Raw genomic sequence first — 217,690 nt, 5'->3', positions numbered from 1 at the left:
ATTTATCAAGCCAAGCTGGACGAGAACATGGTGGCTTAAACTCAACAGGTGTTCATGAAGACTGACACTTGTTTTATCCAGCTGTATTTACTCAGTGCAACGTATAACATCTAAGTGAAAGATATAACACCAACATGTCAAAAATGAAAAGAAAAAAGAAACGGAATCACAGAGTTAGAAACAGGATCACCTCCTTTTGTATGCCCTCTGTATTCTCTTGATTACAAAAATGTCCTGTGAAAGAAAACATAGAATTAAATATTGCTGCAAAAAATGCCTGTTGATGCTAAGGGAATGTGGAAGTCAGGAACTTTGAATATTTGTTTTTTTTTTCTCATCTTTCTTACCCATCAAATTTTATAATAATGATAATGTTAATAATCATAATTGTTATTATGATTAATGTTGATATATAATATTATTATTATTATTATTATTATTATTATATAATAGAGTTAATAATATTAAATATTGGCCAATGCAACTGATTTCCTAGCCTTTTAGTGCCTTTTCATGCCCATTTAAATTTATTTAAATAATGCTATCAGCTATCATCAGGCTAAAAAAAAAATCTGAATGTGTACAAGTTGTTTCTGAATTACGTACTCAGTGTGTGTATATGTAGTGCTCAAATCAATGATCAGGAGTTGGACTTGCAACTTAAACAATCGAAAGGACTGTTTAGCATGCACGAGTTACTTTATTTTTAACTCAAAACCAGACACCTCCAATGACCCACTGGTATCATCAATCAATCCTCATAGTTAAATGCATACTGAGAAAATGAGAGGGCTAATAACTGAACCTGAGCTAATAAACTGAAGCATCTCCAAAATAAAGAGAGTTTTGCATTAAGTCTTCAATTATTTTATTTTATATATATATATATATATATATATATATATATATATATATATATATATATATATATATATATATATATATATATATATATATATATGTACATTTACACTTAAACATTTTCTGACACATTTCATTATATTTTTTGCTTTTTTAAATGTGCTGTGTGAAGAAACTGAAAGGCTTTTTCTAAAATGAAAATATTAATAAATTAACTTGCAAAAGCAGAGATCCTTCTCTCTAATGTTCAGCAGCTGAGAAGGACGTAGTCAGTGAAACTGGGACATACCTCTATTTTTTGTTAAATGTTAGTGATACAGTTGATACAGCCCACACATGCATGGCTGACAATCATTATCCCTGAACCTTCACCTTTGACATAACATCAGTCACTTCTCTGGACAGACCTATGAGGGTCATCTCATCTCTGTGACCTCTGACCTCTACACACATATCAATGAACCCAGTATGTGCCCAACTCAAGCCCTCGACCCTGACCTTATGTCCCTGTTGCAGCTAAAGGACAGGTACGATACTGAAGAACTTTCACACTGGAAGAGGAACACACACAGACTCAGGACAGACAGAAATATACTGTACATAAACTAAGAAACATCCCAAACATCATCCAACCACAACCAGCCAAAAGTTCTAATCCATATTTAACTTCGGTTACTTCACTCAGTGAACATCATCTAAACACTCTCGCTGGGAAAACACACAACTCAACAGGATGAAAACGTGGAAGTGTAGAAGAATGGTTAGCTTACACATTTGAACACACACACAGGAATCCATGCATTCACAACCAAAATACAGCACAGGCCCTGTCCCGCTGCCCCCGGATACAGTCTGTGACCCACACCTGCATGAATGTCAGGAAGCACGCACACACACTTACACTCCAGGCAATTTATCAAACTCTAGCACTCGAGCTAAGATCCTTTTTAAAGGCATCACCTGACATGAAGTTTGTTCCAGGCATAAAAATATATTTTCAAATGTTCATGCAGTATGATACAATATGTATCCTTCAACAAGAAGGCAATCCCAGAAGTGCATTCACTTGTAAAATACTAGTAGTGTACTTCAAATCTTGAACTTAACACAGCTAAAGGTATAGTTCACCCAAATATGAAAATAATCAATCACTCTCCCTGTTCCTATATGAGCAATGACAGTATAGTAATAGCAATTATTTAGCATTCAATTTTTGTAACCATTTTAAACTAAGCAGACTGGACACTTCTCAGTTCTCATGAAGACAGAAGTTGTTGGGACTGAAGTGAGTCTGAGGCTGCCAGCACAGCTGACACTTCCTCTGAGCTTCCTGTACGTGAACAAGGAAGAGTCACTCAGCTGGACAGGATGTGCATCTTCCTCTGCCTCACTGTACGGGACAAACTCAGCCGCAGTATCTGATTGCAGAAACTGTGCCTCATACCCTTATTCACAGATGATTATTGTGATAATGTATCTGTGGCAGTAATTGGAAAAAAACTGAGAGAGAAAGGAAAAAGGAAAAGAGAGAGGAAGCAAGAAAGAAAGATCATTTTCCTTGTAATTGTACTTTTTTAGCAGGCATCACTATTAGACAAGTATAGCAAAAAGTTGTTTTTATTTTATTTTTATTTTGCAAACATCAGCATTACATTTTCATGTTATAATTATGAGTAGTAAGTTATTTTGAATTGTTTAGATATGTGTGTAAATGATTGTGTATACAGGCTAAGGTTACTAATGCTTTGGCAGTGTTAAGCTTTTCTAGCATGTTAATGCAACCACTTGAATCTGAATCTGAGAAGGAGAGATAGACCGACAGATAGAGAGAGAGAGAGAGAAAGAGAGAGAGAGGAAGTAGGCTTGTGTTGCTGAGAAGAAAACAACAGATGAAGGCTCATTCCTCTTTCTCTGTGTCTCTTTCTCTCTGAAGCGTGACCTCTCTGTGGGTAGCTTGAGAGGGACAGGTGAAAGGTCGTGACCTTAACGTAAAGCTCTGCTGGGTGTGGAAGAGGGTCACAGGTGAACCCCGCAGGGCGAAACACAATGCACTTCTGACATGCACCGCTCAGGAACATGTGAAGCCAATCATCAGAGCCCAATGCTCAAATGACAACCAATCACAAATCACAGCCCGCATCCTCATTAGAGCATGAGGAGCACTTCAGAAAAGACTTTTTTCTGTCGGTTCTTCAGATTCCAATAGTACAATACCGGATTCATAATAGGAATTGGATGTGATGAACCAAGCAGCCTAATTACTGTCGCTCTGCAAACATCATATTATAGAATTTAAAGTACTTTCCCAGTTTAATGTGCAGAGTAGACATTTGCAGGGTGATGTTGAAGTATAAACACTGCTGCTCTGTGGGCTTTTCAAAACACTGCTCTGTTTGTCCTGAGCAGCTCTATGTGTTGACATGAAGCCCATTCAGTGGTGTGAGTTTGGGGTGGAACGACCTGTCAGCTCTGTCACAGAGGGGGTGCGAGACCCCATGTGGATTACAGTCATGAGGCCGTATAAAAAAGACCACTACGACTGGCACATGGTAATCATCAGATAACACCTCTCATTGTAGCTTTACCGTTAGAATGGTGCTCGTGTTATGATGTCAGGGATGAAAATTGCAACGAACAAGGAATAAAATACCGGTATACAGTGTTTTTGAAAGAACATGATCTTTCAGAAATTAATATGCCTTATTTAAAAAAATATTTTTTTTTAATCTTTTTGACCTCAAAGTGTATTTACAAAAATTATTCACCATTATTAACCATTCATCATTTACCATTTATTAGGATTATTAACCATTTATTGCTAGCAACAAAAATAATATTAGGTAACTCTAATAAAGATAGCTGAATGACTACAGAATACAGAATATGTTGCTAACATTTCAGGAAAATGTTGGTTATGATTTAAGAGCTTAAAATGAATGGAATGATACTGTACGTGGGTATAGGATGTTTTCTGGTTCATTTTCTTTTACCAGTCAGTCAACTATAGCCTTTTATTCATTTCTTTGTTGAACAACATTTTAATATTTGTTTATTTATGAAATTCTCTTTGATGTCCCAATGAAACACTTTAAAACACCATTTTATTTTTGCAATAAATAAATAAATAAAACTGTAACTAGAGTTCTTATTGAGTTTGCTGTAAAATCTGTAAAAGTCAAATTTATTAAATTAAGTAAGTTCATTTTACTCAAAGTTGACTGAAATTCATTGCACTTAATACAAAAAGTTATGTGAACTGTTAGTTAAGCTGTTAACATGTAATTTAAGAAAGCAGTCAATGTTATTAAATAAAATGGTTTTCATCAATACAGTTTAAATGTTTTTTTTTTAATTTTTGTTTTTTAACTGAACTCAAATGAAATGCATTTACAATACTCACAACTATTGGTTTGTAATCTTAAAGGGAGGGGGGGGATGAAATGCTCGTTTTCACTCAATATCCTGTTAATCTTGAGTACCTATAGAGTAGAACTGCAGTCTTTAGTTTTATTATATTCATAAGAGAAAGATAGTATGTACCGATTTTTCCCGGAAAAACACGACCGACTGGAGGCGTGACGTGTGGGCGGAGCTAAAGAATCACGAGCGCAAGTAGGCTTTTGTGTTGAGAGCGTGTGGAAGCTGTGACATTACCGTGAGGGAAAAAACATCATCCAAAACAAACCATGGCTTACAGTCAGATTCAGCCGTTTATTTATGATCCAGAATCAGATCCAGAGGCTGAAACTGAACGAGAGCAGCAGCAGCAAGGACTCGCTCCGAGCGGGGCTCGAACCCGGGCCTCGGCATGGGAGGCGGACGCACTAACAAGGAGGCAGAGATATTTAAAGCAGTTTTACTCACCGCCTGCGGTTCCAACACACGATCGTGACCCTTTTTCGTTGGGATTGCATCATCCTTAAGAAATAAACGATGTGCAAATCCGGCGTCAAACTGGGCCTTGTTTGTAAAACAAGCATCTTCGAAATGCAGGGAACAAACACAAACACTTGCACAACTCCGTTGATGCTCTGTAAAAATAAACTCCATCCAATGGTCCCTTAATGCTGTTTTTTTTTTTTGTCTTACCCTCGCAACCAAAAACACACTTCTTTTGTGACTTTTCGCGACGCTCTCGCTCTGATCAGTGAAATGTCTGTGCTGCTCAGCCTCGCTATACGGGAGCGCGCGCTCTTCCGGCAGAAGTGCGTCAGGACCCATATAAGGAAATTCCGCTCCATCTAACGTCACACAGAGCCATACTCGAAAAAAACTTTCCGAAACTTGTGACAAACCGGAAGGAACTAAATAATTGTCCATGTTTAGCATGGGAATCCAACTCTTTAACAGTGTAAAAAACTCAGTATGCATGAAATAGCATTTCACCCCCCTTTAAAGGAATTGAGGTAATCGGGTTTCTTCAACTGAGAGAAGTTTTCACCATTCTACAAAGATCTTTGTACAAATGACAGGGAAATTGTTGTAATAATAGTATTTATTGGCTAACACATACTGCCTTTAAGCAGTTCTTTAATTTTCTCTGATGTGTGGTGGTTTGGAGTATTTAGAGCTACACTGCAGGGATTCATCAGTCTATGAGCTTCTCAGTTCAATCGCACAGTCTGGTTCTGCTGTAAGTCACAGGTAAGTGTTTTTATGGAGTTTTTGAAAAGTAGCTGCACACATTGTGTATGCTGCATATGTTTCGTAAGCACAGTAGCTACAGTATGTGAGAGGTGTCTAGACAAGACCTTTTGATTACAGGCCATCCCACAACATCTGCCATCCTGCAGAGCTTTCCCTGGGACATAATAATACACTCAGCATGTTGTTTCTTTGTAACTTATAATAGAGCTTATGTAATACACATATGCACCCACACACAGAGAGAAAAGTATTTCTACATAGAGTGTACTCACACTGAGAAATAGAAAGCTATGTCCACCTCCTCTCTGAAGTTCTGATGCCAGTGCAAATGCTAAAGAAAGCATGAGCACCCTCAGTTGAAACAGTATCATGTGCATATTTGTGTTTGCACTCCGGCGTGCATATAAAACTTCTATTAAAACTCTTTTTTTTGTGTGTTTTTACGGTGTTGAACAATGTAGCCAATCTGTTGATTACTTTATTGCCTGGAAGTCATGCAGTAGACTACTTGAACAATTAATCTGTTAACCAGTTATACAGTGCACTGTATGAATATTATTAAATTACTATATAAAGTACTTATAAACCAACAACAATAACAATTTTTTTTTGGTGGTGGGGTGGGGGCGACTGGGTAACAGTAAACCACTTTTTTCTTTAGGACTACACTACTGGGAAGGAAGTCCCAGTGACATACTCTGAGGAAGACTGAAGGCCCAAATGCATCAGTGTGCAGGGTTTTAGGTATTTTAATGCATATATTCAAATGGCCAGAATGTGAATAAATGCTTTTTTTGACCAGAAGAAGTGCCTTGGTTTCCCTTTTATCAAACGTTGTTTCAAATCCAACCAAAAAGCACCTTCTGGGATTACTTCACAAGGTCCTTTCAGCAAGTAGTGCTTCAAGATGTCTCCTACAAAAAGACAGGAAGCATTGTAGAGAAGAGCTTTTGCTATAGACGTTCCCTATAAAGTTTTGACTTCACCTTTGGAGCTTACAGAAATAACACTGCATGCCGTGACAGTGCATTAGGCTATTAGGTATCGATGTGCAAAACCTACAATATAAAATAATGCTAATGGATTGCTAATGAGGTTTCATAATTCATTATTTGGCATCAGTCCTGAAAGAATCAATTAGCAATTCTACAAGAATTCCAACCCAGGCTTACTGGAAAAACATGTCTCCATCTACACTTTTGTATAGCTCTAAAAGCTTGCCTGTATACAATCCACTGCAGTGTCCAACTGAAATGACACTTTTGGCAGTGAAACACCAACCACTTTTCCTTTTCACACGAATTATGATAGGGACATATTATTGATAAACACTTATTAATAAAGACTTATTTTTGCGTTGCTAATTGCACAACACAATATTATAACCTGGCGGCCGCGTGCCAGTGGAACAAGGCGGCGCAGTGGGATCGATTCCTGCATGGGCTGGCCGACCGTCTTCAGAAGGAGATCTACCTCCTCGAGCTGCCCCCAACGCTCAGTGGTCTCATCGACCTGGCACTCCGGGTGGATGCTCGGATTAATCGCCTGGGTAAACAAGCCAGTCCATCACGCCATTACATCTCTCCGGAACGGGCCGCACGAGTCGAGAGAACATGGTCGGTCCCGTCTACGATCACGAACCCATGCAGGTGGGTAGAGCTCGGCTTTCCCGGAAGGAGAGAGAGAGGCAGAGGTCCCAGGGACTGTGTTTGTATTGTGGTGGCTTGGGTCATTCCCTCCAGTCATGCCCGGTAAAGGAGCCAGCCCCGGTAGTAAGTTTGAGGCTACGGGTGGGATCTCTGCCGGGAAGTCCTCAACTACATCTTCGACTCTCCTTCCGGTGAAACTGCGGTGGGAGAATCATACTCACGACTGTCACGCCCTTCTGGACTCTGGAGCCGAAGGTAATTTCATTGACACTGTCCTTGCATGACAACTGAACCTTCCTGTCCTTCCCGTGTCTCGTCCTATCCATGTCACCGCACTCAGTGTCCAGGAACTGCCCCACGTCACACACAACACGGAACCTATAATGCTGCTCACCTCTGGAACCCACACCGAAACCATATCCTTTTTCCTCATAGACTCCCCTGTCGCTCCCATTGTTTTAGGTCAACCCTGGTTGATCAAACATAATCCACGAGTGGATTGGGGTTCCAACACAGTAACTTTGTGGAGTGAAAGTTGTCATGCGTCTTGTCTGGTTTATGCTTGTCCTGTTGTGCCTGTTTCTGTCTTTCAGAAGGAGACCATGGTGTTATCAAACGTGCCCGCAGAGTACTTGGACCTGAAGGAGGTATTCAGTAAGTCCCATGCTGCTTCTCTTCCTCCGCATCATCTCTATGACTGTGCTATAGACTTAGTTCCATGTAAGTCTCCGCCTAAGGGCAAGCTTTACTCTCTTTCTATTCCAGAGAGGGAGGCCATGGAGACATACATTTCTGATTCCTTGGCATCGAGGTTCATCCGCCCTTCCTCTTCTCCAGCGGGGCGGGATTCTTTTTTGTGGGTAAGAAGGATGGTTCTCTGCGACCTTGCATTGACTACCGAGAGCCTATCCTTTGCCGTTGATGTCTTCAGCTTTCGAGAGGTTACAAGGAGCATCTGTATTCACAAAATTGGATTTACGTAATGCTTATCATTTGGTCCGCATCAGGAAAGGGGATGAACCACCTTTAACACCTCTAGAGGGCACTTTGAATATTTGGTGATGCCGTTTGGGCTCTCCAACTCGCCAGGGGTTTCCCAAGCACTCGTTAATGACATGTTGAGAGACATGGTAGATCAGTTTATCTATGTTTACCTGGATGACATACTGATTTTTTCTTCATCTCTCCAGGAACAAGGACAAGGATTCCAGTATCTGGTGGACTGGGAAGGTTACGGTCCGGAGGAGAGGAGTTGGATACCTGCTAGGGACATTGGATCACTCCCTTATTGATGATTACAATCAGCAGGTAGGCCCTTCTGGGAACTCCAGGAGGTGTTCTTGGGGGGGGGGGGGGCGGGGATGGGGGGGGGGGTTATACTGGTAAACCGTGATCTCAGGGTTTTGCACTTTGTGGGTGAAGTCTGTATGTTTCGCATCAGCACTGATTAGTTTGTGGGCGTCTCCGCTAATGTTTTCAGCAACAGCTGTCACTCATTACTCATCCCTATATATTGGCTTGTCTAGCGTCTTGTGTTCGTAAGAACGTTGTTTCATGTTTGTGACTTATGCTTTGCTTTTTTGTGTCTCTGCGTTGGATGTCCATGTCTCCCCGGAACCCCGTCGACCCTACGCAAACCACCACCAATCAACATCTCTTACCTTCGGCTCGCTTCGCGGCAGTTCCTGTGTCACCCTCTCCTGCTGCCAACTCACCTCCGCCTTCCGGATACTTCACCCATCGGCACCATCCTGGACTGTGTATTCCTCTCAGCTTCATCTTTGTGTCTCAGTATTGTCTTGTATCATTGTCTCCATTAAACTGTGTTGAATCTCGCACTTGCTTCCTGCCACTCCTTCACCCAGTCGTTACAATACCTCATATTTTTTAATTCATTTATTTGAACTATTTTGCTACTTTAATTCTATTCTAATTAAATTGTTTATATTTTGTTACTTATCAAAGAGATTTAAACTTTCAGAAGAGTTTGGTCTTGACAATTTAATCTTGTGTGAATATAGATTTTAATACTTAATAGCTTTCTAAGGGATAATTATTTCATTTAGTGACATTAGAGGGGCATAACTCAACATTTCCGTAGGTATATGTATTGAACCTGGTGTGCTGACCTCCATATGACTGACTATGATAATGAATAAAAAATATGTGCATCCTACTAAGGGTCTTTAGAGGTGTCATTTCTGCATATTAAACTAAGCTGAAAACATCCAAACAGTCAAAACATTACAGCTGTTTCATGCTGTTTGAGCTATGGTAACTTGCAGTAGCTGATGTGAGCTCTTCGGTCATGTTCTCATGTTGAACTGTGTCAATATCTCATCAGCCGCAGTGGTGTGGGGTTTGTCCTCATCTGCGCTCCAGTCTTTACTGGTCCCGCTGATGAACAAGCCGTCTTTAAAAGCCCTTGAAAAGCTGCTATTGAACAGCGCTGGGCAGCTGCCAAGCTCTGTGGGCAGACTGCAGGACTACAGACTAATAGACGAGGAGGGAATTCCATGGAGATCTGAGAGCTTTCACTGGAAAGAGAGCTTGGTTTCAAAATAACTCACAGAAAAACAGTATTTTTATTTATTATTTTTGTGGAAACTCTGGGAAGTTTCAATGTTTTCAGGGTTACTACCATATTTTTTACAGTGAAGTTCTGGCAACCACAGCTGCCGGTATTTTACTGTATATGTCACAGATTATTATTATTATTTTTATTTTTTTACAGTGTAGCATGCTGGCTGTTGTGGGTGGTTGACAGGGAATTACTTAACAGTTGCTAAGTTGTTCAGTTTTTTAGGTGAGTGCTAACTTAACAGGACAAATGGGCAGACAGACAAACTGATGAACAGTGGTAAGGTTGTAGAGTCACACTAGTGTTGTCGTGGTCTTAACTGTGTGCTGTGCTGATCTAACCCGCATTCTCATCACCATGTCTGTATGTAGGTAACAGCAAGCCAAGCAAATGTCATAATGTGGGTTCAGATCTGATTATGTCTCTTCAGGACACAAAGCCGATACTGAGATGCTGAGAGGGTGAGAAATGAAAGAGTCTGAGGCGGAGAGAGAGAAATGAAGAGAGTGGGAGACTGAGTGAGAGTTTGAAATGTGAAATATCAGAGACACATCTATGTTTGTGCTACTGAATACAGTTTCTACTATATTTATTTTTATTTATTCTTTTTTTTTTACATTTCACCTATTAATAGCATTTATTTTATTTCTATTCTATCATTTTTTTTATTTTTATCATACAAAAACTTGCTACATGTTTTGTTTTAGACTAACCGGAATATCGAACACCACTTACATATTGTTGGTCTTTTGTTGGTTTAATTGCTTCTATTGTCATCATTTATAAGACACTTTGGATAAAAGTATCTGCTAAATTATTAAATGTAAATGAATTATTACAATTGAAACACATTTTATAACTCAGGCAGGTTTATTTATTTATTTATTTATTTATTTATTTATTTATTTTTAATAATGATTCAATAAAATGGTTCACCTAAAATATTAATTTCAGTCCATTTATTCTTTATCAAGTTGTTCCAAAACTGTATGTTTTTATGTTCTTATTGGAGGCAAAAGGGACTTTTTAAGAATATCCTGGCCACTCTTTATATACAGCAGTGAAATTAAATGAAAACTAGAGTTGTCAAATTAAAAAAAATATATATAAAAAGTATTCTAGTCACTATGACTCATGCACTTTATTCTGTCTTCTAAAGTCATGTGAGAGCTTTGTGTTAGAAACAGGGAAGAATCATTCACTGAGTTGAAGTTGAATCAGTCCGACTCATGAATTAATTATTCAGACTGGTTTTGTGAACTAGATGAACTGATTCACTGGAAATAGTTAATTCACAAATCAGACGTTGGTACTTCCCTCTTTGAAGTATAGTGCACAAGGACTACTTTTGTGACAGTTATGGTATTTTTTTATGAAGTCTTCCTTGACTTTAATTTTATTGAAAAGGTCTGCCAATATATTCTCAGTAAAAATCTAATTATCTGTAGCCACTGAACAATCTGTAAAACTCAATACAAAGTGATCCATTGTTGTAATTACATAATTACGATTAATGTTCATTCTATATACAACATAAATGTCACTGGTACATAAAAACAACGTAGCAGTGTCCAGAGCTACTGGCAGTGGCCCTAAACTATTACTTGATCTTAAACAACAACCAACAAACCCAAGTGTCAAACCTGGAGCCTTCCTCTGGAGTGCTGTTGATTCTGATCTCCCACCCACTGAATAATACTGAAGATTATTATGACAGAACACACATGTGGATAATGAATGATCAATGGGCCGAGGGACTGCTCTTTATTCCCAGATTTTCCCCGTAAACTCCACTTACCAGCATTAAGACTGATGTCATCCGCAGCAGTAGGGTGTGTCTGTTAGCAACACAAAAAAACTAAAGAGAAAAGAGAAAGCAGCACACTTTCATTATCAGTCTTGTTTAAGTATCATATTCGTCAGTTGTTTCTCCTAAATTTCCTTATGCAAAATAAAAAGTCAAATGTTGACAAGTAAAAGTACAATTGTAAACGTATAGTGCTATAAAATTTATGTGAATATGTGAGATAATTTGGTATTGAAAGAATTTGCTTGGTTAAAAAAGTGAAAAAAGTGACGTGACATTCAGCCAAGTATGGTGACCCATACTCAGAATTCATGCTCTGCATTTAACCACCCAAAGTGCACACACACACTGTGAACACACACACACTGTGAACACACACACACTGTGAACACACACCCGGAGCAGTGGGCAGTCATTTATGCTGTGGCGCCCGGGGAGCAGTCGGGGGTTTGATGCCTTGCTCAAGGGCACCTCAGTCGTGGTATTGCCAGCCTGAGATTCGAACCCACAACCCTAGGGTTAGGAGTCAAACTCTCTGAACACTATGCCACAACTTCCCCAACTATTAAGCAACTATTGGTGCTTGTGCACTGCATGGTAAGGCACGGTACGGTTAAGTATGGTTCGCTTTTGGGGGGCTTTCCACTGGGTACAGTACCTGGTCCCTGGTACTTTTTTAGTACCACTTCGGTTGAGGTTCCAAGTGAACCATACCGTTACCAAAACATGACGTGTAAACCCTGCTGATCCCTGATTGGCCGGAGAGTATCGTCACTACCTGTGTCATTGAACTTGCGACACAAACAAAACAGAACCATTAGATTTACAAGTGCACCTTTTTTAAAGGGTCATGAAACCCCCAGACTACTTATTCTAAGATTATAGTAGAGGTGTTTGTGTTGTACATCATAGAAGACAATGTTAGCATCTGCTAATTTTAACTGTTGGAGAAAATTGGTTAATTTTAAGTTTTTTTGCTCTATTTTCATCTTCCGGATTTAAAATCTACATTGTGTTGACGTCACGATATGTGACGTTGCAATGGACTATAGTACATTGATGAGCGTCGGTATTCAATTATTCATGAGATTGCATGTTCTTATCCTATGAGAAGACACTTCGCTTAATTATTCACAACAACATGTGTTGATTTGCTATGAAAGACGCATCAGACTGTGAAATGACATCGCACACATTAACAGAGAAACATTCATGGATCGCAGAAGAGTGTTTTTTCTTTGTAATAAGAGTTCGGCACAAACGCGATTCATTCAGTGTACAGTGTAACCGTTTTTATAGCTCTGTGACACAACCTGTCAAAAGGCTTATATATATGCCACAGAATAATATATATGTCTCATTTGTGAGTCGCTTTGAATAAAAGCATCTGCTAAATGGCTGAATGTAAATGTAATATGTTTTCGATGCAGGGTGCATCAAATGGCTGTGCATTTATTTGTGTTTCTAACTCGATGGTAGCGAAATGAAACTGTCTGAACGCAAAGCTGTGTGTGCCGTCTGTCTTCCCTCTTCCCCCTCCCCCGGTCCACTGCACACCACGTCCACCTTTTTAGCATTTTTTAAAACTGCGGTGAGAACTAACCAGTGCAGAAATGGGGGGTTTCATGACCCTTTAATAACCAAAAATTTCTTGTTTCGTTGTCCGTTGAGGAAGTACAGATGTTCCTCTCGTTGATAGCAGAGGAGCCGATCCAGGCTGAGCTTGATGGGACAACACTGAATGAAAAAGTCACGGCAGTAGAGACGGCGCAAAAATAATGACATGTGAATAATCCTGGCCACTCTAAAGAGGCACTAAACTGCAGTGAAAATGCAGTCGTACCAGTGGAAAAGTGCCATAAAAGAAACTTTTGAATTGCATGTCAGCTAACTCTCATTAGAGTATTAGTAGTTTCAGTGAATAGAATAGTTTAATTGTTATTTTATAGTTACTTATAGTTAGCAGTATAGTCAGGTCCATATATTTTCTGCTACTGCTAAGCATGCTAAGTCAGTACTACTTGTGGACATACTAACCCATGGTGCAAATCCTACACAGGTAGAATGAGTGAATGATACCCATCAAGGTTCAGCGGTCAGGAAGGCGGTGCAGCAATGCATTGTGTAGTGCGTAGGGCAGCCTGGAGTGAGGAAAGCCTTGTTTATCCACTGCAACCACAGAAATTACCAATTGTGATGCTTGTCATACCATTGGACTCTAGCAGCCAAGGGGGTGGGGTTACCCTACCACAACAGCTTTCCCACCAAAATCTCTTTGCTGGACAGGTCTTGTGCATATCTCACTCACAATCCTGCTTGTTTATCTTTCTTCAAGTCCTGCAGTGACTGGGGACTGGCAAAGCGGCAGGTGGCACCATGGAAGCTCAGCAGCATTCCAGGCACTACATGCCTGGATCAGGAGGAGACTATAAAGGATGTCCAAATATTGCCTGGGGGGTGGGGGATTGGGAGGGGGATGTGGTGGACTGAGCCCCCTCTAACTGAGGGTTGTCCCCCATAAAAATATGATTAAAAACCACATTGTGTATTGTAAATAACAATGCTTTATATATAAGTAGTAAAATAAAAGCAAACAGGGAAAAATGCATTTTAAAAGGATTAGTTCACCCAAAAACCTAGACTGTTTTAGTCACCCTTGAAGCATCCTAGGAGCATCCTTTTCCCTGCTGAACTAGTAAAGCTTTCCTTTGTGTATACATATCCTTACAAGTACAAATTTAGATGCATTATTTGTGTCCCCTTCCAAAATTGCTCTTGAGATATTTTATATTTAGATAAAATGTACGCCCCTGGCCCTACCTGAAAACTGAACAGCTGGCAGTAAATTACGGTCAAATGAACAAATATATAGTCAGCAGAATGAATGTTGATGAACCATCAAAATAAAGTGTTAGCAGATATTAAGCTGACAGTCTACTAATACTCTTATGACTGCTAGTTGCCATGAGCGGCAAAGTCACTTATATAATCAGCAGAATGTCCAATGTCGACTATCAAAATAAAGTGTTACAATTTGCTTAAATGTTCATATTGAGATCTCTGACTTCCTGTTGAGGACTTTGGGTGGAAAACATCTGAGAAACAAGACTTCTTTAAAACAAAATTCATCAGAATGCAGTGATAATTTTAAATAGCTGTTAATGAAAAAGATGTTCTTTGCAGCGGGTTGTAAGGAAACCAATGTATGGCCATTTGAGGAGATGAACTCCCTCCAGCTAGAAAGATTGCTATCACACTTCTATTTATTGCTTAAGTGTTTTTGTGGCTCACTGATGATGACTTCCTGTTGGTGGGATAAAAACTTCCTGATTGGGAATGCTTGTTTATGTATGTAGGAATTTGTTAATGGCTCTGTTTCAAAACCTAAGGTGGATTCCATCTGATGGTAAGTGGCTTGTGAAGTGGACTTCACTGGCTATTCCCCCTTCTTCAGTAAGATTACAGTCTGTCTATGTTCAGGTTAGAGAGCACTGCAAAACAGCATAGTGAATACAATTAAGCACACTTTTTTCTTTCTTCCTTTTTGGGGGGGGGGGGGCTTATCCGTCTCTAAGAATGCAGTATAATGTAGTGCATGTAGGCAGCACTGGTTTTGTAAGATATTCAGTGTGTGTGTGTGTAAAGAAGCGAGAGAGAGTTGGGATGAGTGTTTATATTAGTCTTCTAATATGGTGTCTCAGTTTTATCTTTGGTTACAGTAATATTTTGAGCCAGTGGCTGTAATTGTGGCATGCAATCATTACTGTATGTCATCAGGGGAACATTTAATGATGTGAAAATCCTTTTCTAAATATTTATAGAAGTAATGATATTTTAACTAAGACCAGATGTGTCGCAGATGGCTGCATTCAAATTAAGAATATTGTTTATTTATTTATTATAAATCAAAGATTTGAGTGTAATAAGGTCTTGCTCTCACAGAGCAGCCGTAAAATCCTGCAAATGAAGCCTCAAATGAAGCCCATTTTAAGCCATGACATACTGAAATACTTCAGTTTACATTTACCATACACACAATTATGAGAGACAGAGACAGCTGTAGTTAATGACATCATCTAGACGTTAAGCTTTGTCTACCACTGCGTCTCAGAAAGACATCGTCTACCAGCTGATACATACAACTACATAAACTTTTTTCCAGACTTGTGTCTACATAGTGTTGTCTGAACTAAAAATGACCACTTATGGATATTTTTACTGACCACAATTTGCATTATTTCCAAATGATGATTCATCCGATCTATATTACAAATACTTCATCTTATACCCAAGCTTAAAGTTGCACTCAGTATTATTTTGATATGTTTTAGTCCTAATTAAATGAACCACACTTACTATGTAAATCTTTTGGCCTTTAAATTACTATACGTTTGTGAAATGATTATGAAAAGTATGTTTATTGATAAGGGTGGGTGTGGAGGGGGTCTATAAATTTAAAATGGAAAAAACACAAAACATTTCACTATGAGATTCACGTCAGTGAGTGTGTCAGCATCATGGACTGTCTGTGTCATGTTTTGCCCCTGTTTCTGTTCCCTTGTTTGTTCATGTTCATGTTCCTGTCCTTGTTTTGTGAATTCTTTTGTTTATGTGTCATTGATGTCACCTGTGCTCACCTGTGTTTAAGAGTCTTACTCTGTGCAGTCTGTCTCTGTCAGGTCTACCAGTGATGTGCATGTGTCTACTTCCTGTCCCCTGTGTTGGATTTATCCTCTGTGTTGGAACCTATTATGTCTCTTTCGATTATCCATGGCTCCATGTTCCTTCTGGCAGTGTAGACCCACCTGAATACAGTTATCTCTGTGTTTTCCCCTCTGTTTGTTTTCTCGTTTTTCTCTCAGTCTTTTTGTTTCCATAGTGTTTCCCATTGTGTCTATGCATTCCTTCCTTTGTCCCAAATTTCTCCTCCTCCTGCTGGAGCAGGGGGAGTGCTCTCTTGAGGACCATACAAGACTGATCCAGCTGTTAGTTAACACCAACAGCTACCTGGATGACGGGCTCTGCTCATTCTATGATGAGAGCACAGTGGACTCTGGTGAGAAACGGATCGCCATCCTGCTCCGTGGATAGTCTCGTCAGATCCACTCCAGACCCATTGGCTCCAACTCGGCTCCTAGCTCCCTCGCCTCCACCATCACCTGTCGACCCACCAGCTCCACCAGGCTCCTTCATTCCTCCTTGGTCTGTTATCGACCATTCTGCACTTGGGACAGCACTCCTCCAGCTGCACCTCATCCTTTAGTCCCTTAGGCTCCGTCAGGCTCCTTCATCCCTTCAGCTCTTCCTCAGTCCTCAGTCACTCCGGCCTCACGGCGGATCTCCAGATTTCCGCCTCCACCATGTTCACTGAAGCACTCAGCTCAACCCTGGCCCCCGAAACCTCAGCAGGGTCAACAGAATTGGTGTGTCCTGGGTCCAGCTGGGCTCCTCCAGCTCCAAGCCCTTCCTGCCTCCTCCATGGCTCCACCCTCCATCGTCTCCTTTCTGGACTTTGTCTAAAATGTAATCACAAAATTTTGGAAACATTTGGGCTGGGGTGGGGGGTCATGTTTTTACAGTGTACATTTTGTAGTACACTTTAAGTATTACAATGACAATAGAAGTACTTATGAAGTTCCATAAATATGTACTTACTTGTTTTAATTGAGTGGGTAAAAAAATAAAAATAAAAACTCTAAAGTTTGTGTAAGTATATAATTGGGAATAATTTTCATTTAATTGTAAAAAAAAATAAATTAAATATTTTAAAGTATTTCATTTACACAATCTTTACTCTTTTTAAAAGTATTTGAAAGTACACATTTTAGATCAATATATTTCATGAAATAAGACCTCAAAAGGGTTTTGTTATGTTGAAGAACTGGTAAATCAAGTTCTAAGATCTAATAATATTTTTAGTGCATACATTTTAAGCTAGTTTCAAGAACTGTTCAAGTTATCTTCGCTGGCAACATAAACTTCAATTCTAAGTACATTGCTGTAAAGTTGATTTTAGTTTTTTCCCAGACAGCAAGCAATTTCGGCCCAGATCTGGCCCACATTTGGCCCGCATGGATTTCACGCGGGCCAGATGTGGGCCAGTTCTGGGCCGAAATTGCTTGCTGTCTGGGTTTGTACAATCTAGGGTACAAATGTAATTATTTTTGAGGTAATCAACAGGATGTCATATATTTCACAGAACACGGATTCTGAGTTAAGCAGGCTTGGATGGTTTTGGAAGCAGTGAACTATAATTTCAGCCTTATTTCATACACCTGTTAGAAAAGCTTTTTTCGGCAAGCAATTAGTTGCATAACTCCTCACTATCATAATGCCCAATCCACACATAAACACTCATTCACTGGCCTCTAATGCCAGTTTAACATCTGTGCTCCTCACGTCACAGTTCAGTGCATCACGCTAGTTATCGCCTGTTGTTGGAGGGTGTGAAGAGTTTCTCCACGCACAAGCTCTGTTTGATCACACAGGTGCTTGTATGAGCCTCTATGAAGACTAAAGAGGGTCTCATCTGAACCTTCACATTGAGTTAATCCCAGATTTGGGTCTGTTTGAGTGAATGTGTAATTACTGTTATTATCTCGTCAAGTTTTTAATGGAGCGTAAAGCCAGATGAAGGGTTTTGAGACCCTTCAGAATGTGCATTATGAAACAGATGATGACCATTGTGGATTTATGAGGATACGTTTGAGTTAAACAATAGGTATTTGGTGTTACGTAAAAGTCTTTTTGAAGTTTACGGATGGAGGGAAGCACACCTGAGGACACAACTTATGTGTGTAGTCACAAAATGTGCGCAGCCATTAAAATAAGGTGGCTTGACATCTGTTTGTGCTTAAGGCTATAAACTGTCACTAACACATAGAAAAGTAACACCTGGAACTGTCTACTGCAATCCAACCCAGTCTCATAGGGAGCGTATGGCCAAAAATGAAACGATTCTGTCACCATTTACTCACCAGTTCCAAACCTGTATGACTTTCTTTCATCTGTGGAGCACAAAATAAACTATTTTGAAGTTTTTGTCTATGCAATGAAAGTCAATAATTTAAATCATTTATTGTATGTGAAAAAAAATCTAAATATATTTTATTTATTTATTTATTTTATTATTTTTTATTTATTTATCTATCTATTTATTTTTTTTATTTTTATTTTTTCAAGGGGTAGGTTTTCTTCCAAATGTCTGTGCTATTAAACTTTATTATTATTATTATTATTATTATAAGCTAGTTATGAATAGTTTAATCTATTTTTCAGTGCACCACACATGTCGTGGAGGAAAAAAGAAGATATTGTTGGAATTATCCTGAATCAAATTTGTTAAACAACACAAATTAATCATTTGTTTTCACAACTTATTTATTCATTACCTCGTTTTAGGAAAACCGTGATGGGTAAATCAGTACCATGTTGTAGCTACTAATTTGTCAATGAACATGATTTAACTAAATTAAAACATACTGTTGTACTACAATTGAAACTAGGGATCAAAGGAACAAATCAATCAAACATTGCCACGGTTTAATTAATAAAACATGGCCACAGATAAGTTGCTGGAACAAATTCGTAGTGTACGTTTACACGCCAACAATGAAACTGAAAAGTTTGCTCTGCGTTTTCAAGAGTTTTACATACAGACAACAATGTTGTCAAAACAATCCTGATTCACACAGACGTGTGAAAACGACTAAAAACGCTGTATTATTCATGCCAGGCCAGTAGCTGGCGATGTCTCTTAGTAAAGAAATAATATCTCCCTGCACACACAGAGTCCTATAGACTGAACACATAATATGCTTGCGAATGGGGCCACTGTTTTCACAAATATTTGTTTTTAATATTTGTACACAAAAACAATAACGGTATAATACTTTTTAAACCAGTTCTCAAATGTTTGCGTTTTCAGGCCCCACCTGAAAGAGGAAACTGACAGTACACATATTATTGTAGTATGTTTTACAAGAAATACTACTTCAGTAAATTTTTACTTAAAATTTGCACTTATCATTTTGTAATTATTTCAGAAATCTACTAGTAAAAGTGAAAATTGTTTCAATGTAAATCACTGATATAGTTTTTTCCAGTGAATAAGAGAATGTTTTACACTAATGCCTGCTATGCCCTGGTGCCAACACTGAGTTTGCAACATATTTGTATTGTGTTATGAATTGCTTTGACACATTTCATAACACAATAAAACTGACCTTGCATTACATGATACATTTGTGCATAGAGTATACTGTATGTTGACCTTCTGACTTCTAGCACTAACAACAGTAAGTGTTAAAAGTAATAAATAATTGGTTTTGCATTCACAAGAAAATAACAAACAGATATTTTATTTCATATTTAGGATTGTTCTCCGGCTTTGCTTTTTCCTCAAATCAGAGGAAAAGACAGGCTTGACCCTGAATGATGACATCACCCCATTCAACAGTGGAGAGGAATGAAACCTTCCTCAGCTAATTTTATCTCTCTATTCCTTCATATATTAATGTTTCTTCATCATTTCTTTATCCCCTCCTGCCCTCACTCACTTACTCAGTCATTTTCTCTCATCTGTTTTCCCCATCAGCTGAAGGGGGTTTCTCCTGTTCTCTTCTTCCGTCTGGTGTCTGTTATTCCCATCAGCACGACTTCTGTCTGGCACAAAACATTTAGCTTTAGCTTTCAACACTTACACGTTTCCACAACACATTCTGTCAGCAAGCACTACACAAATAGGCCATATTTCAAACACCTTCACTCTCCCTTGTTCATAGCAGATAAATATAACCAGTTTTGGGGAAAGTTACTTTTAAGAGTAATGCATTACAGTACTGCATTACTCCCAAATAAAAATAACTAATTGCATTACTTAATTACTTGTAAGAAAGTAATGCATTACGTTTTGGGTCTGGGCTTGCTTGTTTGTTTTTAATAATAATTGGTAATACATTTGTGCATTGATCTACAATATCTCAGGAAAGACAGTTGAAGTTGGTAAATTAAAATAGGTCCCAAGTTCATCTGAGCACTGAAAAGAATAACTGTTCCCTCAAATCACTGGAATGAGAACCTACTTTTACATCAAAGATCATGTCAAATAATTAGTGCATAACCTAATTAATATCCACAACCCACCAATCCACGTTTTTGACATCACATCCAGGGGTTTCTCAAAAGCATCTCTAACCGTCTACGTCTCACATGTTCTGTTGTTACCAATGCAGTGCAAAGTGTCCTGAAAGTATCATTTCAATGAACATTCGCAAACAGCATCACATATATTAGTGGGAAGTTGTGGCCTGTCACAACACCTATTTAAAACAAATGATCACCCATTGGTTTATAATAATAAAATGTCCAAAAACACCATGGTTAATGTCCAAAAAAAAAAAAAAAAAAAAGAGCAGAGAAATACATTAGTACTTACGCCAAACAACCACAGTAATGTAATGCAAATTCTCTGCATGTAATATCATGGTATATATTCAAACAGCTATGAAAATACTATAATACACAGACCCAAAAGTACTTGTTACTTTTCTTAGTACTCAGAGAAGTGATCTTAATATTTTGCAGTTTGCTCTCATAACAGACCCTTTACACACTTTCCGTGTCTTCTTCCGACTGGTAAAAGTGTGCTGAGCGACTGAGTTTCAAATATCTTTCCCTCCCTCCGTGCTTCTCTCTCTCTTTCACTGATCTGTGCATCCTCACCAGGTTTTGTGCTGGTAATCTCTTAACAGGTCTGGTATCAGTTACTTGTGACCTCGGGCAAGCAGTGAGGAATGTGATCACCTTCAACTTTCGTTTGTGAAATGCCACTCACTCTTCAGTTAATGCTGGCTCAGTGTGAACCTGTGAAATGATATTTTATTAGGTTTGACTTACCTGAAAACCGAAAAACAAATAATAAAACAAAACTTTAAAAGGTATATTTCCACTTTAATTATGAACTGCAATTACCTTTAAAGATGTCCACAGATTTAACTTCTAAGTACAGAATAAATGTATATTCCTCCTTACACACACATCTCCACAAACTTCCATCATTTATCATCTTTCTCCTCTCCATATCATCCTGCAGCAGTGTGTGTGTGTGTGTGTGTGTGTGTCAGCATCCTCTTGATGATAGAACTAGATCTTTTTAAACTAGGTGAGTGCGTCACACACACTCAGGGACATGTTGTCCCACGGCCTGCCCCAGATTAGATCTGCTCGTAGCGCTAAAGTTAGCGATGTAATTAGCACATAGGCTAATTAGCCCAGAGACATGCAGAGCACACACATTCCAAATATCAGTGCACACACACTTGATGATGGGGACAGAAGGAGTCAGTGATTCACCCACCTCCTTGTGTTCTTGACAGCAAAGCTAATATTTAAGCTAATACTCTAATACAAGCACAAATGAACAACTGTCCCAATACCATAAATAAAAAAAAAAATATTGTAATATAATAATAATTATGTAAATATAAAACTTACATTTAAAATATCCTTTTAAAATATCAGATCATTTTTCCCACTCATCAAATGTCACGTGGAGCAACTCCCAAAAAGCCTTTATGAATATTATATGATATTAAATATGTATTATATTTCAATAAATAAATAAATAATTAAAATTCAGAATGTAGGAATAAATATTGCATTATTTATTTATTTACTTAATGGTTATACCACATGAAAAGTCAAGTCAAGTAATCTATATTGTATGTTATACAATGCAGATTGTGTTACAGGATTAAACAGAAAAAAAACAATGTCAATGATGTGTCAGGGCAGTTCATCACTGAATTCAGTGATGTCATCATCCAGCTCAGTTCAGTGTCCAATCAAGTCGACAACATTTCCAGAAATTGAGTGTCCTCGACTAAACAAGCCAGAGGTGACAGCACAAAGAACCAAAACTTCATTGGTGATGGAAATGGAGAAAGAAACCAGGTCCAGTCGGGGGCCAGTTCTCCTCTGACCAGACGAAACCAGCATGGTGTGGTTTAATTCCAGACTGCAACTCAAGTCAGAGTGAACAGAGGACTTGTCTGGTTCTCATTATGATCACACGTGTAACAATCGCTTTGAGATTCTGCCAAACATTAATTAATGTTAGCTTACTGTAGATGATGATTCTGTATGATTCTGTTATCTTGAACTTTTCATTTGTGAAATGAAAATTCTTTGGACACGTTCACTTCTGCTTTGTAATGTAGACATATGCATATTATGTTAAGCTGCTTTGAAAGCATGTGGTTTGCGAATAGTGCTGTGCAAATAAATTTGAGTTGAACTGAATTGGTTCTCGTGTTCTTGTGCCAATGGCAGTCGAGGGGATGAGGTTTTTGGAGGGGGTCTGTCTTTAGGGCTCATCTAGTTGACATGGTCTCCGCTGACATTCAGAGCTGTAGAGGTCATCTCTAGGTGCTGATCTGATCTGGATACAAACATCCAGTCTGGTGGCGATGGTGACCTCAAAGTAAGAATGAAACAGACTAATAGATGCCATTCTTCTTACGATGTAGCGAGTACATCTGGTGGTATGGGAAGTGTTCCAGGTTCCGGTTGACCAAATTAATGCAGCCTGAAAATCCAAAACGGGTTTGAATGATAGAAATGTGATGGTATATTATCTGTATGACAGGTTAAAGAGAGGTCTTTAATCTAGATTTAATCTGACAGAGTGTGTCTGCCTCCTGTTACAGAGGCTGTGCGCTGAACAGAAAAAGGATCTGCAGCCCGCACTTTGTGATTTTGATATTCTAGTTATTATCATAGGGCTAGAGTTGACTCTCTCATGTAGCTAAACCATTCATAAACTAAACCATTTAAAAGTAATTAATAAGATTTTAAAATGTTTACAGTGTTAACACAGAACCAGTGCAGTGTGGACAGGACCGGGCTAATATGGTCATACTTCCTGGTTCTAGTAAGAACTCTTGCTGCTGCATTTTGGACTAACTGTAGTTTGTTTACTAAGCGTGCAGAACAACCACCCAATAAAGCATTACAATAATTTTATTGGTCAGTATTATTAGTATCATTGTTTCTTTCTCTCTCTCTGTCTACTAATTAGATTACATGGTTGGACCTAATTTTTGTATAAAAATGTATCAACAGAACTCAGTACTCATGGAGAAAGATCCAGTACCACATATATGGGAAATCTGCAGTCCTGTAGATATTGAAAACCAGTATCAGTTCAGCACCTTGTCCTCTACTGACCTCTCCATCTTCCTGTCTCTCATATTTGATATACTCTCATTTTCAAACATTCTGCATATTTGACACTTGAGTTCAAGTATCTCTCTCCATCTCTCTCTCTCTCTCTCTCTCTCTCTCTCTCTCTCTCTCTTTACAGTAATTAAAATGTCTGTTCCCACATTAATGGTGTCACTCAGCCGAAACATTTCCAACAGATGAAGGGAAGAGGAGAACGAATTAATCTCAAAACACTAGCCCCAGGAAATGTGTGCGAAGGTAATCAAGACCACAGTCAAAGAATGCAAAGTGAAAAAAAATCAAACAATTACGACTCTGTTGGTCAGTAGGAAACTGACTCAGGTGCAATCAGCCCTCATTCACACATTAAAGAGAGCTCTTTGTGGGTTCACACACAGAGTATCATGCAGTATCTCTAAGCATCTGAGTATCAAGTGAATGAATGCACCTCACAAATTCTCTCTGAACACTGTAAGTTACAAATAAAAGAACACAATGGGAACACATTGAGGCATAGGGTAACACAGTGCTTGCTAATATGGAAAAACACACTCGACTGATCCACCACAAACATGCACACTTGTTTTAAAACTCTGACCAAGCACCTTAATCCCCACGGGACATGGTGGATGCTCTTCTCATTCTCCTATTTCATTTCATTGTGACCTGGTTCCAAGAGCACTTAAGCCCAGAATACACTACACGAATTTTGCCATGATTTTTTATATATTATTTGGTTTTATATAGTGATAACCGGAGAAGTTATCACTAGTTGCCGAAAGTCAGAGTCAGTCTGCAGATTTGAATTGACAGATTCCATAAATATCACATAGTTTATGATGAAATCTGTGCAGATTTTATAAGATGTGTAGTTTATTCCAGCCTTTCCCCAAGCTGATGCCATTCCCCAAGTCCATACTCGTCATCCTCTCACGGATGACTCCATACCAATTCTCCCATTCTCCATTAATATCAACCCCATCCAGTGGGTCACTGACGGGAGGATAGTGTGACTGCTTCTTGTTCTGCTTCTCCTGGATCTGGTGACAAGAATGACCTTCTCCTGGAGGATGGTTCAGTATACACTGTTCAGGGCACCTCCAGTGTCTCATGGACTGGGAGTGTAATGGTCTTTATTGGATGATATTCTGGATCCGGCCCTCCTCATAGAGTTCCACCAATCACATCCAGACAGTCCTGCACCTTGGCCATGTGGTTGTCCATGATGAAAATAAGGTCTCTGGAGCTGCCCATGTCAGGCCCTCTCCTTTGCTCACAGACCATTCCCTGGAATGATGCATTTTATGTGTATAAAAGACCTTCAGTTTGTTTAGTCAGTGTAAATTTGTGATTGTGTGTACACCCTTCTGTCTGTTTATGTGATCTGTTGACTCCCCACCTTATCTTCTCTGTGATTTTACCAAAGTTAAGTAACACTTATGCTATGAGTTTTTAGTTTTCGTTAATTATCTAATTGATCCTACAGGAACAGATGGAGCTCCATAAATCACAGGAACAAAGATGAGTGTGTGGCCCATAAAGAGAGCAGCAATATGGGGAGGTCCAGATAGACGAGTCCCTGGTCTGGTTTTCAGATCACCCAGGAGATGTGATGCCAGATGCTTCTAGAAGAACTGTAGATCATACACTGAACTAAATAATCAATGCAACACTTTTGTTTTTGCTCCCATTTTTCATGAGCTGAACTCAAAGATCTAAGACTTTTTCTATGAACACAAAAGGCCTATTTCTCTCAAATATTGTTCACAAATCTGTCTAAATCTGTGTTAGTGAGCACTTCTCCTCTGCCAAGATAATCCATCCACCTCACAGGTGTGACACATCAAGATGCTGATTAGACAGCAGGATTATTACACAGGTGTGTCTTAGACTGGCCACAATAAAAGACCACTCTAAAATGCACAGTTTTACTGAATTGGGGTGTATCTGGTGTGACCACCATTTGCCTCATGCAGTGCAACACATCTCCTTCACATAGAGTTGATCAGGTCGTTGATTATGGCCTGTGGATTGTTTGCCCACTTCTCTTCAATGGCTGTGTGAAGTTGCTGGATATTATTAGGAAATGGAACACACTGTCATATACACTGATCCAGAGCATCCCAAACATGCTCAAGGGGTGACATGTCCAGTGAATATGCTGGCCTTGCACGAACTGGGATGTTTTCAGCTTCAGGGCTGTGCATTATCATGCTGCAACATGAGGTGATGGTCGTGGATGAATGGCACAACAATGGGCCTCAGGACCTCGCTACGGTGTCTCTGTGCATTTCAAAATGCCATCAAGTAAATGCACCTGTGTTCGTTGTCCATAACATTCGCCTGCCTATACCATAACCCCACCGCAACCACGGGCCACTCGATCCACAACGAAGACATCTCTCAGTGATAATGACTGCTTCAGACATCATTTGCATGTATGGTACAGTGTATATTAAGAGTATTTTATAAATAAAAATACTTTAATTACTATGGTGTAAAAAAAAAAACATACAAATACAAAATAAACAATATTGGCAAATGTGTGATGAAATTCTGAGACACAAAGCTCTATTTTCAACAGCCGTTACTCACAGTTTTCATAAATCTTGGATGAACAAAAGGTTCAAACAAACATCACGTCATCATTTGTTTGAAATAGATATGTTTTGTAATAATATAAACATATTTACTGTTACTTTTATTCTATAAATAAAAAAAAAATGCACTTAATTGATCTATATAATTAGTTTACTAAAAATAAAATAAAAATGATAAATACCAATTTTAGTTATTTTTTCTCATTATTTCCAAAAGGGAATTTGTAATGGACTATGTTGCGGTCAGTGTGTTGTTCAGCTATCACTGCTGGATTTAATGCTACTCTCCATTAGACTGGGGGACTTTCCAACCTCAGCACAGCCAAACCACTATTCTGTTCCCTTTATCTCTCTCCTCACGGTTTGCTGTGGTGTAGAGTCCGGTCATCTCCAGCGTGACCCGACCAGAGCATTCAGCAGAGAAGCATGCTCTCTTCAGGGTGAGTTTGTTCCTCCTTGAGCCCAGATTTAGAGTCAAAGTTTCAGGCTGGACTCACACAATGCTGGCTTTCACCATCTGACTTCACGCATGACCGCAACATCTCAATGACGCCTTCGGCAGGATAATCTACAACCTCGCACACACACACAGCCGTCTGATGGAATGACATTCACACATTCATGCAAACACAGCAGCGCATTCAAATGAATTAATATGAAGAACTGCAGTGGGTATGGTGTCTGTAACTGTAGCTCACTGCTGCCCCCAGCCGGCTCTCAATGGAACTGTTAATCAAACAATGATATAAAGTTGCCTGTTTTGTGCTCTAAGCTGAACCTAGATTTGCAGAACTTCACATTAACCAAGTTCACACCCATTCTGCACAATTTCACCAATTTTTCTGCAAAATCAGTGTGGAAAAAACGAAATATTCTGCAGGTTCTTTGTGTATGGCTACAGTATGGCCGATATGTACAGTATGTGGTATATCCATGCCATGACAACAATACTTCATCCAGGGGCTGTATCGACCGTGGTTTCATACTCATCTCGCTCATATAAATGTCTAGACACTGTTTATACCTTATTTGTACATTCCCGAGGGAAATAGCATGCAGTTACCATCAACAATACACTTATTTGTGTCCAAACAGACATGAAAGAGAGCAGGGCTGCTGTTCCTATATCAGAATAATGACAGCAACAGAGTTATTTCATTTCCCTGAAGCTATGTTTGATCAGATGCCAGGGAACAATGTGTCTGAGGATCAACGGAAATGTCATGCAATGCCTTATGGTTTAAAACTTTGAGCTGTTATATTGTTGTTTTTGGAGATTTGAAGCAACATGACTGACAGATATATTGACAAGGTTGAGATGCTCAAATGAACAGAGCAAACATTTAGAGAAAGTACACAACCGGTCAAAAGTTAGTAATCATTTTTATTTTATGTTTCGGAAAGTCTTTTATGCTCATCAAGGCTGCATTTATTGGAGCAAAAATGTAGTAATAAGAGTAAATGTAATAAAATATAGTAAAAAGTGTACACAGAAGAAGTGTAATTTATGTGATATATGTATTGTGTCATGTACTATGAAATGTTTGTAATGTCATTAATTGGCAGATGTAAGTGTGTTTGATAGTGTGATCTGAGTTCATGGCCTTGTGAAACAGTGCTGAACTGATAAATTAAACGCATATATGATAAAGAGAAGCCATCTAGTGGTAACCTAATAATAACGCCAGTTTGTTTCTTGAAGTTTGTTCATTTATTTGTTGATCTTTACATGCTGTTGTGCTTCCACTTTCTCCAAATTTTCGCCTCAGGGAATTTTCAAAACTTCTGACTTTAGACATACATTTATAAACGAGACCTATTACTCCCCGAGATAATAAAGATGAAGCAGGACAGACAAAGTCAAGAAAAGGTCAAATGTGGTCAAAGCCTGTGCTGTTTCTGATTGTGTGTAGCACCTAAGCTCTACAGATCCTTAAAAAAAAAGTCAATTTTGTCTGATTACAGTAATTTGAGAGTCTTATTACAGCAATAATGGTTTTATGAATCCATCAGAGTATTTTGCAGAAGAAAATGTCAAATGAACCCCTAAAGAACTTCTACAAGGCAAAAGAAGTGGCTAACACCCAGTATATCTAGAAGTGCTCATGTGAAGAGTGAAGCCTCTCTGTTTAACTGTGCTCAGGAAGTTCACACAGTTTGATGACCCTACAGGAGCAGAGTGAGGGGACAGCTGTCTGAAACCAACACCTGCAAGACCACACAAGTCCGAAACAAGACTCCGACCAAACACAGGTCCTAACTGCTGACAGATCTGATAGATCCGCTTCAGTCTGTCTGAGCCAGACAAATCCATCAGTCACACGGAGCGATAACATCTCCACAGAATTACTATTTCACATGCAAGGCGGAGAATAGAAGCATCCATGCTGGTTTATTCTACAGCATTAATATCACGTAAGGAATGATTTCAGCATTTAAATGTGCTTCAATTATCTCCTTCAATTTAGCAGTGTGCTTGAAAGAGAGAGAACATATAAAAACATCTACAAAGGAATAAAGTAGTAAGTAAACAGTCAAGCAAATACGGAGTTGAAATTTTACCTCAGTCAAAAGAAAACAAAACATTGCTTTTTCAAAAAAAAAAAAAAAAAAAAATTATAATTCAATCAATAAATAAAAATATAAGCACATTGCACTCAATCTCTCTCTACAATACAACTGGATATTATATTTTTGAGAATTTGCAACAATAATGCTCCTGAACGTAAGTTTTATTCAGCAAAGATGCAGTGAATTGATCAGGAGTGTCAGAAAATACATCAATAATATCACAGATATTTAAAATCAATGCTGTTGTTTTGAATTCTCTATTTATCAAAGGATCCCGAGAAAATATATCAGTTTCCACAAAAATATGAAGCAAATGTTTTCAACATCGATAAAAATCAGAAAATAATCAGAAATTCTTGAGCAGCAAATCAGCATATAAGAATGATTTCTGAAGGATTATGTGACACTGTGTGTGTGTATGTGTATGTGTGTGTGTGTGAGTGTGTGTGCGTGTGTTTGTGTGTGTGTATGTATACACACTGCATATAATTTTGCTAATGAAAATTATACTTTTTCATATTATAAAATAATCGAATAATTGGTGCATTTTTTGAGATTAAACATTAAAGATTGGTAAGAAAAAATAAAATAAAAGTTAGCAGTCTTATGAAATCAAGATATTTCAAAAATATTTCAAACATCTCGATTCGGTACAACTATGAAAAATATACAGAATAAAATGTATAATACCTTTAAATGCGCACATTTATAAACAATATTATAGACGAAGTTTCCTTAAAAAATAAAATAAATGAGAGAACTACTAGTAGAAGTAGTGTTTAAAACACACTTACAGGCATTACAATAAAATAACATAAAATATGATATTTTCATTTCATATGAAGTATATCACAAAGTCTTTTGATTATTGCGGATGCTGTTGTGCTGAGATCTAGCGTGCACTGTCCAGGGAGGCGATGTAGACCCAAACAGATCAGCACCTTACAGGAATCATCAAATAAAGATGAATTTATACTGATTTAAGATTAGATAAAACCTCTCTTTCCCTGCAGTCTGTGCTCAAACTAGTAATTAAACAAAATATATAGCATAAACTGCCATAGAACATGCTAATCTTTCATAAAATCATATATATATATATATATATATATATATATATATATATATATATATATATATATATATACTGTAACTCATATAATTAAAATGTAAAGAAGACAAAACAGAGAAAGATATCTGGGGTAAGATTTAGTTTTTTTTATATTTTTGTTCAGCAATGATGAATTAAATTGACCAAAAATGACAGAAAACATAATCAGTTCTCATAATCCTGAAACAAGATTATGACACATATTTAATTAACTCATGAACTAATTCAAGGTACATACTTCCTAAAAAGATCCATGTCAAAATATTTCAAATAAATGTCCTTTTTTAAATCCTGAAATGGTTTATTCAAAAATATTAGACAACACAATTGTTTCCAACACTGATAATAATCAGAAATGTTTCTTGAACAGTAAATTACTAAAGACTGGAGTAATGATGCTGAAAATTCACCTTTACAGCACAGAAATCAATTACAGTTCAATATATATTCACATAGAAAACAGTTATTTTAAATTGTCACAATAAAATTATTTTTATTGTATTTTTGATCAAATAAATTGAATCCTTGGTGAGCAGAAAAGACTTCTTTTAAAAACATGTAAAAATCGAACAGACTCCAAACTTTTGAAGTATATTTTTTGAAGTAAATCCATTCCTTTTATCACTCACTCCTTGCAGATATTTGGCCACAATGGCTCGGGGTGCATCAACATGTTCTTTGGTGTCAATGATCTCACCCTCCTTTAGTTTATTCTCATAATCCTGAAACAAGATTATGACACAAAGACATAATTAATAAACTCATGAACTAATTACAAGTACATATTTCCTTAAAAGATCCACTGCACTGGAGCTGCTGGAAAACTGACTTTGTGCTAAGAAAATGTCTTTCACAGATGTCTGCCTGACACTAGATGGTGTTACAGGAAATTATCAAAATGTACTTTTTTTCCCCCTCAGTCATTCAGTGCAATTTTGGACTCCAGCCTGGACAGTCTTTTTTGTTTTTCTATTTTGAAGTCGTTGGCGATTCATCCAGTCTAAACAATCTAAGGACACCCACCACTTGCTCTGATCATTGTTTGCCAGAAGTTCAGTAAGTCTGTTATAACACTGATGGAAACAGGAAGTTTCTCACAGAGGTAAAGTGATCTCACCTGGAACACATTTTTCAGAAATCTCGCCCTCCATGGACAGGACACATTTAAAGTGATGGAACTTTGGCACCTCCTGACTCTGCAAACTCAGGAGAAAAAAGCGATGGGAACACAGACACAAAGAGAGAGACACCAAAACAAAAGACAGCGCTCTTGAATACTCTTATTGGTGTTGAAGTCAGTTTTTTAACTATACATTGGATAGAATCCTCAAACCCATTGGCAGATGGCCTGCGCTGCTTTATTTAACTTTATTTTTTTTTTATCATATGCCTTTTTTTACATTCCTTTATTGCATAGTTGTATCTACATTTTATATTTGATCTAGATTTTTTTAGGCTTTAATGTTAATGTTATCTGTATGCACCGGGGGTCTGAGAGTATCGCAATTTCGATTCTCTGTATGTATGTACTGTACATATGGAAATTGACAATAAAGCAGACTTGACCTTGAACTTGAACTTTCTAGATATGCTAGAGATTTAAGTTAAACAATGGAAAACAATTATGGAGGTACATTATCCCTTAATGTAATTTGTCTGTTGAAGAACTATATAGAGAATTCTGGGAAAAGTCCCGAGAGTAGCTGCATTATGAAAGAATTGTTGGGGTCGAGGCTAGACTACGCCCACTTCCCCAATTTCTTCATGTCGTTAAGCCCAGGTGCTCCAATACATGCTATAGCATCCATCTGCCTGAGACCACTGAAGAGAGAGAAAACAGTGAATCCCAATTTGGCTCTCTGACCTTTAAAGGTGCCATCTGTAATGTTTGGCAAAAAAAAATCAAGTCATACTCCACATTCCATACCAGATGGGGGCAGTATGGCTCAATAAAGTGAATTGGTCTACTCCAGAGTAACAAACGAGAAACGGCATAGTCTCTATGCTCCGCCCCTACCTTCACAACAACTCTACAGCCATAGCTGAAGCCTAAGAGGACGTTTTGCCTCCAGAGGAACATTGGGTGATGTCAAGTGATATTGAAACATGACATCTTCAAGCTACTCCCCTTCACCTTTACCAGTCAATAGGTTCCTATTTGTTTTGTTCATATTACATTTTGAGTTGTATATACACATTATTTGAATTAAATTAATTTGACAGACAGCATTCTGTCAACATCATTGGTAAACATCAGACAGCTGATCAAAGCTACCGCCAACCAACGTAACCAGAGCTGCCAACTCTCAAGCATTCACCGTGAGACACACGCAATTGACTCTTTTCACACGCACGCCACACATCAATTTTCTCACGCACAGAAAAACCACGAAGCAAAGAGGACACGGAGACCAACAGACTAAACAGAGCAGGTTAGTTATGAAATAAAACAGCGGGTAAGTTATAGATAGCTAATTATCAAACACAGCTACGATTAGCCATCGCTAACATTAGCATGTTTATCGAACATCCTTCGAAACATTTCTATGTTATAACTTCCCGAAAACAAATACACAAACATATAAAACAAACTTCTAGCGAAATACTAACAGCATCTAACTTACCAATCCAAAAGAAATGTTGCAGGTTCGGAGTGGAACCTCATTTCTTTCAGGTCCATCAGTTTTCTCCAGCGATTGAAAGCAGTGCTGATGTTTACTCTGGTTCGGCTCCTTTTCTTATCGGATTTGATTTGTGTTTCCGAGCGCGGTTGTTTCCCTGTAGCGGGTGACGCTCTCTTCCCTGAACTGAAATGAAGTAGTGTGCTGTACTTTCCAAATGATTGACATCAGGTTCAAGTACACGCCCACAAGCCGTGCGAGTTATTCATGTATTGCAGGTTGGCTGGTGGTTATGTTGCCCGCATACCGCCTCCCATGGCCGAAACTGGTATAACGACACCTGTCGGGCCGGGGCTAATAATGCTAATGCTAATTAAGGTTAATATCTCTGCAGCACTATAACTTGCCATTTTTTTATGACATCATCACCCTTATTTCTTCTCATTCTTTTGATGCGTGTAGGTCATGTTATGGATATTTTTACCTCAATTTTTGCATATGGCACCTTTAAATAACCCCCCCAGTCTGACTGGATGGAGGACCAAGTGGGGCGTCATCCTCCCCTACAGCCCATGACACGCAGCAGTAGAGCTTCTCTGACATCAACAGGGTCTACGTATTAGTGTCGTCAGCCTTGAAAGAGAATGGAACACCTACCACAAACAAGATATGAAACAAACCGAAGGCTGCATCATTTCTCTTCATGACTGTGACACCAACAAAAAAAAAAAAAGCTATTTAGGAAGGTTTATAGAGGAGTTTACCACTGCCGACCCCCTCATGTTTGAAGGTGACTCTCTGGTTGCTGCTAAACTCCATCTCCTCAAAGATGGAGTTTAGCAGTTACCCGGCTCTGCCGGTCAGGATAGAAGAATCTGGAACCGGCACACGCACCTCAGTCAGCTGGGAGGAGGAGGAGTCGACATTCTCAAACACCTGTGAGATAACAACCAGAAGCTCAAAGACACATACAGACAAACAGCTATGCAACTGTGCATAAGCACACACAACCCAACCGTACCTAAAGTTTGATGCTTTCTGGCCAGTTCACTATCTTGAGGTTGAAAATCTGACCAACGTGAACTCTGAAATCCATGTTGAGGGTTTGACTGTCTGTTCTGGAAACGTTTCTATCATTTACAGGACCTTGATGACGAGGGCATGTTTGGCCACATCCTCTTTAGACACTAGAAAAGACAAACAAAAACCACCATTTCTACATTTTCTGGAGAAAATTTGAGTGTTTATCCGGGCAAAAGTCAGGGTGTTTCCAGAGAGTTGTTATGTGGTTTCCAGAGCCCAAGCTTCTAAAGGGCCACCAAACCTACATCAAAAAACTAGCAGCAATCCAAAAAGCTGCACTTGAACACAGCGCAAAGACTACAGCCAATAGTCAACCAGCGTAAGAGGAAATAGCTCTCCATACCAGCAGGAGGCAGTAGTCTATATTCATCATTCAAAAAGTCAAACCAGAACTAGGAGCTGTGATTATACAAACCTTAAACCAATGGATCCATAATGCAACTTCTCAATATGTCTTGTTGTGTGCACTATTGACTTTGCCACTTGTTTACTTTTTTCTTCTCGAACACTGATTCACTAGACCGAACAGCAAATCAGAGCGATCTCTCTCATTGATGGCTCAAAAGCAATTCAATATGCTCAATCAGACTGGTATCAATACACATTGGACATTGGATGACAGCTGACCCTCGGCTTGGTCTGTCATGGTCATAAGGTCTTCTGCATGTACAGCTATACTGTTGCTATACTGTTGAAGGGGTTTTCTGGGTGATGGCTTGGTCATTCAGGAAAGTGTGTGTTTGTGTGTGTGTGTGTGTGCGTGTGTGTGTGTGTGTGTGTGTGTGTGTGTGTGTATGTGATTCAGAACAAAACAATAATTAAAAATATATAATTCTAATGGATAAATATAATGGCATTATATAATAATATAGGCTTAGCTATAAACAAACAAACATAATAATAATAATTTAAAGCTAAGCATAAGGTGAGGTTGGGTTCTCTCATTTTCTCATGCGGGAGAAAACCAAACATTTCCATATTCGTGATGTTGCCCATTTGAAGCTTAACTATTATTCATGAGGTAAAATAGGTTTTGTAATTCACTCGTGCTTTAGTATAAATGGAAATAAATCATAACTGGCAATATGCCAAAGTGAACGGCTGCTGTTTCCAGTTAATATGTGCGAAGGCACCAGCGCAATCCAACAGCTGAAACAGAAAATACTCAATTTTTGGTCACACAGTAAAGGCATGATTAAAAAATGCAAAGTGTTAGCAGTTTGAAAAATCAAGAATAATAACGGAGTAATAATTATTGCTAAATGCTGGACCGTTCTCTTTTCGCTCTGCATATGGAACCTGAATACTTTTTTTAAACCAAGAATGAACCGAAATGAAAACATTTTATCCGTGTGTGTATATCAATATATATATATCAACGTGGGGCATGGGGTAACAGTCGAACTCTGAGACCTCGTTCAGGTGGCAGAAGTCGTTACAGAAGCGGAGGGTGTCGTCGGGCTTTGGAACCATGACGATGGGGCTGGACCATGGGCTGCATGATGGTTCAATTACCCCTAACCCTAACCGATGGCGTACTTCCTCCTTGATCCCAAGCCTCCGGGACACGGTAGGGCCGCTGCCGGACGATGGTCCCCAGTGGTGTGCGGACGTTGTGTTCTAAGATGTGGGTCCACCCAGGCTGTGGAAACTGACTGCCCAGGTGCTGCAGCTCCGACTTTTGGGGCGGCGGAGAGTTGGGGGTCCATATCCACAACCACGGGAGTCGAGCTGGCGTAGGCCCGGTCCCGACTCAGCGCTTCAGAAAATTAATGTGGTAGAGTTGATGCTCCCTCCTTCTAACGGGCTGCCGTACACGGTACGTAATGGGGCCGACCTTTTCTGTGACTGTATAGGGACCCTGCCAGGTAGCCAATAACTTGCAGGTGGCTGTGGGCACCAGCACCAGGACATGGTCTCCTCGCTGGAACTCCCGTTGTCGGGTGGCCCTGTTGTAATGCCATTGCTGCGCCTGCTGAGCCTTGACGAGGTGTTCCCGGACAATGGGCATCACTCGGTCAATCTGTTCCCTCATCTCACACACGTGTTCAACGGTGGTTCGGTGTGCCGCTGGCTGTTGCTCCCAGGCCTCTTGGGCAACATCGAGCAGACCGCGGGGCTGTCGGCCAAAGAGCAGTTCAAACGGGGTGAAGCCAGTTGAGGCCTGAGGGATTTCTCGAATGAGATTTCTCTAGGCCTGACCAGTGGAATCGGTCACGGAGGTGCTGGATCGTATTTTGGGCTCCCAGGTGGCTAATATTTTTCATTATATTTTATTATATGATATTGGTTTGAGACTGAAAGTATTTTATTTAGTGGGAGAACTTTGCAGCAGTATTTTATTTTTATTTTATTTTATATATATTTTATTAAAAAGTATTTTTTAAGAAGTGTAAACAAATTGTTAAAAAAGTTTATAGGAATAAACAACCTGCAGTTTAATATTTGCATTTCTTTCCCTTACTGTACCTAAAATGAACCGAACCGTGACTTTAAAACCGAAGTACGTACCAAACCGTAATTTTTGTGTACCAGTACACCCCAAATATATATATATATATATATATGTAAGGCGTTGATTACTCGCCAGTTGCACAAGCATCAGTTGCATAAGCACCAGTTACACAAGCATATTATGCCTAATATTATAATAAACAGCATTAATGAAGAGTGGAGCTCGCGCAGTCGGCTCTCGGGGGGCTGATTGTGCTTTTCTAGGGGCAGTTTTGAAAGGCTGATTCCCTTAGTAGACTATTTGGCAGCATTGAAAACTACTGTCAATTGTGTCTTAGTGGGTCCTGAACACTGTAGTGAGAGGCCACAGAATCCAGTTCTGGTGGGCCCCAAGCAGGCTCTGGTAATGGAACAGAAGTAGACTCTCTCTGAGGATGGAGGCCATCGAGGTGGTCCCTCCTTGGGTTGCAGAGTCCGGGTCCTACAGCCGCTACTTCACTGTTCCAAAGAAGGATGAGGTGTTGTGTCCTTTTTTTAAATATGTGCTTTTTGAAATGCTCATTCAGGGGACTGAAGTTCAGGATGCTTGAACAGGCCAAGTATGAGGACTGGTCAAAAAGATGCACAATCTATCAAAAAGATGCACTTATCTTCTTCTTCAGAAGTTCCCGAGGTTTGCTTTTGGGGTCAAATGCTTACCAATACGGATCTTCCACTGGCCTGGCACTCTCACCCAACACTTTCTTGGCTCAACCACATTGACAAATGGTTGATATCAGCTCAATCGGAGCAGATGACATTTCGGCACCGAGGTGTCATTCTCGCTCACATGAAAGAGGTGGGGTTAAGACTTAACGCCAAGAAAAGTGTGCTTTCTCCAGTACAGAGAACCACTTATCTTGGCATGGTGTGGGATTCGACCTAGGATTGAGTCGATCCTTACTGCAGTCGCGAGAGTGAGAAAAGGCCGGTCACTCATTGTCAAGCAGTCACAGAGATTGCTGGGTTGGATATGTGGAGGAAGCCTTGGTTCTTGTCTCAGGGCCCGGTGCTGGGAGCTCCTTGTCGCCATGTGATGCTAGCGACAGACGCGTCCCTCACCGGCTGGGGTGTTGTCATGAGTGGCCACCCTGCCCGCGGTCTGTGGAGTGGTCGCCATCTGACATGGCACATCAACTGCCTGGAGATGCTGGCCGTGCTTCGTGCACTTCTTTATTTCTCCCAGTCCTATGAGGTCACCATGTGTTGGTGCGCACCAACAACACAGCGGTGGTCTCTTACATCAACCACCAAGGAGGTCTGCACTCACGCCATTTATACAACTAGCATACCAGATCCTTGTGTGGGCCCAGGACGAATTCCTCTCGCTCAGAGCAGTTCACATTCCTGGGCATCTTAATATGGGAGCAGACATCCTGTTGAGGCAGGGGCCGAGGCCAGGAGAATGGCGGCTTCACACCGGGGTGATGAAGCAGAGTTGGAGAGGTTGGCCAGACTCAGGTGGATCTGTCTGCGACTCAAGAGACATTGCACTGTCCCCTCTGGCTTCCTTTGACTGGTACAGACTGTACATTTTTCCCCTGATTGCTCTGCTCCCGGGAATTCAGGAGAGAGTGCGCCGGTATGGAGTCCGGCTGCTGTTAGTAGCCCCGTTCTGGCCGGGCCGGGTATGGTTTATGGGCCTGATTTCTCTTTTTGATGGCACTCCATGGGAGGTTCCAATCAGGAGAAATCTCCACTCGCAGGCGAAGGGTGCACCCCCACGTGGAGCTTAGAGGCTGTAGATGTGGTCTCTGAGGAGGCACAACTTTTAGCTTCCGGTCTCTCAACTGAGGTTGTTAAAACCGTTCTCCAATCCAGAGCTCCCTCAATGAGAAAACTGTATGCCTTGAAGTGGAAGCTTTTCACTTTTCACTTGGCGCAGAGACCGCCAGCTTGACCCAGTTAACTGCCCGGTTGGTACAGTGCTGGAGTTCCTGCAGGCTCTCCGCAGGGTTGACCCACTCCACCCTGAAGGTCTACGTGGCGGCCATGGTGGCTTACCACACCCCTCTCAGTGGCCAGACAGTGGGCAGAAATCCTCTGGTTACATGTTTCCTCCATGGTGCGCTGAGGCCTCCAGCCAGAAGCCTATGCTAAGCGGTGATCAGGATACTATCCTAAGCCTCGAGTCCTCTGATCTCCCCTCTCCAGGTCGTCAAGACTCACTCCTTCTGAAGTTTGGCCATTGGACGGGTTGTCCCCGATTTCTGTCAGGCTCTTATGCTTTTATGCTTCCTGGTCTCTGATGTCACCCGCCTATGACGTCTCGCCCTTTCATTGGACTGATTATACACATTATTCAGAGACATCACGCTGGACGCATTCCCCATTCGTTCTCGATGCAGCATCTCGTTGCTTTGAGGAACCAGGGTTACATACGTAACCTTAGACGTTTTCTTTATCTCACTATTTTTCTTTAGGTAACAGGGCTGAATGATTAAGCTTGGCGTGTACATTCAACACTTCTCCTTTTTTGCCTGTATTGTGCAGTGTACTGTGCATGGGGATTCAGTATACTTCAGTTTTCTCATTGTTCATCAGCCATTTGGTCCTAGTGTCTGCTTGATGTTTCTCATTTTCACTCTATCATGTTCTAATGGGTTGCATTACCAAAACACTTCATGTCACTTTGCTCCACATGTCTGTGAGCACTTAACAGTGCGCTCTTCTTCTGGCTCACTTTTATTTGCATGTAGGATTCAGAACACACAAGCATCACTAAGATTTACAAAACACACATGGCTGAATGGGTGTTTTATCATTCTCTTCTGTGTGTTCGTGCACATAAGGACGTCTGTTACATATCTCCTGTTCTGAGATGTGCAATATGAATTCGCTGCCTCGTCTCACAGCAGAACCCATGACATCATCACACATCTGGATCCCATCTCCCTTCTCACACCTCTCATCTCCTCAAATATTATTTGCAGTACATATTGTCTGGAAACAGGCTGCATGGAGCATATTGCACCAAAAAAGCGCTAATAAACATTACAGGATTGCATTTCAGCATTCAACAGCTTAAAGATCCAAGAGTGGATGGCCCTGATGTATCTTAGACAATCACAAAGATTTAAAATAAATATAATCAATGGGAAAGAGCCATTTCTAACACATGGAATGTTTTAGAGCTGAGCAGAATTAGAAAAAAATATTATTTGCTACGAGACGTTATGGTGTTGTATTTACAGGTTTTCCATGACTCTGGTTCCCTGGAATTTAAGTCAACAAATGAAAATGGGTTTTGAACAGGGTTGTTGACTTTTAATCATTTTTATGTGGGTATGAAAACACAACTGATTCTTCATCTCCAGCCTAGTGTTATAGATCCAGTGCCTTGGGATCATAGAAAACTATCTTCCAAAACCAGTGCCTTTAATATGAGTCAAGTTTCATTTGAATTACACAAATCTTAAAAACTTAATCTGGCAAAAACTATTTCATTTTCTTTGAAAAGCAGTCATTGTAGCAGCCTGGAAACAGTAATAATGGCCACATTTCAGCTAGGGGTGTGAGATATGTAGGGTTTATGATACTATCATAAATATTATTTGAATGATATTGGAGGCAGAAAAAGCCCTGTATGTGTTTTGTTTTATATAAATATCATATTATATAGTTGAGGGCTTTTCCCCGATATCAGTACAACTGCAAATGTGATACTGATTTAATACAACAGTTCAATAAACAAGTTAATATTGTGAGTCACTGTGTATTAATATTGTCTGTTCATAGAAAATTCTAAACATAGCTAAAGCAGAACCGTTGTACATCTCAGTGTAGCGCAGCAGTGTTGTGTTACTGAATTAATCCACTTTTTTAGCTAATCGGTTGAGCAGATGATTCAATGATGCTTTCATGAAGAAGAATGACTTTATGATTTACTGATTAGGAGTTAGTTTCATATTTTAAGTAGCATTTAACTTTTTTATCTTTTCATATTTGAAAACTGACCATTTTGCTGGTGTGTGGTGGGAGTGGATGCTGCACACTGGTGGTGGATGAGGAGATACCCCCTGACTATGTAAAGTGCTTTGAGTGCATAGAAAAGTGCTATATAAATGTAATGAATTATCATTATTATTAATTATTGTTTTTTTTTTTTTGTGGAAAACATCAATTTCATAGCATTATTAATGCAACAGTCATTGCATTCATGCCACCTCTGAGCTGCATTAAACAGTATGTTTAATTATTCTGAACAGTATGTGTTGTATTATTCAAAATGGATTTGTTGCTTAAATGTAGCAATTCGACAGAAAATTATGATGCATACATTTAATAAGGTTAGAAAAAAAAAACAGCACAAAAACACACAACATATTGTCTAATTATCATTATGGATAATTAGATTTCTTAAATGCAAATAATATTGTGAAATATTATTACTATTTAAAATACCTATTATTCCAGTGATCAAAGCAGAATTTTTGAAATGTGTAACATTATAAATGTCTTTACAGCTGTAATTTTGATCAATTTAATGTGTCCTTGCTGAATAAAATACAAATTTTCTTTAAAAACCCCAAACCTTTGAATTTAGGTTAATATGTGCTGCCTCATGGTGGTCTCTGATTGGCTGGACCCTGGCCTTAGCAGAGGACGAGGAGGAAGATCTAGAGATGTGAGGATGAGTATGTTGTACTCCATTTCAGTCACACAGTATGTACAGTAGTCATGGCAGCCCACCCGAGTGAAACCAAGGTTTGACATGAAGTCTTTAAACTGCTCTCGGTGAGCACGCTGGTGGGCTTCCTAAATCATCTTCTCTGTCCCGCTCCTCTCTTATCTCCTGCACTGCTGTCACCTCCTCCTCATCTGGAAGAGACTCTACTGCCATCTCCTCAAGCAGCTGGAACACGGAAACCATGTAGAAATCACAGACAAGCAAATCCAAGTGCAACAGATGTCTGAAGTGATTCATTAACATCCTCTAAGTAGATATGTTGTTGCAATATTCACACTTTTGTACTTATCTGCTTAGTGGTTGTCAACAATCACATGTAACGTGTTCATTCCCGAAACAGTAAAAACAGTTAGATTAACATTACCTGGGAGATTAGATTTTGGTGGCCATGTTTACAATTATTTATATGAGATATCTTCCTAAATTCATATCAGATTAGAAGTCAGGACTTCACAGGAACATCTTGATGAAACTGTTAAAAACGAGTTGGAGAGGTTCTTGTTTAGCCTGTATATGCTCCCACTAAGTCAAATAATGAGAAAGAACCAAATTGCCTAAAATTTGGTGTGATTCTGGAGACGGACCTTAGTTTCAGTAGTCATGTCAAAGCAGTAACTAAATCAGCATACTATCATTTAAAAAACATTGCAAGAGTTAGATGTTTTGTTTCCAGCCAAGACTTGGAGAAACTAGTTCATGCCTTCATCACCAGCAGGGTGGACTATTGTAATGGGCTCCTCACTGGCCTTCCCAAAAAGACCATTAGACAGCTGCAGCTCATCCAGAACACTGCTGCCAGGATTCTGACTAGAACCAGAAAATCTGAGCACATCACACCAGTCCTCAGATCCTTACACTGGCTTCCAGTTACATTTAGGATTGATTTAAAAGTACTTTTACTCTTATCTAGTTCACTAAATGACCTTCAGTAGGACCGAAATATATTGCAGATATGCTCACTGAATATAAACCTAACAGAGCACTCAGATCACTAGGATCAAGTTAGTTAGAAATACTAAGGGTTCACACAAAACAAGGGGAGTCTGCCTTCAGTTACTATACCGCACACAGTTGGGATCAGCTTCCAGAAGAGATCAGATGTGCTAAAACACTAGCCACATTTAAATCTAGACTTAAAACTCATCTGTTTAGCTGTGCATTTACTGAATGAACACTGTGCAATGTCCGAACTGATTGCACTTTATTTTCACTGTTTTTTATTTTATTTTATGTAAAATCATTTTCTAAGTGTTTTAAATTCATTTTAAATAAGTACATTTTTAAATAATTTTAAGTTTTAAATTTGCTTGTTTTATTCTTGTTATTATTTTTCTTCATTATTATTTTACTTTATTTTATGTAAAGCACTTTGAATTACCATTGTGTATGAAATGTGCTATATACATAAACTTGCCTTGCCTTGCCTTGCCTTGAATGTTTTATAAACAAGGCCCAAGTCGACGCTGGATTTGCATATCGTTTGCTATTAAAACATGGAGCCGTCCCTGTGATAAAAGACCCCATTCATGTAAGTACAATTACATCAGATTTCTGTCTTCTGTTAAAAATCAGCACATAAGTGAATATATATTAATGGAAATAACACGTAACATCAGTATTATAGCTCCGCCCATGCCACACCTCCAGGAGCTCGGCTTTTTCCGGAGAGAATCGTAAGCTGTAATTTTTTTTTGGAAACATATTTTCCAGTTTGCTACATAAAACATAAGCCTATGTGTTCTGGAGTAAAGCTGTTGAGTTGTTATTTGTTTTTTATCATTTTATAAAGAATGCAAAAGCACCCAAAGCGTTGAATATATTTCCACATTCTGCACTGTACGTTACTTGATCTTGTTCAGAAGGCTGTACTCAGAATTCAAAGAGGGTGTTTTCTGAGCTTTGGCTTCCATATATATTTTTCCCAAATGCAAAACACTGTACTGTTGTTGGATTACTCATGCGAAAGCACTGATCTTTAGTGTAAATTTTTTTTTACTTTTCCATCCTATGATAGAATCATCTGTCTGGCAATAACAAATTTTCCCACTATTTCTAACCCCTTTGGTTACATGGAGTGGATTTATGCTCTAACATTCACTTATGAATGCACATTGCAGAATTACAAGGACATATTGGTCATAAATACAACATTCTTATAAAAAGATTAAAAAAAGAATATATATATATATATATTAATGTCCAGAATATTTACATAGTTACGTACTAATATGATTAGTTAATTTACCTTGTTTGTAAGCATACTTAAGTTCTTCTTTGACCAGTCGACTTCAATGCTCTGCCATGACGCTTTAAGCTTGACGTCGACTAGTCGCTGGACCTATAGAGGGCACAACAGGATAAGAAATCTTTGAAGGACTTTTCTCCGTTTCCAAACAGTTAAAATGACAAATAAATGTATACTCTGCGAGCTCCACAAGACATGTGTGATTATATTACTGGATGCTCGAAATTGAACAGGAGAATCCACGTTTTAAACAGCTTACTGTACAGGTAAATTAATCGCTGTTCTAATGCAATGCGCTGCTGCACTGTAACGCACACGCATAGGCTACAGACAGTAGCTCATACGTCACGCGCAGATCGCGCACACACAGAATCATTCAGTGCGTAAATATATTGTCAACACTGTTCTGTGATTTCGCAATAATATAGCTTAGAAACTGAAAAGTTCAACATATATTTCTTAAAAAGTAAATACCACTGAGAGATGATGCCATGTAGAATTAATTCACACAAACAATCGCTCTCACTAATGCATTCATATAAATGTAATCTTTACTGTGCTACTTTATCTATATCTGATTTAGAACGAGCAGAAATCTTTTAGAAATAAAACAACGCAAAATAACTGGTAAAAATGACCTGTTATAGGAGCAATAGCCATGCACGCAGCACTGTGTCATATGCCATAGCTGTATACAATGGGTTTGTCACAGCTCCAGGCTTATTTGTTTGTTAACGATGTCATCAGCGACTAGTCAACTTCAACTCAACTTTCATCACATAAAAGTCGACTTTAAACAATCAGAAATAGTTCAACCCCTAATAGGTAACAACATTTTCATTTTCACTATTCTGCATCAACAATATACAGTGATTTTTAACAAGTTACAGGCCATTCACACTGGACACGTTCTTCTGTTCAAGCTGCTGGTTGTAGTCTTCCGCTAATGTATCCATATAGTTTGTATCTGCATAAAGTAAAAAAACAGAGAACAGACTGTCAGCCCAGCCTGAGTCGGCAAACAGGCCATTCTGGTCCTTGTAGAATATCTCCAGCTCCATCAAGCTCAAAAACACCTGCCTGGGTTTCTAATAACCCTGAAAACCTTGATTAGCTGGTTCAGGTGTGTTTAATTGGGGTTGGAGATGAACTCTACTACAGGACAGTTGCCCTCCAGGAACTGAATTTGACACCCCTGTTCTACTGCAAGGGTTCTCAACTCTGACCCCTCTTTCACACCGCAAGCATGAGCGGCGCGAGAGCATGAGTATTCACACAGGCAGTGTGTAAGTACAGCATCACAGCATCGGCTGCAAAGCGTGTTCGGCAGACAATATATCCATTTCAAACAATGGGTATAATTCTTTCAACATTTGTATTTATAATAATAAACAATACTTTCACCCAAACCGATTAATTAAAACATTTAAATGGGTAAATACATATTTATTATACTTAATTTTCTTCTCTGGCATAATTGTTAAAACACTAGACATTGGCATTGTTGTTAAAACTCTGGACATGCTTATTCTGTGAATTTTAAAGACGTTTTATGTTAAATCATATTTATTTTGTCCATCAAAAGTGTGCTTTCACTTTAATTGAGCGTGAGCAGCACAGCAAAAACCGCAAAAGACCGGACGCAAAAACCCCCGCTGCACTGCTGTTCACGTGACGCTCCTGCTTGACGCTCACACGCGGCTCCTGCTCCTGGTGTGAATGCACTCACTGATTAACATGGACGCCGAAAAAAAATACGCGCTGCTTGCGGTATGAAAGAGGGGTGGCTCTCATGGTCCACTTTCTTGTAGAGTTTACTTCTGATCCTAATCAAACACACCTTAACCAGCCAATCATGATCAAGCTATAGTTGGATCAAGGCTAAAACTAAAGACTAAAATTTTACCAAAAAGCAGAATGAGGAGAAAACCCTAGACAAGGGTTCCTGTAGAGCCACTGTCCTGTAAAGTCTAACTCCAACCGTTAAACTAAGAATACTCCAGGTCTTCAGAAGCTGTGTCTTATTTCAAAAGGTTGTGCCTTCTGGATGTCTCATTTGTCAGCTGCAGAGTAATGGGTAGGTGAGTTTGTTCAGGGTTTAAGCTAACACACCATCCTAGACCAGCTTTGCCTGAGAAACCATTCAGTCGGTTAGGTAATTAATCTACCTGGTTCTCCTTTTTCTCCCTTTTCGCCATTCCACCCATCCCTCCCATCTCTTCCTGGGATTCCGACATGGCCATCCTCCCCACGAGGCCCAGGGGTCCAGTCTTTCCCGGTGCTCCTGGCAAACCTGGAATGCTGCAAATAAACTGAGGAGGGGCTCCTTTGGATCTGGCCTCCAGCATCTGACCCATAATGCACTGAGAAAGACAGACCACACCCACAATCATCCACATCCTCAGACCTAAACACAAAAATAGAAGAGCAAGAATTAAAAAGAAACCAAATTCCTGACTCAAAATGAAAATTGCCTGTTCACTGACCCTGTTGAAAAAAAAAAAAAAACAGAGTATGCTGGTTATGTATGTTATCAAGCATGGCTGCTAGTTTGAGCTGGTTTAAGCTGGAGAAGAAAAATCAAAAAGCTCCTTTCACACTGCGATTCTGGCAAATACACGGGTAAAGTGTTGCGGCAATTGTTCCCAGGTCGCTAGATTTTGCACTTTCACACTGCCAGTGATGACCCGGTATACGTGCGTGCATTCACACACAACCCGGAAAGGTCCAGTAACAACACGTGACATCAGGGCTTGACGTGTAATGTATGAGTCGAAAAACGTAAGGCACGTTATACTTTCACTGAAGCTGGCGAACGATCTCGGCATCAGCATGGAAAGTGAGGAACTAACGGATCTCTGCTTCCACTTACAGTTTGCACATATTTTTTTTGTGAACGTTGATCTTCCTTCAAAACTGCTGGTAAAAGAGTCGTGTGATAACGTGCGCCATCACTTCCTACACGCCATGAGATCTGGCTTTTGTTTACACAGCGCTCGTCCTGGGATTGAACCAGTCAATGTTACTAGGTCCCCGACCCGGGTTCAATGCTGGAATCAATCGCGGGACATGTTTGCTTTCACACAGAAGGCGACCCGGCAATGTTCTGGCAATTTGCCAGGTCTGACGTGCAGTGTGGAAGGGGCTAAAGTGACAAAAGCATGAAAGCAAAAGCACACATAGAAGGCACTTGTCATTTTACATCTTCATCATATCTGAGCATTCCACTCTGTGAACATTTCCATAATGTTATGGCCACCTGCAATTGAAGACCAGCTGATCAATATTACTCATATTCAAAATGGTAAGTACAGATGACGGCCACCTGCTAGTATGGAGAACTGTTTTCTCATATGAAGACATTGAACACGTTTTTAGGCACAACTTTTTCACCTAGCCACAGGCGATGCAAGAAACCAATGCCATCAGCTTTCATCACTGCTCGGTCTATATAAAGTCAGTTTGCTGTGTCACTGGCTTTAAACATGGCTACTGACAGTCTGGCACTCATAACAGTATATAAGGAATAGGAAGTGTCTCTATTCCGGAACATCAAACTGTTTCACATTAAGAGGAAGATGATGATTCTCTCTTTGAACTTCATAACAGATCGTTTTATTGTTTTGACTGTTTGCTGACCACACATACACACTGATATTATTTGTAATTTGTAAAAAAAAAAAAAAAAAAAGGCAAATCTTATATAAATCTTAAAAATGTATATACGCTAACTGCATGTGTTTATTTTTTTATTTTTATTTTATCATATCAGGCAAAAAGATGAATTTATAAAATAGAAACATCTGATAAAAAAGATTTCAGATCAACAGGGGAAGTTCGGCAGAGCCAAGTTTACATGCTACATAAATGAAGCACAATACCAAGACTCCTATAAATGAAGAACTTGTCTTGAAAGAGATGAAAACAGTGACAGAATAACATTCTCGGCACGTTTCCATTAGGACAGTAACTACAGGAAAAGTTTATGATTATGACAATAAGATCCCATATTCTGTCTTAAACTAATTCAGATTTGCACAACATGCAATTACCTATACGTTCACAAATATGCTGAACTGTTTATGTTAATATGGCCAAAATAAATTCTTGTTTTTCAATAAAAATAAGCATCCTTAAAATAACATAAATTTATTTATTGCATTAAATTAAATTGCTTTTAACAAAAAACTATAAAGACATTTTCAAAGAATATATCATGAAGGTTGTTTTTCATAACCCACTGGCATACAGTATATTATGCATAATTTCAAATAACAGGTATCTGCAATATATAATACAGATTTTGAATCATGAAATTGACTTTAAGTTTGTACAAAATTAACCAAAATCTGGTTATGCACAGAAGAGCAGACAAGCATGTTTTGCAACTCAAATAATGAGACCACCTGATTTTTAGCACCCAAATAAACCATTCTGAAATCATACAAGTGATATAGGTTGTAGTTGGGACTGTAGTGGTTTCTTCAGTCTTGCTAAGCTGTGGTACTTATGTGAAAGATACAGAGATCAGGTTTAAAGGGATACTCCACTAAAATTAAATTTTTTCATTTATCACTTAGCTCCATGTCGTCCCAAAGCCATGAAAGCTCAGTTCATCTTCGGAACACAATTTAAGATATTTGGATGAAAACATGGAAGCTTCAGAATGTCCCATAAACTGCCAAGTAAACAACAGTGTCAAGGTCCATAAAAGGTATGAAAAGTCGTCGTCAGAATACTCCATCTGCCATCAGACGTGCAATCTGGGTTATATGAAGCGACAGGAACATTTTTTGTAAGCGAAGAAAACAAAAATAATGGCTTTATTCAATAATTCCTTTGTCAATGGTCTCCTCCATGTCACTCCATCATGGTGCTGCATATTTTCTTCTGTGTCCTGTTTCTATGTGTATTTAGCTTTGATTTGGAATAAAACAGTGCATCCTTGTGGCACGGAGGACCATTTTTATTTTGGGGTGGAGTAACCCTTTAAGTGAATTACTACAAACAAAAAGTGTCAAAAGTCATATCACATTCCCAAAATAATTGATCTTTTTAGATATCTGTCCTTCATAGCTGTACTGTCTGATGTGCCAAGCACAGCTGTGACAGCAGATTGGGCTGTAACACTCATGTTTCTTTCCAAACCCATATGTCTTCCATTTGTGGAACAAAAAATGAGTTTTTTTTTACAATAAATAATAAATGTCAAGTGAGGCTATAAAACTCCAGAAATGACAGAAAAGCACTTTTAAAGTATCATAAGAGTGATCCATATGACTTTTGCACTATTAAAAGTGTTGCAAAAGATTTGTGTGAGAAACAGAAACAAATCTTGAGTTGTTACTTATGCGTTTCTTTTATTGTGGGTTTTAAACAACAAGAGGGTAAATAAATGAAAGATTTTTTTCCCCCCGAACTATTTGTTTGCATTTTCAACACATGAAAAACACAAGACCTGATCTTAGTAAAATAAATAAATACATTCATATAATCTCTGATATCTTAAAAAAAGTTACATCTCATAATCAAAATCTCACAACTGATGACGCAGCATCTTTGAACCCGTTTAATAAATGCTCGAAACAACAAAAACAGTGACTTGCCAGTTTCTGTTGCAGGACTGTTTTCGTTGTCCTGATTTATTTTTCCAGTGATGCCCTTTGCCTGTTTGAATTCCTCAGTTTGAGCTGTATCCTAGGATTTTTGTGTTTTACTTCTTTTCTTTCTTCCTTTCTGTACATCCATGAATAAGACCAAAGTTTGCAGAAGATACATATAAGGCATAATCATCTCTCCTTCTACACTGCTGTCACTCTCTATGACTTCTCTTTATCTATCCTCAAGCTTCTGTCTGTCTCCATCCCTCTCCGTTCATCAGTCTCTCTGAATGAGTTCATTTCTCCAAGATGTGTGCTGTGATCTTTCAGCATTCCATATTTACTAGTGGAGAGAGTTTTTAACCACCCACTTGAAAGACACACCTCCTCAGTGAGCTCACACATTTCCCAAAGCAATTGCACACTACAAAATCAACAATGAAGACATGATACAATGAAATTGCAGCACAAACTGCAGCATATGCCATTTTTAGACTCATTCCATTCTTTTTACATTCTAATCTATTTCATTAACACATTTTCCACCAGCAACCATACATTAACATCTACAGTCTCCACGGCTCGCTGAAGATCCTTAACCTTCCTATTCACCTGTAAAATGAAAAACAACACCCGCGCGTAAACTAGAATAAAAGGTTGATGTTTGATATAGAACTCAGAAACTGCTCCGTCTGCTGGCTGATGGCATTTCTGCTCAGGTCCAGCTCAACAGATATGGACTGACAACTAAGAACGGAAGCCAAGTATTGACAGCTGCTGTCAGTGAGGCCACAGTTGGATAATCTGAAATGAAAACAGATGAAAAAAGTTATTTTCTTAAAGATTTTATCATTCCTAAATATGCATTCTTGGTTTGTTTACATAGATAAGATGTAAAATACATTTTGTAAATGATTATTTAATCTTACTTCAAAGAGTTTATTGCACAACTGCCTTCCTGTAGTCCAAGACAGAGCAGCCGAACACCTTGATCTTTAAGGTTGTTGTTGCTTAGGTTCAACTCTTTTAGGTTTAAGCTTTGGCTCAGACCTGTAGCTGCTAGACCGCACATATCTGCAGTGAGTTCACATGAGTCCAGACTGCAGAGATATAGAATTTAAAACAATTATAATCTTTAAAAGTCCAAGAATTGCATTTTATATACTTGATGCAAACATCCAGTCTTAAGGCAAATACTGACCAGAGCTTTTCAAGAGCAGAGTTTTGTCTAAGGACTGTAAAAAGCTGCATTATTCCAATGCATCCTGGGAAATTTTTGCTCAAATCGAGCTCTTTTAGGCTGGAGGGGTTTGAACTCAGAGCTGAAGCCAGAGATGAGAAACCTTTATCTGTCAGTCTGCAAGACGACAGCCTGGAGAATATGGCAAAAAAGGGTATTTAGAATTCCATGATAATGAATGAACATCATATTTCAAACCTATTATTTAGGAGTTGATAAATCAATCATTATGTGTACATATGACAAGATATTTTATCTTAAAAAGACAAATTATTTTATCTTAACAAGTAGTTTAAATTATATTTATTAACCTCAGGAGGTCAAACTAAAAATTAACAGGGCTACACACAAAATGTTTTTTTTTTTTTTTTTTATTACATTAGTTAATTACATTTATTTCTGCTACTTCTCATGTTAGGTTAATTTCATATTGGAAAAAAAATGTAATTATCATAACGAAATATATTATTAGTTTTACACAAAAGACAGCTCTCAAACACTCCATTTGAATGCTGTGAGAATGTAAAAAATAAAAAATAAAATAAATTTGAGGCATAACCTTAATTTCTCAAGTTTGCAGGATGGATCCTTCAGTGAGTTCATGAGCTGCTTCATCCCAGAATCCTGCACATCATTGTCAGAAAGATCTAGAGCTCTGAGACGAGAGTTCTCCAGACCCAGACCACAACTTTTAGATGTAAAATTACATCTCTCTAATCTAAAAAATTAAAATTCTTGATAATTATTTTCAATACACCAAAGTGATTAAAAGATACAGCCTCACTTCCTATTCACTTTCGAATTTGTCAATATGGTTTGACACATCAAAAACTTTTGACAACTGCCTTAGTGGCCATGTGATACAATTTTGGCATTCTAAGATGAATTTAAATATGTACAAAAAAATGAGAGAGACATCCAAAGAGTGTACTGTTGGGGGCTCTTCAGGACCAGGGTTAGAAACTCTCTCTACCCTATGAATGTAAGACATTTTAATGGACTCCTAGGCACAACATATAAAATAAAATAAATAATACCTTAAATTAGCAAATACAATAGTTGCCTACACACAGGGCTGGACTGGAACAACAACAACAAAATTCAGGCAAGGAATTTTTAGTCCAAGTGGCCCACTGGAATTGGTTCAGTCAGACACCACCCACATTCAAATATACACCCGTGCTAAACTGTTTGTTTGCAGTATGTGTGTATACCTACAGTGTTTACAAGTCTGACTCCTGATTTTTCCAAGCAAATGGGCCAATTCTAGTAAATAATGCCATTTTTTTTTTAAACAAAGGACAAGAAACAATAAGAGTACATAAATTTGAAATGCATGAGCAGTTATTTTTTACATTTAAATTAGATTGTATCATTTCAAGATTTAAAGCAAACAGAATGTTCGTTAGCTTTGTGAAAGTATGCTAAAAATGCAAATTCACCCTCTGTCAGCAGGTGGCATTTTTGAAACAGCCGCATTAGAGCATTTCCTCGGTTACTGCTGTAAATAAAGCAGAGGTATGCTTATTAAGACTACATTAATTAGCATTATAAGAAAGAATAATGAAAAGAAAATGCAATCAAAACTTTTTTGAAGACAGTCAGTTCCCCTCTTGAGATAAATTCATATTAGTCTCAGCCTCAGACGTTACGCCAATGGACCATTGGCTGAACCTCTGATGCAAATGGGAAACAAAAGTGGAAACACTTCAGGATTGTTGAAGTCGTCATCAGATTGGTTGAATTTTACAGGATTTCCACAAGACGTGCGTGTTGCATTCTTTATTATGCATGGAAACAAAGTTACTGTGGCACAAACTCCTCATGAAAGAAGATAGTCCCTGTGTTAACAACTGTGACAACGAGCGCATATCAGGATCAGGTAAATGCTGCAATTTCACAAGTATGTGAAATATTTAATGTTTGCGGCATAGAAACTTTATAATACGTCCGAGAGTTTTACACACTGGTCTGTTATTGTGGCGACATTTCCAAGCCTCGAAACATGACGATGAATGAAATGAACTGTGATTGGTTATTTGACATGTCAATCAAATGGTCTCATAGGTGGGCCTCGGACAATGAAAGCTACCATGAATTCCAGACCTTCAGTCTAAGACTGAAGTAAGACTACATTTATATAAACCTCCACCCCAATTCAATATTTTGAGCATCACAAACAGTGAGCTTGCTGTTCCTGTACAGTATTTTCTTTGCTAGCATGTCTATTCTCATGTCTCATCTCTGCTCTCTTTTAAGGTCCTGTTTATAGACTTTGTAATATTTCCAAGCAATACAATACAAACCAATGGGCCACAGTCCCTGCATGATGGGCCCAGTCCTTGGCAAAAATTAAAAAAATAAAACTTGTATCGGCCTGCCGGGAAAATGCCTGGTACGCCATTATTACCAATCCAGCCCTTCCTATACATATTGGCCCCTAAACAGTACAAGAAGGCAAATAAAAGAGATATTTTTTGCCCATAAGATCATTGCACACCTACCTCAACTCTTCGAGATTACAGTTTGGGTCTGCAAGTAAACCAGAAAACATCCCAACCCCTAAGTCCCAAAGTCTATTATCACTTAGGTCCAGTTTCTTAAGTTGGCAGGGTTTTGAACTCAGAGCAGATGTGAGGAAAGCACAGGCCTCCTTTGTGATCCCACAGCTTGAAAGCCTGCAAGAGAAAATTAATATCTGTTGAATGATTGAATGTCAGCTATATAGTCAACTGTTTCTACTAGTTCTGTTTTAGCAATTTCACAAAGTTCTGTGCTGCGGTGTGCCATGTTACTTCAGGGTTCAGCAAATTAATATATCTTCTTCACTATCTAAGGCACAACCATTTGGTCAGTGGGGTGCGGTTTGGTTGGAAAGATAAATTTTGCCCATTGTACAACCCATCCAAAGATGAGTTGTGTGACTCCAAGGAAGGATTACTAAAAAAGGGAATTTGGCTGAAGGACATTGAGTCCTGAACTAAATTGATACCTACCATAGCAATATTCACCAAGTCACTGAAAAAAAAAAAAAATAAATAACCTTAGAGTCTCCAGTTCACAGTCTGGCACTAAACCCAAAAGCCAGGTTGCTGCTTCATTTCCAATGTTATTGTAGCTCAGGTCCAGCTCCTTGAGATGTGATGGGTTTGATGTAAGAGCAGCAACAAGGGCTGAACAGCTGTCTCTTCTGAGTCCACAAAACTCAAGTCTAGATGGAAACAAATGGAGAAGGATGGACATTTACCCACTCTTTTATGACATCTGTGAAATGTGTTGGATTTTAATACCATAGGTAAGCTAGAAGCAGAAATGTACTTTAGTGTCTGTAGTTTGCAATGTGGGCTCCTTAGTCCAGAGCAGAGACTTTTCACCCCATTGTCTCCAAGGTCATTGAAACTCAGGTCCAGTTCTCTCAGGACATTGGGATTGGCCTCAAGAACAGAAGCCAAAGCTGGACAGCTTTTCTTTGTCAGTTTACATGTCGACAATCTAAGAATTAGAAAACAAATCTCTAAGAAATATCTTCAAAACTGTCCCTGTTCTTTAAAAATGTAGAAGTTTTATGACACTTACATGGCAATCCGACTGGCTTTGATAACAGGATGAAGCTTGAAAAGACACTCATCTGATTTGAAGAATTTTCTCAAGTCAAAAACCTCCAGTCCTTCATCACTGGTGAGCAGCACAAAGACCAGAGCCGACCACTGCGCATTTGAAAGTACCTCCTCTGAAAGTTGTCCAGAGTTAAGGTATGTTTGGATTTCCTTGATAAGAGAGTGGTCGTTCATTTCATTGAGGCAGTGGAAAAGATTGATGGACCTCTCGGGGCTAAGACCTGTCCCAAGCTTTTCTTTTAGGTACATGACTGTGTTCTCATTGCTGTGTGTGATGTGTCCTATTTGTATTGAAAGGTGGCGAAACAAGCTCTCACTGCGCTCTTGTGAAAGGCCAAGGAGGAAGCGGAGGAAAAGGTCAAAGTGCCCATTCCTTGACTTTAAAGCCTGATTTACAGCACTTATGTGTAGATCAAACAGAGATGAATCCATGCAGAGCTCCCCAAATTCTGTGTCTTGGAATGGTATCTTGAATTTATCACTACTAGGCTTTTGAGTTGTAAACCAGTGAAGGTGAACAAACAAAGCAGCAAGATACTCTTGGAAACTCAGATGCACAAAACAAAAGACCTTCCTTTGGTATAGCCCAAACTCCTCTCTGAAGATCTGGGTGCAAAGTCCTGAATATAGTGATGCATCCTTGACATCAATGCCACACTCTATCAGGTCTTCTTCGTAGAAGATCACAAAACCTTTCCTCAGTTGTTGAAAGGCCAGTTTTCCAAGTGACAGGATATTGTTTCTACTCAAGTGTGGATCCAACTGATGTAGTTCCTTGTACTTGTCTATCATCTGCAATGTCTGGAAAATCAGGAAATGTGTGTACATTTCAGTTAGAGATTTGGGGATCTGACAACTCTCTCCATCACTCAACATCCTCTCTAGAACAGTGGCAGAAATCCAGCAGAAAACTGGGATGTGACACATGATGTAGAGGCTCCTTGATGATTTCACGTGTGAGATGATTCTATTGGCCAGACTCTGATCACTGATTCTCTTCCTGAAATACTCATCCTTCTGAGGGTCATTGAACCCTCGTACCTCTGTGACCTGGTCGACAGACTCAGGAGGGATCTGACTAGCTGCTGCTGGTCGAGAGGTGATCCAGAGGAGAGCAGATGGAAGCAGATTCCCCTTGATAAGATTGGTCAGCAGCACATCCACAGAGGCCAGTTCTGTTACATCAGAGCACATTCTGTTGTTCCTAAAATCAAGAGGCAGTCGGCACTCATCCAAACCATCAAAGATAAATATGACTTTGAACTTCTCTAAGTTTGAAAGTTTGAATCCCTTAATTTCTCTAAAGAACAAATAAACAAGTTGCTCCAATGTGTACTGCTCTTTGCCAATCAAATTTAGCTCCCGGAAAAGCAATGGAAACACAAAATGAACATCTTGGTTGGCTTTTCCTTCAGTCCAGTCCAGAACAAACTTCTGCACAGAGACTGTTTTTCCAATGCCAGCAACTCCTTTAGTCATTACGGTTCTGATGGGCTTGTTTTGTCCAGGTAAAGCTTTAAAGATGTCATTGCATTTGATTGGAGTTTCCTGTGTCTTTGGTGTCCAAGATGCTGTCTCAATCTGTCTCACCTCATGCTCGTTATTGACTTCTCCAATCCCTCCTTCTGTGATGTAGAGCTCTGTGTAGATTTTGTTGAGTAGGGCTGGATTTGCCTGCTTAGCAATACCTTCAAATATACATTGGCTCCTGTTCTTCAAACTGGATTTAAGCTTTTGCTGACAAGCATCAATTTGATGAACTACATAAAATAAGAAACAAGTTGTTACTCCTCTTTGTCTGCACTTAAAGTAAAGTAGGTTCTAACCACATACATATATACTAACATTGAAGAAGTTTGTCAAAGAGGCTTTGCTCCTTCATACACTTCAAAATATGTAATGTGATTTTGACTGTTGCTTCTTTGGCTTCAAGAGCAAACTCGTCGATTTCATCTGGTGGACTCTTTGTACACTCTGTGAGATCAGGGTTCAAAACGCTGTCGATTTTTCTGAGTTCCTTCTTTACAAAAGTGATCACATTGCGTTGAAGTTGCTAAAATGAGAAACAGAAATTGTATTGAATATTTTACATTTCTTTTTTAACATAAATTATGTAAAAAGTAAATAAATAAATTGGCTAACCCGCAAAATAGCAGCAAGGGCGATTTGTGTCTTTGGGGTTGATTGGTGTTGCATTTCTGTTGGCTGCTCTCTGCATTTAAAACAAAGTATAACATTTGAAAAATGTGACTGAATATTTATGAGTGTTTTTAAGAGTCAATCAAAATGAATACAAACAAGTCCTGACATACCGTTGGATGAGAGAATCAGTCATACGGAGATTAGTTGGTGGCTCCATTGACCAATTACTCTGAACAGATACATGGGTGTGTGACAAAGAGCTGAGCCAACTTTGACGGAACAGAACATAGTGATTTAATACAGTGAATTCATTAACAAAGAGAAGAATGTCATCTTTCTGCGTAAGCAGTGTAAAGGACATTAAATATATGTGCAACTCAACTGGTAGAGCATGTCACAAATAACACAAATTCATGGGTTTAATGAATTTAAAGTCCAGACATTTACCAAACTAAACTTGAAAATAATCTTATGATGAGAAAGATGTCAGTCAAATCAGCCTCACTAAATAAATGTGCATTACCTCTGATCTTCCTCCTGGAATTTAACTGGAGGATCCATTGATGCATCACTCTTCACAGAAACATGGCTAAGCACTGGAGAGGAAGCTCTCTTCTGCTGATGAAACCCAACACTACAGGGAATCAAGTATCAGGAAGTAAACAAAGAAACTTTTTATAATCGTTGTTATGGTCAAAGCCATCAAATTAACAAATTGGATTGCATGCAGAGATTTTTGAATAATTAATATATAATATATAAATAAACAAACATACCATTCAGAATGATTGGATGTGTGGGGTTCAGTAGAGGTGCAACTGCTGCTGTTTTTGTCCTCATGGCTGGATGCGACACTATATTTGGTTTCACTTGATTCACTCATGGCAGCGTTTTTCCAGACACCTTAAATGATCCTAAAGTCTACAGTTAAACAACACACCCAAAGTGCTTTCTGTCAGTTTGCCACTGTATGCAGCTGCGTTTAACAATGCAGCTTTGAAGAAGGAAATAGAGCTGAATTGAACATGCTTCAGATCAGCTGGTCATGTTGTCCTCTCTGAGGTCTTGGTCCTTCCTTATTGACCTCAGCAGGCCATTCAGCAAAGTTCTGAAACACCAAGTGTTACATTTTTACAGAGCATGACCCATCTGAATGACTTTTACACGATCTTAAACCCAAACATACTCACAGTTCTCACAACTTTCTTATTCATGAATTTCCAAAGCTTAAATAAATCCAGTCATTCTTACTGTTTTTTTTTAGGCGGAAAAAACGCTGAACATTGAAGAAACAAACTACGTGCAGAAGTGTATTTACCTTGTCTGAGTCTGTGCGTCGTCGAAGCCGCAGTTTCGGTTTCCGTTCTCCCTCAGGTTGAGCAACCTGGTTTATAGGCGGGGCCAGGTTAAGTAGGCTATTTATTATTCACAATTGCAATAAAACATGTTGAGTTTCCTTTTAGAAAATCGACAACAGAAGCTTTGAAAACATATTATTTATTATTTAATTTGTTTTGGGTAATTACTTTCCCCCCCCCCTTATTCTCTAAATTGAAATAATTACAATAATAGCAATACATGAAAATTATAACAAAACCCCTCCTTGTATGACACTAAAGTGCTTCTACCTCCAGGGGGCGACTGAAGGCTCATTGATTCGAATCCTCAATTGAACTTCGAATGAAAATCTTTCTAAAACGACTTCGAACGTGTTCCAAAAGAATACAGATGAGACGCGGCTTGTGTCTGAACAGAATGGGTCTTTATTCAGGAAATGAAAGAAAAAGATTGTAATCAACACCCCATTTAAATACAAAACAAATCAAAATAAGGAACAACATGATATTCAGTTTGCATATCAAAGAGCCATTCGGTAATAATTACAGTCTGAACACTTCATAAACCACTTGTGTGAATCTATACACAAACTTGATTTAGAAACCAGAACATAAACAATATCACAAAGATTTTAGCTTTAAAAATAATTCAAATTGAAATAATATTTTAGCAGTTAGCATCATAAAATTATATCTTTATATCTTTCCACATAAAAATACAAAATAATATTAATGACATATAATATGAAAAATTATCCCAAATATTTTGCTACTATTAGAGTTAAATAAAAAACAAGACACAAAAAAACCTAAAAAAAAGGAAATAGAAATATGCATGAAAAAGTTTTTTCTTTTGTTAGCAAAACACTATCCAAAATAACTACAATCATTTACATCAGTACAAAGATATCTGGATTTAAAAATAGTTGCAATGAAAAAAAGGGGGTTCATCTTTTCTGACAGTAAAAAATGACACTGTGGATCAGAAATTTGCAAAATATGCAATGAAAAAAATAAATCTGCATTAAAAAGGTATACACTGCAATTCTCACTTTTTTTATACAAACATTAGAAACAGTATTGCACGTCACAACACAGATTCGAGGTTAGTAAGCCTTTCAAAATGTGTTATATTCAAGTTTCTGAGTATCAGTGAGGGGAGGGCTGATACCCCTCCATCTAACCAGGGAGAGTCTCAAGTGTTTTCCATGAACATAGTAGAACCCTCAATGCTTCCTTCCTTCAAATTAAATACACAACCAACTTAAATAGTAATCAAATTGATGTGTGCTTAGCAATAATACATAAATAGATTCATACACAAACACACACATAACTGCAGGGATGATAAAAAATAAAATTAAAAAACGGCCTTTTGGGTCTTCCAGTGTGTGTGAACGTAACCATAAATACGGGGGCAAGTCAAGTGAGAGTCAGAGGTCTACAGAAATAGAAAAATACAATTTAAATCAAATAGCTATCTGTCTACAAAAATAGTCAAATAAATATGATTTTTCAAAACGACGACAACGACGACAAAAACCCACACATACACATACGAAGCAACAGTGTTGAACACGAAAAATGGAGCGTACTACTCGTCACAGACAGAGAGAAAGACGACGATGACGATGAAGCGCCATCTTATTTAGCTCCCAGAAACACCGTCGCTACTTCTTACTGCGAGTACAGTACGGTAGATCTACGTAATCGCTTAAATAGAATCTGGGTCCAGCGTCTTACACAATAAATCAAATAAGTTACTATGTAAAAAATAAAGATATTTAAATTATCCAATAGACTTAAAATAGGTCACGATACTTCTACAACCAAATAGTATACAAAAAAAGGTGATGTGATACAAAATTAAAGAGACTGTTTTGCGTTCGACTCCAAACGTCAGAAAAAATAGGATTGGTTCTCAAGGAGGAAAGAGAGGAGAGAAATCAAAAAGGTAGTGCATCACGTGTCCTCAAGAGTCTGAAAACAGGTGACATGTTAAAAAATAAATAAACACATATGTAATAAATAAATACACAATCTCAGCTCACTGTTGACACTTGAAAGTTTAAATCACAGACACGAACAGTACGACAAGGGCACTGAATTCTTCACCAAACCCAAGAACACAAGGATATATAGAGTGCAAAAACAACGACAGACAGAAAAGAGCAGTACAGTACCAAATGACCTTTGCTTCTGTAGAGATTGTCCATAAGACTGATCTGATCAAAAAAGCAAACAATACAAAACATTTTGCCACAGGGTTCCTTTTGTGAAGTTTCTCTCCTCTCTTTTCTCCACCTCAGATTTTTTCCAGAGATTAAACTACGAAATGCGGTGCTAGGCTCCGCCCACCACGCACAGACAGCGACCATGGGTACGATTTCCTATGAACTACATCATATCAAAGCTACCACGGAAAACGTCCTTGTCCTGCGCTCTATCGCAGTTAGAGGGGTGGCATTTAGGGGTGTTCAGAGAGGGCAAAGGTTAAATGTCCAGGGACGATCCTCTGGATCACAGAGTTTAAATCAAACTGAAACGTCAATTCATAACTAGACTCACACGCCACGAAGACGAGACAAGAAAACCACAGGACAGCACACCGTCTCTTGACTAGTTATCGAGTTACAAAAAGGCAGAACTCACTACTCTAAAAACTAACGTCACTTCTCTCATAATAAGTTCGTAAAGGAATCATCACAACAACGCATGCAAAGGTTTTAAGAAGAATTTTACAGTTTGTTTTTTCTTTTGATATTATATTGTTATATTATCTTATATCTAAGAGTGTGACCTTTTTTCACCTCATGCTACATAAATTCCTCTGTTTGTCGTTAATATATGCATCATGTTTTGATTGTGTTTATTTTCTTTCTTATATGTGCTGGTAACCTTTACACTGCATGCAAATGATGTACAGCCACAAACATGCACATAAGTTTTCACATTCTGTGTTTCCATTGTGATGATTGGCCATGCCGTGCGAGAGGGAACGGACTGCATTTCTGTGTATGACATTGCCAGTGACGTCACAATGGCATTACATAGAACACCGACACTATCTATTCGTTATATCCTATATAGCAGCAAAGCTTCTTCTATAGCTTGTGATTAAATTGCAAGAGTAGAGCAATAACAAGCCAGATTGATATTCTGAGGTATTGTTTTCTTTTTGCCAGTGGAAAATGGAAAGTCTCAGTAATTAATTATTGAATCATTCCTATTCCTGCTAAGAGCACATTGGAGCGAAACATCAAGGGGGGAAAAAATCTTCTTTTTCCGTTCTTTTTTTTCTTTCTTTTTTGTATATTCTGCAGCAAACGTCTCATTTTCAGGCCGCATGTTTAGCTACCTTTGGTTTGAGATCCATTCCAGGCATCAGAGATTACGTCATCAAAGGTTTTCCAGAGACAATTGCGCACTTTTCCCACTAGGGGGGGATTTAGCAGCAGACGGACACACGACGGACAGAACAAATGGACAGAACGGACAGGCTGCCCACCAAGCGAAAACATTCTTGTTTCTACCTTTTTTAAATCTCACATATAAAAATAATTTGAAAAAAAAAACCTACAAAAAATCAATCTCTTTTTTTTTCTTAATCTCCTTTTTAAAAAAAACATGAACGTACCACAAAAACTCTGTTCGAGCCTGAGATGTAAAGGGAGGGAGGAGAAAGAAGTGGTTTGGTGAAATAAACTGAGGCTTGTAGTGTTTCTGGCTGCTACAAAAGATAAAGATATATATTTATATATTTATAGTCATATATATTCTCTATGTACTTTATATGGTTATGTACTCTATACTGACAGCTTGGGTTAGGGGCCAAACTAAGCATCTTTTTTTCCCACAGCAGACGTGTTGTTTCTGCATCGCCTTGCATGCTGTTGTTCCCAGCGTTCCCGGGATCCCCGTCTTCAGTTCCAGCGGAAGTGGATTTGGCGGGGACGGTCGGCTCCCTCTTTGACCAGCGGCTTGTGGAACTCGCGGCCAGCGCGGGAGTGGATGTTTGCCCAGCAGAACTCACAGTAATACTGTAGGCAAGTGACGTTAGCGCAAAAGAACGGGGCAAACTTTCCACCACAACGTGCTCCCTGGCATTCGTCGCACAGCTGGTCATCCAGCACATACGGCTTCACCTCCACCTGTGTCACATGAATAAGAGAAACATGGTTGTTTTTGGTTCATTTCTACTCTGGTAAAGTACAGCAGCTGATATAGTTAATTAAAGATTACCATGACCAGTTTTGGGTGAAATGCATTACTAAGTAATTCATTATTATTTATTTAATCCACCATTGTATTTCATTAAGAGTTGTTATATAGTTTATACAATATTTCATTGTATAGACAATAGAACAACTTTATATAAAACAATAGTGGATTTAACATTAAAATATAACATCTAATGTTAAAATGTAATTTTTTAATGTAACCTTCCCTATTTAAATAATGGTCAGTTCAAGAATAATGTATGTAATTTGATATAATTTATTTGAAAGTCAGATCAGTTCATGTTTATCCTTATGTTGTTTAACTGGTCGAGGTTGATATGGGACTTAGAACGTAGTTTGCAATAAGTTATGCAATACTTTATGGAGAAAATGATTTGTATCTAATTAGACTGTTGATTATTGTTATTTTTATTTACCCTAACTTCCCAACGCTGACAATGAAATATTTATTGGGCGTCATTCATGAAACTTGCATTAATATATGAGTAAATTCTGAGTAATCTGGGTGTAAAACAGACTTTCCCAAAAACTCTCCTCCGGATTCACAAAGTCTTAGTAAACATCTGATTTCATAGTTAAACTTGTATGTTAATGAATTCCAATAATTCGTAAATAGGCCGCTCGTCCACACTTATTCACAGTTAGGATAATCCGCGCATATGAATCACAGCTACGCAAATTGGGTGTCCAGGAATGCTGTGGAATATTCTGGTCTAATTTCTCAGGTTTGGCTCCAGTATATTGCATAAATGCAAAAAAGACTAGACCATATGACTATCAATAAATATTCAATAATGTGTGACCACAAAAGTGTTTTTAGCCAGCTGAAGTAAAAATGTCAGGCGCTCTTCTTAAAACAACCGACTGGTGGCACTTGAGAACGCTTTGGTGGCACAGCATTTTTCCAGTTGAGACGCTTTAGTTGCTATGGTATGAAATATTAAAGGCGGCAACGAAGTACTAGCCTACTAGTATCTAATTTTTTAAGAATTTTACTAAATATAATAAAGCAGTAACCAGTAATATTGACTTCTCCATCATTGTAAGCAGTCATTGTACAAGTAGGATGTTTAGGTATCTGGCCCGCCCCTCCTCTATTAATGGCGGGGTAAATAGTGTTGCTCGTCTTTCATGAATGAGGCCCATTGTGTGCAAATGACATGTACTACAAAGTGATGGGTAAACTAATGACACAATTAAAGCCATGGGTTAAGGAGATTTGGTATAATTATTACATGTAGTTAATGTCGCATAAAACGATGCAATGCAAGATTGTGCGTTTGTAGTGTTCTTCAAATAATGTATAATACTGTACTTGCAGATAATGTAATAATAAAATGTTAAGTACCCTTTCAGCACTATGTTTCTTAACACAGTGTGATGGATGAACTGAAAGAAATATCGGTTGCATTGTGGCATGTTCTTTGTCATACTGGACATTTGATTAGATCTTGCAAGTCTATGTACACAGGAAATAACAAATTAAAGTAGCATACTATGCACAGTATGCATACTACACACTACACACTACATAGTAGCATGGTAGTGTGCTATTCTGGGTGTTACTAGTCTCAAACAAACATGTACAGTAAGTGCCATCAACTTACCCGTTTGTCGATGTCGCCATGCTGCAGCTGGACGAATCGGGCGCTAATGGCAGCGATGTAGCTTTGCTGATTGGAGAAGGCCACACGCCCCGCCCCCTTTGGGTATTTCAGCTCTGGATCAGTGTCAATTCCCGCATAACACACTCCACCATACAAGCGGTCCATGATCATGGCCAGCTCCACTGCAGAGAAAGATTACATTTACATTACATTTATTCATTTAGCAGACGCTTTTATCCAAAACGACTTACAAATGAGGCCATATCTCAGTTAGCTTAACACAGTACACATAGCAAGGGCTTTTAAAGAAAGACACCATTAAAGCATTTTTAATACCAATAAAAACAACAACAACAACTTTTTAATACTTTTTGACACAGTTAAGAAAAGAACAACAGTGAAATTAATTTTAGAATCTTTGTTGAGATAACTGCCATATCTTCACATTGTGGACATCATATCCTGTAGTTTAAAACGAATACAACAACGAGCCAAGTGTTTGCCGTACCAGCTCTTAGTGGACGTGGTACTCCTCCAACAAAGATGGTCTTGCGAGGGTCTAGCGGCTGAGATCCGTCCATCACATAATCACTGTCACTTAGGTTCCATGGACGAATCTGGACCTGAAAAACCACATACAAATCCTGCATATGAAACAAAGTGTACATGAAAACAGCAAAAAAAACATACCATTGTGAAAAAGAAGTGCACTTAATTGCATGTTGAACTCTATACTGAATAAGCATTTGTAGTGCACTTCAAATATTAATAAAAGAGCTTCACGACTGTTTCTTAACTCACTTTGTAATAATGTCAAATAAGAATTGTTGCTTTTAAGTACAATTAAAGGATTATATTGTAATGATATTTTGGTGTGCTTTGAAGCACACTTCTGTCATGACAACTCTTGGAGAGTTTAGCATGATAATATGAATGGCAGTGTAATGTGTTCTTTCTAAGTAGAACTGATCTGCTACACTGCTGCTGCATATCAAGAACTGAGACTTTCTACTGCCAACACATCCACAGACATCCTGATGCGCATATAATATACATGAAATCATCCCCATATATCTCATACATGAAATAATCACGAAGCAGTTCCACACAGGTGGAGCTGAGGGAGGTGGAGGGTTTCTGAACTGCTATAGTTCCTATCAGCCTGTGCCATCAAGACTTCATGTTAGAACTTTGGATTTATTTTGAAGTAAAGGGGGCAGTTGTCGCCTAATGCTACGTTCAGACCAAACGTGAATAGAGCATCAAATTTGCGTCTAGTTTGCCGCTTGAATATTTTGAATGCATTCGCGCATCTAGAGCGAAATAGACGCGTTGTCCAAGGCTAAATCCGCTTCTTGTGGGAGGGGCAAGTGCTAGCGGTTGTCTGTTTGCAAGATGGCTGATGTTGATCGAGCACTCGGGTCTCTTCCACTTTTTCCTGCACACGTCCTCTGAATAAAAACATTATCTTGTTAACGAAAAGTAGCTGTAGGCTATATTAGGGGGAAAATAGTTGTAAAAAACGGCGGGAAGGCAGCGGGTCGATAAACTTGTACGTGACTCAAAAGTTAAATGTGTATTTACAACACACTCTTCCAAGCGAGGTCCTTTTTATTCCTGAAATATGAACTTGTGTATGATACTTGTGTCCTATAGCTCCAGTTGACTGCTCACTGACAACATCAGTCGTTCCTCCATGTTGAATGAGTGACTCCTGAGCAGGTTCCTGATGCGTTAACGTGGCGCGGATTGATGCCAAAGTTAAAATTTTTCAACTCGGGCGTCAGATGCGAATTCGCGTCAAACGGTAAAATGCACAAAAGCACCATTCACACGTAACGCGCCAGACGCTCAATTCGCGCGGCCTAGATGCGTGAATGACTTGAAATTCCGTCTACTGCACTGCGCTAAACGCCTCATCCGCACCGCAAGACCTCCAGACGCATGTAAACGCGTCTTTACATTGACTTAACATTGAAATCATTCGCGCTTGGTGTGAACGCAGCATATGGTTAGAGAGTCAGCCTTGTAAGGGTGTGGGTTTGAGTCTCAGTACCGCTAGTAAATGGATGTGGGGGAAGTGAACGAACAGCACTCTCTTCCATCCTCACCCTAAAGTGTGCTTTTTTTTTACAATTAGAAAATAATCACAATTACAGCATATTTAAAGTTAAATGCATGTATGTTTTTTCCAAAGCAACAAAACACTTATTTAAAAATAGATGGCATGTGTCAGACACTAGTTAAGAAAAGATGCAGGCAAGATTGTTTGATATTTATTCACTCATAGTGATGTTTCATTGTGCCCCTACTGATTTAAATATCTGAAGTTTTCAGATGAAAAAATGGACACACTTCCCTCTCATCACTGAGATGGTATCATGAAGTCTGGCAGTATGTGAATGTATCTGGACTCACGGGCTTGTCTTTGATGGTGGGGCTGGACACACACAGGTAGAGTTTCCCGTCCTCCTCCAGACAGGCTTCGATCAGAGCCTGAACTGAGCTCTCTTCTTGGAACAGGAGGAAGGCGTAACCTAGACAACAGCCAATCACTGTAACCATGGCAACCAGAGCTCGGTGTAACATGACTGAATAGATAACTATTAAATATTCAGAAACTAAGGATCACAGCAACCAGAGGCACTGGGTGATTCTTAGTAGTTACAGAGCACACATTATTCTAGGACTACACGATTAATCAAAATCAAATTGAAATCATGATGAGGCAAAAGCTTCTCGTGCGTAAAATCTCGTGCGTATCTTGTCAGGGAAGCACGGTTCTGTGACCAGTAGTAAATCTCCATCCGAAAGCCAGAGGGCTTTCATCGATTCAACATGACTCATTGTGAAGGGAATGTAGACAACATCCATAAAATGTGTCCAATGCACATGTGAACTATCTCAGTGCTGTTAATGTTATAATCTTTCATTCACTTGGACACAGAATGTGCAAAGCTTCCATTTAAACAAAATGATGATAAAATAAAAGAGAGCTGTGATTTGTTTCACATTTCTGGTGGCTACATTAACATGCATTTTTGTTATGAAGACTTATTATTCTACAATGTGAAAAACAGCAATAAAGAATGGGAAGGTGTGTGCAAACTTTTATTTACAGTCTATGTAGATTTCTATTGCTGTGTTTGATATGAATGTGGTGATTTGTCTAATAGTACCTTTAGGGGGAAAGTAAGACTTGCTCTCTGCTTTGTGTGGCCAATCAACAACCAGATGACCAAAGCGCCGAAAACTGCTTGTGATTTCATCTGTGGGAAAGACGAGACCGTGAGAGTCAGATAAAAGGATTAGAGAGAGAACAGCAGGAACTGATACACATGTTTTATGTATATATGTATATATATATTAATATCATTTGAATCTGCATTAGTAGAGGAAAATCAAACATCAGAGGTTAAAAGCAATCCCTATTCAATATCTGCAAGGTAAAGCTCACTGATATAAATAATTTCCCTCAAATTCTCCTCTGAATGACAGTATAAAAGCAGTTCTCATTGGCTGCAGCCATTTTGTTTGCAGATCTGCAATCTGTGGAGGTTTTATGTTTCTCAGTGCTGTTATCAGTAACCTGCCACCAGGAGATGCCAGAAACATGTCAGTGGCTTCAGGGCAAGACTGAAACAGATAAATGTGGACACTTCTTGAAAATGTTATCAAATCAAAATAATAATTGATTGGTAATAACTGTTTAAATCAATTAATAATTGATACTTCTGACTCCCTTATCTAAAACTGTTTTAAAATCTGAGATGTGTGCTGAAAACTATTTGCTTGTGTGAAATGTAATTTTATTTGTGCAGGTCTTAAAAAGGTCTTACATTTGTCTTAAATTTAAAAAAGTCTTACATTTGATTTCAAAAATCCTGCAGACACCCTGGCACAATATATATTGATATAAGAAGCCGTGAAATGGTTAATTAGGTTTATATCTGTGGTTTTTGTTTGTTTGTTTTTGGAAGTAGAAGTTATGAATGGCCGCTAACTGAAACATTTAGTAGCCAAATTGGCTGTTGAGTCAAAAAGTTGATTTCAATCCCTTAAATACGATATGGTTCAAACACTCTCTCAAACTGACCTTCATCGATGTCAGGGGGCAGACCGCCCACAAACACTTTCCGGGAGAACCTCTCGATGCGCTCCCCGTTCTGATGGGGGTAACAGTGAGAAGACCCCAGGACCCCCTGGTTTCCATGACCGTCATCTAGAAGACCGTCATCAATGGGGAAGAGTGAGGAACGTCCTATTAAAAAGTGAAAGACAGGTGAGGACACTTGTTAACACATGGTGTTTACCTCCATCTTAGGTGATCTGATCAGCCTTAGGGTGCAATAGGACATTTAACATCGCACATTTGTTTCGAAATATCTCCACAGTTGTCTTTAGCACTGTCCATTTGCGATCAGACCACCTGAGATATATAAAGCCATGTATAAATCATGGGTTCTGTCAGTGAACTGCGGCTCTCAGTCAGTATAAGCCTCAAAAACACATGATATTGATAAACTCAAATTGTTGGTAGTGGTCAGTGTCAGTTCACACATATACACTGTACACATACACAGAATACTGCCATGCCAGCACAGATAGTGTAACGAGCAGTGGATTTTACCTCGTCGTCTCCCATAGCTCCTGGCTGCATGTGAACAAAAACAATACAGAACACTATGAAACAACTGAGTGAACACTTAACTTCATGACTGTGTAAATAAAGGCAAATGTTTATGGATGAAATATTAACTACAGCTGGTCATCATGGACTGGATGCTGGTGTTCCCTAAGGCCACAAACATACTTTTGAAACTAGCATGACTAAGACTTAATCTTATTATTGAAATAAAAATGAAGCAAATTACAAACAATGGAACAAATCAGCACAAGAGAAGAAAAGTACAAATTAAATGAATGTGTTTTAGATCTATGGTCTATCTAAGAGAAGTATTCGGGAAATAAATACTACATAGACTACAAGAAGTATTTAAATGTAAAATGAAACACTGCATATCTTTCACTGTATTACACACATCAATTCTGATCAAAGCTACAAAGTTATTCAGTCAATATCAGTTTGTTTTTTGATTGGTTTGGATTAATTAATAAGGACATAAAGAGCGGCAGGTTTGGCAGGTTTATTAGGCTGCTGTCACTTTAAGACCTAATAAACACATCCAATGTACTGAGGCATATCCGATTTTCTCTCAACTGTTTACAATCAAGACACTGACTGTGTTAACCTGAATACTCACAAACACAAGCATTCTGACATATTTTCTTTGTGTATTTGACCATTTAGGTGCAACCTGATATTTCCGGTAATTTTGTTTGAAGTGTTTTGTTGGAAAATGTGCAGTTTTGATTTAAAAAAAAAAAAAAAAAAAAAAAAAAAAAAAATGAACCTACAGCCTTAAACCTAACACTCAGTGTGGTGTGGGCAGGTTGTATGACATGTACTAATAAATTAATTAATGAATAAATGAATTCTAATTAATTCATTTGAATTTTCTACCAATTTACCTGACCAATATTAATGAAAGCTCTTCGAAATCTAACTAACACATGTCCTTCTTGCCCATGTGACCCAAACATGCTCCACAATGATCAGGCCTGAGTTTCTCAAAAGCAATGTAAGCCTAAGTCGATCGTAGGACCATTATCACCACAGGTCTCTAAGATCCTCTCAGCTCACAATGCTTTTGGGAAATGTAGCCCAGGACAGGTTGGTCCCAATCTCATTACCACTCTTTTGCCCATACTTTTTTGTCTAAATGAAAAAATATATAATAAAAGTATGGCTGCACATACTGTAGACTTAGTATGCCATGGCTGTCCAGACTTGTTCCTGGTTCGTCAACGTCCTACAGAGTTTAGCTCCAGCTTGTCTCATACCTCACCTGCCTGGATGACTCTACTACTTCTGAATTCAGGAGTTGGAGCTAAACTTTGCGGGACACTGATGCTGTGTCCAAATATGCCTTATTATGCCTACTTCGATACTAAATGGTAGGTAAAAATACTATTTTTGAAAAGAGTAGCATGTTCAAATTCATAGTATTAAAAAAAAATAGTAGTCGAAAAGTACCCAGATGACCGACTGAGATCCTAAAGTGCAGTAGGACACATCACTACCCCATGAGGCCATGGCAATGATTTATGAATAGCAGTGAAATGATGCAACTGATGCTGGTAAATCACATGACAGTAACCACATGGTGGATGTAATATGTCCAAATTCATTCCTACTTCCCAAATTCATACTAGATCATACGTTTAATGGTCGCCAAGAAAGTTATAACCCAAATATACTACCTACTAGACAGTAAGTGATTTCGCAGAAGCTTGGGTCTCTAAGAGTAGAGTTAAAGACCGCTGAATTAAATAGTCAGATCACATATATCACTTTATATGGACCACTTTGCTGATACTGGTGTCAGCCATAAGAAAAAACTATACTGGTCAACCACTGGAACGATTCAAAGTCCATTCCCAAAACCGATAATCTAGTCTCTATACGTCTCTGGTCTATCCATGAATGTTCCTCTATAGAGGTCCACCAGACAAACACTGTAAGTGTAATTTTTCTGGATGGGGTTTTGTTCAGGTCACTTACCCTAAATATGAGCAATAGTAATACTGACGGCTGACTGACACCACTGATTAAAGACACAAAGCAAACAAAATGAAGGCTTTTGTCTACAACAACAGTTATTTTTAGAGTATAATCTATGATGATCCAATTACCCTAAAAAGAAGGCAACAGCTGTTACTGAAATATGTCATCCCGAGAGAGCAAAGCACAATTTTCCACAGCTTTAGAGACTGTGATACCGAATATCAGCTCAGCCAAACACAACAGAGCTGAGTTCAGTCACGCTGGTGAGAAGCGGATGGAGCCCTACTGGCAGACGCTCCGTCTGGATGCAGCGAGCGGATTGGTCAGGAAGGATTACCTCACCATGTAACAAAGTGAAATGCTAAATTGTTGAAATTCCATTACAGAGCTACTCATTTGTAACTCAGGTGCAAAACAATCTGGGGAATATGTGTGAAATAACATTAAGGAAATATTACATAAATTACTTAAGCGAGTGGCAAAGTGAGCCAAACCACAGCATAACGACCTGAACAGAGGATTTCAGAAACACAGATGAAGATATCAAGCCCCAGACTGCATTGGTACCTCCATTAAAAAACATCTCTCTAAAATTATTTATTGTGGCCCAATGGTCCAAAGGTACAGTAACCTTCAATGCTTCAAGGTGTAACTGGGCAGAACTTTACGGTTAACAAAGTTTGTCCAACAATTAAATATCAATAAAACTACTAGAATAAAAAATAAAAAAAAACATTGATGCTAGATGCTAAATGCAAACAAACATCCATTGATGCTAAAATAACCCCAATTTTAAGAGTACGTCACATCTCTGGGAATAGTAACTTCTTTCAAGCAGCCCATCTTCATCAAAAAGATCTATGTTTATACGTTTCCAGGCCTACATTGGTAAAAATGACCCCTGCTCCATATGAGTGTTTTACAGACAGCAGAAAATAAAAGAAAAACTGTAGCTCACTGTCATAATTACCATTGAGCATGAGCAGGCTGTCAGCGCCTGGGTGGGGGCATCCCACACGGCCTGAACATGAGAGAGGGAGACAGAGAGAGAGAGACAGGGCAGTATGAAACATACAGCCATATGTCAGTGTTACAAAACCTACAAAGCTGCCTATTTAGGGAGCATTTCAAGCAGTTACAACTCACTGCAACAGACCAGCTAACAACCTTTGCATTTCTGGCTGCTGTTTTTTTTAAACATCACATCATTAGCTTAGAAACATGTTAACTGAATCACTTCCAGAATGACTTTTTTCCAACTGATGATTGATAAAAACACCCATCAGAATCCCCCAGAATTAAAAGATACTGAGCATTTAAAGCTGTAAATGACCAAACTGCAGTGCGTGCTTATAATAAACCAAATGAGATGTGTGTTGATATGGATGCTAATATAGTTATTGCTAAATTTATAATTTACATCAACAGGCCTTAAGAAGTTTTATTTCCATCAAGATTCTGCCCGATAAGGCATGGGACAACAAAGCAGGAACCCATGACACTCACGAGGAATGTTTCTAGAAATGATGAACTAGCTTTGCTGTGTTACTAGGTCACACTTACCTTTGACCCCGGTCACATGACACATGCACACACAGAGTGTCAAATCTCTGAAGCTCTGTCACATGACACATCCCAGTTACACCCAGGAGCTCTTAAGACAGCAATCTTGACTCTGAATCTGTGTTTGTCAGGGGCTCAGTAACATGGGGGTGGTTAGGATGAGGGGCCATGTCAGGGCAAATAAAAATTAGATTCTGCTGATTTGTCACCCAGAGATTCGATTTTGTCGAAATTGTACGGTTTGCAGTGCTTCTTTTTGTGTTTGTGTGTGATAAATATAAATGATCTTTTTTTCTGTGTGATTTTGGGGTCAAATGTGGAAACCTGCACATGTTGTCCTGAGCTGTGTCTATAATCTAGTCTGACCGATTTTTTTGAAAACATCCAGGTACACAGAGAATCAGCTGTAATTCTTCTAAGTCCTCACACACACACACACACAAACTAACACACACACACACACTCCATCTGTTGTCCAATTATTAAACGTGGACGCTCCTAGATATTTTCATTTCAATGTTTCACAGAGCTCCTGTCGTCTATCCACAGTGAATCAAACAATTGTTTCGTTTCATCTGCTCTGATTACGCACAACAACATCACCAGACCAACCAATACTGTATCGCATCTGCCAAGTGTTTAATATTTCAACAGCATTGTGTTGTTTCGAGTGCTTTAGCTGGTGTCAGCACATTCCCCGTTCACCGAGCCGTCGTTTATTAAGCGCGTTTCTTTGGAGTGGCTCACTCAGGACATCTCCCACGATCTGTTCGATCAAGCACACGACAGTATGTTTGAAAAGCTAAAGCACAGGTAGCTTAGCTAATAAAACATTTAGATCAGAATCTGGTAGTTTTCTACTATTAACCTCCTAATTTAAACAGATTAAAGTCAACATGAAATGCCATTTGAAAGTTATACCACTTCCATACTTCCTGACTGAAACAGGACATTCCAAAGCTTCCCGGTCTTTCCTTAGTGATAAAATTTCTATTATATATTGTTGTTTGCTATTATTGCTGTAACCTTTATAAACACTGACAGTAACCAGTCTTAAATTATAGTGTTAACCGAGGCAAGAGTTTACAATGGCTGCATTATATCAATCATGCACAATCAAGTGTATTAACATAAATACTTTCATGTTGATTTTAAAGGAAGGCCTGTGTAAACCATAGAGACCTCAACTCACGCTCCTGTCCTTTATCTGTCACACACAGGGTGGCAGAGTGTGTCCTGAGCTAAATATAGGCCGTACCCACGCCCTTGCCTCTCTCTCGGTCTCTGCAGTAAGTGTCTGGTCCATCTGCTCCAGCAGGCTGAACGAGAAGCTCCAGTGAGAGGGGCAGACTGAGAGTCAGTGTAGCGCAGAGCCACACCCTGATCACAGCACCACACACCCCTCTGCCCTCCTATGACACACAAACTGCTCCGACTGAACCATACTTGGGCTTAAATCAAGCAAAAGGCCAAGACAGACAGTGCATTACAGTAATTTTACCATGGAGCATGATAGGGCTGTCGATTATTCCCTTGACATTTTAACTTCGATTATTATTTACAATTATCACAGTTTACATTGATTGATGTTTACACCATTGTTTGAAGCAACCGATGAAAATAAACTAACGCACTATAAGTCGCACTTTTTTTCATAGTTTGGCTGATCCTTCGACTTAAAGTCAGGTGCGACTTATTTATCAAAATTAATTCGACATGAACCAAGAGAAATGAACCAAGAGAAAACATTACCGTCTCCAGCCGACAGAGGGCGCTCTATGCTGCTTTGTGCTCCTGTAGTCTACACTGTAGACATAGTGCGCCCTCTCGTGGCTGGAGACGGTAATGTTTTCTCTTGGTAAATAAATAAAAAAATGTGAATTATAGTTCAATGCGACTTATATGTTTTTTTCCTCATCATGATCTATTTTTGGACTGATGCGACTTATACTCAGGTGCGACTTATAGTCCGAAAAATACGGTTTATAGTATTAAGCCTCAAATGTCAACTATAGATTGGATTGTTTTTTTCTTTAAATAAAAAAAGGTAAAAATATGCATGTTATTATAATGTTATATTAAAACTATCATTAAAACAATGGTAAAACCCTTAAGATTACATGTATAAAGAAATAAAATCACATATTAAGCACGCAGAATAACATAAGTGGACTTTGAATGATTAATTGCCGCTTTGAACGATTGTGTTATTGTGGCATCCGTAATTAAACTCGCAATTAGAAAATTTGGTTTGGCCCTAAAGCATGGAGTACTTGAAACCTTCAACATAAAATGCTAGGGGATTGATCTCATCCATTGAGAATTCACTCAATGGAGAAAAGTGGGCATACATTACCAAAACATAGGGAGGAGGTTGAAGGGAAGGGGTGAAAACTAAGAGAGATGTGTGATGTCACCCAAAAGAAAAGGTCATTTCAGAGGCCTAGCAAAGAAATGCACTTAATTGTAATGAATGTGCACGTGTAGAATATTTTCTAAAAGTGTACTCATAGATAATGTAATAAATGAAATAAAATCCCATTTAAGTGGACTTGATTTTCATGACACATTTAAGCACACTCTTAAAATGCACACTTTGTAATAATGTCAAATTTAAAGTTTTACTTTATAGTACATCTTAAATCATTATATTTTACAAATCTGTCGTTGTTCTTTAAAGTACACTTATTTGGATGTGTAGACTAACATACTAAACGTACTTCAGTCCAATCCACACTAAAGCTTATGTTGATTATAATCGAACTGCTGTGTGTTGTTTTACATACATTTAAAGTTATAAAATATATTAAATGTAGTCAGTAATTACAAATATATTTAATTATATGAAACACAAGTTTCAATTAAAATTCAATTAAAATATATTCTAGTTTTGCATAAATGCTCATCAGTACATTCAGCAGTAGACCTTAATATTTCCAAGACAATAGAAGTAATTATCAAATTACATATAAAGATTCTTTCAGCTAATTGCATTTAATATACATTTAAACTATGATACTTTTTTGTAATTTAACTACAATTAACATGCAGTTGTGTGTCTGAAAACATGACATTCAGTTTATACTTAAGTATATCCTTTTAAAGGAATAAGTACTTTTTTTGAATGTATGCTAAAGTGTACTTCTTCACAAAAGTTGAATATTGATTAAATACTTTGGAATAATAATATGTTGAATACTGAACAGTAAGTGGAGACAAAATAATCAATTGTGATTTCATACTGACATTTAACATGGCAAAATCACTATTTCACAAAGCCACAGGTAGCTTATTGCTTATGTTAGACTGATTTATGAATAAACCAGACAAAAAAAATGAAATACACAACACGTTTGTGCATTATTATGTTAACTGAACTGCTGTGTGTTTACAGGTGTGCGTATATTGGCCATATACAGTATATTTACAGCCCTGGCCCCCCAACTGAGCCTTTTGAATTACACCCCCCTTTTATTTCCATTAATCAAAAGTAAAGAAAATAAGCTAAATCAGTACAAAACACTGGACAGACCTGACATGAGCCATATATATCCATCAGACATGAATCTGTCCTCAATACACATTCTGTAATAAACATGCATTCTGTCTTAAAAGGCGACAGCACGATGAACATGAAATGCATCTTACCCTTGAGAGGGTCCTGCTCCGCCCTCATGATGTCGATCAGGGAGCTCTCCAACGAGTGCATGTTCAAGCTGTCATACATCCTGGACCGATCCTGAGGAAGAGAGAGAGTTGAGGAACATGTCAGTATGTAGTCTGTACTGGAGTTATGGGATTGCATGCAGCACACTCATGCAGTCCGGAGCACACCAGAATGCAGGGAATGGCATTTTTCCCGGCTGCCAGTTCGCAGGTCACCACTGAATCCCTGAATACTGCGGCAGACTGAATGTTGGTATGGCCACACGAATGTTGTTTGTAGAGCTGTCACCAGTGGAATTAACCAGGTGTATTTTGGACCGAAAGTTACCAAACTAGTCTCTGCGTGATGGTGTTTTTTAGGCAGAATGAAACCAGCGTCTGTGTTGCAGATTTGTTTGTGCCGCTTGGTTTTGTTTTTCAGCCGCATTACCAGAATATCCCTCTTGTATTCTGCAGACGTTTAAAGCTGCATCCCATCTCCCGGTCACAACACCTGCCTGACAACATGCCACAGATATCTGCGTCATTACCACAATGAGCCCAAGAAGGAACGTGAACATGAACACAGCCTCACAGACCTGTGTGTGTCTCCCACAGACACAGACACAGCACACACACACAAGACCAAGAACAGAAGCTCCAGCCTCAACAGAGGAGAGCCTCATTATCAACACACTTCCGAAAACATACTGAATGTGCACTCGTAGTGTACTTACCAGTGTACTTATAGATAGTATTAATAAAAGGCCGCTTGAGTGTACTTAAAGAGCACTCTTTCATGACTTACAGACACTAAAACCACTATTGCAACAACCTTAACAAATGTTAGTCAGAATGGTGTGCACTTTGCTCTTCATAACCTCTAGTTTGTGTAAATTATGCTGCGGTATGAAGTGTTTTAGTATATGGTCCAGCAAACAACAAGTCTAATATGTGCTACAGCTAGTCTTGCTGACAGATAAATAGATACCTATGATGGACGCAGTTTAGAAAGCACAAAGGGAGCAAGTGTTGACCGCATCACACACAGATGCTTCCCATCGGCCCTGTCACGGCCATCTGCCTCCCAGTTAGAGCAGCTTTTAGAGAGCAAGAGCTTATATCATTCCAGCATCCAGTCGTGTTCACAGGCCCACACAGCGCCGCTTGCAGACAAGAAGCTAAATATAGTTTCAGCAACATTGCCAGAAATAGTGTCTGAAAAGCAGCTCAGTCCTCCAGTGAAGAACACGAGGCCTGAAGACTCTTGATCCGAGGGTTTGGGGTTTATGCTTCCATTCAATACCAAATTTGAAATGTTTATTAAAAACACGTATAGGCTAGGCTCAATTTTTGTAACCTCTTTTTCCTTTTCTCTTACATCCATTTCAGAGTTTTTCATCAACCTGCCTAATAATCAAAACCAGTCTGGTTCAGGACGTGTTCCTGAGTTATTTTAGACCAACACTTGGGTCTAGGACTCAGCATTGATTTAAACACATCTCGTCTACACACCTGAATCTGAAACTGAATGAACTCTTTGTAACAACATTGCGTCTCTGTAATTTCCTCCTTCCTCCATTTCTATCTGTCTTGTTTCTCTTGTCAGAACGTGACACATTTGATCTCAGGAACGCCGAGCAAACGCAGAGAAGGAAGGAGAGGACAGGAGGAGAGAGGAGAGGCCTGGAATGTGAGGAATTCAAACGGCACCCTGTTTATGGAAACGAACAATACCGTAGATACTAGTAGAGTCGGACCTGTTTCCTTAAGAGAGGAGGAAAAAAGAAAGTGATGAAGGCCAGACCGCATGCATTGCACGTTCCTCATTTTAGTTCTGTTAAGCTTGGCATTAAAGGAATTAGCTGTGACGTGCCAAACACTGATCTGCTCTAGAATGAAGTACAAACCAACAATGAATCCAGAGTCATTTTGTTCTTGAGTCCTTAGACCATACCCATATTACAACACGTCCTCCAACCCGTACGCCCATATAGGTCACTTGTCAAAATCCCTGAAATAAGACAACGTTGGTAGAGAATTGCGTTATATGACGATATGCGATCATGTGATCATGGCATTGATCCCAGAGAACGCACATGCTTATAAAATGTACATGCACTGTAAATCACGATTTTGCATGATTCGGTTTAGGGGCGGGGTTAGGTGTGGTCATCTGTACGAATGCGTATGAATTAGCCACCTAGTAAAGTATGTACTAATTGCCGTGAGATCAGGTTGGACTATGTGAAAAGTCCACACATTGCATTTAAACAAACACACAATTTGATTGGTAACATACGTCATTTCGTTATGACAGACGCATCACGACACTGCCATTATTTTTTACAACTGCTAGAGGGCACTTCACTTTAAAACGTAAATATAGGTCGTAATAAGGTGCTTGCACAGACTACCTACAAGGTTGTTTTTTGTTGGAGGACAGACCAACCACAGCTCTTGACAAGAGAAAGACAAATGAAATATGTCAAAACAAAGCAGGTTTAATCCAAGAGTATCTATGGGGATCTATAGCCGTTAGCACATCATCCTTACCCTCTTCTGTCGCTAAAAGTACCAGTAAATGGTGCCATGTCGATACAAACATAAAAAGTAACAATAGCAGTGAAGGTTTAAAGCTGAAGCGAGAGGATGAACACCCGGCTACAGGTGCCAGAGACGGGGAGTTTCCTCGTACACTTCAGTGATTCACATGTAAATGACCTGCTGTTTCACTCCATCTACTAAACAATGACACAAATCTGTTTCTCTTGCTGCTTTCTCTGTCAGCCTCACACACCCTCACAGTTTCTCACTTTCAGCTTGGAAGTGAGACACTTTCAGACTCTCATGATCTAAAATTTAAGTAGGGTTGGGCAATATATTGAGTATTATTTACTATATGGTTGCGATCATTTTCTTTTTCTTTTCTTTTTTTGTGGATAAAACATTTTTATTTATTTTTTTCGTTTATTGGACCATCATTTTGCAACTTACGACTGTGAGTGTTAAAGTATTTTAGCATTTTGGCTATTTTAATTAACTATTTCAAATAATTTATTCATAAGAACTGTATGGTTTGTTGGCACCATCACTCAAAAATGTTCACGGAAGTGCCACAATTTACATATAAAAAACATTTTTGGATTAATTTTAACTAGAGTTTATGTATTTTGCTACTTGCATTAAACATTTTTTTTAAATGTCCTTTTTTTAATTGCTACGATGATTTGGTTGAAATGATTGTTTCCTCTTATATACTACTGTTCAAAAGTTTGCGGTTTGTAAGATTTTAATGTTTTAAAAAAAAAATCTATTATGCTCATCAAGGCTGCATTTATTTGAATAAACAATAACATTGTGAACTATTATTATTACAATTTAGCATCTTTTTTGCCTATGTGAATATATGTTAAATTGTAATTGTTCTCTGTATTTTCAGCATCATTCCTCCAGTCTTCAGTGTCAGTTGATCTTCAGAAATCAGAATATACTAATTTGCTGCTCAAGAAACATTTCTGATTATTATTATCAATGTTTACAGTTGTGCTGCTTCATATTTTTGAGAAAACTTTTTTTTTCAGCAATATTTTGTTAATAGAAATGTCAAAAGAACAGCATTTATTTCAAATATAAATCTTTTTGTACCATAAATGTGTTTACTGTCACTTTTGATCAATTTTATGCATCCTTGCTGAATAAAAGTATTACTTTCTTATTTCTTAATACTTTCCCCAAACGTTTGAATGGTAGTGCATTTTTATATTTTTAAACCGTTTCAGAGCAAATATATATATATCCCCCCCATCCCAGTGCCAGGAGATCTTAGAAAATCAATAAACACAGGTTGATGGCCATACGAGCATCTAACGGCACATCTAACAGCAAACAGGAAATGAAGATTGAATTGATTTTGCCAAAAAGCACACTGACACTAGACGGGCTAATTTCTCTTTATCGTCTGATGCATACTGACCAGAATGTAAATAATAGCATGGACCCTGCTGCATGGGCCGCTCATCCCAGCACACACGGTACATACCTGCAGCGGCAGCGGCAGCAGAGTGTTGCTGTTGTTGTCGCTACGGAACATGTTTTCTTCGATCCAGGATTTCGGTCCCAGGAAGCCGGCGGAGCGGGGAAACTTGGGCGGGGCGATGACGTTACTGGAGAAGGGTTTCTTCATGGGAGAGATGTGGTTGACCGAGCCGGGCACACCCATGCCGCCCCCGCGCCGGTGGTCTCTGCCCCAGGACACCCCTCCAGAGGTCCAGCCGCTGCCCTGATGGCTGCCCCACGGCGACTGCTTCATCATGGGCTACAGACAGACAGAAAGTACAGTCAGGTACAGTCAGCTTCACTCGTTGGGAGTGCTCTCGGCCGTCTGTTTTTAGTCATGCACAGCTCCTGTCTAACTGAATGTGGGAAATGTCACAATCTCAAATAAAATCTGACATGAATTCATGGTATTATAAAGGTTTACTTCCCTCAAATAACATTTCTTAAGCTGTGTGTTTCCGGTGGATAGAGACAGTGAGCATGTGGTGTTGGAGAAAGAGCAGTTTATTGAACAGAAATCTGCCTAGTTAAGTGTGAAGTATTGTATTGAGTGTGCACTTTATTGCATAAATGAGTTAAAAGTTAAACTATTTGGAGAACACTAGCATACCCATGACCTCAATGCTAACAGAAACTAAAAGCTAGAAATATAATATAATGTGTCTGGGAATCTGAATGAGACTGACTATGCCAGTGTGTGTGTGTGTGTGTGTGTGTTACTTTGAGCGTGGCCAGGCTTTGCCTTGCTGTACAAGTAAGAAGATTTAAAGCTTTACATCTTACACTCCACATCTCGTGAACACAGTGGCTACAACACACACTCTCTTGATCCTACAACATATGGCAAAAAAACACACACAAACGCGCTTCCTCACAAAGCGTACACACCAAACACCAGACACACATTTTCAGGATCAGCATGTGTTGTCACCGCATTCTGTGCACAACTCTCCCCAAATAAGAGTTCCCACCCATCTCCGTAATGTCTTACCAGAAAAAAAAATAAAATCATTATTTTCCTGTAACATAAAATTACTCACAGTGTGATATAAGATCATGGTCATACCTCTCACACCTACACACACACACACAAACACAAGTTTCTGGACGCCTGAATAGAGGGTGTCTTCAGCTTAGTCCTAATATCATGCTAAAAGACATTCACTCTTAACAGCTGTCACACCAGCATGACTTCACATGTAGGAATATCACTGTGACCCATAGTTGCCACTGCTAAAATCATGTGACCGTCTCCCCCACCCCCACAAGACCAGACACACACACACACACACACAGATACTGAGGCCTACCATAATTCACCACCACCAGATACCAAGATATTGCATCTGCACAATGCATATCACTCATAATGCATCTAGAACACTTCACTCTATCAGAGTTTTCTTGTAGGAAACAGACGCTAGACTGATTCAGATCAGTACCTTGTGTTTTAAGTCAATTCATTGAAAAAAAAGGCCAATAAGAGTCATTTATTTGTAAATCTGCTTATATTGTGTGTTTGCTGTTACTTTCCAGGGAAGCCAATGCAATAAAAAACATGCTTTTTTATTTTATTTTTTGCAGCACCTCATCTTATCAAGTCAAGTTAAAAGCAGTCTGCAAACGCACATCATTGATCTAATAAACTATCATTTATTTACTGCTAATGTAGATTCGTTAGCTATGCAAAGAACACTGTTATACATTTTAAAACATGCAAATATAACATCAAAGAAATGCTGAAATGCAAAGGAATACTAACATTCACCAAAATGGCCCCCATGCCATTGCAATGCCTGTGCAAACTGCAGATTACAGTAATAACAGCTTTTTCTAAAACTGCTGCAGTTTAGCAGGGTGTTGACGTCTCCGGCCTCTAAGCTCTCGGTAGGAGATTTCACTGAATGCCCTAAAGGTCAAGACATCCCCGGAATGTCACGTGAAGCCCTTGAGCCTGTGTCCGCTTTCAAAAAACAAATGTGTGGATGTGTGGAAAAAAACACACTACTATTTCCTGCACTATGCGACGTGAACACAGATAACCAGCCACATTTGTGCAAAACTGTTTCATTTAGAACAAGTGCACGCTGCTCAGAATAACGCATCCCACAATGCACTGAACTCGATCTGACCTTGCATTTCCACTGACTTCTCTTTCTTGACTCACCAATTCATTGTTCTACCACAAGTTATGACACAACACCAAATTGCATTAAAGGGCACCAAAATGATGAGATTACATATGCCATTCACAGTGTTTCATACTAGAATTTATGAGGCTACGGTTTGAAACATTTACTGTTGCATAATGCATACTGGTGTCAATATGATTTGTGACAGACTTTTCCTATGCTTACTAAAGCTGCATTTAATCAAATATACAGTGTAACTGTAAACATTATAAAAATATTATAGGAATTTAAAATATTTCAAGGCCGAGACTGCGTCACAATGACAGTCCTTCTACAAAGGCTCCGGATCTGCACCAAGTGTGTGCGTGTTTCTCAGTGAACACGTCATGCATTGTGTTCTCTCACCTGGTGGTGGTGGTTGTAGTTGTTCCTCTGCTGCAGAAAGGCGCCCTGCTGCGGGGGGATCTGCGGGCTGACCGGGGACCGGCGGCTCTGCGGTGCCTGCGGGGGGACGTTGATCTGGGGGGGAAAGGGGCTGCTGAAGCCCTGCACAGGGCATGGGTTGGGCGAGAAGCTCTGGAAAAAACTGGGGTTGATAGAGGAGGGGATGCCCGGGTAGAAGTTGTCAGGCTCGGTGGTGGGGATCGGGTTTATTGCGTTAGCGGAACTGGAGACGGGTGGAGGCGGTGAGCTCGTTTGCACGGACCACGGCGTTCCGAAGGCGGGCAGGGTGGGGGAAGTCGAGCCGCCGCCGCCGACGGTGTTCTGCATCTCCGGGAAAGCGGCAGCGAGCATGTTACTGCCGCCGGTGCCGGTGTTAATGTGGTGGGCGCTGGGAGACTCCATCTGGGTCTTCACCTTGAACGATGGCGCATCGGTGTCCAGGCCCGTGGAAGAGGAAGAGGGATACGGCTGTTGTAGCTGCTGCTGCGGGGGCTCAGTCTGCTGATGTGTGTTCCGGTCGCGCTGAAGGTCACCGGCTGTCTGTGCGTGACCTACAGTGGAGAAGCGGCTCGGGTCGCTGTCGGCGGCGGCGCTGGTCTGCTCGCTGTCGGACTGGGAAGCTGTCAGCCCCGCAGGCTCATCCTGCATGTTGCGCTGATGTGACGGGAAGAGAGGGGACACCAGGGGGGAGCTGCTGGGGCGCACCGGGGACGCGCTGGGATAGGGTGTGAATGCGCCTCCGCCGAACCGTGTGGAGCCGCTGCTGATGTTCGCTGTCTGCAACAAACCGAACCCGTAATCACCCATTTAACTGCGTCAAAACAGCGCAGCGCTCCTATTCCCAGGCCTGCTCAAGAACAATAAAAGAGGCACTCTGTGTCCTATAACTTCCTACAGCCTGTTTGGAGCGAGAGAGGAGGAGCTTTCGGTCGAGTCAGAGAGCCGCAATGTGCGCGTCACTCATTCGTTATTCAGACCAGTCCTCCCGGTCTGAATGCTGCTGAGCTTGCTCTGACACTGTCGGAAAGATGGCAGCTGCTTGCTCAACTGCTCGTTCGGGTGTCTTCCAGTCTTTTCACCTTTAGCCTTTATTATCTGCCGAGGCCATATGGTTCATGCGTGGCTGTAATACAGCAGTAATAAACTCCTTACTGTGCTTAGTAAACGGATGAAATTATGAACATATCAAATCGCCAATGTTGTTACTTTGTAAATGTAATCAGTTACAGATTACAAGTTACTATTAGTACAATAAGTAGTGTAACTATTTCAGTTACTTTATTAATACTGATTAAATTTGATAACTTTTTGATTGCTCTTCTAAATTTCTAACAGATGTTTTCAACTGTTAATCATTTTGAAACATTTAAAGCAGGCAGGCTTACAGTAGAACACTGTGTATCATACACTTAACAGTGTAGTAAATACTATAGAGTGTACTAAACAGTGTAATACTTAACAGTGTAGTATATACTATAGAGTGTACTAAACAGTGTAATACTTGACAGTGTAGTATATACTATAGAGTGTACTAAACAGTGTAATACTTGACAGTGTAGTATATACTATAGAGTGTACTAAACAGTGTAATACTTGACAGTGTAGTATCTACTATAGAGTGTACTAAACAGTGTGATACTTGACAGTGTAGTATATACTATAGAGTGTACTAAACAGTGTAATACTTGACAGTGTAGTATATACTATAGAGTGTACTAAACAGTGTGCTACTTGACAGTGTAGTATATACTATAGAGTGTACTAAACAGTGTAATACTTGACAGTGTAGTATATACTATAGAGTGTACTAAACAGTGTAATACTTGACAGTGTAGTATCTACTATAGAGTGTACTAAACAGTGTAATACTTGACAGTGTAGTATCTACTATAGAGTGTACTAAACAGTGTAATACTTGACAGTGTAGTATCTACTATAGAGTGTACTAAACAGTGTAATACTTGACAGTGTAGTATCTACTATAGAGTGTACTAAACAGTGTAATACTTGACAGTGTAGTATATACTATAGAGTGTACTAAACAGTGTAATACTTGACAGTGTAGTATCTACTATAGAGTGTACTAAACAGTGTAATACTTGACAGTGTAGTATCTACTATAGAGTGTACTAAACAGTGTAATACTTGACAGTGTAGTATAAACAGTGTAATACTTGACAGTGTAGTATATACTATAGAATGTACTAAACAGTGTAATACTTGACAGTGTAGTATATACTATAGAATGTAATAAACAGTGTAATACTTGACAGTGTAGTATATACTATACAGTGTAATAAACAGTGTAGTACTTGACAGTGTAGTATATACTATAGAGTGTAATAAACAGTGTAATACTTAACAGTGTAGTATATACTATAGAGTGTACTAAACAGTGTAATACTTGACAGTGTAGTATCTACTATAGAGTGTACTAAACAGTGTGATACTTGACAGTGTAGTATATACTATAGAGTGTACTAAACAGTGTAATACTTGACAGTGTAGTATATACTATAGAGTGTACTAAACAGTGTGCTACTTGACAGTGTAGTATATACTATAGAGTGTACTAAACAGTGTAATACTTGACAGTGTAGTATATACTATAGAGTGTACTAAACAGTGTAATACTTGACAGTGTAGTATCTACTATAGAGTGTACTAAACAGTGTAATACTTGACAGTGTAGTATCTACTATAGAGTGTACTAAACAGTGTAATACTTGACAGTGTAGTATCTACTATAGAGTGTACTAAACAGTGTAATACTTGACAGTGTAGTATCTACTATAGAGTGTACTAAACAGTGTAATACTTGACAGTGTAGTATCTACTATAGAGTGTACTAAACAGTGTAATACTTGACAGTGTAGTATCTACTATAGAGTGTACTAAACAGTGTAATACTTGACAGTGTAGTATCTACTATAGAGTGTACTAAACAGTGTAATACTTGACAGTGTAGTATATACTATAGAATGTAATAAACAGTGTAGTACTTGACAGTGTAGTATATACTATAGAATGTACTAAACAGTGTAATACTTGACAGTGTAGTATATACTATAGAATGTAATAAACAGTGTAATACTTGACAGTGTAGTATATACTATAGAATGTAATAAACAGTGTAGTACTTGACAGTGTAGTATATACTATAGAATGTACTAAACAGTGTGATACTTGACAGTGTAGTATATACTATAGAGTGTACTAAACAGTGTGATACTTGACAGTGTAGTATATACTATAGAGTGTACTAAACAGTGTAATACTTGACAGTGTAGTATATACTATAGAGTGTACTAAACAGTGTAATACTTGACAGTGTAGTATCTACTATAGAGTGTACTAAACAGTGTAATACTTGACAGTGTAGTATATACTATAGAGTGTACTAAACAGTGTAATACTTGACAGTGTAGTATATACTATAGAATGTAATAAACAGTGTAGTACTTGACAGTGTAGTATATACTATAGAATGTACTAAACAGTGTAATACTTGACAGTGTAGTATATACTATAGAATGTAATAAACAGTGTAATACTTAACAGTGTAGTATATACTATAGAATGTAATAAACAGTGTAATACTTAACAGTGTAGTATATACTATAGAATGTAATAAACAGTGTAATACTTGACAGTGTAGTATCTACTATAGAATGTAGCACACAATCTACATGAATATCTAGTAGTCAGTTCATAGAGTAGTAGGTAGTATATTCTGGGGTTGCCCTCAACTAAAGATTTTTCGGGTCGACTAGTAGTAGCTCATTTTAAGCTTTAGTCGACTATTAGTTGCACTTTTATTTATAAACCATATAAATCATAATAACGAGCTTTTAATTGCCTACATAGCAAGAACTCAAGCGCACAAAAAAAGGCTTTCCACAGCACCCCAGCAAATATAGTAATCATAAATGTGTTAGGGAAAATCAGCAAGTACACTGCATTAACGTTTTAATGATTTATTGTTACACTAGTGTTTTCTGTTTTCTGTTTAAGAGATGAAGTCGGCGACAATGGCTTATCATCTCCGCAGTATGCACCTGTATGCATGTTTCATACATAATCTGAGAATTTTCTATTGGAATTGGTTCATTTAAATGTTTACTCTCTACTCTCTACTCTTCACATAGTCGCAGAAAGTGTCGTAGAAAGCACATCCTGTTTGCTTTCATTATTTTACAAAAGCGCAACGCTTCGTTGTTATTCTAAGGGCACTCAAATAATTGTTGAGTCTTTACCAATACGAAAGATGCATTACTCTTATCTGTATGACCAAAAATTACAAAGTATATTAAAAGCAAATGATCGCACCGGCGTCCCCATCTGTCCTGCAGCTGCTCAAGTGTGCCACTGTTTAACTTCCACACTCCACACAAACACATGAACATTAGTTTGAGCTGCCATGTAAAGTTGCTACTACATACACATTTCAGATGATAAGCCATATTTGAAGTCGATGAGGGTTAGGTGAGTGTATGGATATCTTATATAACCACATAGACTATCCTTTAACGATTTGTCTGTCTCGGACTGAGTGATGTCGCCACTTCGTGTGGATTTTTTTTTTTCTGCGACTAAACGACTAATACAATTTTGGCCGACCAAGCCTCTTTTCGTTGACTAATGGTTAGTCGACTATGAGGGGGCAGACCTAGTATACTCTATGTATTACACTTTATATTAGGCAGTTGTTTATTATTATAGTGTAGTAGTGTGTACTATATTGTGTAGTATATTCTAAAGGATGTAATTTAAAATATTATATCAATATGTAGTGTACAATCTACTGTAGTACTCAGTACATAGTATGTAGTGTAGTATATCCTCTGTAGTGCACTATACAGTATGCAGTTGTTTATTATTTAATACACTGTGTAGCGTATACTTAACTGTTTAGTATATTCTATACAATGTAGTACACTGTCTAGATATCTAGTAGTCAGTTCATACAGTAGTATAGTATAATATATTCTGTGTTGTACACTTAATAGTATGCGGTTGTTTACCATTATAGTGTAGTAGTGTATAATATAGTATGTAGTATAACGTAATATTCAGTACTATATTAATATGTAGTGCAGTAGAGTTGTTCCGATTCCGATACTAGTATCGGAAATATCTCCGATACCACAACAAATTCTGGCATCGGCATCGGCGAGTACATGAACCCATATACCGATCCGATACCATTTTCTTAAAAAAGACCTAGTTATGACCGCAAGCTTTGCCTAACCGCTGCACGGTTCTTCTTCGCTGCTCAAAATGCATTGAAAACACAGGAAGTTGTGCTGTGTTGCCACAAGCAACCCCTGTTTAGAGCAGCGAAGAAGAAATGAAAACGCGTTAGCAGCCCTTATCTATATATGACTGGATCACTCATCACATTCTAAACTGCCAAAACACAGTGAAGCCGCTACTATATTATAGATCAGTGGTTAGCAGTATGTCTCTGTAGTACCGGTAGTTACAGACTCTCGAGTATATTCAGTACCGGCAGCTGCGTTCAGTCGCTTCCGTGTAAGTCAAAGCGCAGGGCTCCAGACAGTAGCCGAATATATACTAGTGTCTGTGAATATTAAACTGCAAAATACTATTTAAATATTACTCCCGCAAAATCTACATCTCTGTGGGTGACTGGCACAGATGCGCGAGAGCTCGCTGTTTTGTAGTCTCTGCTGTGTGTCATGAGGACACGAACGCATAAACCGTCACTTCATGAGAATTTACCGTTTCATTTGAGAATACTGTCATATCATAAACACAGACACTCAAAGATCTTCATGGCAGCCCATTAAAATAAATGTTTGGTTTACATGAGTAAATTGACAATATATAAAGCTACTGTTGTAGCCTACAGTAATAATAATACGTCTCTATAATAATAATAATTATGCCTAGATGGTTGCTTGTTTTTTACTTGTTTTGTTGTAAAGAGATTATCTGATTAATAGATCTTTTTTGTTGCAGTTTTTTTATACAGTTATATTGTAAAACTTAAATACCTTTTTTAGTTTGCGGTGTTAGATTTTTGGCTGCATTTGAAGTTCTTTTTTGCATAAGAAAATAAATAATACTGTCAAATTCATGTTAGATAATAAAAATTACCATGTATTTGTTCATGTTTTATTGAGGGATCTGTCTGAAGCACACCATAAAAAAATTCTAGCAATTTACACAGGGCTAGTAGTATATACAGCTGTATATACAGATATACACCCAGGTATCGGATCAGTACTCGGTATCGGCCGATACCCTGAGCCCAGGTATCGGAATCGGTATCGGGAAGAGAAAAAGGGTATCGGAACATCTCTAGTATATTCTATATAATGATTTACATAGTATACAGACATTAATTTTTATTTAGTATATTGTGTGTAGTACATAGAGTAGCATATTCTGTTTAGTCTAGATTATGTTCAGAATATTGTAGTATGATGTAGCTTTAATACATAGTGTAGTAATATTCTGTGTCGTTCATACTGTGATATTTAGTATATTAAATAAGGTAAAAAACATACATACATCTAGTACCTAGGTTGTTGTTTTGTGTGTAGTGTACTAGCATTAGTATTTGGTTTATCTTGCAATCTATATAGTGTGCTATATGGTATATAGTCTAGAATATTCAGTATACTGTGGTATAGTGTGCTATATAGTACAGTATATCAGTTTAGATTATACTGAAGTGTTCTGTTGAGTTTTCTGTAAATTATCCTGTCTAGTACACACTGAAGACTTTAGTATATTGTGTGTTCAATTGTATTTAGTGTAGTGAAGTATTCAGTGTTTCATTTAGTGTAGTACAAAGTGCGAGTAGAATATTCTACACATAGTATTACACAGAAACAAACACAGACCAAAAAGCCCTATCCTATTACCATGTTCGTGCGGGCTTTTTGGAAATACCATGGTAATGTTTTGTGCAATCACTCAGTACCATGGAATAATACCACGGTACTCCATCTAATACAACCATTATACTATGGCATCACCTAGGTACTTTTTTGTAGGAGTATTTTGTAAAGTCAGTATGTCTAGTATATTATAGAAAACAGTGTAGTACATACTCTAGTGTATACTTCAGTATGCACTGCTGTGTTTGTAATACGAGTGAACAGAGATAATGACTGTACGGTGTGCATCCTCAGTGCGCAGTGACGCTGGATTCTAAAAATATCTCATTAAAACGCACCCGGGTGTCAAGGAGATTAATTCCTTATGCATGCTTAAACAGCATCCTCATGCTTCTAACGAGAGGACATTATTCTTTCCACCTTTTAAAGCATCTGATCCCATTTGACAGCTGGTCGTGTTTGTACCTCCCACGTCAAATGTGGCATTTGTTTTAACCACTTATAGTCTTCTGCCCCTCTCTCTCTCTCTCTCTCTCATGCTGGGCTCTGATCAATAATGAACACTTTTACAGGATGTGTATGGAGGGGGCCGGTCTACCACTAAGCACAGTAATTAATTATGGTTATATTGCCATCAACAGAAGCTCAATGGGCAACCAGTTCCCTATCATAATTCCAATAAATGTCATATTCCTTCATTGATTCAATCACACCGCAGCATTACTGAGGACAGATTAATCATACAGTGATTGATCTAAGCCCATCAGAGCTTCACCTCCATGCAGCGACTATTGAGACAGTTACAAATTAACCCACACATCTCAATTGATCAAAGTCTACTCACTTTTCCCATTTGCATGCACGTTGTTGCACACATCATCATTATTCCTCAGGTTTTAAAAGACACATTCTCTAATATGTTAAGAGACTTTATGGGCTTCGATCACTGTGTGTGAGCGTGAGATGACAAATGCATGATATGAGAAGAAGATGAAGAAAAGGTTGGTCCAACAGGAGCATCAAACTTTGCATGTTGCCTTTATTATGGGTCATTACGGTTGATGAATGGTGGTTGCAGATAAATTGTGGAATAACCAGGACTAGCAGCTGACAACCTGTAATTATCCTTTTTGTAATTCACTTTCATCACACATGCACACACTGGTGTGTAGTCACAGAGATGGATGGTTGTGTTTGAATGGGGACACAGATAGATGAGATATGGGAAACAGAGCTAGTCAGGAATGGGATTGTGGGAAATGGGGGTAGAGAGTCGGCGATACATTGAACAGACATTGTATGCAATCTAATTTGCTGATTACCACCATATAGATTTCAACCTACAACTAAATACCAACTGACCTTCTGTATGTGTGTGTGTGTGTGTGTAAGAAAGAGAGAGAGAGAGAGAGAGAGAGAGAAAAATAAATCTTAAAGACATTTTCTAAAGGTCTCTTGAAGTGTTGTTTGCTGTTAAGAGTGTTGTAGCATGTAGCTATGTGTTTGCTAGCACTGGTATTCTGGTCTAGATTTGGCTCAAGGCCCTTATTATTGATTTTTTTTTTTTAAACCTGTTTTATTTTTATCAAGTTCATAACCTAATAAAGCAACAGCACACTGCTCCTATATCCACCTTATTTTTAACATCAGAGTTCCGTGGCTGTTTGTAACTTGAATGTGCAAGGCTGTACAAAACAGCTAGCTTGATACTTTATGCTGCTTCCCTGTTGAAAAAAAAAAACAAAACAAAACAGCATATGCTGGTCAGTTATGTTTCGAACGATAAATATTCTGCTTGAGCTTAATTGGGATAGACGCCATATTGAATTTAACGAGAATGAAAATGAGGATGTGAGGGACAGACTTACAGTCTTCACAGAAGTATGTACCGTATGAAGGTCCTAGATCACAAAACAACAGTACTGCTCACTAAACACACTCTACTTCTATCCTCCACATCCTCAATTTCATTCCTGTCAAAGATGAAATATCTTCCCTGGAAGAAATATTAAGATATTAAATATTGAAATACCATCCCAACTGAGGTCTATATTAGCGTTGACACCACCGGACAATTAGCACTTTGTTTATTCTAAGTTTGCGCAGGATTTTGTCTGTCGCTTTAAATGTGTCATTATCGTTACAGTTGTTGTGTGGATGTCTGCATGAAATTATAATGATTAATACAATTTTATGCATTTCATTACAGCTATCGTCATTGGTGTGAAAGGGCCTTAACACTTGCCCTAACATAAAACAGCTAAGAAATCTTCTTCGCTGAGCAATGTTTTGTTTAACAGTAAGAAAAAGGAATGGGAAATTCATACTGACTTCTAAAGGTAATAGATTAAAATAGGACATTTCAACAACTGATAACTGCAGAGATGACACAGCATATTCCCTCAAGGCCAAACACACACACACACACACACACACTCTCCGTAATCACTCACTTTTACATATCCCTTCCTCCTTCAGATGCTAGGTCCATAAACAGTCCAGATGGGGCAGTTCTCCCAGTTTAAGGGCAGGTGTGGCAGTCCTGGCCAGTGCTGAGAAATCATTGGCTGTGATTAGTGTGTGTGGTTTCTGGGTGGGGTTGAGCGTGTTTCTGCACTGGTGATGATGGGGGTTATAATAGGGCAAGCTGCCAGCTGCTGTCCCCTTCTCAATGTATAGCCCTCTTGAACAGGATGGGGGTTGTTTGTATGTATGTGTGTGTGTGAGTGTGTCTTTCGTAGTGTGTCAGCTGCTACAGAACTGAATGTGACACCTCAATCTGACGATGAGCACATACTGGGGCTGCGTTCTCAAACCTAGCGAGACGCCTCACTGTCTACACTGACTTCACAAGCACCTGCCTGCTAGTCAAGATGGACTCATTTGGAACTGTTCTACATAAAAGACTGATTTAGCATCTTGCTAACAACATATTTTTCTTAAGCTCTGGTAATGTTTACTGTTAATTTGTGAATTTTCGACGGTGAAAACATAGTCACGTCAATTCAGTAATTTCACACACACATTTCGAAACAGGTTCAATTCATTGTGTTGACCAATAGAAAGCTGATTGGTTTGAAAGTGACTTTTGTGTGAGGCGTGATTCATTCATCGCTACACGACTGGCAATAGACAATGGATTTTACTGTTTTTATCCACAACATTTTACAGAAATGTAGCTAATGTGACCACACCACACTATTATCTGTTTTTCATTTAGCTCATTTAATGACATCAATTTCACTTGACCTTTTTGCCATCTTGGATATTTTTTGTTCCACTGGGCTGCCGCAATGCATTCTGGGATTGGCTTATTCACAAAAGATGCATGTCTGACGATACAAAAGATGTATCGATGATACAAAAGATGAATTTGGTTAAAACAAGGTGTCTGATGCCACATTTGCATTGCCGGTCTTCCGATTTGTTGACTATACCTGAATTATTATTATTATTATTTTATTTTTATTTATTTTATCTCTAGCTTACATCTTTTAAAAGCAATGTACTGACCAGGAAACAAAGTTGCCAGGACTGCAACACAAGAACCAGCCCGATTGCTAATCAAAACTAGCCCTGTTAGGATTTCTTGTTTGTTTTGTTTTTCCGTAGGTTTTTTTTCCCCTCTGTTAAAATCATGGGAGTGTGTGTGTGTGTGTGGGGGGGGGGGGGGGGTGGTGTGCTTTAACCCGCGGACTAAAAAGCAGCCCATAGCAACAGTGTAAAAGTAGCCCAAATCCGTGGGAAAACCACAGACTTGGCAACATTGCCTGGAAACATTTCCATCTGAGTTGACGTCATTGGCTTTTTCAATGTCATACGACTCATCCACACATTAACAGGGGAATATCCGGTCCGATGTAAATGCATGTATCCGATTCGTATCTGATATTTCCACATATGAATGAGGCCTGAAACCAGTCGGAGAAAAATCTGAATCTTTTTTCTGCTTACATATTCATGGATCATATCCAAGCTATGCCACGTGGGAAGATGAAATCAGAATCATGCAGTGGAAATGCGGCCTAAGAAGTAAAAAAACTATGCTTATCTTTTAGAACAGTGTTTGGGACACACTTCTGATGGCTAAGTAGGCCGCTCATTCAGTTTTGGGCAGTGTTTCACATGAAGGGGGAACACTCGGTGTCAGTTGGCATAATTGTTGTGCGGTGCAAAGCTATATATAGATGGACGATGGACTTGCTTACCAGACAGGCTATTTTCAGACTTCTGAGAAGACTGCAGTCTCACTCCCTGCAGCATCTGAACATGCAATTTTGTGATTGGCAAAGAAATGAGATTGAGATATGTATCTGGGTTTATACGCATGTTGATGATAATTAACCAAATGCAGGCTGGGTAGATGGCACGTTTAATTCATGCAAATGAAAACATGGCTGAGAGGGACAGAAGTACAGCCTGTTGCGTAGCTTTACAGTCAAAGGTCACGTCTCATTGATTTTCACAGCCCATGTTTTCCAGAATCTTTTGGAAAGGCATTTTTTTTTTCAGTCAAATGATGAACACAACAGCACAACCCATTGAACAGACAGTAATTCTGGACACTCAAATCATTAGGTGGTTGTTGAGGCAAGCTTTGCTGTTACTAATCCATAAGGCCTAATATATTTAATTGGTTTAATCACCTGTATAGCCTAGTGACAGAGCATATTATACAATCGCTGACATTGATCACAAGTTAATGACGTCATACAGTACATGAGGCTCAAAGGAAGCTCAGTATAAGACATGTTTTGACTCTGTAAAACTGATATACTCAAAGCATTTCGCTTCCATTTCATTGAACTTTTCATGTATGGATTTGACTAACTGGAAACTCTTGTTAGAAAGTTGTTTTTGTTTTGATTATGTTCTTTTAAAGAAGTTTGTGTCCTTGGTTAAACAGAGCCAATGAATGAATATAGAGACAGAGACATCTGCTAAAACTCTATGGAGACTTGAACAAACAAGTCATTCTACAATTAAGGGTAGATTTCATGGGCATTGATGATAATTATTTTTCTAACAAGTTTCTTGAGTAAAATAACATTTTATCAATAAAGCATAGTATAAAAATATTGTGTGTGTCCTACGCTCCAGTTCGCTTGAAACTGAGTACTGAGCTGAATGAGATATTTACTTATAGTACATAAGAGAAAATAATAGTTGCATTTATAAGAATGGACCTGTTGAAAAGTTTACTTGAGGTTGAATCTTAATACTGTGTTGTTACCTGGATGATCCACAGCTGTGGGTCCCCTTTCCCTTCAGACAAATTCCTTTAGGACCCCTGAATATTTGGTTTTCCTGCAACTTTTGCATATGCTGAAGTCAATTTCCTTTGACAACGTTTTCATTTCAACGTCACTTCTGAAACAATGTTTATTTTCGTTTTTCTCTTCATTGTCATCATCACCATCTCATCCTTTACAATCACTTTTTATGATAAAGTCAATTCATAGTATAGATAAAACTATCCAAAGTGACTTCAATTCCCTGTGAATAGAACCCATAACCTTGGCGCTTATTTCCATTTATGCATTTGGCAGATGCTTTTATCTGAAGTGGCTTGAATTGGTTGATATATGGGTTTCTATCAGTATTTTACATTCCCTGCGAATCAAACCCATAACCTTGGCAATTATTTACATTTCAGCATTTGGCAGACACTTTTATCCAGTAACTTAAATTGTTTTTAAAGTATATATATTTCTATCAGTCTTTTACTTTCCTTGAGAATCGAACCGTTAACCGTTTCATTGCTAGAACCATGCCATACTGTTTTAGCTACATTGTATAATGACACAGGCAAACATTTCATAATTTCACAGACAGAATCTAGTAAAATAGCATAGAAATACATATTATGGATGCAAAATGGACTGCAAATGATGTCCCATTGACTTTTTTGCTTTGTTTTTAGGGTGTGTCTGTATTTGTGAGGCTGTCCTCCGAGGTGTGTCTGTATGAGTACGGGTGTGTTTGTGTGGTGTGTGTGTCGAGGTGATGAGGGGTTAGGGTTTGGTCTCGTTATCATCTTGACCTATTTTTAAATTGTCAATGAAGCAATCTGTTTGGAGGATTAAGACTAAGACACATGCATGCTTACATGCATTACATCACACTCAGAGGATGATACACGGTGTGTTTTGTTTGTATGTGACTATTAGTATTGCACATACTTAAGATTAGTGATTCGAATAAACCCATAACCCTGCGTTACATGATTATGTAACCCTCATAGTTTGTGGTAGAGGCATGAATGATCCCTCAAATAATGCAGCTTGTATGAAGCCAAAAGTATAGTGTTCATACTGTTCCTCTCCTTGTGAAAAGACAAAAAGAGATGATTAGCAGAATGTCCTGGCTGCTCTTTTAAATACAGTGAGAGTGAATGCAGACTGGGGCTGTTGAAACATCTGTGCATGTTTAAGCATGATACCATGCGCCAGGTCATAGACATTAAACACATCAGTGTTTTTTGCATGTCTCTTGTCATGACTGATTACTTCATCACACATTTAAATAGTCTTGAACGCAAGTGCAAATGATATTCATTTTGAGAACTACTGCAGAAGGTTTTACCCTCTTTATATCTGTTCTTCACTCAAACAAATCATATGGATTGGACCACTATTATGAAGGTTTATTTACACTTTCTTTGTATGGATTAAAATATACAAATACCCTAATAGTCAAATGTTGCGGGTCAGTTTCTATATATATATATATATCAGAAATGTAAAGAAATTCATATTTGTATTCGGCAAGGATGCATTAAAATGATCAAAAGTGACCGTGAAGAAATTGTAAACAGTAGTGTAATGAATACAATGTAATCATCAGTTAAGTCATTCAGGTGATTAATGATGACAGATTCGTTATTTTCAAGAGCACATCCACACTGCTATGATGCAAATGACTCCAGCTAAGATGACCGATAATTGTCTTACTCACCATCAGCATCATAACCACTGCCACCCTTACTGTTCTGGACTTATCCTGCTATGGTGCTAGTCGTCTCACATGTGTTGACTGAGTGTGATAGTGCCTTTGTTTCCAGAGCAGATCTGATAAGTGTGTTTGACACATGACATGTGCTGGGGCCACTGGACACCTGTTTATACAGCACACATACAAACCATTATCTACCTCTTACACAACAAACAACACAATCATCTACTTCAGACGGAGCATTTAAAGGGATAGCACGCCCTAAACACAATCCAGACTTTTACATCTACACACACTTCCAAACCACTTTCTTACACCAAACACTATTGGTTTTTGGAAAGATTATATAGAAATTTACTTACATTGAAATTGCACAAATTAAATTTGAGACCTACAGCCGAAGGGAACGTTTTCAGTAAATTCGTCAGACAAACCTAAGAGCAGTGTGAACATTCTTCAAAACATCTCCTATTGTGTTTTACAGAGGAGAGAATGGACATGAGAAAATGATGACATGATAACAAATACTCAAGGTTTATTAATAGTGGAAGCAGGCAAGATTTGTGAAAGACAAAGGTTACATGTCCTAAAACACCTCTCACAAATATAAACACACCCTTTTTTTACTATTTATAACCAAAACATTTTGATTCTGAATGGAAACCAGCTTTAAGTTCATTTTATCTTGTGCTAAATATTAACTATATCTTGACAATAACTGAAAAGCTAATTCAAAGCCATGTGTTTGTGACCGCAGAGCTCCAGCTGGAGGTCAGAGGTCAGTAGTGACAGGTGTCTACAGCTCTAGATGCATTCTGGGAGCTAGGCAGGTGCAGTGAGAGAGGTATTGTGGTTTTATTAAATAAAGAACAGATAATGCAGGGTAAAAAAACAAACAAAAAAACATCTCTTTGTCTCTGAGATGCTCAACAGAAGCTCGGGGAGAAGACAGCAGCGTTAGGTTTATTTTTTTCTCTTTTTCTCATAAACAGTGGATATCAGTAAGTGAAATGATCCCGATTTGGTTTTGTTTTGAAGCTCAGCTGATTTAAACTGAACACACAGATCACAAACCTGCTACTACATGATTTTCTACAGACTTTGCATATATTTGTGATAGTTGTTCATGAGTTCCTTGTTTGTTCTGAACAGTTGAACTGCCTGCTGTTCTTCTGATAAATCCCTCAGCTCCCACACATGCTTCAGTTTTCCAGCATCTTTGCATATTTGAACCCTTTCCAGCAGTGACTGTATGATTTTGAGATGCATTTTTTCACACTGAGGACATTTGAGGGACTCAAACACAACTATTTAAAAAGATTCAAACATTCACTGATGCTCCAGAAGGAAACAAGATGCATTAAGAGCTGGGGGGTGAAAACTGTTGGAATTTGAAGATCAAGGTAAATTGTACTTAATTTGTGTCCCGGGAAACATACAAGTATTTTCTGTTGCTTACGAAGGGCAGAACTAAATGGAAAAAAATATATATTTCAACAAAATAAGACAAATTTGGCCATCTTCATTGTGTTCAAAAGTTTTCACCCCCAGCTCTTAATGCATCTTGTTTCCTTCTGGAGCATCAGTGAATGTTTGAATCTTTTTAAATAGTTGTGTTTGAGTCCCTCAAATGTCCTCAGTCTGAAAAGATGCATCTCAAAATCATACAGTCACTGCTGGAAAGGGTTCAAATATGCAAAGATGCTGGAAAACTGAAGAATCTGCAGGAGCTTAAAGATTTTTTCTGAAGAACGCTGCTCAGTTTAACTGTTCAGAACAAACAAGGGACTCATGCACAACCATCACAAAACAGAAAGACAGTCGAGGATCATCAGGTGACAGAACACAGTACTAAGAACCAAGGGTTCCCAAACTTTTGAGTGGGGTTATTTTAATAATTTCAGCATTTTTTTTTGTCTTGTGGACTAAATGTTAATATCTTTTATGCACAATATCTTACTCAGGACGGTACTAAATAAAATATAACATGCATTTAGTATGATCTCTCTTATTTTTTGAAAATTACTCATATTTTCACAGATTCTGCAAGGGGTGCCCAAACTTTCGATCCCCACTGTATATTTATATATATATATATATATATATATATATATATATATATATATATATATATATATATATATATAGTTTAGTATTGCCCTTCAGAAGCTACAGAAGATACTTACATGTTTCCCAGAAGACAAAATAAGTTAAATTTACCCTCATCTTCAAATTCATAAAGTTAATAACATTATGCATTACGTATGATCCCTCTTACAATTTTGCATTACTGCAAAGTGTAAGTAAAATTTTGACCATAACTGTATACACACACACACACACACACACACACACACATATATATATATATATATATATATATATATGTATATATATATATATATATATATATATATATATATATATATATATATACATATGCAGCATTGAGTTGCAAACCTCATGAAATGAAATATAACACTTATAAATATTGGTCTGCTACTGAAACTGATTTTTGGAAATGAGAAATCTAGAAATGAGTTGATCAATGTTCTTTCAATGTCTGCCACTGTGACTGAGTTTTTACATATTTTTCTATCTGAGTAAACATGAGCAGGCTGCAGGTGGGAGGAATTTATTTATTCATTCGTTTATTTATTTATTTAGGAATGAATCTGCTTTCTTTTGGTCACTGTACAGGCAACGGAAACTGTCACCTGCCTCTCAATAATGTATCGAGTAACTCAAGCTTCAAACAGTTAATTATGCATCAACACAGACAGATATGGACACTAACACAGTTACATTAGCATTATAGAGACAATGGGAGTGTGTGTGTGTGTGTGTGTGTGTGTGTGCTGGGAAAGAGGTTCTTCCATTATTAATATGTGAAACTGTGTGGAATGAGAACAGAGCTCTTCTGAATCCAAACCTCTGCACACACACAGACACATCGCTAGGAATTGTGGGCCACTTTCCCTCATGGGGACCAAAATAAATAAAAGATGTTAACACAAGGTCAAAGTTCAAGGTCAAAATTGACCATACATGTGGAGACAATTGGCCCTTATGAACACACACACACACACACACACACACACACACACACACACACACACACACACACACACTGATATTCCTATCTCTATGTGTTTATTCTCTAGATATAATGGGTATTCTACTATACAATCTGTATTTACCCTGAACCTACCCCTCATACAAAACTACAGGAATCATATATATATTATCAGCTTCATTCTGTATGATTAATCAACTTCCTCATGCATGGGACCCAAAAATGTTCTCACAATGTAAAAATGTACGACTATTACTGTACTAGTGGGGACATTTGGTCCCAATCACGTAGGGAATACTGGACACACACACACACACACACACACACACACACACACACACACCTGCAATGTTTCTTTTACAAACACATTCCATCTGTTCATAAATTCAACTAACGTTATGTGTATTTTTTATTTTTTTTAAACACATGAAAGGTTTTTTTAAAGATCAGAATTCACAGAAATGTTTTCTCTTTGACCACATATTAAATATTATTAGTGTCCATTATGAAGCTATTTAGCTGTGCACTCCGTATAATATTATAATAATACATCTTTTATTTTTTTTTATTTTTTTACCATTTATCCAGAATCCTTTCAATGTTGTTTCAGTCACGTGCTGTTTTCCAGCCGATTGCTGGAGCTAAACAACAACAACAACAACTGTGTTTTGTCTCCCTCTATTTGTGAAAACGGATCACTGCAATATTCAAGTTACAGAAGTCCAGGGATCGGTGGGTCCTGGAGGGCAGCTGTCCTGCAGAGTTTAACTCAAACCCTGAAAAATGTCCCCTGCCTGCAGCATTATTAATCTTGAAGACACTGATGAGCTTGTTCAGGTGTGTTTGATAAGGGTCGGAGCTGAGCTCTACAGGACAGCGGCCATCCAGGACCCAGGATGTTGCCTATTCCTGCTCTAGTCTATATGCTGACATAGTCAATAATATGCTTGATTATGTCCAATTATGCTGAATATTTTTTTTTAATTAGGTAAGTTGATTACACTGTTTATGTAAATGTAGATGTTATTCTATTTAAAATGCTACTTGAAAACATGAAATGAAAATTGCTAACACAGTTTCTGAAACTATGGCTCAAACCACAAAACATGCAAATCATGAAGTATCTCTTGCAAAAGCAAATATGTCTTTTAAAACTATTTTAACTCTTATAAAATAAAACATCATAAAATGTAAATATAAACCCGGCTCTGTGCTACAGTCCACTGGAGATGTTGTCCGACGGGACTTCTGCTCTGACTCTGCTGGGGTGCAGCCGTCAGCACTAAAAAGCCTTGCTTGCTCCCAGAAAAGTTATTAACAAAGAGCAGTTTCTGTCCTTTGCACCATGACAATAACCATTCATTTAGCTTCTCCACGGCCTTGACCACAGCTTGAACGTGTCCTCATCTGCACTCAGAGGTAGACACATGTCTGCCATTAGAGCAAGCAAACAGTGAGGAAAACAATGACCAACAGTGTGAACAGAGGGTAAGCAATTAGCATCAACCACGCTGGTGATGCTAACGGGCTGCAAGCTAGTAGTGAAGTCTGGAAATCAAAATAGAAACAGAAATGATGGTGTTTAAAATGTATTTTGAGATTAAATAATATTAGATAAAGAATTACCTTGAAGGAGAACCAAACTCAACAGCAACAAACAGGAAGTGACAGTCAAAAGCCTGGACTGATGCATCTTACTCCCCTTTCCTCAACCCCACTGAGGAGTTTCTCTCAGCCTGGAGAAGGAAGGTTTTGACCATCATCCACAGGACCACATGTCCTTCCTGGAAGCAGTGGATTCTGCATGCCAAGACATCACAGCTGAACACTGCAGGGATGGATAAGGCATGCCAAAAGATTCTTCCCAAGATGCCTTGACAGAGAATTAACATGTGGCCAAAATTATGTGGATTTTTCTGTTTGTATATTTAGTACTTTTGCATAATGAATGGCAGCTAAAATTGCATTTTTGTTATCTTGCAATAATGTCCTTTTCCCAGTTCTGTCTTGTCTGTTCTTGTCTAAACCGAGCCTTCTGTAAAGATACTCTGAGACGCGTGGGTCATTCGATTTGTGTATTGAATTTCTGCTGCAAAAGAAACAAAATGCATGCATTTACTAAACCAAAGATGTAGAGAGGCTTCAAAAGAATCAGCAGTGCAAAACACAATCTATAATCAATACAATATACTGGCTATTGTATGAGGGCAGGCATATAAAATAATGCAGTTTCTGTAATTGCATCTGATGTTAGTGTTTTTATGACATTATGTTATGATGAACTAAATGTTCCTTTGGAAGAGAACATGTGTTTATTTTTTGGAATAATCATTTGATTTTGAGATGTTTGCAGTGTTATGGTACGCATAAGTGTATTGTGTTAATGCTTTATTCTATTCTATTATTCTTTCCAATTGGGTGTTGTAGGTGTGTTGGTGCGTCAAGGGTTTAGGAAAATTGTTAGAAGTATGGACAAATTTCTCACAGAGGGAGATGGAGACTGTGAGGGAGAGGGAGACTGGCACTAGAGGGCGATCCAGTCCTGCCTAACACAACATAACACCAAGCTGGTCCCAATCATGCTGCTGAGGTCCAGCTTGTTCTGATTAACAGGTAAAAGTGGCCCGTTTGTATGTGCTCTTCCTCCTGGTGTAAACATCAGGAAGAGCTTATTGTTCAAGTCTTTGTTGAAAAGATGTGTTGTCAACATTTTAGACACACACTTACATTAAAAACCTCTACAGACAGTGTCAGCAACATAGTGTTTATTTTTTTAGGAGAATCTCTGACACAAAGTCCCATAGATTTTCATTGTAAAGTCATTACTGAAAGGACAAGCCAATTTACAAAAACACAGTTTCTTTCATTTGTTTTAGCATTTTTTTTTCCTCTCTCCTACTATGCAACTTATGTGGCACGTGTATATACAATGTTGTATATAAATGTATATGGCAAGTGTTTTTTTTCTTCTGCATAATGCCCTAGTCTTTCTCAGTCTTTTCCCACAGACAGAGTTCCTGATTGTTTACCGTCTGTAAACTGTCACGTAAGAGATGTTTACTCTTTTCTGCAGATGTGCAGATGTGTGTATTTAGCAGACGTTCAGTTGATTGTAGTGTGTTACGCCCTTTCACACACACATCTGTTTTTGTGAAACACAGAGTCCTTTGAAAACAGGCAGAGAGACCACGCTCTGCTCCAAACACCAGTGAACCTCGTGAACCAGTGAGTCAGCATTCTCAAATATAATAATAACTCAATAATTCATTCAATACCGACAATCGTTCATATTCAAATGCAAAGATGAAAAATACAACTATTTTGTGTGATTCACAAAACAGTTGACAAAGAGGACATCTGAGAAAACATTCAAACTGTATTTAATCTGTTTACACGACGGGGGTTCCAGATATTTTTGATGATCAGTCGCTTATGGGAATGATGTCTAAGGCTCTAATACTAATGTTATCCGATACAGGAAAATGAATTATTGTCCGCTCTGATTGGATAATGAGATCAAACTCCGCTCTGATTGGATAATGAGATCAAACTCCGCTCTGATTGGATAATGAGATCAAACTCTGCTCTGATTGGATAATGAGATCAAACTCCGCTCTGATTGGATAATGACACAGAGTAAGCCGTCGTTGTCGCATCTGGATCCAATCGAGGCTTCTTCTTCTTCCACTTGAACTCTCCCGCTCTGCCTCTTTCCTTCTCTTTCTCTTTAGTTTGGGAGGGAGAGGCTAATTTTAGAAACAGTCCATTTCTATCAACAAAGAGGGGAATGAAGTGTTTGAGTTCATAGAGTATCATGTCCAGTGTGGGGGAAAGTTACTCTTAAAAGTAATGCATTACAATGTTGCGTTACTCTTTTATGTTACTTTTTCTGGTCTGGTCTTGTTTGTTTGTGTTTTTGCTCGGGTGTTCTGGGTGCTGGCTGAGGCATTGCTCTGCATGCGATTGCTAGCATGTTCAAGTTGAGTTCGTAGCATGTTATTATGCCATTGCTAGGATGTCGCGAGAGGCCACTAGTTTCTTACTGATCCAAGTCTCTAACATTATGTTTCCATACAACTTGTGAATTACTTTTATGTGAAAAATCTGAATATCCCCAAAACAACATGATTTGTTGTGGCAAGGTCACATGACTTTTTTCAGCTAAGAATTGATTTGGTAAATGATGTTTCCATTGTAGTTCATGCATCACACACACACTCTCCTCGAGTAATTAACCCTGTAATATCAGGACGCATTCGTGTGAGTTAAGGTAGGTAACAACCTGGTTTGCAAAGTGAGGGTGAGGTCAGAGGTCATGCATTGTGTCAGTCAGAACAGGGAAAGGAAACAGTAAACATCCTGAACTGTTTACCATAGGTTGTCATGGTGAAAGTGTATATGAGGTTAATGACTAGAATGTGTGTGTGTGTGTGTGTGTAACATCTCATTCAAGACCAGCATTCCAGAGCTAGAGAAACGCTTCGTGATTAGACTCCGTGTGTGTGTGTGTGTGTGTGTGTGTGTGCTATAACGCTCTCTTCAGCATGTCTCTGTTTTCCGTCTCCAGCATCTCTGCCTTCTAACTTTGCGTCATGAATTTTCTTCCACTTACTGTTGAGATCCAGAGTGTCTTCCTGCAATGTCCTCATATCTACAGTTGAACAGATATCAGAGCACACACAAGGACAACTGCGCAGACTGATTCGGTTTAATGGTTGTCCGTTGATATGTACAGTACAAGCCTTAACATGGAGATTAATGGGATAATGTTTATTATTCATGTTCTGTTCAGACTCTGAAAGACCTAGAGGTGATTTTAATAGCTAAAACACCTACAAGTATTTAACGCTGAACTATCATGTCAGTGCTACTTCATCATCTTTACTTTAATTACACATTGCATTGTGTTTTAGGATTAAAGGAAACATTGCCCTGCACTTAACTGCATGTTATTTGAAAGAAAATGTAAGTGTAAATGTATATTAAATGAAGTTAGTTGGTTTTAAGGGTGTTTTTTTAACCCGCTTGAGTAGGACTTACAAATCAATTTTTTATGTAATTTCATAATTATTTCTATTATCTTTGAAGTGAATTTTGTATTAGACATTGCCTTAGCTGTTGTTAAGTACATTTAAAATACTTTATTTAAATATCAAATAATTCACTAGTTAAAAATATTGAATTTACATTCGCTTTCAGCGAGTTGGACTAAACCTCAAAATAAAAGCACAAAGAAACATAATTAAAGCAATTTAAGATGTACTTTTAAAATAAATGTGTACTTAACCTCTTAAGTGTGTTAAAACATTAATTAAACAAACTCTCTTTACACTTAAGTGGGTTATATATTTAACATTACAATATTATCTGCAAGTACAGTTTTCTTTTACTTGTATATATACTTTTAACATTTGAAGCACATTACAAGTGAATGTTCATGGGCATGTTTTTGCTGGGTTCAGCTTGACCCCATATGTAAATCATTTTAATTCACCTCTCTGAACATTTGGACTTCACATATGAAGTCAAACTCGACAAAATCAAGTGTGTCTCACTAGAAAAGCTCCAAAACCACTAGATGGTGATATCGCACTGACACTCACTAACACTAGTCTGAAACAGCTCTCGAGCTAGGCCAAAGTCAAATATTATCTTCTGAAAACAACATGAACTGCTCATCTTGCCACGCTGTATGAGTTTAAAACAAGATTTAGCAAAAAATACTCTCCTGATCTAATCTGAGGGCCATGAAGAGATGAGATGCTCTCGTTCCATCTGACTGAAGCTTTCAGACACTCATTCAGTCATAAATGAGCATTCATCTCTGCTGTTATCTTTCATAAATATTGACTTCCCCTGGTGAAAGCCTCTCTTCACACCTCCAGTGGATGCGGTTCATAGAGACAGCAGCGGAGAGAATGGCCCGCTGTAAACAGCCCAACAAAAGAAACAAACCATGCCTGCGCTCTTCAAACAAACCCCACAGTTGCGTGTGTGTTGGTAATCACAGGCTATTCAAGTTTGCAAATACTGCAAGTACAAAAAGAAGGACGGGAAGCATCGTGGGACTTTTTTTCAGCGTGACACAGCTCTTTGATGAAGTCTTCAGGAGTTGCGTGACTACCTGCAGAACGAGAGACAGATGCCCTGCTGTAAACTATCCTGTGTGTGAAGAAACAAAAACACTTCAGACTTCAGCAAGCCTTGGGAGGCTTGACGGAGACGGTTAGTGAGCTACCTGGTGCTTTTCAGATGCATTAAATCATTTGGACGCAGCCAAAGGGCTTACTACACGAACTGATTTTCAGAGAAAAAAAATAATTTAAAAATAGGCATTTCAGTTTATTCAGCAGGTTATGATTTGTATTTGATATTTGATGTCATTAGGATTGGTTTCAGTTATGATCATAATTACATTCACATTCCTTTAATACTTTTGACCAGAAATATGATGCCCAGAAATGCTATCTAGGAAGGAAGATCACTAGGTTTTGATGCACAATACCTATATAGCCACAATTTTACTTTTTTTTTTTTTTTTTTTCTGCAGTCTATCGATATTTATTACCAATTATTGTCAGGAGCCAAATGCAATTTTACCAATTTGAGAGCAACCAAATTATAGTTTGCAAAGCAAAAAAAAAAAAAAAAAAGAAAAGAAAAAAAAAAAGAGAAAAAAAAGAGAAAAAAGGGGACAATCAACATTTCTAACACCATTTTACAAGTTTAAAAAATATATTTGCATTCTAAAATATATATTTAGAGTCACAATATTTATACACAATTTAACCATATACAATAGGCCATAAACTACAAATTCTACAGTTCTGCTTCAGATTTATATTTAATTTATACTGTATTTAACTGTAACTACTTTCGTGAAAAATAGATAGGTCTATTCAGTGTACCACTATAAAATATTTGGATGTATATAGGCCTGGTCAGATTTGTAAATGGATGTTTTTAAATATTTATAACTTGATACTCACAATTATATACATATCCAGTTGATTGAAAAGTTTGCTTTATTTATAACTAGGCCTATATATTTACGAAAATTAACTTTGAATTAAAATGTAGCCTATCCTTAATTATTAATAATATTATTATTATGTCTCGCGCTGCCCCTGAAGCCGGGTGACTGTAGACTCGTGTAGGAGCGTGTGCTCGTGCGCTGTGGCAGAAGAGTGGGCTGGTCTTCAGAGAGAGACACTTCACAGCAGTCTGACTCTCACTTCACTCAGTCTCTACAGACGAGAACAACTCAGGATACCCACTTAGACTAGAAGCCAGCTTTGGGACGGGAGAGACCCAGTGAGAGCCGCGAGCAGAGCCGGGTCCGACTGAAGGAATCTATCCGGAACAACTTCAGCACACTTTCTCCAACATCTTCCTTTTCCCTGCATTTCCATCTCTCACAGCCTCTGTGTTTTCTCTGCTGGAAGTCAACAAACACATCCTTTCTACCACGACACTGGAGTGATTTAACCTTAAAGAGCAAGGTAAGGAACTTAACATAAAATTGAGATGTTTTAGGTGTTTCTTGATAGGTTTTAGTTTCCCGTTCACAACAATCGCACGCAGGAGTAGATGCGTTTCAGTTCTCTCAGGATCATTTGCACTATGTTGAGACATTGCTCAGGTGTACCTGCCTTTGCATTTCCGAAATGCCTTCAAGCCTCATGAAAGAGTTGAATCACTTCTGCAGTGGCGGGGAAACGGAGCGGGACTCGGGACTCCCCGCGCTCTTTGAACCCTCTGCCAGAACAAGAGCGAGGGCTTCTGCGGTCTGCAAACTCCGGGAAGTGAAGGATTTCAAGCCCGAGCTCGCAGGCTCCTTTAGTGCTCGTCTGGATCTCAGAGGAGGTGCGATGGGAGTTTCTGGACATTGTGTTGGAGACGCGGTTCCCATGCGCTCCCATCCGCCAGACGCAATTCATCACAGCTCGTCCTCGCCCTCTCAATTGTGCGTCTGTTATTCAGTCTTTCACAGTGTTACATGTCTCTGTCTCCGCTGAGGGCAAAGGCACAGAGGGAGTTTTTCTTTAAATGTCTGTTTGCTAGGAACTTCTCCAAACAGTACTAACGCATAAAAGCACCTGCAAGAAATTAAATCGTGGCCCATGATTTACAAAATGAGATGTCCTTTTGCTGTTTAGAGAAATGAATGGTTGACAAGAACAACTTAGTCTGCGTTTTTTTTTTTTTTTTTTTTTTTACAGTTTACAGTTTATGAATGAATAATGGAAAGTGTATTTTAGATTGAAGTGCTCATTTAAGTTGTCTGATTTCTACATTTCCTTCCCCAATATCCAAACAACCATAATTCGCATTGTTTCAGGAGTCAGGCTACTGAATAAAACACAATAAGAAGTGCAGGCTACTTATGATGAATATTTAGTTGTTGGCACTGACAGCCTGAAAAGTGCAACAAATAAATCAAACACATTATATTACAAATTCTTTCTTAATCAACTTTTGCAGTTCACTTAAATGGTCCTGCAGTGTGTTTAATTTTAAAACGTACAAATATTCAGTTTGTCGTGATGTAAACCCATAAAAAACTTCAGGAATAATCATTATTTGTGATGTCATGAAATGCATGTCACTGCTTGACATTTCACATCAGCTTCCCATCCGCAGCATGCAGTGAGATCTCGGTCCCATTTGCATCCTTTCCTTTTTGAATTTGAATAGTAAATTGTGTGGATTTTTTAATCTCTCCGATGAGATTGCGAGGATTAGTCTCCTATCAGACACAAACAACTAGGAAGTGGATTGCTGGCTACCTGATGTGGTTCCTGGTGAGAGTGATACTTTCCTCTGGGCTGGGAGACGTAATGAAAGGCAGACTCAGAATGAGGGAATTTGAATAACTGTATTTAGCGGCAAGGCCAAGCTGCACTGCCTCCCGTCCTCTCTCGGAAAGAATGAAACAGGAACAAAAGTCTAAGAACGGGAAGGTCTCTGGTGCATAGCGTATCTAAACCCGTATTAGCATATGAAAACTCTGGCAGCGAAAGAATTCCTCCACTGTTGCAATAGCTATTTGTGTGTCCGATGGAGTGACAGTCCAATGCGGAGATACAGTCGTCCTCACCCTGCTCTTTGGGGGTCTGACGTGACTGTGTGTCATGTCCTGTTAAGGAGAACCAGGGATTTAATCGCAGCTTTTCGAACTTTTTGTGACCCCCTGCTCTTTCATTTCCATATCTGCTTGTCCACATAATTTCAAAGCTTGAATTCAGTTTGAGACGGTTCATTCTGTGTGTCCTGTCAGCGAAACATGCGAACGACGCCATTCACATAAGATCATTTTCATTCTCGGTAGGTAGATGATAAATAAATGCCAGTGACCTCTTTATTTCCCAGCATGCCCATTTGTGCACTTCCTTAGATATGCTCATATGGGTGGGGTGGGGAGGGGAGGACAAATTGTCCCTCGAGTCTGAGAATATTTGTGAGATGTCAAATTCTTCTGACAAACACAGAAATGAAGTGAACATCAGTCAGAGGCCTTCCCATTCAATGGTCTGTTTTTGTGTGGCACTTGGAGAAAGTGGCCCTTATACTCTAAGCACAGCTGCTGAAGAGCATTCCCTGATGTGGTACTAATTGGGAGTCCTGAGATAAAGACCTGTGTGAGGATAGCTAGAGGCTCAAATGGGACATCCCAGTCTGGACATTCTAGAGTGAGCATATGGGGTGTGTAAAAATAATCTTAAAATCGCTTGGAGACGTTACACTTCACAGCTACTCCGTGTGCAGCTACGTGAGCAAATGTGTCTCAAATGCACACATTTCTTCAAAGATTTTATTCAACAAATGCTGTTCTGGGTCCTTGCCAAAGTAAACAAAGAGCGGACAGCCAAATGTCCACAGTGGAGTGCTGGACCTCAGCTCTCAAAACTGGCTTTTAACAATTAGTTATTGTGCCATTTGGCTGCACCAGTGCAGCTCAGGATCGGCAAAAAGACACAGCCAAAGTCAATGTCAAGCACCTCAGCTTTAAAGTGCTGATCTCATTTCTAAGAAATCAAAACATTTGAGATGAGAAGGATGCACAGTGGCTGTTCGCTTGCACACTCATGCACTATTCAATACCAGATAGCACATCATGAGGTACAGATGAGACACAGCTGATACTGCCATGCATGCCCAGTGCTGCTCCTGGAGGGCCAGTGTCCTAAAGGGTTTAGCTCTAAGCTAACCCAACACACTTGCCTGTGGCTGTACCTGAAATTGCCCCCTATACCAGGTCTCTTCAACTCCATTCCTGGAGGACCAGTGCCCTGCAGACTTTGGTTTTAACCCTTATTTAACACACCTGTCTTTAATTTGTAAGTAATTTGTGATTAGCTTCTTTTTTGGGGTGTTTGATTAGGGTTAGAGCTAAACTCAGCAAGACACTGGCCCTAGAGTTGAAGAGCCCTGTGATGTACTTTCATTCACTCTTCCCTACAGTACTCTTCTAATACAGTGGTTCCCAACCATGGTCCTGGAGGCCCCCCAACTCTGCAAATTTAGCATGTCTTCATGATCAAAAACACCTGATTCTACTCATCAGCTCATTAGTACAGAGTGCCAGACACGAATGTGCAGTTTTGGCGGGGGGCTCCAGGAACATGGTTGGGAACCACTTTTCTTATATTGTCCATTGAATGAGCGAATGAAAACAAACGAGTGAATTTAGACACTGAGTGCTCTGGTAATGCTGCAGACAGCATCTTCTGGCAAGATGAGGTAATTCATTCGTGTGATGCTCTCAGTGCATGGTTTTTCTCTAGCTACTCGTCAAAGTGTACATTGGTTTTACATTCATTATTTAGGTCCATAATGGAATCGAATGACTGCAGCCAATAATGTCCACTGTGTTTGCAGACACCACTACCAGTGGCGGTCGCGTGATTTTGCCAAGTAAGACATGTTCCTAGATCAACATCTTCTGATGATCTTAGATCAACATTATTGTCCAAAAATATAGACTTAACCCAATCCCTGCCCCTAAACCTCACCCTACCCATAATTTATTGCTAAAATCAGTGGGAAATAACAGCAGATTAACAAGGGTGTAGAACCACCTAACTCTGATTGTAAGCCTAAAACAGATCTTTTCTGAAAAGTTATATCTCAATTCTGATTGGTTGATTGGAATTTTGTTCCAGGATCAACAAGGATGTTGAGGGTATAACGGGTGCTTTTTGATACAACCTGGGAGTTTCTAGGAATCCTAAAGACCTTGATTTACTGGTTAAGATGTCTTTTATTAGAACAGGAGCCAAACTCTGTGGGATAGTGGCCCTCCTGGAACAGGATTGGACATGTCGCAAATGATGAAAAACTGGAGATTTCAATTGTATGTGGTTTTAAATTTGATTTATGAATATCATATTTAAGTGGTTATACCAAAGAAATAATATTGCGTGGCTTGGCTTATTAGTGCAGCAAGACACAGATTGTCAGAATAGATGGACTAACCACAGACTTGTCAAAGTTGCACAGAATAAAACTGCTCTACAAAATCCAACATTGTCCCCATTGTGTTGGGTGTTGGTTTCTTTTCCCGCTTCTTTCCAGCTCTGGCTCTGTATGCATGCAAGGCAAAGCCGTGAGGAGCCCAGGGGACGAAGCCCACAGTAAATGTCTGCTCAGAGGTTTCTGGAAGCGCTGACAGAAGCTGAGGGAAACTCACCCATTCTCCAGTTTCAGGGCGTCGTGCCTCTGTTGAAACAGAATCTGAAATGTTTCCCTTATCTCTGTGGAAGTGAAGGCTTTTGTCCCTCTGGAGTGATATAGGAGAGTTCACATATGTGACACTGAGCTCCACAGAGAGGAGAGTCAGTATGGAAGCTGTGTGTGTGTGTGTGTGAATATGCAGTCATATATGTTTAAATCGCGAGTGAGACAGAAGTGACACCTCCACACAGGTTAGTGCGGTAATGATGGCTCTCTGCTGTTTGTGGCCCGGGCAGCTGCAGTTTGATTGACAGGTGGTAGCTGCTCTGGTGCGATGTGTGTTTTCACCCTGTCAGTAGTGCTGCTTTTCATGCACCATACATGTGCTACTCATCTGTCTGTGTGTGTGTGTGTGTGTTTCCCTTGCTGAGCCTGTCAGTCCCCGTCTCACCTTGGTGAACTGAACGTGAACACTTCTTGTGGCAATTAATCAGTCTATTATTTGACTGACTGAATCATAGCATTATCTGCTCCTCATTGCTGATTCATCAGTCAGACCTAAAGCCTCTAGACTCTCGGTGGAGATGAATGGCTATTTTATCTGATTAGGATGAACATCTAACATCTCTCAGATAATTAGACGAATTGTTATCCAGAGTGGAATGCAGCCAGATGTTTCTGAAACACCTGACACAAGATCCCCGTAGGCCTATTGCATTTGTTTTTGCAGAATTATCTCGAACTGCTTTTTTTTAGATAGAACGATAATCAAGGAAGTTAAAACAAGGTGAATTACTTAAAGAGTAAACTGTTTAAATAGCACCAAAGCATTGTCGTTTTACTTGCACGTGAAGTGATTTGGAGGATTTTGAGGATGATAATTATAACATTACGGCATGTTTCGTTCAAAGAGTTTAAGCTGTTTAACATTATGAACTTGACTCTACGACCTCCCCGCAACACACTCTCTCCCGAAACCACTTCAAGTGTTCAGTTCATCACACATCTCAGATTTGTACATGGTCCATAAGTGATCCAGGACCCGAATGAACCCGTTTCCGTCACAGAAAAAATAATTGGTAAAAACAAATGAATAGAGGAAAAAAAAAAAAAAATGAATAGGAGCAAAACAAAGTTGACACGATTGCGGCTGACTCTGCCTTCAAATTATCCTTCCCCAAATTGCGATCAGACATTCTCCCAGCTCTAATTAAACATTAGCTTTTATTTGTTCCAGATGGGGCTTTGTTTTGAAGTTTTATTTTAGGACGAGAACCCTTTCTGTTATGGGAAACACAACGGCATCCAAACCTGACTGAGTTGGAGAGGAAATCCATGTTCCTGTGTTTCTTTGCTTTCTCTCCTCGTTTAAAAAATTGGAATTTGAGGCAAATGTTCTCTACAGCCACATCCAAAGACATACAGTGTTATAATTCATACCCAAATATAATCTGTTGATGATGTCTGCCCGGACACATACAAGCTCTTTCAATTCCCACACAGTGACAATCACCTTCAATGCATTCATTTTCCCTATTCAGTTCAAAGATCTCCCATGGACACAAACGTATCATCTGGATTTCTACAAGAAGATCTTATGTTAAATCACTGACCTGGACTAGAAGATATCCTTGTATATCATTTATAAAAGTTCATGACTGTGAATTAAGATGGATTGCTTTCCTGCAAACCATTCAGAATTTCACATACTCCTAAGAGCCTCAGACCACATTTTCAAGCAAACTGTTGTTGTCCACCCGATTATGTGCAACATTTAAAAGGCAAGAGGAAAGCATGTAAAAGAACAAGAAACAATAGTTGAAAGCGGAAGAGGAAAAAGAGAGAGCACTATCTGAGTGAAAGAGGTCAAGAAAAGTGGGAATAAAGGCAGAAGGAGGGAAGGGATTTCTGAAGAGGTCATAAAGAGGACAAGCACTCACTTGCTGTTAATGACAGTGGAGCAGCGCTCTAATTTGCCATCATTAGCCTGATTATATCAGGGAGTTTGGGCTTTGCCTTCAGCTCCAATCAATGGCACCAAATCAATAGAAAGAGGATATCCCTGCAACGCCGAATCCAGCCTAGAGTGTGGCCCAACACAGCCAGACTCATCCCAGTTCAGCTCTTCCTAAACCGCCCCATCGAAGTCTAATACAGCACAGGATAGAGTTAGACTTCGCTCATTCTAACACATTTGTGCAGTTTCCAATGGAAAAAAAAGTCTAGTTAGGCACTAAATTTGACCAGATTCTTTTACCTGAAGTACATTCCACATCAAGGCTTTTTAAATTTTTTTAAATGAATACTTTTATTCAGCGAGAATGCATTAATTTGAAAAATCAAAAATTCCAGTTAAGATATGTGTAATGTTAAAAAAAATATGAAGCAGCACAACTGTTTTCAACATTGATAATAATAATAATGTTTCTTGAGCACCAAATCAGCAAATTGGGATGATTGCTGAAGACTGCAGGAATGATGCCGAAATTTGAACAGATATTCACATTGAAAACATCTATTTTAAATTGTAATAATATTTTCCAAAACTACTGTTTCTAGTGTGTTTTTTTATTATTAAAGTAAGTGAGCAAATAATAAACCTCTTTCAAAAAAAAACTAAAAAAATCTTATTGACTTCAGACCTTTGAATGGTATTTTATGTCTACAGTTTTATATCTGTGCTAAAGACTTGTTTACAACATTTTAACAAAGTGTAAATAATAATAAATAAAAAAAAAAAAAAAAAAACATTCAGTTTGTCATTTACGTGAAATTGTTATGAAAAGTGCCCCGGACAGATGCAGAAGATTGGTGAGAAAGAAAATCTGTGAATAGTTATAAGCAGGTGTTTAACACCAGCCAGACATGGATATTTTTGTACTGTGAGCTCAGACACTCTTCACAGTGATTAGTGAGCGGACGCGTTTGTGTGTGTGTGTGAGTCTTCAGTGAGCAGATGTGTGCATCTGTGAGTGTCTGAGTGCCTGGATGTTCTCATGAGTCCTTTGAATGTTTGCGTGCAGGATGGACCGCCACATCCCCGTCTTTCCCCCAGCTGGGCCGCTTCTTGAGTTAAAAAAGCAGCAGAACTTCAAAGGTGGTCAGTGAGGACATTCAGTTGAATTCATCGTCCCAGATCTGCTGTAGTTTGGTTTGTTTGTTGTAGTGTGATGGTGCAGTTCAGACATTTAGCTAAATGTTAAGAACAATTTGTTTTTCTTTTAGAATAAGGACATCACGTAATGATTTAACTTCCATTAGAGTTTTCAAACAGTCGTTGGTAGCTATTGATAGTTTAACTGTCCTCAATTTGCTCTTAAATTAATTTGGTAATGCGTGTTAGCTTTGAAGTCTTCTATATAAAAAATTCACATCGATGACTCATCCTACACTAAACAGATTTTCGTCCAATCAAATGCTCTCCTCTATGCCCCTCCCCCAACATGTTTAGTGAGTAGCTTTTGATGTTGTGTGCTAATATAGTTTTAATGCATGGTTTTTAAGAATGGCATTTCATTCTCCTGTTCAATCACTGTCAATCTCTCTCTCTCTCTCTCTCTCTCTCTCTCTCTCTCACTCTTTAGGATGAGGTGGATGTGTGGATCTTGTGGTTTGGTGATGCTGGTCTTGGGGGTGATGGGACAGAAACTGCCCACACGTGATGAAGGCCTCTTTCAGATGCAGATCAGGGATAAAGCTCAGTTTCAGGACTCTTCTGTCTTGCCAGATGGAGCCGAGATCAGCGGATACCTGTTCAGAGATACACCAAAAAGGTGAATTCATACACCACAGAAATATTTTTTTTACCAGATACAGTATATATATATATATATATATATATATATATATATATATATATATATATATATATATATATAAATATACAAACTATTATAAATGTATTTATTTATATTTGTGATGTCCCCATATCTCCTCAAATTGAGTTTAGATTTAGAAATATAGATGATAGACATATGTTTAAAAATATTTCCTTCATATAAACCAATTTGGATGGAAGGGTTATAATCATGTGCATTTGGATGTGTCTTTGTGTGTTGGAAGAAGAAATATGGCATCTATCATAGCCATAATGCATCAGATGCGGATGAGACATGCATTATGAATGAGATGCAAGCAACTGCATGCTAGTGTGTGTTTGATGAAGCATTGTTTTGAGTAGCAGTTGCACTCCAATGGACGTTCAGCACGTCCGTCAAACTGAACCACATGCCAGGTCTTAGCAAAGGCTGCAGGGTTATTTTAGCAGAGAATCCTGGATGAATTAATCAGAACTTACGTACCGCAGATGACCCAATGCTGAGGTATTCGCAATTTTATTTTATAGTAACAACAAATCTCCCTGTTTCTCGTTTGATGTCCATGCCAGTGATCCTGTAAATGTCGTGTCCTGCTAATGAACTGCAGTACTCTCAAATATAGCTGATTACACTGAAGTCTTTGTAATTATTTTACAGACTGTGGAGTTGGAAGGCGTTTCTGCTCACAGAAGCTCACACTATGTTTGGAATGAAACACTATCATGCTACTTATATTAATGTTGCACTATTCAGTCATTTTAATAAAATGAAGTAAAATAAGTATAAGTTTTGTGCAATATCTAAACACATTTAACTGTACAACAGACCACATTGTGCTGTAACCCATAATGCAATGTGCTCAACTTGACCTTCAATTTCTAGTCGATAAATGATCTTTAACATCATGATTTTTCTTTTTTTTTTGGATTATTGTCATTATTATTTTTATTATTTAATTGTATTTATTTATTTTACATCAAAAGATCATTTATTATTTATTTTATCAAAATTTTTGATTTATTTTAATCGTATTACAGTTTTAGATTTTTTTTTTATTTTGATTACAGTTTTAGATTTTTTTTAATTACATTTTTAGATTAGTTTTTATTTTCCTATAAATGTACTGACCCAATCTCATTGACAAAAATAAATAATAATAAAAAGTAAAAATAAATAATAATTATGAGATGATGATTTTGCATAAATTAGTATGATGTGGTTTTGTGGGGGGAAATATTGTTCTGTATAAAATAATATCATAATATGAACTGGCCAAAATGGAAAATAGTTACAAACTGCCATAAGAGTGTGTCAAATTTCAAAAGCCAAAAAAAACCTAAATTATTGTAGTATATATAAAATAAAATACAATTTCAGTTTTTACAAATTTAATATTGCATTTATTGTGTTACCTGCCAATTCTTTGTAATAAGTTGTGAAATTTACTAGCAATTTTTAACTGAAGATTGTTTACAAATATTCTCTTTTTTTTCAGTGTGGATATCATTCATACGTAATGTGTTAATGTAGCCAATGTTAATTGAATTGTAAATAATCCCATAATGCTTTCTGTTTCACACACTATTTTTAAAAGAAATAGTAGGCAGTATTCAGTCTATTCTTGCACTTAGCAGGCTAATATTTCAGTTCGCAGATAGCATTAGAAATAATAAGCAGCTGAAATACACTAGCTGTGTTTGGTGGGGCTTTTATAAGACATCTCCCATGTGCAATGCATTGTCAAAAGTATGCTAACTCAGTGGCAACACAGAGCTAAAAACGCAAACAAAGCTAGCGGAAATGTGTCGAGACAGCAAGGCTAACGTAGCAGCACTGTGTTTGGGGAATATGGTCCTAATTCTGTAGCGGTCTCTGAAAGGCCAACTAGTTCTAATTTCAGTATATTGTGTCTTGGGACAGGTTTTAATATATCTCAAGTACTTTTAAAGGCGAAATATGACTGCAGTCAGGCGGACTAAATTAGCAACACCATTATGCATAACCTTGCTAAAATTGTCTTATACTTAGGGACAAATGTGGAAAAAGTATTGTTATACACCTTGTTATGTAACTATTGTATGCTAAAAGAGTGCATCTGAGTGCGACAAAGAGCACATCTGCTATACAACATACAATGAGTCAGGTTTAATTTCCCGTATGATTTCAGTGCATGCTAACTTTCCTCACTCTTGCAGGTACTATTTTGTGGTGGAGGAAGACAACACTCCTCTGTTGGTGATGCTGACGCCTTGCGATGCTCCTCTCGAGTGGAGATTGACGTTGCAGGAGCTCCCGGAGGACCGCAGCGGAGAAGGATCAGGTATCCGAATTAAATCTCCCGATCGATGTTGCAACTCTGCAGTAATTTAAAACTTGTTTCCCATGTAAACGTTCTAAACTATTATTAGAAAAACTGATCTTAGATCCGAGGAACAAGATAACATCTTCCATAGCTATTCAGGACTGCTTAATGATTAAAGAAGACATTGGTATCTCCTTCCGTGTATCTCCAAAGGATTAAACTTGATTAGGAAGTCATTCCTAAATTAGGAATAATTTCAAACATAGATGAACACATGTAAAATAAACTGAAAGGATTAAAGATGATAGCTTAAGGGGTGAGATAATTATATATTACACTAGGCCTAAATAAAACTTAGAACTGAATCTATAAAATTGTCTGAGGATCACTGTTTGCATTATGAGGTTGCATTTCAGTTAGGATGCTGCCTATGTAGGGAACAGACAACTACGTTTTAAAAACAGTATTAGTAGGGCCTTTTGCACTGCTTTAGTTCCAGATCTAAACGTACAGTACTAAAGTACTGGGAAGATTTTGCGCAAACTATTTCCCAGTACCATTTAAAGGTTTGCATTCACACCGATAGCTGTGTACTAGGACGTGACGTAAGCCAGTCGACAGCGATGTTATTTGTGCACAGCGTTCAACAACAACGTTAACAAAGAAGAACAACATTAGGTGCGTTTACATGGACCCTTTTTGCTTCCATCGGAATGAATTCATTCTGATTGACGAATCCCAACTTAGTGTTTACATGAATGCTAAATAAAGGGATCGGGTTGATGTGCGCATTTACATGTCACAAGCTTCTGATCAGATTTACTCTTTTGACATGCGCACATTGCCTGAATATACAGAGTTTCCGCTGCAGTTTTACAAAGCACACGTTATATTTATCTACTTCAGGTCCTAATTAGGTGACGACCAGCACATGAACTGTTATGCTGCTTAACTTTACTTTAGCAAAAAAAAAAAAAGGAGTAAAAGTGCCTCTTCCCGCACCCCAAACTAGACGTCTGTTGATGAGAGTCTTAAACGAGGTCTGGTGGGACGTGGTCCTGTTCCACTTCACATACGCTGAGTGAAAGGGGAGATTTATAATGACAGGACACTTATTTCTGACACTTTATTCACTAGGAAGAACACCTCGTTCCGCGCGTCATACGTCATTACGCTATTTCTACATCACTGCGCATGCGCAGTACTTTCCAGTTTTGGTTTTCAATCCGATCAAGTGTTTACATGTCCTCTTGCTCAGATTACAAAAGGGATAAACCACCTCTTACAGTCCAATTGAAATTTTAGTCGGATCAAGCCAATTCAATTGTTAACATGTGACATTTTTATTCTGGCTGTGCTTCTAGTCCTATTATGATCGGATTAGAAGGGTCCATGTAAACGCAGCTTTTAACAACATGAGGATGAGTTTTTTTTTTTTGTGTTCTCGTGGGTTTCACAATAATGGAGATGTAATGTTGACGTTTACGTAAAGCGATTGAAAGAACAGAAAGGACTATGAATCTCTAAGGACAACTGGCAGTGCTACCCTGCACTTCAGCGCCTGTCAATCTAGCACTGTTCATCATGCTTGCGAAATAAGTTGACACAATGTTTACAGTATGTTACTTGGTGTTTTAAATCATGCCGGGTGAGGGCGTTTTCGAATGCGTCTGGCCAATCAGTCTCTACTTAGGTCACGGTTAGTACCAGTTGTGCTGGTTAGACCCTGCTCCAGAGTAGGAGCTAATTTGTTTCTCGAAAAAGGCAGTACTAATATCAAACCCAGTTCCTCCGGTTCAAAAACGCCCCAAAGTGGGTAGTTACACAATTACTTCTGGTACTATAAAAAAGGTTCCTGGGGTGTGATAGGCCCTAGTGTTTGCAAGCTCTTAAACTGATTAAAAAAAAAAGTCAAAATGAATGTCCTACAGATGCCTCTTTGGGAAAAAATAATAACTATATTCATTTGAAAAGCAGCAGGGCTGCAGGTAAACATGTGTTTCTGTGAAGTACTGTGGAGCATGTCCAGTGTGGGTCAGTGTTTTCCACTGTGGTCAATCATTAGCCCTGTTAGTGCGTCAGTGTGTGTTTGTGATGTGTGAATTTGGGCCCAGTGTTACCACGCTTGGTGTGCTGATGGACTACATCTGAATGTCTACAGACGTAAAAGCCTGAAAGTAAGAATGAAAAAAGTCAAATGGAGTGAATCTTGTATAAGGATACATAGGGGTGAATCTCATAAACCCTGTCAAGGACATGTACAGGTGAACCCAAAATAGAAAACTTTATAGTGAAATTTGACCTAGACATGCTTTCAATCACACATCTGTAGGATTCCTCCCACTGTTCCCATCAACTCTGTGCATGTGTGTAAAGATAAAGGTTGTGACCAGCTTTCGTCTTCAAAGCTAAATTCTTGCTTTTACTCTTCTTCTCCCTTTTAGCTGTACTCTCTCCTCTTTTTGCCCTCCCTCCTTGTACTTTTCTCATTTCTTCTCCTTTTCCAATTACCCTCTCTCAACATCACTCTTTTTCCATCTGGACAGTTTCCTAAAAGAGAAATCAATAAAATTCTACAAAACACCCTTGTATTTCACTCCACACACATGCAGCGGTTTCAGTTAAAGTGCATCTAGACGTGTCTTTGAAGCCTAATGTATAGGACTTAAATCGAGCAGAAGCTGCTTTCTCGAAGTGTGTGCAGAACATGTCCATGTGAGAGCTTACATGAAGACACCATTGTCTCCCTGTGAGACGACACGCTTCTCTGATCATCTCTGTCTTCTTGTGCTGTAATGACTCCCAGGCCCTGGGTTACCTCCGTCTTCTCAGTCTGTGGCCCAATACGGTTGTCATGGCTGATGAAAAGCAGACTCCCATCATTCACTGCTGTGCAGTTGCTTTTTATGCAAAGGATGTAGATTTTTTATTTTTTACAAAACACACTGTGTAATGATCATCCAGCTACGGCTTGACTTGGCAGTGATTGGAAGATCCTGAAAGACAAATCAGTCACAGTTGATGATATCCGCCTTCAGACTCATTTCCTTGCTCATACACATTCAGTCAATCGCAGCTGCAATAACTTAAACACACATACACACACACACATTCTAGTGGGACCGGACCATAGGAAAGAACATTTTCAATCTCTTCAATATTTCACTAGTTAAAATTTAGCTTGACTCCCTTATTTAAGACACTTAATCATCAGCTCCATGGTCCGAACAGAGTGTGTTAGATAAGTGAGACATAAGAAATGTGCAGAGTGGGGGGTCCAAAGGACCAGGATTAAGAACCACTGCTCTAGAGATTCAGAAAAGTGCTAAACAATGCCTCAAATTTTGCTACAGTATTCACCTGTTTTAGGGATCTATGCATTTATATTTATGCAAACCTTTCATTCAGTTGGAATAAAACCCATGACCTTGGTGTTGCCAGTGTTTAAGCTACATAAATACTTAGACCCAAGTGAGACAATAGTTGACACACAATAAATTATTTCTCTTAAAAAATGGAGATACATCTGAGTCAAAGTGGACATTGCAAACGTACTGTGAGTCAGAACTCCATTTAATCTCTTGAGCTACTTCTGTGCAATACACTTTTTATCTGGTTAATTGCAGTAGTACATTATAAATGAAATGCAAACAAGAATCTTTAATTTGTACTTTTTTGTATTGTGATACAGCAGTCACAGTAAATAAATACTCACACACAAATCTTTTCCCATTATTTTGTGGAATATATCCACTGGGAGACGGTCTGTGAGTGCAACGCGTGTTCATTTAGTTCTCTAGTTGTCAAACACAATATTATGTTTTCTTGCCCAGCTGAACGGAGAGGGCTTGGAAAAAAACTCAAGGAACAGGGAAGCCACAAGGCGTCTCTGTGTAGCTTGGTGTTCCCTTGGAAGGCATAGTGAAAGTCACCCTCTGATGAGCAGGGTTGTTTGGATACTGTACAAAACAGAGTCGCCAGCAGACGAGTGGCTAATGTCCACCGGAGCAGGTAGCACCCAGTGACCTCACAAGGATTAACACATTAAACGATGCTCTTTCCGTTAAGATGGAAATTGCTACTTCTTTTTTCCAGTGGTGTAAATTGGGGTATGGGGAGGAAGCGGAAAGTAAACAACTAGATTCGTTTTTTGTAGTGGTGAGGGAAATGCGTCATTATGTGGCAGTTAATGTTAAATGTCTCAGTCATTGATGTTCAGAGAGAGCTTAAGTGTCCACATCCATTTGTTCACCAATTTATGTGGCTTGTGTTTGTGTGCGGTTTAAACAAGTCATCATTCAAAATGTGCATCTCCAAACAGCACCAAACAGTTTTCCCACACAGTATGGGCCTTGTTTTTGATGTTTGTGGTTTGTTCTGTGGAGACCCTTATTTCCCCATCATCTTTTTTTTGTGCTTGTTTCCCAAGGTCTAATTTTGTGAATTTCTCTGTGTCTTTTGTGTCCCAGGTGAGCCAGAACCTCTAGAGCAGCAGAAACAGCAGGCCACGGCCAATGAGGGGACCGAACTCTTTACTTACAAGGGAAATGACGTTGAGTCGTTCATCTCCACTAGCTCCCCTTCGGGCTTGTACCAGCTGGAAATCATCTCCACTGAAAAGGACAGCAACTTCAAGATTTACTCTACCACAACTCCCGAGTCCGACCAGCCATACCCGGAACTGCCTTACGACCCCAGGGTTGATGTTACCGCATTGGGTCGTACTACTGTCACGCTGGCCTGGAAGCCCAGTCCTACTGGCTCCACCATGGGCCAGCCGATCCATTACTGTGTGGTTATTAACAAGGAGCACAATTTCAAGAGTTTATGTGCAGCTGAGGCCAAGATGAGCTTAGATGATGCCTTCATGATTGCTCCAAAACCTGGTCGGGATTTCAGCCTCTTTGACTTTGCTCATTTTGGTTTTGTCCCATCTGAGAATGTTTTCAAGGATCGTTCCCTCACCACCAACAGAGCTCTGAGCAACAAGATGAGTCGCACATATATCCCCAAGCCCAAAGTGGCAGACATACAGAAGATCTGCATTGGCAACAAGAATATTTTTACCGTGACGGACCTAAAGCCAGACACACAATATTACTTTGATGTGTTCGCCGTCAACACAGGCACCAACATGAGTACTGCATACGTGGGCACTTTCGCCCGCACCAAGGAAGAAGCCAAGCAGAAGACAGTGGAGCTCAAGGATGGGAAAGTAACCGATGTCTTCATTAAGAGGAAAGGCAGCAAATTCCTTCGCTTTGCCCCGGTCTCCTCTCACCAGCGCGTCACGCTGTTTGTCCATGCCTGTCTGGACGCGGTGCAAGTTCAGGTGCGGCGTGATGGGAAGCTTGTTCTCTCTCAGAATGTGGAGGGTGTCCGTCAGTTCCAGCTCAGAGGAAAGCCCAAAGCCAAGTACCTGTTTCGTCTGAGAGGGTCCCGCAAGGGTGCCTCCACTTTGAAAGTACTGGCCAGCACACATGCCGGAGGCAAGCAACCTTTCCCTGCCCTACCTGAAGATACCCGCATCAAGGCTTTCGATAAGTTGCGTACCTGTTCCTCTGTTACCGTGGCTTGGCTTGGCACACAGGAGCGCAATAAATACTGTGTTTACAAACGTGAAGTTTCCGAAAGCTACAGTGAAGAGCATCGGCGCCGAGAGCAGAACCAGTGCGCTGGACCAGAGAGCCGTCGCAAGTCTGAGAAAGTGCTTTGCAAGTACTTTAACAGCGCCAACCTGCAGAAGGCAGTCACTACAGAGACCATAACAGGCCTCGAGGCGGGAAAGACCTACCTCCTGGATGTTTATGTGGTGGGACACAGCGGCCACTCAGTCAAGTACCAGAGCAAACTGGTCAAAACAAGAAAGTACTGTTAAAAAACAAAGACTCCGAAGCACAGACTCTGCACAGAAGTAAATATATTATATATATAATGAGAAAAAAAGAAGTTTATTTAACTCTGAGTGATATTCTACTAAGGAGAGTTTTGCAGACTGACTACTTGCGCACATTGCTAATGCTAACGCTGCATGTGTTGCGGTTACTGAACTGCCTGTAGAGTGAGATATCAACCTTTTTATTTATGTTTACATTACCGAGTCGAGTCGAGTCTGGCGCTCTCAGGCGACCTAAGGCACCTGAAGGTTTGTTCTCAGGGGGTGCCATCGCTGTTGCTACGCAAAGAGTCCCTGTACTGCATCCTCAATGCCATGGAAATTGGAGTTTGGAGGAGTTGCAGTTCTCTTTTAGCCCCTACATGCACCATTTGTCTGCCTTATTGTCTACGTTCAGTTTGTGCATTCGTTTTGGTTTAACGCCAGTCATCGTAGAGGTAACTCCAGGACTCCTTCTCTCCGCTCTCCTGCCCTGTATTAAAAACATGGTTTAGAAGACTTTTTTAAATTATTTCATACTTTCTTAATGTTTTATTTTTTTAACTGCTATTATTTTTTTTGTTATGACAACAGTTATTAGTGATAAAATGTGTTTTAAATCTGTATGAAAGTAAACGTTGCTGAAGCGTTTCCCCACTGTCAGGTTTGTGTGTGTATAATCTCAGTTTGTGAATCTGGTGTGTGTAAATGTGTCTCATCTCTGTGTCACATGTACAGATTTTTTCTGCCAATATTCATGTACATAAAACACTAAATATAGACATCTGTAATCTCAGCGGTTCTGTGTTTCTCTGCCAGGATGATATATAGTAATATATAGATATGAAGTAAGTTATCTTTCACATGAATCATAGTAATGCATGTCAAGAATACTCAAATGATTTATTACATTTGCCAAAAATTGCAGTTTACAACAGAGGCATGGAATATCCCACAATGCAATGCACAATGTCTTTCTTGTTTATTTGATAAGACTGCTTAGATTTAAAGGTCCCGTTTTACGTGCTTTTTTGAAGCTTTGATTGTGTTTACAATGTGCAATATAATGTGTTCATGTTTCGCGTGTAAAAAAACACAGTATTTTTCACACAATTCACCTATCTGTATACTGCTGTTTTCACTGTCACAAAAACGGGCTGATGACTTCCTTGTTCTATGAAGTCCCTCCTTCAGAAATACGTAACGAATTCTGATTGGGCCAGCGGTTCCTGTGTTGTGATTCGACAGCAGCTTAGAGCAGGCTGACCTCCTGGTAACGTGATTGGGCTAGAACGCACGTGCTGGAGATGTATTTATAGTCACAGGAGCGTTTTTACTGACAAGATGCGCATGAAAACCACATTTGTTTTTTTTGCACAGCCCTAACATCAATTTAACAAAGCTAAACAGCGTTGCCCTTTGTGTAATAAGTTACAGAAACTGTTAAACGCACCAACTTAAATAATAAAATACACTTACCGGTTGTGGTCCATAAACAACGCCTTCTCCAGACAAAGAGGGAACTGCTCCATCTTTCAGGAATAATCTTTGTGCAAATCCAGCATTAAACTGATTGAGATTGAGAAAGTTGTCCTCAGCAAAATTAACTGCATATAGTTTTACATGTGGATTATAATTTTCGGGAACTGAGTTAAACATAAATTGTAACCATTAATCTCAAAGTACAGCGTTCCTGGGAAGCCCAAACAAAGATGATTGGACTCCGAGATGAAAAAAACAGCGTTTCAACGACATGGTGACAAAAACAAACAGCTCTTCCTTCTTCTCCGTCGGAGCGCAACAGGGCCACGCCCGTTTGTGAATTCATGTGGGCGGTGGTTAGTCAAAAAAACTGTTTTAGTGACGTCATTCCTGCAGGAACTAGAGGGATGTAGTCCAAACTGGTCGTTTTTTGTAGGCGAATTCTGTTAAATTAAATATCTCGCTTGGCATTGAACTTTGAGCTTTTTACAGATATTATTTATACTCTAACAACAACATTACACACTAACTAACATGGAATCACGAAGAAGGGGACCTTTAAGAAATTTTCATGTGATAAACAAAAAATGCAAAATAAGTTTATATTTCTAAGATGCTAAATCAGTGTCACTTACTTTATAAAAAATGCACAAAGTTTTGTGACAACAGTGTAGCATACAACTGCTATTTCTTATTCCTGCATGACACATTCTGTTTCACACTAGTAAGTAATTGCTATGTGCACACAGCCATAATTTATAAGTTGTTATACTGAGTAAAATAATCATTTAATTAAAAACCTGTTTTAAAAGGACACAACTGTGTCAAATTATGTGTGGGTAACACTTTATTTTACAGTACATGTACTTAAAGTGTATTATACGAGGAAAGTACTTTGTATTAAATGGTAACTACATGTGTTACAGTTAGGTTTAGGGGTAGGTTCAGGTTTAGTATCTAGTTATTACCCATGCAATTATTCTAACTCCTATAATAACTACATAGTTTGCACACACGGAACAGGACTGTAAAATAAAGTGTTACCTGCATGTGTATATAATGTATTCACACAGAAAAGTATATTCCCATTCTCTTTCTCACTGTTAATCTCTATCTTTCACAATCACTTGTACACACAAATATAGGGTTGATTCTTTTGCACAATGCTCAAACCAAACTTTATTTCACACTGACAGTCTAGCGTCTTTCCTGAGGAGTTGGGTTTGAGTCCCCTTCACACCCTGTCAATCACTGCAGACATGGCAGAACCTCATCTGTTTTAAATTAGCCTCATTGTCGGCCTTCTATAATGAGGAAGTGTAATCGGAATGGTGCAGGAATGGATTGGGAATTCTTGAGGCAATGGTTTGGGAATGGCATGGATGGCCATGGCTAATGAGAACAGTCAGCAGGGACTGTGTGTGCAAACTCACAGAAAGATGGTCATTTGGAGAGTGAATGTGTTTTTAATAAAACCAAAATTCCCTGGATCCCAAGACAATCAAAAGAAGAGGTGGCCAAAGCATTCACATGTTCTTTTCATGTTTCTTTTCTCTTTTCTTTTCTTTTCTTTTCTTTTCTTTTCTTTTCTTTTCTTTTCTTTTCTTTTCCAAACCAAACCAAACCAAACCAACCTCAACTGAGTGGTCTTGTTCACTCCTGTCTGTATAGCCATTTGCCTTCTAAAGATAGAGTCCATACTGAAATAACCCCTTATAATTGACTGATTTAGTACACTAGATTGGTAGCTACCCTGCATCACCAAAAAAGTGATGCACATGGGAGACGTCCTCACATAAACCACACCAGAGACGTTAAAAGAGTTTGACATTAGGATGTTGCTAAACATCCCAGAAACACAGAAACATATAGCATACTATTCAATCTCGGCCACAATGTGAACATACACATGTATATAAAGACAGATGTTAATGCTTGGTCAGTTCAGCAATATCTACCCTGTACTTGCGTTATGATCTGTTTGGTAGCTATCTGTGTTTACTGCCTTGATAAGCATATTATTAGTCTGATACTATGTGCATTTGCATTCATCTGTTCACAACCATCATTATTTATTCAAGTTTATGAAGTGAAAGAAATTATATTTTGTCCAATTTGTTTTATGCACTATAGAGTAAGACATTTTTTATAAATTAATTTTGTAATTAACTATTAATGATAGTTGAAGACTGGGGGATGACAATATTTTTCCACAGCACCAGCATTTCTCTCAGCTTAGTTTAATATATGGTTTTACTGAGCTCGTCACAGTGCCTTCTGGAATAGCTTTGTTTCATAAAGAATACCTAGCTAACAAGGAACGTTCTCACAGCTTCACTCATGTTTCTTAAAAGTTGCACAAACATGGAACATTAATATTTGATATACATTCTCATAACGTTGCAGAAACGTTCTTTGAACAACATTCCTGGAACCTTCTTATGATGTTGGTGAATACTCTGATAATGTTGAAAGAAAATCTTTTTAGAATGTCATATTTTGGGTAAAAAATTTAATTAGTAGAAATTGTTAGAAATATTTTAGGAACAAGAAAACTGGATATTTTAATGTACAATTAGAACAATAGAAGAAAAAAAAACTTTTAAATGTTATATTATGGGTGAAAACAAAGACATTTGAAACAATGTTCCCACAATGTGTTTATGACCTAAATTTGTTATGTCTTATGCTGCTTTAGTATTTCTCCAAAGAAGGGGTCTTAACAGGCAGTTAAACATACTGCATATTGAACAGTCTTGGCATTGGTTGCACATCCATGATACTTTAGAATGCTATCAAATTGGACAGCTTATTAGACTTCACAACAGAGCTTATGTTTTTTATTCAAACATGTATCTTTTCCTCCATCGCGCAGCCCCCCCCCCCCTCACACACACACACACAATTAATTTACCTTGTTATATCCTCTATTCTGGAATTCTTATAAGCCACGGTTGCTGTATTTTGCTGCCAACACTCACTCGGAGTAAGTCAGATGATAACAGCACAATCAAAACAGGTCCTCTCTCTGTAAAATCAGTTCACACTGGTGTCGTAAAAGAGGAAAATACTCAAATATACAGAGTAAATGGTTTCATGCTGGCCGACGACTCTCCATGAACTATAAAAGGAGAGGGGGGAGAGTGAGAGATATACAGCCAGTGAAAACAGGGAATGAAATAAATATAGAGCGATGGAAGCCACATCTCAGAGTGATGGGTTTCAGCTTTTAGCTCTGCTCTTATCTGATTTTCAGCGTGTGTGTGTGTGTGTCTGTATGAATGAATGCATATATACGCATGACTTGTGTCCCAGTTCCTTAGAACTCTGTGACACTTCTGAAGATAGTTTGTGAAGAAGGTTTCAGATGTAACTCTTTCACACACACACATATTCACTCCACATCCACATGCAAACTCTGTTTATGACACTTGTGTGTGATAGTGCTCATAAGACAGAAATACTGATAGCAAGGTCTCACCAACGGCAGTCCTGGCAGCTCCTCTGAGGTCAGACCATCTGTCCCCAAAGACCTCCTCACAAGGATCAAAAACCTCCCTCTAAAGTGCTTCATCATCATGACAGCACAATAAATACTGCTAGTTTGGTGGTTACTTCACAAAACGCTTCCCAGGGTCTCTTTTTGGAGGTAGGGTGGTTCCTAATGGCTTTAAGCTGACTTGATTTCTGGGTATCATAAATAATATTTCAAGGTAAGTCAATGTACGTAGCTATAACTCTTAAAAATCGAGTTTCCAATTAGATCCAGATCCAGAAAGTCTGCTGCCACAGGAGTTTATTGATGTACTGCCACATTATGTGTCAGATCTGTAGTCAGTGATCTCAAACACCATTGATTTCCATGTGTCATGTGACTAGATGTGACATGGCAAGGGACATTAACTTCTAGACAAGTCACAATAATTGTTTTTTTATTTACATTAGTGGTTCTTGAGATTATTATAATGTTCTTTAATCTAAGAAAAAAAAGAGGTTATTTTAAGAGCTGTTCACTGAAAGGTTCTTTGGGAAACCAAAAATGGTTCTTCTACGGAAACACTGGAAAAACCAACTTTTGGAAACACAGTGTATATGCTACCTTAAAATAAAGGGTTTTGCACTTTACTTTACACAGTTTATACTTGCTATTACTGTCTCTGTCTGAATAAATGGAGACAGGGTTTTGTTACGCCCTCATAAAGGGTGGTCTGGTGTCTGTGTTGTCCTTCATCAGATGTCTGTTGTTAGTGGCAGTGGTTTTCTCACGCTCTATCTTCACTGTGATCTCTCTCACTCTCTATCAACGCTTCCCATCCTGATGGCCCTCAAGAAGCAGCGGGGGCTTGACAAAGTCAAACACAGTAACGTCAGCAGTGCAGGACAGGCCAGAAACAGCATTCATTACGATGTTGGTTTGGATGATGGAGACACCTCAAGTTTGAAAAGATGGATCAGTATCAAGTTTTCAGAAGTGTTTCTGAACTATGGTAAAACGCTGGGGAAAATCCTCCATGAATGCGGTTGTGTGAACTGCCAAAATGAGGTTTGTCTGCAGAGAAAATATTTGCACAAAGAAATAGAGACCCTGAGGAATGTTTTTTGGAGGAACTCGGTGGTCTGTACTTCTGTTAGGATCTGGTAGCATCCTCAGTCTGACTGGTTGTGGAGTCAGAAAGAGATGCAGAATTACTTCATTTTGGACAACATTATCATCTAGCTAAAGTTAGGATGAACTGTGGATCCATGGCAATGACTAAAGTACTTGAAGCAACACACTACATGCTTGTGGTGACATTTCTGCAATATATGATGGTGCTACTTGCATTTTTGCAACACACTGAAATTTAAACCATGTTTAGTTATATCCAAAACAGATCAATATGAATCTGGCAATATTGTTGTACCTATCATGCCATTCATGTTTGAAAATGATGTCGCTCCTACTCTTCACCTTATGCTAAACCTAACTGACAATCGACCCTTTCGAGTCGATTAACGCATATATGCGTTTTGAGTCATTTTCACCTGATAACCCTGAAAAGAACTTAAATTACACTCTCAGTTTTAATCGTACAGATAAGAGCAATACATCAATCGAATCTGTAAAGGGTCTAGTTTTTTTTTGGATACAGACATAATAACAAAAAACCTTTGTGCACTCATAAAATAAATATAACAAACAAGGTGCGCTGTCTACAGTCTTTGTCTCCGCTGATCGTCATGTACAAACATTTCATTAAAATGAACTGTAACTCCGTGAATACTCAACGAAGAGACATGAGAGAGATATCTATAGAAAGCCTGGAATGTCTACTTTTAAACTAAACAAGTGCTGCCGAAAACAAATATTCTGAGATAAAGTAATCCATATGAAAACAACGCAATGTCTGTTTTTCATATCTCAGCTCATTATATCTAATGTGACCACGCCCCCGCGCTTAACGCGCTATTCAGATTCAAACTGAAGCGCGCGGCTTGAATACGCCTACACAGAAGAAAAAGCAGCCAGACTATTCTTCAAGTTTTTATTTTATTTTACTGTTTGCTTCGCGATGAGAGGACTAAGACATAATTCACCCCAAAAAGATGTGATGTGGTTGAGGATTTGAGAAATGGATTTCCTCAGAAAAAAGAATGAAGCACTTTATTCAGCAGAGATCATAAACATGAGTAAGTCTCTTTTTATTTATTTGTACTAGTTTTCACATAACGTGTAAACATTTTACTAGTTAGACTTTTTCCAAATACTTTTTCCAAACTATAATTCCTGACTAAATGTATAATCAAGTGAAACATTATGAAGTTTCAATAACAATATACAATACTATACCATTCAAAAGCTTGATGTAAATAATATAAATGTGACAAATAGAGATAACTCTAGCAAATGTAAAAACAATGCAGTTCTTTCGATTTATTCCCCCTAAAAAAAACTGAAAAATATTATCAGCTCTTTTCAACATTAATAATAATAATAATAATAATAATAATAATAATGATGATAATAAATGGGGTTTATTTGGTAGAAAATAAGATTGTTAAAAGGATTTCTGAAGGATTGTGTGACTAGAGAAAGGATGCCAAAAAATTTGAAAGTCAGCTTTGATTGTTCCTAATAAACTGTTTAACTGCTCCCCCAAGTGGATATTAAATTATGTTGTGGGATAATTAAATATATTCTTAATAAACTACAAACATAAAATTATATACTTTTATTTTGTTCTCACATTCTTTCTTGTAAGTCCTCCCTCACAGTGGCACAGTTGAATGAGAGGCTCATTATGCAGCTCATTATGCAGCTCATTATGCAGGCCTTTGTCTTCTCAGGTGTAAATCACAATGATATTCATGATAGTTGACGCCTACTCGCATATGACTTTTACCAACAAAAAGTGTTTTAGAAAATTTAAATCAATATATTGTTTTCTGTGAGTGAGTGAACAAGATGATTTTCACATCATTCAGAAAGAAAAATTCTAGGCTACAAGCTCCAGTTCTCAACTTTTCCGGCAACCAATTTTATGTATGTGTTTTATTGCCTTATTCAAGTGATTTAACATTTTTAGTTTTTCACTAACCATGCATAATATTTTTTTTCTCAAAAATACAATCATGTACATGCATGCATTTCACATATTATTATAGCCCAGTTTGTGCTGATTACAGTGATATTAGACTTTACCCATTTAGATATTTATAAGAAACTGAAAAAAGCACAAATGTCAGGGCATGACAAAACTTCTCAAGGCCCCAAAAATACCCTTATACTCCAGAGGGTTAAACAAAAGCAAACAAGATACGAATGTATTTGCTGAAGAAACTGTGCCATTTAAGACTTTTTTCTTTGTGCTTTCTTATCCCGATTTGCATTGAATGTAATGCTGCTACCAAATATACTGGCCGTATAAAATGTAATAGTTTTTCCAGTTCGATTTTAAAGAAATAGTTCACCCAAAATAAAATTGTGTAACCCTTTTATCATTCCAAACCCATATTACTTGTTTTTAAGAATGTCAAGGCTACTATTTTTCATACAATAGCAATTGACCAGAATCTGCAAAACTCCAAAAGGCAGATATAAAAGCAAAAGCTTGTGATTTAAACCCATAAACTTTCCTTATTGTGGGAAAACAGACAACATATGAATCACTTTGTTAATCAATATTTATTTTGGTGCAATCAGTACTCTTTAGGAAGAGCATGTCCTTCCCACGATGCCACCTGCCGCTGCCTAACAATAGCTAGTAGCAAATCATGGCTTTGCTGATCTGGGATTTAAACTGATGTCATGTGGCTATTACACACACTGTTGAGCTGTTTAGTTCAAATGTGTGTGTGTTTGGGTGTGTTTTGTGTGTGTGTGGTCAACATGTGATCAGTGACTCTAGCTGAGAGAGTAAAAGTTGATGCTCAAGTGTGTGTGTGTGGAGGTGTGTGTAGGGTCAGGTCAAGGGTCACTCAGTCCTAATCGATGCAACTCTCCATCCATTCCGTCTGGGGACGGAAGAAGATGGGCCACACAGAGATCACTCTCACAACTTCTGTTACCCCAAATACTCTTCATCTCTTCAATGCGTTCAGTAACCTCTCAAAGACCCCATGAAAAAGACTGTTTCTAATTTCTATTTGTTGATGTATTTCCTATTGAAATAGGAAGTTGGGGAAGGATGTATTGATGAGTTTGAAGGCCCTTCATATTAGACTTTCCATTCAGCTTCGTTCAAAAACATCCAAATGTGGAAGAAATGTTTATTTATTTATTTATTGACCTTGCAGGTTTCTTTAACCATTTCTTTCACATTATTTTTGTTCTGTTTCCTCAAAAGAGAATAATATAAATATGCATATTTATTACAAGTTAATTTATCATACTGGTGGCTTCAAACTTAACATGAATTAGAAGCCACTAAAATTATTTTTTGGGATGCAGTAGCTATACAAAAAGCATGTTTCCCTACTGATGGTTCCCATTTAAAAGTAGCAATAGTCTAACCATATTCTACACAATATATAAACCACGTGTTTACCAAGTATTACTACAGATTAGCTGTCATAAATGCTAACGAATAGCTTTTCTGCTGGAAATTATGGATCTATACGCTCTCAGAAAAAAAAAAAAAAAAGGTACAACAGCTGTCACTGGGGTGCTACCTTTTCAAAAGGTAAATATTTGTACCTATTTGGTTCTAATATGTACATTTTAAAAACTAATATGTAGGCATTTTCCTCAGATGTTCTCAGCATAAATCTTAATACAGGGTCACAAACACTGAGCTGGGATTGTTAAAGTCCATGTGAACCAGATGTTGCTGCCGACTTTATTTCAGTGTAGTGACATATTTCCATCTGAAACGGAATATTGAATAGAGGGCATGGTTTTATATCTGCGCTCCTCGTCTCTCTCTCTCTCTCTCTCTCTCTCTCATATCAGTCTAATGGTTAGAGGGATGTGTTTAAGGATATTCTGCCCAAGCCGTCAAACTGACGTCATCAGAAATGGAATGCCATTCCAGAGCGGAAGTAAAAGTTAAAGATTCCGATTAAAGATTACAAAGACAAACAAATTTCAAAACAATTTTCAGCTGATTAACTTGCACTGAATTATTGTTTGCATCAAGACTAGCAATGTGCTCTAGTAAAGTAAATAAAGTCCATTTTGATTTCATGCTGACTTTAACGGCAACTTATATTCACATGCATCCTTTATTTGATGTGTCTGGTTGTACAACCAGATTGTTTATAAAGCATTAAATAAAATAGTTTATTAAAAACACAACGTGTACGATACATAAAACAGGGACCACACAGACAGACTAGAGGCTAATGTTGATGCTGAGGTGCATTAGCTGTGTTTGTCAGATGTAAATTGTTGTTGAATTAATGCTGTTATATGTTTATCTCTGGACCATCACTTACATTAATAGGGTCTGAGGCGATTTTGTTATGGGATGTCCCCCCAATGCATATAACAATATAACAGAGGCCCTTAGTGCTCCCCCTTTGTCACAAAAACTGTTTTTCCCCCACAAATCTTAATATATATATAAAAAATAAAAAAAATAAATCATAATAATGTAATGTACTGTATTATTATTAGTTACACGATTATTATTTTTGTCGATATTATTCGTAGTATGCGTAATTTTTGTTCAATTTCGTTTTTCTAGAATAATATAATGTAATTTGCCCAATAATCCCGGCAAAGTAAAATATGTAGCTCACGGCAACAAACTTTCCACCAATCAGATTGCAGAAAGCAAATCCGTTACTGCCACTAACGTGGAGTTTCAGAAACTTTCAACCAATCAGAGCGCAGAAACGCGTTCCCTGTACGGCCAACAGCCAATCGGAACGCAGAGCCAGTCTCCTGTACAGACAGAAAATAACATGGAAGACCAGACTGGACTGAGATTTCTAAACACAGCGAGCAGAGAATATTAAAGCAGCTCGTAACCTGTGTTTCCGAGCGCGTTTCGTCTGTTTTGTTGTGAAGAAAGGCGTTTTTCTGAAGTAATGAGAATGTTGGGCATGTATGTCCCGGACAGATTCGTGCTGAAGTCCTCCAAAGTTCAGGACGGGATGGGGCTGTACACTGCCAGAACAGTCAAAAAGGTTCGTGCATAGAAAACAAACTCTCGGCTTGAAAGCTAAAGCATGTGAAGTGCAGTAATAAAACGCTTCTTTTTTTCAGCCTACTGTTTTTACTCTGCACATAGTAAATTAAGTTTAGGCGCCTGTTTGTAGTTGCATTCCTCTGTGTATGTGCTTACGTGTGCTGCCTGCCACGTCCCTTACAAACAATCACCATGGTAACCATCGTTTCCGCCAAAAATCCATCATGCCAAATACCATTTCCGAGTAAAAAAAAAGAAAGAAAAAAAAAAACCTTTCCGTCATAATATGCAGCTACTGGAAATATATTGACATTACACTGCATCTATCTATCTATCTATCTATCTATCTATCTATCTATCTATCTATCTATCTATCTATCTATCTATCTATCTATCTATCTAGTTGGTTCTTATATATTGTATAGTATTTCCATAATAAGTACATTTTTTATATGTGTAATTATATATAATTATGGAAATACTGTACTTTACAATAATTTACTTAAGGACAAACTAAATGTAATGATTTCAGACACTTCAATGCATGTTATTTACAATTAAATGAAAACGTGTTAAAGTTTACATTTATATTAAATGCAACTAGTTTAACTCAATAATGTTTTTTGACCCAATTAATTGGAATTAACCTTCATTAAAGCATGACAAAATATTAATAAACCATAATGATTTAAAGTTTACTTTAATGTAAAACCTTTTAAAAGTGAACTTAAATGTAAGAGATGTAGTCATGAATGTACTTCAATACACTTAAGTGGTATTTAATTTAATCAATATTATCAGTATACTTTAAGACTACAATTACTAAGATTTGAAATACACTACAATTGTAGGAAATATAAAATATATTGAACAAAAAAAAAATCATTAAGAAGTCTTTAGCAAATTTTACAATTATTTACAAAGAAACATTAAATTATAAACACATTAAATGCCTGAAAAAGCATTTTCTTGTGAAACATACTCCAAAAATAATATTCTAATTAAAATATTTATTATTAATATTATTATTTGCAGTGTATATAATTAGTTTTTTTTTTTTTCATGATAGGATTCAACCTAGTTCCTCCTTTTTCACTCTCTATGCTTGTCTTGGTTTTTCTGTTCATCGGATCTTAATTGGCTCAAATCGCCGAAAGCATTCACAACATCTGCACAAGCCTTAGGAAATGTCATCTGGAGAGTTCAGACCATTTTATACATTGCATGGTTTGAAACTGTATCTTAACATGTCTGAGACTTGACATTATTGCTGGGCTAAATACTGGTTCATACGGTAAACCGGTTTGAATTACGCAACCGGTATGATTGTGAATTGCTGCCGGTATGATTGTGAATTGCTGCCGGTATGATTGTGAATTGCGGTATGAGTATTGTGAATTGAGAGTTAACTGTTGAAGGTTCTGTCTGTAGGATTGACAAATTCAAAACATTGGAGAGGGCTTTTTTCACCCGGCCCCTCCTCTTCAGACTTGACGCACACGCAGGTTGCCAGATTGACAACACCAACAGGAACAAGTGCGCTTGACAATGAATTCAATGAAATATGCTGTTTTCCGCCAACTTGGCAAACCGGGGTGCTGAAATACAGTTGCTTCACTGAACAGCGTCCATTAGAGCTTAGAGTCCAAAAGTGTGCATACTTGTACTAATATTGAAATATTTACACGTTAATATTTCTTAAAACAGAATCACAATTTATAATAATTTTGTCACCATGAGGTGTCTTACTCTAGCAGAACACAGGCTTCAGGATGGCACATAAGTCTGAACTAGTAAGTTTAGGTATATTGGTGCAGCACCCATGGTTTTCTTGTAAGCAAACATCAATTTTATGCAAGCCGCTATTGACAGTCTGTGCAAACTGATCAAGAAAGGTGTGACGTGGACTTTCTTTGGGTTGTTGAAGTCTATTCTCGCGGCTGTATTCTGGATCAGTTGCAGATGCTTGATATTACATTACATTACATTATATTACATTACATTAAATTACATTTAATAATTTAGCAGACACTTTTATCCAAAGCGACTTACAAATGAGGACAGTGGAAGCAATCAAAATCAACTAAAGAGCAATGATATACAAGTGCTATAACAAGTCTCAGTTAGCTTAACGCAGTACACATAGCAAGGGCTTTTAAATTAGGGCTGTACGATGTGACGTTTAAGCATCGATATCGCGATGTACGAATCCATGATAGTCACATCGCAGAAAGTGCGATGTAGGCTGTCGTAGTTGATCGTTATTCATTATGTGTATGGGCCAGAGAGAGCGCGAGAGAGAGAGAGAGGGAGAGAGAGAGCGTGCGAGAGAGAGAAAGAGAGAGAGAGAGAGAGAGAGAGAGAGAGAGAGCGTGAGAGAGAGAGAGCGTGAGAGAGAGAGAGAGCGTGAGAGAGAGAGAGACAGAGAGAGAGAGAGCGTGAGAGAGATAGCGAGCGAGCCCCAGCCGCACGCTCACCGTCTTCAAACAACACGAGCGTTGTCTTGCGGAAAAATAAAATATTGCAATGTAATTTTTTCTCAATATTGTGCAACCCTATTTTAAATAATATAATAAATAAAAAGAAAACAGATAGAATAGAAAATCCATGTTTCTGACTGACAGAACCTAATGATTTGCAGCCATGCAGATTTAGTAGAGAAGTGGTCCAAGCACTGAGCCCTGAGGAACCCCAGTAGCAAGAAGTTGTTATTTGGAAACCTTAAACCTCAAAAACACCCTGAAAGACCTACCTGTGAGGTAAGACTTGAACTGCCTTGAACTAGTGCAGTTTCTGAGATGCCCATCTTCATGAGGGTGGACAGGAGGATCTCATTATGTGAAAATGGTTCTCACAATGCGAAAAAGTGGATGACAATCCTAAACACTGATTTGGGATTGGGGCTTTATATGAATGTACCTCTGAGGCGAACTGACTGTATTCAGAAAATTTTAGATGGTATTTTCTTTTCATCTTAATATCATATAATAGATATTAAAGTAGTGCTTATAAGTGCATCACTGCTTTATTTACAACATTAACCAAGGAAACACTGCTGTTCCATAAGTGCCAGCTACTGTTAGAGAGTGAATCTGCGTCTCATTCAGTCCGTCTGCTGTTTTTGTTTCATTCAGATGTGTTTTATATAGTATAGTTTCACAAAGCTTAATTCAGACAGTTCTGTTTGCTTCAAAATGTGAAATTATACAGTCTAATTTAAATGAAAAACTGCTCATGCTAGCATATTTCTTTGGAACGTGATTAAAGTGCAACGTGTTTCATGCATTCCATTTCATATGAAGGCCCAGTCAAGGAAAAATTGTGATAAACTGAAACTGCCACAATCCTAAACAAAATAAAAATTATGATACAGATTTTTTTTTCAAACCGCCCACAGCACTACTTGACATCTCTCTAAATGTGTGGGAATGGAGAATCTACCCATAGACTCTTAAAGATCTGACAGAGCCTTTCCTTGATCATGTTCAGATAGCACACAGAAACTGCTGAATATGACATCAAAGCCGAATCACACACAAATAAACTCACTCTTTCTTCACAGGGTGAGAAGTTTGGTCCATTTGCAGGTGAAAAGCGGATGCTGAGTGACTTGGATGAAAGCATGGATCCACGACTGATGTGGGAGGTGGGTGACTAGACTCAACAATCATTCCATTGCTTTACCCTTTAATGTTTGTGATACGTTTTTTGAGTTTGTATCACTTTGGAGCACTTCAGAGGCAACTCATATCTTATCAAGCATTTATAAAATGCCAGTTTATATCTTGACTATTTTATGACTTTACAACATTAATGTTTTTAAGAAGAGAAAATCATAAAGGGTTAACCACTGTGCCAACACACCCACCCACCCTTTTTGTAAATGCATGCTGTATACAGTACACATTTTTTTAATAAATGTGATAAAAACAATGGGCCTTTTTCACAAGATGACGTGTTTAGCATTTATCAGCATCGGAAATCCTCAAAAGTTTTTAATTTTTTTTTTTTTTTTAATTATTATTATTTTTTAAATGTGTGCCTATTTATAACATTATTCTTTGTTTTATATCAACTTTGCATCCAAACAAAAAAAACAGTTAATACTAATTCGAGGGTGTTTCTAATGCAGCGTCTATGGGAGGGACAATAAATTTGACATCATTCTCTCTTCTGACTGCTGTTATCAGTCTCTCATAATTGTTTTCCTTTTATTGAAAGTCATGAAAACACTATCGCGGAGTTTTTCTTTTGCTATTTGAATAAATGGGAATACAAAAAAATATATTTGTGGTAATCTCCCATTCGATGCTCTTTAATTCGACTTCCACTGCTGAGAAACCAGAAAACATGTGAAAAAGGTACATAGGCCTATTTGATTTCCATGAAAATAGTTTCTGAAGATTTTTTCCATAAATAGTTTTTTAAACTTTTCAAGTTTCTTGAATAACAGATATACAGTGTGAGTAGTACTTGACACCACTGTATGTGTGTGTGTGACAAGGCCAAGGCCAATGCTCAGTTTTAATCACTGTTATTAATGCGCTGCTGTAATTGATGCGCGTGCACACACACACACCACTCGAACACAGAGATCTGAGATCATGAGCTGCCACGCGACTTTCATTAATCTATACTGAATCGCTACATTATATTGCTCTGCAACGAAGGGGGTAAAATCGTGTGGTTTTTTTAAGTAACTAAACTTAGCTTCATTGTTTGTAGAGAGAGACAGAAGCAGACAATTTACACACCCCTCTCTCTATCTCACTCTCTCTAAATAGCCATATTTGAGATTTTTTGTTGAGTAGTTTTCATCACTGGATATAGCTGTTGTTCAGACAGACGCATCACTGCTCATCTCCAGGCAACCATTAATTGGACGAGACGTGCAAGCATGAACTACACTCACGCTGACTCTCTCATGCCAGACACGTCTCCCAGTGCATGCCGTATCTAATATCCCATCAAATATCTGCTATTTAAAGATTTGGGTATATTTTCGGTGGCATAAAAAGTTATAATTATAACGCAGAAAGGTCGGATTCAGCCAAATTAGACTTGTGATTTATTGATCTGCCTGCCCTGATGACACTATTCTGCCTAAAGTATAGTGAGCTTAAATCTTAAATTACACACTTTTGCATATAATTAGTGTGATAAATCATCCATCTTTCATCCTGCGTGTGTGTTGTGATGCAGGCAATTGCAGGGAATTTACCTTTCAAGATTAGTCAGAATAAGTCTCTAATAGTCTGCATTTCAGTAAGTTAAGAATGAGCAGTAATAATTTGTATTCAGAAACAGTGGGACAAAGGTACTCGTCAGATTTAAGAAAAGAGCATTCCTGTGGGACGTAAAAGTGTTCCTGATTTAAGGCTGAAATTGTGTACACCGCATAAACTGTTACTCTCTGGTGTAATATTGTTGTGAAAGTTAATTTGTTAGTAAAAAGTGCTTGAAAACTGCTGTGTAAGTACATTGAAATACATTGTCACTGGATAGTCTTGCCAACCTGTTTGTATCAACAAAGTATGTAATTATACTTGCATAATACTGTAAGTAGGGATCCATCATTAAAATTCTGATTGTGTTATGGCTGATAAATGGGAGATTAAAATGTATTAATCTACAAACCCGATTCCAAAAAAGTTGGGACACTGCACAAATTGAGAGTAAAAAAAGAAGGATAACAAATCAAATGTTGAAAGTGAGACATTTTGAAATGTCATGACAAATATTGGCTCATTTTGGATTTCATGAGAGCTACACTTTCCAAAAAAGTTGGGAGAGGTAGCAGAAAGAGGCCGGAAAAGTTAAATGTACATATAAGGAACCGATGGAGGACCAATTTGCAACTTATTAGGTCAGTTGGCAACATGATTTGGTATAAAAAGAGCCTCTCAGAGTGACACTGTCTCTCAGAAGTCAAGATGGGCAGAGGATCACCAATTCCACCAATGCTGCGGTGCATAATCATCTCTGTGCGTAAGGGTCCAGGCCGGAAAACCATACTGGATGCCCATGATCTTCTTGTCCTTAGACGGCACTGCATCACATACAGGAATGCTACTGTAATGGAAATCACAACATGGGCTCAGGAATACTTCCAGAAAATATTGTCTTGAACACAATCCACCGTGCCATTTGCTGTTGCCGGCTAAAACTCTATAGGTCAAAAAAGAAGTCATATCTAAACATGATCCAGAAGCACAGGTGTTTTTCAGGGCCAAGGCTCATTTAAAATGGACTGTGGCAAAGTTGAAAACTGTTCTGTGGTCAGACTTATCAAAATTTGAAGTTCTTTTTGGAAAACTGGGATGCCATGTCATCCAAACTGAAGAGGACAAGGACAACCCAAGTTGTTATCAGCATCAGTACAGAAGCCTGCATCTCTGATGGTGCGGGGTTGCATGAGTGTGTGTGGCATGGGCAGCTTACACATCTGGAAATGCACCATCAATGCTGAAAGGTATATCCAAGTTCTAGAACAACATATGCTCCCATCCAGACGTCGTTTCTTTCAGGGAAGACCTTGCATTTTCCAACATGACAATGCCAGACCACATACTGCATCAATTACAACATCATGGCTGCATAGAAGAAGGATCCGGATACTGAAATGACCAGTCTGCAGTCCAGATCTTTCAACCATAGAAAACATTTGGAGCATCTTAAAGAGGAAAATGCAACAAAGACCTAAGACATTTGAGCAACTAGAAGCCTGTATTAGACAAGAATGGGACAACATTCCTATTCCTAAACTTGAGCGACTTGTCTCCTCAGTCCCCGGACGTTTGCAGACTGTTATAAAAAGAAGAGGGGATGCCACACAGTGCTAAACATGGCCTTGTCCCAACTTTTTTGAGATGTGTTGATGCCATGAAATTTAAAATCAACTTATTTTCCCCTTAAAATTATAAATTTTCTCGGTTTAAACATATGATATGTTATCTATGTCGTATTCTGAATAAAATATTGAAATTTGAAACTTCCACATCATTGCATTCTGTTTTTACAATTTATACAGTGTCCCAACTTTTTTGGAATCGGGTTTGTATTATACTTGACTTTACTTGAATAAAATGATATAAAAAAATATGCCAACACTATTATGCTTTAATTTATTATGCTTTTTAATCTGCTTTAATGTACATGGATCTGTGGGTTGCATTCAGTGGATACACAGCCCATAGAGTCTCATTGAAATCATGTTCCACTGCAAGCTTATGACAGTTATTGTTACCATTGAACTTCATCTATGTGTAACGGAGAAGAGGTTATAAATGTGTAATTTTGGGTTCCCACCTGTAAGCTATGCAATTCATGAAAGCATCTTGCATGATATTTGGATGAAGCTCTAGACTGTTCATTGGACACTCTTTCAATGACTGTTTAGTGGTTGTTGAGAAGCAGCTTAAAGTGCAACATTGTCGCATGGATTCTGATTGAATGGCTTGTAACCTTTGGATATGTGCACTTCTGCAGGTTCGAGGGAATAAAGGTGACGTGCTCTATATCCTAGACGCTAGTAATCCTCGCCATGCTAACTGGCTTCGCTTCGTTCATCAGGCCCCTTCACAGGAGCAGAAGAACCTGGCCGCCATTCAGGTATGACACGATGCCACAGCCTGATAACCACAGAGATCTCTTTACATTCTCTCAGATACACATCGTTGCTAGGTCCTGAATACATTGGCAGCTGCCTTCTTAACAGCTTAATTTGAGGGACTGATTTGGAACACTGTATAGACAAGAAGTCTGCATCAACCTACAATAAGTGTAAGTAAGGTTTGACTCTAATGGTGTGTTCACATATGCGCACCGCGTCACGCACTCTAGATTACTCTTGGGATGTTTTTTGTGTCACTTCCTTGAATAAAAACAGCGTGATCAACCATGGTGGAGATAACCACAATCACTGTTTTGTACCTTAATTTAATTCTAAACTCAAAACCTACCCATTTAACCAATACTACCTGTAACAATATGTCTTTTCTTAAACTGTTCTGGTTCTCTGCTTGTATTTGGCTGTTTGTACTACTACTGTGATCTGCATCTGCAATCGCACATGTCTTTGACTTGGCAAATGTCCCTTGTCCATTTAATTGATTATAAACAGTATGCAATTATTGTTTTTCTGCTACTCTTATTGTGAAGCGTCCTTGAGCTTGGGAAAGGCTCTGTATATATATATTAAACATACTAATACAAATTGAACATTTTACGTAGGCAACTCATTAGGTTTTGGTTCAGAGCCACGGAGTATAAGAGCAGCTTTGAAACGGAGGCAGAAAGCAGAGGGAATGAGATGGAGTGAGTAGTTTGTTATGTCTGGCGGTGTTGATGTGCTTTTGCAGAGCCAGAGATCTGAAAACACCAAAGAGTGTGGAGATAAGAGAAGTGTAATGAGCCTTAGACGAATGACACACACACACAGGGACATGTGGGCGTACACATTGAGGTCACATGAGCTGGATATGGCAGCTGAGTAGTGACCAATAATGCAGTGAGCTGGCAACCTCCAGTGCCCTTCTCACAGTCAGTATTAATGCACCTGTAGCACCTTGAGATTCAGATAAAATAATGTGAATAATACTGTGATTGCAGAATGATTTCACAGCTCATCTCAACACCTAAAAACATATCTTTGTGCTTACCATAGCTGGCTGGAGGGTTCACTATAGAGTCAGTCACAACAAAGACCGAATGTAAATGTGCAGTGTGCTTCTGCATGCTAGATGTGTTCCTAGGGTTGCTTATGGTAATGGTTAAATGAATAAATATTAAAACTGATCATTATTTTAATGATTACTTTATAAACGTGAATATTAATCAAAGTTGTTGTCTTAAGAAATGTCTTCATAATTTCATGTAAGCGCCAGTTAAGGAAATATTAACTTGATGTCTTGTTTATTTGATCTCATCTAGTTTACTGGTTTATTTATCATTTACAGTAGCACGCTCTCTACCTTATTAAAACTGGTATAAAGAATCTTCCATTCAAAGCTGAAATAAGTGAAAAAAAGTGAAATAACAAATTTTATTTAAGATAATTGCAATTCATATTTAATATTTCCAATTAATCCCAGGAATTAAAAAAAAGAGTACAATTTCAACAGCAGCAGTCTTTTTCTGCTGAAATTGCTGTAATTTTTACAGTCACTTTCATTATCTCAGAAGATATGGCTAAACTCCAGCATACTGTTTGATTAAACTTAATTTATCTAGAGAAGCAGAAATTGTGATTTTGTGGTTAAAATATGATTAAGAGAAGTCCAGTGTGTTCCCAAAATATCAAGATTTGTATCTGCAACATGTTGTCTTATGTTTTTCTCAATAAACTAAATTGACAACGTACTACTATAATACTTTACCAACTTAGTAAATTGAATTATTTTTCTTTGTTCTCTGTCTCTCATGGACGGATGCAGACTTTGCACTGCAGTGTGTCTGTGAACTGGTCTCAGTTTGAGATGTTGAAGGTCTGATGGCCATCAAGAGAACCGAGTCTGTGTTTCGTCACACATGACATCTCTCTCACCATCTCCCTGTGTTTTTAACATAATGTACAGCAACGGTGCTTATTTCCACATGACCTTTAGGCAATGAAGGTCCGATAAAGTCATTAAACAGGGGTTCAAGTGTTTGGCCTTTGACCTTAATCAGGAAGCGCTGCTATCTTACGCTTCCCCTCGTGTGGATGTTTGATCACTGTTGTGTTGTCTGTTCAGTGTCCGACGACACCTGCTTGCTTTTCAACGTCTAATTCAGTTATAACACACACACACACACACACACACACACACACACACACACAAATGGAAGATCATTCTTTCTATATGCAGTAATCATCAATTTAGTGTGATATAGAAATCTGACTGATACCAAGAGCTTATATTTCTGTTTATTATGGCTCACACCTTATATACACTATCATTGAAAAGTTTCTGGTCTGTAAGTTTTGTAAAGGTTTTTGAAAGCAGCCTCTTCTGTTCAACAGGACTGCATTTATTTGATCAAAAAAATATTTTCAGCATCTTTACTCCAGTCTTCAGTGTCTAATATACTGATTCACTGCTCAAGAAACATTTCTGATTATTATCAATGATGAAAACAGTTCCTTCATATTTTTGTCGAAACGGTGATATTCCTTTTTGCAGGATTCTTTGAGGAAAAGAAAGCATAAACAGAAATCTCTTCTAGCAATGCAAAAACTTTCCTGACACTTTTGATCAATTTAATGTGCATTATGTTGCTGACACTGTTTCTGTGAACAGGACGGGGAGAATATTTTCTATCTGGCTGTTGATGACATCGAGACGGATACAGAGCTTCTGATTGGCTACCTGGACAGTGATATGGAGGAGGAAGAGGAGGACCTGGAGGAAGACCAGGACATCAAAGATGAAGATGGGAGCAGTAAAGAGAGCAAACACCTCGGTGCAGAAACAGGTATGCATGTTAAGGGTCTTTCTATGAATCATTTACACAGAAATGAGTGAATGGGTCTACAGATAACCATCTAGATCACTATAATTAAGAATAAATACAGTGGGCATAAATAATTACAATAGTAGTAGTGATCATTTGTTATGAATAAATGCACAGTTTATGTTTTTTGTTGTAGTCTAATGGCCATGTAGTCATAATTGTGTCAAAAAGCAGCAGTGAAACGTGATTCTTCATTTCCATTATCACGCACTTAAAGGGATAGTTCACCCAGAAATGACAATTTGATGAAAATATACTCATTCTCAGGCCATTCAAGATGTAGATGAGTTTGTTTCTTCATCAGATTTGGAGAATTATAGCATTGCATCACTTGCTCATCAATGGATGCTCTGCAGTGTATGGGTGCCGTCAGAATGAGAGTCAAACAGCTGATAAAAACATCACAATAATCCACACCACTCCAGTCCATCAGTTAATGTCTTGTAAAGTGAAAAGCTGTGTGTTTGTAAGAAACAAATCAATCAAGGCATCCATAATCCATAATCACACTTCCTCCGATTCACACAACATACTGTGTTGTTGTATTATGTTGTATGATAAATATGGCAGCATTACATAAGCCAGTGCAAAACTAACATCTCTGGTTTATAATGTGTGCTTGTGTGTGTGTGTGTGTGTGTGTAGAGCTGGTGATTAAGAAGGAAGATTACCCGTGTCTGCTGTGTGAGAGCAGCTTCCCCAGTGAAGAAGTGTTAGCTGAACATCTTCAGAGCCTTCATCAGAGAGGAAGTACAGAGGACAAAGAGTTCAAATGTCACTCCTGCGGAAAAGAGTTTCCTGTCAAACAGGCCCTGCAGCGCCAGTCAGTAACACACACACACACACACACACACAGTACACAGCTCATCAGTGTCTCACGTATTAATGCTGATGTTGTCCTGTTGATTTGCAGTGTTCTTCACTGTACAGAGAGCTCCGCTTCATCAGGAGACCCTTCAAAAGCTCATCAGTGTGTCCTGTGTCACAGCACCTTCTGTTCAGAGTCCAGGTACATCAGTCTCGAGCCGTTTCCATTCTCATGTGCAGTGCCCACTACTCCTGTTTCCCTTCGAAACGTGCCACATTACAGAAGCATTTTCTGGTGATTTTAGGTTAAAATTGAGTGTTTGTGTGTGCAGTTTTGAGCAGCATAAAGAGGTGTGTAAAGGAGACGGTCGGTTCATCTGTAAGGTTGAGAGCTGTGGGAAAAGATTCAGGAGTAAAGACGCCTTGAAGAAACACAAAGGCAACGTCCACACAGGTTGGTGGTGTCACACACACACACACACACAAACACGTGAGAGAGATATCACCCGTCTGTAATGAGAGTCTAATCAGCGGCTGTTTAACATCTTCATTAATCTCTTCATTTCTGAGCCGCTCTTCATCCTCTCGGTCTGTCAGATAAACGCTAAGCGCTCCCTCCCTCTCTACACTCATCTTTTCACCAGACCCTCAACACGTCTGTCTCTCTGCCAGAAGCGCACACATCTGAGAAAACGAGTCAAAGACCCCTAATCAGCTGATGAAAGCATGTATCAGAATGTTATTGTCAGTAATTATAATTGGACCGTTTAGCCACATGTAAGTAAATAAGTCATTTGCAAATTAATCCAAACAGTAAGCTAAACGATTAACTGAGCGCTTGTGGAAGTGCTTACAGCTATATAAATAAATAATGTGTGTTTTGCTATGGTAAGGTCTTTAAAGTGGACATGGAGAAGAGGATAAAGCTTTGACATACTATTTAGATGTAAACATTACAACGTGCAATCTCTCTGCCTAGTCCAACCAAACCTCTTTTTCATGGTTCTGTTCTGTGCTTTTCTGGGCTGTGAATATCAGCTCTGGATCACGACAAGTTTTCATAACTTGAAAAAACGGAAAAATTAAGATAAATGGTACAAAACAAGATATCTCGGATTATAATTAACAAATCTTTCTACACTTTTCATGCCAACAACTTGTTTGTTTGCAGTAAAGTTATTTTATTTACAATTATAGTTTGCTATGCATTTTATCTTATTTATCTAAAAGATTTCTAACTGTTAAGTTATTTAGATAAATAATTACGTATCTAATTATTTAGAATTAAAGACAATCCAAGAAGATTTTAAGCACTCTGGATGTTACAATATTCTCAAAACCCATGCAGACTTTAAACTGGTTTTATGTTTTTAAACTTTGAACATGTACATTTGCTGTGTTGACTGTTGTATACCTGTTAAAGAGAAAATAATAAAATGAAAATCTGTCATCATTTAATCACACTCAAGTTGCTCCAAACCTTAATGAGTTTCTTCTGTTGAACACACACACACACACACACACACACACACACAAGGGGCCCTATTTTAACGATATAAACGCAAAGTGTAAAGCGCACGGCGCAGGTGCACTCAGGGCGTGTCCAAATCCACTTTTGCTATTTTAAAGACGGAAAAACGGTCCTTGCATTGGGGTGCATTTTTGGAATGGGTTGTCCCTATTCTCTTTATAAGTAATTTGTCATAATGTTCTCAGTGTCATCTCCCTTTAAGAGCGAGATGCGCTCGCCCTATGGCGGATCACTATTTACATGGTGGAATTTGTTGGCGGAAAAGCAGAATGCTTCTCAGGCGAAGAAACCGATCTGTTCATGCACGAAGTTAAAGCGTGCAAACAGATCATCTACGGGACAAACAGGCATCCACCAAAGCTCCACGCGATGGGACAGTTAAAGGTACAGGTTTTAGGACCTTCCACGAGAGGGCACACTACCAAAACAAAAACAATCACATGGATTGATGACGCTAAGGAGCGTGGAATGATGGTATTTGTTGTCTTCTACCCAACAACTGACTGTCATTCAATCAGACGGAAAGATAAATCATGGATTTAACGGATGCAAAGACGTGATAAGACTATCGATCAGACACGCCCTCGCACGGGTCAAGAGACGCGATGCCCCGCGTTTGGCGTGTATTCCCCATAATACTAATCTTGTTGTTTGTTATAATAGCATAAGTTTTCTGTAAAGATACGAATAAAACCAACTCACCCGTCAAGTAAAACACAAGCAAGATCGGCATCTCTTTCTAGTTGAAGTTTGTCGCAAAGCTCTCTCCATCTAGAAAATGCTTTCTCTCCTCTTGTCCTAAACTCTTCTTGGTTTGTTTGGTTGGCCCGTGCGCTTACGTTTACGTGAGCTGTCCTTGTAGACAGAACCAGGGGCAGACGGTAAACAGTATTTGTCCATGACACTGTTGTCATGTGGTTTCTACGTCAGTAAAGGCGGTAATAAAGGGGAACTAACGTCACTGTTTAGAATGGGAATTTTCTCTTAATTTACAAGTACCGTATTTTTTGGACTATACGTAGCAACTGAGTATAAGTCTCATCAGTCCAAAAATACGTCATGATTAGGAAAAAAACAGAGAACCAAGAACCAAGAGAAAACATTACCGTCTCCAGCCGTGAGAGGGCGCTCTATGTCTACAGTGTAGAGTACAAGAGCACTGAGCTGCATAGAGCGCCCTCTCACGGCTGGAGACGGTAATGTTTTCTCCTGGTTCATTTCTCTCGGTTCATGTCAAATTAATTTTGATAAGTCGCACCTGACTATAAGTTGCAGGACCAGCCAAATTATTAGAAAACATTAGATATATTGTTAGTAAACAGCTGGACAAAATGTATAAAACTAACCTACTTTGTACTGCAAATATCTTACAAATTGTGTCTTTAATATATATATGTGTGTGTATTGGCACGATTGTTCAATTAATTAGCCAATTAGCAGTCTATTTTCAGCTCCTTAAAATAGCAATGCGCCTGAACACACCTCTTTTTTAGACCTGCATGCCCATGGGCGTACAAATTGGCACAAATACATTTGCTAATTAAACGACGTGGCGTTGGACAGGAAAACGGCACCGGACTGAAACTAGTAAACACATTTGCGCTGTGCCTTGCGTCGCATTGTGCCGGGTGTATGATAGGGCCCAAGGTATTTTGAAGAATTTTGGTAAACAAGTAGTTGCTGGAAGCCATAGAAGGACATGGCTAGCAGCAAATTTTTGGTTACCAGTATCTTCTCTCTTCAACATGCTCTAAGATAGAAAATTATGCAGGTTTGGAACGACTTGAGTGTGAATTTTCTTTTCATACTTTTTATTTTTGGGTGAACTATGCCTTTAAGTTTCAACAATATGCTGAAATTAACCAATCACCAGAGAGTTAATTTACACATTGAAATTTTAAGGACACACTACCAAAAACAAACAAATGAACAAAACTAAATTCTGACAGTTTGTTCTGCAAGAAACCTAGACTAAGATTAACGTGTATTACCAAATAAAGTGTAGAATAAAAAAGTGTTGAAATTTTTTTCAATAAGCCAGTGCTTTAAGGGATTGTTATTGAGTTATTGAGGGATATTGTATCTTCCTCTTATACGGGAAATACGTCTTAGCTGACCTTTCACCCCTTTTAAATATAGATGTTTTCGTCTTGGTGTTGTACTTCATGCTAAACCAGGAACTGCTTCATGTAAGGACTTCCTGATGTTTACTTGGAACTGATGCAGTGTCTCCATTAGCAGCTCCTCATGCCATCAGGATGTGTCCTGCTGCTCATGTGATGTATGACCTGTGTGTGTGTGTGTGTGTGTGTGTAGGGAGTGCTCGCAGGAAGTTGGTATGCACCATCTGTAATAAGAAGTGCTCATCCTCACTCAACCTGCAGGAACACCGCAAGGTCAGATCATCTCTCCATAAATCTCCTCTTATCGTTCATCCAGTTCATCTCTTCATATTTCTTACCTTTCACTTCATCTATTTTGGCTTTAATCTGTCTCCTCTGTCATGCCATCTATTCCTCTGTCCTTTTTCTGGCCCTGTCTCAAATGACACACTCAGCGCTTGCAGTGCTCCATACTTTTAGTCCGCACTTTTAGCACTAAAGGAATTACGCAAATCAGGTAATGGAATAAACATTTGGAAAAATCTAGCACTCAACACAATTTGCACCATGCAGTTCTCCATCTTGCAGGCTGGTTATGATTTGACATCCTGTCCACCAGTCCACCAGACTTGACTTGGTTCTTGAAAATATAAAAAGGGTTTACAGCCTGCTAATTGTGACGGGATAATACTGCTGCTGACATTAGCGAACAAAACACATTTATAAATCTGTTTCTGTATACATTTATTTACATTAAACAGAACTATATTTTCAAGTAAAAGTATGAAAATGCCAGTTCTGTCAAAACTGACAGTTCTGACTTTTTCCCCTCACAATTGAGTTTATATCTCACAATTCTTCTTTTCTCAAAATGTAGATATATACTGTATAAGTCTAATTCTGAGGAGAAAAAAAAGACCTATGAATTGCGAGTTCATATTTCTCAATTCTGACTTTATAATGGACATATTTCTTGTTATAAAGTCAGAATGTAAGTGTCTCAGATGAAGATCACAAGAGCAAAAATCCACATCAAGTTCACCATTTAGGACCTCATCTTTCGTATCTCGCTTAAGTTCTCAACTTCGTCTTTTCCTCTCTTTGGCTGCTGTCTGATCCATATATGTAATTCTGCCCTAGTCTGTTTCATTGTTTTTGAAAAGCTGGACAAAAATAAGAAACGTAGCCATCTTAGACTCTGCTTGGCTCTTGTATGCCGTCCATCTCTCTCTGTCTCTTAGCTGGAGATGGGCTTCATGTTGATGTTGTAAGGTTTTCCACTGGTGTGAGTGTGTACAGAAAAGTGGTCTTTTGTTTCACAACTCATCCCCGTGGCCCTTGTGAAATTTAAGAGTTGGGGAGTCCAGACGGCCCGACCTTCCTGCTGGCGTCAGGGTTCCTCTACAAAAAAACCAGAGGAATATCAAACAAATAGCTTCATCATCATCTCCAAATCACCACAAAAGTCTGTTAATGGTCCATTTATTCCTGGGAAGATTCATGGTTAGAGTGTGTGGGCGTCCTTTTCAATATATATCCCACGTTTTAGATTCTTTTCAGTGAAACCGCAATGCTAAACCTTGGCCGAACGAGTTGAAAGTGACAAATGAAGGTCATATGATTTTCTGACTGAAGGAGGTAGGTGAAGAACCACAATGCAGGTTTAATGTTCTCATGATTGGGATGTTCCCATTGCTCCACCAAACCAACATCTCTGTTTTGGCCTGAAGAATGCTATCATCACCCTCTTTGCCTAAACTTGACGTAAAACAGGCACTTCCTCCTGTCAGTGTTCACTCCTCCAGCGGTTATCAGCGCAGCTGTTCTGAGAGCGAGTCTTTCCAGTCACAGCTGTCCAGATTAGGCTTCACCTGGAAGAGAATCATCTGCGTTTGCTGCTGTGGTGGACATTTCTGATTGTTCGGAAATGCTATACAAAAAAAACTTTTGCAATACAAAGAAAGGATTTTTAGAAATGTTGGCCTACTGAAAAGTATGAACATGAAAAGTATGAGCATGTACAGCACTCAATACTCAGTTGGGGCTCCTTTTGCCTGAATGATTGCAGCAATGCGGCGTGGCATGGAGTCGATCAGTCTGTGGCACTGCTCAGGTGTTTTGAGAGCCCAGGTTGCACTGATAGTGGCCTTCAGCTCTTCTGCATATTGCATCTTCCTCTTCACAATACCACATAGATTTTCTATGGGTTAAGGTCATGCGAGTTTGCTGGCTAATTAAGAACAGGGATACCATGGTCCTTAAACCAGGTACTGGTAGCTTTGGCACTGTGTGCAGGTGCCAAGTCCTGTTCGAAAATTAAATCTGCGTCTCCATAAAGTTGGTCAGCAGCAGGAAGAATGAAGTGTTTTAAAACTTCCTGGTATATTGCTGCGTTGACCTTGGACCTCAGAAAACAGAGTCGACCAACACCAGCAGATAACATGGCACCACAAACCATCACTGACTGTGGAAACTTTACACTGGACCTCAAGCAACGTGGATTGTGCCTCTCCTCTCTTCCTCCAGACTCTGGGACCCTGATTTCCAAAGGAAATGCAAAATTTACTTTCATCAGAGAACATAACTGTGGACCACTCAGCAGCAGTCCAGTCCTTTTTGTCTTTAGCCGAGGCAAGATGCTTCTGATGCTGTCTGTTATTCAAAGAGTGGCTTGACACAAGGAATGTGACAGCTGAAACCCATGTTTTGCATACAACAAAACTGTGGACCACTCAGCAGCAGTCCAGTCCTTTTTGAAGCGAGACGCTACTGACTCTGTCTGTTGTTCAAGAGTGGCTTGACACAAGAATGCGAAGCTCAAACCCATGTCTTGCATACGTCTGTGTGTAGTGGTTCTTGAAGCACTGACTCCAGCTGCAGTCCACTCTTTGTGAATCTCCCACACATTTTTGAATGGGTTTTGTTTCACAATCCTCTACGGGGTGCAGTTATCCCTATTGCTTGTACACTTGTTTCTACCACATCTTTTCCTTCCCTTCCCTTCGCCTCTCTATTAATGTGCTTGGACACAGAGCTCTGTGAACACCCAGCCTCTTTTGCAATGACCTTTTGTGTCTTGCCCTCCTTGTGCAAGGTGTCAATGGTTGTCTTTTGACCACTTGACAACTGTCAAGTCTCCCCCATGATCGTGTAGCCTACAGAACTAGACTGAGAGACCATTTAAAGGCTTTGCAGGTGTTTTGAGTTAATCAGCTGATTAGAGTGTGGCACCAGGTGTCCTCAATATTGAACCTTTTCACAATATTCTAATTTTCTGAGATACTGAATTTAGGATTTTCCATAGTTGTCAGTTATAATCATCAAAATTAAAAGAAATAAAGATTTGAAAGATATCAGTCTGTGTGTAATGAATGAATATAATATATACGTTTCACTTTTTGAATGGAATTAGTGAAAGAAATCAACTTTTTGATGATATTCTAATTATATGATCAGCACCTGTAGTTATAGTTGGTTGAATATTATCTATCCATTTAGTATGACCCATAGCACGTGTACTTTCTGAACTCATCGATGAAAGAGTTTTAGCATCAGGTCTAACAAAAACTCCCCCACATCATGATGAATTTAAGTTTCGTTTCGGCAGAATTAAGTTTCAATCTCTGTGGCCTTACTTCATTTCCTGGGCTGCTCGTTATGCAAACACACAGTTTGGTCATGGGGCTTTTTCCTGATTTTCCATCCCTCTCCATCTTTGTCTTTGTAATAGATGTCCAGCCTTCCTTTTTTGCACTAGACCGTGTCCATCTGACTGCAGACCATCATACCAGCCGTGTCGTTTGGAAAGCCTGCTAATATAATTTGCTTTGTGAAAGTGGGGACTTGAAAGCTTCTCTTCCACATGCAGAAAGTTTCTCTATACGTTTATAAACTGGCATGATAATATTACAAGTGCCAAGCATTTCCCAGAAAACTAAGTCATTAGAGCTGTGAATGGAGCTTGTGGCTTTGTTCTCAGTACTTCAAGACATTTAGAGAAGATCTTAGAAATGACTTTCAGAGCATTGATAGAGCGGCATTTTTTTTTTATTAAATGACTTTACAAATTCAGATATATTCACAGTAGAGAAGAGTGGGGTAAGATGTGCCAGTTTTTATGTAAAAGAACAGTTCACCCAAAAATGAAACTTCTGTTATTTATTCACCCTCATGTTGTCCCAAACCCATAAGACATATGTTCATATTTGAAAAAATGAACAAATATTTTTCAAGATATTTTTAACGAAAACTTAGCGATATCTGCAGCTCCACTGAAAGTCCATTAAACCACAACTTTGATGCTTCAAAAAGTTCATTAAAAACACACAAGTACAGTTGAGCTTGTGTTTATCGTATTTGATGTGCTCTATTCATTTGTGTTGATTAATGTTTACGTGTGAGTAATAGCATACATTCAATTTGTTCATCATATAAAGTGATCATGTATCTTAAGAAGACTTTTTACAATGTCTTCATTAACTTCTTAAAGCATTCAAGTTTTGGTGTAGAGGACTTTCAATGGAGGCACAGAAATCTCAGGTTTGATTAAAATAAAATACAAATATTATGAAGAGTCCAGGTGCATCTTGATACCACTTTACCCACTGACACATCTTACCCCTCCCTGCCCTGTGTACGTTTTTTTAGACGCTCTCACAGATGATGTTTAAACATAATATTTACTTGACATCTTAACATTTTAACGAAACCGAATTAGAAGGAACCATCGCTGCAAAGAGGGCACTGGAAAAATCCATCAGATTTATAGTTAGGGCACAGTTTTGTCATATAAAACTTCAGTTAGTGTTTAATTGGAGGATTACTTTGTGTAAAACCACACTTTTTTATACAGTGCTACTAATTGCACTAGAATTACAGTAACTCTCAGAAAGCAATTTCAAGTATCACAGCTTTTCCAGAAACAACCTGTTCGATATTAGTAGAAGTAGTTAGTATGAAACAAGAAAATAATAGCACACACTCCTAGAATGCTGTAACACTACTGAATCAGCTCATTCTTAGAGTTTCATTCTAAAACGATTTAGTTAAATTGAGCTATAACTCAGTAGTGTTCATGCCTCTTTAAATGGCTTCAGTATAGGTGGCAACTCTATGTTTGTAGTTCGTAGTGTAGCCAACTATGTTTCAAAAGAGTTAGAAGCTTCAAACTTCTAAGAATTTAAAGTAGTTAAACTAAATTATTAGAAGCGTGTAGCTCAGGAATATAGTGTTTCAAAGTACTTCAACATTGGTTTTACATCAAGCACTGTGACACATGTGGCGTGTTGTTTTCATCATACTGGATGAAGTAGCAGAGAATATATGACAGTTTTATTATGGCACGTTTGCAGTTTTCAACAGAAACTGACTGGAGAGAGTTCACAGTAATTTGTACGTCCTGATTCCCTGTGAGAAGTCGGACTGAAATGAACAGATGAACTGAAATGTGAACATTTATTAGCTGACTTGTGTTACTCAAAACCGATCAGACGTTTAATTACATTTCCATCTGTCTGTGTGTGTTGTCCTTTGTGAATTGGGTTAAGGATTATTTTCAAGGTCACACACCAAGAACAGGCAACTAAATCCCACCCAAGAGTTCAACAATCACCCTCAACGGTCCAATAAAAGACCTCAGATGTGTTCTGGTCATTACGTTCATATACTGAGCATTCGATTCTGGTCTGGGTTGTCCGTTTGTTGTACTTTGTGGTTACTAAACACAATTGGTGACACTGAAAGTTCGCCGTTTGAAAAAGTTGTTTTTCTTAAAGGATCCTCATGTTATTTCAAATTCGTTTTTTTTTTTGTCTTTTTTTTTTTTTTTTGAGAAATGCCTCAATGTTTTAATTTCTCCATACAATGGACTTTAATGGTAACCAAAATTGGTGGGTTACTAGCTTTCTTTGAAATACCTTCCTCTGTGTTTCGCAAAAGAAAGAAAGTAATACATGTTTGAAGCGACATTAGCGTGATTCAACAATACCAGAAAATTCCTTTTTCAGCTTTACAGTATTTTGTCATTTTTGTATTTTCAGGTTCATGAGATATTTGACTGTACTGACTGCGATAAAAAGTTCATCTCCACGAATCAGTTGAAGCGACACATGATCACACACTCTGGTAAAGAACATGCACTCACATACAAATAATTCCAACCGTAAAAACGAGTATTCTGAGATGGTGTTGGTTCGTTATTTGTGACGTGTGTGTAGAAAAGCGTCCGTACACCTGTGACATCTGCAGCCGGAGCTTCAAGCGTCTGGATCAGGCCACGGCTCACAAGATCATCCACAGTGAGGATAAACCGTACAAGTGTAAGCTGTGCTGGAAGGAGTTCGCCCACCGCAATGTCTACAAGAACCACAAAAAGGTACTGATCAGTGTGTGTGTGTGTGTTCTTGATGTCTTGAGAGGCCTTCGTTTGTTCCAGTTTCAAAGGAAAGACAGATGGTTGGATGGACAGAGAGACTGACAGATTTTTGACCAAATAAACTGCTGTCATCTTATCTTAACGGCGATCTGGAGCCCAATCAGCCACTGTGGAGCCTAATCAAAACCTTCAGCCTAACCATGACCTGGAATGACACCGTGCGACCCCTGACCTTTACACCCTGCAGATGGCATTAACCCCAAAACCCCACACAGCTCTGAACAGAGAGTGTGTGAAATAAAGAAAAGAGCACAGAAATCAACGTTCAGATCTAGAAGGATAATATTTGCTTGCTTAACAAATGACTTCAGTCTTTCGTTTAGAAAGTAAATATGAAAACTCTTTTGCTTTCTGCTGATTTGACCAAGGAAACTTAACATTCACTACATTTTTTGGTTTTGAACTAAATACGAATGCCACTTTGCTTGTACAACTACAATGGAGGGGCCAAAATCTGCCAGTTTCTGATCTTACAAATCATAATTTGTGCTTTGAAGATGAATGAAAGTCTTATAGGTTTGGAGCAATGCGAGGGTGAGTGAATGAAGACAGAAAAAAAACCTATTTTCATTCTAAGATTTCAGCGTTCCCCTATAGCCACATTTAATGGCCACTGGTTTGAGAACCGCTGTTCTAGGTCTTTGCCCGGTGGTTTCTCGGGGGTTCTGCGTGGTTCATTTGTGGTTAATACAACCCGAGTCAATATCGTCCACCAAAGAAAACCTGAAGTCTGAAGTAAAACCAACCTCAACAAGCCTCTGATATATGTCACATTACAGAAGTTTATTCATCTTATAAGAAAACACTTCTCTGAGCTGTTTTTCTGTCTGCAGACTCATTCGGAGGAGAGGCCCTTCCAGTGTGAGGAGTGTAAGGCCCTGTTCCGCACCCCGTTCTCCTTACAGCGCCACCTCCTCATTCATACCAGTAAGTGTGTGTGTGTGTATCAGACACAACGCTCCAAACACACATGCTGCACGAGTGCACTGTGTTTGTGCCGTTACTCGTGAGTAAATGTGAGCAGCTCAGAGTATCCTGACACTCAAATCAGACCGGGTCCAGACAGACACGCGCCTCTCCATCGGCCCCCAGCGCCCCCTGAACCCTGGGCTCTGTGTCTGCGGGTGCAGGGGCTCACGGAGCCGACTGGTCCGGGCCGGAGGGACCTCAGCGCTGCTTTGCCCAGTCTAGACTGATCACACGGAGATTATTGAGCTAGAGGAATTTCCTGCTGTCCTCCCCAGAGACTCTCTCTCTCTCTCTCTCTCTCTCTCTCACACACACACACACACACACACACACACACACACACACACACTCTTTCATGTATCTGTAGGCCGGGGTTAGGCAGAAAGAAACAAAGTGTTGTGTGGGTTTAGATTTGTGTGTGGTAACTCTGATCTGTGCTGTTTTTACAGTGTGTGTGTGTGTGTGTGTGTGTGTGTGTGTGTGTGTGTGTGTGATCACTTACAGCCCACTGTGACATAATCTGATCCATCTGTGTCAATATTTGGTTATGAAATAAAGCTGTTTTTGTGACTTATCTACTAAACACACATTATCGTTTTTAAAAGGCCCGAGTGGCTCAGTAGGGTGAGTCTTCTACAAACATTTCACAAACACCCATTGTGTGTGTGTGTGTGTGTGTGGGCGTGTTTTTGTGACAGGACAACTCTGTATAATGGAATGGGTATGACACAGGTATTACAAGGAAAGGGTGACTTATGAGGACATAACCCATGTCCCCATTTTTCAAAACACTTATAAATCATACAGAATGAGTTTTTTTGAGAAAGTAAAAATGCACAAAGTTTCCTGTGAGGGTTAGGGTTAGGTGTAGGGTTGGTGTAGGGCCATAGAATATACAGTTTGTACAGTATAAAAACCATTACACCTATGGGATGAACACACTTTTCACAAAAACAAACGTGTGTGTGTTTATAGTTTAGGTCTTCATGAGGGCCTTTTTGCGTAGCATCTTATAGACTTTTAGCTAAGCTGTACAGATCAACTAATCGAATCTAATGAATGCAATGCACGCATACGGCCAGATGCACAAATCAGACCCTCCCACCTCTGTAATAAGCACAGAGATGTTAGTCCCTTCCGAATTGGTACATGAAAATCACAGATGTCAGGTGGTAAGAATCACTACTCAAACGTTCTTTAGAAAACTAGTCCCATCCGAATAGTGCTTATGATATATTCATCTGTTTCAGTCGGTTCCATCAGCAGGGCAGAGTAATGATGGTGAATACAAACCACAACGGACTGCAAACTCACATTTAGATCTGACTCAACTCTACCCATGTTACATACAGCAGTCCAGTTAATGAAGTGATGTGGAGAGAAATGCTGCTCAGAGAGACATGGGGACATATCTGATGTGGAGTGAGATCTTGGACCAGCTGCCAGAAATGTCTTGATGCAGAATGCTGTTGGTGGCCGTAGCTGCTCTGTACCAGGAGCTATCCATCTATACAGAACGGCATACCCAGTTCCTTACAAGAAGACAGCACACCACCTAATGGGCTCTGAAATGTGTCCAAATACCAGCAAAACCACCTCAAGAATAAAGAGATTCACTGGTATGGAAAAGAAGGAAGATTAAGATCTCATGTGATGACAAGGCTGGTATAGCCTCCTGCGTGCTCATTCATTTACAGACTCTGTTCTTAGTCCAGGTTTTTATAACCCTGCGTTCAGTCTGTTCTGCTGGTGATTAGATGCGGTGACGTGTTGGACTCGATTCAGCCATTTATAGAGCAGAACTAGAGTTTTGGCACAGCCTCTGCGTGTTTGTTACAGAAGCCATTGTTTGAGCAGCCATAGAGGTTTTCACAGCACATATTTACGTTTTTTGGTGTACGATTTTGTGGGATTTGAAGAAGATCAACAGACTCCCATCTTCTGAAAAGAATAGTGACCTCTTCTGAGAGACAAACATTTAACCTGATCTTTTATCACTGCTCTTTAAACTCTCCATCTTCCAAAACAACAGGAAAAAGAGGGCTGACACCCCTTTCTTCTGAAGATAATTAAAGATAATGGGACCATTTTTTTGACTCTCAGGGCAGCAAAGAGGGTTTGGACATAAAGCGAGTCCCTGTTAAGCTGCGCTCTTAAATGTGGGACAATGTCTGTGACCGTTCTTCTAAAGTTCGGCGTCTCACAGGGAGTCCAGGTGTGATGCTTGAATCACCGTTGGTGCTGTGCCTGCAATCATGTGCCTCTTCTGCTCTTCTCCATCCAGGTGAGAGAACGTTTAAGTGCGACCAGTGTGACGCCACCTTCAAGCGCAAGGACACACTCAACGTGCACATTCAGGTCGTACACGATGGCCACAAGAAGTACAAGTGTGACCTGTGTGAGAAGGCTTTCGTCACGCCATCTGTGCTCAAGAGCCACAAGAAGGTGAGTTCAGAACCAGAGACGTTTGGTACGGAGTAAAATCCAATATCTCGTGTGTGTCAAAACACTTTTCATATTTGTATCATAAGCTGACTCTCTGCAGAAGGCTTTGACATTTTGAAACTCTAGTCAAAAAGCTGCTTGGTTTGAGAGTGACTTGTGTTTGAGTTGTGCTTCATATATCATTACATTATTGACAATAGACAATTATACTATTTTGACTGAGAATTTAAACCAAACTGCACCTGAATACTGTCAGCTCTGTGCAGCATTTTAAAACATTTACATCATTTCCAGATATTCCCCTCAAATCAGATTTCATTTTGATCTGGGCATGAGTTTGCGTGCTCATACTTTTGTATAGTTGGTCCAGAAATTAAATGTAAAAAAATAAATAATAATAATCTGTTATTTAATTTAATTTAATTTAATTTTACAATCCTGATTGGTTAATCGTGACATCCTGTCTTTAAAGACCACCTGTTTATAACATAGCTGAGCTAGTTTAACATATCTTTTTAATTACTCTGCGCTGATTTTTCACATAATATAATAACTCATTTATTTTCCAAGCAGCTATGAAATAAGCATAATGTACAATCTGAGCAGAGCAATCAAGATGCCTCCACTTACATATTGGGGTGAAAAATTACAGTTTGTGAAATTCGCTTAATGTTTATGCTTTATGGAACAATTTCAATATAAAAAACAGTTTTGCTCTTTTCTAATATAAGTTGTAAAACCTATATTTATTTTTTCAGCCGAAGTTAGCTCACATATAATCCAGCCCAGTAATGTTTCCAGTATGTGTTTTCTCACGCACGGTGAAACTGAATTCCACAATCATCTTATATCTTGAATATTCTGCACATTGTATAACTCTCCAATCATAACGGAGCACAGCTCGATTATGATTTATTGCCCCATCCACACAGAGGATGATTGTATTCACATGTCATCAACTTCATATTCAATTTCATCTCCGATTCATACTTCAGTTAAAGCACTTAATGTGAACAGCGCACAGTGACACCAAACTCCTATACAAGTTTAACGCCGCGTATGTGATTACAGTTGAGATAGCATGGGCTGAATTTGACATTGTGTTATCTAATTTCAGACAGGACTGAAATGTGACCTGCTGCTGGCACAAGAGTAAAGAAAATGTATCATATTCAATTACTTTTTGACAGAGTGACGAGAATAGAGGCCCAGCCGTATTTCAGAGACCCCATCACTGATATGATACTCTTAAACAGTAGCTATTGTGATCATGAAATCAAAATCGAGTCCTCTATCCAGAATAATGCTTTCTCCAGTCAACCAAGGCTGTAAAGGTGTGATCACATCTACCATTGTTTGGGGAGTCTAGCCATTTTAATAGGAATCCACACAATACAGATGTTGTGTGAGGGCAAAAGATTTCCAGATGCAGATTTTGCTGCTTTATTTGAATGTGATCTCTGTGTGTACGATTCATCAGTGCATATTATTCAAATGATCAGTTTTCATAATCTTTTAAACAATCGTAACAACAGCCTTGCCATTGGGAAGGACTTTCATTCGAGCATGACCAAGAACACACGGGTGGGGAACATGTTTAAACACAAAAAGCATAGCTAAACATATTTCACTTATTTTACAGTGCAATATAAAAGAATAGAGAACCAAAAATTAAATTGCAATCATTTATTGATTCTCGTGTTATTTCAGGACCCCTATGAAAGACCTCGCTACAGAATATCTGCTTCTCCTCACAGAGAATGAATGGGAGTGAAGCTTTGGGTGAACTATTCCTCAGTTTGACACACACAGAGTCATGATAGAGGGATTCTGGGCTTTTACTGGGCTTTACTTGACATTTTAAGCCAAAAGCTCTTTTATATACGCTCATGTGTGTGACTGTTCTCACCACCTAAGAGGTTTACGCAAAGTATAATATACACAAGTCAGCTGGCCTGATTATCACATAATAATATATAATATATAATATATGTGTGTGTGTGTGTGTGTGTATGCATATATATGTCTCTTATTCACACTGCATTTATTTGATAAAATACTGTAATTTAAAAAAAAAATACATTTAAAATAACAATTTAAAATAACTTTTCTATTTGAATAAATTGTAAAATTTAAATGTATTTATTAAATGTAAAGCTGTATTTTCAGCATTCAGTGATTACAATTTTTAATCAAATTAATTACATGATGTGATGAATAATTAATCTAATTAATCGCACATCAAATTTGGAGAAATTACTCTGAAAAGATGATTTAAAGTCATTGTTGTGCAAAGCATCCAACAGAGATTACAAAAAGTAAGTTCAGCAAGAAATAATTTGTTTGGTAAAATGTATTATACTCTTTTGGACCATGTGAGTAAATGATGACAGAATTAGCATTTTTGGTTGGGTGAACTATAACTCTAATCATTCAGCCTAAAGCTGGTGTGATGTTTCTTAACTATGTGATGTAAATATTAGACATGATCTCAAACGGGCGTTTTGCCCCATATCTTGAATTTTAGAGATATTCTTTAATGCTCTGCCTCATATTAGTCCTTATTTTTCTTTTTTTTCAGGATTTATGATGAATAGAACAGCATTAGTTTGAAACAGGAATCTTTATTGCAATGACTTGTCACTTTTGAACAATTTAATCTGATCAATATCCATGATAAATACAAATATTTATTTAATTTGCTTTTAATTAATTATTAAATGATTTAAAAGCAAGATACGAAAAAGATATGAAAGCTATGAAACTAGTACGGTATATTACAATTATTTTACTGCAAAATGCTACGATTGGCCAATCAGAATGAAGCATTGCAGGAAGCTGTGTAATAATCAAAGACATTTCAGTCATACTACAGTCAAAAATAGGACTGTTGAAGTGTTTTCCGTAATGTTAAGTGCCGTGTCCAGCTCTGTGACACAAACACATCCCAATCTAATGCTACACAGACTCATCTGGTGGACATATGTGAGCGTATGTGTGTGTGTGTGTGTGTGTGTGTGTGTGTGTGTACAGGTTTTTATACAACATCACACGAGCATTTTAAAGGATTTGACAGAAAGAGTAATGTTGTTTTAAACTGTCTCTCTGCACTTTATGAGTGAGTGATGTGGGACTGAAAAGAGGAAGAGATGGAGGAAGGGGAGTTGAGATGGGAGGGGAGAGATAAGAGGCGGGAAAGGAAGTGAGACGGAGAAGGGAGGAAAAGAGGAAAAAGATAAAGAGATGGAGAAAATAGCAGGAGGTGGAGGAGCTGGTGCAGCTATTCTCTCCAGCGCTCAAAGATAAGACCTGTTTACAGCAGCTCTATGGGAATACGGCCCAAAAATGATATGATTCATACCTTTTCTATAAACTTTAAAAATAGTGCTCATGTCAACGCTATGAATAAAGGTCGGCATGAGAATTTACATGAATAAATATGAAAATAATCTCATTTTTTTTACACGGGTTGTACCAGTTTAAAATATATTAATTGTCTTTTTAAACTACTTTGACTTCATTAAAAATAATAATTATAATAATGATAAATCACATGCTCACAGGTCTTCACATGGTCTACATATAACACTTATAGTGGCCATGGCTGTTAAATTAAATGGGGAAAAAAAGAGGAAAACACCAAAAAAGTGACCCATGTACTCACTTTATTTCTGTCTTTTAAAGTCATAAGGCATCTTTGCATGAGAAAAACAAAATGTGAGTAAGAGTAATGACCCCCCCCACCCCAACAAGGGAGCTGTTGAAGTGCCCCAGTCTAATATCGTTCTCAGATGTTAACACTCTGTTGTACTGTGTTTCTCTCTCTTAGACCCATACAGGAGAGAAGGAGAAGATCTGTCCGTACTGCGGTCAGAAGTTTGCCAGTAACGGCACACTGAGAGTGCACATCCGCAGCCACACAGGTCAGGACCTCCTCATCCACACGAACACTGTATTCTGTCCTCTCATCATCTGTCCTGAACTTATCGATCCCCAGAGGCTGGATACAACTCACAGAGATACTTTAGCAATACTTTAGATGCTTACTTCATGGCATGAATACAGACAATGCATTCAAGAAAAAAAACCCATTTGGCATGTTTCTCTGTCTCCATCTTTCTCTTTTTGAACATCTCTGCATGGACATGGTGACAGAGAGCATGATCATTAAAGAGCCTTTATAGTGGAGAGCTTAACATTCCAGTGTGCTGCCATAACAGCACACACACACACACACACACACACACACACACACACACATATATAAGGACTTGTTTTCTAACCCCTAGCCCACACATGCATACACATAGTTCATCAAGGCCAACACATGCCCAGTGGAGTAAAAACACTATGTGTGTGCTGGAATGCAGTAGACACGACGAGAGTGAGAGTTGCGCCTGAAAGAAAGAAAGAAACACTCTTTGTAGGCATCCTGCATTGTGACCCCTGACCTCTGCTGCCTGTAAATATGACTTTCAGTTTTTCAACTGCACTATTATTATTTGCTCTTCTTTTTGTAAAGCGATGCATGCTGAGAAACTTCAGTGTTGTGGGGTATCTTTGTCTACCTGGTCTTGACCAGAAGTAAGAATAATAATAATAATAATAATAATAATAATAATAATAATAATAATAATGATAATAATAATAATAATAATAATAATAATAATAATAATAATAATAATGATAATAATAATAATAATAATAATAATTCAGTATACAGCTATAGACCAGTGTATTGAGTCACCCCCCCCCCCCCAAAAAAAAAAAAAAACTGGATAATTTGGATAAAATAATAATAATAAAATAAATCTTGATTCATCCATTCAACAAGTGATGGATAGAATCGAGTCCCCAGCCCATTTTTTTTTTTATTTAGTTTTTTGATATATTTAGTTTGTGTAGTTTAAAAGACGTAATTCCATTATATGTGTTGAATGATCAAGCTATAGATCTAGCAGGAAACCCCGCTGACCTTTCCCCAGCTCACCTCTCCTCGATGGGGTTAAACCCACACTGACAGCCTCTCCTCTGGTTCAAAGGGTTAATCTCAAGATGGTTTGTTTGGTTTACCTGCTTGATTAGAAGCTTGATTCACAGTTTTTTTTTTGCCAAAGTTAAACTCAACCCAGTACTTCCTATAAATGAAATCATACCTAATTAAAACATCTAAACCTGATCATAAACCCAACCATCTGTTTCTCAGATCCGCACTTAAGCTCAACTAAACACAAAATGTTCATTGCACCCGCCCATTAACTTCCAAAAAGCTGTGTTTTAAGCTCTTTTTAATTTCTGTGGTGAAAGCGCCTCCTTTTCAGACAGCGCTGAATGTGCTATACGTGTGATCAAGGCTGTTTATTTGGTAATGCCGGGTTTGGACTGACAGGGCACAGAACAGCTCACGCCATGTCTGACTTTTGGAGAATAATGCAAATTCACCTTCGCTGAACTCAACGTGCTGATGATGTCATCCTCTGGCGCCACATGGCATTTCGCTCTTTAGCCAGCGCGGCATACAAAAGCCACCTTTAAAAACATACACCCTCACCTCATTTCCATTTAATAACACCAAAACTGTACCACTGAACAGCACTATGAATAATTGTATTCTCTTTAGCTTATGTATAAGCCCCATAAAAAATATCCATATGACTCGTTTCTTATATTTAAAGTCTTCTGAGGACTTCTGAGGAGCCATTTTTACCTGATTTAACCCCCACCAAAAGAGTTTTGTTGATATAACTCAATATATTTAAGTTGATTCAGTAATACTAAATCATTTTATATATATATATATATATATATATATATATATATATATATATATATATATATATATTGGAATCTAAAACTAAGTTAATTTCCACAAATCGAGGTTAAGGTGAAATTGTTTTGGTGCTATACCACAAATAACCACTGGGTGACAACCAAACAATTTCTACATTTCTGTCACAATATTGCTTAATCACAAAATTGTCATCAAATATGAAACCTTGAGACATAGCCCTATCAAACTATATGGTTTGTCAAGATAATAATATTATTTTTTTATTATAAAATATTGTAGTAAATTTTGTAATGACACTTGACACTGTGCACTAGGCAGATGACCCCCTAAAATGATTTAAAGTATTATTTCCATTATCAAAACACAATGTCTGATTTTAAAACAGTTTTCACATGATGAATTCTGAGTGTTTTAAGATGATTACTAAATAATGCGTCTTTTGCGTTAGGGTCAAAAACTTGCTTGAAAACTCCGACCTTCGGCATGGTGTGTCACGGCCTTAAGATGCAGTACGGAACGTCAAAGTGCATAGAGACAGGGCTGTTTTAAGACGGAATGGGTGTTTCTCTTTAAAGGTCGAACTAAAAAACACTGTCCAAACAGATCACAGGACTCCGGCGTGAATGGATGTTCTGTTTACATGTATTCATTAGTCTTGGTTTGCACACTCTGCTGGGTTAGTGTGGTGCCATTGGTCGGAGCAATGCAGGAGGACCTGAAGGAAACACTTACGGAATGTGAAGGGCTGAATGACATCATGTGAGGTGTCAAGGTCTGGAAGAGGCTAAAGTTCCCTTGGTTTACATCTCATTTACACGAAACTGAAAAGAGCCATTGTACCGCCACAATGCATAAGGTGTGTGAGTGTGTGTGTGTGTGTGTGTGTGTGTGTGTGTGTGGAAAAGCCTATGTGTTTGCCTCCAGGACAGATCAAGCCACATTAGTCTAGTGCCCTCATCAGTGAAAGTAGTTCAGCCATGAAGTCAGTGCACATACTATTGAGGGACGTAGGTGAAAGTGACACCAAACATTAGCCATGATCTGAACACCCTCTCTAAGATTAACTAGAAACGTTTCCACAGAACTACGTCCTGTTTGGTCTGAATGTAGCCCTGAATGTAGCGTGCCATTTAAGGATGGATTTGGATGTAGATTTCCTAAAACTCTCTTTGGAAAGAGTTGTTTAATTCAGATTCACTACTGTAGTAATATTCAAATCTGGCAGATGTTAAGTTATTAAACCAATTGAAAGCTGCAGTACAGAAAATGCAATACAGAACAGTGTTATTTTAGTATTATTATAAACTATTAGAATTTTTTAAATATTTTGAATTAGCATTTTATTTTTTATTTTAGCTTAATTGTTATTAATAATGAAGTAATTTTTGCTGTGTGTATTTACTATTTAAATTTAAGATTTTCATTTCAGTTTCCAATTGTAATTTTGAGTGACTTTAGCGTTTCAGCATATTTCAGTTTTTAGCCAAAGCAAAATTTCTCATCTAATAATTATACTTTATTGCAGTTTTATTTCAATTAACAATTATTATTATTATTATTATTATTATTATTGATTTATTTTATCAATCATAACCCCAACAGAGAATGGATTATTGAGCAAGTACATAAATAATTAGTGTAAACCAATGAGAAACATCACTGATGCAGTAGATCATTAAAAAAGGTAACCATCTAAGGAATCATTGTTAAACCAAAGTTTCAACATCAGACTGGACTTTCAGGGATAAAGAATCTCTGAGCCTTATATTTAAATCAAGGGATGGTCTTTTTCTTGTGGGTTGTGCATCGGCCCGGCTCTATTGAATCTATTGTTTTGAGATGTATGTGTGGCTGTCAGTCAACACACTGGTGTGGATACTCACTGTACTTTAGAGTTGTGACGTTCGCGAACGAACCGATTCTTTTGAACGGCTTATAAACATGAACAATGGGAGCCGAGTCGCGGCTGGAGGGTAGTCCTTCTTTCTGTCGTTCTTTTCTCCTATGCGTGTTTCCCACAGATGCACACAAATGAGCTCCTCCGCGAGACAGAACAGTTATGGGGGAGGGGCGCACCCAGCGCAGGCCAACCCTTTATAACGTGATGATATTAGTTATTAGTTGTGCACGCATCCTTCAAAGTAGTAATAGTATGTGGACATTTCCATTTTATTTATTCTAATTTTATCTACTTTAAATATTTTTCAATATTTAAAAATGTTAATCAAAATGTTCTTGTGCGATAGCAATGTTCTTGTGTGGAATTGTCCGTAGTAAAAGCTGTTTTTCAAAGAAATTTATTGCAGCCGACTTTGTTTTTGATGTTTATTTGTGAGTAGGTATTGTATGAATAACATAAGTCAACATAGCTTTACACCCACACACACACACACACGCACACACACACACACACACACACACACACACACACACACACACACACACACACACACACACACACACTTTGTACTAAAGGTAAACCCAAAATAGTGATGTAACTGTCTAAACATGGTCACTGTCACCTCATCATTCCTCCCTGTGATTATTTCCAGGATAAACTGAGATGCCCCCAAGCTGGCTTCTTAAAACTGATTCTTTTGAAAGGCTCTTTGAAAGGAACGGATCGCGAAGATCCGGATCCCCTCAAAGAGCCATAAATCCCATCACTACTGTATTTCAGAATTATGCACAAAATAAGGAGTTTCCCATAAATGCCAGATTTGTTCTTACCAACTGAGAAAAAAAAAAGTTATTTTATTAAAGTGCGCTGATTATATCTAACGATTGCAAAGTTAGTTCAGATCATGTCAAACCTTGCAAATTATAATTGTTGTTATACTTTGTTCTCAAACTTTTAATGCTAACAACATCAACATATGTGTAGTAGTGTGTATCAGCGTTATCTGTAGATTTCATTTGAATCTTTAATTGTCATCGAAATTTTTTTTTTATTTTAACCACAAAAACTATTTAATATGTTTATGTTAATCTAGAATGACAATTTTAATTATTCCAGCTGCTGTAAGAAATAAATAACAACAAAACTATACAATATCAATATTTACCATTGCATTGCTTATAATTCCGATTTCACTCCTCATTGTATCTGTCCTCGCTCTGGTCACAAGACCAATGTTGTGGGATGCAGGTCCAATATGTCTCCGAAAGGCCATTGGTTGTACATCACAAATCTAGACTGGATGTGATATTTTTTTTTTTTTTTTTTTTTTTATAAATACACACCACAGAATCTATTAACAATGCAACTTAGCTTGGCTACACTGAACCTGAAGGTTATTTAAAAAATGCATGGTTGAAATGCAAGTACTTATTTATTTCTTTATTTATTTTATTAGTTGAATCATTTATTAACTCATTAACCCATATTGCCCAGACCCACAGAGGAGGTTTTTAAATGAACGGGCAACCACAGTGACCCTGTTCACAATAGTCATACAGTGTGCATGGGATCATAAGGGTTAGATCTTACTTCATGTAGAACCAATTACTGCGAGTTTCTTCATCCAGAGGAGAAGTGTGAAAAACCTTTGGGAAGCCTCACAAAACGGGAAAAACCTCCCTCATAGATGTTTAAACTTTATTGAACTGTTCATTAAAAAAGTTTTTTATTAAATTACTGTGGTATACTTAAGGTTATATTCTAACAATAAAATGTATAAATATTAGTTTATACCACTGATCTATACATGACTGGATCACTCATCGCTTTCTAAACTGACAACAAGCAGTGAAGCCACCAGAAGTGTTCGATCCGCCATCTTACTAATCGTTGCTGGTAGAGCGCACCATTGAGTCACAGCTAAAACACTGACCTAAAATCACCCGATCTGAAGCAAATCAGTCAGACGGGGTTAGTTTTTATGTTTGTTCCAAGATTGTGCAAATACCATTTCCATGTAAAACGTTGTATGCTAAATGAATAATTAATTAAACCACCATTTAAATCAAAACCTGCTTCAAAATGAATGCTGTTAACAAAATCATTTTTGAATCATTTTCATTTAGCACCTACTGTACTGTACGGATAAAAACACTATAACAAAATTATATAAACAATGAATAACTGTACAAGGCAAATAAAGGTGTATGTGTATACAAAGCATTAATCTTTCTTCAGATTTCAGAATGAGCACTTTGTCATTTGTTATATGTATGTCGAGGCCGTGTCCGTCGGATGTTTATCATGGTCAGGATGTTGCTTCTGTAATGAATGTAACTTTTTAGTAAGTAGGGAAAATTAAAAAATAACAATTTACATGCCTAGGGTGTTTGCATTGTACTAATGTACACAGCTACTTCATATTTAAAAATCTCTGACTTGTTAGGTGATGTTTACTCATTAAATTCGTATGATTTCCTATTAATTCAATGTAATGTATGGTGATACTAGGGATTACCAATATGGAGGCGCGGCGGCTTCACTTTCATGAAGTCATGAGCAATCCAGTTCTCTATTGAAGATCAGTGGTTTATTCTCAGCATTCACTGACAAAAGATTGCAGCTGGTAATGCACTCCCGCTGTGGTTAAATATAGACCAGAAGCTTTTAAGCAGCCTGAGATTTCACTGGATGTACATAGGCTATACATCCCATGCATAGAACCCATCTAACCTGCTTCAGCACACCTGAACTGTAATCTTGAAGACCTTGATTAACTGCTTCAGGTGTGTTTGATTAGGGTTGTAGCTAAACTCTTCAGGCCAGTGGGTCCCCAAGAGCAGGATTGAAGACCTATGCCGTAACTTGATGAAAGGCATCATGTTTTCCTTATCCACATTTCTTTTCTACCAGAAGTCTGTTTCATTCACTTTTGTTTCATAGACCAGAGTCAGGGAGGTACTACACCAGTATAGTTGGATTACAGTCTATTTAAAAAAGCAGGAGTTTGGGGATCCATGCTCCACTCAGCGCTGCTCAAAGACCAACTGATGGATTTTGCACACAATAATGACAATAGATTGCTTTAAATCCAGTCTGATTCCAGTTTAATGGCCTGGCTTTACATAGTTCCCGTTGGTCATGATGCACCGTGCACAGGTTCGAATCATTCCACTGGAAAACAAAGTCGTGTTTACAGGATACTGGTCTTAGAATGTGTGTTTCTCAGGAAAAACTGATCCCTGGATTTGTCAGAGATTGCAAGGTTCATGGCGTGAAATGAAAGGTATTTCTTAGTTACTGTTGCTTTAGTCACACAACATATTCCACATTGTAAGACAGATGTCCATAAAGTAGTCAGTGCTTACTACTTCTAGACAGATGGAAATTCTGACCACAAAGTTTAAACACAATTTCCGATCATTTTGTCAATGTTGTGTGGAAAGTCGTATGCAGAAATGGCTATAAGTGACTGATTTGTAAATAAGCTAAGCTCTAAATCTCACTTAAAACTAACGGTGAAGTGTTGCTTAACTACAATAGGATCCATTGTTGAAAACTGGCTAGTCATGACTGTTGTCATAAGTGGTGAAATGAAATGTTATGGCCAGTTAATTGATTGATAAATGGTTTAATAACCATAGTCATGAAGCTATGAAGTGATTCATTTAGTGATGCAACTTCTTTGAAAGAGTTTCAATGTCTAAGGTCATACTTTAGTTTGGGAACCAATTCTCACTATTAACTAACTAATAACTATTTGCCTATGACTTTTGCCTCAATAAACGCCTAATTTGCTGCTTATTAATAGTAAGGCAGTTGTTATGTTTAGTTATGTGTAGGATTAAGGGATCTTTAATATGGTCATTTAGAATAAGACACTAATATGAGCTTTGTAAGTACTACTAAACCCACGTTTCCACTGAAATTACCCAGAACATTTAATCCACTTGAAATTATAAGGTTCTATCTGTATTCCGAGTAGTTTTGAGTTATTGAGCTTCAAAGTTATTGTGTTCCATTCAACTGTGTAGATAGAACCTTATTGTTTGTTTTAGGTAAAAGTCAGATAATGTACACAGCATTAAAAAAATATATCACATAATGTAAATACGTTGACATAGAATAAGAATATGTGAATAACTCAGTTTTGACAAAAATGTCAGATAGAACCTTATAATTCCAAGGGGACGATTTGTACCAGGAACTTTTTTTTCACAAGAACTTTTCCGCTCAGACCTGTAGCTTTCCACCGCGGTCTAAAGTACTGTGAAGATTAGGCAAATAGTATGGGGACATAGGTCTGCGCACGTTTCTCTATACAAAGTACGCACATTTCAGACTTGCATCCTCTGTAGTTCAGACTTTGCAAGTTCGACTCACGTGGACAGGATGCCACAAGTCCGTTAAGTCTGCAAACAGCAGAATTATATTACAAATTATATTTTATGTTTTACAACTAAAAAGGCATCGAAGCCAGCAGCAAAGGTCAGAAGGACTAGCCGAGTCAAGTCGAGACTGCTCTCGTCGTTAAACATGAGCACTGAGCTCCCGCTGATCGCGTGGAGCTGGTCGTTTCCGAAATCGGTGTAACAACATTTTTAAACAGGCGCTGTCTTTATAAATAAACCACAGATTTGAGTTTTAAACAACTACATCCTGAAATACTTTTAAAACTACATTTCATGACACAAAAACAGTAATATTTTGAAAATTATCAGAATAAATGGTGGTTGAAATCACAACGCGGTGTGTACTCAAATAATCAGCCTCCTCAGCACCCAAGTCCTGTCCACGAAAGTTCGGGACTATTGAAAAAGTACTATCTTGACTTTCTGAGGGGCAAGTTTTTACCCAGAACTTTTTTTAGATCCTGGTTCCTGCTGTGGAAACACATGGGTTACCAGTCCAAAGTCCCTAGTTCCTGGGTAATGGTCCGGTGGTGGAAACAAAACTTAATAAAATAAAATATGCATGCTACTAAGCAGCTAGTTAATAGTGAGAGTTGGTCCCTAGACTAAAGTGTTACCAAACAAGTATTTGCTGCAAAAATGTGGTGCAATAAACCGCTATTAAACCTTGAGGATGCAAAGTGGTAATATCTCAGGGCTGGAGTGACATGTTTATGGTGCTCAGATGTGGAAGGATAGCATGAAATGTAACAGCACAGCTGTAGGAAGTCCTGCACATATATCTTGTAATGCTAAAGGAAGCTGAGGCACGCGCGTATGTGTGTGTAGTGATGGGTAATTCTTTGGGATGTTCTCGCTGCAGGAGCTTGTGTTCTCACAGTAGTCTAACAGTGCACGCTTACACACACACACACACACACACACAAACTGTCCGTCCACATCTGGAAAGTGAAACCCATCCAGTCCAGTAAAATTATGTATGTGTGTGATATAAACATCTCTACTGAACGGCCTGCGGCTGGATCCAAACAACAGAAGAAGAGCAGCTTTTTCCACTTGAATGAATTCAGATTCAAGATGTGTTTGGGGAAAAAAAATAAAATCACAGTTACTGTATCTGCCACTGTTGACTGATTTGATGACAGCAGTGAGATTAGGACTATGCAAAACAATGCTTTTTCAAGGCTGATTAGTTGGAGGGTTGTTTGAATTAGGGGCGGCCAGTGTTTTTCATGCTAGAACAAAATGATGGTCAATCCCAACCCATGCATTTGTTCTCTTTCACATTTTCCTTTAATTTAATTATATATATATATATATACAATTATACTTGCTGAGTGAGCGAACAGTTCATGCACGGTACGCGGTGGCCAATGCGTTTAACAGACCAGAAATAGAAACAGACCCTAAAAACGCGTGGAAACCGCTAGGCGCGTCTTTCTCCTCCCTTCCAAAGCGCTCGGGCAGAAGCGCTCCTGAGGCGTCTGTCTTTGCTAAGCAACAATGACGTGCTCTCTCCATGAGACGCGGAAATTTCAGCAAAGGATAAATGGATTTGCAGCACTAAAATTCGCTTGCGATTCGCTTACGGGAAAGGATGAAGCTGATTGGTTAGTTCTTGTCACATGACCCGCGGTGCGCTTGCGGCATTCTGAAAAGTTGAGATGTTTTTACATTTTGCGGTATCTAAAACGTACCAAACCGTACCGAACCGAACCGAACCGTGACATCAGTGTATCGTATCGAACCAAACCGTGACTTTTGTGAACCGTTACACCCCTAATATATATATATATATATATATAGTTCATAGATAGTTCACCTTCAGTTGCTGTTCCCCGTTGACTTGCATAGTGCTTTTTCTTTTTGTTCACAAAATGACAGTTTGTTGCAATAAACTTTTCCTTTTGAATGAAAACTTTTGAATGAGCTGTCAACACATCTGTTCAGATGGGCACAGATATTCGATTCCCATGAGTGCGACAGATTCTTTTTGTGTGTGTTTTTCTGATCTTTTTTTCTTGTCACTGCAGAAAAAGCTGGCCAACCAATAAGATTTACGCTTCTGGTCACATGCTCAAAGCCACTGCTATAGCAACTTGGAGATGCTCACAAACACTGTCAGACTATTTTGCATTGACAGTGAATAGCGTAAGAATCCAGAACAGTTTCTGTTGTTACTATACATTTTGTTGCTTCGTGTTGTTTTATCTAGTCCTTATTATTATAATTTTTTTTTTATAAGTGCCACCCGCTTTCAGAGAGTAAATTAGAATTTGAATTTAGCCTGCCTGCATGCTATTTATTTTTATTTTAAAAAAAATCACATTGGTCTGAACAGACAAATCGCATATGAAACTGAATGTTTTTGATAAATGAACAGCCTTCATACTGTTATCATGTGAAAACTTTCGCTAATTAAGCAAAATCACCTTCAGCCAAAAATGACCCCACTAGTCGACTGTCCTTACACATCTCTGCGTGTGTGTACATGTACTGAACACAGCACATACATGGTAACGTTTAAGCCTGTGTGGCAGCCACAAAATTAGTTGTGGAGGTCGGTCAGTAATCACTAGGTCAAGAGTGAAATGATTGAGTGTGTCTGTGACTGATCAGAGTTAATCAGTTATTGCTCAAAATCGATCAGTATTGTATTACTGCACTATTCCAGTCAGCTGCATTCGGGCCTACATTTACTGTCTGTGTGTGTATGAATGTGTTAAGCTGCTTTGAATGTTGGAATTAGAAAGAGGAAGCCAGGATGGAGTGTGTAATGGACTGGACTAATGGCTTTCATACTGAAGGCCCTGAGCTACAGGTACAAAGATCTCCCTGTAACAGCAGCACAATGCTCAGCATGTGACAGGGACAACCATCTGTTCACCAGACACACTCACTCTCATACGAGGGGGTGCCAAACGGATCGATTAGCAGACAGGGGTGTCTGGGGCCACAGGGGACTGACGGGAATCCGGAGAGAGAGCAGAGACACTCGGGTCACACAAAGTCGGTGTCGCATTACAACACATGCTAAATCAGTTAGCATCTGAAATAAAATAAAAAAAATGCATCAGTTCACAGCCACAACAAGGTATTCCTTTTGTGTGTCATCTGGCAGTCAGGTCACTTTTAATAGTGGCAGTACACACCTTTGGAGCACTTACAGGAATATATATATATATATATATATATATACATACACACACACACACACACAGTTTATTTATTTATGTATATGGAAAGTACAAAAAACATAATTCCAGCCAAAAATTTAAAATAAAGAAATACTAATAAAATAAATAAATAAACAGAAACAAAACAAAAAAAAAGTATGGTACATAGAGTATAAAAGAAATGGGAGCAAAACCATTCATATTAGTGACATTTCAAAAAAGACCTGTTGTATGTTGTGAATAGCATATAGAGAATAAAAAAGTCACTTTCAAACCTAGCATGCTATTCTGTTGGTCAGTGCAGATCTGCATGACCAACTTGAACATGAGTGAAGTGGGGAACTTTCCCGATCTTTTATGATCGACAGAATTAAAAAAACAACTAGACCGCAAATTAAACAGAATGAAAGTTATTAAAAACCTGAGCTGCAAGAACCTGTACTGTATGGACACCCCCTGTGCACTATTTAGTGGAGCTATACGCTGCTCTTACATCAGTGTAATCCAACATCCTAAGGGAAGGATTTGCCCCATATCGGAGACTCCTATTATAACATTATATTGCATAATGGCGCAGTCACACTGCACTTTTCGTTCCATTGACTTCCATTTATATGCATGCAAATGCGTCAGACCGGAAACGCAAGCTCATGAGAAAAATTGCGCATTTCGCTGCGTTCCAAAGTTCAAGTTTGGTGAACTCTGACCTGCGAATTCACATAACGTGAAGATGTGGAACCAGTAGAAGATCGATACGTCACTGTGTGACCTCTCTGTACAGAAATTCAAACATGAAGGAAGCGCTATATAACTTTAGCTTTAGCACAGCGTCCTATTTTATATAATAGATATTTAAAAGATTATAAAAATAAAATAAAAAAAGAAGCTGCATGGTTCGCAGTGTCAGTGGAAACAGGAACAGATGATACATTTGAATGAGGACGTTTTATATTTTTTTATTGCTTGGGGTGTATATATTTATATATAGAGAGATACAGAGAGTACAAATAAGACACTTTCAACGCCGTTGCAAAAACACAGTACAAGCACACATTAATCCATGTTGTGATAATTGAGGAGAGACCATTTTATCTTGCTCCCGCCCTTATTCGCAGCGGCGTCCGAAATAATTTCGCACGTTTAAAGTCTAGTGTGACCAGCCCTTAAGACTGTGGAAGAAGTGGCATCATTTCAGTCAGGAATGGTCCTCCTCAATTCCATCTGCTCATGAGAGCACAGGCTCTTTTTGTCCTGAGCTAATCCCTGTTTTACAGACTTGACAGATGCTCAAATCCCTCGACCCAGGGCCCAGACTGAACACTATCTCACTGGATCCCTCTTCTAATGTTCTAAGACAGGCTCTAACCCAGTACCCTACTTATTATGATGGATCTCCTTCTGATGTAACCAAGAACATCTGTGAAGTACATTGACTTGTTTGTCAATAAGCTGACCTTTAAACCGATACTGCTTCATGAAAGTTCATCAAGCCATGCAAGACACATCAACTTTACTTCAATGGATGCAGTGGTGATAAATAGCTTTACAGGGTGAGGATGTTTCTTAAAGGCATAAATACACACCCGAATGCAGACCAAAACCAAAAAAAAAAAGAGTAAACCACTTCATCTTAAGAGATAGATGGGGATGTGAGATGTGGTATTAACATGCAGCTGGTGAAGACCAGTTTCAAGATTTTCTTGTATGTGCGTGTTGTCCTAAAACCATTTATAGAAATGCTTTGAAGGATGTGGAATGCATCATTTTTCCATTACGAAGAACTGTGCTTGGTGGACTATGCGGAGTGCTGCATTGCATCCAGATTTTGAAAGTATGAGGGAAACCTGTCACCATCAAATCAGCACCATAACAGATCATTAGTAACATCTCGGCAGATTCATTTGGAGAGCTGTCTCATGTTTAATGAACATCTTACATGTGCATTCTCCTTGAAGCTGAGCTAATTAACCTTATTATTCAAAGGGCAGCAAATATGTTTTCCTCGCCAACCTCTTTGTTTATCTAATTAATCTACTGTACATACGTCTTTTTGAATCCAACAGTTATTCCCTCGAGAGACAGCATTAAAAAGAAGGCGAAGGCAAATTAGAAAGGGATTGTTGCACAATCACGACACACACGGGAACACAGCAGTTGGCATCTCTCTGAAGGCAGTGTTTTATTAAGTTATGTTTTGCCATTTCACGTTTCTCTGTGGGGCTGCCCCAATTGCCAGGCTCATTACTTATTCCGAAGGGAGCCATTCTCTATCCAGAAAACCCTTATTTCATTAGCCCATAAAGGCCCATAATGAGAAAAGAGCTTTGTTTCACGTGCCTGGATTTCTCTGCACTTCCTGCTGGTGATGGCTGGATCTCAGGTTTTTTTGTGCCTGATATTTTACATATTTTCCGAAACTATCTTAATAATTCCTACGCAACATGCCAGAGCATCAGAAGCTGTGCCAGTTACAATTATACAGAGCTTTGTTTCTTATGCAGGGAAATTATTTTGCTGAAATCATGCAAAACTTGATTTGTAGACTGCGTAGTCTTGATTTTAGAATTAAGTCTGTCAGACTACAATATGGAGTAAATAATGCACAGTGTATGTATTATCTGCTTGGTCGAAAGGTGCACAACACAACCGTTTTCTGTCATCACAAAATATAAACTTTCTGATTACACAGCTCTATATTGCAGCGTTTCCACTGAAATAACCCGTAACAATTGTACCTGGAACTTTATTCCCAGGAACTATTTTCTCCCCAGACCTGTGGTTTTCTGTGTTTCCATCGGAGTCTAAAGTACTGTGAAGATTGGGCAAATAGTCTAGCGGAGATGACAGAGAGAGGAGAGGGGTCAGATCGATCTCCAGTTCAGACTCCCAGTCTTTTAGATCCCCCTCCCTGTTTTGGCACCAACACCGTTCCATACTCCTCTCACCCTCAGCCGTGATGTAGTGGGTGTAGCAGCTCTCTGCACTCACACCGTCTGAGGCTCTGTAGTCAGTTCTCACACCCGGTCTGAATGCTTAGGCACTCCACCTGGGGCGATCCTCCACTGAGTCGCTCGGTATTGCGCTGGCTCGCGGATCGCGGCAGGGATTGGCTCTCCATCATCGGTAGGGTTCGGCTTAAGCCGGAGGAGATAGAGACACAAAAACCTGTGTGTTTGATTTTACTTTTCTAAAGAGAAAAAATGATAATCTGAAGACACACAAAGTACTGATTTGGAAATCCTCTTTTATATTTTAGATTGCTTTTGTACACATTATTCCAAACTTGGTGTAATCAAAGATCGAACAGCGTATGTCTAGCCCTCTGTGAGTCAAATCATATATATATTCACATTCATAAAGATTAAAACGGCTCTGTTTGCATATATACATATCTGATTGAAATATCAGTATGCAGCCGTATTGATGTATCCAGTCAAGCTATACTTGATCTCGGGCTAAAAAAGGCATTTATGATAAAAAAATGTGGAACAAATTTTTACAAAAGATATCCAGCCTTTAGGTGCAGCATCAGATACATCTAAGATAAGTCACCAAATACATCTTATTTTGCAAGTTCTGTGTATGACACAGTTACTTTCTGCGTTGAATCCCACAGCATATTGGAGCCTTTAATATTATGCAGATTCCGAAGTTCTCTGCCAGGTTCTTTGTTCCAAAGCCGGATTGTGCCTGGCATCAAAATATTCTTGATCCAAAGAGGCGGAAGATTCCAGTCTTTCCAAGCTTTGATTCCAGTGGTGTAGAACCTTAGGAGTGAAGATGAAGCCATAATGTGCCTTGATCACCAATTAGAGCGTTCATTTTCCATTTAAACAGTCCTGGCACTGCTGCTCAGATGGGGATCAGTGGCCTTACTTCAAAACCAACAACTTGAACAATGATTTAACTGTATCTCAGTTACTAAAAACAGCTCACAAATAAACATGCCACATCACAGTCTTTGTTTACGAGTCTTGCTCATAGCTTTGACAATTGAACCAAATAACTGAATTTTCTTTTTTTCTTTTTTTTTTCAAAATGATGGACTCTGCTTTCTAGAAAATTGAACTCTGCTTGGTGCTCTCACAGCATGTTTCTGTAATCCAGCACGCTAAATATACCGTGAAGTAAAATGTTTTTCTTCATCTCCAGGCATTAATTAATAACCCTATAAAGTCTACTGTATCATGTATTACATTCCAAATTTTAAGATCTCTAAGTTAACAACATGACCAAAACTTTGCTGAATCTACTACATGCAATCACAACAAAAATGTGGAGAAATGGAGCTAAATGACAACTCTTGGAGAGTTTAGCCTGGTAATATGCATGGCAGTGTTAATGTGTTCAGTCTTAGTTGAATTGATCTGCTATGCTGCTGCTGCTGCTGCAGATCAAGTACATAAACCTGCTACGGCCAATACATCCACAGGCATGCTGCTGTGAGCATGTAGGAAATACTGCTGCTGCACATATAATATATATGAAATAATCCCCATATAATAACATACATGGAAACAACCCATAGCAGATCTATACAGGTGGAGCTGGGGAAGTGGAGAGATTCTGAAGCGCACTGTTACTGCTACAGCAAGCACTAGCTGAGTATTTGAATGTTGAGCAGCAAGCTCATTGACCGCTGATACGAAAAGAAACCAATCAGCTGCACCATGTTGTTAATGATGGAATTATAAAATTTACATTACATTTATTATAATATATATATATATATATATATATATATATATATATACACAATCGGCCGGTTTTTGGTCTTATAAATAAGTATTTGCTCAAGTTAAAAAAATATAGATGTGAATCATAACCCTTTTCTTTTTTGCTTTTTTTTTTATGAATGAAACACTTTGCATCTTTGTTTTATTCGCACCAACATTATTTGATTTTAACATTTTGGAATAATTTATATAACATACTTTTTTATTTCACTAGTAAAGATTTTTTATTTTTAATTTATAACCAAATTTAAAAACTAAAACAAATACTGAATGTTGATTAAGAAACATCTTATTGAATGTGTGTTGATTGTGTTGTTCGGACTGTGGCCTAATGGTTAGAGCGTCGGACTCCCAATCGAAGGGTTGTGGGTTCTAGTCTCGAGCCGGAAGGAATTGTGGGTGGGGGGAGTGCATGAACAGCTCTCTCTCCACCTTCAATACCACGACTTAGGTGCCCTTGAGCAAGGCATCGAACCCCCAACTGCTCCCCGGGCGCCGCAGCATAAATGGCTGCCCACTGCTCCGGGTGTGTGCTCACAGTGTGTGTGTGTGTGTGTGTTCACTGCTCTGTGTGTGTGCATTTCGGATGGGTTAAATGCAGAGCACAAATTCTGAGTATGGGTCACCATACTTGGCTGAATGTCACTTCACTTTCACTTAATCTTTTATTTAAGTCCAGGTCTATGTAGTTTCAACCCAATTCAAAAACAAAAGCTAAATGCTGATGTCTGTACCATGTGTGTTTGTATTGAATGTAGGCGACTTACTGCGCAATTACTGACGTTAATTTCAGATGGTTCCCGTTAATGTTTTCAATATCCAAAAGCCAGTTTGGCCTATTAAATACCAAATAAACATCTTGTTTATGCACACTTTCCTTCTTTCTTGTTTGTTACGTAAAAAAAAAAAAAAAAAAAAACGGAAATCGGTATCGGAATCAGCCAGTTTGCTTGTAAAAAAACGTTATCCGAATCGGCCATGAAAAATTATGATCGTGCATCCCTAGAAAATTGCCTTTACATTTGACCAAATGAATTCTTAACAAAGCATATTACAAATCAAAAAATAATTTTGATATATTTCTAGTAGGACATTTACAAAATATCTTCATGGAACATGATCTTCAAATAATATCCTAATGATTTTTGATGAAGAAAAATCAATCATCTTGACCCATACAATGTTTTTTTTTTTTTTTTTTCGGCTATAGCTAAAAATATACCCCAGCGAATAAAGACTGGTTTTGTGCTCCAGGGTCACATATGAACCCAATGCATCAAATGTGTTAAGAAACATGTAACATTTTTTTTTTTTTATTTATTATTATTATTTTTTTTATATTTAAAAAAGATGAATAAACTGTTCCATTTGAGAATATATATTTATTGTCTGACAGTCTAATGTTTGTTTGTGTTTGTCTGTCTTCAGGTGAGCGACCGTACCAGTGCCCATACTGTGACAAGGCCTTCAGCAAGAACGACGGCCTTAAAATGCACATACGCACACACACCCGGGTAAGACTACACTCATATGAGCACACATTTATTTATGGATACTGTACGTCCTCCTTCCCATCTCTTTCGCTTTTCCCATTGCCATTGCATTGCTCTGCTTCTGTGTATGTGAAAGTCACACAAACTTGGCTATGAAATGCAGCACTGTGTCTCATTAACCGTGTTTTCAGCATGTCAAAATGACTGTACTGGTCGTCTGTAACTTGCATTTGAAAAGACAACTGAAGTGGAGAGATTTCTATTTTACACTAAAAAACATATATTCTAGGATCTATGAGTTTTCTCTATATCCTTATGTCACCTTTACCGCTGATTAGTTGTGTAGTTGTGTGTTTTTCTAGTGTCTATACATCGGATGTTTTTAACTTCTGCTGAAGCGGGCCATTAGGAATGTCTCCTCATCGCAGGACAAAACACAAGCAATACACTTTCTTCAACATCGGCCTAAAAAGCCTACTGCCTAAAACACCGTTAAGTGTGTGTGTGTGTGTGTCCAGACGTGGCCATGTATGTGACATAAAAGCAGCTACAGAAACATGATTAAGACCAGATTACAGATGTAAGAGTTTTTAAACATTTAGTTTTTGACTTTTTACTTCAGGGTCACAGCAAGCCAATGGAAAGATGGAAAAACGTGCCAAAAAGGCCATTTGGCATTGACACTATTTATTATCCACAGAGGTTTTGATATCATTAACCCAGCAGGGATGTGAGTCATTGGGGTCATCAACATTTACCTGAAACCAGACATGTAATGATTTTTTTAAATGATTATGTAAATGAGTCCAACAATGATTGGGTCCCTTAGTGGGAGCTAGTTGAGAATCTTAATGAAATCAGCTAAATAGAAAGAAATGAAACATTTTATTGGATAGCTGTTCTCTGATGATGGATGACATGGGTGTTTGTTGTGACATCATTTCCTCTCTTCTCCCGTCTTTTCCCCAGTTGTTTAGAATAGCAGTGTCCGTCATATTTGTTGCACAGATAGAGTGGGAACATCAGCGAAAAACCTAAGAAATCAGAACAGATGCAGCACGTCATTGGAACTCTTTGCCAAATTTGGAGCGTGATCCTGCAGTTCTGCAGCATAACGAATGAGCTGTGGACTGACACGCAACAGAAACACAGCCATTAAGACATCAAGTGAAAATAGAGCATTGGTGATGCAGAAATGAGAACAAGCAGTGACAGAGCTGTGCTAATCCTCTTACGTGAAAGATATTTCTTTCTGTTTGGGCCTCACTAAAGAGTTGTCCACTTTATAGGACTGTATTTCAGCACAAAACCCTCCAGCTGACTCTAATACTGCTTTCACTCCTGCTAAAACAGTGATGCACCATGTGCACTCAAAAGAAATCACCAGTCTTTTCTGTGAAAAACATGCCTTTCTGTGCAAATGAGGTTCATTATACACTTAAAAATAAAATGGGGTTTTGCAGATTGCCATTAAAAGAACCATTTTGGGTTCTTCAAAGAATCTTTCATAGAACAATATCTTTTTTTTTCTTTTTTTTCTTTTTTTGAAGGACATTTTAATAATATGTAGAACCTTTTTACACTATAAAGTGGAATGGAAAGTTTCCATGGATGTTAAAGTATCTTCAGTACATGGAACCATAGATGCCATTAAAAAATTAAAATAATTTTTTTTTTTTTTTTAGAGCGTAGAATGCATCAGATTCCTTTTTTTTCAGCAGCCATGTTTCGGGAGTATTTTTTTCCATTCATTTGTCTCATAAAGATTTACAAAATGTGTTTGTTGGAGTTACAAGCCATGAACCAAACCAACCAGCTATGAGGCAAATAATAACATATGTTAATTTGAGACAAAACAGTGGGAGAAAACTACAGTTTTGTGATACACTGTGAATTGCATAATCAAAAACAATGGAGAAATGTAAAACTCTGATTGGTGGAAGTTTTGGAGAATCATGGGTGATGTAGTTTTTCACAATAAATAATGTAAATGGACAACTTTAATAATAGCAAATAGCATTGATTAACAACCTCAGAGCTCACAGTATGTCTGTCTTTAAAGCTTTACAAGTTATCATTAAAAATCAATTCCCCTATGGAGAAAGCAAATGGAATTTTTGCTTATGAAACTGACTCTGATGCTAATATCTCCTGCACTGCTTTTCAACAGCAGTGTGGCAGAAATACTGAATCGACAGAGCTAGATATTTAATTGGTATTCTCAGCCTCAGTCGTCACACCCACAGACCAGTGGCTGAAAATCTGATGCATACGTCACAAAAAACTGGAAACAACTTGAGGAGTTTCGAATTCGTCATCGGATTGGTTGAATTATACAGGATTTCCGGGAGAAGTGTGTTTCGTTCTTTAATGTTTTGGCTGCAAACAAAAGATGCCATGATGCCAAACCCCCTCATGGAAGAAGAAATCCTTCGTGTTTACAACTGTGACATTGAGCACTCACCAGGATCAACTAAACACTAGATTTTCAAAAGTATGTGAAATATGTAAAGTTTGCGGTACAGATACTTTGAATTACTTCCAAGAGTTTTACACACTGGTCTGTTATTGGGGGGACATTTCCACACCCCTAAACATGACACGGCACAAACATTTGTTGATTTGTTGCTCTATCTGTTGGCCACTTGGGCGGCCCTTGGCCATTCAAAGCCACCAAGGTTCCCAGACTGTCTCAGTCTGAAGCTCTTAACACCAGGCACCAAAGATGCATAAACATCTCTTGTAATCATTAGTTTTTCTTTTTCTTTTCTTCTTCTACCTGCAAATCTTTAAATGATTAGTTCACACCAAAATGAAAATTAGTCCATAAATGACTCACCCTCAAGTCATCCTAGGTGTATATGACTTTCTTCTTTCAGACGAATCCAGCCGGAGTTATATTAAAAAATGCCTTTGATCTTTTAAAGCTCTATCATTGCTGTTATCAGATGTTGAAAGGTATCAGTCCAAAAGAAATAAAATAAAAAGCGTCCATTCATAATAAAAAGTGTCTTACATGGCTGTAGGGGGGACAAGGGCCTTCTGTAGCGAATTGATGCGTTTTTCTAAGAAAAAATATCCACATTCAAAATGTAATAATCACTTTAATGTAGCTTGCGCCAACAGTTGTACACTGAATCAGTTCTGGGCTGATGACTTATGGGGTCAGCGATGCGCATGCGCCGGTGAGGCTCGTGAAAACATTGATTCACTACAGGAGGCCTTTGCTCACCCCCCGGAACCCTGTGAGACACTTTTTTTTTTATCAAGGATGTGCACTTTATATTTAATTTGTTTTGGACTGATGCACTGCAACACCCGCTGAGTGCCATGAAACAGCTTTACAGATCAAAGACATTTTTTTTTTTTTATATAACTCTCAGTATTGTAAAGTCTTATATACCTACTGTAGAATGACTTGAGAGTGAGTCATTTATGGGCTAATTTTCATTTTTGGGTGAACTAACCCTTTAAAGCTGCGGTAGGGAACTTTTGACGCTCTAGCGGTTAATAAACAGAACTGCTTGCATCTTGAGGAAGAACATCGTAGCCGGAACTACTTCTCTCTGTTTATGTCTATGAAGAATCACAAAGGTTCTGGGTTACTCCGCCGCGGTACCCCCGAAGCAATCTAAAATAGTCCGAATATAAACACTTATTATAGGTGCACCCTAGTGATTCAGGACAAGCCAAAAACACGGTTTGGAAAATGGATTCATGATGTACTCGCTTATTATATACATTTTTCTACATTTTGAACACAAACAAAGTTACGGACCGCAGCTCTGATTGGTTGTTTCTTACCGGGAGCGCATTACTTTCTGCAAATGGCAATAGGACACTGGGAGGAGCCAGAGGAGCTTGATTTTTTCACAGATTATCTATATATATTAATATTTTTTTTTACAAAAGTTCCCTACAGCACCTTTAAAGGTGCTGTAGGGAACTTTTGTAAAAAAAATATTTTTTACATATTTATTAAACCTGTCATTATGTCCTGACAGTAGAATATGAGACAGATAATCAGTGAAAAAAATGAATCTCCTCTGGCTCCTCCCAGTGTCCTATTGCCATTTGCAGAAAGTAATGCGCTCCCGGTAAAAAACAGCCAATCAGAGCTGCGGTCCATAACTTTGTTTGTGTTCAAAATTTAGAAAAATGTATATAATAAGTGAGTACACCATGAATTCATTTTCCAAACCGTGTTTTTGGCTTGTCCTGAATCACTAGGGTGCACCTATAATCAGTGTTTATATTCGGACTATTTTAGATTGCTTCGGGGGTACCGCGGCGGAGTAACCCAGTACCTGGTGTGCGTGGATGGTAGCAGACACTTGATTGCATCCCGTGGACAGTGTGTGGATCGTTGCGGAACACTGACAGCTGAAGTATACTTTGGGCTTTAACATATTCAAACCAAACTTGGTGTATGTTAAAACAATTATGACTCACATTGCCGCCTAGAGGTTATGGTTATTTATTTTTTTATTTTAAAGGGGGGGTGAAATGCTCGTTTTCACTCAATATTCTGTTAATCTTGAGTACCTATAGAGTAGTACTGCATCCATCATAACTCCAAAAAGTCTTTAGTTTTATTATATTTATAAGAGAAAGATAGTATGTACCGATTTTTCCCGGAAAAACACGAGCGCCTGGAGGCGTGACGTGTGGGCGGAGCTAAAGAATCATGAGCGCCAGTAAGCTTTTGCGTTGAGAGCGTTTGGAAGCTGTGACATTACCATGAGGACAAAACCAACCAAAACAAACCATTGCTAACAGTCAGATTCAGCCGTTTATTTATGATCCAGAATCAGATCCAGAGGCTGAAATTTAACAAGAGCAGCAGCAACGACGTCTCTATGTGTTATGTATTGAAACTGTAAATATTTGCTTAGCGGTGAGCAAAGTTCCACTTTGTCGTCTTTTTTTTTTCTTTAAGCTGTACATGTGGAAAGTGCAGTTTGATGACAACATCGCATGTTGTTTACTTGATGTGCTTACACACCGATAGCTAAGTTAACAACACAGAGATATTTGAAGCAGTTTTACTCACCGCCTGCAGTTCCAACACACGATCGTGACCCTTTTTTGTTGGGACTGCATTATCCTTAAGAAATAAACGATACGCAATTCCAGCGTCAAACTGGGCCTTGTTTGTAAAACAAGCATCTTCGAAATGCAGGGAACAAACACAAACACTTTCACAACTCCGTTGATGCTCTGTAAAAATAAACTCCATCCACTGGTCCCTTAATGCTGTTTTTTTTGGGTAATCTGTGCAGGGTTGTCTTGCCCTGGCAAACAAAAACACACTCCTGTCTGTTGTGCTCTCAGTGTTAAACAGAATATAATTCGTATCATCACAAAATTTGTTATGTGTCTGAAGCACTGAACATACTAAAAAAGTTTTTGGGCAGTGCAACCTTGTGGTCAAAAATCATAATACATTGCCAATAGCTATTGATTTGTTTTGCCTATTGTCATTTATCTGGCCTTGATGAACATGCCGAGAACATCGATATATCAATGTTGCCATAATCGACCAAACTTCCTGTCATAAATTTAGATTTTTGAAAACCTACTTTTTCATACTCATCCTAAATGTTAGTCTGATTTTTATCAGTGTTTTTTTTTTGTTGTTTTTTTTTTTTTTTTTCACAGGCTGCGAAGGATACATGCTTTTAAAAACAGACTGATGAAGGTGCATTGGTATACTGACAAAGCTGCACAAAGCATTATGGGCCATTCACTATTGCCCATCTGTGCTAATGTATTTGTAGTGCATGATTTTTGACCTTTACATATTTTGTGGGGGTTGTTTTGCTCACGGTCCCAGCTGACAGTTTTACTGCTGATCTGATTCAGTGATGGAGCCTCTCAGCTACACGCTGGATGTATTTTGCTCTACAAACGCCAGAAGTCTCGTCTTACACTTAATCTTTTTGTCTCATTTTGTCAAACACACGTGTCCACGCTGGCCCAGGCCCATACTGATTACATCTGTCCATGAAAAACACAAACACTTGATCCACAGCACCTTGCATATCCTGTGTAATGTGACCACACCTTGCCCTGCTGCATTTCCCAGGATCCTCTCTTCCCATGTCACACACTTCTTGGCTTCAGTTAGAATTGTCCTTTAAAAATGGTTCATGCATAAAGTAAATATTTATATAAAAATACAGTGTTTACACTTTTATGTTACAAAAAAATATATATTTTAAACACAGATTTAAAGTCTATTTATAAAAATAAAAAAAAATCATGATGCATTACACAAATGATCACATTTGTGAGTATATTATTATTATTATTATTATTATTATTATTATTATTATTATTATAAAATATTAAGTGATTAAAATGGGTTGGTGTGTCAAAAGTGTGTGTTCCAGGTGTGTTTAATTCAGCATGTATGCATGTTTTCTGTGGTGTGACAGCAGTGCTGTGTGTTTTCAGTCTCTTATGTAAGTAAATGTATGCGTGTGTCCATGTAAAATGAGTTCCAGGTGTGTAACACATGAAAGGCATTTCTTTTGTTTATCCCAGACCATCTTTGGTGTGTGTGTCTGTGTGTTTGTGTGTGTAATGAGGATCTCTAGTTTCTAGATGTATGTTCATGCCTGAGGAATTATACTCTCTTTCTGAATCTATCAGCTCTTCATTAGTCTCTTCAAAATCACAAAATCCCTCCAGCAGAACTCACTATTACACACTTGCACGCCTTCAGATCCTAATTAGGAAAGTCCGAATATTACCTGATTTTCCTGTGTTCACTCTCTCTCTCTCTCTCTCTTTCAGGAAAAGCCGTACAAATGCAGCGAGTGCAACAAGGCCTTCAGTCAGAAGCGTGGCCTGGATGAACACATGCGCACACACACCGGAGAGAAGCCCTTCCAGTGCGACGTGAGTTACACACGCAGACCGCATTCTAACACACAAGCACAGGTTCTTTTTATGTCTGATACTGGCTGACTATCACACAACCGCTCTTGACGCACCGCAGCCACATCCCAGTGGAAGAGCAGAGAGAGAGGTGGCTTGTGGGTAGTGTGTGACGTTCAGCAGGGGTTTAGTCTAAGACCGCTGGAAGAGCTAAAGCCGGTCTCGAGTTTAACCCTGCGGCCCACGCAGAGTCCACATAATCAGCACCGTGACGCGCATCAGACCTCGAACCAGAACGCCCTCGCGGCACATACACCAGCACACACTCACGCTGTGTCTGCATGAGTCTGTGTGTGTGTGTGTGAGGCTGTTACTGTGGTGTCAAAGCCGCAGTGGAAAGATGTCCTGCCAGGCGGACACAAGGACCAAACCGCCCTGTGCAAACTGACCCATCTCTGACCCTTCAGCGCCTTAAGACACACACAATCAGCTTTGAACTCCTCTCTATCTTCTCACTGTCCCTGAAGAGATGTTTGTGTCCATCGGTGAATCCCGCGTCATAGTCTCCAGCTCCTAGGACACACACACGGTCCAGCAAATCAGAGCTTTGATTAGTGTTCAAACTTCATTCAGCGTTTACTTTCTTAGAGGGACACCTACAAAGTCATCATTTACTACGTTCATGTCCTTCCTGTGTGAATAACGCACCTGTCACTTGTTTCCTTGCAATTACATTGAAAGACGACAGGAGCTTTCAAGATACAAAGAGGTACCATAAAAAAGCATAATAAATGTGGTTCATATGAATCAGAATCCCGTGTCTTCTGAAGTCATGTGACAGTGTTGTGTGTACGACAGACCAGAGTGAAGTCATTCTTCATTGATAATCTTCCCCTGCAGTGAGCTGTTAACCACTGAGGCCAGATCACTGAGTTTGACACAAGAACCGGGTCACTGTGACTCATGAGTGATAATGATAATAACCAGTGCAATTCAAGTTTTGACTCCTGGTCTTACTGAGCATTATTCATAAGGGCATTCATCAGCAGGGCTGTCACCATATCAGAAGGCCAAAGCAATTCATAACAATAATATTCAGATTCAATTCAGAACATACTTACATACATGTATGAATGTGTTAGTTAACAGTCTTATTCATTTATTCTCATCTTTGTCACATTCAAACTATAAGTGTAGGCCAGTAGAAATTAGAAAGAGTTTGATACTATAAATATATAGTTCAGTCATGATCAGCCAATCAGAAGTATGTCCTGATCCACATATCCATATACATTGTATCCTAGCCTGTGTTCGGCACGTTGCACGATTATGAAAGCTTATATTATCCCTCCTCCTCCCCAGCTCCACCTGTAGAGATCTGCTGGGGGTTATGCATTTCTTGCAGCAGGCTTTCTTTGTTATTTTTAACAAAGCTGAACAAATAATTGTATTTGCTCAAAATCAAGCTTATGTATATATCATGCCCACGACAATAAATGCTGGATAAAATAATAATCACTCGGAGGGCTGCCATTACTGAACTGTACAGAAGCGTTCTAGGATCTAACTGATTAGCACTTCCTGAAGCCTGGGACATCTAACACCAGGTTTGTTTGTTTTTTAGGTGCAGGAATTGTTACATTGTCTTTTGATTACATTTTGAAATGTGAATTAAATTATACTTTATGCTTTAATTTGATTACCACTGTTTTTAAATAATAAATGTGCATTAAATCATAAATCTAGAAAAAACTATATAGAACAAACAACACAGTATCTCTAGAAAGAAAGAAAGAAAAATTTCATATGGTTCATTTATTGTATAAATCACATTAAATTTTTCCGTTTTTGCAAGTTTTATTAATTAAATTGATTAGACATGATTTTACATTTTTAACATTTCATTAAACCATTAAAATGAAATCCAGAAATATTTGTATTAAGTAGCTGCCTGTTTTATATTTTTATTCGTCTGTCAGATGAATTGTAAGTGTGAGCACGTACATTAATTGAAACACACCTCACTTCAAAAAGAATGATTTAATTATGCTACAGATGTGATTGATTCCTCAAATAATGTTGAGGGGAGGAGTGCTGTTACTATTCCTCACCATCAGACCTACAATTTAATGCTTTATTAGTGTTCTCTCTTAGGTCCTGTGTAAATCAAGAGCGTTATATGAAGATACACACTCACACATATGCAGCTTCCAACTTTTCCAGCAGTGAACTCACTCCTCAGGAGATTATTGAGGAATCTAAACACACATACACACACACACACACACGCACACACACACACACACACACACACACACACACACACACACACACACACACACACACACACACACACACACACTTTGCTGAGGAAAATGAGAAACATTCCCCCTCTATTCATTTGATTTATATGGCAAACTGCAAGCATGTCTTTCTATTTTGACTGTTTTAATGAGCATAAGAGAATAAAAATTGGCTGTTTCCTCCATTTTTTTTTCTCTCTCTCTGCTTTTGACTTGACAAGTCTTTTAAACCTGGAGTGATCTGGTCTGAAATCTGGCGCTCTGATGGCAGTTGTTAGAACGGCTTCCACTGATGATGGCAAATTATCCCGGGACTTCTTTCATTCACAGCATTTCTGAAGTGCAGCGTGCCAGAAACTATCCATACTCCAAATTCATTTTATTTTAGTATATGACTGCATTTTAAGTGGTCTGTGGGGTGGTCATGCCTGTCTTTCACGGCTCCCGTTGAAGTTAAAGAACACATCATTTTGTGTCAAAACGAGGATTTGAACACTTCAACCTTTTATTGCCACATTTTTGGCCTAAGAAATCGGCTCAGATCTTGTTATTCTGTTTTTGTGATTGTGAGTGATGGTGCTTTAGATTTACTAAAGAAAAGTGACGAAAAAAAAAAAGTGATTTGATATTCAGCAAAGTATGGTGACCCTTACTCATAATTTGTGCCCTGCGTTTAACCCATACAAAGTGCACACACACACCTGGAGCAGTGGGCAGCCCGGGGAGCAGTTGGGGTTCAGTGTCTTGCTCAAGAGCACCTCAGTCATGGTATTGATGGTGGAGAGAGCGCTGTACATTCACTCCCCCAACTACAATTCCTGCCGCCCCGAAACTTGAACTTGCAACCTTTGTGTGGTGTCTTTTAGGGGCTGTTGTGTAATGGAATTAAACCAGAGTGTGTTGTGTTCACAAAGGGCTTTACATGTGAACCGCTCCGCATGTGCTGTGGGCGTCTGAGAGGCTCTGGGTGTGTTTAGCATTCACACTGCTCCGAGAGCCCTGAGATGAATGCAAGTGCTCACCAGAAGGCATAAATAAAAATAAAAATGAAAAAAAGGTTGGATTTTTTTAACACTGTTCATGACCATGCAAGCAATGAGAATCTGTGAAGATTTGTTAGCCTTTGTTTGTCAGAATAGCTGACTCGTTAAACATGTGAAAACCAATATAGCGAGCGCACAAGCATCCACTTGCATGCTGTGATGTGCAGACTGAAATCTAATATGAGACTTTGATTCATTGTATGTCCCAGTTGTTAAAACAGTTCACCCACAAAATACACTACCATTCAAAAAGATGTTTTTTGAGCAGTAAATAAGTATATTACTATGATTTCTGAAGATCATGTGACACTGAAGACTGGAGGAATGATGATGAAAATACAGCTGTGCATCAGGAAATTACATTTGACTATATATTAACATAGAAAAGTGTCATTTTAAATTGCAATAATATTTCACAATATTAATGTTTCGACTGCATTTTAATCAAATAAGTGCAGCACTGGTGAGCATAAGATATTTTTTTGTTTTGTTTTTATTTGGAACACGATCAAAAAATATTTTTTTTAATAAAAAAATAAAAAACACTTGAAACAGAAATCTACAGGCTGTGCTGTGATTCACTTTGCAGAGTATTCTTTAGTTTTGTGCTTAGTGATTTTTTAATTTTATCGTGCAATGCATACATCAGTGTATTAATAGTTTAGCATCTCTGCAACAGCGTTTTTACCATCACATGTCCAACATATCTCCATCCACAGCCATTAAAATCTGCACTTCATGTGACAGTGAGAGACTGAAACTAATAAGTCGTCTATCACGGCATTAAGTGCTTTTTCATGCTGTTTAAATAAAAAATTACATTCATTTTATGAAGAAAGTGACAGCTGCAATATCTCTCACTGTCTCTTCATGGAGATGAAGAATATTGTGTTTTCTTGGAGAGATCAAGTTGATTTATCATGTGAAATTGAGTTGTGTGCCATTTGTGATGCATATTTGAGTGTGTGTGTGTGTGTGTGTGTGTGTGTGTGTCGTGGCACCAAGCCTCTGCTCAGACTGCAGGATTTAACTCGATCCGATTTACTGCTTGGTTTGGCTTCACTTTGCTAACTGGCTGTTTTTGAGCGTCTGTTTTGTTGGCAGTGTTGTGTCCAGTGGTTCTGCTGTGTGAGTGTGTGTGTGTGTGTGTGTGTGTGTGTGTGTGTGTGTGTTAAGGTCTCGATCAATAGCATGTGGCAAACTTTAGAAGATTTCTCCCTGGCTTGCAGTTCTTTGGTTGTGTTTTTATTTCTTCAGTTATTGGTTGTTTGTGTGTCTACTCGGATGTATTGAGCATTGCCTTCACATCCTCTTTGCGGTCGCAGGGCATGAAGTCACACTAACACACGAAACATAACAGCATGAAGTCTGTAAACAAAGGGTGTTTCAAAACCTGGGAAATGCCAAAATAAAAACCATCCTCTCATGGATCTTTTTCATGGGTTATGTAACATAAATCCTCTTACGGCTACTAGACTAATTTATTATGTCCTGTCGTACCAAAGTCACGGCCACAGTGTAGGTTTGCCAGGCCATTGCTTATGTAGTGGCTGAAGTGCTTGTTAGCGTGTTGCTAAATGGTTTCAGGATGGTTTCTTGGTGAATGATTACTAGTTTAAGCCAACAGCTCACTCCAGTGGCCTTTATTTCATATCTCAATGATATTTTAGGTATTTTGCTAATTAACATTTTATTTCAGTAAATGTTGTTAGTTTCGTTTAGTTTTTCATTTATTGTGATTTTTTTTTTCCAGTTTACGAAAATAAATGTTTTGACCAATAGTTTAAGTGTTAGTTTCAGTTTTTGAATTATTATTATCATTGAATTATTGTTAATCCTTTGTGTGTTTGTGTATTTCTAGGTGTGTGACCTGTCCTTTAGTTTGAAGAAGATGTTGATCAGACACAAACTGACCCATAATCCCAACAGACCCATGGCTGAATGCTCCCTGTGCCACAAGAAGTTCACCCGCAACGACTACCTCAAAGTCCACATGGAGAACGTCCACGGAGAGACAGAGGGATAGACATCATGCACAAACATATTCACATCCACTCAAGCCATATATAAAACCAGTACACAAAGAACACATACATACACAGGGTACAAACAACAGACATTTTCACAAGCATAAGTGTCCATGCTCATTCCAAAGATCTGCATTATCTACATGTACAGAACCGCTTTATTTCCTTCAGACATTTAACACTTTATCAGACTGATCGGACTCATTAAATGGCATTTAATCATGGCTGGGGGTTCAAATCCAAATAGGAGAAAAGCATGAAAATGTGCAATTGTACAGAGCAAAGTATAGCCATCATATTGATCCATTTCACTTCTCCGTTCATGTTTGTCCTCTTGTATGTCAATATCAGATCTCGGATGTTTTTCAGAAATGTTAAGGGATGTTGCGTGACCAAAGAACATAGCGTACCAATTTTCTACATCCTTGTTGAGAGTAAAGTTTGTTGATTTGCATTTAACTGTATTATCCAATATTTATCATTTTATATTTTCAGCGTTCGGGTTCACACGAGGTTTCTATTTGATTGAAAGATTACCATGTTGTGTTAACATCTAAGTTTGCATTTCGTTTTGATAAGTGAATGATTTAATCACTGATATCACTAATCTGGTCAGTGTGTTGTTTATGTTTTTGTTAAATAAACATTTGTCCCGACCCTGCCCCGTCCATCTGCAGGAGATGTTGCAGTTCTCTGTGGGATACAGAAGACAGTGCTTCTGCCCTGATCACATTTGCTTTTAGTTAATTATAAACATTCAATTCTTGGTAAATGGTTGGAGGAATCGGATGTGCTCTGATACTTGATTAGACATGCTTGGTTAATGATTGTTCACTAAATCTGGTTACCACTGGTTATAGGATAATTAAAGCCTCTGTGTGGGGTTGGATAGCAAAGAAATTACTCATTAAGTCAGAGATCCAGAGCCAAATTCACAAATTCTGCTTCTGAACTCTAGGAACAAAACTCTTACTCCTTGTGTAGGATCAATAGTTTGAAAATAAGTATGGATATAGTCGTTTTTGATAAGGGAACACATTTTCACTATTAACTAAGACTTTTCCCTCAATAAACTTTGAATTTGCTGCGTATTAATAGTTAATAAGATAGGTCTAGTTGTTACGGTTTAGGTATGGGGTAAATAATTTAATAATTTAAATAAAAAAATAAATTCCCATGTGCATCAAGACATTTTGATAAAAATCTGTCTGCCAGTCACAGCTGAACAAACGTTGAGTGATGCAAGCAGACAACCACCTAAAGCATAGGAGTAATTCAACAACAGAATAGCTTCAAACAGAAGAAAATACTCATTCTAAGTAGCCCAAGAGTCCAGACCTCAACCTGATTGAGATGGTTTGGGGTGACCTCAAGAGAACAATTCACACCAGACATCCCAGGAATATTGCAGCGCTGAGACAGTTTTGTAATGTAATTTAGCTGATGTAGAACACAGATCTCCAAGACAGACTGAGAAAGATCTACTGTATTTTTAAAAAATGATTTACACCATTCTAGAGCAGTACCCTTAACACCAACATCTTCCTAAAGCTGCAATAAAATACCACGATCAATGGTATCAAAGGCAGCCATGAGATCAAGTAAAATAAGAATAACTACCTTTCCTGAATCAACTGCCAAAAGAATAACCTTGAGAAGGGAAGATTCTGTACTTTGAAGAGACCTACACCTTACTGGAACATATCTAAAACAGCATTCATATCTAAATATCATGCAAGCTGAGATAGAACAACCTTCTCTAAAATGTTTGATAAGAAAGGTAGTTTCGATATAGGTTGGTAATTACTTAAAACACTATAGTCCATATTCGGTTTCTTCGTTTGGATTATTCCAGAACTTTAATTCTTCTCTTTCATTATTAGCTGGAGACTGAATTTCTTCCTGCACATGACGTTCCTCTTGTCATTTTTTTTTTTTGTCTCTTTGCATTATTGTGACCTCTATAAGCATATATCATTATAGCATAATCATATCTCCTCACTGGCTCAGTCTTGTTGGCTGAAATAAGTTTTCAGTATCTACCTGGGCCTAAAGTATAAGAGCTATAGGCTAGATATTATTTGCACACAATCCCATATCCTTCTTTTGTTTTCTCCTCCGTTCCTTTTTTCAGTTTATTTCTACTTTACATCCTTTGCCCTCATCACTTTTTTTCTCTTCTGTTTTCTTTTTTAGTATTTTCTAGCATGAAGAATCATAAAGCCCAGCTAAAGACTTTTAGAAAATCTCTTGACCATGGTAACATCTGCCTGTGTTGTAGTCAAGACCAGCCCAATTTGAGTCCAAGTTCTGGTTAAGATCTCAGTGGTTCGAACCAAGACAAAGACCAGAAAATATGGTCTGAGACTTGGACTTGAGATGGCCTCTGCCTCCAGTGCTTCAACAGTGACAACTACATTTTGTAAAACCCTGAACGAGAACAGTCTTCATCTGAGGAAATCCTGCAGGAAGCCACTGTTTCTAGAAAAAGCATTACTGCACGTCTAAATTTGAGCACCTGGATGTTCCACCATGCTACTATAGTAAAATATCCTATGGACAGATGTAACTGAAGAGGTTTGGAAAAACTAAGCACACCAACATCAAAACCTCATCCCAAGTGTGAAGTATGTTGGAAGAACCATCATGGTTTGGGTTGCTTTGCTGCCTTAAAGGCCTGGCCAGCTTGCCATCATTGACAGAAAAATAAATTCCCATGTTCATCAAGACATTTTGATAAAAATCTGTCTGCCAGTCACAGCTGAACAAACATTGAGTGATGCAAGCAGACAACCACCTAAAGCATAGGAGTAATTCAACAACAGAATAGCTTCAAACAGAAGAAAATACTCATTCTAAGTAGCCCAAGAGTCCAGACCTCAACCTGATTGAGATGGTTTGGGGTGACCTCAAGAGAACAATTCACACCAGACATCCCAGGAATATTGCAGCGCTGAGACAGTTTTGTTAAGAGGAGTGGCGCAAAATTCCTGCTGACCATTGAGCAGGATTGATCTGAAATTGCAGGAAGCTTTGGTTTCTTTGGTTTTGTCTGAACAATCATTAAGCAGAGGCTGCTGAGCTATTTTTTTTTTTAACAAGTTACAAGTTCATTTCAGAATTTGCGACTCAAAAATCTTCATTAAAACAAGTGTGGTTGGTCATTTTTAAACATCAGTCAGATGATTGTTTCCTGTTCAAGTGGACATTTCTCTGACCAAAATAGCTGTATAGTTGACCAGTTGACCATGTCTTCTCTCTGGCTCATGTCTTGTTGGCTGAAATAAAGAGCTATAGGCTGAAATATGAGATATTCTACACACAATCTTAAATCCTTCTCGTCTCTCAATTAAGTTTTTTCATTTAATGTTTTTTTAGTATTCAGCATTGTCTACCATGAAGAATCATAAAGCACCTATAAATACTCTTAGAATTTTTTTTCTTTTCTTTTTAGAAAATCTCTTGACCATGATAACATCTACCAGTACTGTACTGTAGTTGAGTCCAGCTCAATTCTAATCCAAGTCCAGTTCGAGACATATGCTTAGCAGAGACAATTAAATAAGTGTGGTTGGTTTTTCAAACGTCATTCAGATGATTGTTTCTTGTTCAAGTAAGCATTTCTTGGTCAAAATAACTTGCAAATTTGGCCACTTGATCATACTGTACTTTCTTTCTGGCTCATGTATTGTCGGATGAAATAAGTTTTTGGTATGTAACTGGGCCTGTAAGAGAAACATTTCTATAGGCTGAAATGTGAAATATTCTTTGCACACAATCCTACATCGCTCTGCTCTTTCAATTTCTCTTCCTTTCACTTTTTTTGGTTTATTTCTAATGCTGTCCTCCTCAGTTGTTGTTGTTGTTGTTTTTTTTTCTCTCTTAATGATTTTTTGGCCTAAATAAGCTGCAAAGTTGACCAGACTTTCAGTCAGAAGTCAAAAGTCTGGCTCTGTTGGACGATGATGGTCGTGAATTGGATGTGCTTGAGAATGATGGTGAACCTGTTGCCCTCAAATATGGGAAATAATCTCTTCAAATTCCTTCAATGGGCCGTTTACCATTTCCAAACCACTTCTGAGTGTGAACTGTTTCTCTCACATCCTTTCTATTGGTCCTCGATCACAGAGTTTAGTCCTCAGCATCATCTGCATAGCTGTGAGGGCGCGTGTGTGTGTGTGTGTGAGAAGGTTTTTGAAGTGATATGTGAGGCTACTGAATCAGTATCTACTGCATCTGTTCCAAACTGTGGGTTCCGTCGCTATCTCATGTCCTCCATTTATCTCTCCTTGTCTCCTCAACCTTCTCAAAATGCCTCTAAACGCCCCAAGCCTGGCAGCGTTCCCTCTGAGTTCCTCCTACAGCAACCCCCACAGGAGTGACAGAACATCCTGGTCCGTGTCAACCATCGCTCACGACCAAAGCCATGGCACACGCTGACCGCAGACTACAAGAACATCCTGAGATTTTTTATTTTGTCAGTGGTGATGGAGAACACCACGTCACACACAGAGTATCACAGTGAGTATATTTGTGTGTTTCTAATTATTCTTTTTATGAGTCTGTTGGTTTCCTGTGCCCCTCTGGTCTCCACCCTGACTTCAGGATTATCATGAACCTCTCACCACACAAACCGTCCAATCAGATGGGACCGCCGTCACCACAGTAACAGGTAGTGTGGGATGCCTTCCTGACCCTTGGAATGTAAAGTATGGCTGTCCAGATTGAATCCTGTGGCTCTAGAATCTAAGGAAAAGAGTGAGTTTAATGTGTGTTTGCATTGAGGGAGTTTGCATCAAAGAGACAGTAGTTTAAATAAGAGAGCATAGCAGTGAATTTTGCGTGCTGCCTTTACTGAGAGTTGAAGCCCCTGCTACCTGATCTCATCTCATAAATGTACCTGGGTGCATTTTTTAGCGAGACGCGAAATGCGTACCAATAAGTACATATGCTGCAGTTTCCAAAACAGATGTTCCTCAGTAGAACTGTGTGTGTGTGTCTGGGACTGTGATCAGACATACAGTAACAGCTGAATGAAAGTTATAGTTCTCATGTCTCTTTATTACCTCCACATCAACGTTGTCCTCCTCAGATCTTTCCAAACAAAAATACTGCTTCAATCATGTCTGCTAAGACAATTACATCAGCAGAGACATCGAGAACACACACTGCTAGAGTCCTTCATCCAAACCATTCTAAAGGTATTTTCTCCACAGTTCTACATCAAGCCAGAGCAAACATTTATCCTAATATTTTCCTATGGTTTTGTGATTTTATAGTGCCTCTGTGTCTAGCCAACCATCAGGGAAATATGTGTTTTCTTATTACTCATTTTTGTCTCATAAAGAGGTGGAAGATTGATTACCGTTTTTTTTTTTTTTTTTTTATAAACTAGGCATATTCGAGTGAGTTATTTGAATTTTTCATGTTGTATCTCTCATGACTTGGTTTGCCAGGCCAAGCACACAATCCCCGAGTCAGAATTCCATGCTTTCATCCTTCTGCAAAAGAAAACCGAGCATATTGGAGTTTTCTCCCTCATACCCTTGTCAGGAAGCTGAATGAGGCAGGCATGGAGAGGCTGCGAGGACATGCGGCCAGCCCACCACTCTGATGAGAATTATTAGTGGTTGCTGGAAAGCCCGACATTCCCATTCCCATTCCCATTCCCATTCCTAACTCCAAAGAGCAGCCATTAAATTCCACTCATTTTGGTTTGTCTCCAGCAAATGCAGGGCGGTTTATCCTAAACCTACAAAAATAGTTCTCCACAATAAGGAAAGACCAAGTGTGTGTGTGTGTGTGTGTGTGTGTGTGTATGTGTATGTGTTTGTGTGTGAGTGTGAGTTTGCGTGTGTGTGTTTGTGTGTGCGTGTGTTTGCGTGTGCGTGTGTGTCTTTAAAAGTATCAAAAGGGAATTCAAAAAGAGGGAAAATGATAGAAACATGTTGATTGAATTTGTAATATGAATCTGGTAAAGCCAAGAAGGAGAAACAGAGACACAACTGTGTTGTTCAAAAACCTTTAGGTCTGTCAGTACACACATCACAAACATCTCAAAATATATTAGCACTCCACCACAAACCTGTTCGCACTTGACACACACGTGCATAAACATATAGCCTTTCACACACTCTCCCGCACACACACACACACACACACACACACACACACACACTGACCTGTCCTCACTCTGTAGGCTAATGCTGACAGAAAAATGGGAACTGCTTTTCAGTGAAAGAACCCAGTTGGAGTATGAATGGAAGGCATGTATTTTCATACAGTAAAAAAGAATACATGAAATTCTAACAAAATAAACAATTACATTTGAACAGAAAGGATAAGCTAAAATGTGTTTGTGTTAACATTTTGTTTCATATGTTTCAAGGGTTATGAAGATTTTCTTCTTCATCATCTTCTTGATTATGGTCATCTATTACATGAAATGGACTTTGGAATTACTACAAAACACATTAGCTACCTTAAGCAGTCAATTAGCTTTGTGTAAAAATAAATTATAATAATAACAATAATAATAATAATTGATAACACTTTCTTTTAAGGGCCAATTCTCACTATTAACTAGAAAGCATATGACTAGCATATTGGCTGGAGTTTATTGAGGCAAAAAAAAAGAAAAAAAAAAAAAATATATATATATATATATATATTGATATATATATATATATATATATATATATATATATATATATATATATATATATATATATATATATATATATATATATATATCAATAAATGCAACTAATCCTAAACCAAGCCTTAATCCTAAATATGTAGTAAGTATGTAATTCATAACAAGTATACAGGAATAACCATTGACATTTAAAATCTGAAAATATGTTGTTATTTCTTATTTTATGTATTTGAGGTGAGGTGTTCCACAGGGTTAGCTCCTGGGTTCTCTTAAATTCTAAATTTCTCTGTCACATTTGTCCTTCTGTACTTCCATTTATTAAAAAAACAATTCACACAGACAGCCACTTTTTTTGTTACTCTGTCTTGTTATAACTGTGCATAACCATCTTCCCCCTTAACACATGGACTCAGAGATAATACCCTCTCGTGTATGTGTACATGTGTGTTTCTGAAAAGATGGGAAACTTGTCTAAGACCCCTCAATTAGTCACACTGAACCTCCTGGACCACACACATGCATGTGGACACACACGTACTCAACAAAACCGATGGCCTTGGTGTCAATGCATATTTGGTGCTTTCCTAATAGACCACAACACATATCTTTCAGACAGGAAAACACAATTCAAATGTGGCCATCAGAATTTGCACAGACACACACACACACATTTCTCACTTTCTCTGGTGTGGGGCTAGAACTCTGTTTCCATGTCTGTCTCAAGGCCACACCCCTGGAGTTGAGCCAAAAAACACTCACACAAACACACACGATGCTGTCTCTTTGCCTACAGTAAACAGCTCACTTTATAAACTGCATCTGCTCAAACACATGGAAGGACAGGGTAATTCTGAAACAGCGGAAACATCTATCAATGCTTCTCTTTTTCTGTTAACCCTGTGATGATAAAACATGTCAGTCCAATTTGTTAGGATACAGAAAAAGAATGATGTATGTACGTATTATGTGGTACACCCTTTTATTCATCAAGGATGCATTGAATTGATTGAAAATTCAGCTTTGATCACAGGAATAAAATACATAATAAAAAAAGAAAACAATGGAAACCCAGTTATTAAGTCCAATGCTGAGGGAGGATATATATATATATATATATATATATATTATTTTATTTTATTTTTTTAACAATCATGAGTTTATGTTATGCAATTCTGAAGTCAAAACTTTATATTTCGCAATTCTGAAAAAAAAAAAAAAAGTTTAGCAAAATGTAAACGAGCAAATGTTGCAAATAACAGTTGCAGAAACTATATTCTCTCTCTGACGGTCTGTACTGTATATGTTTACAGTATGTAGTATGCAGTCTCAAACACACCATCCCATACCAGCCCTGGTTAGTTTAACTCAGTGGTTCCCAAACTTTTTGCAGCATGAACTCTTTTCTAGTGTTTGGCACTGGTCAAGCACCACCACCACCGTACTCCAGTTAGACACCACATTTTTACCTGCAATATAAGTATAAATACAAGTATTCACTGTATACAGGGCTTGACATTAACTCTTTTGCTCACCAGCCACTGTGCTAGTGGTTTTCCAAATTTACTAGCCACTCAGCATTTTCAGTGGACACAATTTTTTGCCAGAAAATTACATGTTATGTGACTAAAGTTACTGCATATTAAAATTTATTTGAATTGATTTCCAGGTCTTATTTATTTAGTTATTTATGTTTGCCTTTAAAAGTTTCCCTCTAACCTTATTAAATGCATGTGTCATCTTTTATATCAAATTCTTACATTGTATTAATAATTTCACTTAATATAATAAGATTTGTAGGGCTGTTGCAAATCAAATTAAATACGTATTAACAAAACATTTTTTTCCACTGCTGAAGAAACAGACGCAGCTGAAGTGGCATTAAGATGCATTTACACAGACAGCTTAAAGAAGCTGAAATGTAGCATGAATGCATTTACACTGCAGAATTACAACAGCTTAACCAATGCTGTGAGCTTGGTATTTTACATCAGTTTATTATTATTATTATTATTATTATTATTATTATTATTATTATTATTATTATTATTATTATATTTACAAATAGGAAAAGTTGGGAAAAAAAGAGAGAAAAAGTTACATTTAAATTTGAAAGTAATCCACAAGTAGGTGGCAGCAAGTGAATGTCTTAATGAGTAAGTCATTGAGGGATTCAAATAAAAATAAAAAATCAGAAAGCCGATTCATTCAAGAATGAAGCAAGCGCCTGTCTTTATGAATGGACCAGTGAATAATTGAGTCAAATTATTAATTAAAAAAAATGGATCAATAATGAAACACCACTGTCTGTTAGTCAGAGATGCAAGACAGTTCTGCTGCTAAGTTTGTTTGGAACTATTTTTGTTAATTAATTTGGTTTTATGTTTTAATTAGATGAGATTAGTTGTTCAGCCGGGCAAGTAAAATTTTTCTTTCACTTGCCCTTTCAAAAAAATGCAAACAGATCATCAAAAGTATTCTCTCACGCACCCCTGCTGGTCTGTCTGTGCATCCCAGTTTGGCCTCCACTCACAATTAACTCACAGGGCCATGGTTAATTTTACATAACTTTCAAATTAAAAATAAATAAATGCTAATTCAAAATGTAAATAAATACTATAATAATAGAAAATAATAATAAAATAACAATCACACTTTAAATGGTAAGTTAGGTCAGCACATTTCATTGTGGGATAAAGTATCTCATGCATTGCTTTCTGTTAAATACTGTAAGCAAATGTTCAGGTCATCTCAGTTTTGTAAAAAAAATAATGGATACTGCCCACTGCATTTGTACATACTGCATGCTTTCAAAATAGTATGGCATAGCATTCAATTCCAAAAAAGGAAAGAGATAGGACTCATGTGCATATTTGAGCGTTAAAAATGAGCTGTATGCAGATCAAATGACCTGCTTCTTGGGTCAGATCAAAGCTGCATCTCATTCTAGTTTTACTTGATCTTAGTGCTGCGTTCGACACCATAGATCATGACATACTCATAGATCAATTACAAAACTTTACAGGTATTCAAGGGCAGGCTCTAAGATGGTTTAGGTCCTACCTGTCCGATCGCTACCATTTTGTTTATTTAAATGGGGAGTCATCTCATTTATCATCAGTAAAATATGGAGTGCCACAAGGATCCGTCCTAGGTCCCCTTCTATTTTCAATATACATGTTGCCCATTGGTGATATTATTAGAAAATACAGGATTAGTTTCCACTGTTATGCTGATGATACTCAGCTATATATCTCAACGAGACCAGATGAAACTTCTAAATTATCTAAGCTAACAGATTGTGTTAAAAATGTAAAAGATTGGAAGAACAATAATTCTCTCCAATTAAATTCGGATAAGACAGAGATATTAATTATTGGACCAAAAAAAAAACACTAAACAGAATTTTGTAGATTACAATTTTCAACTAGACAGATGTACTGTTACTTCCTCTACAGTCAAAAATCTGGGTGTTATATCAGACAGCAATTTGTCTTTTGAAAATCATATTTCCCATGTTTCAAAAACTGCATTCTTCCATCTTAGAAACATTGCCACGCAACGAAACATGTTATCTGTTTCTGATGCAGAAAAGCTAGTTCATGCATTCATGACCTCTAGACTGGACTATTGTAATGCACTTCTAGGTGGTTGTCCTGCTTCTTCAATAATCAAGCTACAGGCAATCCAAAATGCAGAGTCCTAATCAGGTCAAGAAAATATGATCATATTACCCCAGTTTTACAGTCTCTGCACTGGCTACCTATTAAGTTCTGTATCAGTTACAAATTGTCATTACTTACCTATAAGGCCCTAAATTGATTAGCTCCTGCGTACCTAACTAGCCTTCTACCATGTTACAATCCATCATGCTCCCTGAGGTCAAAAAACGCTTTTGGTAGTTCCTAGGATAGCAAAGTCCACTAAAGGAGGTAGAGCTTTTTCACTTTAAGCTCCCAAACTCTGGAATAGCCTTCCTGATAATGTTCGGGGTTCAGACACACTCTCTCTGTTTAAATCTCTTAAATTTTGAGTGCAGTTGCATCTCATCAAATCCACATTCTTATTCTTTAGCTTGGGTTAAACTAAATAATTTTACTTTGTTGGATCAGCAGCTATGCAAATTATGTCTCTATTTGTTTCTATGTTTTGCCACGGGATGTAACTAGGGTTTACACAAGCTCCAGTCTGGATCCAGAACACCTGAGAAGAGATGATGCTGACCCTCAGAGGACCCCAGATGATGCTAACCCTGAATCAACAAACAGAACTAACAAATATTGCTACAAGTGTGACTGCATCATATGCTAATTATTAATTATTAATAATATTAATAATGTTTATCTTCTGCCTGACTACGTCTTGTATACATTTTTCTAAAAATCCTGTCATACATGCACAAACCGGCAGTCACCACTTATAAGATACTACTAAATATTGTAGAAACATAATTTCCTGTAAAGTTGCTTTGTAACGATGTGTATTGTAAAAAGCGCTATACAAATAAACGTGAATTGAAATGAATATATCTCTTTCAAACACAGGAACTTCTTCAAACTTTTCCTTTATCACACGCTCATCTGCTTTCTGAACTGCTCCATTGAGCCATGCAGTGTTTAGTGTGATAGGATCTCACTACACACTTACACAAACATTTACTAACACTCACACACACACACACACACACACACAAAATCCATCTGTGGCTCAATGAAACTTTTTTCTCCTTTACTCAGAGGAAATATTAGTGCTCAGAATTGCTCTTTCTTAGCTCAAGGGACTTAATTGAAATCTCCCTTGTGTTTCTTTGAAGTATTAACATTGTAAGGAGAGATAAAAAAAAAAAAATACTTGAATTAATCTAGTGTTACATACAGTAAGAGTATAGAGGTATAACAATTTGCATATACTGTACACCAACCCTTGGAAGATTCTGAAAAGGGACTTATTAAAGAGCATATTATTAGAGTTCATATTCAAATTTTGGACTATAGACATTGGTATCTGGTCAAATTGGAACACATTTATATTATATATTAATTGGTTGACTTATCCCAGAAATATTAGGCACATTTGTACAAACATATAATATATAATCTAAAGAGGTGACATTAATTCTTATTTTATGTGTATGAGTCAAGATGTTCCACAGGGTTCGCCTCTGGGTCCTCTTAAAGTCTCCTTTTCTGTAACTTTTCTACTTTTCTGTCTGTATTTCCAATTCTTTACTTTTAATTTTCTCACAAAGACAGCCACTCCTTGTCGCTATAAGTGAGATACTGAAGTAATGTAATTTGTGAGTTTTCTTTATGAGCATCGTTCACAAAAGAGTGATTTTAAGTGTGCATCATTTAAAATGTACGTTATCCAAATACAGAACCACAGGAAGCAGAATCTGACACGCTTCGGCTGCAGTTTTGCCGCAGTGATCTGGTTAACACTACAGTCATCATGTAGGTTTTGTATTTTTTAATGCTCAGTTTACATTGCACTTTTGTTGGAGTGGGCAGCATTAATGTGGCACCATACATTTCTGTTCTTGAGAAAAAGAAATATTTCTATGATTTATAATAGTGGTTTATAATTTCCAAGCAACCCTTATTTTCTTTCTCACTACGAATGTTATTTTCAACAGTAACAAAAGCATGTTTCAAATTAAGTTATGAGGCTTCCTCTACAGTCTACTGAAAAGTCATAACTTATATGCAGACAATGAATATATTGCTTCACTCTGTTTTTATTTTGCTTCTTTTTATGTGTGCCCCGAGCCTTCAGTAATTCATCAGGGACGAGTACTAAAGAGTACATTTGCTCAGGATTAGTGTTAGTTTAACAGATTTTTTTAAATACTTTCTCATCTTCAAAGGGCTGCAGTTGCTCCTGTAGCCCCATGTACCCATGATGCTTTACTCAGGGAGGCCTGTGTCTCCTAGATGTAATTTATGTTGATGTCATAGCATTTTTAAAAACAACTGGTAACTTGAGAGATCTTGTGTAAAGTTATTGGCTTTCATTCACCCACCTGTTTGCAGTCAGAGATGAACAGAGACCAGGGTTGTTTGGGGTTGTGCTTTGGATAAAAAAATAATAATAATGTTTTCCTTAAGATCACACACACACACACACACACACATGCGCGCACACACACTGTCAGGTTTGAAGCTTAATCTTAATTCTATTTTAATGTGGCAGATTGATTTTCATAAGGAACAGGTTGAGGAGTGAGAGGGGACTGACTAAAATGATCTGATCTGAGGTTTAAAGGAGAGATGTGTGTGAAATTGTGCTCTACATTTTGACTTTGATCCTTTTTGTGACATCAAATGAGCCACATTCACAAATCAGAGAGACACAGCAGGTATATCATTCATTCATTCATTCATTCATCATCATTGATCTGTAAATCTATTTATCCATCTTCCCAAAGATTTATCAATCATACTCCATCCATTTGATTGACCCATCCATTAACATAGATCTTTCCATCTTTGTATCAAAAGATCTATCTATTCACAATTCATCATCATCTCATCACCCACCCATCCATCTGATGGAGTGTTCATCTATTAATCTATTTGTCCTTTAATCAACCAGTCCATCCATCCATCCATCCATCCATCCATACATCAACCCATTCATTCATAAATCGCCATTGTTTCAGCCATCATGCATTCATCCACCATCCATCCACCCACCCATTCATTCATAATTTCTATTAATTAATCCATTCAACATCCATTCATCAATCCACCCATCCACCTATTAATTCATAATGTCCATTAATTAATCCATCCAACATGCATGCATCCATCCATCCACCCACCCATCCATCAACCCGTTCATTCATAGTTTCTATTAATCCATTCAACATCAATCCATCCATGGATCCATCAATCCACCCATCAGTACACCCATACACCTATTCTTTCACAATCTCCATTAATTAATCTATCAAACATGCATGCATCCATCCAACCATTCATAATCTCCAATAATTATTAATGTCTGCAATTACTGAGAGATGAAGAGATAAGTGGGGAGGATAGAACTCTGCAGGTAATGCAGGAGTGGAATTCGCAGATGGGGAACGAGAATCAGTGAAGGAAAAATAACCCAGTACCTGACAGCCACTCAGAGAGGAGTGAGACAACACTCACACACAGCAGCACAGAAAACCTGTGAGTGAGTGTTTTATTAGCATTTGAGCGCATGTCAGAGAGCAGAAAAGGAGGCCAGTGTGCATGTTTGTTTTTCTAGCTCTTCATATTTACTTTCTTTTCATTCAGACTTGATAAATGATTGCGTAGCGGCTTCGGAATCATGTGTAGTCGTAAATGTGCGTGTAGGTGGGTTTGTGGTGTACACACACATAAGTATACGTTAACTTGAAAAATCACATTGACAATGTTTTGCATGTCCACGCTTGTTCTGCCTATTTATTGGAGAATGTGTGAGCCAGATCTTATAAAAATGGTTGTCTCAATGTCAGTGGCTGGTCTTATGAGGAATATATAATAACACAGGGAAATTCAGAGAGCTTCCGTACATTCCTCAAGCTTGCTCTGCAGGTCCAGACATCCGTTCCATGCAGTGACACTTCACCATTAGCTCCTTATATTTTCCATCAAGGATCAACAGTTTGTGTTTTCCCAGAGCTACAGACCTGGACCATGTGGACAGGATGGACTGGACCATGTGTGGCATGTTTAGATGGATAAGGCCTAATTGTGTTTGAAAAGAATGGAGGGCAGGACACCTATTCCCTGTGGAGAAACTCTGCGATTCCCACTGAGAGTATTAGCGCCTAACTTTCACCATCAGGGTCAGCAGGTTGAGTTATCCCTGAACCCTCGTTCCTGAAATGGAAGCACACAGTAGATCTGAGAGGGCCATGGTTTCATGCAATGCTTTGCTGGGTACAAAGTTGCGATCTCATAAGCGTTTGGAAGCACAGCTCACCTCAAGGATGCAGGACATGTGTCTGCCAGATGTCCTGAATGCCTCTGTCTCCTTAAAAAAAAAAATTGGGGACAATTATTGCAATATATAAATGAATTTAGTCCAAAATTACAAAAAGTGTGGCATTGGGAGACACAGGGAGTCATGAGTAGGGAGGTTAGAAGGGCCACGGGAACATGTGGTTGCAATCTCTGCCAAAGTCTCAACGGTGTTCAAGAAGCAATGAAGGGGAGAATGCAGAGAACGAGAAACCTGACAAGCTGTTTGTTTGAGCTTTTGTTTGTGTGAACAAGTGCTACCACTCGCCGTACATGCATGCTTATAGCTAGCGCTGCTTAAATGGTCTTCATTGGATTTAATAGTGGCTCATTTTCCAAATGCAACTATTAAACCAAACCCTTTGTGTGCATGATAAAGAGACACCGAACTCTGCAAACAAGCACTCACAGATATCAAACACAGTTCATGGTCCCTAATATTGATTAGCAAATTTAAGGGGGTTTCTGGAGGTTTTAAAGATAGAAATGAGATATGTGCTAGTTCTAGATGAGAAGCACATTGGACCATGTGGATGCGATGGACTGGGCCATCCGTGGCGTGTTTATATGGATCAGGCTTAATTGTGTTTGAAAAGTGGGGAGGACTGGAGACTGTTCAATAAGAGTCAACAGTCTTTGAAAACACAAGCCAACATGTGGTTCTGTGTGTGCGCTGTTGAAAAGAGCAACTTAGACCAGTATAGCCATACTGATCACCAGAAGAAGAAAAAATATATATTGGTCAGTCAGTACAGTAATTCAGATAAAACAAAAAAAGTTTCTTCAACTATGCTATTAGTATATTTAGTTTAAACTAAAAGATAGTTGTGTACTCGAAGTCTTCTACCATTATATTTAAAGTACACATAAGAATATGTTCATAAACGAAAAGTTGGCCACTTCAGTTCCAAGAAGTACTAAAGCAGACATTAACAAGTCTACTACTAGTACATTCATTTTATTATACTAATAGATAAAGTATACTTGGACCTTATAGACCTTAATTTTGCTTAATAAAATAAACATGAACTATACTTTTTGTAAGGAGACCAATGAAGACCTGTTGTTTTCTAATTGGTCTTATTTAAACTGCAAACATGTGTGTGTGCGTGTGTGTGTGTGTGTGCGTGGCTGTGTTTGTGTGGTCCTCCTGGTAATCTCAGAATCTCAGTGGATGATTTACCCAGCATGGTACATTGAACAAGAAAGCGGAGAGGTGAGCTGAGTGAAGAAGAAAGAGATTATTTTCAGTTTGATCAAATTGAATTAAAGATTATAGCTGGTTTCGGCAGATTGTATCATTTACAACTGCATACACACACATTGTTTTTCAAAGTATTGCCACCTGCACAATTTTCAGCTCATTTGGCTGCAGGACACAGCTAGGTTTAACACACACATGAACACATATTAAGCAACCACCATGCCATTCCCAAGGCATGGTGAGTAATGGTGATGTATGAGGTGTGAAGTGTTTGTGTGTGTGTGAGTGTGAATGTTTTGACCGTGACAACAGTGTGATGATTGTGTTATCTGTTCTGGTGAACCATAAACATGTGCTAGAATCTCAAACTGACCCACTGACCTCCTAAAAGAGCCCAGACACTTCATACTGGACAACACACATTAATCACACACACACACACACACACACATCAATTCCAGCATATAGTGTGTGCATCCATGCATCCTCAACATATTCCTTCACACATGCATACACACACTACAATCTATCACAAACTGAATCATGTAGAGTACACATGCAAATGCACAGATAATCAAACTACATCTGTTGTTCCGAAGAGCAATAAAAACATTACTAGAATGAGAGAATAAGGAGATGGTGGGAGTAGAAAATGAGAAAATATTACAGGAGAACAAATTCAGGACAGATAAAAGGAGGGGTGCCCCTTGTCTTACGGATGATAAGACCTGAAACACATTCTATTCAAATATGTGAACACACGTGTTTCTAGCAATGTGAGTTTGATTTTATGTTGTTGTGTTCTGTAGAGTTTCAAGTAGGCAAGTATGAACTGCATTCTCCATGTAGCATATCAGACAATAACTTAAATTGTCTTATTCTGTTTTTAAATGTTCCATCATAATCACAGTTTGAGGAGAATCTTGTTAAACAAGTCAGACGCTGTTTTTACACTGGACGAGAGTGGAGCTCAGTAAAACTGTCTACACTGGATGTGGTGTAACGCAACAGAGCACCTATAGTAAACTGATGCACTGTTTCTGCCAATCCGACATCACGGGCAAACTCAACTCTTTTACAAGGTGGTGAGTTCATCTATGAATCATATGAAATAAGAAATAAGCATGACAGTCCACCCATTACCTCGCCCCTATACATAACAATCAATACAATTTTAACAGATCATACAAAAATGTACAAATGACATTGTACAAATTAATTTGTATTTTCTACCAAATGGTCAAAATGTAAAATAGTTACGAATTGCCATGAGATTGTGTTGCTTGCTTGTGCATACTTCGGACAACAGGACAAATGGATTAGAAACTTTGACTTTGACTCGTTCAGTGTAGACAGCCTAAAACTAGTATGGCCTGATGGGACGATATTCATGTTCCAGTGCAGACATATTGAGTTTTTATAGATACATCTATGACTTTTTATCTCCGCTCCATTTGAATAAAACTTTCCAATTTGAATGGCAGAAGTGTGACTACAATGGTTAATATTTTGTTAAAGATTTTCTCTTGTATATTGTACTGGTGACATTTTGGGAGAGGAGGTAGACCAAGAGCAATTGAACTTTAAATGTAATGAACTAATGAACTTTAATATTCTTGCAGATGTTCTTCAAGGAGTCCCTGAACGCTGGCCAGGAAAACCCTGTTGAACTCATAGAGGGTTAAGTAGATGGCTGAGCAGGTGTCAACCCAGAAGAGTTTAAGGGTCAGGCCGCATTTCAGGGTGGGACGTCATAATACGAGGCATGGAGTTCAACCCTGTCTCTCACTCCACACATGAGTCCATGATTCCTGACCTTTGGAGAACAATCAGCCTGATCTCACGGCAAATCATAAGTATTTTTCAGGTGGCTAGTTCGTATGAATTTGTACGACCTCATTCGTACAAATTCATACGATTTGTGCTTAATTGTATGCTTTGTAAGAGTTGGACAATTCATATGTATTTGACTTACAAATTCACATACACCTAACCCCGCCCCTAAGCCGACCCATCACTGGGGTCAAGACGAATCGTACGAGTGAGGTCGTATGAATACGTATGAATTAGCCACCTCGTAAAATAAGTAAGAATTAGCGTTGGAACAATCACCCTGATTCACAAGGTTTTTCAGTGATTTCCTGATGGTGGTTAGTTGATCTCACAGCCTGCACAACTTGGTTAGCTGGTCTGTTTTGGCTTAGAGGGGATTTAGGCACTGGATCATTTTTCATTGTCATTGTTATAGTTGGTTAAACATCTATAGTGGTGAACTGGAGACTACAACAAATATATTTTTTGTGTTCTCATTTGTCCCAGTAACTCAAAAGATAGAAATGTTTCATATTTGCCACCACTCGTTCAGGCTTTGTATTTTTTATTTTTTTTTAATACCGTGGTATGAAACAAGACCAGTAAAGACTTCATTAAGCTCTTTTTTTTTTTTTTTTTTTTTTTTTTTTGCTTTAAAACTAAATTTGTCTTCAAATATTAGCACTGCAAACGTTGCTCAGTGGTTTGGTTTTGCACATCGAGTTTTCTTTTTAGCATCTAAACTGCAGATTTTGTGAAGGCCTGAGAAAATGTGAAAATCTAATTCCTCTCAGGAGAACAATAAAGGTCTCTTTCTCTTTTCTCCATCATGTGTTCTTACATTTCTTCTCAATTTCAACTCCAGAACACTTTCCACACACACACACACGCACATGCATGCAAGCACACGTAATTGGCAGCGCTGGGGAAGTGCAGCTGCTGATTGTAAAAATAAACACAGCGTGTTTTAAGAACTGGGAGATTAGCTCTCTTTTAAAGACTTCATGTGCGAGGTCTTTCATGTGCGACTCCATGAGCGCTGACCGTGGAAAGAGAGAACAGTTTGGAAACAGTGAAAGGAAGGTGTGTGAAGTTTGCTTGGAGTGAGGCATGCTGCTGGAATGTGGTGAAGCCTGTTTCTTTCTTTTATAGATTTTTTTTTTTTGTTTGTAGGCTGTTTGATTTGCAAAGGAACAGTAATCACATCGAAATCTGTGCAAGAGGCATTTCGCCAGTTTGAATATTGTGTGTAGTGATGGATAGGTATTAAGGTGAGCTGGACTACTGAGTGTTTTGAAGTGAACCACATCAGAAATTGAATAACTTTATTCATTTGTTTATTTATTTATTCCTTTTCTGTCAGGTTTTGTCATCAAGCGGTTTTAAGCACCTGATTGCATCGGCAACAACTTCAGAGAAACTGTTCTTTATTATATCCTTAATATATAAATATAATGACTTAAACGGAACTTGAGCCTTATTTAGTTTGAATTAATTTTGTAATAGATACAGTGCATTGGCAATATACATATATATGTGTGTGTGTGTGTGTGTGTGTGTGTGAAGAAAATAAGCTAAGCTAAGTGAATGACCAGACACACAGATATGAATGGGTTGTTATACAGCACACATAACTTTATAGAATGCATATGTTGCACATTGCAAAATAAATAATTTAAAGTGACAACAAGAGGGGGGGGGGGGGGGGGGAGAAAAAAGCAAAAAGTAAACTATTGTAGTTATTATGTAAATATTTGATATACTGTAGATATACTGAATGTATATATAGATATACTGAAGTACTGAAAATAATTGATGGGAATATACTGCAAATGCTTTGTTAGCTTAATGTGAGGATAAAGGATGCAGTGAAGAATAAAAAAAAAAAAAAGACAAAACAAAAATGTTATTACTTAGTAATAATCAGTGGTTGCATGCATATAACCACACACATATATTGTGTCCAAGTGTGGCCCATTTAACAATAAATGACTACATTTGTGTAAACAATGGTTAAAAATACTTAAAGGTTAGCATATATCATAGACATGCACTGTGACTGCATCTTGGCAAATGTTGAATGTCATCTTAGGCAGTGAGACTAAAGACCGTTTTGATCAAGTCCACCATCAACAAATTGAGCTTGATTTGAAATGGGGGGATTTCCACCCACAGAAACCTGAGCATCATGCCATGAGCCCCTATCATATCTCATATTCTTGTCTTTTACCTATCATCAGTTCAGGGTGAATAATATATTCCATATCTGCTGAACGAACCAAGAAGATAAAACACACTTACAGATCATATCTGATGTTACTGTGGTGATGTGCCACATACATAAATGGAATATATATATATTTTTTTTTTTTTACAAAAAATATGTTTAGATACAGTCCACAAGACAAAACAATAGCTGAATTTATAACCCCCTTCAAAAGCCTGGGTAATGCTTGGTTCTTAATACTGTATGTGGTTACCTGGATGATCTACGGCCGGTATTTTTTATTTTTATTTTTTTTTCTGTGATGGTTGTGCATGAGTCCCTTGTTTGTTCTGAACAGTTAAACTGAGCTCTGTTCTTCAGAAAATCCTCCATGTCCTGCAGATTCTTCAGTTTTCCAGCATCTTTTGCATATTTAAACCCGTTCAAACAGTGACCGTATGATTTTGAGATCCATCTTTTCACACTGAAGACAATTGATGGACTTAAACACAACTACTAAAAAAGGTTCAAACATTCACTGATGCTCCAGAAAGAAACATGTTCTTGTGGTCTTGTGCCAATGGCCGTCGAGGTAGCGAGGTTCGTAGGGGACCTGTCTCTGGGACGCAGTGTGGACAGGACCGGGCTAATATGGTCATACTTCCTGGTTCTAGTAAGAACTCTTGCTGCTGCATTTTGGACTAGCTGTAGTTTGTTTACCAAGCGTGCAGAACAACCACCCAATAAAGCATTACAATAATCTAACCTTGAAGTCATTAACACATGGATTAATGTTTCTGCATTTGACATTGAGAGCACAAGTCATAATTAAGATATATTTTTAAGATGGAAAAGTTAGGTTTTAAAATGCTAGAAACACATCTATATTTCTAACTGCTAACGAACAATTGACAGAGCAGCCATCGAGTGTTAGACAGTGTTTTAGGTTATTACATGCTGAGGTTTTTGGTCCAATAATTAAAGCATTTAGCAGTAGGAAATTATTAGTCATTAAATTAGTACTTCTTTTTTTTATATATATAGCAACCATGCATTCCTTTTAAATGAGCTTGCTTCGTTTGCTGATCATCTAACTCCCCGTTTATCCCTGTCAACCTATAACACATTTTCATTTCTGCTAACTGGCTACGCTCAATGCATAGCACATGAGTCACATCCAAACCAGAACTAAGAAAATAGTGCCCAGCTCATGTTCATTGTTCCAGATCCTGAGCTGCAATGCTCTAGCAATAGTAAAGCAGTAGTAGCTGCCTTGGGAAAAAAAAGGAATTCTAAGTGAACTTTAAAAAAACAAAAACAATGTTACAACAACAAACAATAAAATGTGAAGTAATGTGAAGCCTATCAGATTCTTTTGCCTCACACATTTCTTTCAGAAGCTGTAGACCGTAGTGTGAACCTTTTCATGATTCTCATTCCTTTTCAGGGATGCAGCGTGCATATGTGTTAATGTTCAACATGCGAAATAAAGGGTCCGTGTAAAGTCTGATGGATTAAGACAGAAAGAGAGTTTTCCATGTAAGGTGCAGTGAAACTGAGACAGAGGCTCTGGCACGCATGCTTAACTGAACTTGGTTAAGGTTGTGTCCTTAAAAAACAAGCCTTCTGTAACGAGAAGCTTTTTTCTTTAACATAAAACATCACCTAAATCGTAATACAGTTACATTTTTAGGCAACGGGTCGATGTAATGCTCTATAAAGTAATCCAACAAATGCTATTTTGTTAAAATTTGTCAGGTAATACAATTTGATGGCCAAACGGAAACTGTTTACGGTTGACAAGATGTTTAATTTGGCAATAAGGAAAAATGTGCTCAAAGGTACATTTGCAATAGACTTATCCAATTAAAATGTATAGTCAAAGCTATCCACTTTTTACAATAACGTATGTAATACTATAAATTGCCAAAAGGGCTGGATCCAGACTCAAACCATGAATGTCATCCATTTGTCAGAGTCTTTGGGATATGAGTGAGGTGGTTCTTGGCATCCTGCTGCGAGTGATTGGGTTGCACTGTTAAAGTGTAAAAGTGAGGGACAGTCTGTGTTTATGAGTGTCACTGGACTGCGGAAAGGAGCTTGTGCTGTCTATAAATGTATAAATGGGTGATTTCATGTGTTTTTATGAATGGCAGTAACACACGGGGAACAGCATTGGAGGGGTCTGTAAAATATAACAAACCTTTCTATAAAGGAGAAGGACACAATCACTCATAGGCTTGAGCTGAAAGTGAGAGAATTGTTTTGTCAGAAATTAGTATCAATACAGGTGTTGATCCAGGTGTACTGTATAATAATAAATGTAAAATATGAAGGTCAACATCTTAACATTTCTGCATTTATCTGCCTTTTTTAATTTAGTTCTGTCACATGGAGCTTAAAAAGATTTGATCTCTTTCCCTCATAAAAGCCATGAAATACACAGTCTTGTACCTTTTTGTCAGATTTTCAAAGTTTTTGAAAAAAATTATGTTTTTTGTATGAAGTCAAAATATGAAATATCCCAATAAATCCACAAAGACCCCAAGAAAAGTGAGAGAAACAGTGATACACATCATTACAGTACAGTACTGATTATATATATATATATATATATATATATATATATATATATATATATATATATATATATATATATATATATATACACACACTCCACTGTCACAGTTAAACCAACACAGCATCTATAAAAATAAAAGAGACAAACATCCTGTACTTTATGAATTCTCTATTCAGACACGGAAGGTTTTCAGGAGCTGATGAAAACAATATGGCTTAGAAATGTCACCTGATTAATATCAAAGGAAAAATAAACATGGGAAACACACAGGCCAAAGCATCGAAATGACACTGGATACTGGATTCCACCTTATTCTCTAACCATGATACATCCCATACAATACCGAATGTAAAAAATAAAAAAAAAACAATCAAACATGACCATGACACAAACTTTTACCTCCATATCCACAAGCATAACCTATATACCTCAAAATGAAGTTAGTCTGATGGTTAGGTAAACATCAATTCGCTATCTATTTAAGAAGAACAGAGCTCTCTTATGTCGACATTTTCCAGTGATGTCATTTTACTTTCTCATCTTCCCATATTTGGAAAGGAATGTCTTTTGATTATCAACTGATTTGTAAACTCCACCCACTGGAAACCGCATGAAAACCAGTGGCTTGCTCCCAAAAAAAATAGAGGTCAGTGACATTTCCTAACAATCCCATCAGGGCGCCTACATGAAGACACTAAATCTAGGCTAATTGCTGACAAAGTGTCACATCAAATTGTGTGTGTCAGGCCCTGAGTCCTGACAGGCTGCACCGGCTCTTCATCGCAATGAGATACGTATCAGCGGTAAGCAGTCAGGTAAGACATGTCTCTCAGCTAACTAGCCAATTAAAAACAAACACTTGCATTCATGAGCACGTTAGTGAGTGGTGTGTGTTAGCGATGTGTGCGGGACAAGGCCAGAGGGTGCCAGACAATCTATATAAACCTTAACACGTTCTGTAAAAACACTCAATCCTGACACCATTTCCACCCAAATCAGAATAAGACCAGGAAATCTGGAGAGCACCTGACGTTAAAAATGAATTTGAATGCATTTCAATGCGTTGACAACAGAGGAGTCTGTTTTAGAATGCACAGAGATAAATTAGAATACAATGAATATTTTGCGAACCAAGTGGAAACATAACTGAAACCATTCCCCAGTGTTCTTAAAATCGTTTGGCCACATTACAGGTGTGATCATAATGATTACAATATAGAGACAATTTGTCAGCTGTGCATGTCAGTTCCACCTAATTTGATGGTCCCCTTAGGCATTCTATTAATTGCAAGTAATTTCACAAACAAAACATTGACTAACTCTTTTAGCAAACTGTTAGGATTATATTTAGTGTTGGACGTACTTGCAAAGTAACTCATAATCAGCAGAATGTATTTCAGGGGAGCATCAAAATAAAGTGTTAGCAGATATTAAACAGACAGTCTCCCAATATTCTTATGACTGTTAGCTGTAGTTGCAAAGGTACTTACAGTCAGCAGAATGTCTAAAGGGGTTCATCAAATTAAAGTGTTACCAAGCCATTTGATCAACTTCACTCCTCTCAGTATTCATCCTTTAGACTTTTGCAGTCGAACACATTTAACCAGCTAATTATGTGTGGTAGATCAGGGTTGGAATCTGATCATAGTTTGCAAACTATCTACAGTAAAATGTATTAGGATTGACTTTGCCAAACAGGATGCTTATTTATTCTGGAAGACCATTCTTATTGTACTGCCTAAATCTTACCCTTGGCCAAACCTAACCCTAAAACACATTAGGATTATCATTCCATATAACAGTACAGTGTCAAACCCCTGTCCACATAGAAATGGTTTACTGAGTCTTACTTACTTGATTGGCCTGCACAAAGCCCAGACTTCAACCACTATTAAGCAACTTGGAGCAGTGAAACTGGAATAATGGCTGCAAGCCAGTTCCCATCACCCAACCACAGTGTCTGATGCCCTCGTGTCTGAAGAGGAGCCAATCCCTGCATTCAAGTACCAACATCTTGAGCTGGTTTTCCTGACCCCATTCCTGGAGTCACATCAACAGTACAGATCTTGGATGTCTTCCTTATATGACCCATTCATTTCAGAGTTTGTATTCTCCAATAACAAGCTGATGAGTTGAATTGAGTGTGTTTAACCCTCTGGGTTCATTATATAAGGAAGAGTTGTGTGATCTGTTTTTGTGTCTCCAGGTACGGTGATGAAAAACAGATCTAGAGAAAAACCATCTCAATGGAGCATGATGTTTTATTCAGGACCAACTCTTTATCAAATGGCATGCACATATGGGGGTAGTATGTAAGTCAGGGGTGTCCAAACCTGTTCCTGGAGAGCCACTGTCTTGCAGAGATTAGATCCCACACCTGAACTGAAGTAACTAAGGTTTTCAGACTTAGTAAAAACTTCCAAGTGTGCTGGGGCTGTTTCGAGCTATAATCTGCAATGAGCCGGATTGTATGCCCTTGATCTAAGTATACTTACCTTTGGTGTAGCGTATTATGTCAAAGGTACCGATAAGGCATACCATGTCCCGGTAGGTTTTATTTTTATTTTTTTGGAAGCACGGCCACTCCCTGCTTCACAAGATAATTGGTTTGTGACGACATTATCCTAAAATGCTGCACATTTGTTTAACTATATTTACTAGCTATCTCATATGAACTTAATCATCTTTAAAAGGACATGAAGGTTTCAGAACACAAAATGTGTCCTGAAAGAAAAAACTAATAGAGTGTGTTGATTGACATTGGTGTGTTTTGATGAGTGTCCCTTCAGCAAGCATCTGCCAGTCATGTTCATGTCATCTCAAAGGCTCCCAGTGTAAAGCTGCTAGCATGATTCTGACAACATAACCTTTTCTACTCACTGTGGGTGCACATACACATCTATTTAGTCACTGTCATCTACTAACAGATGGAACTAAGATGAAAAACCGCTCAGAGAATACTCAGAGTCTGTGTCACAAGACAATTTTGAAATATTCACGGTCTGAATCAAATCTCCTTATGGCCTGTGGCTCAGGAACCAGCCACATCAAACTGCCACAGAGGCTGTCCCAGCATCCTTTGCTCCAAGAGTGTGTCAAAAGTTCAGACTCTCAGTCGTGTGTTAAGTGCGTGAGACCTTCTGTGAAGAATTGAAGGGTCTATCGATGTGTCTTTGATGAATTATCAAGGCCCCTCAGAACTTCTTCCTGGTCGCCTTTACAGGGGGTTTCTTCATTCATCAAAGATTTTCTGCTGCCACACGCCAAGACACAAACGATTATGGACATTTACCTGTAACGTAGGAAAGGATGTGGGAAAAGGCACAGGAGGTTTTCATGGTAAACACCTTTGAACCAGAGAAAAGCAGTGAATGGAGGGCTAGCCTACACGCTGCAGGTCTGCTAGAAGCGTGGGGATTGGATTTCCTCCAGGAATCATTTAACGCTCCTGGAATGTTTCACGTCCAACACATGGCTCAAAGTGGGAGTCCTTAGAGAGAAAGGTTTTTATTTCATGGTCCATGTAGATATGTTTGTTTTCGGGTGTTTTTTTTTTTTTTTTGGTTCACTTTTTCCTTCC

General features: G+C 38.4%; 4 protein-coding genes and 1 long non-coding RNA gene across 9 annotated transcripts; 2 read left to right on the top strand and 3 right to left on the bottom strand.

The window, feature by feature from the left end:
* Positions 1–29,674: 29,674 nt before the first annotated feature.
* On the bottom strand, positions 29,675–31,482 carry LOC113068618 (uncharacterized). Its single transcript, XR_003279582.1, has 3 exons — positions 31,170–31,482; positions 30,682–30,774; positions 29,675–29,882 (listed from the first exon to the last, which is right to left on the bottom strand). It is a non-coding gene; the product is annotated as an uncharacterized LOC113068618 (long non-coding RNA).
* A 17,214-nt stretch (positions 31,483–48,696) lies between these two features.
* Positions 48,697–57,185, bottom strand: LOC113068645 (NACHT, LRR and PYD domains-containing protein 12). 2 transcript variants are annotated; one of them, XM_026241435.1, is made up of 14 exons: positions 57,102–57,185; positions 56,560–56,891; positions 56,307–56,417; positions 55,954–56,052; positions 55,784–55,853; positions 55,487–55,694; positions 53,601–55,401; positions 53,343–53,516; positions 53,068–53,235; positions 52,529–52,702; positions 50,584–50,742; positions 49,986–50,156; positions 49,714–49,884; positions 48,697–49,588 (listed from the first exon to the last, which is right to left on the bottom strand). In XM_026241435.1, exons 2-14 carry the CDS (start codon positions 56,664–56,666, stop codon positions 49,429–49,431), a joined length of 3,573 nt encoding a protein of 1,190 aa, XP_026097220.1. In that variant the 5' UTR covers positions 56,667–56,891; positions 57,102–57,185; the 3' UTR covers positions 48,697–49,428. The 2 variants fall into 2 exon arrangements, with proteins under 2 accessions (XP_026097220.1, XP_026097221.1); XM_026241436.1 differs by lacking the exon at positions 57,102–57,185 and adding an exon at positions 56,974–57,088.
* A 338-nt stretch (positions 57,186–57,523) lies between these two features.
* Positions 57,524–82,395, bottom strand: LOC113068647 (cytoplasmic polyadenylation element-binding protein 2-like). Of its 4 annotated transcripts, XM_026241437.1 has the most exons (11): positions 81,401–82,395; positions 78,847–79,122; positions 74,808–74,898; positions 70,567–70,617; positions 67,599–67,622; positions 67,065–67,229; positions 66,148–66,237; positions 65,387–65,505; positions 63,477–63,591; positions 62,969–63,150; positions 57,524–61,271 (listed from the first exon to the last, which is right to left on the bottom strand). In XM_026241437.1, exons 1-11 carry the CDS (start codon positions 82,244–82,246, stop codon positions 61,044–61,046), a joined length of 2,187 nt encoding a protein of 728 aa, XP_026097222.1. In that variant the 5' UTR covers positions 82,247–82,395; the 3' UTR covers positions 57,524–61,043. The 4 variants fall into 4 exon arrangements, with proteins under 4 accessions (XP_026097222.1, XP_026097224.1, XP_026097223.1 ...); XM_026241439.1 differs by lacking the exon at positions 70,567–70,617 and having other exon boundaries at positions 81,401–82,394; XM_026241438.1 differs by lacking the exon at positions 67,599–67,622 and having other exon boundaries at positions 61,044–61,271.
* A 23,132-nt stretch (positions 82,396–105,527) lies between these two features.
* Positions 105,528–122,808, top strand: LOC113068644 (protein NDNF-like). Its single transcript, XM_026241434.1, has 4 exons — positions 105,528–105,843; positions 113,602–113,790; positions 116,031–116,155; positions 120,607–122,808. The coding sequence occupies exons 2-4, from the start codon at positions 113,603–113,605 to the stop codon at positions 122,013–122,015; spliced, it is 1,722 nt and encodes a 573-aa protein (XP_026097219.1). The 5' UTR covers positions 105,528–105,843; position 113,602; the 3' UTR covers positions 122,016–122,808.
* Positions 122,809–132,857: 10,049 nt separating this feature from the next.
* On the top strand, positions 132,858–192,323 carry LOC113068643 (PR domain containing 5). The gene is made up of 16 exons (XM_026241433.1): positions 132,858–133,106; positions 136,671–136,754; positions 140,597–140,719; positions 143,389–143,563; positions 144,248–144,425; positions 144,516–144,611; positions 144,742–144,863; positions 148,257–148,336; positions 154,081–154,165; positions 154,258–154,415; positions 155,309–155,402; positions 157,729–157,889; positions 161,719–161,812; positions 179,333–179,418; positions 186,199–186,303; positions 191,490–192,323. Exons 1-16 carry the CDS (start codon positions 133,008–133,010, stop codon positions 191,652–191,654), a joined length of 1,905 nt encoding a protein of 634 aa, XP_026097218.1. The 5' UTR covers positions 132,858–133,007; the 3' UTR covers positions 191,655–192,323.
* Positions 192,324–217,690: the final 25,367 nt, after the last annotated feature.

The sequence above is a fragment of the Carassius auratus genome, linkage group LG48F, assembly GCF_003368295.1.
Source record: "Carassius auratus strain Wakin linkage group LG48F, ASM336829v1, whole genome shotgun sequence".
Lineage (NCBI taxonomy): Eukaryota > Metazoa > Chordata > Actinopteri > Cypriniformes > Cyprinidae > Carassius > Carassius auratus.
This window is presented reverse-complemented; position numbering and strand designations above follow the sequence as displayed.

What these genes read in the sequence shown, in the direction of transcription:
- LOC113068645 (XM_026241435.1), bottom strand. Translation starts at nt 56,666, where the DNA reads ATGAGTGAATCAAGTGAAACCAAATATAGTGTCGCATCCAGCCATGAG. An exon ending in CTTTGACAAACTTCTTCAAT is followed by an intron (nt 55,402 to 55,486) that starts GTTAGTATATAT and finishes TATTTTATGTAG; the next exon opens with TTCATCAAATTGATGCTTGT. An exon ending in TGCAAACTTGAGAAATTAAG is followed by an intron (nt 50,157 to 50,583) that starts GTTATGCCTCAA and finishes CATATTCTCCAG; the next exon opens with GCTGTCGTCTTGCAGACTGA.
- LOC113068647 (XM_026241437.1), bottom strand. Translation starts at nt 82,246, where the DNA reads ATGGGTGATTACGGGTTCGGTTTGTTGCAGACAGCGAACATCAGCAGC. An exon ending in GGAGCAGGACCCTCTCAAGG is followed by an intron (nt 70,618 to 74,807) that starts GTAAGATGCATT and finishes TCTCATGTTCAG; the next exon opens with GCCGTGTGGGATGCCCCCAC. An exon ending in ACCACGTCCACTAAGAGCTG is followed by an intron (nt 63,151 to 63,476) that starts GTACGGCAAACA and finishes CTTTCTCTGCAG; the next exon opens with TGGAGCTGGCCATGATCATG.
- LOC113068644 (XM_026241434.1), top strand. Translation starts at nt 113,603, where the DNA reads ATGAGGTGGATGTGTGGATCTTGTGGTTTGGTGATGCTGGTCTTGGGG. An exon ending in TTCAGAGATACACCAAAAAG is followed by an intron (nt 113,791 to 116,030) that starts GTGAATTCATAC and finishes TCACTCTTGCAG; the next exon opens with GTACTATTTTGTGGTGGAGG. An exon ending in CCGCAGCGGAGAAGGATCAG is followed by an intron (nt 116,156 to 120,606) that starts GTATCCGAATTA and finishes TTTGTGTCCCAG; the next exon opens with GTGAGCCAGAACCTCTAGAG.
- LOC113068643 (XM_026241433.1), top strand. Translation starts at nt 133,008, where the DNA reads ATGAGAATGTTGGGCATGTATGTCCCGGACAGATTCGTGCTGAAGTCC. An exon ending in CAAAGGCAACGTCCACACAG is followed by an intron (nt 144,864 to 148,256) that starts GTTGGTGGTGTC and finishes GTGTGTGTGTAG; the next exon opens with GGAGTGCTCGCAGGAAGTTG. An exon ending in TCTACAAGAACCACAAAAAG is followed by an intron (nt 154,416 to 155,308) that starts GTACTGATCAGT and finishes TTCTGTCTGCAG; the next exon opens with ACTCATTCGGAGGAGAGGCC.